Here is a 288,358-nt window from a genome sequence, read left to right on the forward strand (position 1 = left end):
GAAACTGTGAAAATGTCAGGATGATGTCACCAGTCAAATCAAGATCTTTCTAGAAAGAGGGCTAGAAATTTGGCTGGCCACATTCAGAAAAATATATGCATGTCCCAGGCAGCTGTTCTGATGAAAATGGCAGCTCTTGTGCCCGTGGATGCTTAACAACTTACAAAATGACCTCTTTATATTTCATAAGACTTAATGATGTGAATATGATTTTTTATTTGCAATAAACATCTTTGTTTGTGTTTCTGAGGTGTTTATTTTGTCCGAAGACAGCAATTATGTCATGTTGAGAGTGAGTTCACCACGTGGTGTGCCCTCATGAGTGTTAAACCACCCACAGCAGAGTCACCATAAACAGCTGCAAACCATCATGCAACGGCTGACTGCTCCAGGCAACTCAGGTCCCTGGGAACCTCTGCTTGTGGAGTAGGGTGTTTTCATTAAGAGAGTCATGAGTTAGGGTTTTGTTACCTGTGGGAAGGGCAACTAACTTGGAACCACGTAGGAAAGTCGCACTTCCTTTCAGGGATGTTTAAATCAGTATCTTGGTGGCTGAGATGGTTGTTCTTGGGCCCAAATGATACTTAGGTTGCATAAATGAGCTGGATTTAGTGGCATGTGTTTTGCAAATAAACATCAATGGTGAAATCCAAGCCCATGTGGAGGCAAGGCATGGACAGAAGTCATGCAGGTAGGGCTTTGCCCAGAGCAGCTAAGGCGAGTGGGTGGACAAACACAGGGCATGGCTGGCAGCACAGCAGCAGCCATTAAAGCTGCCTGCCTTTGGACTGACCAGTGCATGTGAGTGTTTGGGCCCTGAGGTACTGACAGCCCCGATGGTCCCTGCCCAGCCACCCCAGTTTCCCTGCATTGCCCTTGGCAAGGACACTGCATCAGCCTCCTGGGCCAGTTGGTCCCTGCCCCACCAGTGTCACAGTAGGGCTGGTCTCCAGATCCCTGCCTGGTCATGGCATCCCACCAAGCTGGGCCTGCCTCTTTATCCTGGTGTGGCCTCAGCCCATCCCTAGGAAGTGCATGATGCCAGGGGCTGGGGCTGCCCTGGTGCCCTGCACTGCCCCACTCCTGACCCAGATGGAGGGATGGGCCAGGCTCTGCCTTGCCACCCCAGTGGAACCCCATCTGGTCCCAAGCCCTGGGGACCTGCTGGCCTAGGTTTCCCTCTAATACAAATGGTATCAAGGACAAGATTTTTAAGGTATGAGGGTGTCTAATGATGCCTATAGGGACCTGCAGGGGTTTTATACAGCAGGCTGATGGCTTCCCTGCTGTGTGTAGGGATTAGCTGATTTATCCAGCTCCACTGGACCCCATCTTCATAAAAGCAACTTTAAACACCTCACACAGTTACTCTTAAGAGATAACCACGTTTCATGCTCCTCTTCTTAAAGACCCCTTGAGTGCCCTCAACTGTCTCAAAGCACACCTTGACTGCTCCCATCTTGACAAAGCAATGCAATTTGCTTACAAATGCATTAAAAGCTTCCCTTGAGCAGAGATCTTTGTCCATGTCTTACTTTAGCAGTACTGGGTTCAGGTAAAATTCATCTGCAGCAATGAGGTTTTTTTTAAACTGAACCAGAGGAAATTTCTGTCCCATCCACCATCCTTCTCCAGCACCCAGAGCATTAGGCCAAGAAGTGATGCTGCTTTCAGTAATACATGTGTCTCCCAGGAAAGTCATCTAGCTACCAGACAGTTCTGGCACTTGTCCTTCCCCCTGCTGAACCTCAGAAGCTGTGCCAGAAGAATTCAAACTTTGTTGGACCAGAGAAGAACCATGACTCCATAACCCAGCTGTACTAACTGGAAAAAGAAACGCTGGCTTCTAGTTCCTCCTCCTCCCCAGAGTGTTTTTTTCTGTGCATATCTTATCCGTGATCTGAAGTCCTGGGAGCTGAACCTGAATCACCCAGATCATGGCATGGCAACGGGAGTCCTGGATTATCACTACAGAAAAATATTTGGAATATAAGGACAACATGAAGAAAGAATTGCACCTTTCTCTTTTTCCTCCTCCTTCCCATTAAAAGGGCTGTTCTCCTATTTGAGTGAAAGACAAGAGGGACTCCCATAGAAAGGGGTCTTGAGGCTAATGGATGGACATGATGGAGAAATTATAGCTCATCCTTGCTGCCAGGAGGAGTCAACTTCACGCAGCAGTAAACTTGAGTAATACTGGCATGAATTTGTAACGAGCATTGAGATGAGACTGACAATGTGCGCTGACTCAGACACCAGTCTGGTTCTGCAGGCTGCTCTGGGGATCCAGATGTGTAAAACCAAGCTCTAATACATCTAAATTTTGGTTGTCTACTGCCTGGTATTGGATATAATCCTCAAAATAATCTTTGCTTGCATCAAAATAATGATGTATGATACATTAGACTTTTTGTTAAAAGAGTTGAAACTGTTATTATTAAAATCAGCATCAAAATTTTGTCTTCAGGAAGGAATGTTGACACAGGAGTTTTATCTAGAGCTAAGGTGAACAGTTACTCTGTTGATTTATGCAATCTGTCTCTATTATGTAAAGCTCTAAGGAATAAAAGTAAAGCACAATGATTACGTGCTACCATGACTGTTAAAATGGGATTGAGCCAATGAAGTAAATGGCATATTATCAGCTTGCTGGTGAAGTGGGTTTGCCACGAAAACATGCCCATTGCCTTTGATGTTGCAAAATTTACTTTCTTCTGATGTTCTGTCGTTTCCTGAGTTTTTCTACTTCATTCTTTCAATGGTAGCAGCAAAATGCTAATCATGAAACAAAAAGAAATCTCTCTGGATAAGATTCATTTGGCCATTTGCCAAACTACAGAGTAGAAATTTGTATCTTAGAATTGTGAAATGGTTCGGATTGGAAGGTACCTTTAACGACCATCAAGTCCATCCCCACTGCCATATCTGAGCTAGGAGTTTGAACTCTCCCTGTAATCAACAATGAGAAAAAACACATCTAGGATTTGAGCCATCTGATTCTAAAATAAATGTCCAAAGAGATAAGGAGAGTGATTTTCATTGCAAATAGGTGGAATTGAAGGCAATGAATCCCACCCCGCAATACTGAACTTGTTGAGAACTTTAGAATCACTGATCAGTCAGGAAAGAGCATTAGTATAAAATTCCATGAAGGTGAATTGATTATTCATTGATTCATTGACATTTTTGCTCAGTCATAATCCAGCCTGCTAGGAAATGAGCCCTGCCTGCTCTCTAGGCTGGTAGGATAAGATTCATCTGGTCTGCACAATGTTGTAACAGAGATCCCAGCACCATTCCTTCATGAATTCCCCTCTGTATTCTTATCAAAGAGCATTTATGGTTAGCTGTTGACTCAAAATAGCAATGGGACACTTCTGAGCCCAAAACCACTTTTTAATCCTGATGTCTGGAATTGCTGAAATGGAATTTGACAATAAATCCTTGACAGAACAATAAAACCATAAGGGTTTTCTTTTGTGGGGTGTTGGGGTAGGTTGTTTTTGGTTTTTCACAACCATCTCATGCAAGGTTATGTTCATCTCAGTGTTACCCAATAAAATAGAACATACAGAGGAAAGACACATGTTCAAGGCCTTAGTTCTTTAAAATATCAAAGGGAGATAAAGCATTTATCATTATAGTCTCAAATGGAATAAAAAAAGAGTGGTAGGAAGAAAGACAATGTGTCCCTGTCTTTGCCAGTGAAGCTAACTTCCACCTTAAAACCAAGTCTATTTAAAACACACTGGTGTTAACCAAACATCTATTTAATGGCAACAGATAAGACATCATACCTGGGCCAAAATTTCTCCAAATAAGAATTTGTTACATCATTTAAGGGATTTGGAGGAGAGAACATATTTTTCTCAGAAAGGATTTTATTTGTGGGGAAATGCAGCCCAAATAGAAAAAGAAAAATGTCATAATTTATGGCAAAATATGAGTCAGTAAAGCAGTGTCAGAAACAATGAAAGGAACATTATTAAGCCTGTTATTGGAAACAAAAAATAAGGAGGAGAAAGACAGAGGCAGATAGACAAAAAGAGAAATGATTTTTAAAAAATGAAAAAAGAATGAAGCAAAACAGGAGAGGTCAACTTGAAAGACAGAAAAAATTAAATATTATCAAGATCCAAGAATTTGCTGTGCTCTATTCAGCATGAGGAGAATTTGGCCCCAGTCCGCCTTTGTGTCCTGGATGCCATGTTGAAAGCCAATTCAACCTGTCTTTAAATCAGTGTCAAATCTGCCCCAAATCTGTCGGGCTCTCCAGGCCTTTGAGAAGCTGGGGCTCATCACAGCGTAGCTGGCAGCCAAAGGGTACACCAAGACACAGCTGTGGTAGTTGTATGGCCTCTGGGCACGCCTGGAGAATGAAACTGAGGCGGTGAAACAGCTGACTTTCCCTCTGGATAGGACACCAGGAAACTGTGGATCTGGCCAAAGTATTTTTGGAGACATGATTAAGTGAGGCAGCAGGCTTTGTTTTTAAATTAAGATGGAGAGTTATCAGTTTAAGTTTTGAAATAGGATTGAAACCACAGAATTAAAAGGCAGTTCTTTGGCTCTGCTGTAAGACCTGTCTTAACTGCTTAGACCAAGGTTTTCTGGCATGGGAGGAACTCAGCTCATTTAGACTGGATTCAGCCCTCCTCAGCTGAGGGGATGTTTGACTTTGGGTTGTTTGGGGAGGTCAGTTAGAGAGCAAACACCTGATAACGTTCCAGGTCAGAATCAAAACCTACCCCTGCAATGATTCGGGCTGGAGAATCTGCCTGGACGTTTTTCCTCCAAGAGGGAACTGGGATGTGCTGATATGGGGGAATGTTACATTAGGATTCCATTCAGGGACCAAAGGGAGGCTTGGATCTCTTTTGGCTTTATCCATGGCAATTTGATTATTCTTAATGTCAAGTAAACTGGTACATTTTCTCCCCACCTCTGTCAATAGCAATATTCTCATCCTTTCACTGAAAGACTCTTTTTTTTTGGTGCAGTGGTTTGGATTAAATTCCCTTTTGTTCTTTTCAAGTACTTTTTTTTTTTAACTGAAAGCTGACCCCTTGGTGTGTTTTGCAAAATGCTCAACCTGCTTGGGTTTCTATGGGAGAGAAAAGGGTGATGTCATTCACCACTTGATAAGGCTGAATCCTTTATCTGTTTGAACTTGGACACTGGGGAGGAATGGGAAAATCATTCCTCTTCCTTTCTGTCTCAAATCCACTTACAATTTTTTTTCTTTGTAGAGAAATACAAGTCTCCACTTACTCCTAGACTTTATAACATTTGCTTCAGCAGTCCAGAATTCTTTAAAGGACAGGAAACAGAGACATAGAAATGGCATGGAGGAATAAGAGGCAAACGAGGTCCTTGTGCATTAAGAGGGATAAGAGACATATAATACTCTTCTTTTCTAATCTGAGAGAAGCTCAAATTCAGCTAATACAAGTCATTAGAAAGACTCCAGTTTCTTAATCTGCATTAACCTGTGAAAGACTGGAAAAGACTGCCCTATTTTTTCATGAAAATTAGAGTAAACTGTGCTAATGGACTTGCACACTCAAGGCTATGGAAGAAACTGGTTAAAATGACCATACAAAAACTATGGACAAAGACAAGGGCACTCTCAGACAACTTAATAAAACAATTTCAAGGCATTTCAGTGCACCAGCCCTTTACACTGAAAGTCTGTGACCTTGCTAACATAAGATTAATTAGTGGTTTACAGGGGTTGCAGTAAAAGGTCCGAAGTGTCAGTATACTGTTTCACATCTGCTATTAAGTGAACATGATGTGTTTCTAAACTATTTCAAACTGTGTTTTTATGTTGTTTGTTATCTAAAAGATTTGTCAGATCAGCTAGACCCAGGCTGATATATGAATATTGACTATTTCACTGCTGTATTGCATTTTCTTGCTAAAGTTTCAGCTGAATATATTACTTTGCTTTAATACAAATGTTTCCCAAACCCTATTTCATTCTGCTAATGAGTTAAAGTAGCAGCAACTCTCTGAAATATTGAGTCTATCATTATTCAACCTGACATTAAGTTTTTTACTATTGCAGTTAATTCAGACCAGGGAGGATCTTTTGTAGTTGATTTGTTGGGGAAGAGAAATAATTTGAAAGTATTTTCTACTGTCTCTGTTAAAAAAATATGTCTTAGAATGTACTTAATTTTGTTGAATAAGTGTTTTCATCAATGGCTTTCTGTCAAAACCACTGATAACATATCTTCATAGCTCTGTCAAAGTTTATTACCTGTATCATTGATTAGAACTGTATTAAGAGTAAAAAATATTAGGAAGTGGAGCCATGGAAATGAATGTGTCATGTTCATTGGGATGTCCAGTATTTACTTCTGTTTTTGCTTGGATGAGTGTCTGCTGTAAAGACTGTTGGGATCCTTTGGAACAGGATTAAGACACTTTCAAGAAAAGCCAGTGACTGAAGTGGATGTTTACTAGAAGGCGTATAGTAATGGTGTGAACAGGAATAGAGATGCATATACCAAAGCAATGTACAGCATTGCATTGATGTGTAGGAAGGGAATTACAATCACTTCTCCCATTGCTGTAGGAATGGAGTTGGGAACACGTTGCCTTGGTATCCTGGCCATTGCATTTCTGTACATGTTTATACACAGTTAAACAGATGGGGCAGAGTAAGGATCATGTGGAAACAAGGCTCAGAACATCAGAAACAAAAGTGAATGAAAATAACAGCAGCTGAAAGGGGCAGATGAGACACAAACTGAGATAGTTTGGGAGCGGAGGGAATGGCCTCAGGTTGTGCCAGGGGGCATTTAGATTGGATTTTAGGAAACATACACGGAAAGGGTTGTCAAGCAACAAGAATCTTTCCACAGAAATGGCTGAGTCATCATCCCTGAAGATATTTAAAAGATGAATAGGCTCGAGGACAATGCTTAGTGGTGGATTGGCAGTATGGGTTTATCACTGCACTCAATGATCTTGAATATATTTTCCAACCTAAATGATTTTATTATTTTATTTATTTCATGATTTTAAAACATACTTAATTGCAACTGGGAGAGGAATTCAGGGAGCTGGAATGTGTATTACATGAGCTGGAGTGCAATAGGAGTGACAAGTTTGCAACCCAACTTCAATCAGGATCGATATGATGGATCCCTGCAGCCTCACGCCAACTGATCGGGAATGGGATGTTTGTCAGCACAGATGAGAAATTACAGACTACTGAACACAACAGAGTGTGCTGAAAGACGAAGGAAAGAAACAAAGACTTGTTTTATCATGGTTGGATTACAAAATGGTCTTCTGCTCTAACAGACATTCCAGATTGTATAAGGGGTTCATCACATTAGATACAGGAAATTGTCTGTCAGACATGGGTTTGGGTACTGTGGTCAAGGTATAAAATATCCAGATGCACTATCTCTGATATGCTTAGTACCCTGTAGCACAATTATGGTGAATTACCTTCTGCCTGTGATTTAAGATTCTACTCTCATTCTACACATGGACTGTTACAGTGACATAGGGTATTTCCTGCTATTACCTTTCTTATATTCCTCATATTCTCATTCCTCAGTCTTTCAGCCAGGGGAAAAGGGATTTGTAGCAACAGAATAAAGAGGCCATTCTAGAGTGCATTGTGATGAACTTGTTTAAATATAATTTTTAAAATATATACACAAGGAAATACACAAACCATCTGAGAAAAAGAATTGCCTGTGGCTTTAACATAAGAGATGTGCTACAGATGAGAAAAGCTGTGGACAAAAGATTTCAAGAGCAGTTTTTTCAAGCTGAAATTGGCTCTGCTTCAAATATTCTTGAAATACTAATTTTCTTTGGATGGTAGTGACCATAAGTTGATGTTAATAATGCAAGTCAATTCTAATAATACGTGGCTTTAACTGCAATAACCACAACAATATTATGTAAAAGGAGCGACTGCCATGAACTTCTTACTGGTGTGGAGAATTTTGTTTGCAGGTGGAGTGGATTTTATATTTTCCATGAGGGACACTTGAGGTATTTCTGGTCATATGGCAGCCATTCCTGAGGCTTGAAATGATAGGTGAGAAAGTTAGTAAAAACCTTCTGTTCTTGTAGATTCATGATATTAATTTATGCCTGTTGTCTGATGGCTATCACTTTGAGTTATATTGGAATATAAATGTATTAGAAAGCCTGGAACTATGTAGGCAGAAATTAAAAATGTGCACAAAAAGATGAAAACAGAAATTAATATTGCCATTTTCCTCAAGAAATGTAAGACACCAGACTGAATATTTAGGGAGTATTTCAAAGGGTAGTGAACTTCATATACTGGATATTGCAGATCCTGACTATCACATCACAAACATGTTAGTCTCCACAAAAAATAAATATAGACGTTATCTGTTCTGAATTTCAGTGGATTTGTTTATTGAATTAAGATTGGAATATTAAGGGGGATTCAATTGCTTAGCAATGCATTTTGTGTCTTCTAGACTTGTGCTTGGGCACCCACTGCCGCTTGATTATGAGACCATGTATATTCTCTGTCCTATGTTACATCTGGCAGCCCTCCATGGGCTTCTTCCCCACCTTAGCCGAACTGAAATGAGAAAATTTACTTTAACATTCTTTATTTAATCTCTTTCTCCCTAGAAAATATTTTCTATCACTTGACTACTAGTTATGAGCATTGTTACAACAGGCTGCCTACAAGGAAAAAGCAGAACTCTAGAATTTATGCTGGACAGAAAACGATTGTGTCAAAAGGTTGCTGTGGGTCAGATACCCAGGTGGCCTACTGTTATGAATGCTAATGGAACTACAGTGACTTCACAGTGTGCTGGAAATAAGACACAGGATAAGGCCTGCATTCTGAAGTAGCTGATCCAACTGCGAGGAGGAAAAGTCACAAAAAAGCCCTTGTGAACCTTGTGGACTTCGTGTTTTGTTCACATGAAGGAGTGACACAGAATCAGCAAATCCACAGGCATTATGATTAAATTAATTTCATAGGTGGCAAAAAGGAAAAGAAAGCTGCAAGGAAGGGAATAACTAAAATGTTTTAAGGCTGCAAAATGCAGTTCAGTTACAATTCCTCTTCTGAGACTTCATCATGCACCTGGGAGCAAAGTGATATTGGTATGGAAAATGTTGGGCACTCTGAAATAGGGGTGATAGGAGAAAGCAAGGCAGCAACCACCACCTTAATTATGGTTAATGGGTTGTCCTGAGGCTTGTCCACATGCTAGGGACAGTTTTCTCAGGCATTAGATCTGCAGAACACACAAAAATCGTGGCCCCAGGATACTACTTTCAGTTGCCTCTCCAGGGAGTATGTTTAGCGTTTATTTTGTATGTCACATGTGTCTTATTGCTCTGGCCAATGTGTGGCTACACATTTTGCAGAGCTTGGGGGTCACACATGGCCCAGCACATGACAAATTCTAGCAGGAATTTGTACAGTTATGAAGGCCCAGATGCCTGAAAAGCGTGCAAGGCATGACTGGGATACGGGTTACAGCAGCCTCCGTGTCAGCACCTGCTGACAAGCACAAGACACAGCTCAGCACCTGAGCCACACTTTGAAGTTTAGCATTTGCCTGCGGCCAAGAAATATCCACCCCGCTGGAGTATGGATTAGCACAGTGCATGGAAAATAAGCTTTCACAGTCAGTTTATAACTTATCATTTTTACTTTTCTGTAAGATTTTGTAAATGTTAGAGAGCAGAACTAAGGGACTCTGGGGGAGGCAGGTGAGGTGGTAGCAGATGATGTAGATTTGTAGAACAACAGTGAACTACTAAGATAACAGCATGTTTTCACAGATTTTTAAACCATGTTGTTATTTTAAACCATCTGGTTATTCTATGCTGAAAGTGAAGAATTCTACAGAGGATGGTACTTGCTAGCTATAAACACTTAAATTGCTAAACCACCAAGCTTCTGAAAAATATATCTATTTTTTCTAACAAAAATTGAAGAGTATCAGGCTGGTGACCAGACAACATTCACAAACAGGAGTCAGTGTTCAAGCAGATACAGTGAATTTGTGCAAGCTCAGAGTAGCAAGAAAGAGCACCACATCAAAACCTTAGAACAGAAAACTGTTTTCTTCTATTTACCCTGATTTAAACTGAGGAATCTTTGGGAATCAACAGATTACAAAAGCAAGTTAGTGTTTAGGGCAACAGTGCTGTGTCATTTGTGGAGTAATAATGTTCTCTTTAACACCAAAAATCTTATTTACCCAGGAGACAAAACAAGGCCAAATCCTCATCTGATGTCAATCAGCATGATTCCTTTGCTATTAGCATGGATTCAATGTGTTTGGTGGAGCAATAGCAATTTACTTGCGCTGAGGGCTTTGCCCTTGTGTCTCATAGCTCAAAGAAATTAAGCTGCCCTCCAAGTTTTCTGACTGAAGTCGTGTAGAGTTTAAAACTTGTTGCAAAAAGCCTGCTCAGATGTGTTTTTTTCCTTTCTGTTTCAAATGATTTTGCATATTCATCAAATGAATTTAATGTAATATGTCTAATTTTCATCAAACCATGGCAAACTGAAAAATGTTCACAGGTTATACCAATGACCCATTTTGCTGAGAAAATAAAAATGCACTTAGGCTAAATTTATGCTGTTAAAATGGTTTCTTTTTTTTCCTTGTTTTTAAATTTTCAATGAAATGTGAGGACAATTAGCATATAAGACATTTTACATCTCATTAATAACATTTTGACAGTTCTGCTTTGAAAGCCTACTCAAAATAATGCAAAAATCCAAGAAAGTTATGTCAATATTATTTTAAGTTGGAAAAGCATCCTTTCTCATTTTTCATTTTCTTTGGTCACATTCGAAGTGGCCTTTCTTAAACTTGCAAAACACCATAAAATCAGAGTTAGAGATATGCTTTTGTCCTTACTGAAATTAACAGGAAAATCATTACAATTTTCCATGTTTCATAGTGGGAACATCCTACACAGACTTTAATGGTAGCTGCAATCAGGAGTGCTGCAAACTTCCTCCTGCTATAAGTTTTGCAGTTATTTTTCATACCTAGAGTCAACTTTTTTATTAAGTGAGGTATTGGGTAGGTTTATGCATTCATTTCATTCCAGATCTCACAGTCTTTTACATGTGCGCTTCACCTGCGACAGGCTGCTTCCTCAGTGGTGAATTCACTCAGGAGGTGAGTGTTGCTGAAGACCAACAAGCAAGATTTGTGTGGAGCTTGCGAGAGAAGGAAAGGAGTGGTTGGTCAGCCCCTGTGGTGAGGAAGACCTGCCCATGAAGGGCTTAAGTTCCAATGGAAGGAGGCTTTGAGGGACTCGGTATCGCCAACAGGGAGTCAGGTCCCTGTTGGTGATACTGAACTGGGGGTCCGGACGCCAAAGATCTTCCATAGGAGACAGAAAACAAAAAATAATGCCAGTAGTTTGGAGATATTCACATACCAGTGCATGAAGTGGTGCACTGAATTATTTGAGAGAGAGAGACATGAGAGAGGATCAAACCGCTTAGAGCAGATCTACTTAAACAGGAAGCTCCTGGTTTCAAATTTCCCTGCACCTTTGCCATCTTTTCTTATCCACCCTGTGGCCATGGCAGGAAGCCTCCTTATAGCCTGAGCTGTGTGACCCTGCAATCAGAAGACATGACTCCATGCACCTACTCATGTCACTTGGTATTGCCACCATGACTGTGAAGGGGAGAAAGGTCAGAGTGGATGAGGGCATGGTGAGTCCTGGTGCTGCCTGGGCCTAGAAGGATCTGATGGCACGTCTAAAGAAGGTAGAAAAATAGAGAACGTTCCTCAAAAGAACTACACAAGATGACCAAAATAAGCTGTTTCCATGCAGATCCTTGGAAACAGCTAGGGCATTGCTGGCATGACTTTGTCAGCAAGTCTGGAAACTCCTAACTGAAGCACAGGTCCAGCAGCCAGGCTTTAGTGCAGATCAAGATTCCAAACGGGCCAGGATGCTCTGATGCATAATTTCCATAATTTCTAGCAGGTCCCGCTAGATTAGGATGTGTTTTTCATTTGAAGTTGAGCTACTCTAACCCAGTTCCCTCCAAACAAACAAACAACTGAACGAGCAAGCAAACAACCCCGTGGGAGGGATGGCTTATTCGAGCACAGCGGGGAGCAAAGTGGGGTGGGAACCAACTGGCTCCAAGTGCCGGCGCTGGCCTTGTTTTCCCCTATGACTTTCATCCTGTTTGTCACTGTTACCAGGGGCTTACAAACTCAGAGCAAACATCTGGTATGGTTTAATACCAACAAGAAAGAAAACTAGATATTAATTTTGATATGATAGTAAAGCAGTTTGATAGTGGTCACGCTGACAGAGCCACCACACCATTTACAATCTCTAGAACTAAATTGGTTTTCATAAAACCCTTGCGAGATCATATTAAGATTGACAATTAAAATTATAATGCAGCCAAGCCTGCTAAGGAGCAGTAAATTTTCTGGGAATTTGGTCAGTTGGTTACATTGATTTTATATTAAGTTAGAGAAAATTTTGTTCATGAAAAAGCAAAAGCAGTTCAAATCTGTTTCATACATTGCAGCAGGGTCTCACTGATTAAAAATACCTGGGCCTGTTCCAAACCTGTTGTCATATTGGCTACATGACTGTTAAAGCAAACCCCCGCAAACAGAAAGTTCTGAAAGTTCAAAGCTTATTTAACTCAAGAGTGCTTGTAAAAGGGAAAAAATGCCATTTCTGTATGGAATAATGGCTCGTAACTTTTCCAACATTATTTTTTTCATTAATATCACCTGAATCTGATATGCATGTTTCACAGCAGACTCTAAATAAGAAATCTGGTACCTTTTGGCATGTTATTCCTGTACCATCTGGCTAACAGGTACTGTACTGTTCCTGCAGTGTGACGCACCAAATAAAAAAGTCAGATCTTTTTAAAGTCACAATAAATTTCCCAAATGAGTTTGTGTGAAATGTTAAAAAGCAGAAGATAGAGGTTTTGGGTTACATTGCCTCTAATTTGAAAGGGGGATAAGTGGAGCCAGGTGGGCTACTTAGCCAATACCTGCCTGTTCCAGCTTTTTGAATCTGTGAACATTACACCCGGATACAGATGGAAATTGGAAACAATAAATGATTATTACAGAGACTTTATCATCCTGTAGCTCGTGAAAAAAAGATGAACCACTCTTAAGGACACTTTGAAAGTGTGCTGCTTAGGCATGTATCCGGACAGATGTGGAGGAGTAGGAACATGCCATATATCAAGTGAGAGGAATAAGATTTCTTAATTCCAGTGTGACATGCAAAAGCATCTTCTAAAAAATAAACCTCCCCTTCTCAGTATTAATCCATTTTCTTTCTGATGTCTCTTTTTTTGTTTAGGATGAGCATCCCCATCTCCAGAAATCTCTTAGTCCACAGATGGAAATGGGAGATGGTGGAATCAGACAAATATAAAAAAGGGAGTCACAATCGGAGTTACAGCTACAAGTCATAAAGGCAAGCTCAGACAGTTAAGTTCTTCACTCCCACTGGCCACATCAGACTTATAGGTCTGTATTCCCATTAATTTTCAAAAAAAGTTGCATTTCAGGACAACAGCTGCAAATAAAAACAGATCAGAACATACTCAATTACATATTTCTTCATTGACTACTCACAGACAAAACTTTCCACATGGATAGCCTGAATTTTTTTGGGAATGGCTGGGAAGCAGAAAAATTTCCATCACAAAATCTCTCACTTTCTTCCAACTCATTTGGCAGGGGCCAATTACCCTGTGGCCTGTGGTCCCTGCTGCCGGCTCCCTGCCAGTCGTTGGGAGCAAAGGCCGAAGGAAATCATGGCTCTAGGAGCTTTGGCAACAGCTCAGCTCAGATCCATCCCAACCTCAGGTAAGCCAAATCTCTCTGCAGAAGTGTCTGTCTTTTCCCATTAATGACGACGGCAGGAGCTCAGGGCTTTCTTTCCTTTGGAAGTCTTGAGATGGTGACAAAATGAATGCTGAGAGATAAAAACCTCAGCAGGGGAGGATGAGCCTCTCTGCACATCTCTATATAATCAGCTGGCAGGCTCTTGCTTTGGGATGGAGATCACCACAGACAGCATAAGTCCTGATAAAGCTTGTAAGTACTGGGCGGGTCTTCCTACATCTGCTCTGAATATCACCCCTGTGAAAAGGTTCTCTAATTCTTTTTGGGACAAGTGCCCCAAGGGGCTGAGCATCACCATGCTGTGCCAGGGTCTGGGGTGAAGAGCACTGCAGAAACTCAAGGCAGGGGTCCCAGTGAGCTGTACCCTGAGTGGAGCAGGAGGGCTGTAAGGGCATGGATGGCCGCAGCCCATACGGTATCCTAGTGGGACAGCAGGGGACACCATGGCCCTGCAGAGGGATTCTGCTTGCACAGGTGGGATTCAGAGTCCAAGAGCTCTACTCAGGAGCCTAAGGCATGCCTCTTTTTAAGGGACAGGTTTTGTTCTTTCACAGTATTGCAAGGCTGTCTTAAAGGTCACTGAGCAAAGTGCACGCACTTTGGGTTAGAAAGGAGAGAGCAGAGGACTCACTGCGCTGGACTTTGGTGATTAAGTTTGCTCATGGCTTTTTTCTGTCTCTCACCCTCATGCATTACCATTTTTCATATTTTCTGCTGTTGTCAGCCTTATTTCCTTTATGATTGTCAGCTCACTTCAGCTCCTTGTCAAGCATCACCAGGCTGTGCAACACAGTAATTAGTTAAAGGGCAGATAGGGAAAATAAAACATGAGCTGGAACAACAGGACTACATTTAAAAGAAAAACAAAAACCTCTTTCAAAATACATCCATGCATAAGAATGGCAAATTATTCCTTGGAATTGGACCAAATCAAGGTATTCCACAAGATATAAGGCACCAATAACAAGGAACCACTGGGTTGAAACACAGTGCTGAGCCTAACGCCATCTCAATTTAAAATTAAAAAAAACCCCTATTGTACGAGAAATAAAACAATATTTTCAACATTTATATTCATTCTGAATTATTGGAAATGCCACAAAGACGGTAATTCTTTGGCCTAGCATGGAAAATGCCAGTTTCGTAACAGCAGTATATGTTAACATACTTGTTCCCTTTGGGGTATTTGTATGTTTTACCAGCTTAAATAGCACCACTACTTATAAACTAATACACAAACGCCTAACAGATGTACAAGTTCACACAAGAAGAAATAAAAAATGCAGAAAACCCCTCACTCTTTCACAACTAATCTGCTTTAATGTAGCAAACACAGCCCACTTGCTCTTCCTTCACTTTGAATGCTTTCTTACTCTGTGAGATCCCTGAATCCCAGCCTACCCTTTGTTCTTTCATATTTGAAATAGTTGTTGGACTTTTAGAAGCACTCTGTAAGACTTTTTTAATTGTCTCATGAGACTCAACGCTCTGAACAAGCATAAATAAATGTCTTTCAAAACTCTGAGAAGGATTTACTGGGAGGGTTGAGGTGGGTACATTGCCCCTTACATAACAGCAGATGAGTTGTAACTCTCAGGGTTTCTTTTCTCCCCTTATCCACAATTGTGAGGCATTAATCTCTGAACAGTTTGATTGTCATTTAAGTGGCCTATTAGCCTTTTTCTAAACAGTTTTGAACTCCTAGTTATTCTTCTTTCTAGTTCCTCTCCTGTTGTGATTTTGAGCCAGAGCTGTCTGGCACTGATGCTTCTTCCTCCATTCTTCTTTTTTCTAACCTCCTGTTTGCTGTGTCCTTTCTCCAGGAGAGCATGTACATTTAGGATATTTCTGTGATGTCCCACAGTGTGTTCCCACAAAGAGATGGCCTGAGAAATCTTTGTGTTACCAAGAACAGGCAACACAGAACAGAGGTCTTTGTAAAATAAATCAGCCTGCAGTGTTTCCCTGAAGATAAATTTATCTTTCGAAGTACAACAAAATATTCTCCCTGAACTGCAGTATTAATTTGGCTTCACTACTTCTACTGTCCAAGCTAGCTTGCTTATGTTCGGGGCAGATTGTTCATATGGCAGTGATTTGTGTGACACCAACTACATGACTCAAATTTGGCTCAACGGTGGAGGATATTTGGACTCATCAGTCACTCAAGTGAGTTTCTCCAAATGCTGCACAGGGCATATGATCTTGTGTGCTGTATGACACCAAAATACTTGTTATGCTATTAAGCAATGTAGTTTCGGAAAGAAATGAGAGAAGAATGTTTCTAGACCAATTATTAATCCGTGCTTGCAGGAGCATAAACGAGGAATACATTCCTATCTCTTTGGAAGCACTCAGGGCTCTGCTGAGCATCCATTACCTTTATGGTCATCAAGCTTAACTGGGTGACAGTTAAAAGATTGCAAATGCTGTATCCTGAGCTGTGCTGTGAATCTTTCTGGTTTACTGTCATCAGTGAGACCTAGATCATCTGGCATTTCCCCCATGTTCTTTGCTGTAGATCCTGCCTATGGCTTTTGGGTTAGCTCTTCTCCTTTGTCAAGAGAAGCAGTAAATAAGCTGGTAAATCTGTCCTCTGCATTGTCAAACTGTAAAGTTACACCGCATCTGTACTTTCTTCTTAGTTTTGTTTTTTAATAATCTATTGGGTTTGTTTGTTCAAGTTAATGAAAATAGTATGTTATTGTTATGTAGTTATGCCAAAACACTTCACCAGAAATTTCATAAATGTTTTCTGGTGCATTGCCCGGTTTCATGTGGTTTCATTTTTTCCCTTCATATAGAAGAAAAGCACATGGAAGATAAAGATCTTATGGTTACTAAAGCTAGAAAAAGCCCTGGGAAGATTCCCTTAAACAGCAAAAAAGGAGTTAAAGAAAAATCAAGTACAAATGAATTATTGTCTGGCTGGCTAACAGTAAAGCTTTAAGGCCTCAATCACAGCTTTTATTTGCAACGGTACACATTTATTCTTAGCAGGAGTCCAGCCAACTTTTGGGGGGACCATTTGTGTGAGAAAGCACACATCACCACGGGGAGAGGTTTTGCCACCTAACTCTTGCCGCTTCACAAAGTTTCAAAATTGTCCCTTGCTCATAGTAGCATTTTTTTGGGCTAATGAGTTTCCATACAGTTAAAAGGAGACGGCCTTTGGCCTTTGCCTCCAGGGATTTCACAGCTGAAGGTCAAAAAATCCAAAGGGAATGAGACAAAGTTTGGGGTTTTATTTTTTGTGCAAATCAGCAGAATGCTACAAAATAGCATTTCTCTAGCATGTCTCTTAGGATGTCTCTGACTTGTTAGTACAGAGAGGCAATTTTCCCAGAACACATCCATTATCTGTGCATGCTTGTTTTGAAGATGGCACCTGAGAAGTTCTAGAACCGTGAGAAGGAAATTATAAAAAGACAAAACCTAACAAACTGTATTCGTTCTGATACACAGTGCAAAATTTGGGTGCAATAGACTTCCAAGCAGGAATATGTGTTAATGTATAGAATTATTTATATTTGCCCCACTGATGGTAACATATCTACTAATTTAATTTGGAAGTCTGGATTCTTATAAATCAGCTTTGTATCCCATCTTTGCATCCTGTCTGTATACATCTACTGAAGTTTTGAGCTGTGGAACTTCCTGGATATTTTTAAGAGCAAAATATTCCTCATTTCTGATTTCTCTGTTGTTCATGTTAAATTTAATGGAAAGCACTCGATGATTTTATTCAAGTGGGATCAAACTCTCAAACATAATTTAAGACCTCAGCCAGTTCCAATTGCAGCAACCAGGTCCAAAAGCTAACAGCTAGACTTGAATATGCAGATTGCCAAATGGAAGGAAAATAGGCTGAAAGAAGCATAAATACAAAGGGCACTGAAAATAAATTTATTGGAAATGAACACAGAGTCTGAATTAAAACCTGAATTGCTTTCAAATCTGTTTCAAAGTACTGATACAGAATGGAAAGGCCTTCTTAGCCAGTATTATGTCCCTTACCTCAGATAAACTAACCTACTAATAATGTATGGTGGAGTCACATATTTTTCTTTGATACATCTGCCAAATATCTATATGTGCAAGTGAATTCACAGATCCTGGATTGCTTTCAGAGGCAGGAATGTAGACATATAAGTTCCCAAGTCAAAGTAATGTGACCCTCTCTGTAGCTAGATACCTTTTCCCTCAAGTTTCACGTACACTAGTACAAATTTCCCCAAGACCAGTCACATCTGCGTGTAGTTATGTGAGGAGGCACATGTACTTTGATGAACCACATGGTAAGGGCACAGATTCTGAATATGGGGTCCAGGTTACAGCACTGGGCCACAGCCTTTCCCCTGCACTAGGACACTTCAGGTCTGAGTAGCAAATTGGGCAGATTTAAGATCAAGCCAACCAGCTGGATTTGACATTTAATTACCAGAAAGTTAAACACAGAAGGAATGAAACAAAGAAAAAAGAACAGAGAGTCTTACGTGGTGAGATGGTACATGGTGGTAAACCGCCCCATGTTATTTCTCAGTCCTGCCCACCACAAGTTCCCACCTCTTCTCACCCAGTGCTCTTCTGCTCACATTTTCAACCCCAGCCCTCCTGCACTTTTCCATATGCAGGTTTCTATCCCCTTTCACTCCTTCCCATCTGCAAACCATCCTGGACTCTGGTATTTCCAGACCTCCTTGTGCCTGCTCTCCTACTGCCCATGCATGTCCCAGTGTAAAGCCAGCTTGTTTTTGGGATGAAATCCCATCCCTCCCCTTAGACTTGTTCCATCCTCACCCCTGTCCACATCCACTACTTCTCTTCCATCCTGGCTATGTCAAATCTATACCCTGATTGTCCCAGGAGAAACAGTGGAACTTTACGAACCTGGTCACAGTCTGCAGCCATGAAGAGCCCTCCAGAGCTGCACCACGAGGGTGTAAGGTGTCATAGAAAGACATAATTTTGCCTTGGATCAAAAACTGGGAAGATGTCATGGCTCTCCCAACATGTCAAGTACCAGTTTCATGGGGGAGGAAGATGAAGCAGGAACCAGTTACAAGGGTGTGCATTATCTGTGACTTGAGTCCACCACCAAAGAACTAGTAGTTGTTCATCAAACTTACAGTAAATTGTTAATAGTAAGTTGTTACCAAACTTACAATAAATATAACAATGTCTACGGCAGCTGGGGTTAGGAGAACAAAATATGGAGCTACAAGCCTTTTGTGGAGCCACAGAATAAATTCAGCAAATTTCCTCTCACACACATAGACAAATTTTTTCCATGAACATAAGTCTGTCTTGTCCTCTTCCTCCACATTTCCCCCCCTCTTTCTCCACCAGTAGAGATACAACAATAAAGCAGATTTTCTTTTTCTGTCCTTGGAAAAACCCACTGCACATTAGTAACTTCCTATTTGAAATCTAAACTGAAAAATTATGTGCACTAGCATACCATATCGTGTTATTATTCTTGAAGCCAAGCTCCCCTTGGGTATCTATACAGCTTAAAAAAGCAGTGACAGGATATATAGCTGGACAGAGGATTTCCAGTGGAGCCACTGTCCAATGGACAGTGACATTCGGTGGACTGTGTTGATTCTGTCAGAATTTGTCCTGGGAGCCAGTCTGGTAAGCAGGTGGGTGGTCAGAACCACAATATATATTCCATTGTACATTTCTTTTGTCCTTCTGACTTTTCCTTCCAAATTAAAATAAAAAATAAATCAAATCTGGAAATGGTAATTTTTCTGTGGAGCAGGAATTCCTAAGTCTTAACCAAAGAATAAACTATTTGCTTATTTTTCCATTTGGCTCTTCCTCTCTGTTTCTCTGGCTTCTCTCACTCAGCTACCCTTCCCATTCTCCTTTTTTGTTCCTTCTGCTCATTTTTCCCCTTTCACTGTTCCATTTCTCAACTGAACTGTTCTCTCTCTCCTGGCTCTGTAATCTATTTCACAGCTGATCCTTGGCTGAGCATGAACTCAGTAACACTGGAGGTGAACTTTCACACTTGTGTCGATTCAGAGGATTAGGGTAGACAGGCTTGCCCCTCTTTATGAAGTAAGTAAGGTTAATGTATAAACTTCCTCTCTCTCTGCTTTATAGTCTCCTCAGTTTTATTATCTTAACTTGCCATTTTGTTTTAAACCCCTGATCCATATCTAAACACAACCTCATGTGAACTACCTGGCCACCACCACCGCCACTTCACTGTAGCCTGGCTCCCCTCTTTGAGTATTAGAGTTGCCACTTGAAACAGGACTTTAAATTAGAAATGACTTCAGCATTCAGTGCAGTCCCTCCAGTAATGGAGTTCGCTAATGGAGTTCCTGCTATAGGCACCTTTTTCCTCTCAGCCTGAGAAAAGTTTTACCTCCCTTATTAGTTTCACTAGCAGTAGCACAGGTTGTTTTAATATTCTATGCTGCCTGTAACATGTTGCAGATGTACCTGTGTAAAATGGCCTCTTGTTATTGGAATGCAATAAAAAGAAAACAAGCTTCTCAAGAGGAAAGAAGGCAAAAGAAAAAAGTTAACCCAGTTTGAGCCTGAAATTCCCCAGATTTTTATACTAACATTAATGTTTATAATACAGCTATTAAATTACACATAGAAGTGCATTTAAAAGGGCTCTGGGCTAAATTCCATATTCCTTCTTTTACTCAGTCCCTATGTCTGTTGCTGAAGCAGTAATAGAGCTTGCCTGATTAAGGCAGAAAAGTAACATTTGCAAAATCATGGTAGTGATTCTAGGACCTCTTCCCTGAAATTCAGAAGCCTAAGGTTACACTTGTGTCATGCCACACAGAGTGATGAGCAGACACCTGACACAGAGGAAAGCACATAATTTCAGCAGCAGCAGGAGCCTGAGCATCTCATCCGTGCCAGGGCAGAGCCAGCCCAGGGCAGAGCATTTCAGCATTTCAACTCAGCTGCACCTTGCTGACCTGGTTGCTGTATGCTGGAGTCTGGGGCTGGTGTTCACACGTTTCTGCACTGTAGCTTGAGTACTGGTTTTGTTCTCTGTGTGCTGTGTGTTCTTGAATGATGTAGATCGACTGTGAGTCAGCTTTTAAATGAGATCTAGTCTCCTGAGTGAGTGGGAAATTTGCAAAATGTCCATGGAAAACACGAGGGCCAAATGTTTTCCCTTGAAAGAGAGCCCTCATCTGGTATGGTTCTGACACACTGTGCCTTCTCTCATTATGTATGCAATGTGTTAGGATACTTCAAATGAGGCAAGCTATATCGTATATATGTATATGAAACAAGCTGTATTAAGCATATATTTGTCATCCCTAAAGGGAAAGGGCCAAGAAATCTTCTTCCAGCAGAAAAGCATCCATGCTGATCTGAAGTATGCTTAATGTAGCACAAAACTGGTAACAGGATCAAATTATGTGCCTGTGCACTTGTTCTCTGCACCCATGGCACTCTAAAGGGTTTTTGGATCATCTGAACTGGCAGATGAACTCATTCTCTAATTCTAAATGCACCTTCAAATTGCTTGCATCAGTGCGTAGATATCTCCAACAAGTAACTTGAAGCCAGTACAAGCATTTTCATTTGTTTTAATTCATTGCCTCTGTGAAATGAGACCAAGGCAGAATGGCTCTCTCTTCCTCAGAAGAGCAGAGAATTGTGTCAGTGCATTTCTCAAGGCAAGCTGCGTTTTTTCACACCAATTTACTCCAAGTTCAGAAAGAGATCCTTGCAAACACTGGTTTTCACCCAGGGTTTGTTTTTTCAAGTGTAGTGTTTATAATGGATCCCTAATAGTTTGAGTAGTTTGAGTGCTTTATTACCCATTGACGGCAGAGCTAGAAATAGGAATGTTTTTTGGCATGAGAACATCATCTGTGATTTCAATGGACTCTGTGTAGTAAAAGGTGAGGGTTGATTGCAAATGCGCGGTTGTTGGTCTCATGCCAAAACAGATCTCACTAAAAATGAGCCCAAGTCAACATAGCTGGGGATTCTGACTTAGGTTTGGGTAAATCTACGAGTTTGGTGATCTAAAACTAGGGGATAAAACTGTAACTGGCCCTCTGTATGTTGAGAGATGAACAGTGAGAAAGAAACAGTATTATTGCAGTGGAAAGGAAAGAAAACATTGTGCAGCAGTTGTTTGCAATGTGCTAGTTCATCAGGATGATTGGTTTGACAAAACTCTCCTGCCTTCAGTGAAGCTGTCCCATTTTATACCACTGGAAGACCTGTCTTGGTGTAATTTATCATTACTGTCAGGAGTCCCTGTAATTTTAATCTTATAGCACCTATGAAGACCAATGTGTTATGCACACCTAAGGGAATCCTAAGGGAATCATAAGCCTTTTAGTAATCGTGGATAATCCCTGAAGCTATGAGTCACTAGAAGCAGAGGCCCTTCATGCATCGTTTGAACCCCTAATTACCCAACACGTGTGGGTGAAAAGTGAGAGGCAACAGCAGGGCCAGAAGCAGCCAGAAACACTGGATGAGCAATTTTGAAGGGGACTTCCTTCCCATTAATATAAACAGCCTTCTTTCCTTCCTAATGGTGCACCTGTTAGCAAATATATTCCTGTAGAGCTGCTCTCATGCATCTGCTTACAACTTTGCAGAGGAAGTAGCTAATTGACATTAGGGGACTTCGAGGTGTTTCCTGACTATAAATGTGCAGTATTTAACACTGCTTTATAGAGCACAGTGCTCAAAACACTGCCAAAAACTCCAGAGCCCTGCTGAAAACATGCAAGAAGCAAAAGGTTTCGATATCCAGAACAGTGACCTAGGATTTAATCTGTTTCCAGGTAGAATTAATAGCAGTCTGGCACGCAGCCCAGTCTCTTTCTCTGCACAGAATGAGTCCTGATGAGAGTTTTTTCCTCTCTGAATGACTAATCGCATCTCTTTTCAAAGCAACATGATTCCCTTGATCATTCTCTGTTCCTTGGGGTGGAAAAAAATCAGATCCATTGAAGAGAAATCTGAGAATCTGCAAGAACATTTTAGAAGCAGGGTGCAGGCAGTGGCGGCAGTGGGTCTCACGTTGTGCCAGGCTCAGCACATGCTGCGCAGCAGGAAGGGAGCTTTCAGCCGCTTGGATGCCTGCAGCTTGAAATCACTTGTGGGGGACACTGCCCAGGTGGGGTAATGCTCTTACCTGCAGCCTGTGGATGTACAAATGAACAAAGTGTTGCAATGAGAATGAAATCCTTCTTTGAATGTAGTTTTCGATTCATTCAAAGGGAAACATTTTCAGCCAATTTTTGGAAGGAACAAAGTTAACAATCTTGCTCATTGGGCATTGCTTGTTCCCTATCTTTTGAATGTTTTGGTTGATTTCAGCGTTATTGAGGGCTTAAAAATCTTTGAGAATTCACAAGGAGACAGGTTTATGACTGCTCCAAGTGTGTAAAAATCTGCAGCAGAACCCACATCTTCATAAACACAGGAGCCAACCAATCGTGTGGTGCAAGCAAAAGGAGGCTCCATTAGCTCAGATGCTCCTTTAATTTAAATACTCCTTCTGCTGCATTTAGAGTCAACTGCATGACAGAACTGGAGGAGTTTCTCATGACATCTGTGGGGCCTTAGACAGTAGTAATGGACAGGATCATCAGTCAGTGGTGTTACTTCTGGTCATTGCTCAAGGCAAAAGTGGGCATTTCTACTTCAAGTGCGAAACTTCAGAGGGGAACAGGCTACTGAAAGTTCAACCAGCAGGAAGGTAGAGAGAATTGAGACTCTGTACTTGCTACAAAGCTGTTGCTGCCTTTAGGACATCCATAAATCAGGTCTGTCTATTTGGTGTCTCAGATTAGGTAGAATTATTTGGGCCATTGCCAAAGAACTGCCTCTTTAAATCTCCGTCAGCCCAATACTGGTTAACGTGGTGGAATGTCAGAGGTACTACTCTGTCCCTCAAAGGTATGTTCAAATTTGCCTCAGGGGCTGCAAAGCACAGCTGGATGGTGAAAATGCTATGGATTTGGCTATGGGCTTGTTACAGAAATTATTGCAAGAGAACAATGTGAAGTTACAATCTATTGCATTTCTGGGAATAAGTTTTTCATCTCACTATAGCTGGAGGTTTTGCTCTTTTTGTTACTTTAAGTTTAGCTTGCCTAATCTGTTCCTCTCTGTCTTTTTTTTTTCCTTTTAGGAAATTAATTTGTAAGTAACTTCAAAAATGGAAAATATTTTAAAAACTATAAACAATTTCTTTTGTTTTCTTGTGGAGGTCTGTTAGCTGGCACTGGTCTAAAGAAGAAATACCACAGCTCTCACAGCCAATTTGCTTTGGTTTTCTCCCTTGGTTTATTTTATAGTTACAGAGGCCGGATGGGTGGAGATCAAATCAGTATCATTGCAATCCCTGTTATATCTGTCGTCCCACAAGCCTGTCTGCTTTCCAGAAATGATTGGTGTTGATTGCAGCAGTTCTATCAGCTAGTATACTGTGCTATTCAGTGCTTCTCTTGCCAAAACGCACCTATGGCATCCAAAGGCAGGAAAAAGAAAGTTACTTTTCCACAGCCTGTGTGTACATCAAGAAAGCTCTAGCACATCTCTGAAAGTTGTGAAACAGCCTCGCCTTTTTTGTGTATAATTTTTCCATTTACTAAATAGCTCTGACTTCCTCTTCACCTGCTGGTATGACTGTCTCTGTGCAGAAGAGGCAGCCAAAATTCCATTTTTATTATTTTAAAAAAACATCTCCCAAGCCCCAAATCCTTTGTTCTATTGAAGACACTGGAAGCAGCTCTGGGCTGACGGAAATCAGCAACAATGTTGACATGTACTTCACAGGGTCCAAGCTTTTCTTCAGTAATATTATGCCAGAGTGTAGATCTTCAAAGAATTTTCTCACTAGAGAGTTTCTCAACCTCTACTTTCTTACACAGAGTCAAGCTGGGAATAGATGCTTCCTTGTTAATTTAAATGGTACTTGTCTAGATGCCTTAAATCAAGACAGTATTGCTTTTGTCACTGTACCACTATGCATATGGGAATCCCCAGAAGATACAGACACTGGCACCACAGAAAATAGGTAACAGAGAAGATTAAGATACTTTATTTGTCTTGCAGACAAGAAACCAGACCAGCTGCCTTGATCTCTGTCAAATGGGAAAGGGCATTAATCAGAATGAAAAGAAACCCAAAACCCAGTTGTCTTTATTTGCTCATTCTAGTACTCGGCTCTTAAGTAGAGGTATAAAACACTTCTGGGCATATTTAAACTATTCTGTTTTTCAACAGACTTTCATTGATTTAATTTATACCCACTGTTCATGAGAGAGAGACATCAGCAATATGCAATAGCTCAGGACATGCAGTAGGAATCTACATTAGGACAGTGGTGGTGCTTAAGACTAAGAGAGGCACAGGCCAGCCACAGAAGAGTCAGAGCCAAAGTTAATGCTAATTTAAATAGCATATCAGTTCCAAGTAGTTATGAATCCGAAACTCTGCAGGAATGGGTGTTATGGAAAACTCATATGGTTTTGATCTTCAGGAACTGTAAATAAAAAATAAAAGCCAATAGAATGGAAGAAAGGGGTCTATAACAACCAACAGAGATGATAAAAAGTAATATGAACAAAAAAATATTGCCTAATACAACATTAGCATTGCAGGTTCATTCTACCAGGTACTGCAACACATCTGAGAGTGGTATTTGCAAGCAAGACATGACTTTTACAGAGAAATAAGACTGATGTTTAGGCTATTTGCATATACTTATGTCATTCCAGACTGCTGGTGGAATCAAAGCTGTAGGTATAAAATATAAGCTGCTTTCAGCTTAAGTTGGTTGATTTAGTATTTGACCAGAGGAAATAAAGTTGTTGATCTGTTACTCTTCAGTTGCACTGCATTAAAGTATGCTCAGAAGGCTTGATAAAGTATTTTTCATAGAACCTTTATTGTGTGGCTGATTTATGTAGCTACTTTGATGGTAAGGAAGTTTAATTAGTAATAGTTGCAGCTCTTGAAGAGAATTTTAACAAGGTGGCTGGCATGTGAAAAGTACAAAAGTCTCTTTGTTCTGAACAACCTTTAGCAGGGTGTGTAAGGAGACTTTTCCTCACTCCACTCATTCTAATAAATTAGTGGGCTGCTTTGAGCAAGTAAGCAGAACAAGATCACAATACCATCAAGTCTTGGCCCGCTGAGTGTACAGTTGTGCCATCGCTCAACTGCTGCAAAAGATTTATACCAACGTCAGTGCTGGGATTTCCTTCCTTACTTCAACAAAAAGGAGCTTCAAACTCCAGAGATCCTTTTCTATCTGTGTCAAGCTTGGTGTCAAAACCTAAGCTATTTCCCCCCTGAATGCAGAGAAATTGGTATGTATTGGAAGTGGGTCACCTCATCTAAACTCTGGAGCTTAGGATAAGTCAATTCAATTGCTGTAATCAAATCTGCTGAAAACTATCTTCTACACTTCCTGTTATGAAAAAAAGGGAGGCTGGTAATGCAGTGTCCCACGTATTCAGGCTGTGTGCCCATCTGAAGAACATAATGTGTTCTCGTGTAACTTTTAATAAATATTTTGGTGTTGTCTGAAAGGCAGTGCCTATGCCACCAACCAAAGGCAGCCAGAGATCACTCAGTACTGTAGGCATGGCATTGGTGCCATCCACAGACCTGAAGCCCATGCTCTCTCAAAACAGAAATGTGAGGCAGCTTTGCAGGACAGGTCCCTGGCAGGCACCAGGCTGGAGCACGGCCTGGGGCAGCCCTAAAGGGCACTGGCCACAAAGGGACAGGACTGGGCTGCTTGTCTCATCCCGGTTGTGAACCAGGGTGTGAGGTATGCCCTGCCTGCTTCTTGTTTATTAGAACAGACCCCATCAAGAGGCCTTATCCTGAAAAGTATAGTTAATACTGAAAGCACTTCTTTTAGCAGCAAAAGACCAGAGGCTCAAAAGTGACAGGTAGGGCAAGGTGGTATTTTCATGTTGGGAAGACTTACAGACAATTTCCTATGTTTGTGGATATAATTTCATCTGTTCTTTAAGAGAAGTCCCCAGAGGAAAAGCTGCATTGCCTGTATGGTCTCTAAGTGAAGCCTGATCAATGGATTTTTCATTATTTTAGCTACATCAGATAGAGTATCTGAGAGTGTCTCAAATCCTCCTCTGTGTGCAGAGGTGGTGCCTCATATATTTCATAGGTGTTCTGAAAACTTTTAACAGTTTGGCAAGAGAGTAGTGGAATAGAATAATAATTTTTTTCTGGTACTTTAAATGTATGACTCATGAAGGAAAAAATAGGCTAAGCATTTATCAAACATCAGGGTTTATGATAAGACTAAGAGAGGTCAAGAACACAATCTTCAATTCCTTCTTTTTGGTGAAGTGCTTTAAAATTCTGAGGTCTCAGACAGGTCAGAGGACCTCAGTTTCAAGGGGCTAAGGAACTACGGTGAACAAAACCTCTCTCTGCAGCATTGTGAACAAACTCTTTCTAGCTCTGAGGAATCCAAGGGGAATTGTGCTAAGGAGTTAACTTACTCTCATAAGAATTGAAAAGAAGACAAATGGACACAAGAGAGGAACTATAATCAGAAACTATACAACACTTCCCCAGTGTCTAGAGCTAAACTGAATTTCTGAATGACTGTGAGATATTTTAGAATTTAGATTTTGTGAACAAGTCTCTTATTTGCCATAGGGACCCACTGTGAATTTAATGTATGTAGAATTGGGAAGTTATTTTGTGACACTTTTGTCTTTAGCAAGTGAAGTCCTGTGATTCTTTACAACTCTCACATTTAACTCAAAGCAGTAAGTTATTAATAATGATAATGATCCTCTACAGTGGGGGCAAATGAGTGAGTTCCTAGGTTTACTTGGATTATATTGTCATATAAAACCAAATCTCTGACAACTGCCAACAGGTTAAGAGATAATGGTTACAGAATAGACCACCCATTCCTAAGCATGCATTTCCAATGGTTGTACAAGCACAGGCTTTAAAGCAAAGAGGTAGTTCTCACTGTGGCAATCTGTGCGCTTTGGAAAAATTTATTGCATAGGCTCAAGCAGGATTTTTTTTTTTTGTCTTGGATATATTTAATTGCAAAGACAATAGGATTCAAGTGTGCTATTAAAAAAGCAAAAATAAAACAAACCACATATATTTCTTTAGTGGCCTGAGATAAAGAGCTGAATGTGTCCTCTCTATTTGAAACATCTCAAAACCAGACGAAGGGCTTTTTAATACTGCAGTGCTGCTAATATCTAACAGCTCTGCGAATTAAGGAAGCAGACAATGTCTCTTGTTCTTCAGCCATGCTGCTGCAATATCAGTGCAGATGGTGGCTGGAACAAAAGTTTCTCATAATGCAAACAGTTATTGTCTCTGCCACTGAGAAGCCCTCAGTCAGAATCTGTGGCACACTGCAGGGCTGATGAGGAAGGAAGGATTAGAAAAATAAGAAGAGCACGTAGGACAGTTCATTGTGGTGGACAGCACTGCAGCCTGGGTCTGCAATGAGCGATACAGACCTCTTGTGGTGGTCAGACCTCAGTATGTTTCAGCTACTTAACTGCTGTGTATTTCACATAAATTAGCTGGCATTTTGTACATATATTATAACAGTTATATTCAGCTTCAAAAATTAAAAAAAATTCTTTGTAGCTTTCTATTCTTTCTCAAATATCTGTGTTTCTAAAAACAATCTCTTCCATTAATTTTTACTTGTGTGTTTTACAAACCCTGAAATTCATGGCAATTTTTCCTTCAAAATGTAACAATTTAATCAGAGACCTGCAATTCTATTAACACAGGTCTTTTTAGTGCATTTCCTGTCATATACATTTCAAAGTGTCCCAGGGAAATCAACTAACTGGGAGAAGTCTATAGCAGTCAGAACAGTTACAAGACAAAAAGGGAAAACCAAGAGGAATTATGCAACAAATCATGAATATATTAGAGTCAGTTGAATTCTTCTCTCTTGCAGAAAATGTAGACATAATTAAGAGTAGGCATCAATTAGTGCTACAACAAGAAATGTTTAGGTAAAGGGCAGATGGAAGGATTAAATTACGCAGCGAATTCATTTGCAAAAGCTTGGAACAAAGGAAATTATTAGCTGAAAGCCACGATCTAACCCACCAGATGACTGCATGAGAACTAAACTGCAGCATGTACATCATAACAAGTGAAAATATCAGGTGGTGTTACTTGAATTTCACAAAAAGAGTGACCTTTCACTCTCACCTATAAATATAGATACATATTGCACCCTCTGTTGTACAAAGGATCTCACAGACTTGGCCTTATTTCAAAGAACAGTGGGTTTGGGCCACTCAGCATGTTATGAAGTATTCTTTTAGTTCACTTTCAAAGACTCCCCCAGTGAGGATCTTCCAAGACAATTTGCACTTCAAGTCTTGGTGATCCATCCAGAGTGTCTCTTGTATGTATTACATGCATCACACAAGATTCACACTATTTTGAAATGCCCTTTTGACTACTTTCCTCACCTGTTTGAAAAATGGTGCCTATACTGCCTGCTTGCAGTGCCCAGCAGCTTGAACAACAGCTGTGAGCAGCCTTTCTCACGCACCTCCATGGTCTACCTGGACCTATCAGCTCCCATGGCATCCCTGCAGCCGAGCAGAAGTAGCTCTCTGCTCTTCTTTGCAGGTGGCTTTTCTTTGATGAGGTCCTGCTGTGAGACCCTCCTGTGAGAGAGGCAGGTGCTCCTGGTAGCAGGGCTTTTGGTCTCATAAGCACAGTGGCTCCATGCTTCACAGGTACTATCAAGTCTTTAAAAAAAAAATATCTCACCATATGTCTTGAGCTTTGGGGTGAACACTTTATTTAAGTTGTCCTTGGGGAGAGCTGCTAATGGAGGAGTCACAGGGACAGTGTAAGGGAGCACACCCTTACCCTTGAGGTACCTGAGCATCTGAACCAGAGGTTTCCGTCTCAGCAATCCCATTTTATTATGAATTCCACAAGGTATTGTCCAAGACTAAGGGCCCCATAGGCCTTGGAGTCACAAGAGCCTGTGGAAACCACCAACACCTTTAGAGAGTGTAGCTTCTTCATATAGCTGGCTTTTCCTCATTTTTCTTTCTGAAGCACACACTGGGAGAGAACACAAGACTTCCCAAAATCTGATACTGCTGGGCACTTCTGCACTTCCCAGCAGCTACACCAGCACCAGATGTTCAACAATTCACTGGAGCCTCAACTAGCACATACAAGTGGAAGAGCTCTACTCAGAAGAAAATCTCTTCACAGAGAAATAAGAGACTTTGTGTAATATTATTCCATTTTTTCCTAGCAAAGAGAACACACTAAGATGAAGAGTTGCATTTAATAAGAAATTGCTTAAGGCAAGTAGACTGCTCTGTTCAAGCTGAACTCAGGATGTAAACCAGACAGTAGCACTTGGTTATCTGCAGGCCTGTAATTATTCTAACTCTCCACTGGATGTCAATACTGTGTAATACAAATGCTGGCTCTAAATTCACTGCTTAGAGCAGAGCAAGCCCTCTTTTTAGGTGTGATTACTGTTAAAGAACATAATTAGGTAAGGAATGTAATTATAGCAAGTGAACCTCACCCTTTTGGTGGTATAAATAAAAATAACCTTTTATTAAAGTAAAGGCACTGCTTTCTCCTTTCCCTGAAAAGTTTGCAATTATGCTTCTATTACATAGATGATGCTTTGTGCCCTGAAATCTTTGTCAGAATTGGGAACTTAGTGTCTAAAATTTCTACAAAATATAAAAAAAGTATTCTAAATAAAATCACTTCAACACTACTTTCCAATTTTTAGAGAAGGTAGAGACCTACAGAATTCAGGCACTTGAAATCTGGTGCCCAATAATTTTAATTGAAAAGATTTCTAAGACCACTGGGCTAGAGTTTGATTGGCTTGAACAGTTAAACTCTGAAATTCCAAGGCTTTATATACCTTTTTTTGTCCACCTAAAACCAATCCCCTGATGCAGAGTTTTGCTCTGCAGAGAAGAGGCAGCGTGGAAGCAATAAAGGAAGAGCCAACTGCAAAAGCAGGACAGGCCATGGCATTAAGGTAAGGAGAAAGAAGGAATAAAATTCCCTGTTCAGCAGATATAGAGATTTAGAAGATATATTTATTTTGAAATTCCAGTGAACACTTCCTGGTAAAAATTCCACTAAATGAGTGGTGCAAGCACCGGGGAGTTTAACAATCTCTATGATCCTCCTGCTGCTGCCAGCATACATGGGAACATGATGCCCCTTTTTTATGGTCTGGTTCTTTAAATTTTGAGAAATGCCTCTATCTGAATTAAAGTGCAAATGACACCATAAGTCAAAGTCAATAGTATGGATTTTATTTCACAGTAAATGGGTGTGTGAGAGAGAGTGAAAGAGAGAGGAAGAAAGAGAAAAGAGGTGGGCAGAAAGAGAAGTGAGAGAAACAGATAAAAGAAAATATCACCACTCCGTGGATCCCACCAGCATCCTGGTCTTCTTGGGGATGAGGGTCCTCTTGGAAAACATAGAATCCAATGGATGAATGTATGTTGAGGCCAGGTGGATCTTGGATGGATTCTGACCCCCCTCAGCTGCCTCTCACGGGAATGTCCCGTGGATGTGGCCTTCCCAGGGCTGGGGGTTTCACTGCTGGGTGGGTCTGTGTAAGGGAGGATGGGTGTTCACTGCCTCTGACCAGAGCTTACACCACACACCCAAAACTCTCCTCCTCCCTGTTTGTTGGGGCTTGGGGGGAAGTCTGTGCAAACCCGGCCTCTGTGGGCTGAGGCCTCCCCACCCCAAACCCAGCCAGGGACGATTTTCTGCTGGGTTTGGCTTTCTTGTGGATGCACTCTTCTCCCTGAGCCTTGTTGAGTTCTCCCTAGACCTGAGATGATTGAATGACAGTGCCTCCTTTATCTTATCTAGGCAGCTCAACTCACAGTGCAAAGGCATCTTCAGGGAGGGGTGGGCTTTGGTGGTCGTAGCTTCCTTATACAGTTTTTGCTGTATGAAGCAAACTCCTTCATAACAATGATTAAGGAAATAACCATTTCAGTCTCTGACACCCTTGAAGTGGAGAGGGAAACTTGCTGATCACAAAATCTGAATCTGTGTTAGCAGAGTATAGTTTAAATGAAAAGCTTTTTTTTTAGGTAACTGAAAGGCAGGCAGCTTAATATGGTACTTTAGCCAAAGCAGGAGTGTTCAGGTGGTTTCCTTTCCCTTCCTTTTTTTTTCACTTTTCTCCCACTTCAACATGTAGCAAATTAGCACCGACTAAATGTGGAGAACAAGATGAACAGAAATGGGGTTTCTATGACTGAGCTCCCAAAGCTGAGCTGATGCCAGTGGTACTCCATCCTTCTGTGATTATGTCTAATGATGCCTGTGGTATTTAACTTTCATAAGGATTTAATATTTGACACTGTGACAAGATTTTTTCCAAGCGTGCATGGAGTGTTTTTATACTCTTTCTTTGGCATATTTATTCAAAATGTACTATATTTAAGATTGCTGTAATCACATACACACATTGGCTACTGGCCACAATGTTCAAGCTATTAATCATACCTCAGAATCTATGGCAGATGTAAAAATTAAGTTTTATTTATCAAAGTTACTCATTGGAAATGTCAGACCAAGAAATTTACTCCTTAGGATTTTGACTTTTCTTACATACATCTGGCAGTGGGTTAAAGGTTTTAGAAAGGTGCAAATCATATTTTTGCTCCACCCAGATTGTGTTGGCACAAAACTAAAATGATATTTCCAGAAATGCAAACCCTTTTGTTTGGATGGCCTTTATTTTTCTGCCAAATTATACCACCAGTGCTATTTCTTTAGTCTAACAGTATTTTCCACTATAATCCCATCTTTTAAGAAACAAACCAAAGCCTCTATCCTTGCAGAAGTTTCAATCTCACAGATAGAACTACCTTTCAACTGAATTGGGAAAAGTGGTCTCCAGCGACAGGCTTGGAGGATTCTGGTTACTTTTTCTGTAAATAACTGGATGAAAAGCCAATAACCTGACAGAGAAAAACAGGTTCAGGGGAAATACTGTTTTTGTGTTATGAGCCACAAAAGCTCAGACTCTGAAAACCTTAGCAGTGTATGAGTTTATTTTCAAAAGACAGTGTATTTTAAAATAACCAGCATAAATTTAAGCAGACAGGCCCAAAATGATCCTGATGCTCTTTCTGTTGTTTGCTACAATGGGAAAATGGTGATACAAATTCAAAGTACTTATTATTTGTTTGTTCTTAAACACTCCTCTCAGGGTTGTTTTTTTTTTGGTAAGTTTTCCTACATTCCTCCTACTTCAATGTCTTCTTGTTTGCCAGCATCCTACTTGTACTCAAAATGTATTGCATTTGTTTTCCAGAATGTCAGCGTTTCCGGGTGTCAATTTTTGTTCTATTTCAGATGCAGAAGTGCCAGCAGGGGGTTGGCTGTCTTTTTCTGGCTCACTGTACATAAGTTCAACATTTCCTGAAAAAGGTTTGTGCTTCAGAACCACTAATGGAAAAAAAAATCAACAACAACAAAAAACCCAACAAGAAAAACTCCAATTAAAAAAAAACCCCAACAAACTCACCCAAGGCCCAAAACAAGACAGTTGAAGGAAGGAAAAGCTCTTGACTGCAGTCTGAAAGTTCTTCAAGAGAAGGAAGGCAAAGGGCTGAAAGAACATACAGTTCTCATGCATGCCCCTTCTTCATGCCAACATATTTCTTTCTTCCAACTTTTGATCACAAATTAGTAGTTCAGAAACTCACCATGTAGTGTTTGTGTTTTTGACTATTATTCTAGGTCTGCTTTCACCTAAATAACAACCATCTGGCAGCGTCTCAAATCAGATTCATGTGATGAACTGTATATAATAACCAGTTCAAGGATTGTCAGGGGAAGGGTTAACACTCCTGCCCTGAGCAGAAGGACTGCAGCTGCATGCTGTAAACTCTGCACAAAGACTGTCAGAAAGAAGGGCTGGGTCAGCTGTAAAGAATTAAGCAAATCCCCCTACTACAAGAAAGGGGAAGAAGAGTTGAATTAAGAAATCCTTTTCTGCTCTTGTCTTTTGTTCATAGTAAAATAGATAACTGGGAACATTTGAAGCATACCTTGACCCTTAGCCTCTGTACAGTTTTTCCTTATGGAAGGCCTTGCTCCTTGCTCTCACAGAGCCTGAGTAATTAATCTTCCATTCCAGTGATGTCCGAGGTTTGCACAAGGTATGTGGAAAACAGATCCCATGCAAACCTGCAAACTCACTTGTTATTTGTCTGGAAATCCATACCCTTGTTCTCAACCCGATGTTGCATCCCTAACAGGAAAGGTGGAGGGCTTACTCTATGCTGAAATGCTCCCTGCACAAATTCTTCTTTAAGGGTGTGATTGAATGTGCCTTGTTTCTCCCAAAGTGTTAAATGCCTACTTCAGTACAAACAGAATGTCCAAAATGCAGTTACCTGAAAGGTTTATCACAGGGATACTAAGAAGTGGCAGTTCTTCCTGCTACAGTGAATCATGGGGCAGCAAGGAACAAAATACATGCTACAGGATGTTAGAGATGGAAAGAAAAATAACAAAGGCTGGTTGATTTTGTGTATCCAAAGGCTCTTTTGTGGAGAGAAGGAATTTGAAATGCTGGAGCCTGTTGCAGAAAGGAGGCTTTCACGAAAAGCTGTGTTTGAGGATGCTACTACAGCCTAGGACCATGGTAATGGTACACTCAAGACTTCTCACGATTGGTGGGGAGGCCACATTCTGCTCTGTTGTTGCTTTCTGCTTTCTTAAGTTGAGTTTGTTGGAGTGTCAAGGGTTAACAGGCTTTGGGCTTTTTGTTTGCTCCTTTGTAGTTGTGGCTTGAGAAACAATTTCCCTCTATGTATCCATGTGAATGTAGCTTATGTATGTACATACAGAACCTGAATATGTGTATGGATCTAAATATATGAACATACATACATCTGAAGACTTCTTTAGGAATAAAGTTGTTTGTACACTGAGTTGTGCAAAAGCACAGCCACCTGCTTATGCCTGAAATCAACGAGCTTTTCTGCAGCAATAGCAGACGTGTGGGGTACATTTTGGCAGCTGAGAGTACAGATTGACTCTTTTTTAAGCCCAAATCCAGGCACTTGCTGTTTGTCAGAAGGCTGCTGCACCTCTGGTGTCTTTGGGGGAACTGCCTAAGTGAGCAGGAACTTACCTGAACTTTTGTTCCTGCCTTTTCTGACTTGTGTGAGCTGATGCTTTGTGAACTTGTTTTCTCAGTAACCACTGCTGCACTGCACGTGACTGAAGCTGCTGTCCACCTGCGAGATTTACAGCAAGACTTGATTGTGGATACTATGGACGATGGAAAAAAGCAGATTTTTTTCTGGCTTTTTTGGGGGGGTTGCAGGAGGGGAGAAGGTAAGACTATATTTCATGAAATGAAAACATTTTTCAAAATAATTAAATCTTCCTCTGTGATTTGATTTGTTGGGTGGAAGGAGGGGGATGTGGAAGGAAAAAACCTATTGTAGAATGTTTTTCAATATAACAGTGAAAACCAAGACTCCAGAACAACAAACACTTACACATGTGCTTAGCTTTAAATCTGCATTAGACCCACAGGACCTATATTTGTATTTGAATAATGACGATTATTTGAAGAAAGATGGACTGGGTGGGAACAACTGGAAAAATATGTAGTTATAAAAATGTATGCTTACTGTAAACTATTTTTATACTGTGTCAGTTCTATTATATTCTTTTATCTTGCATATTTGGCACACATTTTTAGGTTTCTAGCATAAGGAAAAGTTTGCGCTGTCAAGTTCTGTTTCATTCTAACAGAAGTGTATAACTAAATCCCCATTTGTTAACAGAAGCGCAAGCAGAAACCCCACTAGCATTAGGGAGCTTGGTTGCAGAATTGGGACCTTAGCTTGAAAGAGCTCCAGGGATTAATCTCCCATTCTTCCTTCATCTGGTGAGTTCAGCAGTCTAGTCCTACTTGTTTAGTTATGAGGCTTAGTTTATAGTATGGTAGCAGGAATACTTTGTTAGCAATTCCCTTAATCCCCAGATGTGTTTTATCTTGTCTGTACACAAACCTGGCAGTCTGCAACCAGGTATTTGAGAGCAAAGTTAGAAAGCCATTTTACCAAGTTAAGTGTGCTCTGAGGAAGCTGGCTGTCCCAAGTGATCTGAAGAACCACCTCACTGCATTTCAGAGACTGGACACAGAAAGGTCAAGTCAGATGATAAAGGTGCTGCCACTCAAGTTCCTTTGTGAAGCTGCCACATGGCTATACCTCTGAAACCAAACTTTCTGGAGGGTTAATATATCTTGAGTCTAAACTACTGCTCCAACCTCAGCCTGAAAACATCTTCCTATCTGAATAGTTTGATACTGCTGTGCATTTTTAAATTAATGCAGATCTCCACTCCTGAGGGACATGCTGCCTTGTAATGGGTGAAGTATTGCAAACACAAACACAGTTTTGTGTACATAAATGGAATCTCCCTGGATAAAAGGTGGCCTATAGACAGAGGATCATTATTGCTGTGCAGTGACAGTTTTACATCTAAACCTCATTAGCTCTATGCTTGAGACAGATTTTATCTTCTCTTTGGTACTAGTGCTTAAATGGAAACCACCAAGACTGGGGTAAAACATCTACACAAGACTTAGCCATTCAGATTGCCCCATTCTCATCAAGGGGTCATATTCTGAAAATATGTCTATTTTCTTCCAAACTGACTAAGACAGATGGCCCAACCTACATCAGGTTGAGTGAGGCTCATGGGCAAACACAAGGTAACAGAAATGATGTTGTTTCTATCTCTAGTGCATGAAGTTGTTAGACAAAGAAAGTTTATCCACAACTCAATACTCAATACAATGAATTCCGTGTATACAACAACAGATGCAACAAACTCCAGACTTGCAGCAGAAAGCTTTTGCAGTCCCTTGGGACTTCAGGTCAAGAGTTCCCAGTCTCTCTTCCTTTTGCTGCCGGTGTGGTACAATTTCTGTGAGAGCACAGGGCTGGAACTACTGCTGGAATGACGTACTGAGAGAGAGGTTTGCCTTCCTAAAGCCTGTAATTCTGTGCTATTATCACACACAAATATCCTCCAGAGGTTTTTGACAAACTGGGAAGGCACAGGAGCCATGGAGCCATTTAGCAGAAACTGCTGTGTTTGATATGTCTGCGGGGTTATTGCAGTACAGTGAGGTTTCGGGTTTTATTTTCTATCAAAGTGTGTTTTACATGCCTTTAAAGACTCTAAAGCAAACAAATGGAGCAGTGCTTGAGTAGCCTAATGTAGTTGCTGTTATGCCAGTTATTTAGAAATATTCTCATATTTAACAATGCATTCCAGTGTTGAACAAGGAAGCACATTCTAGCACTGTAGCATCGATACATAGTTTCAATATATAAACTATTAATTCAAATGAACCAAGTGCATGTGTTATGGCAAATTAAATTTTACATAAATTATCAAGTGGAAGTAATTATTGGGCCCTTTTGAGGGAAAACTTTCTACAGTAGGCTATGATGACAAGCTATAGAAAAGTAGATGTTTGACTATCAGACATCATATCATTTTCTGGCTTTTGGACCTGCACATCTTCATGCTTGGTGAGAAGAACCTGGGCTGGAGCAAGGGTTTTAGCCCCAGACCTCCCACATTTTAGGAGACCACTGTGAGAGCTAGATTTTTGGCTATTTGGAGGAGGACCTCTGTCTGTAGTTCTGAGAAGAAGTTTCATCCTTGGGCAGAAAACACTTTCCCAATCACTGTTTCATTGAATCTGGCACACACTGTACAAAGCTGTATTTTGGGTAAGTCAGCACTTTCCAAGTAAAATCCACCCTGTCAGAAAACTGGCTACTAGCTTTCACCCTGAGCTAGCTGCACAAATCTCCTGAAAGGAAAAAACCTAGCTGAATAGAATGTTCCAGCTGTGGGAGCTAAAGTCTGGCAGGTGACATAACTGGTCTTTTCCATTCCCTCCCACAGATCCATCTGACCTAGGGCTGTGTCTTTCCTGTGCTTTCCCAGCCAGCAGCCTGATCTCTGCTTCATAGGGGGGGGTTGAGAATAAAGACCTATGACAACACCAATGCTTGCTTAAAGGCAGGACACACAAGGGTGTGCTGAGAGTGGTGAAAAGGAGGATAATCCTGCACAAAACAAATTAGGCAAGAACTTAATACGAGATCATGCTGTTGTTAAAGCAAAGATTTCTGTAGAGTACTAAGTATTACAAGAGAGATCAGGATCTTACCAATCTGTAGCATAAAGCCCCTGTTGTTCTCCAATATAGATGTTTCACTTTTGTTTCATTTCGTTGGGGTTTTTTAGTAACTAAAATAAAATAAAATACAAAAGGTGTGTATTTTTATGTATAACTCAATACAAATGTAACAAAAGTCAATGCAAAAAATCATTAGAAGGACAATTGCATGTGAACAACTGAAACTTTTAAATAGAGTTTAAAGTTAGGAAATGCCTTTAGGAAAGGCATTTATGGAAGAAAGAGGGGAGGAAATACGTAAACTTATGAATAGTTAAGCAGTGCTATCAGAGGGAGTAACTGCTTTTGCACACCAAGAAATATCAGAAACATGACAGAGCTGAGCAACCTGCTTCATATATGTGAAAATCAGACAAAATGAGAATATATAAAATCTGGGAGCAACAGGTCTTGTTATTTTTGGTTGGTTGGTTGGTTGGGGGTGGGGGGTTTGTTTGTTTGTTTTTCTCTGCAGATGATGACAAAGAAAGATGTTGACAGTACTTTCAGTAGGAGATGGTTTGTTCTGTCCCAAAGGGTTAACTACAGTTCAGCTCTGGGGATGGAAAGTATCTCGCAGCAGTGGGACTGAAGAAGACAGGGAAAAGGCCTGAGTTGCAGGAAAGTGGTGTTGTGCAATTTTCCTTCTTTCTTCTCTCCCCTCCCTTCAAAAGGAGGATTAAACACCCACCACAAAAAAAAAAAATAAAAAATCCTGTAATCTGAACAATCATTTTTTTAAATTTAAAGACTCTTCATATACAACCTAAAGATTGGGTAGAATTAGGCTACAGTCCACAAGCTCATTCTGAGTGGTATGAAAGATGAGGATCAGTAGTCAATACTACCTTGTAATAAATTATTCTGATCAAGATGAGCCTGATAACAATGTATATATATTCATTTTTTCTATAATCCATCTTAAAGACCACTTGCCTAATCAGTTAAGATGAGAAATGCAATGTATTTATGTTATTCTACTGCCTTCATTCATAAATATATTTCCTTGATCAGGGTGGAAACTTCAACTGACAACACATTTCCAAGAGCAATGACATATTCTCCTCATGTCATAAGGCCTCTTTACTTTCATCAGAGAAGAACACTAAATATTGTATTTTTAGCTATGAGTGAGAGAAATATTTATGTTGTAGATAAGTGTGAATTTTTGTGGAATCTCACAGCAAGAATATTTCATCAGAATGACCCTGCTGTGCACATTCAGGGAACATATAATGGGATTCCACACAAATGAGTGGAAAAAAGTAATCACAGCACTTTGAAAGGGAAATATTACCATTTTATTACCCATTTGGGCAGCATGAAGCAACACAATTTCTAGCCTCTTTAGTGTTGCTAACAAATTTCACTTAGTTTAATAAAAATATAATTATTTTACTTAAACTCAACTCTAAGTTGTTATTAGAACTGGGCAGAAAAAGGAAATTCCATTTCATGTAGTATTTTGCCATTTCAAATTTGATTACTCTGATTTGGCAATAATAACAAAATAAATGTGAGCTTTCTCCAAGAGAGGAATGGAGGGTTGGCCAAAAATGGTGAAGCTATTGTTGGACCCACCTGGTTGAATGTTGAGGAGCCAAAGCAGAAGGCAGTAGAAAAGATTAAGTTCTTCTCCTGGAACCATCTTTGTTTTTCCGACACAAGCTTAGCCTTTAGTGTATGTATAAGCACCACTGATTTTACTGGGATTAAGCCCATGTTTAAATAGAATCCAAGAGAGTTCATCAACCCTCTGCTGTGAGTTAGGCAGCTGATGGCTGGCAGCCAGCACAGCTGTACTGGTGGTGTTCCCCAAGTATGCACAAGGACGTGCTAGGCCTGCCAACCATAGAAACCACGGGTTCCTCCTGCTTGAAAAGGGTCAGCTGGAGTTTGCAATCTCCACCTCACCGTTGCACACTCCTACAAAGCAGGACTGATGCACTGGTACTGTGCACTAAGCAGGGGAGCTACTTCTCAATGTGGAAGCTTGCACACGACCTGGTTATATAGATGACGAAGAGTTTGTGATGTCCCATCACTGTATTTCTTGGCATTTTAAGACCTATCAATTGCATGGTTATGTTAGAAAGAGGAAAGAAGAGATTAGGATGACCTTTTCCCATCTCTCATCAACACTGAGCAATGTACCCCTTGAATCTGCTTACTTGGAGCTGACTGGAGGCCTGGGAACTAAAGCCTTCACTGGAAGCTCAACAGCCACTGTCTCACTACCATCTTGGCTGAGTGAAACTTATTTTTATTAGCAACTAATGTATTGCATAATCTAACATAGTCAGCAGGAGGATCTTTCAAAAACAAAGAAAGAAATTCAAAAAGGTAACAAAATCTGCTTTTTAGATAAATTATGAACAGAAAGAGATTTGAATCATCTTTAGGCTGGGGCATAATACCCCTAGTCTTGCACGGTGGCTACTTCTTCATCTAAGTTTATTAAGGTGACCAAGAAGCAAATGTGGTTTTGCTTACACACGAAAATCAAAGCCGCAATATACTTCAGGTCATGAAAATTCTGTGTTTACAACTATAATGGTCAGGAATTTACTTTGATTTCATATTAGAATGTGATATAATTTAAAAACTCTCAAAAGCATGTGAGAATGTAATTCCCATAAGAGAATGAGGGAAAAAGGCTAAATACTAAATAAAAATTAAATGCGCATAAATTCTTGTCAGTCTTTGTGAATTACAAAGCATTAGGAGCCTCTCAAATGTTGGAAAAACATTTCCTATCTTTAACTTCCTTAAATATAAAAGCACAAGGTATTTAGCAGACCAATTAAAAGTACAGTTTGGATTAACTATATCTATTCACAGGTTTCTGCTGACAAATATTGTTGTTCAAAACTATAGAAAAACAAACCAGAGGATTTTAACAAGACACTATACTGTATTTTCTATTTCTTGGACCCCAGTTTTTTTATTATTATTATTTGCATTTGAAAAAATGTTTCTCAAAATCCTGAATTTTTTCTTATTTCAGAGTGCAAACTAAGGAATCTGATTTACATGGCAAGTTTTATGTTTGCTGCTGGAATTATTTTAGATGAAAATCAGGAGTTGGTGTTGAATTATATTATTGATGAAAAGTGCAAGAGAAACTGTGAACTTTTGCTTGATAAAACGTGTCCAAATTGAATGGTATTGGGAGTGTTGATCAAAACCAGAGGACATCTGGACAATGGATTAGGAGAAAAGTAGTGTGACTTACCCCTTCTCCTGACCATGGCTCATTCCCCCAGCTGAGCTCTCTTCTGGCCTTCCACTGGAGGACTGGTGAAGTGATGGACTATCCTGCATTCCAGGAGACGTACTCTCAGATATAGAGAAGGTGAAATCACACAGCTTCCCTGGAATAAATATATACATAAATAGTATTACATAGATTTTTGTTTTCCTTATAGAAATGTTCTCTTGTAAATTGGGTGATTGGGTCAATACAGAGCTCTGATCAGTTCAGTGTTGTCACTGCTTTCTTGGGCATATGCCTCATGCAAACTTAAAGCATATTATGTTTTACTCCCAAAGAATTTATATTTAATCAAAGATTCCCATGCAGGCAGTCTGTAAACTCTCAGTGTAGCGGCACCTTACATGCACGGCTTCTGATCTAATCTGTTTCCCAAAAAAACCTACAGTTTTTTAATTGCCAGAGTTGTGAAAGCCCAGTTTCCAATCACTGTACTCTTACAGCTGACTAAATGTTCCAATAAGTTAGTTACATGAAAAAAAAGCTCATACTTTATTACTCACTGGGGAATTCATATTGACTATCATCAGTCACAATACAATGATCTTTTTTTCCTACATCTGGCAACATATTCTGGTATCTTTTGAAATCTTTATCTTAATATAAGATTAGGTTAGAACTGGTTTGAACACCCTAGGGAAGGAAATGAAGAAGACTGAATGAACCTGGGAACAATGCCTCCCTTAGGAAATCAGCTAAGGATAGGCAAATTTTATATTTCCATTAGCATGATAGAATTTTGTGGTGGAGTAATTTGAATCCCATATTCTCATTTTCTTCTTCACCTTGTAACATATTCAGTTGTCATGCCATTTTACCAGAGCTTTTTGAAAGGAAAAGCCAGAGATACACAACTTGAAAATACGAAGCCTGCCTTTGTCAAAAGGGCCAGTGATTTGTAGTGCTGGGAACTCCTGTGTAGCTGAGGTCAAAAGTGAATTAAAGCCTGGAAGTGTAGCTTTATTTAGTACTGAGACATCAGGTGTGAATACTTGTCTGGCTGAAAGAAGCCTCATTTGTGGCTAGGTTTGCTGACCATAAATGTGAAGTAAGGAAAGGCAGAGGGCTGAGCTGGCACCCCAAAATACTTATGCTTGTAAAAGCCCCAAATATTCTGTGTGCCCTGAAATGTTGACACTTGTCTGACTGAAACCAGTCACCCTCTCTGACTGCTTTTGACATGGACAATTGCATGCAGAATAGGAGGCCAAAGCTCTGAGGGACAGTTTATTCTGCTGTCTGCAGTTGTATGTGCTTCAAAGCTTCGATTAGCGCTTTTTCTCCAAGATGGTGATTTCATTAAAACCAAAATGTTTTGTAAAACTTATTGGTGTTCTCTGAAAATTTTATGATTGAGCCTCTTGGGTTCAGGGGAGAGAGAGAAAAGCATCTGCCTGAAAGAAAGGAAGCTTAAAGTTAACTTCTTCACTGACTGGTTCCTTGCTGAACATCAAGTTTGGCTCTTTTTTGGCCTAAGGCAAGTAACCAATCTGTAGGTTATAGATAATATTCCAGCTTGTCTCCTGGGTTAGATTTCTTTCCTTCCTCCTAATTTAAAAGAAGGTAGTGGTTTTGTTCCTGTTAGAACAAGCTTTGAAACCTCAGTGTGTTTCATGAGATGGAATTACTCTTTTTGAGCCAGCCCTTTGGTTTTTACTATGCTCAGGGGTAGTTATTGAGGTATTGTTTAATAGGTTTCTGGTAAACCCCCAGGAAAGTTTAGCAGGGAGGAGATAAAAGTAGCAGCAGAGACAGCAATGCTTTCCTTGTTTTAATATCTTGTTCAGAGCTAAAAGATTGAGATTGCAGTTATGATGTTTTTTCTGGTCATAGAAAATAGAGAAAAATATATAATTAAGCAGACCAGGAAAACAAAAGATATATATTTATTTAATAATGTAAATAAAGGGATATAATAATATAATATTTTGAGGGTTTTCTGTGCCAGTGCATGGTCAGCAGGGCTGGCTGAAAAAAATTTGGCACTAATTTACAGGCCAAATAAATTGAAGAGGCCTAGAATAAAGGTGAAGGGTTCACTGAAGACCTGTCTGAACCAAGAGTTCAACTTGCCAAACCCCAGTGACTTGAAGATCACCACTGTGCTTAAGGAGAGGCCCAAGGGAGTTGATATCTGTCTACAAAGCAGTTCTGCAAATACCACAGATCTGTCCTGTGGTCAGTGACTGAGCTTGTCACACCATGTACAGACAACAGCTCACCACAAATAAGCATCCAAAATGCAACATCCCTTTAAAATGACTGCATGGAACAATGTTTTACTCTGTTGCTCATTCCACTGAGTAGCAGACCTTTATGGTTTGTGATAGGGATGCTGCTGCCTGTCCTGTTTCCATCAACAGTCATTAATCCAAGGGTGCATACTACCAGCCAAGACCAGGGTTACACACAGTCTATTTGTCCATATTAGCTGGAAAAAAATAGGTCTCATTGGCAGAAGAATTATTTAGGAAGAATTTAAAATCTTTTAAATCTAGTTGTCTTCATTTTATGTGAACAAACGGGCATAAATGGAAAGGAACACTAAGTAGGACTACAGTCATAAAATAGATGCTGTTGGGAGCTTCTTCCTTAAAACAGCATTATCAGTTAGACACTGTGCAGTATTGCCAGCCTACAACAGATGTGTCACAGCCATGCTGCTGTTGCTTGTTTTACCAGCATCTTTTCTGAAACTATCAAAATTCTCTCTCTCCCCCACTCCAACCCTTGAAGTCATGAACTGGTCCTGTTTTACTTAAAATATTTTGCATTATCTTCACTAAATGAGACAGAAGCTGCAAATAGCAGTAGCACCATTAAGTCATGGGGCAGTTAAGATGAATAGGATGGTAACATTTTCATTTTAAAAAGTAATAAATTATCTTTTTGCTTGGTGACCCTTTAAAAAAACCTTTACTAGCTATATTAAATACATTTTCTTTAACTAGATTTTTCCCAGTTGAGTGACATAGGCTGCTAGAAAAGCATTTGTTTTATCTGATTGAATTTTTAAATATTAAAAAGTTAAGTTATGTGTTTATATATAGACAAAACTGTGAATCTCAGCATGCATTGCTTATGTTTCATTGCACACTGGATTCTTTTAGCTACACAGTCTACACACACTGAAATATAATTCCTTCAAAAATTTGTGCATCATCCTAAATAATTATAGAGAGAAGCCGTTTATGCCTTTGGTATTTTTCCCGCAAATGGGAAAAGTAGAAAATATAAATTCAACCTCAAAGAATTTCATTTCTATTATTGTCTCTTTAGAGAGATATTTTTGGAAAATTGAGGTCTGAGCAGTATTTTAGCACAAGATTTCTTTCTGTGGATGAAAAGCATTGTTAAAGTGCAATAATTATTAATTAAATGGTAACCAGGAATTTTAATGTTTCTTGGAGATTTATATGTGTGTGTATATATATCTTTAGGTGGAAGAGAAGTTTTTATCCCTAAATTTTGGTCTATCTTGTTTGAAAATACCTAAATATCTGCAATCTGGAGTGTATATCTATTGTCTAAATCGTTCACCTACTCTCCCACCATAGGTGAAAAAAGGGCAGAATCTCCTGAAGGCAGCTTATTCCACCTCAGAGACATCTGCTTTAGGATGGGATGAATTACCATTTGGAAACATTTCTCCACTGATCAAGGAAGGAGTCTGTGTGATGGTCTTAAAATCATCACTCCAACTTTTCAATATCTAAAATGAGGAGACCTGAGTCTTATTCACAGACAATGTGCTACAATACGCCTGTGATAGGCTTTGTACTGCCAAACACCAAATATTGGACACCCACATCTGACAAAATCCCTGGAAGGCTCCCAGTCTGAGGTGCCATTCCTTCATTCTGCAGTGATCACTTAGAACAGGTTGGAGGAGCTACCTAATTCTATAAACCCACACAGACAACATTTTCTGGAAACAATCTTCCTGGAAAGGTTGTGAAATCCCCATAGAATCATAGAATTGCAGAAGAGTTTGTGTTAGAAGAGGCCATAAAGATCATCAAGTTCCAATCTCCTCCCTGATAAGGGCAGGGACATCTAGCCTGCGTTTCTCAAAGTCCCATCCAACCTAGCCTTGCATTCCTGGGATTTTTCAAGACAAAAGCAACAGTAGTGCTGAACTAGATGGTCATTCCCTGCAGAGAACTTTCAACCTATATTTCTGCATTGAGTTGGGTTCTTATTTTTCCCACTGGTGACAAAACAAGTCCAGATATTGAGCTTTGACACAGGCATTGATGATTAGGTGAGATGAACGCCAACTCTGGTCTGGGCCTGCTTTTCTAAAAAGGGGAGGGGTTGAAATTTCCCTTTTTACTTTTCATTATAATTTAAACCTCTCACCACATCCTTTCTTTAATTTAATTTGTTTCCCAGTAAATTAAACTTCTCATTGGAAACAGGAACATTTCAGACAAATTGTTTTTTCCGACCAACACTTTTTTTAGTAAGTAAAACACTGAACGTGATATTGCTGTATAGGAGTTAGGGTTTGGGATTTGCTCTTGGGTAATGAAAGCATCCAGAAGAGGAGATGGGACTGATAACTTTTAAGGAATAGTATGGCAGTAAAACCCTAGTCTGCAGTAGAGGAGAGCATCAATGACAGTGAAGACACTGGTGCAGATCACAGCAGTAGTGTTGTTACTATTATTGGAGCATTGCACACTAGCTACGTAAGAGACCCATCAGTGTCTGATCTTTGAAGATATCATCATTCTAACATTTCAAGAGCATGTAATTATTTGTGGGAGATGTTGTGCTGGTTTTTTGATTTCTGAGTTTAGACAACTTCTGTACCCCTAACTCCTTTCCTCCACTGAAGTGCAGCATAAATCTTATTTTAGAAACGTTGCTGTCAGCCATGGTATTACCAGAACCCTTTCCATGTAATTTAGAGGGCAACAGTGAAATCTACGACAGACCTCGTGGATGTTCTGTCTCTTCTCCTTTTTCTGTTCCATTAAACTCTCTTTGCTGTGAAATGTTCTTTAGGAAAAGAATGAAAGATGTTCTGGTTATGATAAAATGTACTCTATCAAATAAATGGGGCTGGCAAAATTTCTAAAGTGTGGTTAGACTCTAGATTAATTTAATCTCCTCTGAAACTTTATTCCATATTTTCTTTCTGCAAACACACATGAAGAACTAAATTTTCATCTGTTTTAAGTCAATGTAACATCACTGACATCAGCTCTCTGTTTCCCAGGATAATCTGGGTGTTACAGCACCCTGGCATGAAGAAACCTAGACAGTGTGATAGTTTCCAGCCCTGAGCTGGTTCACAGAGGACCAGCTTGAGCCTTCCTGCACTGGACTGGCCTACAGATCGGCATTTCTTCATGTGCTGAACCATGTGAACAAGAAAGACTAGTGAGTGTTGAATCACTTGAATCAGCCCAAGTTGTTGCTGTGCCCAAGTTACCAAAACTTTGCAGGCATGGATGTGCTAAAAACGGTGGAGGCATTGAAGAAGCAACCCAGCAGAGTCCAGCAAGGCTGGCATAAGTTGGAAGTGTGAGCAGAACAAGCTTGTTTTCCAGAAGTGGGAAGTCTTTCCAAGGGTTGGATCAGTGAGAGAGGCTCAACATTTAGCTGTGGTCCTTGGCTGCCAAAACCCTGCCAAGTGGTAGATTTGCTTCAGTGAATAAAAAATCAAAAGTGTGTTTTCACAAGGGCACTGTGTATTTCAAAGCCTATCTACCCCTCTAGACTGTCCATGCAATCTATTCATATATAGTGGAGAGTCATCTGTTGGTCTGTAAGAGTTAGAGATCCAGTCCAAAGGATTTGGCTAAAGTTATGTTCACCTTCTTCTCTAATATTTGAGTTGATGTCATCTTTTCTTCATAAGTAGAAGCTAGATGTTTAACATCCTTGAGAAAATACTTTTCAGTTTCTTACTGCAGAGATTTTCAGAAGAGAACACATATTTAAAGAATCGGTTGCCAAAACATCGGCGTCTTGTGCTCATTTGGCTCCTCAAGGATGCCCTGTTTAGCCTGTAGGTGAGTAAGAATCTTCTACAGGTGCTGACTCCCTCAAGTGACTGTTTTACAGCAACCTAGACAGCACTATGCCTTTTTTTAGTCAAGTGAAGCTGCTCACTGAATCTGTGTTTGACTTGCTGGGTTATAGCTTCTGCAAGCAGTGGCCAAAGAAGGCAATCCACCAGAGAGTCCAGTAACTCTTGCACAGCACTGGCAGCCATGTCATATTAGCTGTGTTTGGAAAGGCCAAGGTATTTAGGAAGAACCACAAATAGACCATGAATAGTGAACAACATAGGCAAACTCAAGAATGTGACCATGAATGCTGAATGCTGCCTCTTAAATTTGAGTGTAGGGAAAAAACCCCACATTATTTATGAAAACAACAAGTGGCGTCAAAAGTAAAGGTCTCTGACCTTTGTTTTCCTTTCTTCTTCTTGACTTTTTCTGGAAAGCACACTAATCAATCCTATTATACAGTCCTTCAACTTCCTGGAGGTATCCCTCTCATAGTGTTCCATAAACATAACCACTGTCCATCAAAATCCTGCAGCTCACTGTTCCTGAAGTGGGACCCAGAGTCTCTGGAAATAAAATACTAAGAGGCTAAAATGGATCCTATGGATCCAAAAGAAGGGTCCATAGCTAACACTCAGCAAACACAAAAATTGCATGGCTTTAATTTGAGAAAAAAAAATCATATTTTGCTTCCAATTTTAAACTACTTTTGACATGCTAGCAAGTGCTTGAATAAATGTAGCATTTTACATTTAAAAATTGCAACCCAAAGGGAGGCAGCAATAATTTAGCACACAAAAACCATAGGGCTATTTCTGATTGAGTCGCCAGAGAAGCCTTCTCATGTCCTCAGAAGAAATGAAAACAGATGAAGTCTTGTATAGTCCATTCTCTGTAGGAAGTAGATCATATTTCTCACATCTGTTATCTGCATGGCTGATCTGCTCTGCTCCTATCAGAGGGATGGTCAGGATCAATGATTTGATGTTTTGCCTTTTTAGGAGTTATACTTCTCACCTTGTTATATTCTTTGTTAATTTTACAGCACTTTGATGCTATGAAGGAGCTCCTACTATTCTGCCAATAGTACAAGGTCACTCTACCAGTGTAAGATAATACATCCCCAGCTTGTGTGCTTCAAGCATTTGAGTAGATTAATTTTGTTCTAGTAAAACGTAGTGATGCATCTTTCCTTCCTTCTTTTCTGTGGATAGTCAGGCCAATGCTAATGTCAAAAGTAACTTCATGTTGTGGTAATATTACATTCAAAAACCTCAGATAATGTAAAGATCTGAATGTAAAATGTCATAATACTTCTGGGAAAGTATCTTTTCCTCCTTTTAAGAACTATACAAATGTTAGATGATGGAAGCCACTTAAAATTTTGATCTACTTGCCAGCTTGCCGATATGCAGCAAGAGAGAGTGTACAAACAGGTTGACAGGCATTCATACTTGGAAGCCATGGAGAAAAAAACTCAGGAATAAAATTGAAGGACTATAGATCACCTGAAGTTTTACAAATTATTTTAAACTCTAGAAAATGCAGCCTGAAACGCTTCTGAAATGTAAAAGTCTTTCTCAAATTCAAAGAGCTAGCCATTTATGGTGAAAGCTTTGGATGTATTAAGTATATTTAGTCTCACATATTTTAGAGATGGAAATTGCCAGAATAAGTCTTATGTTCTTGTGAATCTCATACACTAATAAAATCTCATTTTTTGCTCCTACTTTTCTGAAAGGTTTTTAGGACAGAATAATATTTAATCATAGTAAGGTACCAATTACAGAAAACCTTCACAGGTTTTTATAATGAAGTAGTAAATAGTGAAATCTGTTCATTTATAGAAATTCAGAAAAGAATGAGCTTACATAAAATACATGCAGGAAAACTGGGAGATAACTAAAGACTGGATACAACCATACTTTTTGCTTGTATTTTTCATGGATGAAGACCAAGAGAATTACCAGCAGGGCAAGCTCACAATGATGAACATCAGCCATCATTTAAATAAATGCTGAAACATTTATGATGCACATCTAAGAGAAGAATATACAGGGGTAAAAATTCATAGGTGGCATTGCCCTGATGATTTTACAGTCACCTGAGAAATTGCAAATGATAACATGGATCAAACACACAAGAATTTAAAGGGTAAAAATCTGCCACTTTCTGCTCTGCATAAAAGCTTGCTAAATATTTCAGGGTGAACTGTCAGAAAGGGACTAAATTTGCCATGGAATATCTCAGGGACCAAAGATTGGAAAGCATGTTTCTGGTGGATCCCTTGAAAAAAATCAATCTCTGAGAATGGCAGAACCATCTATTCCTACTCAAATATGTGTCACAAAAATACATGCCATTAAATGATACACATAGAGGCAGCAATTTGGACAGTTGGTAAGAAAATTACAACTTGTATGTGAAAGCTGCACAGGTAAAAAAGAAAGTGGGAGCAACTGCCACAGCATAATGAGTTTCATTTAATTTATTAGGTTAATACACACAACTAATTTCTGCTTTTATTGGGAAAAAATGTGTGTCCATGTCAAGGTAAAGAATTATATGGACTTTTGGTTTTGAATCAGAACATCATGTAAGGGTTAAAATGCTTTTTTCTTCCAAGTGATAAAACAAAAAACCCTCAGAATCTTAATTTGAGTTTTAACTTTTGGATATCAAATGCATTTTTATTTAGGATATTCTTTCTACTATGATTAGTATTCTTAGCAGATGCTTTTGCTCAAAAATCAAGACCATTGGAAACCAATATGTTTCTTAAACTAGTTATGTTTTTTCTCAGTTCTTTCAGAGAATTTTGATCTAATTGGCATGTGTAATAAAGGGATTTCCGGCTCTAAATATACTGATTTCCTCAACTGTTGTGACTCTGTGTAACATATGTCTCCAAACCGAGTATCCTCAATTACCAGTGCTCCAGAGTTTAACTTGTGAAAGCTCAAAGATCTTATACAGTTTCAACAGTTTAAAAATTTAATTCTAAAGTTCTGAGTGCAGTGGGATTTCAGGGCATTTATGACCTTTCATGACATGCTCAATATGTTGCAGGATCAGGCCCTTAAGTAATGCCACAAGGAAGTATTCAGAATATGAATTTCTGGATTTTGTCATTTGGGATGTCATAGAATTGGCTCAACAATCACAAAAACATTCAGAACATCTGGAAGACATCACATTTCATACTGATGGTACCTACTAGATTTAGGCAGAAAAGCCCCAGCATAACTTTTTTTTTTAATGCTGGCCTTTTTGAAAGAAGTTGATACACACATAGCTAAGTTCTTAAAAATGTAGAAAATCTCACCAGATCTGAATAAAGGTTTAACAGGAGGATTTAGAACAGACTATCATGACAGCCTTGGGCATGTCATAAATTGGCCAGATTTGATATAGCAGAACAGATAGAAGGCAAAAGAACCAAGATTTGCAGAAGAACTGGACTTTTAACAAGAAGTATGAAGTGGAATATGAAATATTACATCCATATGCTAGAAAAACCACATGTCGAACAGAAAGAATGGTAGGCTATCAAAGCAGTGACTTAAAATTTGTTGAGTTTGGCAAAGCAAGTCATAATCAGCACAATAAACAGAACACTCAAATACTTAAATAACCTTGAAGAAATGTTGTAACTGCAAACAATATTTCCCTCTTGATTAAAAAAAAAAAAAGCAGCACCAATTCTGTTAAGCAGTATTATATTTTAGGTTTTTCAAAATTTGAGGGTATGCAGCATTGCTACATTTTGTTTTTATAGTAAGTACAACTCTCTTGTGAAAACACTACCACTTATTAAATATTGCATGAAAAATATCTACACCTTCGTGTGCAGTAAGGAAAAACAAGTACAGTATATACAGCAGCAAACTGCAGGTGACTGGAAGGATCATAGGTTCTACTTTACAGTATTTTTTCATAAAAAATCTCACACGTTATTTATGGATTTGCCTCAGTCAGTGCAACACTGGAAGCTTTATCCATTCTTTTAGAACTCCTGAGGACACCACAGCATCTCCAAAACTCTGTTTTCTTTCAGCTGTTACAGTATGCCACACTAACCAAGATGCTACCTGCAGCGAGCAGTTTGAATTGATCCTCTTCTTTTTTTCTGTAATGTAAACTAAAGCTAACATAGTTCATAGATTTCAGCAGATGTTACAAAACAACATAACTTACTGTAAAAGTCTCTACAATGTGTGATCATTTACACTAACTGCATATGACTCTAAGAATTATTACTAGTACTTACAAGCAGGTATTACCTGAGCCATAGGATGGTAGCCCTGCAAGTTACAGTGTACAGGATGTATCTTTCATCTCTGAAGCTAACAACTTATTAAGAATATTTCTTGTTTCCTTTTGAGGAGTCTAATGCTCAGGTTTACAGCAATTTCTGTTTGCTGAATTTTATGTTTGTTTCAGCTACATTTCTATATGCTAAAATAAAAAATCACACAAATCAGCCACACACCTGTAAACACAAAATGTCCAAAACCAGTTTTTCAGTAATCATTCCAAGTAAACTACAGTGATAGCCTGAAATAAAAAAAGGGAAATGTTGATGGCACTGTGAGATTTCTTCCACTTTTACAGAGAAAAAAAGCATTGGGTCTTAACTCCAAAGATCCAAATTACCTCTGTTCTACCTTGTCAGACAACAGGGTGTACCAAACAAGAAAGTGCTGATTGTGATCCAGCCATTGTTTCCAGATAGAGTATACACAAACACAATTATGAATGATTTTATTTGGAAAGCCCAGAATACATGGATTTCCTCGTTCACATTGAAGAGGTATGTCCCCCAGGGAAAGGGCACGTGATCTTGCTGTAGGATCCTCACAAGAATCCTGATTCATGTCTGAACATTAGGGTTCATGGTAGACTGAAGGCGAAGTGCCTGAAACACATTTGATGGGATTTATAAGAAACTTGGGCATTAAAAAATATAATTTCTGTTTGTCAGACACTGTTTCAAGGCATTTTATTCTGAAGTAGTCCCATCACACACAGCAACCTTCTGCAGCATGGGAGAACTCCAATGCACTTGTGTGCTTGTTCTTATGGGCAGGTTATCAGCGAGTGAAGCAGCAGAGTTATCCCTGTGTTTACACCATATTTGAAAGGAGAAGGGGCAGGACTCTCAAGACAAGAGAATTTAAGTGCAAGAACAGGGCTCCATGGAAGTGTTAGTCTCTCAGTTGTGATGTGCAGGACCAGCTGTACTTACAGGGAGAGTGGGTAGGTCAGAGGTTGCTTGCAGCTCCCTCTGCTTGAACTGAACAGTCCATAACTCCAACGCCTTTTGTGATGGCTGCCCTGGTCACATAGAATTAAAGGGTGCAATTAAAAGGTGACATTATTCAGCAATTTCCCACTACAGTAGTCATGCAACCCTTTTAGCAAATCTAGGTATTTTACTCTTCTGTTTTCCCATGGAATTACAGAAGGAAACTGCAGTGGCATCCTGGGCTAGGCTTTCATCTCTATTTCCAACTCCCATGGGGACATCAGCACAAGCTCTGCCCTGCCCATTACTCAGAGGGCATCCCTCCTGAGCAAAAGGCTGAGAAAGAGGACATGGCTCCATTTAAATAAAGAAATTAGGAAGAAAGTCAAGAGGTAGAAGAAAGAGTTTAATCTCTAAGGCTAGAGCATTTCAAATGAGATTAAAGTTTCAGTTCAGTAACTGGAGTACAGATTTTTCTTTTTAAATTAAAATTGACAAGTGTGTAATTAATGCATTGTAGATATTAAAAATATTAAGTTTTGCTGTAATCTTACATTCAAGATTTTTTTGATCCCAGTCTGGGGATATTTACAAGTGATGCCTGTTTACTAGGGGTGATTTTCAATGGATGCAAAGCACCCATCAATGACTGTAAAGCAATTTTCTCAGCCTTTGGGTATTTTTTTTTCCTTTTTACAGCAGTATAATAATCTTGGCTTACTTCAGCTATCATTAACGATAGTACCATTGCTAGCAGAGGGCAATTAAGAATTCCTTAAGGGAAAAAAGGAACTTCTTCAATCCTATTGCTTAATACAATTTACATTACCAGAGAGTTTAAGCCTGTAAATCTAGTTTAAAACATATCACATTGGTTAGCGGGGGTTGTACATCCCAAAAGCTAGATCATTTTTTTAATCCATTCTGCCCTGAAAATCTCCTGTGTTTCTTGATCCCCTGACCACGGGCCAAATCACGGCACAACTTGGAGCAGGCAGTGAAGGCAGAAGCTCATTTCTGCCTCCTGCTTCATTGTGGAATGGCCCATTTTTGGGACCCAAAGGAGCTAAGGGCGCTGATGGCACAACAAATAAATTTTATGGTACCCAGTATCTTCTCCACTGATGTGCTGGGAAATTTTCTCCATCACTTTATCACTTTTTATCAGTTCAAGGAACACTGACTCAAAAGTCAAAAATCATTCAATCAAAATCAAAATGTCTGATTAATTTTTGCTGGGTTGTAAAGACCCACAAAATACATATGGTTATTCATCTGCAAGTCTGAGCCAGGCAACGAAGCCAAAGACTAAAGGAACATTAAGCATGGTGAGCTGCTAAGGAAAGCTCTTCCTCAGTTTATCCATTCTGGGGTCACTTATGCTTTCTGTAGGGCTTTAAATGCTAAGTCTGTAGCTGGCCTTCAGCCAGGCCCATTGCTGGCGCCAGAGAGACTCATCATTTTATCAGTCTTGCCTCTGTTTCACGAACATTTAATTGTTTGTGGGATATTCTTAGAACACAGAAATGATAGATCTTTCTGGCATTCAAATCAATTCATTAATTTGATTTATTTGTTTTCCCTAATAGCACAAGACGTTTCAGCTGAGTATTTATTTGGAAGGACTTGGTACATAGAGAAATGTGAGGAAAAACAAATGTTTTTGTTCCATTCAGATTAGCTGGCTGTAGCGCACATGGAGAATACACAGCCCATGTAGATGCAAAAGAAAAGCCAGTATAAATGTTTACTTTACAGTATTCAATAAGAACTGCTAGAGGCATAACTTGTTCCTGGGGAAAACTGCTTGAGCTCTGTTTTCAGTGTTAGCCACACATCTTTCTGGGTTTCAGGCTGGGTGTCTTCCTTTGACAACGATCTCTAAGAACAGGGTACCACTCCAGCACATGCAGAATATAGGCAGAGCAAATGTACTCATGCATGTTCACTCTTAAGAAAGGATAGGAGTATTATTTCCACCTTTTTTGAGAGAATGAAGGCTAAGCAGGGTGTATGCAGATGGCCCCCATGCCCGACTTACCATATACCTTACCTTACAGTAACATGGATTTTGCATTAAAGAGAACAAAGAGTCACTCTCCAGGGCATCACATTTGGATCCTTGTGCAAGTGAGGAGTGGGAGATGAGAGAGGTAACACAGCAAGGCAAGACAATCTAGGCCCTTATAACGCCTGTAGTCCAATCCTTCTAATTAGATGTGGATGTTTCTCTCCATTGGCTCCATAGACAAGCACTGACTCATGGTGTTGATGAGAAGCCAGGTTTACAAATTTGCTGCTGTTCTGAAAGAAGCCACCCCAGGATCTTTGAAAACTAAAGGACGACTCATTAAGGTGGCTGACTGCTGCAGAGGCAGTGCGGAAAATTGCCCAGCATCATGTAGTTGAGCCAGTGACCTGCCAGAAAACTGTGCTGTGGTCTCCTAAACCTGGCTGCATAGTTCTTCCAACAAGAACCAGCACAGACCCAAATGACAGGCACTGCACAGCCTGTGGTTATATCCTATCATGAAGCTGACAGTGCCTATGACTAGGGTAAATGATGGCAATGGGAAAGGAAAGAGGACAATGTATTGCCCTTCTCCATTGCATATTTACACCTGACCCCGTGGCAATTGTTCTTTCAGAGCAATATTGAAGTGCAGTAATGGAGGGTTATATGAAGGTTCAGAAAGGCTGTGGATCTCATTGATATGGAAAATTCTTCTGATTTAACACAGACTGTTATCATGAAAGTGAAAATGTCAGTTTTATTTTTAAAAATCAACCTCAAAATCTCATGCACATAGATAGGAAAATATTTACCCATATGGCTTGCTCCTGGAAAATACATCATTATCATCATATTATCATCATTATGCATTAATGATTATTGCTTAGAGAAAATAATTTCCACTTTCCTATTTTAATAAATTTGAAAAATTCATCTGGACTTCAAATTATTTAAGTATTTCAACATTTTCAGAATGAAATATGCCTGTGTTTTCATACCTACTTTTATTTTTCTTTAGATATTATATTCCAAAATACTTCTTAATAATTTAATGGTTTTCTGTTTAATGGGGTTTTTTTGTGTGTTGAGGATAGAAATTCCACTTATGAATAGCTCTAGTTGTTGAGGAAAGATGGAAAAAAAAGATCATGTCAGGCTCAAAAACCAGAAGACCAATAAAAAGAAACAAAAAATGTAGTATTTCTTAATATTTGGATTTTATACCAATGCCATGAATGTTGGTGGTCTGACACTGTGGTTTGGCAGTCCTACATTCATTCAAATGCTAAATATTTTTCCGCTCAGTTGTGCTCTCAGACATTTGTGCATATGAACAATTTGCTTATGAACAAGGCATCTGTGCAGAGACGAGTCCATTTGTTCTTAGCCGTAGTTATTCACATCTGATTATTTATTATTCAGTCACATATGAATAGCAACACATTCTGGAAATGGTATTGTTCCAGAAATGCTATACAAACAAGACTTCACCAGTTCCCAAACTGAACCTCAAATATTTGTTGTGATAAAAACTATAACTCAGGTCTTGAAGACTATCACAGTGATAAGGCATGATAGTTACAGAAATGGGGAACTGTGGCACAGAGCAGTGAAGTGACTTCTGAAGCACTGAAATAGGTCAGTGAGAGAGTCCTTTATGCATTCAGTCAGACATCTCAACCTTGGCTTCTCAGGATACTCTGTTCTTGTGGTAGTGTTAAAGCACTGAAATGATTCAATGGACATTTTCTTGGACAAATTGTTCTGTGTGTACTTGTCCAAAGTGGGTAACTATTGACTTATACTGCTGGACTCACACGGAATAGATTAATTTTTAAGCTGCCATTTTTCACAACCAAAATGTTCTTTGAGTAATAGAGGGGTAGATATAAGTGTTAATACAGCAAATATCATTAGGAGAATATTTTAATTTAGCTAAGACTTTCTCGCAATACATCCAGAACTCTTTTTATTCTGCCCTATATACTGTAATTTATTATTATTTTCCTATTTTGATTCCTATATTTTTCTATTTCTTGTATGTTGTCCTGGTTGACACCAGAAAATTTGTGCTATGCCAAGATTTCATTTAATTCAAAATTTGAGATTATCTCTCAACAGACCAATGACAATCAAAATAGTTATTATTTATAATCTAGAATTATGCATATGTGGGATTCGGGGTAAAAAGGATATGTCCCATCACTGATTTTGAATATTTTATATATATATACTGTTAGTTTCTGAGACATCACAGTCAAGACAGCTCTTATTAAATAATGTGCAAGGAACTCAGGTTTTCTTACATACTTATTTCAAAAGTTCTTATGTAAATTTCTAGGCAAGTGTTGGAATAAAGCAATGTGAAATTAAGACTAATTTTTGCTGATCTTTAACTAAATAGAAAGTGAAATTGTCTCTTCGCATCAGGCCGGCAACACCAATGCACTTTTGATGAGACAACAGCTGAAAGAGGTTTCAGAAGGGTTCTGCATGCTGTCACTTACACATTAGGGATAATCTTTTCAGACTATTGGCAAAACGAGTTGGCCACAATCAGGTTGAGGTTTAAAATTTACATAATTCATCATTATGCAGTTGTCTTCTCGTTTGGATTTGGTTTTGAAGTGCAAGTAGGCACCATTAAAAAAAATATTAATATCTTTTGGGCTGCCAGGGGACCCTTACGATCAAAATTTGGCTTTCCAAGTGATACAATTCATATGAAATCTGGTGATGGTATACAATTTTCACATTAGTAACAGTCAGTTTGTTTCCATCAGAGTTTTAGGTTTTTTTCTGCCTGCTGGTATGTTACAGCATTCGCACCTGCCAGAAAATGTCAGAATGTTTATTCCAAGAATAAAAATGTGGGCACACATCCGCCTCTCAAAATAAATAGCACAACAGATATATTCTGTAGCGCCTCCAATACTCACAGGTCGGAGTTAGTCATTCTTCCTGTGAGAGGGTGGCCATCAATCACTGTCAAAGGAAGCCTTCACTCTGGAGTCAAGAGCAGGGGTATTTAGATCAATGGATGAGGAGCACAAGGAGCCTTTAGGGAGAGAATATGCCTTTTCATATTTGTGAGACAGCACTGTAAAGTCTTAAAAGCATCTGGGCTTGAAGAAGGAAAAATTGCAGTATGGAGAGTCAGCTCATTTGCCAAGCAAATCATCTTTCAGTCACAACCTTCTCCTCCCAAAAGACCAAAGTATGAATAATTTTATAATAAAATGGAAATGCCAACGGAACCTATTCAGCAATCATCTGCATTGATTCACTGGGAAAAAAGGAAATCTTTGTTCTACTGTGAAGTAGTACCACGATTTTAAAATGGTCAATGCATAAGAAACACCAAAACTGATTATCAGAAACTAATTTAGTCTGTCCAACTTACTCTTTTCAGATGAGTTCTGATAAATGAGTCTACTCTCAAAATCTTCCATTTAAGTGATATAAAAATAAAACAGAAGAGATCAAGAAAGCTTTATAGGGAAAGGTAAGATTGCCTCATGTTAAAACTGCTGAAATAGGCTTTGCATTGCCTAAATATCTGTCTCAGTCACAGACTCCTTGGGTGACCCTGGATGACTTATTAAATCTTACTTTGCTTCAATACTTACAGAGAAGAAAATACCCCCTTTGAACTTGTTGTATTACAAGTATTGAGGGGGAGCTAATGTGATGTAGATTCTCATTGGACAGAGAATCCAAGTGAGATAAATGGTTGTTTTAAGCTCTCTCTATAGTCAGAGCAGGAGAATAAGAGGCTCCTTTGACATTTAATGTAGCCCAGCTATGGCCAGAAGAGTTGTTTATCAGTACCTGTTTTCATGCATTCATAGCAGAGGAAACTTAGGGTGACCAAACTCCATATATGCCATTTGACTTGCCTGGTTGGCCAGATATTATCTCTCTTCCCCCTTGCCCCCCATGCTGATATGACCTCCTCCAGAAGAGTTGGTAACTTCTTCCTTTGTATTTCATGGGTTGAGCTCTGTAGCTAGACTATTTTCCAAGAACTAGTGTAGGAAAAACACCTCTTACGCACGACATCATCTGAATACAAGAAGACCATAAAGCCTTAAAGGGCCTATATCTACAGTTCTCACAAGTTCAGTGTTCTCTGTATTTTTTCTGAAATGTTTTTTATGAGATGTCTGAAGCAATATTTCTGTCAAGGTTCTGCCAGTAACAACCTCTCAAGTTTCTGAACCGCACCTTAGATGACAAGTTGAAAACAAGCAGGAACTCCTTGGCTGCTAAACAGCTACTTATTCACCCAGCAACTCAGTCCTCAGCTTTTCTTCAAAAAAAAGGTTTGAAAAGCAAAGTGTACAAAGGTCTGACTAAAGGCAGTCTAAGAACGGACAGGAAACTCTGGTAAGGAACATAATTGGAATACTCACACCATTTATATATTTTATTATGTTGAACTGAAAAGAATTTTAAAAAAAAAACATCAAATATTTTGTTTGCAAATGAGGGCCTAGAGAAGTGCACTCATGAAAAGTGCTGTATTTTTACAGAAAGAACCTAAAAGAGAGGAAAGATATCCTTGGTTAGGGCACTGTCTGGAGAAATTGAAGAATTTGGACCAAATCCCTGATGGGAATGAAAATCAAAGGGATTTAGATCATGACCTTCACATCCCGACTGACATTTCAAGACCACCCTGCTTTCTGTCTTACTTCTTTTCCTCCAGATTCTCTGTTCCAATCCTATGAACTCTGGCAAATCTTGACACAATTTTACATTTCTATCAATTTCCTGCACTCACCAGCCTCCTGAATATGAGAAAGTTTCCAGCACTCTAAGAATAAATAAGAGTAGGATAATAAAGAAAGACCATCCATTTCCTTTGAATGTGAGCCACAGTCAGAAACTATATTGTCTTCCACCCTTCCTTAAGCCTATTTATTGAGTGCCTTCTAGTTCATTAGATATAGTTTTATATGAATGCAGTGATATCAGTGCAGGGAAACCAGAAATGGCTTACTTGGAAAAAAAACCCCAGAATTTATTTGATTTTTAGCCTTCTTAAATGCAGGCAAGGATAAATACCTCCATCACAGACCACAGAGTTATAAGTCTCTGGCAAATACCTGTGTGCCTTCAAAACCTCTGAACTTGGCATTTATTTCTCAGCAATGAAGGGTAACCAAGGAGGCATACAGACCTAAACTGAATATCTTTAAGTAGCATAGGCTCCCAGACCTGGATAAGAAGAGTAGAGAATTGTTTATTTGTAGCCTATCAATTAATGCTACTGTGAATATGTGATCTTAGAAACCAGCATCCTGCTGACAAAACCTAGAGGTGCCTGGTGAAGGCACTCACCAATGCAAATCTGACAACTACCAGTTTATTTAAAGATGGCTGCATTAGCTTCATCCTAAGGAAGTTCAATGAAATCTCTGAATTTCTTTGAGAAATTACACATGACAAGAATTTCAATTCATGTAAGACTCTTGATGCTAAGGGTTGAAAGGCTTTGATTTCTGTCCTTTTCCTAGTTGCTTCTATGGAAGTAAAGAATCAATCTCCCATAGTACTTGGCACTTTGTAGTGCAAAAGGCCATCCATGAAATGTTCTGATAGGGTGTCAAGACTGACATGAATTTTGTGGTTAAAATGAGAGCAGATGACAAGCTGAGGTAAGTAGTAACGACTCCAGAGTTTAGTTGATATATATACACTTCACAGTCACATACAAGTTTGAAGAGGTTTTTTTGGTTGCTTAGTTTTTTGTTTGGGTTTTTGTTTTTTACTTTGGTCATCTAACATGAAACAGTTTGATCTTTGGAAATTGAATTAGACAAGCTGTTGATGAAGACGAATTGCTTTGCATAATTCAAAATATGTAGAGAGAGGTCCCTTGATCTACCCAAGCTGTACTTGGTTAGAACTGAGGCTTAAAAAAGGAAGATAACTCCAAGCCATTCGTGATCTTCCCAGTTTGTATCCAAAGTGGGAGCCAAGATGGCCCTGAGAAACTGTTGCGACTCAGAAAATTGCATCACTGCTCTTTTAGTCTTCCCTGCCATACAGCTTAGCTGTGCTTTAATGTCTTGCTCACAAGGGAATATGATTGTCCATTTCACCCCCTCCCACCCTCTCTCCATTGGCAGAAACCCTTCCACGCTGTGCTGAGGAAAGACTTGTTACCTCATTAGAGCCAGGAGCCAGAATCTGCCCTGGAAGCTTTGCTTTTCAGGAGGTGTGTTTGGGACAAGGACTGCACGGAGAGGAGTCTGCAAGGCCAGGCTGGATGGGGCTTTAAGAAACCTGGTCAAGTGCAGGGTGTCCCTGACCGTGGCAGTGGGGCTGGAACTGCATGATCTTTAAGGTCCCTGTCAATGTGAACCATTCCATGATTCTGTGAGTGAGAGTGGAGCTCCCACTGCCTGGCACAAACCGATTCAGGTATCTGCTTAAGGGGGAACGACCCCAGCAGTGTGAACAAACCCGAGCCACGAGGACTTGGGTCTTCTTCTGTCATCCTGGTGGCACATCATCAGGCTACCCCTTCTTGGGTCTTCTTCTGTCATCCTGGTGACACATCATCAGGCTACCCCTTCACCAGCAATGTGGTCAAACATCACATCTCTTCAGGGAGCTTATTCAAGGTAGAAAACTACTCTGATTTTTTCTTCTGGATTGATTTCTTTAGAGAGCCAAATCACCACCTACCAGACATGAGGGAGAAAGAGCAGGAATGTACAGCTGGAGGTGGAGGTGGGATTTGCCACACCACTGATTTAGATCAGCTTCAAATGCTGTTGAACTGCGCTCTGGAGGACGATTCACAGCCTAGTTTCTCTATATAAAAAATAAAGGAGTCACTGGAGAGCAGTAGGCTCTGCATGAGGCAGTTGGAGCACCTAAGCTAAGTGCTCCAAGTCAGCAGCCTGACCCCCCACGCTGAAACATGCTGTTGTGCAGTAATGATGTTCTGGACACACTTGGGTGACTTTTGGTGGGTTGGGCTTTTTTTCTGAAATGTTTATTGATTTAGCAAATGTGAAGAAAGGAGTGCCAAATCTGGCAATTATTAGTGACTCCATGCTGTAGTCTGCTTGCAAACATACAGTGCTCTGAAATATTTTCCAAAGGGCCTAGCTTAACACAGAGTAATTCACCACATTATCCTCTTCACAGATGATTACCTCTCTAGTAACTCATCTGTCTCTTCTTCCTACCTGTTTTCTTGCTCATAGCATAATTTCTAATTTAAAATACATGGATACAACACACTCCAGTATATCTGGGGGCATTCACACTGGCAAATTTTAATCATGTAACTTTATGTCCTCAGGTAAAGAAAACCAGCTTCCTCTGAGCTGCAGATGTTCTCACAGGAAAAAGAAAAGGTCCTTTCAGAAGGATGTGAATTGTGCTTCCTTTCTGAACCACAGAAGGTGACACAGTTACCCTCCAATCATCATATAAGAAGCCTAGGAAAAATATCTTATAATTTAGACAAAGCTAATTGAGAGCCCAGAATTAAGTACTCGGAGAAAAGTGTCATCAAAAATATTTTCCTTATCTTCAGAGTGAAAAAATGTTAAGAACACAAGCAGCCATGCAGTGTAAAAGGCTTCACTGCTCATTTTGAGATCACTCCATTTCTAAAGTCATAAAGTATGGTTAGGTATTATAAAAGCTGGAAAATGTCAGGATCCCTCTATTCAAATTTAAGAGAAGTTGTTCTTTGTTTACTCTGAGATTAATGAGTGGAAAATCAGACAGTGCAAGTGAAGTAAGGAGTTTGGAGAACCTTTTGCTGTACTATGGAAGTTTTTTAGACGAGCTCAGTTTCTGAAAATATGAATTGCTGCACAAGGCTGAAGACCCAGCATACTCGCAGGCAGGAAAAAGCGCTCACACGATTATTTCTGGAGAACAGTGACACCTAGTGAGCATCCTGATCGAAACTGAGCATTCCCTGGGGTCTTTAAGACTGAGCCTTCTACTTGGATTTATCTTCTTTTTCTATTATTTGAACTTCACAGTTCCTGGAGTCAGAACTGCATGTGCTGTTCATCTCTGGCAAGGTCTAATGAACACGAACAGCAAAGTAGCTGTGACACAGCATGGTGAGGGAGTGGGGTGACTTTGAAGAGCATGGCAAGGTATGTGGCCCGGGACAGACTTGCTGCAGCAGAGGAATTACGGTGGTAGCAGAGTTGCCTAGGCAACAAGCATCAAGCTGTCAGTCAAAGGTCAGGAGCTGTATCAGCCAGAAACCACAAAGTGCAAGCGGTTCATTATTTCAGCACTTTCCTGGTAGATTTTCTGTTTCTGGACTCCTGGGAAGATCCCAGCAGAGTTCATAGCTGCTTTCTCATCCTGGAGATCCCAGGGCAAGTAGCCATACTCACTTCCACTTGTAGCCAGATGGACTTCCCCAGACACTAGTCTGAATTCACCCATGATGGAAAGCCTGCACTCCTATCCTGGGGTTCAGCCCAGGACCATGATAGTGTGTGGACACATCCACAAAGGAGCAAAGATGTTAGAGCTTTGAAATAAAATGCTTTTGGAACTGAAAGTTCCATTCATTTTACATTGTGGCACTGTGAATAAGTGAGGAGACAGATGATACTCCAAGGACCTGTGGACAGAGGAAAGTGAGTCAAAAGGAATTAGAAATGTCACTATGAAGGAAAAAATCTCAAAGATTGCAGCAAATCCCACTATGATCTTCGGGTTTACAAATTGTTTTGAGGTACACATACATCAAACTGGAAGTTTTCAGCACTTCATTAGCATCAAGAGACGTGACCTTTCACCTGTGTGATAAATGACCATTACAGCAAATCCTACCTGCCCAGTCTGTAAAAAATCCATTTTATTACATAAATTACATATGTTTTATTAGTATTATGAAGAATACTGAGTCAGATTCAGCAGTTTTTCTTAAAGCAATTTAAGAAACATGTTTTCTGTAATTATGCTGCTTTAAAAAGGCACAATCCTTTCACACCTAGATTATTATATCCCATATATTCACCTGCCAACATTTGAAGAAACTCAGAAACTATGATAAGGCCTAAAGGAAAACTAAAGGTGGAAAACTAAAGGTGATTAAATCTTTACCTTATGTGCTATGTAGTTTCTAAAGCTGGAGGATAAGAAGTTTATTTTGCACACATGTCTTATTATATGCTACTTCAATAAAATAAATTCCCACTGCAATGGGATTTTTTGACCATTTTCTGTGTCATGGCATTTACAGTGCCATTTTTTTTCTTTTCTTTTTTCTTTTTTTTCCCTCGTTGTAAATGCTGAAAGTGTGCACACATCTGAGGAAAACTTGGGCAAATATCTCAAATGTCAAGAAAGGAATCTGAACACTACTCCATTGTGTTACAGCTCTTCTTGTTTTATCTCAAAGAAAAGCACAGTATCTGGACATCTCAAGGAATCTGCATCTTATTAGATAGGCACAACTGGACTTAGAAGAGGACTGCTGACTGTCATAACCATACTGCCACCAACACAGACACTGGTTCTCAAGTTTTACCTGGCTCCTCTTGGAACAAGGGTATTCTGCAGAGATCTGATGAAGTTTGCTATAAGGAGGGAATGAACTGTTACACATCACTGGAAACATGACACAGGAGTCAGACTGTGTGGCAGCCAGGAAATGGGGGTCCAGCCAGTCAGATATGGAGGACAGAGCGAGCAAAATTGATTTTTTAACATAAGATCCATTTGCTACAATCCTGCTGCCAGGGACAGGGACACCTTTGACTAGACCAGGTTGCTCAGAGCCTCATCCAAACTGGCCTAGAACATCTCCAGGGATGGAGCCACCACAAATTCTCTGGGCAACCTGTTCCAGTGCCTCACTACACAGACAGCAATTACTTCATATGTAACCTAAACCTATTTTTTTTCAGTCTGAAGCCATTCCCTCTTGCTCTATCACCACTTGCCCCAGTAAAAAGTCCCTTTTTGGCTCTGTTAGGTCCTCTTATCCCCGTTGGGTACTAAAAGGCTGCTCTAAAGTCTCCTTGGACCCTTCTGTTCTTGAGGGTGAGCGACCTCAGGTCTCTCAACATGTGCTCACAGAAGAGGTGCTCCAGTGCCGTGATCATCTTTGCAGCCTTCCTCTGGACTTGCTCCTACTGATCCATATTCTCCTGAGCAGGATGCAGTACTCCAGCTGGGGGTCTCACAATGTGGAGTCTCACCAGAGCAGAGTAGAGGGAAAGAATCACCTCCCCACACCTGATGACCACACTTCTTTTGATACAGCCCAGGATATGGCTGGCTTCCTGGGCTGCACTGGGCTTCTTGTCAACAGCACCTTCAAGTCATTCGCCTCAGGGTCACTATCAATCCATCTTCTACCCAGCCTCTATTTATGCTTGGAATTGCCCTGATCCAGGTGCAGTGCTTTGCACTGGGCCTTGTTGAACTTCACAAGGTTTGCACAGACCCACAGGCTCTCAAGCCTGTCAAGGTCCCTCTGGGTGGCATCCCATCCCTCCAGCATGGTGATCACACCATGCAGCTCAGTGTTGCCAGCAACTTTGCTGAAGGTGCACTCAATCCCACTGTCCATGTCACCACTGATGATGTTAAACAGCACTAATTCCAATTCCAAACCACCAGGAATGCCATTGGTCACTGATCTCCATTTGGACATTGAACCATTGACTCATCTCCTTGAGTTGACAATCCAGACAATTTCTTATCCACTGATATACCTATTTTAAATTACCTACCAGGATACTGATTTACTATTTAAATTTCAATATTAAGGGTAACTGAGAACATTAGAGAGACTCATTTTTTTATATTCATAGGACTAGTGAGATATATCTGTGTGATTATTATTTGTGACAAGGTCATGTTTTAGGAATGGCACTCTCCAATTTCATACTCCCACTAAAAAGAAAACCACAAGCTGCTCTCCTCCCCTCCCTCCAGTAGGAGACAAAAGGCAGAGATTATGTGTTGAGATAAGAGCAATTTAATGGAAACAGCCATGAGATAGGAAAACAAACAGTAACAGCAACAATACTAATAACAAAAGTGTACAAATAAAGGGTGATTTCCACGCACATATGGTCACCAGAGCCAGAAGAATGAAACACAATGGCAGACAGAGTCTCTGTACACCACACTTTTCCCCGATTGCAAGCCACACTCACTTCTCAGAAGCTAGAGTCCCGAATTTCTGCTCCCCAGCAATGACATGAGGTGGTATAGAATAACTGCCTAGACATGCCCACACAGCTCCAGGTTTGGTTCTTCAGAGCAACTGTGGACAAATTAACTCTGGCTGAAGCCAAGACAGACAACTACCCAAGTAACTTGTTTTTACAGAACCACTTTTCATATTTTGCAAGACGTAAAATTTCTATCTATTGATCATCTATAACCCTACAGGTTAGGTTGTCTGTGATACATTAAACAGATCTGACTAATCCTTAGCTAGAATTGCTGATCCACAGGCTATGAACTATCTTTGTTACTTACGTAAAGAAAAGAGTTGTTCCTACTTGGAAGAAGTAGATATTCTCCATATGGTTAGACCACACACAGTGATGCAGTCTTCACTAAATCCTTTCCAAAAAATTATAAATAAAAACAATTAAAATGAAATAGCAGTTCCTTTTGTTTGTGCTCTGTTTTTAATTTGTCTTTTCCTCTTTTTATCAATTAAAAAAATCATGGTTAATAAGCACAATTATTTTCCTTGCCTTTAATCATTGTGTCCCCTAGGTGCTGGTGAGGGAGCCCATGTGACTGGGAGAGTAGGACTGGAGTCCCTGAAGTAGCATTAAGAGAAGTAATTACTAAATGTTGGCCTCTCATTTTTGTTTCTCCAGATTATAAATTGCAGAGGGGAGTTTCATTTACTTCTTGTTCTTGGTTTGAATTAAATTATTTGCTGCACAGCAAATTGGAACATCTTTTTTTCAACCCACAAAGTATTTGGCATTCTTTTCCAAATGAGAATGTTTATTTCACTGTCCACAGACCCTCATTCTTCTATTGCCATCTCCTCCTGTTTCCCTGACCACTTTTTGTCTAGTCGCATGTTCTCCCCCTTTGACTGCTGTACTTCAGTTTTTCTTTTTGCAGTCAGACTGAATCAGGGTATTAATGCCTGTTCTGTCTCATGTTACTAATATTTTCCTTTTCACTCATACCTGTTTCAATATTTCCTTTTGAGCTTCCCGTTTAAGCAGGGAAGAGGAAGTTCCCTGTATTCCCTCCTGACACATTATGACTCCCTGCTGCTAAGAACAGAAGTTCTAAGGAAGCCCTCCTACTTTTGCAATAAATCATACACTTTTGATCTGATGGAATGGCCCAGGAGCATTCCAGCCAGCAACTATGGAATAGTATTCAGGGCAGATTAAATTTTGAGAGAATTTTGCTTCCAACTCAAAACAAACAGCAGTCACTGCCTCCAGAAACCCTCAAGATCACACAGCCAAAATTTTAGTTCTTACAACTTTGTCAAATTTGGATGAACATTTTACAGTAACAACAAGAGACGCATGGTGACATCAGAATGGTTCTTACATTCCATTGAGAACTTGGATATATTGGAGACAGTATCATTTCAATGGGTACCACTTGGCATTGCTAGGTAGAGTCAAGTGTGTCGCAATAAAATTAGACAAACTCTTTAAAAGAAACATGGAAAATTTAATATCAAATATCAATTTAAAAAAAATATAGGCCTTAGGAGAAGCTGGAGAAGAAAAGCACTCTCTAGTGGAGGATGCCAGGAAATCTTAGACACTTAGAAATTGCAGATGTTCTGAAATTTTTATTTGTGCTCTCTTTCTTAAAGAAGAAATTGTGGGTTTTTTTCTGAATCATAATGCTTCCAACTCTCAACAAAACTATGTGCACTTGGGTATCTAAGCTTGCTATGAAATTGTCATACAGTCGTCATAATTCATAAAAAGACTTCCAAAACTGTGGATTGAAACTTGAATAATGTTTTGCTATAAATAATTAATTTTTTTAAAATGCACACAGTAGAGTTTTATCTCTGATGATTCCTTTATTGCTCTCTTTAAAAGCACATTTAGCTGTAAACATTATTTAAATATTATATTATACATATTTTATATGTATTATTGAAGTGAGATATTAATTTATTACAGCCTGCTGCTTTCCAGTTTATACTTCTAAAAAAAGCAGGCAAACTCCTCCCTGAACCCCCAAATCCCCAAGAACCCAAACCAACAAACCACTACCCAAGAAACAGTACTTTTAATAAGAAAATATGTGACTTCATTAAAGATTAAGGAGTATGCTGCAGGTTCATAAACCTGCAGCATACTGTTCAGCTTATACCAATTCACTGATGTGAGATTGGTCTTTCTTCCAGAATCATATTAAGCAACCTAGCTAGCATCTTCCTGATATTGTTCATTTACCCATCTTCTGTCCCAGAGGGAAATTGTTTAAAAGAGATTTTAGAACAAATATTATGTGCATTATTGTGTGGGCTCATCCTGGATAAAGGAAGGTTGAAAAAATATGCCTTAGACTTGGAATGAAAGTAAATTAGCTTTTGCTCTAAAATGGCTCTTAATCCCTGTGGAATTTCATCCCATGATTTTGACTGGCCAATGAAAAAGATTGTTTTTAGGGCACCCATGAACTTCAGGGGGTTGTCTGTGTATAAGGAACTGTGTGAGTAGAAAGGTGAAGATCTGATACTTCAAAACAACTATGAATCTTTTAAAAAAATATCCAGAGATGGCAGGACTTTATCCAGAGATTTAATCAGGCCCAACTTGAGATGTCTTGGGGTTATCATGTAGCTTCTCCCTTAGCAAAGACATGTATAACTTCACTGGACATGAACAGATAAGAGAGTCCTACCAATTATCTCGACTTTCCAGTTAGAGCAATTACTTTGATCTTACAATTATGGTATGTCATGTGCCTAATAAAAAATTAATCAAATTATACACTAAAGAAAAATAATTAATGAAAAAATTCTTCTACCCACTGAATCTCTGAACAGTGTTAGGCTGAATATTAATTACACAAGATGTTTAATTGTTATTTGCTGAGGACAACTGCTATGACTCCTGTCTCTTAATGTTACATGAATGTCAATTAGATTCTGACAGATGACAGTCTCCTGTTCATGTTTTTGTCTTCCAGTTGGAGGTGCTGCAGTTTCTGATGCACTGAAACATCCTCTCCTGTTGCAAATATATTCTAGCAACATTGTGTGAAAAGCCAACGGGCAACCAAGTCAGGCTAATAAAAAAACAATAAAAACTTTATAATTTAATATATTAAATGGATATTAAATTAATCTCAGAATATTAAATTAGTCTGAGAGAGATGACTAGCATTTTGGTCTTGAGCTAGGATGAGAAAGACAACTTTGCACAAAATTTCATATTCAATTAATAAGACTTTGACTGATTTCCCTTTTATTTCCTATTTCAAGCAAAGCTACTCTTCTTGAAATAGAACATCAAAGTAAATCATCTGAGGCTAATATTGAAAATAGTCAAATGCCAAGATTCCCTCATCTTATCTGAACTTGACTTTAACCTCAAGCTGACATCCATGGGTTTGATCAGAGTTGCCCAAGTTTTGATTCATTTATCTTTACACAAATTTAGTTCTTCTGTGTTGAGAAGTTTACATTTAGCATATAAATAGTCCTGTGCAATTTACTTTAGTTACTGCATCATTTAGAGACATACTGCATAGTTATTAGTAACCAAGGGTAACTTGCCTTCCATATTTAAATGTGTATTAGTGTACACATAGGCACATATGTGGGTATTTTACCAGTATTTCATGAGAAAGCCATATCATATCAAATTACTTCGACAGTAAATAACTGACTATACAAATAAGTATATTTCAAGAGTATATTTGACTAAAGGTCGTTTAAGGATAATCTGAAACTTCTTTTTATCTCTTTATAGCTGTGTTGTAATTGAAAGCACCTGACTTTATGAATCCTGATGCCCCTGTAGAATATTAGAGGATGATAATTTCACTACCCTATGGTAGGAAAAGCATAAAAGAGAGAAAAACTTGAAATCTGAGAAAATGATGACATGGTACCTGGCCTGTTCCACATACTTGCTTTGAATGGACCTGGACATTGAGCGATGGCTAAATCCATTTGCAAGTACTCATGTATTTGTTAGATACTCAGTACTGGCTAGGACTATACCAGCCCCTTAATGGTCTCATTTAGTACTTAGCTGCTCATGCTGCAGACTAAGAGTTGTCTGCCTTGTGTCTTTAACAGGCAGATTTTAGTCAGGTATGGCTGAATCCATTTGATTCTTTCCTAACAGCCCCACCAAACAGGACTGAACTGTTTCCATCCGAGCTATAGTCAACATCTTAAGTAAAATTTTTTAAAAAGTTATATAAAAATTATTATATGGTCTTGCACAATTCTGAATAGTGGTCTTGAAGTTTCAGTTCTACACACATAGTCATAAATTAGTAGCTCAGAGACTAAAATATCCTTGCACCTTCTCTTCCCCCCTCCTCCTTGCTATCCAAGTTTTTGTACTCGCAGCTGAGTCAGTGTCAATTTTGCATGTCTATATTAGAGATTATGTCAAAAATACACTGGAGGGTCTCAGACCACTTTAGAAGGCTGTAATCCTATATTGACAGTACTCATTAGGGAATATGATACATTTGCATCGGTGCAATTATGACTTTGCCCACTGGCAATCTCCCAGGACACATGCTATTCCCTGACACATTTCCTGCAGCAGTTACCTTTCTGCACTGTGTAAAAAGAAGCCCTCTTCCCATCCTGGCAACATCATTTAGTGCGAGACCTAATTGTACATGCCATGAGCTTTCCTCTGCTGAGACTGCTGTATATTCACACATGCACTCACCAAAAAGTACTTATTTTTCTGATTTGCATTAATATCTCAAAAGAATGCTTTGATCTACGTATATAACCTCCTCTTCACCCCTCCTCCTCTTCTACAACCTGTTTTCATTTATTAAAAACACTGCTTCAGTTTTTTTGCTGGAGCTTGTCAAGGGACAAGAGATATGAGGATCCTTATTATTCACGTCAGACCAATTATTCTTTCTCCTTCTGATATATTCCCTGCTTGATAATCTGCATATTGCTGCTTCTTAAACTAAAGATCAGTTTTGAATTTGGCTTTCACTGTTTTAGCTTCCTCTAAAAGCAATTTGTCAATGAAAGGCTAGTGCAAAATGGCTCCCAGACAAGGAAGATGGTCTAGTCGATGTGACAGGAGGAAAACAGCAAGAACTCTAACACTCAGACCAGTCTCTTTTAATTGTAACCAACGCCAAGTGTGACTTCTCAGCAGCATGTTCAACATGTCATATCAGAGATGAAGGTCCTATGGAAAAAATATTGGAAAGAACTGGCCATGTCCCACACCATTTATCTCATTTAGAATTATTGGTAATATTCAGCTGAACATTTAATTCAACTCTACACTTAATACACTTTAACTAAGTCATTCACTAATGATCTCCACTCTGTTAATATAGTGTTCTACATGTGGAAATAAATTTAAAAATCAGTGAAGCTAGAGAATTCAAACTGATGCAACATGTGTTAGTTTACTTTCTGTGTAACAACTTCCCACTCCATAGTAATGCTTCCATTTTGCATTGACAAGACTGTCTTTTAAAAAGGATGCATTGATACAAAATTCAGCAAATTATTTAGTCTAATCTTAGCTTCCCACTAAGCTATTCAGCTTATGCATGAGTTGGATGTTTTATGTTTATGGAGTTTAAATGTTTTCTTGGATGTGGGCTCAAAACAGTATCTTAAGACTTTTCCCCAGTGGAAAATAATTTCCTTAACAGGGTAGTGGTGAGTCATCTGGTCTTTGTGCCTTAGGGCTCTGCAAGTGAGGTGAGTAGATATTGCTACAGCACTCAATCATATGAAACCACAGCTGCCTCATCTGTAACCACATGGAGACAAATCAATACCATTAGCTTCAGTGAAGTTATCCTCTTGACATATTTGACTCTAAATCCTTACCTGGAACACACAAGGGTGAGGACTTGTGGACAAAAAAATACAAAACATCAGAGGATTGAAAGTAAATTTTTCTTTAATCTCTTCCTGGGAGTTGGCTAAATTGTAATTAGTATTGTACAAAAGTACCTCTGAGGCTGGGGCATGTAGGAACTGGAGCTGTAGGGGCACAAGTGTGGTGCACCATACAGACAAGACTTCTTTCCGCGTCAACTAGCCAGGACTAAAAGGATTAAAGTGGAACAGGATGTGCTGCAATTTGTATATACCCACAGCAAATTATCATCACAGCAGAGGAAGCAGCAGAAATCTCATGGCTTAGCAGGACATCTGAGGCACAATACTTACAAAAGATATGACTGAAATGACAGGGCTAAAATACCATTCCTTGTTCAAAAATCCCCTTGATCATATTAATTCCCCGTTTCCGGCAGAGCTCATGACTGAGTGCTGTCTTCCAACCCAAGCCTTTTCTCACTTACATTGCTGTCAAGCCAGGGACCTGACTGCCTATACGTGCGTGAACAGCCGTGTGGGGGCTGGCAAAGGAAGCTCGTTTGCATATGTACAGTCACACTTGCAATTCCATCTAGATATCAGGGCCTGCGCAGCCCTTCCCATCTCTGTATGAAGAATATTTCTGCAGAAAGGCTCATCCAAAGCCAGTTAGAGCCAAGCAAGCTCTGTTAATTTCCTTTGCTATTTTTCACTTGGGGCACATCATTTCAGTTGCAGACCTGACAATGCCTGTACATTGCCTGCCATGCCAGTAACAGACTCCTGTAGATGGACCGCTTGCTGGGTGACACATCTGCCACTAGCTCTCATGGTTGCTCTCCAGAAAACCTTTTGATCAATTAAACTCAACTTTAGAAAATCACCTTGTTACAGGACTGCTTCATATTTGGCCTCTTTGCATTGCTCTCTGATACCCGTGTAATCAAATTCACTAAGTGCCTCTTGAGGAGGTGTTGCATCAGCCTGGTCTGAACCACTGCCTGGAGTTCAGCGGTTCTTCCTTTATTTATGTATCAGCCGTGATTTCTCACAATGCAGTTTCTGCACACTGCTTGTTTTACAACACGTGTTTCAAACACACTGAAGAGGAGGATTACCTGTGCCTCAAGCATAAACCCACACATCGTCGAAGTCCTCCCGGACATGCCCAATCTCCCGAGATCGCCTCCTCGGCGCTGCAAGATTGGGGAGACGCAATCTCCCCCGTGCCGCCGCAGCAGGAGCCCCGAATGCTGCTCCAGCTGGAAACCCAGGAGGAAATTACCCCCCGCCACCCATTCTCGCCTCCTCCCCGAACATGCCACTGGAACGGAGATCTCTCTTTTTGCCTCTCCTATTGGACCCTGCGGTTCCCCGCGGCTGCTGCGCGCCCCGATCTCCCGCTGTCAGCCGCCGCCCATGCCGCCCGCGCCGCCGCCGGTGCCGGCCCCTCGCCTCACCCCGCGCCAGGAGGGGAGGCAGGTGAGGGCGGCCGCCCGCCCGCGCGCCCGCGCGGCGTTGCGCATGCGCAGCGCGCTCCCAGGCATGCTCACTGCCGGGGGCGGGGGGAGCGGGACGCGGTGTGGCGGCGCTGCCCGGCTGCCCTCGGCTCTCCTCGGCTCCCCGCGGCTCTCCGCGCTCGGCTGCCCTCGGCTCGCACCATGCGGCGGCGGGCGGCCGCCTGCCTCCGGGCGCTCTGCCTCCTGCTCCACCTCCGCGCCGCAGGTGAGCGGGGGCGGCCGCGGCCGGACGGCGGGGCGGGCGGGACGGCGGTGGGGACCCGCTTGCGCCCGGCGGCGCACCTGTTGGGCGGGAGGCGGCGACTGCCCGGGTCCGGCGGCGACTGCCCGGGTCCGGCGGCGGCTGCCCGGGTCCGGCGGCGGTTGCCCGCGTCCGGAGCCCGGCAACCCCGGAGGCGGCGAGAGCGCCCGTCAGCACCGCGGACAGCGGCGGCCCCGGGCGGGCGGGCGAGCCCCGCGCTGCGCGCCCCGCGGAGCGGCCGCGCTTCGGCCCCGGATCGCGAGGACCTGGCCGGGGGCTACGGCAGCGAGGGGAAATCGGGACTCCCTGTATTCCTCCTTCTTATTTTATTTATTTATTTATTTTTAGATACTGGTGAGGAGGCGTCGCTACTTGTATGTGCTCGTGGCAGCGGTGGTTTTAGAAAGGGAAATTTCAGCTGCGACAGCAGCAGGCGTTTCGGCTGTTAGCGATGCTAATAAATCCTCTCTCTGCTTTGCTGGCAAAACGTGTGCCTCATTCAGAAATGCAGTGAGCGATCAGCGCCCTAGTATGTACGTGAAGTTCCACTGCCAGTTTCCTTCCAGTAGCCAGAGCTTATATTTCTGGTGTAAATCTCAGGCTTCCTTTAAGCCGTGAAAAACTGCTCATCGTTCAGAGCCTCCGTTTATCCTGTGCAGACTTCAGCATATATTATCTAAGGAAGGAAATAAAATCTAGGGTAACTGTATAATTGAATTAAGTTCTCAATTAGTAAAGTTGAAGAGTTTCTTTGTTTTGTCATTTATGACAAGCTTAGCCACTTCTGAAGTAGTAAACGCTTGCAAGTTCCATTAAGTTTAATTAGGAGCTACAATTGAATGCACAGGTACTGATTCTTTCGGTCCTGGGAATGTTATTTTTAGGAAAGATTTTTAAGCTGCAACAAATTTGCGTTGTCTTACTGCAGAATCATTGAAAGGAACAATTGAACTTCATGTGTCTTAATATAGAAGAGCTGTATGAACATCTCAAATAAGATGTATTATGAAAATAACTGCTTTACTGCCCTTTTTTTTTTTTTTTTTTTTTTACAGTTGTCAGGAGAAATAACTTTGTCTCAGTTATTGGTGTTTTATTACCCTGTAATATTAGGCTACACTTCATAAAATTTATGGAGCCTCTTTCCTGTAAATCTATAGTTAGGATGCTCATGCTGTTTTGGCTTATATTCATATGTGCAAAAGATTATTGACTGAAAGATGGGAGCATTTCATGATCTGTTTTAATAAAAGCCTTAAGCTGCTTTTAAACTGTTCTTTTACAACATGTATTAAATTTACCATCTGTACAAAATTAGAGTAAAACCTCTATTTGACATAACATGCCATCTAATCTCAGTATATCCTCTAGTAACAGTGGAATTTACATTAGTTTTGTTGTGCTTCATTTTTCTATCCTGCTAATGGAAACTGGGTATATATTCTGCCAGTAAGCTGTTCACTTTCCTTACTAAGTTCTGCTTGTTCTATCAAGTTACTGGGAATTCTTGCAAAGAGATCTTGTCTTTATTATGCAAATGTCTCTAATCATAAGGAAAAGAGAGGAAAATGGATGTTTATATGGTGCTGCTGTTTTGCCTGAGTAATCATGGAAAATAATTGTTTCAGAGAAGACGAGGGGGAGGATGTACAGGCGCTGAACTCAACCTTTGCACGGTTGGGCATGGTTCGCACTGAGCACAAGAGCTGTGCTCCTCTGAGGCAGGGCTGCATACAACTTGCTCTTGTTGGAAGTCATTGAAGATGTCACAACAGTGAAATAGCAAAGGGAGGTTAACATCCTAAGATATCTCTGTTTCATTTGATACAAGTAGAAAATTTGGTCTTACACAGGCTACCACTATGGACATCTTTTATGTATAGCCTAGACCTTTGAATTATTTATGGTGATTTTGAAGCTTTGGTTCATGTGAAGTCACAAGATGCATTCTGCTTGCTATGTCACAAATTGTATCCCAAATGTCAATTTTTGTGTAATGTGTTGGAAACTGCTTGGCTTTTTGTTCTGAAGCTGAATTTCTATGAGACATGTTTCTGGAGAATGCTTAAGACACCATAATCACTATGTATTAGGAAAATCTCTCTTGATATCAGTTGGTGGTAATAGATTTTAGAGAAAACGTAAGTCTACATTTACTTCAGCTAATGCTACAGCAAAAAGAGTTAATGTGTTTAAGTAGAGCTCATATGGCAAATCCAGTTTCCTTTTGTAGAAAGTAGAAAATACAATTCTACTACTGTTGTAGTAAAATTTTCTACAATAAAAAGGAAATGTTCCTGTCAAAAATATGATCAGAGATTTTCATGTGCTCAGTAAGGTACCGTTTTACTGAGTTGACTTAGATACTGATTCCAATACAGCATGAAAATCATGTTATCAGAAAATGAAATATGATTGTGCTGTTGGTATATGCATACATTTCTACCTAAAATAAGACACTTGTGTGTGCATCTCTGAAAACAGAATTAGGCCCTTCTGCTGAGTGCAGCAGGTGAAGTAATCAACCTATATAGAGCTTGCTGTTGCAGGAGGACCTAAATTTGTAGCAAGTGATTACAGGTCAGCATGAACCTTCCACTTACATTATGCATTGCATGAGAGAGTGCACGACAGCGTAGGTTATACTCTCTTTTAGTATGTATGATCTAATACACATGTTCTTGCAATGAAAACCTAGTGTATCCCAAGGTGACTAGGAGGCACTGTCTCCTTGTAAAAGAGTGGCAGATAGTAGGAAAAACACAAAGCAATGCATTAGACTAACTTGTAATTAGAGAGCCATTTGAGTCATGCACATTACTCAATTAATTACCTCTTTCACCTAATTTTATTTTTTAGCAAATTTTAAAAAATAAAATTTAAATATTTGTATTCAGTTGCTGGAGATTTGTGATTCTGTGAAATAGAGTAAGAAAACCAACCTGACTGGTTGGTACTCCAAAACTTAACAGCCATCAATCACAGTCTCAATGCATCACTTACCTTGCATTAAAAACCTCTCTTGGAGAAAGCATTTTTGCAGAATTTGCTTTTAGGATAAACAAATCCTGGTTCTGCAGAAGCAGAAAGTTAACAACTGATTATTTGGTCGGGTCATCTACGTCATGGTTTTTTGAGAAAGGTCTTACACTATCGTGCTAAGAGCTTCTATTACCTCATTTTATTATTCTCTCCAGCAGTAAAGACATGCGTTGCCAGCCTTTAATCAATATGAACCAATGCTTTGCTGCTGGCCTTGTCAGAGAGGAAGTGTGTAGATCCTTGTCTCCACCTCTTGATGGATCCGTTCTTCCAGACCCTCAGAGGAATCACATTTTATCTTTTTTGGGCAATGCTGTAGTAGCAGGAGGTTTGCTTATATCAAAACTGAAGTTTCTTTGACCACAAACTAACACTCCTTTGGGTAGAATTTGCTAGGTAGAGGTGTATGTTATAAATATGCTAGACTGGTTCTCACACAGCTCACAGGGTGTCCTGACTGAGTTCTGCTGAGTTCAGCTTTCCTGCTCACACATGCACTGTGTGATATTGTCATGGCTGGAAATTGATCGAGTGCACTGCAGTTTCTACTTAGGTGTTGGGCAGGCCAATTTTCTCTAAAATGCACAAGCTCTGAACAAAAGTAAAAGAATCTGGAGACCGTACTTTTAGGGTTGAGGTGAGATCTGCATAAAACGCATTTGCCATCAGATCCATTTCAGTAATCTCATACTAATGAATGAATAATTCTAGGTTCCAAATACATTTAGAGTGAAAGTGAAGGAGCTATTGATTTAAAAAATGAATAACATTACACTAACATAATCTAAATGAAGCTGGTTCTTGTAATTGCCTTCTTTAAAAACACATTGCTGGCCATGAGTGGGTGTTTTTACTAGAAGAGTCTTTTCTGTCTTTTATTAGTAGGACTCATGGATAATCAGAGGGTAGTCATCTGTCTCTTCAAAGATTCTGTTGGGGGAAAAACAGTTTTATAATTAATTATCTGACTTCATATTTTTGAGGAAGTATTTACTTGGAAAAGAGGCTCATCATATTTTTACATGTGGAAATTCTTGCTATTCATAATTTTAAAAAGCATCATCTTCCATGAGAGATTTATGTTCAGTACATCCATTAGGAAATTATCGAAGTTTGTGGTCTGGGAATCTCTGACTAATCCATTTGTTGTATTATAAGGAAGACTAAAACATCTTAGACAGTGAATGCTTGTTTGAGCTTCTCTGGAGAGCAGAGTGGGAGAGTTGCTGAAAGTCCATGAATTAGGCTCTTGGGGGACTGTCTCTCTAGAAGGAGGCCAATGACATAACTTTGTGGCTCTATTGGTGGCAGGTCCCCCTCCACAGGGGTATTACAATGATTGCTGTGGGGAATTGTATGGAAGCATTGGGCTCTTACTCCATAAAGCATAGTCATTGTGCTGTAGGATTTTCAGCATGGCTTCAGAATAAATACTTGGAGAAGTTATTAAGATCTGCTCAGAAATCCTCAGTAGGATTTTTTAGAACAATACTGCTGTAAAAGAAAGCCAAAACTTTAAGGCTGGAGTTAACTTTGCTTCACAACAGCTATAGATTTCCATGGAAATACAATTTATTTCCTTGAAATGCCATGTATTTACATCCATTTTATGCAGAGCAGTATTTATCTATAACCTTCATTGGAAAAATGACAGTAATCACAAAATTAGAAAATTATTGCATCAGTTTCTTGCACCTTTTGGAAAAAAATTCTGACAGCAGTCTATGTGGTACATTAGTGCCAGGCATAAGTATGGCAGAATACTTAAGTGCCTTTGGGACCACTAGCTCATCTCTTAATTCACATGAGTAGACCTAGTGAAATCAATGGTCTATGGTATCTAGTTTCAGTATTGATGTATCAGGCAGCAGGCCCATGAAATGAGATGCAAAGTGTCTTTTTGAAAAAGATACCACTCATATGTTTAATCCTGATTCACTATAGCTGTGGATATTTTTGGCCAGGGCATTTTTTTTCCTACAGAAAAGAACAAATTTAGCAAAAATAAATTTCCAGTTGTTTCTATTTTCAGCAGATTGCTTATTAGAAAAGCAAAAAAATCCTTGCAATCATCTCTCACCCTCCCTCCCTCCTTTCCTGCTTCTCTTGTGGGTACTCCCACCCTCACCACACGTGCATGTGTGTGTGCCCTTTCTTGCTCTCACAGCTACAAACACACGCATAAAGAATCATTTATATTCCTGCTCACGTAGATACATACATTTTGTACTACTTGAATTTGTCTGAAATTTTTGGTCAAAAAATTGTTTTTAGCAGCAAACCAAAATGTGTTTCAATGTTTACAATTGTCCTATTCTGTTCTTGCTTAGCTCTGGTGTACTTTATTTGCTCTGAATTTTGACTTATCATGGGTACTGTGCCTCTGCTGGAAAAGGCCTGGCCTTTGGTTACTGGACCTAGCTAGGAAAGCATGGGAACCCTTCCCATGTAGGAATGTGACCTAGTAGTTCTGTAATGGGATGTAGCCATTGCTAGTAGCAAAGCTGTAAGTTTTGTCCTGATTTTGCAAGGCCTTGTGATTAGTATTTGTCATATTTAATATTAAATCTGACTTTTGCTCATACCTTTGCTGGTGATTTTTGATCAATCTCAAGCACAATCACACCTGGTCTGTCCAAGCTTTCCTTGACCTGCTTGTTTTGCTTGGGTTAGCTCTGACAGCAGGTTTTCTACTTAAGCAAGCATTTGTATCTGTTTTGATCTTTTTTTTGTGTGTGTGTGGTACAACTGTAGTATACACAGGAGCAGTAACAAAGGCTTGGTAGAACAGCAGAGGCTTGAGGAGTGGAGGCACAGGATGTTTTTTTAGACGAGTGCAGGTGTGGGATGATAAGAGATAGAGCACAATCTTGGCACTGAAGACTCCACGATAGAAAAAGCTCAGTAAAAGGTAAAAATGCAGACCTGGAGCTTGAGAAACCGGTTTTGGGCATTAATGAAGAGAACTAAGAGATTGTATCTAACATACATATGTGGCACCTTTTACAGTAAGTTCAGATATAACCTGGAGCTGCAGACCAACTGAAGACCAAGTGAAGAAAGAGGAAGTATAAATGCATATTAGAAAACATAGATATATGTATCTTCCTAAGAGGAAGGAAGAAAAGAGGAGGAAGAAAAATCCATCAGCATTAACATCATATCACTCCTGGTGAAAAACTCCAGGTGCTGACAACTCCTCATAACAATGCGCATCACTAACACCAGTGGGAAACAATTGATCTGAAGACCCAGAGAAGCATGGAGTTAGGGTAATACCAGGGAAAGGAATAGACAATTTGATTGTACTGTTCCTGTAATTGTGACTTTTTCTCTACTCGTTGTTTTTCTATAAAAGTTAGATCTAGACTAACAACACTTCTTGAATTAGTTTAAGATTTTCACTATGCTAACTATAAACTCTTGGCTTCACTTACATGTGTGAGGTGTGCTTCATCTTTGTTTATAAAAAAGACTTGGAAAGTAACAGAGGAATTAATCTACCCAAAGGAGGCTGAGAGAAGCTATACAGCAGCATGCCTGATCATTAGGTCTATCAGCTACTTTGAGTAAAGAATGGCTTCGTTTGTATTGCACTACAGGTTTTGGCTAAAGACAAAGCAGTGGTGTTTTGGTATAAGTCTCTGCATGATGGGAACAGTCACAGCATGCAAGTCCCTCTGTTATTTATGGAAAGTAGTTTCCTAAGTGAATTCTTTTGTCAATTCAAAACTTCATGTATTACCAAAGCAGCAAGTAGATTTGTTTTTTTCCCTTTTCAGATTTCCCTGGTGTGTTCTGTTGCCCAGCTAATGTTCAGGTAGTACTTTAGCCACTTTTTTAACTGAATTTTATTGGCAATAATTTTTGGTGCACCGTGCTAAAGCTCAACAGCAGTTTATGTTTGGCTAAAAGTGCATAACTTTATCCAGATGAGATTTAGGTTTGATTGATGTACTATTTTGCTGACAGCAAGATATATTGTTAGGTAGACAGTACAGATGCAAAGCATATTGCCTCCAGACAGCTTTTGTTTTCATTTTTGTTTTCAACATAATTTAAAACCTTTACATTTTCCACCACATATGTTGACTCCTTTTAGTATGTTTGTTAGTTTGTTTGCGTTTTTTCTTTTCTCTTGGTAATGTAGATGAAATAGGGATAAAGCAATAGATTTTCTGTCTTTTGAAGGCAAAGGCAAAGCCAAAGGAAGGTCCTGTTGCATGCACCAGAAGAGACAACTTTCACAGTCCAGAACAGACAGAAGTCTTCTAAATCTGCAGCAGTGTTTGTGCTATGTCTAGAATTACCAACAGTTAGCATTTTCCTTTGGATCATTGCTGTTGTAACTCCTGAGGGTTAGAACCATGCTCATAAATGGTCAGCATGATAATAAGCATTTTGGCACTTAAGCATTTTTTTTCTCCTTTCTGTGGGACAAGACCTCCTTGGTCCTTGTATAGACAAGAGAGAACTGCAAACTCTGCTCTGAATGGGAGTCCATTTCTATCTTGATGTTCTAAAAAGAGGCAGGGAATGAATCTCCCAGCTGAGAGAACTTTGGAGTTACTGGAGAGGATTGATCATTGGTCTGCACAAGTACATTGACCTGCATCTCACAGTGACTAGGATAGCTGCTCAACAGGTAATAAACCGTGGTGCAAGAGATGATAAAGCCAAGCCTGTCCAGTCTGGGCCCCATTTATAGGTTTGAAGGAAGTTTGTATAGGACAGAGAGCTTCTTTCAGAGTGGTGAGCCAAACAGAAAGGAAAAAAGCATGGGGAGCTCAGGGTACAAAATTTAATTACCAAAATTTGGTAAGTATTTTTGTTAGTGAAAATGAGAAATTACTTGGCAACAGCCTTAAGTACTGTAACTCAAATTGCATTTGAATTAAATTTATCTTTGAAAGCAATCCATCAAGTTTCAGCATGTTGTTCCCTTATGAAATGAGTCTGCATTTTATGCTTTTTTCCATTCAGTTTCCAGCTTTTAGCATAGAAACCTCAAGCTGTGTAATATACCAAGTTCTTTTTACTATAAAAAGACCCAGTGTTATTATAGTGCTAGTGTGTTAAGTGTATTAGGTACTATTGTGCATTTAAAATATATGCACTAGGTATCTATATTCATTTGTGTGTTTCGTTTACTAGTCAGATACAGCACTGCACTTTTGTCAGTGGGTTTGGGGTGGCTGCACTGCTTACAGTAGCAAATATAGAGTATGTATCCCATTATAGAAAAATGTGATGTTTCAGGAGCATAACTTAACCAAATTTATTCGGATTAAGATAAATAACAAGATTTAAGAAATTACCTCAAGTTGTTTTTCCAGACACACATCATTACTTTAGACACCATTATCGTGGCCCTATCAGGTTTATGTTATGTCCCACTGGGACTTTTCCTTTTCCAGTCAAATAAATTTCTAGTTTGTGGCTGTAGAGGATGTTAAGGGGGAGGCACCTGGCTTGAGTGGCTTTTGTGTTGTTGTATCATGGTAAAATTATTTAAAGGAAGCAGAGGTCTGAGACTCTGCTGTGGGAAACCTGGGGCTGAGCTGGCAAGGAAAGCTTCTTTGACTGAGTGGGGTGAGTAGGGAGGCATAATTTCCTTAACAAGGATGTTTAATAAAATATCTGTAAAGCTGTGATATTTTTATGTTTTAAGAAGATAAAAAACATGCTGCTGTGTTACTGGCTGATTAATGAATCTTTACTATCTTGAAGTTTTTTATCTGTCTGTTCTAGCAAAAGTGAAGATATTTGGGAATTGGGAGTCTAATAATTTTCTGACAGGTTGCTATGAGATAAAATGTCAATTGTCTTAAACTATTTAGAGAGTCAAGACAGTCTAAAGAAATCTTGGGTTTTCCTCTGTCTGGCAGAGGCCAACTGGAACAGTCAAAAGTGCCCATAACATTCAGCACATTGGATTTACTATTTATTATAGGCTTTCCTTTCTGCACATATAATGCAACTTTGTAGACAGGCTCATAAGCATGTGCTATCTAACATTCCTGTGATTTACCTATCTGTTTTCATGAGGAAATTTTGTGCTGTCCATATACTGTAATGATGTGTATATTTGATATGGAATCCTACTGTCCCATTCTCCATCAGTCTTCTGTAGATTATATTTTTTTTCCTCTTTTTAGTTTATGACAGAAATAGTTTTATTTTGTATGATTCTGCAGACAACTAAAAAGATCAAGTGAACACATATTTTGAACTATTAAGCAGAGCAGCTGGATTCTGCAGAACAGGGAATTTCTTGGGATCTGTACAATTTTCCTTTCAGGAGGATGGCAAATGGTGGCGATGATAGAAATACTGAAACTAGTACAAGTAGTGAAGATGTTCAGATTTAGAAAATATGCATTCTACATCAGCCTGGAGCTTCTTGTTGCACTTTAATGGATGTAGTGTTGTACTTGGTAGAGGTTCTAGAAGCACAGCTCCAGGGATTGGAAATGTAACTAAATCTGAGAATATCTGTAAAGAGAATACTGTTGTACAGGAGCAGCTAAATTAAAGAAGGGACTTACAGTGGATAAACATGGAAGCAAGATCATGACAGGTTTTCTTGTTAAAAAATAATCTAAAGAAAAGCAGTGGCATGGTGGAGCTGCAAGGAAGGAAAAGTCAACCTATAGGTAAAGAGCAGAGAAAGAAATAGCAATGTTCATCAGGAGCTAAAATCTAGTAAAGAGTGGTGACCAGTCACTACATTGTACAGAGCAGAACTGGAGGGTGGAATGAGCAGTTCAGATCAGTGGAGAATCACAGTGCAGCATTTCTGTTACTAAAGGAAGCTGGAATGGTTATTACTTGATAAGTAATAACCATTGCATTGAGGAAAGGACTGGTTGTTTTCTAGGAGAAAAACAGACCTGCTACTCATAAAGGTCTGATGTGAGTTTGAAATTAACCATTGATTATTGTTCACTTTGGAATAAAATTTCTCTTGACATGAAGATGGCTACATTGAGCTGAGAGATAGGTGAAGACTCAGCATTTTTTTGGATAGAAGAAAATAGCATGGAATCACAATCTAACATCTAGTCTGTTCTCAGTGCTGAGGCAGAATAAACCATAATTCTTTGTAAATACACTTGAAGGGAGACAATTTTAGGAGAAGGAATAAAATTATTATAGTTAATAGATAATATCAGCACTATATTTCAAGTGAGTGAATATTTCAAATGAGTCATAAATAACTCTACATCCTGAAGTAGAGTTCAAACAGGGTAGTGTGAAGAAAATATCAGAACATAATTGTGGATGAAGTTTGCTAAGCTTATTGAAGAGAAACCTCTGGGAATTATGTTTTTGAACCTTTTCCTAAACCATATTTACTGAATTTTTGTGTGTGTTGGAATATCTGAAGCTTAAAAGGCACCAAAATCAGTTCCTCATAGCTTCTGACAGTTTCCCTGGTGGCTGCAGAGAAGCATTCCTTTTTTGTAGAAGTGCATAGTTTGATATAGGAATCCCAGTCTTCTCTCCCTTGAGGGCTGGAGAGTAGAAATATTTGAAGGTGTTATGTGGCAGAAGTACTGGTATTTATAACTCCTTAATTCTCCACGTGTCTGGTTGGTGCCTGATTGTTTGTGTTTGGGGCTGAAGTCTGGAGGGTCGAGAAGGAATATATTAACACTTCATCAAATTGAGAGGAAGTTTAGGTGTTTAGGTTCCCCTGTAGTACCAAGGATGACCATTTCTGAGGGTCACCCAAGGCATCCGTGGCAGTCTGGGAGCCAAAGTCTGGTAGTAGTTAGGGCCTTAAACACAGTCATCCAAGTGGAGTTTTTCACATGGGGCACTGTGGATGCTTGTAACTTACTTAAGATACTGGGGCTATGTGGACTTCCCAGATAAACAAATTCATTGTGGTAATTTTTTTGGAACATATTTGAACATCTGAATGCTTAGCTGATGAAAATAAAACTGCGTGAGTATAAAGTGTAATGTTATGTAATTAGACATTAATTTCTCATTACTACAGGTTAAACAATATATTTCATTGTCCATCTTGAAAATCTACTACAATGAACCTTGTTTGGCTGCAGGGCCTGGTGCTACTGATGTGATATTTAGCATTCTAATGGAAGCAGGTCTGGGATTTAGAAGCAAATGGTGATTCTGCTGTTAAAAGTATTGAGATTCAAGGACAAATGAGCTTTTTCAGTAGTTCCTTTAACTATTTTTTCAGTCAAAAATATTCAGGGGAGAATTTAAGCTGGTCGTTAATTGTATTCTTTTCTGCTCCATTCAGTGAAAATAATGAAATAAAGAGGGAAATTTGGAATACTGAAGTGGGTAGAAAATGCCATACAAAGAATTGAAGAAGAATCACAGTTGGTTTGATACCCTCAGAAACAAAGGAGCAGGAATGAAGGAAGCAAAGAAGACTCACCGAATGTGTTGGTGGTTACATTCCTTTGTCTTATCTATGATCAGTTTTGAAATACTGGTTTTCTGTGAAGGAGACATGAAAATAAATACCGCAAAGAGATGACTGTGAGAAGTAGGTGACAATGAGAAGTGCTGATGCTTCTTTTTTTTTATTTTGTCCCTGACACAACTCTCTAAATTGCTATTTAAGACCAGCCCTTAGGATTTTATCAATGAAGCCAACACCCAAAAAGCTTAATGAGAACCCAGCAAGTTTAACAAGTTTTGAAGTTCAGCCCTCTTTAAGACTATAGTCTGCAGTTTCTCTTTTATTTCTTCTGCTTTCAGATGTCTTTGCAATCAAAACCTGTCGAGAGCTGAAAACATATGACCTCAGTAGTTATCTAGGTGATTGTGTTTGTTTCAGCCATTTGAAAGAGTAGTCTTAGATTTAGCATTTTACTTTATAATAGAGGATCTGTGTTCTGTCTTTTTACTATTGATTTTCTGTTCATGTATATTATAAATTGCTTCACTGCCTACTGACAGGGACCCACTTATTCCAGAGAATGCATTTCTCAATGATGCAAAGCATCAGATAGCACAGATAAGGTATTGTCCTTGATTTCCCTGACTGAAATTTCATGAGGAAATTAGGTCAACAGAATGTAATTACCTACACTGAAACCTCCTAAGGGCACTGGGTAGAGCTGTGCAAATGACTGATTATTTTGATTTGTTTACAGGAGCAAAAAAAATCAGAGGAAAAATTCAGTTTGAATAGAACAAATTGATTTCTTGTTCACCCTGAATTGAAATGTTGTTGGTGCTAAGCTGGTCTTCATAGCTTATTATGAGAATTAAAATAAGATTGATTTTATATTTTTTTAACTAAAAATCAGCTCTCAAATTTAACATTGCCATTAAGTCCAGCAGCATCTGAAGAGGAAATTCCAGGCTGATCAGAGTGAGCTCTCTGGGTGCACTTCTCTCAGAACACAAAGTCCCTTTTCTACCACGCTGGGTTTCTTGGAGTTTTTTTTCTGGAGGTGACTAATGCAGCTTCGGTTACTTTTTATCTGTGAGGCAGCTGAGCCTTGCCTGTTTTTCTGATCACATAGACTGCCTTCCAGACTGGGAGCCCAACTGTAGCTTTTCTGTTCAGCATAAAGGCACTGAAGATTCACTATTTTTCATCCATGAAAAAAAAAAAGGAAAACAAAACAGAAAACCAAATAAAAATTTAGTCTTAGTTCCTCTTATAAAGGCATCATCAGGAAGTATTTTGTCCTTCAAAAGATATCTTTTTTTTTACTAACACATAATTAGTTAAACCCATGTAATTACAGAATCACAGAATGGGTAGGGTTGGAAGGGACCAGTGGAATCATATGGTCCAACCTCCCTGCTCAAGCAGGGTCATCTGAGAGCACTCTGCACAGGATTTCATCCAGACTGTTCTTGAGCATCTCCAGTGAGGGAGACTCCACAACCTCTCTGGGCAATCTGTTCCAGTGCTCAGTCACTCACACAGTGAAGTTCTTCCCCATATTCAGGTGGAACTTCCTGTGCATCAGTTTCTGCCCATTGCCTCTTGTCCCATGGCTGGGCACCACTGAGAAGAGCCTGGAAACCTCCTCTTGACACCCTGCCTTCAGATACTGACAGACATTGATGAGGTCTCCTCTCAGCCATCTCGTCTCAAGGCTGAACAGGCCCAACTCTCTCTAACTCCTCGTTAGCAATGCTCAAGTCCCCTGTCTCCAGTTCCCTAATCTAAGGGACAAAGAGAGTTCTTTGTGCCCAGCTCCAAGGTATGCAAGGTATGGCCACACACCAGTGTTCTCCTCTGCAGACAGCCAGATGTTCCATTGGCTGGCCAGGCAATCCTCCAGTGAAGTTTGGGTCATAACAAGAGTTGGCATAAGGAGCTAAAAGATCTCCTGATATAAGCAGCTGAGTAAATAATGTAAATAATGTAGAATTGGGATTATGGACTCATCTGAATTTTAAATCTGATTTTTTGATCTGGTTTTTTAGCTCTTCTTCTAAGTGCCCATTTTTAACATGATCACTGCTATTCTCATCTTTGGTATTACTAGGTGACAAAATGTATCAGTAAGTTGACTCCATAAGTTTTGTGATTGAAGTTAATATCAATACAGAAGTTGAACTTGGCTCAGCATGTGTTCTGCTTTTGTATATAATTTTTTTAACTATACCCATGGCTGGAAATATAAAAACCGTTTTTAAAGCCCTGTGGGAATGAGCTTAAGAATGTGGTACACTTCACATACTTAATAGACTGTAGTCTTGTTAATCTATTGCTATAGAAAACACATTGTAAGATGTTAAGTGAATTCTTGTATTCTAAAAATATTTTTCTGAATTTCTCAGAACTCAAAGGTCTCATTGAATTTCCAGTGCCATGTACAGAATAGCCAAGAGAGGCATTCTAAACTTACTCTTCTCTTTCCACAGGCTGCTTTTCTGGAGACAGTGATCACTTTTTGGCAATTCATCAGCGAAAGAGTGGAAAACCTGTGTTTATTTATCACCATGTGGAGAGTGTGGAGAAAAGTTTGGATACAGACAGCTATAAGGATTCCAAACAAAATTTCCGTTCTTCTTCCCACACCAAAATAAGCAAGTTGCACCCTGCAATAATTGTTAAATCAGCCTTCCCCAGGTCTGTTTATGACCCATCCCTCAATCTCTTAGCAATGACTGGTCAAGATTTGGAAGTGGAGAATCTTCCCATTCCTACAACGAATGTGATTATTGTGGTAAGTGACTTTTTATGGGTTTTGGAGGGGTTTTTTTGGAATAAATTTTTTAGAATAAATTTTTATTTTTTAGAATAAATATGCCTGTATTTAAATAAAGACAGATTGCAACTTTGGGTAGCCTGACTGATCATCTAAATCCAAATAATGACCTCTTATCTTAAATTTCTTCACTTTGGTGGAATTTACATTTATATAATCACACTCTGATTAACAAACAATCTGGTGGACCAGTGCAGAAAATGGCCTCTCTGTAGGTAAAGATCTTACCTTTCCTCAAATGCTGTTGATCCTCTTGTCTTGACTGATGTTTGCACGGTTTTTTCTGGATAGGCTTTAAACTTATTCTGCATAGGTCACAAGAAAATGTACTTCAGAGAACTATTCTACAGAGGCAGTGAGGTTTTAAAAGGGTGACATAAAGGTTTCATTCACTTCTGTTCCTCAAAAAAAAAATTCTGTTTCTTGCAAAGAGTAAGAACTTTGTTGGTGTATGCACTTCTTCTGGGACACAAGGATTGGGGACCCTCCAGTGTCAGTTAATTCTTTGTGTGAACTTTCCCATTCTGAGGATGATGATGGCCGTGCTCCCTCCTGCAGGGAAGGGCCTGTCAGTTTAACCATATCCTGGTGCTGCCCTGCTGCATCCTCACCCTTCAGGCCAGTGGAGCAGCCTGCTGTCAGGAGAGCTGTCCTTGGTGGGGTGCACGGTACAGTCTGTATGTGTTCTGCACAGACACTGCTTTCCTCACCCCCATGCGTGGGCAGCTCTTCTTGATTCCTGGAGGGAAGAAGAGCCACTTGTGCACTCATTAGAGGGAACTAAAAAAGATTAAAGTGAAATCTGTAAATTGCTTGTTTCAGAGGAAGATGAGAGATTAAAAGAAAATGGACTTTACAAACAAGGAAAAAAGAGCACAGAACACAAGAGCATGTTAGCACAGCAAGTGTTTCAGAATCCCATAGGAGTTCTCTGTATGGTACTCTAGAGATCTGCCCTCATGAATGCTCCAAGTGCAATAGAGTAGTGACAATGAAAAGAATAATCAGGGTGAAAGAAAAAGATGGTAGTAGTTTTATTTGCCCATTATTAGTTTTAGCAGATAAAAAGTACTGTCAGGGAACTAGGTTCAAAAAGCTGTGCTCTGGACTTGCTGCATCCCATACAAAGAAGACCTCCTCATCTGAGTTTATATGGCTAGCACTGTTAGTGTACTAGCTGTGTGGAAGTATCCATATCAGAGCAAAATAAGGGACTGTCAGTCTTGCTTTGCTGGGGACAGGCCAACTGCAAACAGAGTCCCAATACTGAATGGTATTGATGAAGGGAAGGAGATGCCAAGCAACTGGATGTATCTATCCTCAAAGCTAGCCTAACCAGCAGGGCTGACTCTGTAGTGAAGGTACCTGCTCCCTTCTTTCCAGTGCAAGCATTATTTCACTTCTACTCAAGGTGTAGAAGTTCCTTTCTATTAGTGCAAGGAACTCAGAATAGGCATGGCCCTGCTTTTTTTTTCATTAGATGACATTGTTACCTATGAATTGTTGTTTTACTAAGGTTTTGCACAGTTTTGGAGTCCCATGGTCCTCAAGTAGTAATGGAAGAATCCTGCAAAATATTCTAGGGCTACCCTGATTTTAGCTGACTGGCTCTGTGCCTGCATTAAAAGCTAAATGAGGCAGATTTTCAATTGGCAGATAAATTCACATTAAAAAAAGGTCCATTAAATCTGTATTAAGTTCTCATTAAGTGGCTTTGGTCTGAGGCTTTGCTACTGCATTTCTAGGATGGAACTGCTGCTCTGAAGCCTTCTGTTCTGGCTGAGAACCATATGTGCTTTAAGGGGAGGTATAACAGCATGAGCTAATCATGACATGAAAGCTGTTTATTGCTTGGGTTCTTCAGCTGTCTCTGGGTGTGCTGAAGGACAGTGGTTTTGGTTTATTTCTAATGTCATCCTTTCAGAAAAAGCCTTTGGGGAAGCATATGTTTGAGGCCAAAGTGCTGTGAGTCAGGCAGTGCATTGGACTAATCCCACCCTCAGAATTTTGAAGATGCCTTCTTTAAAAGGGCAGCTGTCCCACAGCAGAGTGGTTGCCATCATCCAAGCACAGCCCTGCTCTTTCCAGGCTTCTGTATTTCAACATTCTGTTTCTCCCTCTTGAGTGTCACCTGAAGTAGATTGTAGTGTTAATGTAAGGGAAGCTGGTTTGTTTTGAATTGCATGTGGATCGTTCCCTCTTTGTTTTGAATTAGCACTCACTGCCTGTTGCTGCTTTCTGGTTTTTAATATGTAGGGCAAGTGTGAGTGTTTGTTGTTTTGCCCTGGCTGACCCTTTTTGTTCCAGCCTTTAGCAATGTTGCTGGTTGCTCAACTTGAAAGAGCAGTTGCTACTGTTGGTGCTTCCTGTAATCCAGTTATATGATTGGTGCACATTGTGATTTACTATGAAAGCCAGCAACTTTTTTTTTATTTAATAAATCTATGCTCTGTTAGCTCTGCAGAGGAGAGGAAACTGAATTCAAGCTAATTTCAGTGACTTAAGGTCCATTTTCTTCATGATTAAAGTGGAAAGGCAGGGTGAGTGGATGCCTAGTGCAGAACTATTACAAGGTTGCATTTTTTGCTAAGGACTAAACCATCTGACAAGGAAAATGTTGCCAATGCCCACCAGAGTGCTATGAAGCCAAGAATTCTGCAGGTGTTTTGTCAAAAAGCGATGTTTTGTGACTCTAACAATAAAGAACATGTTAAGTAATTTTACTGAAACTGGGGACAGTGTAGTTCTTGTTTGCCTAAGTGAGGAAGAGGAGGTATTTATTTTCTGGGAGGGAGTTTTATATAATGAAAGGCAATCACATTACTTGATATTAAGTTCCTTTGTTTGTGTGTATGTGTGTGTGTTGGTGTTCAGTTCACTTTGTTTATTGAAGGAAGTAAGGACAATTCAGAGCTCTTAGAGGCATTTTGACTGTTCTATAAATGCCTTAGTGCTTACCCATATGTTCTGTTTAACTGTCTCTCTAGATGATGTGAGACTAAGTCATCTGAAAATTGCTTGGATAACATACAGAGTTACATAATTTTTTGTAATACTTGAATTTTCTATTTGAAAGCTTTTATTTCAGAATTATTTTATCTGTATTTCAGAAACCATATACTCATTGAAGGTATTAGAGAATTATTAGTGCAGTGAACAAGTTCTCAAAATGTTTATTTATGTTTATTCCAAGTCTTTGCAATTCTGAATATAAGAACCACAAAGGTCAAGACAGTACATGGAAAGTGAGAACAGAATGTGGATAATCACTTATGATAGAAAATACTGTCTAACATACTATTTAAAAAAAGCCAAAATACAGACATATAAAAACTTGAGAGAAAAGCAGTAGCAAAGGTTTCAGCTCAGACTAGGTCTAAATTATTACCTCATGGATATTCTAAAGCATCATCCCTTGTAACCTGATGTAGTTTGGTCTGTCCAAAGCCTCTCAGGCACACAAGTGTATTGGACCAAGATTGGACCAAGGTACTCAGATGCTTTTATCACTTGCATCCTGTGAAGTGTTTCAGAAATGTAAAGGTAATACACTTGCTCAATATATCAAAATTTTCCCTTTCACACCTCATTCTTACTATATACCTTCTTATATAAATATGAAATCTGTTTCTTTTTCTCTTGCTTAGAAATTCCACAGTGCTGTACTGTAGCTAAAATTCAGCTCATCTCTTTTGTTTGATTTGCATGAGTGTTACTGAACTGAATTGATTTAATTAGTTTCTTTCAGTTAATGTCAATGGCACATATGATTCACAGACAGCCATACAGAGCTTTTCTTTGCCTTTTTCACAGCATTTTGTGTAGGGTTGTATTCCTCAGAGCTATAGCTTTCCCATATCATCACATTTATTTGGTCTCAATATTTGAACTATTTACTTTCAAGCATGCTGAAGAGCACAATTAAGAACTTCAGGTGCTACTACTTTGAGAGAGGATTCAGTGGAAGAATAAAGCACAGCAACATATGTATCTGTAATAGATATTCATGTGGAAACCAGATATTTGGGCTGGTATCTATTAAGATATCTAGCATGTTTCTAAACACTTTCTGGATTCCTAGGGAGTTAATATAGGTTGGAGACCATATCCAATAGGCAGACTAGATGTGATCATACTGATCTGGAGATTAGTACTGACATGAACCATTTCCACATCAGTTTTCTCTCAGCCACAGAACAGTATCAGATGCATTTAATCTCCTAGTATAACACAGCCTAGATACCTGCTTCAGGGTGAGTTCCCTAATTCCACATGCCTGTAGTGACAAGATTCTTATTGATGAATGATAATGGGTGCTTAGGCAGAGCTGCACACTGACTACCTATTTGTATATACTCATACACACACACAGACATTTAGTGACATCTTAATCTGGAGTTGATCCCAGCTTAAACAACACATTTTTTTGTTGAAATAATGTGGAAATCCTTTCCAAATCTGGTCACAGTTGAAGTAGGTGGGCTTCTTCTGGGTGGTTTGGGTATCTGAAAACCATGTGGCTGTGAAACCACAACAGAACTGCTTTTACACTTACGTCACATTCATCCCACAAGTACTGCTGTATTTCTCTTATATAACTTTCTTCATACTACATACTCAGAAAAGATGCATCTTTTGCTCACTTGATGACATGGCCTTAGATGTATAAGTTTATTTCTCCTTTAATTCCCCATATCCTGATGTGTCAGGTTTAGTTTCCAGTGTCAAAGCCCAGAATTTGTCTATATTATTTGTTACTAAATTTTATTTCATCTTCCCACACCTCTTTTCTGCTGGAAATGTCTCTTTTTCTAATACTTTGTGCTCTTTATGAAGTCATGGCTTCCATGTGAAATGTCGTCTCTAAGTTCCTCTAGGAGCCCACAAGGCATCCACTTGCTCCTTCCTTGAAAATACCAGTGAGACAAGGGGAGCCACACTACTATATTCCCTTTCTGCTGAGCATTGCAATTCTCTCCACTGACTGGATTTGTTTGGGGGGGCCATAAGAAGAACTCTATTAATAGAACCTGATAAAAAGGTGGGGGCATCCAATGTTTACAATTATTTTCAGTCCAAAAAATGTCTTCCCTAGTGCGGCCTCTTTTGTGAAGACATTTAATGTAAATTTCCTTTCATGAACAAAGAGCACTATGGAATTTCCATAATTTTGTGGAATTTATTTTTTACTTTTCTTTAAATGAAAAATGGATGTTTCTTCTCACTGGCAGTTTGGTAATACAAGATGCCTTCTTTTTCAAGGCTAAGTCACTGAGTCTTACTGAATGAGAGGAGTAGGATAGAGAGAGCCCTCCGAGTCACAGCGCAAAGTTGTCTGTGATCTTTCTGCATGCCAGAAGCTAAGTGACCTTCTGAGAATCCCTTGCAAGACAATAAGATGCTCTGATAATGTTTTTTCACTTATAGCTTTTTTCGCTTTTTCCCCAGCTGTCCGCTTTACTGACTGCTTTTTCAGAATCTCTTTTTTATTCTCTTTCCTGAATACCATGCCTTGACATAAGAGGAAGTCTCTTCCTTTCTTCAGTTCTCTTTGTTAGGAACTCTTCCATCCCTCGTGTCAGCATCTGCTGGCTCAGCATCCACCCCCAGTTAAGTGGCCCAGTAAGGCCATGCTGAACAATCAGTGAAGGTATCTTGAAATGTTACAGTCTCAGTCTGATAAATATGCATAGGAGTCTGTGAGAAGTGTCGATAGCTAAGCATGATCCATTTGACAGAAATTTAGGATTACTTTTAGGATACCACAGAATAAAAGTAATTTTCTTTGGGACCTAGAGAATGGAAGAGGATTAGGGGTGTTCTTAAAAAAGAAGAGGCACAGTTTCTGAACCAAATGATTTGATGCTTTGCATCATGTGTTGCATGATATGTTATACTACGGTCAATTTGAAAGTTATTCAAAATGGTAGGTTTATCATCCCATCAATCCTGTACAATAATGCCCTGATTTTGACTGGCATAGATGTAAACATATGTATATGTAGTTCTATGCATTTCTAGATGTGATTATGCTATATTGCAATAATAGAAGTGACTAAGGAGCTGCTTTTTTGAATACCATGCCTGACCCTGGGGTCTCAGCCTTTAGTCTGTCAAATTCTGACTCAAAAAACCCCATTTTCCTGTGTGTGTGGACAGATCATGCACAGTTTGGTGCTGCAACTCAGAGGGCTCTCTGCATCCTACTCCTCCTGGTTAATAAGAGTACCCTAAGCTCAATCCCTCTGTAGACATTGTGAAGAGATGGTCAAAATACTTTTGAAAGTACATTAAGCTAAAACAATGGATTGAAAATAAGGCAAAAAATATGAGTGAGGAGAACAAGTAGTCCATAAATGACAGGTCAATCAGTGCTGGGGCAAACAGTCAAGCTAACTATCTATGAAATATAATGAAAAGTCAAATGTCATGTTTTGTCACTGAACATCTGTTATGGCTGGCCTAAGAAAGGGGTTGGCACTAGCCCAGGCCAAGGAGGCATAAATAGAAAATCATGTCTCTGCAGTAACTTCTCAAAGGAGCTTTCTGAGGTGTAAGATCTTAGAACCTAGTGAGGTATCAGCTGTATCCATATCCATTTCCAGGTCATGTATTTGTGCAATACTTGGAATAGCAGAGGATGAGTGCCATGCTGTTAGTGAAATTTTAAGATCTTATTATAATTACAGCGCTGAATTGTTAACAAGCTCTAAATGTTGGTCACACGTTTCAAGAGTGGGCAGTATCAGCCAATACACTTAGTGTGATTGTTCTAATCACTGTTGTGTCTTTTTACATTGTGACCCCAAATATCAGGTTTTCACAGTATTTTGCTCCTAGACTCAAGGCCACCTTCTTGTGAGAGATTGATGCTCGCCATTACTCCTTAAGTTATTATACTCGACATAACATATCTGCAGCAAGCCCTGCAAATAGACCTAGTAGCCTGCAGCCCTGTCATTCTGGATTTTGTTTGCACAAAGAAATCTAGAGAGTCTGCATTAGTTGGCCTCATTTGCTTTCTGCTTCCCTCTGTGCACTTCAGTAGGGATAATTGCATACTGAACCATTAGCATGGTATTGTGTTTGCTGTCAGTCTTTGTGGAAAACAGGAATGATTGCATTAGGTTGGTTGTAACATGCTCTAAAACCTCCTTAAGGCACTTTTTTTCATCTGATTTGCAAAATGTTAAAAGAATGTTAGTAGGATATTCAGCAACCTAGTGCTTTGATTGATTATCTTACTGAAGGCAACTTTGGGGGTGCTTTTGTAACATTCAGTGGGATGTTGCACAAAAGCTGTTCATATCTTTCACAAATTGCCCATATCCTCTTCAGTCACAGCGTTCCTTTTCCTGCATTTTTAGTGAAGGGAAGATGTTTCTTGAAGTCATTTAATTTTTTTTCAAAAGCTGCACTGTTTAAATCAAAAGGGGATTTCAGGAGCAGGCATGTTATATGTTTTTAAACTAAAGCCTAAACTGCCATTGACAGTTAGCCTTGGGCAGTTTCTCTAAAGGAAGTGTCAGCTATTCCATATTTCTTTCAAGTGTGTGTTCATGTTACTGGCCAATCCCAGCTATAAATTAAATTCTGGTGTGTAGCAGAATAGAATCTGCTTATGTTATCCCATTCTTCAAATATGTGAATTTTGTCCTCTAGGAAAAATCTTTATTAATTGATAATTTTAGATTTTTTTAAAGCATTTCTATGAAATTAAATTCAGATACAGCTGCAGCCAAAGCAAAGATCTTCAGTGTTACTTAGGCTCTTTACCCAGGTGTAGGAGAGCTGCCTTAAAGCCTTGTTTTAAAGGAGGTAGGGGAGAAAACTGAATTTGAGCTGTTTCTCATTTCACATGATCTAGTTGCTTAGCTAAGGGGTAGAGAGCACCACTTTTCTCATACTGTCAGATGAAATTATTTGTTTGCCCAAATCACATTGTTTCAAGTAACTGAAAATTCAGGGAAATATTGTTCTTGAGCTGATCCAGTACAAATATCTTGTATGTGTTTTGATTTGTTCTCCAAAAGAGGCAACCCTCCCCGCCCCCAAACAAAGCCCCCCAAGACCCCCCAGCCTTGTTTCTTACATGGCCCCATTTATTCCTCAGACTGAAGAAGGCTTCTATACTGTTTCTGTGCCATGCTGTACTGGATTCCAGAAGACACAGAGATTTAGAGAATAGTGGAAAGTCTTTGTCTTTTTTATGACAGTGTCCAAACTGCACTTTGGTTGTTTTGGCATTTGAGTTCAGAGGACTCCTCAGTGGTTGGAATTGCACTGACTTCATTACCTAGAACTGTACAGACATGCTTGGACTTCAGACGTTCAGGAGGTTGCTCTACCTCTATCAATGTTCTCTTTTCCTCTTACAAGTGAGTGGAAACCTTGTACTACTGCCTAAATTGGACTAAGGAAAGGGGAAGTTTCCTGGCAAGCAGAGTTACAGGTGCCGTCACTAGATTCACACATTTTTATGTTCAAAATCATAAATAAGCTAGATGGCCCTATTGGGATCATGAGACCCAGCAATAGAAAATTGGTGACTACTACCCACAATAAATCTATGCATCGTGTTGATAATGTTCAGGAATAAAGAATCCAGAAGCATTTAAAAATTCTTTTAGCACCCTCAGAGAACTATTTTTGTGAAATCTCAAGTCCCTTACAGAAACATTTAAAAGGCAGATAAAGGGCACTCAGATAAAAGACAGCAAGACAGCATGTGTTTCCTTATCAGTCAAAGTTTTGTTGGATCTGGCAGTTCAGCCTCTGGAATAATCCTTCTGGTTCTTCACTTCTGACTTTGTTGTTAGGAAAAGTGACAGCTTCTATAAAGTTTCTTAATAGATGGTTCATAATGTGCTCCTATGTGTAACCCATTAAATATTAAGCCTTCTAAAAACTGCTTTTGAAAAATAATTTAAAAACACATTATTTTTCTATTATCATGACATTAATATGTGATATTTTAAAACACAGTTTTAAATTTTGGAATAAGCCAAACAATACCAAACAATATTTTGGAGCAGAAGATGGTCATCTGAATTTACTTTTTAAAATGCTTCCTAGTTCTAGCATTTCTGCACTTTGGCATCTCTTTTGTAAAGAATAAATACTGGATTCTGAAATTAAATGCACAGGCTCAGATGATACTGGGGTTTAAATGTGATAGCATAGCTCTCAGGTGAAGGATGTTTTTTCAGTCACCTCAATATCAAACTGGTACATGGAAAGGGAAGTAAGCAGAGAGGTACAAATTCTTCTGTCTTTTGTCTTGTTGCTGAAAGCATTAAAGTGGTGTTCACTGTCCTCCCTTTGAAGGTCAGCCATGACTGACGATTTGTAATGGAGCTAATTCTTACTTGTCTCTGCACCACAATGAACTGGTGGACAATACTTTTAGTGGTTACAGTGCTTTAAATTGAGTATAGGATAGATGCATCATGAAGAATGTCGGGCTATATATGAGAACTGCTGAAATAATAGTGTTTCATAGTGTAGAAAGGTGGTAGACTGCATATGTTATGTCAATGCTTATTTAAGCATGAATTGTAACAGATTTACATTTGAACATTTTTTAGCTGTTGGAGAATAATAGTGGAACGTCTGCTTTGTACAAATTTGGATGGGATCACATGTTCTCCTTGGGAATAGTCATTGTTAATAAACAATGCACAGAAATCAATGACAATGTAAATGAATTTTTTTCATTTAAAATATACTAAACTAAATTTATACAATGCCACAGATTGAAATGAATTTCATTTTTTCCCCCATTTTTCTGTTGGTACTTTCAAAAGTACCTTGAGCACGTCCAGAGGAGGGCAACACGGCTGGTGAGGGGCTAGGAGCACAAGCCCTGTGAGAAACAACTGAGGGAGCTGGGGGTGTTTAGCCTGGAGAAAAGGAGACTCAGTGCAGCTTCCTGAAAGGTGGCTGTAGTCAGGAGGGTTGGTCTCTTTCTCCAGGCAGCAACTGACAGAGCCAGAGGACACAGGCTTAGGCTGCGCTAAGGAAAATATAGGTTGGATATTAGGAAATAGTTTTTTACAGAAAGAGTGAACTGTCTGCCTGACGAGATGGGGGAGTCAACATCCCTGGATGTGTTTAAAAAAAGACTGGATGTGGCACACATCACAGTGCCGTGATCCAGTTGAGGTGTTAGGGCTGGGTTGGGCTCAATGATCTTGAAGTTCTCTTCCAGCCTAGTCATTCTGTGTGTGAATAAAGGTTATCTTTTTGCTGGTACTAATTGTACCAGTAATCTTGTTTTCTTTTTGAAAACACACTCAGGGAAGTAAGGATCACTTCTTGTATGGTCCTGTGGTGTTCTGGCAGTGCTTACATCTTTTTGCTTTGTTTAGCCAAATTGTTGCTGATATGCTTTCTTTCTGCAACACATGGTATGTTGTCTAATTAAGAACACAGCTCTGGAGGCTACTCTTTACAAATGTATGTGATATTTCAATTTCATGTTTTAACAGTTTACTTTCAGGTACTGTAACATGTGGTCTTAGAGTGGTGCTGTTTTCTGAGCTGTCAGTCCTTTAAAACATAAATGTTTTGGATGAGTGGAAGAATGACCTGAAGTACTGCACTCTTAGAGCCTTTCTGTTCTTTAGGCAAAGTAAAGTTGCAGCAGTGTAGAAATTATATTCCTTGTTTTAGGCTGAAGATGAAAAATAAGCAGACATTGTCCCCCAAAACCTTTGTCACAGACTTTCTCTGAAATGGGGTTACAGGATGCTGTGGCTCTGCCTAATTAGCTACAATAAAAGTGTGTTCATGCAATAGAAATTAACTTGAAAATTAAAAATACTCCCCTTTCTCCCCCCTCCTTTCTGTTTCAACTGTAGCTACATTAATTAAAGACCTCTCCCCTTTCTCCCTTGGCTACTCTGACATATACTTAATTTTAAGGGCATCTGGACTGACCCTGGTAGCATCCCTGTTAAAGGGAGGCTGTGGTGGGAGAAGGGAGGTGGTTAATAGCTGTAGGAACAGCCCTCTGACATGCTGTATACATTTGTGGTTGGGAACAAATGGGAGTTGGGCAAAGAGGGAATGATAAACTGCATCTGTAAAAGACCACACAAATAATGAAATAGCAAGAAATCTCTAGAATGCTGATCAATATATTAATCTAAAACAAAATAAAACAACAGCAACTGACAACAGGTAATAGAGCAATAATTTAATAGATAGATATATGATTTGAAATCCATAGACTAAATAAAAAATCTGATTGAGGCTTAAATTTTTAAATATACTTTGTAAGAATCTTCCTGAAAATGGATATAAACTTTAATGAAATAACTGTAATGTGAGGCTTTTGGTAATGAATGAATTAGAAAACCATATGGATGCATTAAGTAGAATAATTAATGTACCATACACAAAAGTAGGACATCCATAAATCATTTATGATGTCCTCTTCATCAGTTCTTGTCTCTTTGAGTCTTAATTGAAATCCAGGATAGCTGGATATTAGAAAAACTAGATTTTCTAGCCAGATAACAGACAACTTTCATTAAAACATTAATTAATTTTAGAAGGCTGAGGGCCTGATCCATTAAAAATACTTGCAGAACAGTGCTACTTTAGTAATGTTTGGGAGTTTTTTTTCTATTTTAATTATGCTCTTCCTCTGGTCAATGCAAGTTGTGTTCTACTTTAACTTGCTCAGAAAGCATGATGGAATACTGCTGTGTTTGTAGAATTAACTGTTGAATTTCCCAGACAATTCCAAATGCTTCTACTGACTGTATGGTAAAGTTACAAAACTGAGGTAATCTATTATTTACAGTGACTGTCAGTGAGCCTTCTCTTCCAAAGGCAGAGATTCTGAGGACCTTTTTAGGCAGTTCATTCTACGCCCACTCCTTCATGACAGTAGGAGCAAGGGAACACTGAAGAAAATACTTTTTTGTGGTTTTTTTCACTTTTCTTGTATTTAAACATAATAATTTAAACTCTCATTTTATCATCTTTAATAGTGATCTAATTTCATTACTAAAATGGCCAAACTAAATGTTTTGTAATACAAAATGAGAACATTTTATAAATGCTGAAATCAATGTAAGACTTGAGCTACAAGCTTATTCTGCCAAAGAGGTACACCTATGGCAAAATGATCAGGATTGTTTTGATAAAATACTTAAAGAAAAATTTTAACCAGGAAACGGATTTACACTATTGGTCCTAAAAATATACAAAGTTCAGTCTGTCAATAATATTATATAGTTAGAATAGTACATCTTTGTTGTGGTGATAAATATGCTACAAAAAAGTAGAGATAGGCAGTTTATTTTCAAGTGCCATATTTATTTCTGTGCAGGTGTTATGAGTAGGATGTTTTTATATTCAATTTTTCTTTATTCAAAGTAAGGAACTAAAGAATGTTGTAGATAATGAAAAAAACTCTTATAGCGTTATGTAAAACTATGATAGAATATATTAAGGCCATCACAGAATTACCTGGGCTGGAAAAGAGCTCTGAGATCATCAAGTCCAACCTATGATATAACACCACCTTGTCAACCAGACCATGGCACTGAGTGCCACATCCAGTCTTTTCTTGAACACCTCGAGGGTCAGTGAGTCCGCCACCGCCCTGGACAGCACATTCCAGTGCCCAGTCACCCTTTCTGTGAAGAACTTTTTCCTTATGTCCAGCCTAACCTTGCTCTGGTACAGCTTGAGTCTGTGTCCTCTTGTCCTGTTGCTGGTTGCCTGGGAGAAGAGACTGACCTCCACCTGGTTACAGCCTCCTTTCAGGTGGGTGTAGAGAGTGAGGAACATGGAGTGGATGTCCTGGGCACAGAGTTAGGTCACATCTTTCAGGGCTTGCTATCTAGGGCATAGCACAAGAGCACAGAGCTGGCCATCTCTAACAAAAACTTCCCTTAGAGTTCCAGTCCTGGGGAATGTATTGCAGAGTGTAAGGAGCATCACTATCAATACTGAGTTATGGAATTAAGGAGGAAGTATTTTACAGAAAGAGTGGTCAAATACTGGAATCATCTACCCAGAGAGGTGGTGGAGTCACCATCCCTCGATGTGTTTAAAAAGAGACTGGATGTGGCACTTGGTGCCATGATCTAGTTGAGGTGTTAGAACATCGGTTGGACTTGATGATTTTAAAGGTCTCTTCCAACTTAGAAATTCTGTGAAACTGTGAATCCCTCTGACTCTGAGCTACTAATGCCTAAGGGCAACTTTGGTGTCTCCATATTCATATGCCCTTAAACTGATGATCAAGGACAGCTTGAACACTGACTGTATTTCCAAGCCAGACTTGAATGTTCCCAGTTGTCAATGCCACAGTCAAGCCCTTTCTCTTGTTCTCATGTAATTGATATTTCTTCTTCTGCAATGCCACCAGTTTATTTGACTGACCAGCCAAGTCTGTTCAATGTTTCTCAAGGCTTTCTCTTGGCCCACATCAAATTCACTTTTGCTTTCTACCATTATCTTTTAGTGAGTTGTAAAATAGGCTCAGCATAAAGCTGCAGGGTGTTCCAGGGGCTAGTCAGAATTTCCTTGCATGACCTGTTTGACTCATGGGGTGCCACTTGTCCAGACTTCTGTTATGAGCACAGCCCTTTAAATTAATTTCATTAAAGGTAAGAAACTTTAAACAAAAAAACCCAGTGCTTTTGGTATGCTGCATATTCATATTTTCTGATCAATCACTGAAGAAATTAAATGCTTCAGAAAGACATATCTGTTGGTTAAAAGGACAGTTCAATCAATGTGGCCTCATTAATGTCTCATGTGTTGCCAGTCCCAGTGATCCTAGCCTTTGTCAAGCAAAGTTTGGCAAATGCTGCTAGCTTTTCTTTGTGATAATGTTGTTATAACCCTTGCCATCCAATGATTGATCTTTGCTCTTTTGGCCATGTTACTACAATTGTATTTTCTTGAATTGTAATAGAAAGGAATTTGTTATAATCTTTGGCTCCAATACATAGCAATTTATTTTCTTGGCTTGTCTACAATGTTAAGCCTCTTCAACATAGACACTACATCTTTGCTTTCCTAAATGTTATTCTGCCTGGAGGCTGGCTGACTCTTTCTTTTTCTTGCCCTTTTCTTTAATTGTGGATTTCTTTCAAAATTACTTTGATGGTGAGGCACTGCAAAAATACCTTCACTTTCATATCACATCAACTGTGAAACAGCTCTCTAACAGCTCATTAGTAATAGAGGGGATCACACATTCCTTGTAGCAATTGAGCTGTATGAGCTGCTGATCAAGAACCACTGAAATGAGTGAAGTCTTCTGAGTCAAAAAACTCAAGGCAGAGGTGAAAATTAATTCCCTTTTTAGAGAATTTTGAGGTAAAAAAAACCAACCTCACTGGGATAAAATGAAACTATTTAAATCCTTTAACTGGGAGGTAAGGAGGGAATGAAAGTCAGGTATCACAAAAATCCCAAAGCTGAAGGCTACAATGAGTGCTCAGGTTCCAGCGCCTCTTTTGTCACATCCTGGTAGGAGCTGAGAGTCACAGGGGAAATTGGTTAAACCATCCAAGTCAGGTTATTTGGTGTCTTTTATTTACATTGTAGGATGGAGGTGAGGTAGGCTGATGGAGGGGGAATTTTCAGTGCATTTGAGATTGGTCTTGCCTTCAATATATGGGGGTTGCAAGGCCAAGTCTCTTTTACACGCTGAAATGTTGTGCTCTTCTTTCCAGATTGGATTTTATTTAATTAGTTCAGCTGAGTGGAATCTGTAGTGTTGTTGGAAAAAGGTTTGTCTGGAAGTCTAGTCATTAAATTTATCATGTGGCATATGAGGACAAAGCAATAACTCTTCATCCTGAAGCACATACAGATCAGGGGCCTGAGCTGGGGTCTCCCACATGCAATATAAAGCTCTACCACATATCTGTTGCTTATTCTGAAATAAATCAATCTTCTTAAGATCTTCAGTGTGTTGTTCCTTAGTGAGATTATCAGCAATATATTATTTCTCAGCAGTATAAAACTAAAAACCTGACAAGAAATTCTGGGGACAGGAACAGGAGAAAGAAGCTATTCTTAGCTGTTCTTTTGCTAACAGTCTGTACAAAATCAGGAGACAGTATATCAGCACAAGCCTCAACACAGATTATCCTGATAATTGTGATTATACTGAGTTGCTCATGCAAGATATCGACAGTAAGGAGTTTCTGCACCCTTGCTAGAGAAAAACCAAAATTAATGAAACACTGTAAAGTAAAAATTCAGATGTGTTTTTGTACAGGGAGGCAAGATCTTGTGCAGTCCATGTGCTTTCTCTGGTGAAGTGGAATTGTTTTTCAGAGGCAATACCAGATAAATTACATAAACAGAAAGGAATGAATAAAACTTTACTGTTTGAATTTTGTACACTCTGTTATTGTCTACTTTTAAAAATTGAATGTATATTCAGGAGTAATTTAGTTAAAATCATTGTCAACTAGACAATCATTTCAACCAAACTTGCATTACATTACTTCTGCATTGTTCATTCTTTCCTGAATGATATTTTCTAGTGGGACTTACAACTTAATACTGCTGATGTGAATTGATGTGAAACTTATGAAAATAAGAGTCCTAACTGCTTGAAACTGCTTTGTGTTGCCCAGCATAAAACTTGTATTTTTCTCCAGTTAATCAGGCATGTAATGTGTTCAAAAGCAATGGTTCAGAACATTGCTGCATTTTTCATACATCCTTTTTTATTTCATTCTTTTCTGTTTTAGCCAACCATTTGGTGCTTCCCACACAGTATTGTCTACCCCTTTTTACCCTTCTCTTTCATTCCTGTAATAAGTTTGCTGGAGTTCTTGTCCACTATCTAGTCTGTAGTGCCTACTGAAAACATTTGTCTCACCATCCCTTCACCTATTCCCCAGTGATTCTGTTCCTTCATCTGCTCTCTCTCTCTCACTGCTGTGTGCAAGGCATATCCTTTCCTCAGCCAACACTTCTATTGTCTTTTTTTTTTTAACATGTGTTTGGGTTTCAGGCTATGATAAGGCAAATATCTAATCTTATGCAAAATCTTTCATAATAGATTCAAACTTGAAAAAATGCCTTAAATGGCACATTTCCTTAGTCATGCCCTCATATAGCCACTGGAATTTTAGCTCTTCTTTCCTCCTTGGAATGCCTTATTGGTCTTCTGCACACTTCTGCCTGTGAACTCATCTCTTTTTCTCACACGTTATCATTCTTCTCATGCTCTACTCTTTTAACTTCTGTAAGTGTGGTCCCTTTCCTCAGGCTGTTATCAGGGTCTTGCCTTGCCTTTGCTTCTTAATCACCCTCTACTTCTGTCTTTCTTTTCACCTTTGTCTTTTGGTCCTTCCTTTAGTCTTGTAGTCTCAAACCACTTTACTTTACTGTTTTCCTCTCAATTTTCACATGTTTTGTAGCCTACACTTCTCTCTCTTCTCCCAGTAATACATGTCAAAAAACTATTTTAAAAAGCTATTTAAATTATTTCTATTAAAACCTACTCTTTGCTTAAAAAAACACCCTTTCAACACATTTCCTCCTGAATTTATGCTAAACCAATACCGTTCCCTTGGCAGTCTTCTCCTTTACTGGGAATGCGCCTTTTTGCCCAGACCTGTTCTGTTACTGGATCTCTGACAATTCTGTGGATATTGGAAATTTTCTTGAACTATAATGTCCATTTTCTCACCCTATACTAAGGCAATATGGCAGGTGTTCTCAACTCTGATATGAATTAGGTTTTTTTTGGTCTGGTGGGGTTTTGGTTTTCTTGTTGATTTGTTTGTTTGTGGTTTTGTAGTTGAGTTTTTTTGGGTTTATTTGTCTTGTTTATGGCAAATAACTGCTTTGGTTCATTGTGAGTGCACCTGTTTTCTTATTTGTTCGTGTTAAGCTGAAATAAACAATTATAGAATATTCCTGCTTTTGGTATAGGGTTGCTTTGCTTTTGCAGTGTTGCATGGACTTTTGGATTCCAGTTGCTGAAGGAATTATTTCAAAGCACTTACCCAAGTGCTCACAGACCGGGAATTAAATTATGGTATAACTAATTTCTGAAAAATCCTATTTAAGCTCATGACCAAAATATACTTTGAAGTCCAAGATAAAATTTTGCTGGTCTTGGCAAAATGTTACAGAAAATATATATTTTCACTTTGAAAAGGATATTTGCTACATGAATTGTGACTAACCAAAGATAACTTGATGCTTGCTCAAAGACAATAAAAAAGTTATCTCAGTTAAACAAAATATTAGTATAAGATTAATTTGTTGTAGGGTGTACATGTCAAAGGTTACTTAGCAACATAAAAGTATGCAGTATTTCTTCAGTGTAGGCATTGAATGGATTGAATTTGTACTCTGTAGAGTTTTGGAGGAAAAATGTCTAGTGAAAATACATCAAGTAACAATATTGTCCACCAGATGTCCCTGTACTCATAGGTGGTAATGGACAATATTCATTCACCTGTCTAATTGCTTTTATTAAATGCAATTTTCACATAGCGTATGCATTTCCCAAATCTCTGTTAACCTTGTATAATAAGACCGTGAATAACTGGCAATTTTATTAGCAGTAATTGAGAACTGTAGTAATGAAAATAAATTACAAGAATTCACTGTGAAGTTTCTACTTGCCACTCAGATTTGTGTGATTTTTCTTCTCTTGGAAAATAGTCTACCTTTATCATGTGTTGCATGGTAAAAATCATAACTATTCATCTCTTATATTTGTCATTTATATAAATTTATACATTTAAATACATTAGTCATATAATTATTGCCAAGCAATATGTTTTCATCTATCTGCCTATCAATAAAAGACTTTAAGTAACTAGAACTGAAGAACTAGTGAGTTGAAGGGTTGTGGCTTTTGTGGAGATTCCTTTTAACTTTGGTAGCTATTGGAGCAGACTTTGGTCATGGCACCTGTATTCATGCAGTGTGTTTCATTTCTGTCAGCTGCTCCCTTGGCTTGCTGTGCAGCATGTTCCAGCCAAATGCTTGGCTACCAGCTGTCCATGCGTGTTTAGTGGCTGTAGCAGGACTGTGAGGTATCCCTTCACTAGTGGGGCTTGGGCTGCTGCCCTCCAATCTGTGAATAACCATATATATACCTGACCATACCCACGGCGGCACCTGGGCGGGTCTGCCAGTGCCTGTGTGCTTTAGGCATCGTGGCTGATTTGAGGACATAACTTGAATTTTTAGTGAAACCACAATAAGGAAAGGACACCTTGTCCTCTTTCTCCCTGGCATAACTAAGCTGCCAGAAGGGCATCTGAATCCATGCTGGGAGCTGGGACCTGGCATGTCTGAGAGATCCCTCCCCAGGCATTCCCTCTGTCAGGTCTACATGGGGAGAAATCCTTGGACAGAGAGGCATCAAACATTGGTGGCAGAACCTATGTCCAAGTCTTCCTTTCGTTTTCTCTGTTTTAAGTTAACTCAAATTACAGAGATTAAATGTTACCAAATTATTATTTTATAGTTGTAATTGTGACCCATCAGATGTTTTTTTGTTTGGCAACGTATTACTTCATTAGAATGTTTAATTGTAGTGAAGGTCCTATAACCAATCTTCTGCTTTTCAGTTGTAGTTAGAAAGTTTTGCAAGATGCAGCGCCTTTAAGATTTCTGTTTAATGTGCATAAATGTATTTATGGGTATTACTGTTGTTATCTTTTGTTTCTTTAAAAAAAATGATACCTAAAAATTCCTTATCAAAGCTGGGTAAATTTGTATTGCCTCTTAATAGTGCCTTCTGATAATGATTATAGAGCAAATGATACAGGTTTTTTTTGTTGTTGTTTTTCAATGTGTTTGTGATTCCTTCTTTTATTATATGCATGTTTCCTGATCAATGAGCAGTTATATGAGCTGTAATACAAGATACATAGATTGATGTTATGGTCCAGTTCTTAAAATTATGAGAGATGGCTCTGCTCAAATTAAGGTGTAAATGAGACCATATGCCAAGGGTTTTATTTAACACTAAATGTGAGAGAGACAGAGAGAGAGGATGAAAGAGAAAAGAGGTGGAGGGGACAGAAGGAGAGTGACAAAGACAGATAAAAGAAAATATCACCACTCCGTGGATCCCACCAGCATCCTGATGATCCTCTCCATCTGGTCTTCTTGGGGATGAGGGTCCTCTTGGAAGACATAGAATCCAATGGATGAATGTATGTTGAGGCCAGGTGGATCTTGGATGGATTCTGCCCCCCCTCAGCTGCCTCTCACGGGAATGTCCCGTGGATGTGGCCTTCCCAGGGCTGGGGGTTTCACTGCTGGGTGGGTCTGTGTAAGGGAGGATGGGTGTTCACTGCCTCTGACCAGAGCTTACACCACACACCCAAAACTCTCCTCCTCCCTGTTTGTTGGGGCTTGGGGGGAAGTCTGTGCAAACCCGGCCTCTGTGGGCTAAGGCCTCCCCACCCCAAACCCAGCCAGGGACGATTTTCTGCTGGGTTTGGCTTTCTTGTGGATGCACTCTTCTCCCTGAGCCTTGTTTAGTTCTCCCTAGACCTGAGATGATTGAATGACAGTGCCTCCTTTATCTTATCTAGGCAGCTCAACTCACAGTGCAAAGGCATCTTCAGGGAGGGGTAGGCTTTGGTTTTTTGCTATTATGAGCAAAACTCCTTCATAACAATCTTGAAAGCATCAACCATGCCAGTCTCTGACAATTGATTAATCACTAGGAATTCTGTCTTAAGAGTTCTGCTGTCTGGTGCCTAAGCACTGGGAGCTTTACAAAGTAAAGCAAAAGTAGGAGCCAAGAAGGCAGGAAGGGAGTGTCACAGAACAAAATTCTAACTAATTTGGAGAAAACAAGGCACTTCTGAAAGAAGCATGCATCCTTATCTTGGTGGATGTGCCAAGAGTTTGCCTTTCCTGTATTAAGACATCAACTAACACTTCATATTTTTTACTTGAAATATATCTTATATTTATGTATATTAGTGTATATGTATGTCGAGATGGTGTATTGCATGGAAATTAAAGCATTTTCTTTTGACTTCCTGGTTGCAAAGTTTTCTGTTTCTGTGAGGCATTATTATCTCTGATGAACTGCTATCAAACAAAAGAACAAGAAAAAGTTTACTGCAATAGCCTGGTAAACAAGGCATGAAAGATTATTCCAAGTCTGAGTATTAGAAAATGCTACTCTGATTTCCAATTCCATAGACCAATTGAAATGTAATTTATTTTTTAAATCCATTTTTTCCATTCTAGATATATTTATTTTTGTTAACGTAATTTCAGTTTGTGATATACTATTTGTAAAATTAATGTAAAGAAGCTTTCAGAAATAAGGTTTAGTGAAAGTAAAAGCTTTTACATGCATTTCAGCCCAACAGAGTAAGCTAAATTCTCTTCCACTAGGCTAACTATAACTTAATCTTGTTGTGGGTTTTTTTGGTAGTTTTCTGGATTACCTCTAGCTCTTTAATCTCATGAAATATTGTCCTTACTAAACTGCTTGCATGTGTTCAGGAAAGCATTGGCTGAAAAAGAAATAGAGATGATTTCTTGCACAGCTTTATTAATTTGAATGTAGGAATGCACACCCCCTACTGTAAAGGCAGTAATGAAGTCTGATTATTTAAGTACTTGTAATTGTTATATAGATTTTGTGCTCAAAACCAGAATGAATGGTGTAAAATAGGCAAAGGTATAATAACCAAGTTGTGACTTAGCTCTATTTTAGAAATATGTTGTTAATGCTGCAATAGAATGACTCTTGACTGCTCATTACATCTCGTTCTTTTAATGACCTAAATTGCAGTTTACAATGTAGCATTGATTATTTCTACAGTGATAGTCAAGAAATATTACAATACTTGTGCTGAACTTCTATGAAGTATATTTCATACAAATATGGATACGTTTTGTTCAGCAATGGCCATTTTAAATAAAATTTCTTCCTTAACAATCTTTTTAGAGAAGTCAAAATCCTCTTACTGTGACATCTATGAATTGTGTTTACTGACAGTAACACCTGTCTATATATATCTGTGTGTGTGTGTATGTTCATAAATGCATTTGCTCAACACTATTTTATGTACTATTTTAAAGTCAAACTATGGCTAGAAGAAATGTGGAACGATTCAGCAGCTCTGAAGTATTATCTGTAAGATAATGTGTAAGATAATTTGTAAAATGCAAAAAAGATCTTAGATAATGTTTACACTATTACTTTTTTTTTTCATGCTTAGCGTACTTCCATGACTGTATGTTTTTTCTATTTCCTTGGTGTGGATGATGTTTTTTCTATTTCCTTGGTGTGGATGATGTTTTTCTATTTCCTTAGTGTGGAGTGATGTTTCCTTGGCAGGTGTGTGAAAGATGCCTGTGTGTTCCTTGGGCTCGTAGTGTTTCTGTTCTAGGTTGTACCCAGACCTGCTCTGTGTCTGTGGGGATCTGTTGAAATGTTTGGCATCTATTTGCCTGTCTCACTGAAGGAGGGAGCCAAAGGTCCCTATGGACAAAGGAGCCTATGGTTACTTGTTCAAACGGAACAGACCTTAGATAAATTGCTCCACAGGATATGGCACTGTGTTCCTTTCTACTTTGGTGGGAAATGGGTCAAGTTTAGTGTAAATTTCTGCCTGGAGAGGATGGAGATGTCAGGATGTAGGAAAATGACAGCTCCCATCCCACAGTGTGCTATTGCAGCACAGCAAATGCATGAGGAATGTAGAAGGGCCTGAATGAGTCCTGTCTGCTTATACCTTGTCATCTTGAGTCTTATTGATATGACCATGAGTATGTCATCTTGAAGCTTTCAGATTTCAGTGAGCATGGACAGCTACATTTTTGTTTTGAATAGCTGTCGAGTTTACATCTGTGGTTCCAGAATACTTTTCTGATAGTTGCTGTACTTGCTGTTAGTCAGTGTGACACTGACCTCTGCCTGAGACCTCCTTGACTGAGATTTCAGACCACTGGAGCTGCCCAGAATGCAATTATACTTTGTTTCACGTCCTGTCCTTTGCTTCTTCCCATGTGGGCATACAGCGCTCATGATATTTTTTTTTTTTTTTGGAGGACAAACCTAACTCCTGAGTGATTTTCAGAGAACTAATCTGTTTACATTTGGCTTGGCTCCATCAATGACAAACAGCATTAGGTCTATTAAATTGTACTTTGGTATTTTAGAGAGCATTTGTGCATAAGTTTTACAAAACAGTGCTTGAAGGTTGTTTACACAATAAAAAAGACAATTCTCCTAACTTAGCATATTAGTTATTTCTCTAAGCATTTGTATTGCAGTCCAGGATAGATGTAATACATTCACAAAGGCAAAGATCCAGGAAAAAAACTTTCCTTCAGCAGAGTAGCATAAATGAACAAAATGTTCCTGATTCTTTAATTGCTTTTCTTTCTATGACTTGCCATATCACATAATGACATTAAATACAACAAAAGCGCATCTGTCTGATCTTGTAACACTCATTCAAGCTTAACTCCCACATACTTCAATTTTAACCTTTTCTTTTTGATTGTGCTTCTCTTGCTAGAATAGTAGAGGTGGAATACCTGTGACAGAGGTAGTACCAGAGAGGGTGGCATGTTGTAAGAGAGGAAGAACAGTAGTTTACCTGGATAAACATGGCCATGTCAAACTGCTTGTTTGATTCAGCCTGGGGAGTAGGCTGGGAGAAGAACGACCTTTGGAGAGGGTCAAAGCTCTGTGCTGGAATCTTCTGCCTTTGGAGCAAGGCAGCTTCCCAACACACATATTTTTTTCTGACCACAACCACAAATATGCCAAGGTGCACTCATCTTTAAGAAACTATCACACTCTTAGACATTTCCATGTTTTCAGCCTCTATAAAGAGCATTCTCATGAGCATCTGATTTCTGTCTTGATCACATAGCCCTCTTGGAAACCAGAGATGCAAATAAGGACATGCCTATAGTACATATCATGAAGAACTGACTGTAAATGAGCCAGATCAGCTTTTGGAAAGTGTGCCATCATCACATAGTAGCCATAACCACGGTCAGCTTGTAAGCTTCAGGAAGCTCTTCAGGTTTCTCTACACTGCACCTCAAAATGCCATGACTTAGGAGGTGACATCTGTAGGCATTTGAGGAACAGGAAGGGACCATGTGGCCATAAAACTCTTCTGGCTCCTTAGACCAAGTGTGAATGGTGCCCAACAAATGACCTCTGAATTTTAAGATCATAAAATACTTGACAAAATAAGGCCTCTGTCATAAACAGTATGTCAAATTTGGTGCATTGTATATATGCTAAGTGATGTATGTTTATTAATAATCATGAACTAGAGTAAAATTAATTCCTAGTTCCCTGAAATTAACAGATGGAATGAAATTCTTGTAAGGAACTTCAGCATAAAATGAGATTAGGTACTCAGTGGGAGATTTTTTTTTTTGCTTTTAAATGAATATGAGTAGTTTTTTTAATCTGTTTAGTTATAATTTTCTAAAATAATTACTAATTGTTGGTAGCTAAGGAAAAAATACTAAATACTGGTATGATTATATATTTGCTAGATTAAAACCAGGGAAAAGAAGACAGGACTTGCCTCCTCCTGTGCCTAAAGCAGTCACTAAATTGCAGAGTCACAGTCACTTTTGTTTTTTATCTCTTCCCTCAAAAGTCTGAGCTTCTCTACACTTAGCTGGCTTCAATAGGGTAGATGGAGAATGCTGGAAGTCCTGGAATGACCTCAGGCTTGTTAGACAACACTCAATCCTAGGAAATCTGGTTTGAAGTTTCCTTTTAAAATAGAGAATATTTGACCCATATCTTTTTACTTTGAATTACCTCCCTAATCTCCAAATTACTAGAAGGGGCGAGTGAGGGTATGGTAAGTCTTGTATTGTCTTGGGTATGAAAGTGGGCTAAGTGTAAGTAAACTGAGTTCTGCCCCAGACCTCTGGACTAAGAGTTAGACCAGTCACTGCCCACAGTGATCTTGGTTTAGTCATTAGCTTCAATATGGGTTTTGTGCATGTCTGTGCCTTGGTTTCCCCTCCTTTTAGGTAGGGTATTAGTTGATTTTCACCCATACTGAGATAGCTGCAAATATACATTCATTATACACAGGATAAAATATACATTCATTATACACAGGATATCTCCTTAAAGCTGTAACACTGAAAACACAAAAAATCAAAATACAGGCTTGTTGGTGTTATGTCATAGGTAACACATTCACTAGTTTTGATCTAGCTTTATCTACTAAACATGGATCATTTCTTACTAATTTTGTACTAATCCATCTCTTACAAAAACTCCCATGGCATTTATATAATCATAAAGAATCTGACACAATGTGATAGGGGGATATGTATCTAGTAGAAACAAATCTGCATTTACTTGTATGACAATGCAAATAAATTGTTTTAGTGAAACTATCAGTGAAACTGTGAATCAGTCTATAAATATGTTTGGGGTTTTTTCAAGTGAAAGGCCTAATTTGCAGATGAGGTGCTGCATGCAGATGTGGCAGGTAAGGTAAAAGCAGTGCAAGAAATTACAAGTTTCCATCTATTTCAACAAATTTTTATAGTTCTTGAAATCGAAACTTAAAAGTTGGGATTAATGTGTGGTGCTCAGTGTGAACTGTCGAATGACAAACTGTTCAGCACTGAATTTGCTCTTCAAACAGGGCAGATCAGGTAGGTCAGTGTTTATTTTTTGTAGTCCTACGCGGGCAGGGAAATCCTTCTCCTCATTCATAGTACCTTGATTTCAGAAAGCTTGCATCATCTCCAGTATGTTTTCTTTGGAAAGAGAAGGCTGTGAGAAAGGGATGATTGGTAAGGCTCTATTTGTGTTATTACATGTCTTTCAGTATTTTGCAGAGGTTGGTGGTTAACACTGCAGGTAATCATCCTAAACTGTAGAAACTCTGTAAGCCATAGTGGTAGTAAATTGTGACAATTCTCTTGGAAAGGATATTAGTTCTAAAGGTAATAGGGCATGCTTTTAAACTCCTGTACATATTTCCATTTTTCTTTTTCAATTTTCCTATTTAAATGAAAGAAATGGAAATTTCTTCCTTTTATTATTCTCCAACACTGTATATTGTATAGAAAATTATATAAATTAATTAGATCAAAATTCATTTTTCTTAGTTTTCAACACCCCTTCCAGTTTTATGTATCTTCTTATTTTTCTCTTTTGCTGTTTTGTTTTTCATTAAGTTAATTGTACCTTTGCTTTTTTTCATGGTTGTTCTTTATTCATCTTTTTTTCATTTTGCATTCTGTAATACTTAAAAACTTGATGTGATTTGGATAATTTAAATAAGCAGTGACAAAAAATAGCACACACACACAAAAAATAGGAAAACTGGAAAGGAAATGAAAATAAATAGCAAAGCTGGAAATAATTTATTCTATTCCAGTAGATGGCAAAAAACTTGGATTGGGGGCGAAGACTTAGAGGGGGAAAAAGGTGTATCATACTTTTTGTTTTCCAAAATGGAATTGGTGTAGGAATTCCAAGGGGAATAATGTCAAATTTGCAGATGTGTTTGTTGGGTGGGTGTTAGTTAAAAATTTAAGAACATTCAAATGTTGCTTTCTTTGATAAAAAATAAGACAATGTTATTTTCCAGTGGGTAAACTTTCAGACAGAATATGTCATTCGGTCCTTCTGGGGCTGAAAGCTCTTTTGCTCCTGTGGATTACAATCATGATTTGGAAAAGTTTAGGAGCTGTTCTCTTTGCAGTGATCTCAGGAGCATCCCCAAATTGCCAAGGATCAAGTGGCAGTTCTGAGAGGTTACAAATGGCAATGCCAACAGTCTATTGATCATCAGCTGAGTCAGCTGGGCAAAAGGAATTTCCAGGTTTCGTTTCTCAAGAGGACACAGACTTAAGCTGCACCAAGGGAAATGTAGGTTGGATATTAGGAAAAAAATGTTTTTTATGGAAAGAGTGGAATGGTCTGCCCAGGGAGGTGGTGGAGTCACCATCCCTGGATGTGTTTAAAAAAGACTGGATGTGGCACTCGGTGCCATGGTTTATTTAAGGTGTTAGGGCATGGGTTGGACTTGATGATCGTGAAGGTCTCTTCCAGCTTTGTGATGCTGTGAATTCTGTATGTGATTTACATTGTTGTGCATTGCCCCCTGATTGTATATTGTAGATGATGCATTGTTCAGGACTAAAAGTTAAGTCTCTGTTAGTAAGAAAATACTCTCATCTATATCAAACTTTGAAATATTAGACTTTGTATGCTGTCTTATATGAAAGAAAGAAGCATCGTATAAGAAAACACACTTTGAAGTGTAGCTTATCTTGCTGAGTCTGTTGTGGAGAAACCAGTGAAGTTTTAAGTCTCCCAGCAGCTCTTTCTACCTTTCCCAAGAACTATTAATTTTATCTACCATATTGTTAACTCTACATCTTTGCAGTAACAATATGATGGTGAAGAAGGGCAGTGCTAGGGTGAGGTTTTACAAGTGAAAGGGCAGCCCTGTGAAGTTACAGACTGGCGTGTGGCCACTGAGGGATGTGCACTGTCTGATTGTGTACTTGGGGTATTGCTCTGCAGGTTGTCTTCACATGAATGATTTAGGTCAATATCCTTGGGCAAAAAGTTTGTAGTGAAAAGGAAGTTTTGATGTTTTTTTTTAATGCACAAATTTATGTTTTAGATTAGCAGATGTTCTCATTAATATTTTTCATTTTGTTGTTGTTGTTAATAGCCTTGTTATCCTATTTCTAATTCTCTAACAGAATGGTAAGAAATTAAAAGTGGATTAAATTAAAAGTACATCTTTCAGAGAAAAGAATTCTCTCAGAAACAGAGGAAGTCAAATTATCTTGTTTAACCCCTGACCTTGCCTTGGTAACTGGATGAAAGAATGTGAATCAAAGCTGGTCTCCCCACAGGGTATTCTCTACTTTAGAGTTTCTCTATCTTATAAATTATACCAAATGTATTTAATACTTTCAAAGCATGCAGTTGCTTTCTAGTTTTACTTGTGCATGTGTGTGTATCTGATTTACAACATAGTCACTTCAAGCTGGAAGAGCATAATTAGAAAAGGTCAGTGTGCCTGAAAAACAGGCATGCTGGAATAATAAAAGTACAGTTTCCAGCGTTCTAGGGGAAAGAGTTCATCATTCAAAGCAATTCAGACAATGTTTAATATATTCTGTCTCTACTATGCATACATACATGCACATGGTATCATTCAGTGGTATCACCCATTTTGAAACCATTCTCCAAAGTTTCCCATATGTGTGGTTTGACAGCTTGTTTTCTTCAAAGTAGCACAAAGTCTCCATGCAGAAAATAGCACCTAATTGTCCTGGCCCATGTAGCTCCCCAGATACACATGTATGTATACATAGCTATGCACATTATACATATATATATATATATATATATATATATATATATATATATATATATAAAGTAAAATCTCATGTGTATATGTTTTTATACAGTCAATAATATATATCAGAGCTAGGTATATGGTTGCTGTGGTACAAATCTCTAAAATAATAAATAATAAATAATTAATAAACTCAATTTTCATAAAAGAAGTCTGTCAAATCAGATTTCAATCTGCCTAATTATTTAGGGGTAGAGAATTTTACAGCCACAATTCTCAATGAGTAGTGATCATTTAAAAAACCTATTGCTGTGTATGTGCTTCAAATAGACGCTGCAGAATTGCACTGAAGTAAGAACTGAGTTATTTCTAGGTTACTCCTTGTTTATCGTGTTAAAAACCATGGTGTGTTCTTGCCTGGTGCACACATGTAGCTCCCATTACCATTACAGCAAGTATCACACAAGCACCAAGGAGATAGGAGAGTTCCCCAAGGCCTTTATGTTATCCTTCATGCATTAAATCATGTGGAGTGAAACAGAACAATCTGAAAATATGAATGCTTTTGATCTAGGGCTATTGAACTGTGTTATCCATGCTGCAGTAATTTCAGAGGATGGCTGCAGCAGCAGCAGCAGCAGAGCTGACCTAGACAAAGTCCCCCTCTTGAAAGCATGCCCTTCTTGAGGGCAGTGAGGGACAATAGAATACTCTGCTCTTGTAGATATAATTGGTAAGTTGCAGAAAAACTGGAAACAATGCCTTTTATCTATGCACAGATAAAAGGTATTGATGACTGAGGTCTCCAAATAGGTCATGAAAAATAAAATTATCAATCTTCTTCAACCTTAAAGCTGGTGGAAGCATGAAATTGTCAGTCTGAATAAAGAATTATGTCTCTATAATATTAAGAGTTTTAGGTAATTGCAGTGGGGGAAAGGGGGGAATCTACTAAAGCCTTTTGTAATAGTGACTTATTATGTCAGAGAATCTTGACAAAAATTTTAGGTTGCTTTTTGACCAAAACTAGGACAAAAATGTAGCAAAATCTTTTGGCCAGTAGCTAAACTAGCTCTAAATCTTCTACTCTTGGCATGCAGTTTCTATCCTCCAAGATGAGTCAAACTATTCTTCCACAAGTTCTTTGAAGAAAATGTAAAGAAAGCTAAAAATTCTAGTGAAAATATTTCTTAGGAGACAAAAAATTTCTTTGAATTTTTAAAAAAACATTTGTATATGTATTGCAAATACCTTTGTGGAAGACATGCTTAGAGCTTTCCTAGCCTATTCTGAATGAAGTTAACAGCCTTGTGGGTAATTTAGTTCTATTAATGTATGATCTCCATTGCCATGCCTTTATGTGTTTGAAGTTCATATGTCTTCAGGGTTGTCATCATGAACTCTTATGCAGTAACCATAAAAGTCTCAGCAAACAGTTGTTCACTTACTGCTGGTTGTTGTCCTTTTTACCTGTAATAAAACTAAATAAACAGCTACAGACAGTATATGCTTATCTTATTGGTAGGTTGATGAATCAGAGTGAATAATTATTTGGAAAACAGACTGCTTCAGAACAAAGAAAACCACCCAGCTTGTGGTATCATAGAAACTTTAAATATATTAGAAGAATATTGGCTGGGAAGGCCAGACTGATCCAAATTAGTAGGATGTTAACATTTATTTGTAATGTAAAGAGACATAGTAAAAGGTCATGGAAAAATTTCATTACTGTAAGTCTGCCAAAGGTTTAGCTTCTCCCTGATATGAGACAAACTGTTCTGTAAAAAGTGCATTTACAAATCTCATTTTTATAGGCTTTGTCTCATTACTCTCTGAATTCAGCGGGAAATGTCCTGATGGCATTAGTAGCATACAATTACTGTCCTGCAAGGTATGCTGGTCTCTTGCACTTTTGGGATTTTATTTAGCAATTCACCACTCCACTGATGTTTGAGGAGATCATACCCACATTAGTTTAGTTGGTTTTGTGTTACTCATTGTTGATTAAAGATCACTTCTTTCTAGTCCTTTTCCCATGTTACATTTCATCTTATGTGGTTTTTTGCTGCCTCATTTCATTCCTCTTTTCTACTCATTTCATAGGGCATGGGGTAGGGGAAAGGGAATAGTGGATATTTCTAGTAGTATTTCTCCTTGACTTTAGATTTATTCATGTGACTCATTCATTCTGCTTCCCTCATGATTAATACTAAATTTCTACATCTTCCACTTTACCACAGAGATTAACAGCTGAGAGTCAATGAGTGGAGGTAGTCAGTTATCCTCCTTTTCCAAAAGTCATTAATTGTATCCCTTCTTTCTTCTGTCCAGAAGACCTTTTCTGAGGAAGCTTACTTCTTCCTTTATTGACATCACAGGAGGACATATTTGAGAAATCCAGTCTTCAGTCTTCCCCATTTACCCTGTGAAAAAAGCTTCCATTATCATTCCAAATTGTGTCATGATTGGACTGTCTGTTGTTTCCATCAGATATTGTATGTCAGACTATTGAAAAGTGTAGTCCTGCACTCACCGCTGTGTTCTGTTTATACTTTTTTCATAACATTTTTGTAAGAACCTGTCAGATGAATTACTGTAGTGCTTCCATGTATATATATATATCCTAAACCTGTGTGAAGGCAGACAGTTAAGGAGATCACATGAAGAATCATCTTCAAACAGGGTTTTTCTCTACTCTTCTTCCTACTCAGCTCTCCAGTGAGCTGGGGAAAATATTTCTCCAAAATGGTTTAATTTTTTATGAAGCTTTAGAAAGGTGCAATAGTTATATTAACTGCTAGGAGAAGAGAGCCCAACTGGGCATGTAACACTATTATTGGAGCCTATTTTAGCAGGAAAAAATTGTCTTTAAAATTTGTCTTAAAAATTTTCTTTAAAAGTTGTCTTAGCCTCCCAGCACAAGCTGAGTTGTTCTCACTTGTTACTGAACTTAGCATGACTGCATGGAAGCGGAAATGAAAAGAGTAAATAAACCTTGAATCTCCTCTTCCATTAACAGTTAATTGTTAACTGAATAATGTCTTACTTAGAAGACATTATATAGAGAGGACAGAAATTCTTCTTTATTGCATATGCTGGATATTATTGGAGAAAAAGGAAAACAATGTGCCAATAAATGTGGTCCTCTGAAAAATAAATCCTTCTGAATTTTTTCTTCTTACTGCAAAACACTAAAGATGGCCATAAGAATCTGACAAAGGGTACATCTAGGAAATTAAATCAATTATAGTGTTTCCTTAAAAGAAAAAAAAAGGGGCTCAGGTGTTTTTAAAGGGTTTTTGGTTTTGTATTGGTTGTGTTAATGAAGTTCATTCTCTATAGATGATATAATGCCACATGCAAATGCTTCCTGCATTAGTGAATGAATTCTCTTTTCTCTTGTGGCAGGGCAAGTCTCTGGTGAGAAACCAAATTCACTATGAGATATAGGTCAGTATCTCCCATCTGACTGGTGCAATCCTCCCACCAGCCTTCAGATAATGTGGGTGGTAATAAGAAGGGCACAGGTATTATCAGAGAATAAAGTAAATGAAATGAGCTCTACTTGTTAGCAGATTATCAATTATTCTAGTCTTGCAAACCTGATAAATAAATAATAGGAACGTCTCTGATGATACTGTATAAAATGGAAAGTGAAGAAGTCATCAGCTTTTCTGCTTTGGCACATAGTTCATGCTGTGCCTGAGAGTGTTGTTCGACAGAAAGAAAGAAAAAATCCTTTAAGGGCAGATGTCCATTTCCTGACTTGCTTGTGGCCTTCTGGCTCTTCCAGAGCTGACAGCTTCAAAAATCAGAGGATTATACAAATGAACTGGTCTGAACTTGTCTGGAAGTTGCTGGTTGGGCTGCTGTCAGAAGTGGGAAAGGTGATCCCATGCAGAAGAAAACATCAGGTACTCAGCTGTAATTATATCATGTTTGAGATGACGATGATGAGCAAAAAAAGACATGTTGATGAGAAACAGAGATTCTGATTACCCTTCACAACATCTTCCAGCTCTGAGGCAGTAGCCTTGAACTGCCTGTCCTTCAGCATCTTATTTGATTTATATTATAACCATTTCTAAACCTGGTTTCTTCTGAGATTATAAGGGATTTAAGCCTTTCCAAGAACTTTCCAAATTTGCAGAAGTCAAGACTTGTAAGGAAGCATTTTTAAGACAAGGAACTTTTATCAGTTATCCTTTCCTAGCAGTGGAAAGATTATTTCTATGTGAATACTTTATTTTCTAGGGTTCTTTATTAAATAATATGGGCAAACATTCTAACACCCATTTCCATTTCTAGCAAAGAATAGTTACTTCACCAAACTATGAAGAACTGTGATGAGATGCTGCATAGGGATACTATTAGATTATTAGAGTGCCTCTCTGTCTGTTCAGTAATTATTGATCTGTTACCTCATACTCTTCTTAGTGTTGACATTACTGGCTGCAGCCCAACTGTCAGAGTGTATTTCAATTAGCCTTGATTCCCTTACCAAAAAAGGCCTGCAGAACTGGCACAGAGGTGCTTTTGTCTCCCTGTTTCAAGGAAAAAATACAATTAAGCAGCAGATGGGAGAGGGAATGCATACAGCAAAGATGTCGTTAAAATATTAGATAAATCTGGAAGAGTAGGGATCATCATAGCTGGAGATAAGGAGAGGAAATAGTTAAATTTCTCTCTGACAGGAATAGGGTTTTATGGTTCATAATACAACCTCAAAAAAATTAAAACACCCTGATTTATGCAGAAAATCAGTGCTATGATACACTCTGGTTTATTGGAAACATTTTTGCCAGCTGGCAATAGTATGCTTATTTAATTGTCACGTTTAATTGTCATATTATCCTTCTTAAATACAAAAATTTTAAAAGATACATGAAGTGTGCATGGAAAGATTTTTTTTTTCTGACACATTTCAATAGTTAATTAGTTAGGATAGTTTACTGCTTTATGCTAGAAAGGGCTTAAAAAATCTACTGTTCTATTATTTGCCAGTGGTAAGTAAGAGCTAGATGACTGTCCCTGCTCATTTGCCAGTCTTGTGTTTTCCTATTGAGGACAATCGGTAGAACCATTTTTTATGAACTGCCACTACCATCTAGTGTCATGACAAATGCTAAAGAGGATTTTTTGTGCGTGTACTGAATTAATATTCCTGGCTACTTCAGCATAATTGCTGCAGCAGTAGACATAGCCTTTCAGTGAAGTATTTGTTGTTACAGATTTCTGATTTTGTGACAGGAAATAGGAAAATAACCAAAAATAGTTTCAGGGCAGATCTTCTGGTTTGCAACTACACCATATGCCCACCACGCACAATATGTCTGATCATTCCAAAAAACGAAGTGTAGATGGTAAAATATGATGAATGAATTACGTGTCTGTATAGCACCATTGACTGCAGAGACGTTGCACTAGCAGCAAAACAAGCCCAGTGGCCTAACAGGTACATCTGTTTTCAGACACCTATTTGTACTTGTTTATCATTTCAGTGTGGTTCACTGTTATATCTGTGCAGTGGAGGGGTTCTTTTCTGCTCCTAGAGAGCTTCCAGCTGATTCTGAAACTAATTGAAAAATCACTCCTCTGTTTTTTCATCTCAGTTTATGAAGAAATTGAGCTCATCTGGTATATAACTCTTTCATAATAGCATCCTCTGTGGGGTTTTAATTGAATCTAGCAAGATGTTCTGAGTTTCTGCTTGCTGTCTTATAAGTAAAACTGTCCTTTTATTCTCAGGGACACTGCTTTTATTAAGTCACTGTTAAGGGTATTAGAGAAAAGCCTCTGCTCATTCCTCTAAAATCCATATTTAGATACTATTTTTATGTTATATGTATCACCCCTGCACAGATTCTGCCCCATTAGGCTACATGAGGACATGGAGCTTAACATCATCCACCAACAGCTTTATTCCAACTTATTCCTTAGCTCATGAACCAATACACTTCAGGAGGCCTACGCAAAAGTGATTTAGATTCTAAATTAGAGCTGTCACTAAACAACCCCACACATTGCCCACGAAGTAGCCCACAGAAGTGGCAGCTTGAGACAGGCACTTGCAGCTGAAAAAGAAGGGATATCTAAAGCTATGGGGTAAGACCAGAGAGGAAATGCACAGTGAATAACGTTGAAATAAATGAACCAGTTGGGACCCAAGCTTACCATACCTGACAAATCTTTCACATTTTCCTTTAGAACACTCTCTGATCTTCATTTTAATGCCTTGAATTAAATCAACACTGATAGATTTAATTATGGAGCTGTCCAGAACGAAGGAAGGAGGTGTTTTGCACACTGACCTAGAACTAGCTTTTGGAGTCTAGATGAGGCAGAGGAGCTGTGTGGGGCACTGAGATGGTCTGTGCTTTAGCATGACTGAAGAAAACAGAATTTCCCTGTGTAAATCAGCAAGCTCTGATCAATGGTTCCATGTCCATTTTCATTATCCAACGATCAGGCCAAATGATCTGAGCAGATTTAATAAGTCATGGAGGAAAGGATGGTTTGGTTCTTTTTTTTCAATCTCATCTTTCAAGCTCAGTGTAGCCAAAGTGGCAGATTATGTGTGGAAAGCCAGTGGCAAGGCTAGAGTCTGCATCACATTATGAAAGCAAGCAGACAGCTTTGGAACTCTACCCTCAGATTTTTTAAGATTCATTTTTCTTCAGTAAGGATAAAATGATCATCACAACATCATCTCTGTTGTTTTCATTTGACATTTCTTTCTGTCTCATTTTTTATATGGAGAAGTTTAAGAATGTTGTGTAGACTTGTCTTAGAGTTTAGGGAACAGCTAGAGGGAAGAATGGAGTTTGGCATCTAAAATACATGCAGAAACATGGGCATGTTGATTTTGAGGTATTAGCAAGAAAGTAAAATTTTAGCAGTACTTAATTATATTGATAATGACTATTCAGTTCTAGAAAAGATAAATGTAGCAGTTAATGTTTCCCAAAGAAATAGTAGTGTTTGCAAGACTCAGGAAGACAACTGTGAAAGATTGGAAGTTCATTCATGTTTGAAGGGGATTGTTTGTAACCTTGTAAGTCCATAAAGTATATTTTTAAAAACAGAGTCAAAAGGGAAGAAATAATTGCAGGAAGTGGTTTTAATGAACTGACAGCTAAGGAAACCTTGGTTTTTTTTAGCACAGGTACTGTTTTAAGAGACTCTTCTTCAATATCACCAGAATTTCCCAGGCTAATAATTTAAATGAGCCAAGCAATTAAAGAAAATAGATAAAAGTAGCATGCAAATGTAAAGGGACATTTCTTGCTGAGATAATAATGTAGGAGCTAAGTAACAACTGAGAAGTAAATATATTCTAGATTAAGGTCTTATTCAGAGACCTTTTATAATTCACCTGAAGGGAGTATTCAAGTTAGCAGCACCACCTTGAAATGAAGTAAAAAATTTTGTAGCAAAAGCTAGTTGTTTAAATGCAGATCTTTCCTTTTTTTGTTTTCTTTCGTGCAAGTTCAATCCTTCTAATATTAAACTGATTTGTGTTCTAGAATTGAATATTTAAGTTAGTGCCTGTTTTTCTGGGTTTCTGCATTGGATGTTTTCATTGCCTTACCTTGACAATTTTTTACCCAATCTGAGCTAATTGGCAATTTGCTAGAATAGCTGCTGCAGCATTCAGGCATGGGTAGTGTCCTAACCACTAGGCTAGACTGTGTTTCTCTACCTTTTGCTGACTGAATGTGCTTTATATAAAATGTGTTTCTGAAGTGTTTCTGAAAGAGAAATCAGGATTTCCTTTGCTAAGAGTGCCAGCTGACCTTGTGGGGGTCCCTTCCTCCTGCAGGGCTGGAGATGGCAATTAGTTCCTCCAGCCATGGGGGTGGCAGAGTGGCAGACCTTTCATCCTGTAATTCCCATGGTATCTTCTGACTGCCATGCTCTTTCTGCAGAGGTGGAAACATTGACCAAATATACTTTTTCATTGTCTTTATTTTTTTTCTGTATGTGCCCAAATGTGAAATGCCAAGGGAAGTTGGTAGCAATTGATTTTTTTTTTTTTGGAGCTTCATTTAATTTCAATGGGAAGTCAAAATTTCTAGCTTTGCTTCATTTATGAAGTTTGTCAGAGAGATGAAAGCACTCAGTATTTCTGCAGCCCTACGGTCAGTAAGGGCTGGAAAATAAATACTCACTTCCAAAACGTACATCTCTTCCACCTGAGCAGGAAAGATAACTGCTGTCATGGTATCAATAACAGCAGGCATCCATTATTTGGTGGCAGAAAGCAAACTGGGGGGATGTGGCAAACAGTTTGTCATTTGTTACTTGTAATGTGTCAGAAAAGAGGGCAGCTCATACGCCTGCTGAGCTCTGTTTTGCAGAACTTAAACATCCTGCCTTTATTGCAAGTCATTATTCACCATGACCATTAGAAAAAGAGAAAGGCTCACTGGAAAACTAGAGGGTGGGTTTGTGACAACGGAGGTGAGAGAACATGTACTTTGAATTCGCTGCCTTCATTACTTGTTCTGTTTCTCCCCCTAATAACTGAATTTCTGTGTAAAATGGCAGAATTTTGTATAATTAATGCTGTGTATAGTTTGTGAATCAGTTTGTAATGTACCTAAACATCCTTTTAGATGAAAGGTACTCACCATTATCTCTGTGAATCACAGGCTTCTGTCACAGTGAGGCAGGAACTTTTTGCCATAAATCACTTTCCTCCCACGCCTTGCAGTTTTAGAAAAACAAGGCATCTCGGGAGTTCTATTTAATTTTTATATCATTAAATCAAAACTTTATATCATTAAACCTCTCACTATTTAAATAATTTTCCTTGTCTTTCTTTTCCTCACCCCGCATCTGTCATGTTAATTTAAATGGTGGATGGTCTGTACCACTGCTAAAAAAAGAATGTCTCAGCTCTTCTCCCTGCTCATATTTTATGATTTGATCAACTAATTTCTGAAGATTGTCTCTCTCAAACTTTGTGTTTTTCCCACCAAGATACTGACAGAAGGAAAAAACCCCATTTGTTAGGGAGATTAATTTATTAGTATATGTTCCATATACCTCATACAGAGAGACAGCTGAGCAGTAGGAGTTAAGTGATAATAAGTCCATAACAAAGACACATGCTAATGATGGAGTGCTGTTATCAAACACCATCAAACCAAACAAATTTTTGACATTACTTCAGCTTATGCAGAGGAGGATAAAACACATCTTATCCAGTCCATGTTATGATTTTTACAAAGATGTTGCTATAGTTGTGAATATGTTTCTATACATTTAAAGCATGCATGATTTCCCACAGCAATCAGCATTACCCTAATAAATTCCTGTTGCAAAGGCTCTATGTACCATGCCAAGCAAAGTGCTCTGCAGCCATCAGCCTGAGTGAATGAAGTAATTAATGGTCTTCTATTTTATTTTATGTCATTTAAACTTTATTTATTCAGTGCTGAATGGCTGACAAAATTTGTATCAGCCCTGATGCTGCAAAGACACTATGGTGTAGTGGACAAAATGTAGTTATCACCTTTATCTCTCTGAAATAGCTTGCAGTTATGTGAAAATATGGATGACTAAATTGTACATAAAATTATTATATCCTTTTCTGAGGACTTTGAACATGCAAAGTTAGTGCATGGGTAATTTTTAAATTATTCTTAAGATACAGAAATGTTATTTTGAAAGATGCCTCTTATGTCATTAGAGGCTGTAAAGGATATGGAGGGTGAGGATGGACAACATCAGACACTACAGCTCTGTTATCATCTCCTAGCCAAGATTTTCCACTCCATTGTGCCATTTGTCAATCTTGCAATGGCTGCTAATTAAATTCTAACAATGTGGTATTTGACTTATCAGTTGAATGACTAAAGTGACTGTTTTTTTTGGATATCATGTTGTCATATGTTTGAATTACCCTGTTCTTAACATGATTTGGGGTTGGAGGTATTTTTGGTTTTCTATGTGTGAAATGGTTTGGATGCATTTCACATACAGAAAAATAACAGCTGGTGAGGGGGCAAGGAAGAGTAAGATGAAGCTACCAAAATAAAGGGATAGCTTGTATCATATGTGGAGAATTCTTGTCTTCAAACCACATCCTCGGTGACTCTTCATCCTTTGTCTAAAAGTTCTCTGTGTGCCTAGATCTGTCCTTTCCAGAAGGAAAAAATACATTTGTGTTCTGCCTTGCAGTGATAGTAACTCTGCTGCAACAAAGCAGACTTAGTGTAATGATTGAATTAGAATAAGCATCAGTGTAGGCAATTGTCTTTAGCACCCTGGGTCTAGGTTCAATTTCATATTTCATGAACTATAAAGGGAAGGGACTTGATCAGAAAGAATCAAGCAGGAAAACTCTAAGACCATGTACTTGCATGGCACCTTTATGGCCCTGCCATTAGGAAACGCTGGGCAGGTGAGAAGGCACCCAGAAACACTGGGTAAAGTTTAAATCCTATTTAGACTCAGAAACATATCCAAAACTGACAGCTTCTGCCATAGTGCTTTGATCTCTAGCAAGTTCTGTGGGGTGAAAAAAGGGGCTTTTTTAATACCTATACCTAAGGAGGTAGCCTTCCTACATCTTCCATATGCTCTCCTGCTATTCCTAATGAATGAAGCAAGGTATAGGGTTGAAGCCTGTACTACAGAAGCTGCTGGGGATGCTGCTATTGAGGTCAGCATCTGCAAACTCACATAATTTGCATATTGCTTCCCTATCCTGTCACTGGGCAGCGCTGAGAGGAGCCTGGAGCTGTCTTTCTTTTCTCCTCCCTCCCATCAGATGCTTATGCACCTGTACCTCCTCTTCTCCAATCTAAGCAATCCCACATCAAGTTCCAGCAACTTCTTTGCAGCCATTGTCTCCACAGTGGTGATGTTTTGGTGCTTGTGTGAGCAGCAGTGGGTCTCTGATCACAGGTCTCCATCTGTTTGAAGTTCATTGGGAATGCCAATCCCTGTCACTCACCACCGCAGTCTTCTCAGTTCAGGAGAAGCCTCGAGCTTTTGCCCAAATCAAACCTCTGCCACCTCCAAAGGCATCTGCACTTCTTCCCCTGGTCTGGCTTATTTCAGGCTCAACAGAAACCTGGAGCAATTGCTGATGTACAGTGTCTAGCCTCTAGGGTGTAAGGGTAAGAGCTAACCTGAGAAACCTAGTTCATCTTGATGACATAGAAGGCAGTATTGTCCTGTAGGCATAGACCTCGTTCCCAGGCTTCCCACGTTATATAACCATTGGATTGAAAGTAGAGCTTTTCCTGGCACAGATACTCCCTTCAGTATTCAGGGTGTGCATGTATGGACTATGCCTGACAGCTCTGGATCCAGAACTGTGATGTGCTCCTTAGCTGCAGGTGGGTGAAACAGGATCCAAAGTAAAACAGACATGGAAACCCTGAGCAGCCCCTGTGCACTTCAGCCTCTTCAGTGTACATCTGTGTACAGTAGCAAAAGGTACCTGATACTCCAGGGCTGAACTCACTTCTTAGCACACTCTGCATCTTTACATTGTTCTCTAGGAAAACACATTCTGAGACTTCTGCAGAGCAGAACAATTTTTATTATATCATTGTATCCTGGGTCTACTGATACTAGACAGAAGTAGGAATAATCATGTAATGTGAGGAACTATTAAACTTATCTAGCAGAGACACAGCATAAAAAATGTTTTGGTTACATTATTTTTATATTTTGAAATCATTTTCCTTGGCATGTAATTTAGAAAATAGGGTTTAATGGCTGTTGGTAATTGCCTGTATGTTCTGAGATCAGTATGTGTGGTGTTCAAAATTGATGTTACTAATTAAATAACAGAAACAGGAACCAAGAGTTAATTGCAGTCTGTGCAGGTTGCCCCTCAGGTGTTTTGTGTCACTGGGTAAGTCTCAGCTCATTAGTAGAAACAAAGTCAATAAGTGTTTACAGAACTGGAAGCAGCTGGAGAATTACAAAATCATTACATCCCATAGAAGCTGTGTGCTGTGAATGTGTGCAGTCATGGTCATGGTCCTGCTCCTGATCCCCACCATGAGCAAGATATTAATGAATTGAAAAGTGGTAGAAAATGACAGCATGCATGTAATTCTTTCTGTGGATTACCGAGATAAAAGATGCAATAAATGAATTTTACCACCTCCCTGATGTGGCTGTACACCATTCAGTCAGTTCAGAGGTTAAATAGGGATTGTATTCATATAACCCCTCCATGCTTTCCTGGAGTATCTGTTTGTTTGTTTATTGGATATGAACCCTGACTCACTTCATGAATCACTCCTTTTAAAAATACATTTCTTTGAAGGTTAACTACATATGTTGTCCCAAAATTTTTATTATCATGAGCTTAGTCATACTGAGTACATGATGTTCAGGTGAACTTCCCCTGCATTACCCCATGTGTCTGACCTACCTAATTACCCCCTGATCCCTGATTCTGAGTTATCTCCAAGCTTCTGCATTATCATCACATTTCTGTATGACTTTGTGTGACTCAATGGACATCTAATAAACATGTTGACTGGTATTTTTTTGCTACAAACAGTTTTCTGAAAGAGATCATCTGTTCCAGCATATTTGCAGGTTTACCCTTCTATTTGGTCTTCCAATATCCAGTATGATTACTTCTGGAGTAGAATACATACATCAAATTACTATCACCCATAATTTCTTTTTCCTCAAATAGTACTTAGAATCTCTTTCTTTCTTTTCTCTCTAAGTATGAAAATTTTGCCATCTCAATGTGTATCCCTGTTTGGCCCTAGATACTCATTGATAGTTTTTCTTCCTTTAGGTATTGCCAACTGTTCATGTTGCTTTCTTTTTTTTTTATATAGGCTTTACAGGACATAATGTATTTATACAGTATTTACATGGTTATCTAAAACAATAAGAATTATCCTTCTTTGCAGCAGCATAATTTCTATTATTCCATTTCTAGTCTTTTCACAAACTTCACAGTTTTCTGCACAAGGAAGCACTTTGGGTTTTCATGAATGAGGAATGTCTAGATGTCAGGATTTGAAAGGAGGGCAACAGGCTTCCTGGAGGGCCAGACTGTATTTGTAGCTCACAAAGTATTTCTCTGTTTCTCCTAAAGACATTTTTTTTCTTTCATTTGTGGCCATACTCAGCAGAACCACTTACAAGGTGGAGCTGTCATGGGCAGACTGCCTTTTCCAGGTCTGCAGAGTATGTAAGACAAGAGCCTTAGGCTGGAGTAGCACTGCCACTGCCATGGTCACTGTTGTCAGAGTTCCAAGCAGCCTGCAAGTGGGTTTGCATTGCAGATAGATGTGCAGCCCCAGCTTAAGGTCATATTCATCATAAGGCTCTTTAGGAAACACTGATTTACAACCTTTTGTAGTTCATGTCCAAAAAAACCCAAATTAAAGGCGCTACAGAAGTACAATATCACTCTGAAATTATGCCTTTCATCAAGTTTACCTAATGGAATTCGAATGTTTGAGTGTAAAATTCCCATGGGGGATGCAAACTGATTGATAACATTAAGTCTGTATTCCCAATTCTCTTCCTGCTTTTCCAAGTTTCAAAGGCCATCTGTTATTGCGTGTTAGTACCAGCTCTCATCACATACCTTTATTTCATCTTTGGACCAAGAATGGCACTGCAGCTTCTCTTTACTACCAGGTGTAATACTTCTTCAGTCTAAACAGCTACATCCTCTACTAACAATTAAAGCTCTACTTGTGTTTAATTGTACTTGAAGTTTGAGTACACAGGTGTGCAGAAATATCTTAAGGATATGACCTTAAAAGTCTCATATATAGAAAGATTCATCTTCCTTAAGGACATAAGCTGTCAGCTAGCAGCTTCTTTCTTGCATGAAAGATATGTGAAAAATGTCTTTAAATAACAAAAATTGTTGGTTTTTCCATGTAGCTGTCAATTCTACTTTCTTTTACTAAACCATCTTAAAAATATTAAAATTAAAAGGTTTGAGTCACTGAATGAAGATTTGACATTTTTACTTACATAAATGGCAGAATGGCTGTTCAAGTTAAAGGTTAAATGTATTTGGACTCTGACTCTATATATATATATATGTATATGGACTCTAATATTTATTTATTCATTGAGTTTGGAAAAATATTTTGGAAATGTATTTTTTCTCATTTGTGAGGTGGTCTGTGATCTATATAATCTCTATATGAATTGCTAGTGCAGAAGACAGAGAAAAAACAGAATACAGAATTTAAATGAAATTTTAAAGCTTCACTGTTAGATGCAAAGTTAGAGCTTAGAATCTCTAATTACAGTCTAATTTTAAAAGACTCATGAATCATAAATATATGTTCATATTATATTCGGTAAAAAAACACTATTCAACTGACATGATGAAGTTCCCATCTCATTCAGGTTATGCAAATAATTTAAATGCTTGTCTTGTGTTTTGTATATTAGCTATATAATATATTATTATGTCAATTAACTGTAAAAGTAGTTCTTAATAAAACAGAAGAATCTTTATACAATACATGCTGGAGTCAGAAAGTAGCACACGTGGCGAAGTACAAAATAACAGCTTTGGAGTTCCCAACACAGGAAGGACACCAATCTGTTGGAGTGAGTCTAGCATAGAGAGCCACCAAATTGATCAGAGGGATGAAGCACCTCTCCTATGAGGGAAGGCTGGGAGAATTGGGATTGTTCAGCCTGAAAAAGAGAAGATTTTGGGGTGACCTTCCAGGACCTGAAGGAAGCCCACAAAAAGGATGGAGAGAAACTTTTTTTACAAGGCCATGTAGTGAAAGGATAAGGGGGAATGGCTTCAAGCTGAAAGAGAGGAGCTTTAAATTCGATACCAAAATAAAAACTCTTTTCTGTGTGGCACAGGAACAGGTTGCCCAGGAACAGGTTGCAAATGTTGAAGGAGAGGTTGGATGAGACTCTGAGCAACCTAGGGGGAAGTGTCCCTGCCTATGGCAGGGGGTTGATTCTGTATTGATTAATTCTGTGATCCCTTCCAACTCAAGCTATTCTATGACTCAATGAACTCAGGAGGTATTACATAAAAAGAACTTAGATAACCTAAACTTTGTTAGGTTAGAACACTAAGATTTTCTGACATAAAATATAAAGAATATCTCAAAAAATCCTGAAAAAGAGATAGTGAGGCATGTTGGCCAGAATTCAGTGTTGGGTGCCCAAATCTACTTACAGCATTGACATGACACACTTTTTCATGTTTCTAAGATAGACATCACTTGGCCTTGGTGTACTTTTGGTTATTCAGACCTCATGAATATTTGTAGTCCCGTTAGTAGAACCTTGAAAGTAAGTATATGTCCACATGAAAAGAACTACAAATGTAAACTGAGAATTACTGTTTTTTACTAAAGTTTTCCTTGTTGCTGTATTCTTGCTCTCTCTGTCACCCAGCATGACATAAACCTTCACGGTGCTGTTGAAATTGTTTAGAAAAAATAGAAGCAACTCTGCCTTTAACAGATGAGACAGCAGCATCTTGGACCATGTTGTACCTGCCTGACATAAAAGAACCAACCCAAGAAATAAGATCACCATATGGATGACCAAGAGATGATTCTACAAATAATAACAATTCTGTCTATTAGAAACCCATGTTGTTGGTTATGCCAGTGTAGCAGCTGTCCAAAATACCTCAGAAGAAATACATTCCAAGGAATTCAGCAGGAGTTTCATCAGTCCTCATGGGGCTAAGTGTGCTCTTGCTGAACACAGGTCCTACTCTTTCCCCTTCACACATTTAATCAGGCAATTTCTGTAAGTTTTTCTGGGAATTTTATATTTAATGGGGAAAAGATTGTAGAAATGAGAAGCTGAAAAGCCATTTAGTTAATCTTTGGTTTTTTGTTCATCCCAGTGAATGAACAAAGTGGAGTTATGGAGCTAATTCCTTTAATGGTCCATTATTTTTGTTCAACATTGTTTTGGGTAGTGAAATGAACATTCCTCCACTACTACAGACACAATATAATGATGAGGCTGGTAAGGCAGGTTTGTTTGTTTTAGTTGTAACTCAAAGAAAAGGCGAAAGGGATTAGTTGGCAGGCTGAGGATGAGTCCTGCCAACCCTAATGGCGTTGGCAATCCCAAACTCCATTTGCAGTAACCTACCCCATTTTTCATTGAGGTAACGTGATACCCTGCTGCTTTTTAGTGTAATGGTGGTTCTGGATATAGGGCAATTTGCTGTATGCAAATCCATGATAGTAAAATCATGGAAGAGATGGTGCTGATCCCATTGCTGTACGTATACCTCTGTCTTGCCATCCTGTTGGGTGGTGAAGTGGGACTGCAGCCTCATATTGAGCTGTATGATAAGGGCTCTGCTGTGCAGGGCTGACAAGAGAGGGGATGAATGGATGTAATATATACATTTAGACTGCTGCACAACACTGTGATATCTCTGTCTTTTGGAGGAGTAAAAGATGGAACACATAAACTGTCCAAAATATATGATTTGCCAGCATGGTGTGAGGAGAAGATAAAACACAGCAGGGAAGTGGGAAGTGAGGATAGTGCAGGAAATAAAGCTCTTTAAAGCTCTCCAGGAAATTCACATCTACATCTTTGAAAATGCAGTGCATGTTTAATCCAACATGGATTGGATCCATTGAGTTTGCTCCTGTGCACTGACCAGAGGCTGTGCAGACCTGGCACATCTGTGTTCTGCTGTGTGCAGCCAGTGTCTCTCTGGAAGTCATGAGTTTCAGTGGGATAATTTTCCCAGAAATTATCAGTGGATTTTTTTCCCAGAAACCTTTGCTGATTCAGACCATTTGCAAAATGGTCTTATCGTAGCAAATGGCAACAAGATCTTTAAAGGAAAAATCATTGAGGTATTTTTTCAAAACAAGCTAAAGATCAGTTGTTGGATGTTATGTATAAAACACAGACAACAATAACCATAGTCTCCAATGAAATCCCCGTCTTTATCTGCATGATACTGTGAAAAAAGGGTAACATGAATATACAAATTTAAGTAATGCTCTTCCACTTTTCCTGAAGCTTTGTAGCTTTTGGTTTCATTTTATCTTTCCAGTTAACTTCTGGACTTGTTGAAGTAACACAGCTCCCTAGTAGGTTAGGCCATAAATTTTATCTGTATACCAACTGAGATAGAAGCCTTTTATTAACAAGCATAGATGCTATTGTTGTCTCTTTCCTTGGATCTAAGGTAGATGTCCTTTTGTTGGGTTTTTTAATGAAGTACAGAAGTCCTCTTGCCATCATTTGCCAGACTTTTGTTTTGAGATGACAGGTAGAAAACAGATACTGCACTGGATCAGAGCCATCCACTCAGTATCTGAGAAGTTGAGTGTTTGTTCCCAGGCATCTCTTCCTGCCCACATGGAACAGCAGCCACAAAACCACTGGGAATCTCCTGGGTTTCCAGAGTGCAGGAAAGAGGTAGGAAGTGTACACAAAGGTGCACTTGTGGCATTCATACAGGGGAGCAGAACCTCTCAAACACAGATGGCATTGGTTGTGATCACTTGGGGGAATCTGGGAGATTGCTTCTAGTATGTTTAAAGAAGATGGATAGGATAGGATAGGATAGGATAGGATAGGATAGGATAGGATAGGATAGGATAGGATAGGATAGGATAGGATAGGATAGGATAGGATAGGATAGGATAGGATAGGATAGGATAGGATAGGATAGGATAGGAAAGGCAAGGAAGGGAAGGGAAGGGAAGGGAAGGGAAGGGAAGGGAAGGGAAGGGAAGGGAAGGGAAGGGAAGGGAAGGGAAGGGAAGGGAAGGGAAGGGAAGGGAAGGGAAGGGAAGGGAAGGGAAGGGAAGGGAAGGGAAGGGAAGGGAAGGGAAGGGAAGGGAAGGGAAGGGAAGGGAAGGGAAGGGAAGGGAAGGGAAGGGAAGGGAAGGGAAGGGAAGGGAAGGGAAGGGAAGGGAAGGAGACCTCCAAATTTTTAACTGCTATTTCTCACTGAAAGAATTACAAATTGTTTTGCTTTTGTGTATGTGTGAGAATGCAAATACTTTTCAATACTCTCTTTTAAGGGTGATCAATTCTAGGAATAAAAGGAAAAAATGCATTTTTCTCATTCTAAACATCTGAGCTTGGCTTTGACAGATGTGTTGCCTGTTTTAAAAAAATGAACACAGAATGGTCTTCTGATCTGAATATAAAGGAGAGAGATTAAAGATCCGTGAATTAGGCCCTATCTCCCTGTCATTTCAGAAATGTAACATCCAATAGTACAGGGCAGCACAGCTTCTTCATATTTGACCTCATTTCTTCATTTTGACCTCACAAGTGGAGTCCCCTCTAAAGAAAAAGTCCCCCAAATTAGCCTGAAAGCCATTTTAGAAAACTTTTTTCTGTAATAGTTAAGTCAGAAATCTTGTCCTGTATTAGGACATTTGGGTCACAGTGTGTGCATAGCATTATCAAAGCCAGAAACCTGCTAGTCAAAAATACAATATTGTTATTAACATTAATAGGAACTGTTGAGGTAAAACTCTCCTTAAATCTTTGAAAATTTGGTGTTAATGTTTTCCCTTCACCCGTGCCTCCTCTCTTTAGTACTAGACAGAAGAGGAAAATCTAGTCTGCTCAGCTGATCATGGGAAAGCAAATTTTTGCCTAAAAGCTTCTGAAATACATTCAGTATTAGCATCAGGTCAAAGTTCCTGAGATAGTTGCCAAAATCATGAGACTGTCTTTTCATCAGCCTTCTTGTTTCTGAACTTAAAATGACAGTTTTGCTAAAACTTGGGACAAAGGGACGTGTTCAGTCCTCTGATTGCATCAGTCATGTGATTCCATGACAGAATAAAACCCAAAGTAATTCAGTTTTTATCTAAGAGAAAATAGCAGGCCTCCAAGGGTTTTGCTTCATTTTGCTTAACTTTCTTTAAAGTGCAAAATGGTAAAAGGAACTTAAGTCCAGAATTACACAGTTGTCTTGTATTGTCTGTCCTTGGTTCGTGTTGGTTTGGAGTGCTAAAGTAGGAGGGGTAAAATCAGTAATACAAGCTTCATTTCAATAATTTGTGATTATGGTGATGATAATGTCTGTAAACAGACTTCTTTGAGCTAAAAGGCTGAAAGCTGATAAGGATCCAAAACATACCAATGAATTGCATCATGCTAAACAGCCCTTGTTACTGGATATTTGTTTCCTGAAAATGGGATTCTTTCTCAAGAGTTGAAGGCTCAGGAATCACTTATTACTTTCAAAGTCTTGGCTCTGCTGGACCATTAATCCAGACTGCCCTGGTGCATGAAATTTATTCAGGAATCTTACAAGAACAGCCATTATGTAAATACCTCGATTCCAGTTGAGTCAAATGAATTTTGAGACTCTTTTGGTTTTTTTCTTCCAGATGTATTTCGAATTTTCCTCTTCCTGTGCCCAGGAGCTGCAGAGAGATGATTATGAGAGAAAAAGGGAAAGCATTTTCCTCTTTTTATAATATTCCCATTGTGTCTGAGTTCAGGTAGATTTTGTTCATCTGAAACTAGCAATAAAAATTGTCTCTGAAAATAAATGCATGAGAAAGATAGGATGTCAGCAGTACTGAAATCTTACTTTGATTTTCAAAGCAGAGAGAAAAATTATGAACAAGTCAGTGGGAGTCTTTTGGCCACATCAGTTCCTGAAAGATGTGAAAGTTGCTGTTTATGTTTCCACTTTTGTTCTTCATTAGTTTCTAAGCTTATATATGGGTTTATATCCATGCCTGCTACAAATGAAATTTAAAATCTGAAGATATAAAGGATGGTTTTGGGGTGGAGTTTTATGTCTGCTATTTTTTTTAGAAGGCATTTTGTTTGCCTTTTGTGTTAAGGATCATTATACAAAGTTGTAATGGGAATTCAAACTTCAGTAACTAAAAATCCTTTAGTAAAAAAATAACTGAAATTATGGCTTTACAAAAAGACCAAGAAGAAACAATACTGGCTTTCTGGCATTTAGAACTTTACCCTGGCTCTACCCAGAGATTTAATAATTGGACAGAATTAATAGCTGAAATGAGGGTTTTACAAAAAGAGCAAGAAGAAACAATACTGGGTTTCTGGCAATTAGGACTTTACACTGGCTTTACCTAGAAGTTTAATAATTGTCAGAAAAACTAAACATATTCTAAAGTGCTGTGCTGAACAGACTCAAAAGGATCTGTTTGCTCTGAGGATTACAGCTGGCTTTGTGATGATGAAATAGGATGTGACTGGTACAATCACGCTGTGCATAAAAGTTGTACTGTACATAATAGCACCATGAATTTCTTTTGCAATGCAGGGAATAATTTTTTTGCCAATATTGAATAAGGACAGATAGGACAATTTTATGGAGCTCATTATACATGCCTCTCAAAGAACAAAAAGATTGAAATAGTGTTCAGCTGAGCTCTCCCAGCTCTTTTGTGTTTCCAAATCCCTGAATTGTCTTGTGCTTTTCCATCATCTTGTCCTTTGCAACTGTCTGCCATAAGGGAGGAGGGCAGGGAGAGGTGGATGGATGCAGGGAAAAGTCTAGAAAACTATCAGAGCTTAGAAATGAACTTCAACTGTTATTTTAAGAAAACTAAAATATTTTGTGATTAAGAAAATCCCAGTCCTTGAAGGTACGCAGATCCTAATTAAAAAAAAGACAGAAAGTAATTTTTGGGGGCAACATTAAAATTGTCTGTGAAAGAAACTGAAAAGTTGTATTCTACATATCTGACCTCCATCTTTTTCAAATAGAAAAAATCCTGAGAAGAGTCAAATTCTCTTATTCCCATTTATAGGCATAGAACTGAAGCAATACAACTGAGGCAGTCTTGCTAAGGCCAGAGGCATAGCAACATTTCAGCCTCTCATCCCTACTAGTAATCAACTGGCAGTAACTGCAAGCACTCCCAGTTTAATATTTTTTAAAATAGTTGTCAAACTTTTAAAAATAGCCATGAAGAACAAGAGAACTACTGCAGCCTCCTGCTCCTGTCCCTTCCCCTTCCCAAGGGCTCCCACAGTACAGAGACCTGCTGGTATTGGTATTATTTAATGGTGAGGCTGCATCAAACTGGTGTCCCACGGACAGCAGATAACTTTTCCTTCTCCTCTCCTACAGCCCCTCAACAATGACAGGCATGCATCCTCTGGGCATTTAGGATATGGGATTCTGCAACACTCGTACTCAAAACATGTGCTATTAACTTTACTGGGCTTTGAATAAGGTTATTCCTCTGCTGAGTTGTAGGGCCTATGGAACAGCAGTTTCTCAAAATCTGCAGTGCATTCAGTGTTTGGAACCTTGCACATACCTTCTGACTTCCAGCTATGTGGTTAATGATTGATGCATTAATGACACCACAGGAAGGAGGTAAAGGGAACTGAGTACAATGAGCATTGTGAGGACAGTGTGACACATGGTTTCAGACTCGCCCCACTAACTACCTCACGTTGTGGTACAGGAATGACCCACACAACTCAGAAGCCAGGAGAATGAGATAATATACCTTTTGAGGTTTCCTTTGGAATAAAGAAAACTATTCTGTGTCTTCTCATTAGATGAGATCAGTCAATCCACATTACCTTGTGGCACCACACTGTAAGAGCTGGCTCTTATCTTTTCTTAGAGACTGCAAGCCCAGAGGTTAATGCAAAACATAGGACTGATAGAAATCAAACCTCTTGAAGACACAAACCTTATCCTTAGTGGGCTGAATTTCATTCTTGTACACTTCAGTCATCAGTGAAGGTCATAAAGTCTTCCTATAGCTGACTGACTCACTGCCCAAGTGCAAGTAAGCTCAGTGAGGGAATTGAGGGAATTGTGGCCAAGAGCCAGACCTCACAGATGGAACATTTCTCACTCTTATGTTGATGCTTCCTACAGAATTGAACAAATCAGCCCCAAATCAGCTGATCTCATTTGAGAAATTAGTTCTTCTCTCTGGAAAAAGAAATGTAAATCTGTCACACAGCTGAGAAAACCAGTTTAGTCATATCATGCACCCACCTCCAGGAACATTTTGCCAGTCTGAGCAGTGAATGCCAGTGGAGTGCCCTGGCATCACCTCAACAGCTGGTTTGGTGTCTTCAGCCTGTGTGATGCAGCAGTCTCTAGGATCATCTTCAGCTGGTACCTACCTGTGCAAGCAGGACTAGAATGGAACCCAGTTTCTAACCCAGGATGGTGGGCAGCACTCAAACCTCACAACAGCAGACTGAGAATTTCTTCTGCTGTAGCACTAGGGTTCATCTTAGTTTCTGACAGTCAGAGTATGATAGCAAACTGTATGACAAAGCTCATAGTATGCTTTCTGTACAGTTTCCAGGGACATTTGTGACTTTCAATGTCCATATAAGCATTCAGCCCTATTCCTACCTCATATTCAGTCTTTGGCCTCTGCAACTTCCTGGGGTAGAGTCTGCGGATTAATTGCAGTGTGGAAAAGACTGCTTTGATCCATACATTTTCACTTTCTCATATTTTAATTAACATTCACTTGAAAATCACTTTGAGGGGAGACCATACAGCTATCTGGACTAATTGGATTAACCCTATATTTCTCATCAGTGTTACTTCTGTCTTATTCCATAGAGCTCATAACATGCATAAATATTTAAATGTATATGCTTTCATGAAAAATTGATCAAGAGCCAAAATTGCTATTTAATACTATATGAGAAATGCATAATTCCAGAAAACAGTATGCTTACTTTAAACAAAGATTTTTCATAAGAGATGTGGGTTGGTTTTTTTTCCTAGCAAAAATACAAGTGAAATTTTACATTGTCACGTCTTGAAAAGCAACATACAAATATGCTAAACTTCCCTGAACTAGTCAGGACTTGAAGCAATCAAAGTAACCTATTCCTATCATGTCCTTCCTAATGCTTATACAGAACCAACTTAGAGCTCTGTTTTCATATCACCCAAATACTATTTGGACAAGCATGTATATTTTTGCAGTCTATAATTTTTGGGATTGTTTGGCAGATTTGAATATTCTGCAGCCTCAGTGTTTCCTCAATAGAAAATAGATGACTTAAACAGAAGCATGTTCCAGGTCAAGAATATTTCTCATTGCTTTTCACTGATTCATATAAACTCAAGTGTATGCCTGTAATTTTTCTACTATTCCTGGTGATTTTCACTGTACTTTATTCAGTAATTTTTCCCTGACATTGGAAGTATTTAAATGTCCCAAGATTGATTTTTCTAGTCATATGGTGTTTTAGCAGAAATATATTATGTATGAAAGTTTGAGTAGGTCACTGCAGACAACTGCTGATACAGAGAAATATGAAACTACTTTAATTAATCACTAAGAATAATTGATTTTATACTCATGAGAATTTTATCTTAGTTTACAGGCATAATTCAAAGTTTAATGTAGACCTCATAAAAGGGTGGGTCTTTCCTCTTGCAGAAGATCATATGGCAGTGGGAGAGGCAAATGGGAGAGGAGTGAATGCATCTCAGATACCAGTTTGGCTTAGGGCAAAGTTCCTTTGGAGTGGCACTTGGCAGAATGCATTGTTGTAGTTGCATAATTCTGGCTAGGGCTGTACTGGCTTCCAGGTGATTCATGGACTACCTGAGACACTAAAGTTGCTGTGACACATGACTCAGAGAATTTTAGGAAGCCAAAATCTTCTGTGTGTATCAGGCACCTGAGCCAGCCAAAGGGCCTCACCTGATGCCCAGTGCAGCTGCAATTTCAAATATTGAACAGTGACAGGAAGGAAAATCTAATGTGTTTAGGGGGAGAAAAAGAAAGAAAATACAGGTATTTTCACAGGTTTTTGATATATTTGTTGTGGTCCTGCACCAAAGCTGTAGAAATAAATCTTCAACACTTTCAGCTTGCCTCCTGATAAATACATCCTTATTTTGGTTGTATAGCTGATGAGGGTGACAGGGTGAAACACTGTGGCACTGATGAACTGTGCAGGCAGCAGATTAGGGTGCTCAGATAGAGGGACCCACAGGTTGGCCATAGTGCAATATTTGCTTTAGTGCGTAAAACCCTCCCATTTTATAGCATTTTTGTTGAATTTTTAAAACCATATATAAATAACTGGAGCACGGGCAGATAAGAAAACTCTTCTCTGAGCTCTCTCACTTGTTTGGCTTAACTAAATGAGAGTGTTTATTTTTATTTTTGTTTTAGCACAAAATAGAACTCACTACCCAGTGGCCCTTAAGTATGTAAAATTCCTAGCATGTATAATTTGTTGATTTAGTTTTCATCTTTTTTCATAAAAGTGTTGTTAAGATGTATACTTTCACTTTTAATCTTCTTTATCTTTGATTATTTTTGTTCTGTATAATCAGTTTAGCTGGAGGTTTGAGAAAACATCTGTGGTGGTAGGACCAGAAGGAGTTTTGGGGGTAGCAACAATGCAAAGAAATGGAATTGTATGTTTGAAGCTCATTGCAGAAAGGATATTATTGATGATAAGGAAAATGTAAGGAGGTGGTTCTTCTCTGAATTTTTCTTAAGCAGCAGAACATGACCTGGCAAATTAAGATTTATTGTAATATCCTAAAAGTATTATTTCAGACTCTGTGTCACACATTGCCTTTCATGTTAGAGATTTTCTTTGTCCCTTTAACATGAAGATTTTTATTAAAAAGCCCCTATAGGATGTCAGTTGTGAATGATCTTTGGTGGGCTTCTGTGCTGAGTTTCCCTTTCTGGAACTCTGTCTTCCCAAGTTTTCCACTACAAGCAGAAAATCCTTCAGTTCAAGCTACTTTTTTTCCTTGGATCAGAGGAACCTAGAAACCGTCGCCACAGTTGCAATATCCAGGTGGGTAATTGCTCAGGAAAATGAGCCATCCAGGGGGTTTGCCTCTGGGCTCAACAAGTCGCTATTGCCAACAGAGGCAGCTGATTCCAAATCATAACCTCCTTGGGGAGGTGGTTGCAGTCCATGATAAACACTGCAGATGAGCAAAGGTAAAGGATTTGTGCTGTCTTACTGGGATGTTTCAGCCCTTTCTTTTCCAAAGCAAAAGGAGCAGCTAGAGGAACACAGTAAGACATAGCTTGTGTATCTATGTTAATGCTTTGTTTTATTTATTTAGATGGATTACTTTACAGAGGTTAATTTCACTTTTTTTTGCTGGTGGTATTAGTAATCATGGATTTAATTTTTGTAGTTATAACCTGTAAATGGCTTGTCAGGTTTCCATTGTACAAGTGATTCTCATAATAATGACATGTCATATGGTTTGTCTGAGTACAGGTATTATTGCATTTGTACTTCATCCATTAGCAGTTTCCTGTCCTAATCTCTTACCTTTGTGGACTATAGTGAAAACAGTATCTAGGCATGCCATCAGAATGGCACAATAATATTAAAATATTTAAATATTAATAACATTTTGAAAATTTTCTGATAGTAGCATTTCCTTTCTCTCTTCTATATTCTTTCTTTTTTCTTTTTTTTTCTCTTACTAAGTTTTCGTAACAAAAAATTGTTATACTTAAGAATTTGCAGAAAGGCAATTTTATACCTTCAGGTCAGACTTAAATTTCAGTCACCTCCAGGAGGCACATGCTAGAGCCAAGAATATAATGCCCCCAAGTGTTGCCTTCATCCCAGACCAGTCTGGTAACGTTTATTTTATTGAGGAGACCTGATGCCTGTGCTGAATAGACATGAATTAGCTGTGATCTTGTCAGAAGGAACTTGGGAAAAGACTTTAATCTTGCCCTGTTCCTGTCACTTGCTGTAAGCACCCAGAGTTCGCAACAGTGTAATGAATTGATACATCTCCAATCTAGTCCAGTGCCGCTTTATGCTTTTATGAATACAGTACCAAAAAAGGGATAATAGAGGGCACAGAGCACATTTGTGATGTTCTCCTCACTCTAAAGTAGGTGCTCTTGGGATTCCATCAAGCATTTATGTAAATTACCTTTCACTGATTGAGTTAGATATTCCATTCCTAAAGTGACAGATTCTGGATTGCTTGCTTTCCTTTTGACGGGAAGAGTCAAATGCACTCCTTTGTGCTGTCTGAAGTAGAAAAAGGTGACCTGTAATTCTCTTACTTAATTTTTTGCTATAATTGCCAAGGAGCTAAGATTCACACTGACAGCAGAAAAGGAGAAGCAGATCCCTTCAGTGAACAGCAAAGCAAGGTTCTTATAATCAATGTGAGATGCTTCTTCTTTAGATATTTTTGAGCTTTTTTGGGATGAAAAGTCAAAAAAAAAATAAAAGAAGAAAATCTTTATAACAAATCTTTATAGCTGCAGAAGATGCATCCTGAGATAAGGCATAAGGGCAAATTTCTAAGGAAGTTTTCTAAGAGGGTGCTGTAATCTCTGTGTGCAAGGCCAGGTGAGATTTTTAAGCAGGCTGATGCCAGACTGACAGAGAGCTGGGGTCTTCAGGCTTCCCCCAGGACCACAGAGGACAATGTAGCTGTTACAGACACACACACACTGCAGCCATGAATGAATACTTGTTAATTCAGACAGTGGACTGAATTGAGACCTGGTAGGCGGAAATGTGACTTTCCTGAAGACAATGGACTTCCACCACATTTTACTGTGCCTGGCTGTGATGATCCACAATCCCAGCATACTAAATCTGTGAGAATTTATTACCTTTTTATAGGCTGTTTAAGGTCTTCTATTTCTTCTGAAACTAGATATTTTTCTGGCTGTTTCATTTCTGTGTCTTTATAAGTGAGATTTTAACACACTATTTTGATAATATCTCTATAATGTCTTATGATACCTGGATCAAGTATGTTTAAATGAATGCATTTTGATTTTATGCCTGCTAATTTTTCTCAGTAACAACAGTTATTATTAACCCCATTACTCAGGGTCACTAGCTTGGACACTCTTTATGCCATCCTAATGTATCTCCAGGAGCCCTCATGACAGCCTTTCTATTTCAGGAGCAACTCCCTTTCTCATTTACTCAAGACCTCCAGTCCAGGCTGTCTCAGTGTAGTCACAGCATCAAGGCTCCAAACCAATTCTTGTCAGGTATTCCATGAGTCTGTCTGAGGTACAGAAGAAGAACAGCTCACATCTGTGAGACCTCCACATGTCCCCTCTCAAGACATCTCTCTATTTCAGTGATGAAGTTGGAGCAGTTTTGTAACCATTGAGGATGTCTCTCAAATTCAAGAAGAAGTAAAGAGAGGAAGACTTTGCATTTTGAAAATGCCAGGGTAGAAAGGGTATTTTAAGTGGAAGATTCTTGTAATACTTCCGACTGAATTAAAGCTCAGTTGTGTGGTAAGAGCAAATCTCATGAATCAAGACCTGACAATCCCAGTAAAACAATGAGAAAAAGGGAGGAAAAGAAAGAAAACCACTCAGTACTGACAGAAAAATCAAATCGATGGTGGAAAAGGAAAGCAAATATTTTATGGTTTTATGTTGCACTTATAAACACTGATAAAGAACAACAGTCAAAATGTGTGATGTTGCTTTTCTTTAAGATAAATATTTCCTTTCTTTCTGAACCATAACCATATTCCCAGTGTGATATCTGACCCGCAGATATTTAATTCTCTTTATGCAGCTCTGGTTAGAAGGAAGAATACCTTCTAGCTTCCCAGAGCAGGAAGCTGGCCCATGGCTCTAAATAGGAAATTTAAAATAAAAATCTTTTTTATCTTGAGTCAACTGGCTCAGGCCGAACTTGGTAACTTCCTTAGTCAGAAGTTGCCAGAAGCATTGGAATCCTGTGGCCATCTGACACAGCCATCTTTCCTCTCTTCTCCACTGCATATTGTCTGCAAAAAGGATATGAAAACAAAGAAGCAGACTCTAAAGTACCACAGGGAAGTACTGTCTATCAGGCATCATGTGAAGACCTGATATCTGGGTCTTCTTGGACACAGAAGATTTGAGCCTAAATTGTTTCTTGGGTAAAATTCTTCTGACTTCACAAAAAGGATCTGAACTTAAGGAAACTTCTAAATTTCACTAAAATTCTAACACAGGGAAAGAAAATGCATCAGTGCTATAGTTTGTCTCAAGTTTGTCTCATCCTGTGACATGGATGAGGAAGCTTTAGGAAATTCAAACATGGGGAATGTATCCAGAATGTTTCATTTCTGATCTCAGAAACTGCTAATCAAAATTAAAATGGTATGATTTCACTATGTGTGACTCATTCTTCACCTTCAAGGCGACATGCTAAGACAATATTCCAAAGGAATCTTCGTTGTGCAAACTCAACATCTCATTCTTTAAGGATGCATTGATGTTTAATGCTTAACTTTCATTTCTAAGGTAGTAATTGTGTTGTCTTTAACACTGTGACTTGTCCAAGGAATTAAGCCAAAACCATCTGGAACCCATTCTGAGTGTACTTGGGCAAAGGTGGTACTTTGCTAATGAATAGCATTTAAGGTACTGATATGTACCTTTAGACCTATTATATATTGTGATATACATAGATTACACAGATTATTGTTACAGGGAAAAAATCCAACAACAATTAGTGAAAAGCCTCAGAGATCAGTCATCTTGAGAATTAAATGTCTTGGACAAAGAGTTCCTTTGAACTGATTTTGTTTTCCAGACACTGCAAATGAATGTAAACAAGCTGAATATCACATTGCTTCGGATATTTCGCCAAGGAGTGGCAGCAGCACTAGGACTCTTACCTCAGCAAGTTCATATCAACAGACTCATTGTAAGTACCAAAAGTCTGTGTGTATTAAAGTGTACCTGTTTATTTAAATTCTCTTATATTAATTTTCCTGTCACTATGGAAGAGTGCAATTAAATGGAACAGAAAAATACTTATTATTCCATTTCTTCAACTGCACTGTAGAAAAATAGATCCCCATTACAAAATTATTTAAATTCTTCTTTGAAAATACACCATTCTCAGCTAAGCCAGATAAATCTCTTTTTTGTCCTGTTCATAAGCAGATTGCTTATCCCTTAGTTTTCATTCCAATGCGGTTCTTTTTCATGTTCACACCTTATCCATGTTTTGTTTCTCAAAGGTTGAATATTGCCCAAAGAATACATGTGATTCATCCTTTCAAAGGCATCTTCACAATTTATCCTCAGACTTTCCATTAGTAAATTAAATGTCATCTACAATATTAATATTCATGCTTTGTTATTCTGCTATAATAATCTGTCCTCAGAAATTATCTTGTAGACTGTGGTTTCCTACTGACTAAAGATGGTGATAAATTTGCTTCCAGCAAAAAGGACTTTTTTAAATCAACTGTCATTGTATGGTTTTTGGGTATGCATACTTAATAACACTGTTGTCTTTTTATGAAAATTTTACCATGAAGCAAGAAAATCCAACATCATCTATGTATTGCTAGACTTCACTTTGCAGAGGGAAGAAGAGGTTTTTATGCTACGTGCAGGTTGAATATTAGGGAAGAAAACTGACAGGTTCAGCATAAAAGTATTTTCTGCCTTGAAAGCTTGATAGGATTGTATACATCAAAAAGGATTATAAAACTCCTTCAAGAAATGTCTCTGTGAGAAAAGATCTCACAAGAAATACAGCAAGAAAGATCAATAGGAATGCACTGCCGCTCTTTCCCTGTTCTTCAGGAATCTCACTCATTCGTGACACGTGATGCTAAATTTCATTTGTCTCCTGCATTGACCAGAATGAAAAGTTTAAAGATATATTCAGAGAAAAACACAATTAAATGAGAAATGTTTTGGAGTCTGAGATGTATATTTCAATATACTGAATCATGTAGTAGCTTTCTTACTATGCTCCTTAGAAATTATGTAAATAAACAGAAGAAATATGCTGTTTATTTTCCTACTGGCTCCAGTGCTTTTTTCTTTCTCCTCTTATTTATGATTTAAGGGAAGAGATAATGTCATTTTGCACATAAATATAGCCCAGAATACAGTAAGCACTATTTTTTAATTAGTCTTTTCAACACCTGAAAAATTTCTTCTATGAGTCAATATTTCAGCTCTATAAGAAGGCAAGCAAACTTCTCCTCTATTTGCTCTAAAAATCACACACAGCCAAAATTCACAAAGAAGACGAATACATCTTGGGAGACATTATTCCCACTTTTCATCCTTCTAACATGAGACAGTTCCTCTCACACAGAGTCCTGGCAAGCAAGCAGAGCAAATCAAAATTCATCTTGCCTTGTTTCAGTGTGTTGTTTCTAAACTACTCATCTAGGCTCCCTGTAAAAGCAGTAGAGGATGGTAACTGCAGGAGAAGAGGCATTGAGATCCATCCCGATTATATTAGGATGGATTAAGAGATGCCAGTCCCTCTCTGCTGGCTTTCAAAGGTAGGTGACTGAAGTGAGGTGAGGTGACTCAGTCCCAAGTGAGCAGCTCTCAGAAGTGACCAGGAGTCTGGAAGCCAGGATGTGGATGGGCACAGAGGGAGCAGACAGCCTGCTAACCTCTTACATGTTACACAGATGCCAGGAAAAATTAACTCACTATTTCCAGTGTCTCCTTAGCCTTTCCAGTACATCCTCCTCCCATAAAGTCCCTTTAATGGGATAGAGAAACTCATAAACAGAGGGGGCACAAAACACTGGGAATGCTGCATGCCTGCCAAGCCTTGCCTGGTGCCTGTGACCTGCACACAGCAGCAGTCCCCTTCCCATGTCAGAGACTGACTACAGCCCCAGGCTCTGACCAGTTTCTTCAGCTCCCACTGGTAGCCAGTGTCCTTACCATTGTTACTGAGCAGATGGACCAGCAGCACATGTGAGAGCACAGAGGACAGATTTAGGGCAAACATGTTTGAAAGAGTCCCTTTCTGTGCAGCTCTATTTTGAATGCAAGGAATATTTTATGCAAAGAGTATTTCATGCAAATGTATTTTAAGAAGAGCAAAAGATGGCTTTTTCTTCACTTCAGCAGAGATAATGATACTCATTCAATGTGATGGGAAGGAGACAGGGGAAATCAGGATTATCCCTGTTTGAACTGATCTCTCCCATCCCATAATGATGAATAGCAAATAACCAGATTGTTGAGGTTCTTGCCTGTCCAGGCAGCAATGTAAGGAACAGCTCCATGCCTACCTCATGTGTGGGGGATCCCCCAGATCTGGAATCTGCTCCACACTGTCAGCTACACCGGCCACAGCCCTGGGGAGATAGGGTTCCCACATCCTGTTTGGACATCAGAGTTGTTTCACATGCTTTTCAAGTCTATCACAACAGAGAAAGTCTCTTTCCTTTTGCTACCTTGAAACAGAGTGGGCATCTGTTTCTACATTTCTAATATGGAACCTCTTAGGCTGCCAGGACTGCATCAAAGACCCCAGGGCAAGAATTAATAGATAAGGGAGTGGACATCCTCAGGTCACCCACTAAGTGCTAACAAAACTTCCTTGGTCCTTTAATTTTGTTGGACAATACTAAATTGCACTGCAGTCAACTAAGAGGACTTTATTGTGGTATGTGTCTGCCATATGTTGAGAAGGGACTAGAAAGTAATGTCCAAATATCACAGCATTATGCTAAGCATTCCTATTTCATCTCAGCTCAGATGAACTGTCTGCTAAAATCCCTGCTGGCACATTGCCATTGACCCCATCCCATGGCTCCTCCTACCACTATGTTATATTGATTGTTTAATGATACTAAACTCAGGAAAAGTCTACCTTGTCAATATTGATTGAGACAAAGCACTCATGCCCATGCATAGGATTTGCATTTTCTTCCATAGTCTGCTGAGATTTACAGACATGCAAAAGGTATGCTGTGCTCACAGAGCAGGTTGCAACCTTTATACTCCATGCTTTTGCCTCTGGAATTATAGTTGCAATCTACAGAGAGCAGAGATTAATGCCAGACCCCTCCTATGATTTTGCCTTTTTTTTTTTTTTCCCTAGGGAAAGAAGAACTGTGTGGAACTGTTTGTGTCCCCACTGAACACGAAGCCAGGAATTTCTGAGGCGCTCCCATCTGAAGAAGTGCTGCGTTCCCTTAATATCAACATTTTGCATCAGAGTTTATCCCAGTTTGGAATAACAGAGGTCTCCCCTGAGGTTAGTTATCAATCTTCTAACCTGTATTATTTTGATACAGATTAGGCACTTACTTCCTTGGTCGTATTCCAGCTGAGGTTCTCAAGCATGAGGCAGAAAATGTATGGGCTTAGAGAGCATCACTAGTGTAAGGCAATTATCATAGAATCCTCAAATAGTGAGGCTTGAAAAGGATTTTAAAGATCACCTAGTTCCAACCCCTCTCCCATGGACTGCACCTTTCAATAGACCAGATTGCTCAGAGCCCCTCTCTGTTAAATTACTTTAGTAGTGCTTTATTAGGCTATTTAGCCTTTAACATCTGCATCCTCCTCACACAGATGAGCTACCATTGAAATCAGAGTCTAGATCCTAAGCATGCACTAATTGTCTTAAAGGAAATAGACATAAGGAATTCCAGTCTATTAATGGGGGTAGGAAGACATAACAATTTCAATAGAGAGATAAATGGAATGCAGATATTGTGTGTCACCATTACTGCCCATGGAACATTTGTCTGACATGATTTTGAAAAACTGAATCTGTACATTACACCTATGCTTCTTTTTATTTTTAGCATCATCAAGAGATTTATTTTCTTTATGTGCTCCAAAAAGAGGGTAAAAATAAAACTTTTAGCTATTATTTGTATTACTTCATCCATTTTTTGGAAGAAAAAAAATCCTTTTCCAAGTAGAGATAACATTGTCATCTCCACAGCTTGTCTGAGACATTATCAGTGAGATGGATATCTGATTCTGGGTCAACCATTTAAAATGTGCCCAGAAAATGAAAGAAAGTAAAAGCCTTAAGGGTAAAAAGCCAGTGAGCTCATGGACATGGCCATATCACACTGTGTTTTATTTAGCGTCTTACCTGAAGCTCTTACATACATATAAAGACCCTCAGAATGCAGTTTGGGGCCAAACCCCTTCAATCATGTTGTCAAGAATGAAGATTTTCAGTGGAAACTCCCAGTTTGGCAGAGGAAGTGTCCTTGTCCAAAAAAATGGGAAAAAAATTTAAGTACTCTGATGAGCTGTGTTTCCCTCCATGGATAAAAAGTTCCTGGTGTTTTTTATATCCAAAGCTGGGTTTGAGACACTGCTGTTTGAGCCATTGGGCTGTTATGCCTACCTGTATTTCTACTGATTGGAAATTGTTTATCTCACTTTAAGTATTCTAAGAATCTAGATGTCTTTGTTACAAAAAAAAAAAAAAAAAAAAAAGAAATATAAAACAAGGCAAATTCATGTTCTACTACAGCAACCTGCCACTATCAAAATTCAGATTCCCAAGTTTTTGCTGTTCTAATACAAAACATAGCAAAGCAGTGGTTTCCAAATAAATCAAGTCTTTATATCACCCATCAACAAACTGAGTGAAGCTTCCTTTAGGTCAGAATTTCCTTTTTATCTGAAGCACATGAGTCTGACAGTTGGATAGAGGCAATTATCTATTCCTAGTACTACAAATAACACTTGAGGTAGACATGGGGCAAGAACTTATATGAATAATATATGAATGGAGAAATGTCATCAAGCTGTGAAGAGATGCTGGAAAAAATCAAACCTTGAACTCAAAAGCTCATCTTGAGTTAGAGACATTTCAATAATCTAGAGTGTTCTGTTATATGAAAAAAAATATAGGTAATCATTTAAAACAGGATTATTAGAATGAAAGCTGTGCAGTCTCTAACTCCTAATAATGTTGGAGGCACAAGAGAGTATTTTAATATTTCAGTTGAGAGCAGATTATAACGCTAAGGCATTGATCCTGAAAAATAATGCAGCTTTACACTAATATGTAATACACTGATTACATATTCCTTGTGGATCTCAATAAATAGTTTACACATATAAGACTACAGAGAAAAGAACATCAAAAAACAACATACAGTCTTTACTTGGTCAGCTGCCAACCATTTATGTTCCCTCAACTTGCTCTAAGAACAAATTGCTCCAAACAAAGTAACAGCAAACCAAAACAAAACAGGCAAACCTTTGAAGGAAGGTATAATTATACAAAGCCTTACATAGCTGTGATGCATGATTTGCCCATTGTAAAATGCTGTGTGTGTGTGTGTACTGCTGAGCTACCAATCATGATTAAATCATGAGCTAAAATTATACACTCTTGTACCAAAAGTATGAATGCTTCACAAGCAGTATTGTATGTGCAATATCAGTGTATCTGTGCACAAAGGAAGCATTACTCTCATCTTTCTAGGTGGGTGGCAGACACAGAGATGTTAGGGCTGAAATTTCTCTCCTTTTTCAGCTGTATTTCAGTAAGAGCTGCCTAAGGCTTGAAAGCCTTCTGGCTCTCTCTCTATGGTAAACAAAAAAAGATATGTTTGACAGACAGTTCATCCCATCTGTGACACACCTCTCCTGAGATTGCTTTTTAACAAGGTTCAGTGTAAACTAGACTCCCAGAGGGTTAATGCTGTGGGAGATTATCCTGTCCAAAGAAATTTTACCACGATTATGTAGGAAAACCCACATGGAAAACTGCTCTGCTCAAAGTTTCAGCCCATACTATACCATAAACAGCAAAAGACCCAGTGGATGTCAGTACCTGGAACTACATTTCCATTCATTACAGAAATAACTTGCTTGTTCACATCTGCTGATGCATTGATCACTGCTTGATCTATTTTCAAGTAAATTGCTGGTCTCAGAATTATATCCCTGTTTCTTATTCTGCAATTGCTGAAAGAGCAGTTTCCCTATATGTCTTTCTGTAGGAACCATGAGAGTACTTAACTGCCTGGTGTAAAATGAGATGTGTACCAGTGGAAATGTGTAAATTTAAAGGTGTCTTTGCCATTTCAGGGGTCTAGGACAATGTCTATACCTTTCATATCCCCTTGATTTTCCAATGGCTTATCGTAGTTGCAGCATTTGTTTTTTTATTGCGGTCTAAAGTGGGATTTCAGACTGAGTTCTGCTCCATGGGATGTACCACAGTCAGGAGCAGAATTCTCCAGAACAAAGTACCAAATTGTGCATGATGGTAGGACTATATTCAATGACTTAGGCAGTCTGTTATTATGGTGTGGGAATCCTGGCGTCCTAAAGTCTTTAAATTGCTTGGATTTCATAATTTACTAGATTTCAGAATTTACTAGAAGAGAACTCGAAGTGATTTTGAATGACAAAAATAACTGAAGTTACACTACATAAGATAAGGATTACTATGTTTTGAGAGCCAAGCTAACTGCCAGTTGGAAATGTGTCACTGAAGGAGAAATTTCCAGAGTTCATACCAATATTATGCAATCCCAAAATGAAGCATTGCAGCCTCCTTGCACAAAGAGGTTGCCTTTGAAGTATGTGATATTAACATATTAGAGAAGAAATCAAAGGAAGCAATCATGCACTTAAAGTATACAGAAACTGTGAGTCGCTGTAAGGACAAGTGATCAAAACCAGTATCTTAGAAATTACAACAGCCTGGACTGATAGAGGCACCTGGGAAAAAGCAGGGCACAAGGACATGCTCCTGTGATCAGGCAAGGCAGCTGTAGTGTAAAACCTGCACGGTGCACCCAGAGCACCCAACAGAAACAGGAGCCCTGCAGGCTGCCAGTGTGGATGTGGAATCGCAGCACTTCATCACACATGTACCCAAAGTAGAGCCTTTGGGGTGTATTTTTCATGGGAGACATGGTTAAGTGGTTATTATCCAGTGTCCTGTGAGCCTGAGAGGTCACACACATTCCTACATGTTTTCACTGGGGGTGGAAATGATTTCTTGGCAGCCTTTCCTAATGTGCCTCAGCTAACATAGTTAAAATAGCAGAAAAAACAAAGCTATTCAGTGTGAACTTCCATGAACCCTTTTTGATCTTGAGCTCTACCCCCAGCTCCCTGTAAGCTTTCCTCTGAGCTCAGAACTACAGTTTGCTATGCTCTCATTAGTGTTCCAGCCCAAGAGACTAATTGGGGTTAACTGACCCAATTTGCAAATTCACCTATTTTCTACTGAAAATTTACCTTCTTTGGCAGGTCCTGATACTGCAGGAGAATCTTTCCATCTCAGATTTCACGCTGACTACTTAATGTCTATCTTGTTATTATCAAAAGTTGGCTGCTCATTTTACTTGCTTGTAGAAATACTCCACTGTTTTTCCCATAATAAGACCATAAAAGTCAGAATGGATTTTAGTATCTTTAAAAAAAAAAAAGTTTATAAAAATTGTTTAGAAAAAACACATTTGTTCCAGTTCCGTAGATACCCTTGTGTGCAGGCACTCTTCAGTAAGGTTAGTGATTGAATGCCATTGTAAGACTACATTTGATTCTTCCACACAGTGAATTATGCTGAATTCAAATAGTTTAAACTGACCTGGTTCATTCTGCCTGAAAAACTCACCTTATTGGAGACTCATTAGGGAATGGAAATGCTAGGAAATTATTCCTTCCTCCCTGTTTGCTCTAGGATCTGATGCTCCCTGAGCTACTGAAATTCCCTTGCCACTCCATCTGCTCTGATATTCCCCCACTTTTATTAGCTGCAGATCTTTGCAGATTATTTTGAGTATATCCTCAAGCCTATTCCTCAGAAACTATCTGAAGGACAAGAATCCTCTCATTTCTGCCTTGCATTTGGCCATCCTATTAGCTTTTTTCCTGAGTGTCAGCAATTTGTAGTGAGCGTGGCAGTTGCTATCCCTCTTATCAGTTTTCCCAGACAAAGGAACAAAGTTCTGAATGATCTGCAATTCCTTATCATGGGTGTGAGATGACTCAGTTACTGGAGGTCACAACTTCTTCTGTCATTAGGAAGCAGCTTAAGCAGTAATTTTGCTCTCCACCAGCTAGATCTGGGAGAGAGATTTACCTGAGTAGGTGAAGGTACTGCTAAAGTGTTTCAAAATGGTGTGTCAAGTATGTTTAAGTTGTGGTATACTTTTTTACAGCATTTGTTAGTATTCTTTGAACATTATTGTTAGAAAGACAAGTCAGGCAAAGACATGTCCTGAACACACATAGCAATAGACAGACGTTATAGAGATTAATTCTCTTAAAGTCTTCTCTTCTTTTATTCGCTTCAGTCTGTTATATGTATGAAGTCTATTATAAAATATTTTTAAAGTTTTGTAACATCATTGAATTAAAGTTTATATGTCTCTCATCCACTGTGACTAAAAATCCCATTAGCTTTTAATTTATTTTTAGTGTATTTGTCCATTCAGTAAAGAGGTATTAAACCATCCCATTTACTCAGTTACAAAAGGTCAGCATGGCCAATTCTCCTTTAGCTCCTGCTTTGTATCTAAATTTCCTCCTGAGAGATATGAAACACCGGAAAGCCATCAGGTAACCAACCCACTCTGGGTCAGACATTGAGTTCATAGCTTTTAGGCCACAGCTGCAGCTGCTGCTGTCACCATGGGATTCCCATGGAGCTCAACAGGAGCAGTCTTGGATGTGCAGCAGCTGCAGGTTTGGGCTCTGAGCCAGTATTGGGACCCAAGTCCTGTGCCATGAGCACAGCAGAATGACCTTGCTGTGCTGAGGTAGCAGATTGCACAGAGAGCTGTACCCCACTACAGTAGCCACAGTGTTTAAATATGTCTAGGAACAATTTTTGCAGAAATATTTGGTAAGGTTTCCAGGTTCTTTTTGAAAGCCCTGAGTTTTAAGTTGCTCATTAAACATCAGACTGACACTTTATAAGCCTTTTTAAACTGTTAATACCTGCAACATTTTAGAGCTGAGACCACGATGCATGTTTACACTAACACACAAATATACTAATTTTACAAGATTGGTTTCTATAGTTGTGCTGAAGGATTTCCATTCTGGTGCCCAGGACTGTTACTTCCAAAGAAAACTCTTCTTTATTACACTTTCAGTTCTAAAGCAGTCAACTCCCAGTTAAACACAAGCATTTCTTCAAGCAAGCAAGTCGTTGTAAATTAGCCATGCTACCAAATTTCTCTCAAAATGTTTGCATTTTGTGGTAATTGTATCTGTGAATTGTCTTGCATTGTCCTCTTTTCAAAACCAGCAGTGCCTAATGCTGTGCTGAAAGGAGGACCATGAGAACTATATCAGGATCCAGCGCCCAGCATTCTTTGTCAGCTTGTTCTCTTCCTCAGGCCATGAGCTCCCACTCCTCAGGAAGCTTTCCCACATGAATTCATCATCATCCAGACTTTCTGTGTGTGGGAGGCTAAAGAAGTTCGGTTTTGGGAGGCTTTGCCTTTTTGGAAGACAAAGTTGTCTTGATACATTAGCCGTGCAAAAGAGCAGGCTAATGGGTGGCTAAGCAAAAGTGTTGGAGCATCCCTGCTGTTCTACAGGCCCATTGAGCAGCCACTCATCTTTGTATGGAGGAACTCTTTCCTCTGTGATAACCTCTGTGATAAACACAACATCCCCAGAGAGGAGAAAAGGCCACATTGGGATGGGAAGAGAGCTCTGTATTTAAACTAGAGGTTTATTTAAAGCCATTAGAGAATTTCAGCAAGAGGGAAGCACAAAGACCTTGACCATTTACGATGGAAACCAGAATTTTAGAAAGTTGATTTAACTCAGTCTGAGAACTCTACTGAAAAGACACAATTAAGAAAATAAAAGCAAGTAGCTAAAAATTGGCAATGTCTACTGAACTGTGGTCCCAGAAGCATCAGACAACATACTTTATTCTAAATAATATATTGCAGTTAGACCAAGGGTGCATGTACTTTGTTTCTGCTACAAAATCTATATTTGAAAACATAGTGAAATTCTGGTAATTTGATATTCCAACCAAGTCCCACTGCTGCAATAAAGACAAAAATAAATGCTTTTGCAATCATTATTATTTCATAATTCCCAGGAGTTCCCTAGGAGTTCTGGAAATTTTAGTGTGCGCAGCTGTTACAGAAATGTTCTATCAGCAGGAAGCCAAAGATAATGAGATTAAGCATAATCAGAATTAGAGATAAACAGATAATGAGATTATTTTCAGCAAAATCAGTATTTTTTACATATTTGTGTGTGTAATCTAGAGGTGACAGTGTGAGGCCTTCCTGGCTCACGAAGGCAAACAGGCAAGTCACCTGCTCTTTGCTCCGTGTCAGGTGTAGACACTGGGAAGGCTGGCGTGTGCGTGCGGGGGCTGGAGATAAGCCCTGGGGAGAAGGGCAGGGCAAGCACTTCCCAAAGGCCGTGTGGGAGCACAGCCCTTTCACCTGAGCAGCCAGGTGGCTTCCCAGAGTGGTGCTGGGCCATGTTTGCTTTACCTTCAGGCAGCCTGTGCCGGCTGGGGACAGTTCCCGGGGCTGCAGATCCCGGCGCGGCGCTGGGAGCGCGGGGTGTGCCTGCTCCATGGACTGGGCGTGGGCAGGGGTGCCAATAGCAGCGCTCCAAGTCATGCCATGTGCTGTGGAATTTCAGCGCTGACAAAGCTGAGGAGAGTGATTAATGCCCAAGGAGAGCTATTTAATCTGCACATGCCACTCTATAACCTTTTTTTCTCTTTCTGTTTCTGTTTCATTGCTTAAAAAAGAAAAATGTTTTGCAAGGCCAGCACGAAGCAGACAAAATCTGGAGCAAAGAAGGATTTTATGCAGTTGTTATATTTCTCAGCATCTTTGTCATTCTAGTGACTTGTTTAATGGTAAGTTTCCCTTTTACCTTTATTTTGTTTTTATTTCATGCTTTTCTTAGTCTGAAGGATAGGGTCACAAATTCTTTACATGATGGGTGTTTTCTCAAGGCTAATAGAAACTCAACTCCGAGGTAAGAATTGGTCACTCTCGTAATGCTGGGAAACCAAAGTTTGAAGAATCACATTTCTTGATGCATTTTGAGTTGAATGAAGAATGTAACTAGAAGGAAGCTGAAGAAATAAATAACAGGTTCTTAAATCTACAGGATAACTGTGTAGGGACATGAGTGATGACTTCTCAACCTTCTTAGTTCCCAGGATCCCTGAAGTCCTCTTACCTGCCTTTATTTTAGTTTTATTCGATAGTAAAAGCAACACCACATTGATAGAATGTTGTCAGTGCACAGTTGTTAGAGTGTGTGTTGGTATTTGTGTATCAAATGCACAAATAATAAACTGAAATAACTAGTAGGAACATGAAGGAATAATAATATTTTTGAGCAGTTTTGCCATTCACATTGCATGAGCTCAGTGGCTAGGTTTCTGAGCATTAGGCACAATTCTAATATATTGAATATGAGAAGTGCAGTGGTCACACAGAAGATGAAGAACACTATACCACTACTGACTTTTGTAGCGTAATTTTTGCATTTTTTCCAATGTTGTATCTTATACATTTTCCTTCTTTAAATTGTGTGATACTTCTACAGTGCACACATACAAGTGCTAACTGAATTCTCTGACAATAGCCAGCATTTATGAACACACAGTATCCTGGGGTCTTTTTGAGATATTTTGCTCTCAAACACATTTAATTTTCTTTAACCACTTACAACCTTAAGATGGAAAGCATGTTTAATCTAAAGTTATTTAAAAATGTTCACAGTTATACAAATGTTCACAAAAATTTATAACAAAATGTTATTTCATCTTTTAAGGTCTCCCTAAGATTTGAAAAGTACTTGTTTTATCACAGGAAATTGTTGCTTTATTTAATTTCTACTTTCTTGTTGTCTCCATCTCTCCATGCCATTTCACTCAAAGGAGGAGGATAACTCTAGAAATCTCTTCTACTCTACTCTCTGTTTTGGAGAAGAGATATTTTGGTCATTACTGACTATTTAACTGGAAAAGTATAGAAAATGCTGGCTGTTCTTGTCCTGGTACCACACAATATTTTCATTAATGACCTGGAAAGCATCAACAATATTGGAAATTGAAAGCATTCTGTATGACAGTATCAGAACTTCAAATATTCTTCGGGTGCCAGAGAAAAGATGGGGAAGAACAACAATGCTGCTTGGCAGTGACAAGAGCTGTAATCATGTGCATCGATACAACGTAGGAGATATGTGGCAAAACAACAGTTCTGTAGGAAAGGTTCCAGCAGTATCACAGAACAGTATTACAGAAGTAGATAAGGAGACAAGCAACATCAATGTTGCAAAAATACACTTCTTACCCTGGGATATATAAATGAAGATATGATCTCTAAGATCTGAATTCAGCTCTGCTATGGTAATTTGGTTGTCATGTCTTACTCATTTTCTATTGTCTCTGTCCACCACATTTGCTTAAAATTTCAGGCAATTATAGGAGGAAGGAGATGCAAGAGTGATCAGAGACACAGAAGACATGAAATAATTGGTTTATTTGTGACAGGGAAAAGGAGCAAGCAGAAACATGATAGTTCTCAAACATGGAAAGATTTCAAAGGCTGTTGTAAGGAAGAAGATAATACTTTCTCCATTGGGGACTGGAAAAGAGAAAAATTTTTACAAGGTGATTTGGCTGACTCATTAGAAAGATCTTTGCTATCACATGTGTCACCAGACCCTGGATTGCATTGCTTGCGGAAGCTTGGGAGTTTTCCCCCATTAAGATTTTAGGCAAACATCTGATTTTAGGCAAACATCAGAAATAGTTGAAATAGGGTGTAGCTGAAGTTACACCCTATTTCAGGGTGTGAAGTTAGGGCAGAGGTCAATACTAGTAGACTCCTTGAATTCCTTTCAGATGGAATTGCTATTATTCTGTGGTCTTTTCTGCAGGGATTCCCCTTTCTGTTCCTCCCAGGTCCAACCTGTATCTTTACATGTGCTACTGTTTAAACTACAAATGGACACTGTCTCAGATTTTGCCAGGATCTGATAATATATGGGTATGTCCAATCTGTAAAGCTAACAAACAACTCATGTTTGTTTTTTATCCCATTTAATGTGTGTCAGAGTGGCAGATTGGGTTGGTCACTATATTTTTGGCCATTTTTGGATTTTTTTACTTTACTTTCATTAAAACTCTTATAGCCCTGTAACACTTTCTGAGGAAAAGTGTTAGTGTTTAGATCAAATGTTGTTGGTTAGATTTTTTTCATTTTCTGCTAGGGTCAAGCTATCTTTTTTTTCCTAGAGTCTTAATAATATATTATTAAATAGTATAATAAATAATACTTGTCCACATTTTAGAAGTCAAAACCATAATTCCTTAGGTCCTCAAGAAGTGAAACTATGTCAAAACATATTAGTGACAAGAAGGTATGGTGAGCATTGTCATGGCCATGAGTCTGCGAGCTGCTTATCTGATGGTTATCAGAAACAAACTACCTGAAAGCACTCACTAGAGAAAAAGACAGTAAAAATATTTCAAGTCCCTCTTTATTGGTACCAGTGCCCTTGCTTCACAGGTACCCCTGAGAGGACTTCTTTTTCTGCAAAATAATGGGAAAGAAATCTTATCCTAGTAATTCTAAACCCTTCAGAATGAACAGATGGTTTACCTAGCCAAGTCTTGTTTTTGTGTATTGCTAATGACATTAGGTCAGTTCCCAGTAAACCTCTAATACTAATCCTTGAACAAACAAACCCATCAGATATATCTAGCCATCACTGGAAAGCTAAGGAATGATAGATCTTTATGTGGTGCTAGCAGGGGCAACAACTGTCAAAGAATTAGCTTGCAGAGAAAAAAATGTTCTGGTCTAGGTTTTATCTTACTCAAGGATCCAAATCAAGTGCTTTACAGGAACAGATAAAGCAAAGTGGAAAGTACAAGGGTATCTGCAGAGACCTTCAAAAAACTGTGTAAGTGCCTTCCATCTCCACTCGCAATATTTACAATTCTTATAAATGTCATAGCTGCTAAGGCATGTTTTGAAAATGGAACAGCTATAGCTCAGAAATTGTTTTTTGTATTGCCCTCCAAAGAAATAAGATATGTTAAACAGGTGTAGCATGGGTACCTCTGGAGTGACATTACTGAGCACAAGCCACCTGCCTGCCCTCACCAAGCCAGGGTTCAGCAACATCAGTGTAGAGTTTGATGGAAGAAGATCAGTACAACTTCTGCTTTTGTTGCACATTCCAGATGTTCACATTCATAACCAATATGTGGACAGGTAATCCTGGTATTACAGTGTGTTCAGAAATCAATTTCTTGGTGATTGTAAAACACACTTTTCTGAACAGATGGTTAAATAACTTCATAGGCCACTCATCACTTCAGCTTTATTTCAGAATAGTTAATGTTTCTCTCAGGATATTGGAGCCTCTCCCTACCTGGAGGAGTATTTCAGAGTAATGGCAGCCTACTGTTAACAAAGTGACCTAGTAAAGTTACCCTGTTCAACCACCAGCTCTATGCCAGATGAGTAAGGGCTTCTAAAACATCTGCTCTAAAACAAATTGAGGCTGCTGTAATTAGAGACTTGTATCTGGCTAAATCATAAACATCTATTTTATTTTGTGTCATTGTCTCTTGTGTTAAAATGCTTAAAATTTCTTCTACAGTTACTGTATTTATTAGTATTTCCTTCTTCACAATATCTTCTGAAACTAATCTCCATTCTGTGTTATTTGCTCTTTAAATAATACTACTGCAGGTATTGCAAATAAGTACTAACTCACAGTGAGAACTGTTAAAATCCCTGCTGCCCACGTGTACACTGCAGTTTATGTAATGGAAATGCTTATTTTGTTGTGGGAAATGCTGTGTAACACAACTTGTGACTTACCTTCTAGGAATGAAAGTCACCTATGGCAATCTTCTCCAGCATTTGTGATACCTTCCTTGCCTTGTTTACCAGGCAATTGAGATTGAGCTGTCCTCTTTATTTCTGTAGGTTCTGTACAGATTAAAGGAGAAGATCCAGTTGTCACTAAGGCAAGAGAAGGAAAAGAAGCAGGAGATCCACCTGTCACCCCTTCCCCTGCAGACATCTCAGACTGAGTACAAGACCAGCAACAGCATGGTCCAGCCTCAACAGGCTCCAAAGGTTATCAATGTTATAGTGGACCCTCAAGGCCAATGTGTTCCTGAGCTTAAACCTCCCCTGTGTGCCAGCCCATCTCCTTTCAGAATGAAACCTGTGGGACTCCAGGAAAGGTAGGATGGTGCCTGGTGTGCTCAGGATTAATTCTACTTTTTCATACTTATCCTTCATGATTTCATATGTTTCTCTTCTGTCAATGAATGGGAGACTTTGCCATAGGGACATCTGAGAAATGGGATTTTGGTGTGTTAACATCTATCTCACAGGTATTCTCTCCTTTTCTTTACATATGACCAAAGATTCAGGTCACATGAAAATGTTCAGGTTTAGGCTGAGATTAACTACATTAGTGGCATTCTTTTTCCCGATTATATTTTTCCCATACTCCAAAGAAATAATTTTTTTATTTTTCATTGGTTTTGCCTGTTTTGATCCTGGAGATCCTGAAAGAGAGTTCAAGGGCTGGTTATGTATTGTCAGCAAAGGACATTCTCATTCTCAGGGAGTCCCTAGCACCTGGAAAACTTAGAAGTATTTACACCAACTGAGTGCATTTAGCAATCTTATACAGTGTTTCCATTATCACCTTTGGACATATTTTTTCCTTAAATGCAGCTTTTCGTGGTGGTCAGGATACTGTGCAAAGTCTACAGGCTTTACTAAAAGGAAGAAGTGATGAGTAATGAAACCAACTCTTGTGTGCAGTTCCTCAGAAATGCTTGGGCACCAAACCCTGCCATTGATTGCGCCTTTCAAAACTGGGCCAGTGCTCTTTTTATAAAACTAGTTATTCTTCACATAAGAGAATGCACACTGACATCTGTCTCTCCTCCGTTAGAAACCTGTATAATTTCTTGTCTGATGGCTGCAGGCTGCTTTCATAAAGCATCAGTGCTCTGAATAGCTCACATAGCATGCAGCTGTGCAAGTGAACTCTGCTGCCCCGGCACAGACGATAAATGAAAGAACAGACATGCAGAGACCAAGCAGAGCCTCATCTGTGAGGGATCTCAGCTGAGCTGTAACCCTGATTCAGCTTCAGCCATGGGGATTTCAGTGGCAGAGATTTTATCAATGGATTTATGACAGACAGAGCTCAGGGAGGGGGATTGATTCTTCTGTGACTGAAAGAGGCTTAAAGGCAAAGCTGTCATAAAATATGTAGTGATATCACTGCAAAAAAAAAAAAAAGTAATGGAGGAAGCAAGTAAATACATTTTGATAGTTTCTCTCATTCCAGAAGAGCCTTAAAATAAACCCAAAAGCATAAGAATCACATAGCTAATTTATAATACTTAATATCTAACACAGCATATGCAATACTTGAGAGGGATCGAGGGAAAGGAATTTGCAGAGAGATTTCATACCTAAGGACAAGAAACTTTTTGTACATAAGGAGAAGAAAGTTTTCCATTTCTCAAGCAAAGAAAGTAAAACCCATTGATTTAGGATATTAAGTTCCACTACAGATAGGAATTTTACATTTAATTCTCCTCAACCTAATTGCATCCTTTGGAATGACAAAGTTCTGAGTCAGATTTGACAAAATGGACAGCTGAGATACAAAGAGAAAAAACTAAACCTGATGTTTGACCAAATAAACTAGACATTTAGGTTATCACTAAGAAAAAAGAAGTTAAAGGAATTGAGCACTTCAGTTTCTACTGTAAAAGAACACTAACAGACTTGTGAAAAAGCGAAATCCATTGTGATAACATCCCATTGTGCAGCTCTTTTTTGCCATGTTTAACAGACTCTATCAGCCCAAGTCCATTCCTAAGAAATGGTTGTTTATTTCAAGCTCAATGTACAAAGGTCTGAGGGAGAGAACTTTAGGGAATAGTTTATCTTCTGTTCCTCTGACATAAGCAGCTATTATTATGTCTATTTCTTATTTATTTACTATAACCTTGACTATGAACAAATCTGTATGCGCTCTAACGCTCAGCAGTGTTGGAAGCAAAAAGTAATAATGCACTGACACGTTCTGCCTCAGATTTTATCTAGTGACTAGATAACTGGTCAGTTGAAAACTCCTCTCCACTTTTCTGCCCCAAAAAACCCTTGCACTAGGCAGCCTCGGGCCATCCTCATTACCTTTGGGAGGATGGACCTTACAGTATGGATCTGCCCACTGCAAACCATGCTCAAAACAGTCTACTGGCAGCCCTTCTTCTCTTAGGATGGAGTGAATCAAACCTGGAGGTCCTGTACTACTCATGGCACAGCTTTAGGGCACCCTTTCAATAATTTTTGCTATGCTGATTTTGGTTTCTGCCTGGGGAAGAAGCTCTTGGCAGGCTAGAGTGGATATGGGGGCTCCTTGACAAAATTAGCATGGAGATTCCTTTGGTCACATGGTTTGGCAGTGGTTCCTGAGCTGTATTTTCTAACCATCCAGACTACTCCCTGGTTTGATTCCTTACGAGCGATCCATAGTCCTGAAATGTGTCCTGTGATCCAGACCAAACTGTTCCTGGTTTGGGCCACGGTTCATTGATTTCTCTTTGAGCACATAGTGAGCTGTGCATAGTGGGAAGTCTGTGACAATCTCTCTGAAGGATGGGACAGAAAAGTCGGATAATGCAACCTGATCTAGTTGAAGATGTCTCTGCTCATTGTAGGGGGTTTTGTTTAGATGACCTTAATAGATCCCTTCTAGACAAAACTATTCCATTAATCTGTGCCTGCCTCTCAAGTTCTCTTTCCTTTGTACACTAGGTCCTGCTTTGAGGAACATACCCTCGGCAGGACAAGGGGTGGTGATTTTAAACTAAAGGAGGGTAGATTTAGATTAGATATAAGGAAGATTTATTTTGCAATGAGAATGAAACACTGGCACAGTGTGCCCAGGGAGGTAGCTGATGCCCCATCCCTGGAAACATTCATGGTCAGATTGGACAGGGCTCTGAGCAACGTGATCTAATTGAAGCTGTCTCTGCCCATGGCAGGGGAATGGGACTATGTGACCTTTAAAGGTCCCTTCTATCCCAAACTATTTTATGATTCTATGATCTAAATGCAAAAATATAGCGGAACTGATTTTTCACAAAGCACCACATCAGCCTCTGGCTCTCTGAACTTTTCCATTTTTATTTGGAATAGCACTGGCCAGTAGAGAGGCAAAAAAATTGTTAATGGACTACTGTGCATGGATAAAAATATTTCTGGGAGTTTGTCCAGCTTCTTAAAACATGTTGTGCTTCTGAATACTTGAGCTAAGTCCATGAACATATTTTTCTGTGTATGTGGAAATGCTGTTACTCAGCTGTTTCTATAAGACACAGCTTCCCGGCAGATTATTTGCACTATCAAATGTGTGAGATGCCGCAGTTTTTCTGCCGCCTACGCAGACGCGGCGGGGCCGGTGCCTTGCGGGATGCGGCTGTGCCGGAGCGCGGGGACAGTGACACCTGGAGCCGGCGGGCGGCTGGGGACAGTGACACCTGGAGCCGGCGGGCGGCGCGGGGACAGTGACACCTGGAGCCGGCGGGCAGCGCGGGGACAGTGACAGCTAGAGCCGGCGGGCAGCGCGGGGACAGTGACACCTGGAGCCGGCGGGCAGCGCGGAGACAGTGACACCTAGAGCCGGCAGGCAGCGTGAGGACAGTGACACCTGGAGCCGGCGGGCGGCGCGGGGACAGTGACACCTGGAGCCGGCGGGCAGCGCGGGGACAGTGACACCTGGAGCCGGCGGGCGGCTCGGGGACAGTGACACCTGGAGCCGGCGGGCGGTGTGGGGACAGTGACACCTGGAGCCGGCGGGCAGCGCTGGGACAGTGACACCTGGAGCCGGCGGGCGGCGCAGGGACAGTGACACCTGGAGCCGGCGGGCGGCTCGGGGACAGTGACACCTGGAGCCGGCGGGCGGCGCGGGGACAGTGACACCTGGAGCCGGCGGGCAGCGCGGTCACCCTGCGGCTCCCGCAGCTCCCGCGGCCGGGCAGGCGCTCGCACAGCCGGGATTGACCGGCACGGCGGCCGCGGGAGGCGAGGCTGCTCCCGTGCTCCGTGCTCCGCTCCCGTGAGACTCCCCCGGAGCGCTGCATCCAGCCCCAGTGCCCCCAGCGTGAGAAGGACTCTGAGCTGTTGGAGCAAGGCAATGATCAGGCGGCTGCAGCTCCTCTCCCATGAGGACAGGCTGAGGGAGTTGGGGTTGTTCCGGCTGGAGAAGAGGAGGCTCCAGGGAGACCTTACTGCAGCCTCTTGATACTCGAATAGGGCCTATAAAAAAGATGGGGGCAAACTTTCTGTTCAGGCATGTTGCAATAGGATAAGGGCAAGTGGCTTCAAACTGAAGGAGGCTAGGTTTAGATTAGTTACAAGGAAGTAGTTTTTGAACATTTGAGGTCAGGTTGAACAGGACTCTAAACAACCTATTCTAATTGAAGCTTTCCTTATCCATGGAAAGTGAGTGGGACTAGATGACCCTTAAAGGTCTTTTCCAACTCAAGCTATTCTCTGATTCTGTGATTTTCCTAGATGCTGCTCATGGATGTATGCTCACATGCAGCATGTAGTTTGGAAAGTGGTGGCCAAGAGTAGAGGGTGGACTCAAGGTGTGGAGGTGACGGGGCTGTCAGAACAGAGGCACTGTCCCCTTTCTATTACAATTGCTGAGGCAGGCCAGTGAAGGGCTATTTCTTCACAGCCTCTGTGCATCTCCTGGATCATTCAGTGCAGAATGCTTTGAAGTTGTTTTCTTTTCGTGTGCCCACAACTGCTGCTCCTTTGCAGCAAAGACCTTCTCCCCTGGCAGCTCACATTGTTCTGTCACTGACCAAAGGAGCAGGAGAGCTGCTGTTCTCCTGTGGCTGTCTTTGGTGATGAGCTGTCACAGTATCACAGTGCCAACACCTGACTTTCAGATGCAAATAATTGTTTTCTCTTCCATAAGCACATCTATGAATACTGCATCAGTGTTTACTTTTCTACTTAGGCTTTCATAGGTTTATATGAATAATATATACTCTTCCTTCAGCAGAATAATGTTTCCTTTTATTCTGTTTCTGGGCCCAAAATTCATGTTGATATGAATGGTCCCAGCCAAAAGCAGAATCTGGTGAAGTGGAATGTGGTATTTTAGATTTCATTCTGACATATCAAGCATTGAAAATTCTTAGTGCAAGCAGTGAGTTGTTAAATTACAATCATGTTAGATATAAATACAAGTGTTACAACACCAGCACAGACAACAGGGTTTACATTTTCTGCGGCCACTGCGGCTGTGAGTTTTAGTTCCAGTGTTGTTTGTGACTAAGACAACTGCATTTCAACTAACTAGTGGACAATATGATGTTTTGTTCAAATTAGTTACTGGGCAAAGATACATGGAAGAAAAGAAAATGTGGAAAATGTCTCCTCTACTGTGTGTTGAAAACAAACAGTGTTTTGGAAAAATTTCTCAAGCATTTGTATTCCATTCTAACCACAAAATCCTAAAACTGGCTATTATATTTAAGTAATCAGAGGGGAAAATCACAGCTCTGTGTTTTCTTAGTCTTTTACATATTCATCAGAAACTTATTCTGTCTAAAAGGAAGAGCTCCTTATGATCACTATCAGAATGCCAGGGGTTTGCAGGACTCTTATTCAGAACAGGTAGTATTTTACATGTGCCTTGTGCTGATTTTTTTTCCCCTGCAAATATACACAAGAGAGTGAAGATGATGACAGAAAACAGTTTGGCAAATAAAGCAAAAAGCCAGCAGATAAGTGAAATAACAAACCATTTTAAAATGTGAAATAAAATAATTATGCAATGGTATAGAGAAACATCTGTGACACAGGAAAATAGAAGATACTCTGTGAAAAGGAAGAGCCAGCAAGAGCAAAACTTGGAGGGGAGAGGGCTGCTCACAGGCATCATTCAGCAGAATGTGCAACCAATTCTGCAACCTCTATGCAAAATCAGTAGGCATCAGCATGGAGAACAGTATGGGGACAATCACCTGAATCAATCAATTATTGCTCTCTAAAAACATAACAGATGAGTGAAATTTGGCTTGAACTCTGACTGTGAGAACTCTGTGTGATGTTACTTTTCCCCACAAAGCAGAGCAATGCTATGCCATAGCTGATAGACTCTCCTCAGTGAGATTTCTCTTACTGTCCTGAAGGTCCCTGTAAACTGGCGGCAGAATTCTTTCACCAGTTCTAAAAAGTGTTCAGTAGACATGCAGTGAGTACAGCTCCCTGTAAGTATAATGAAACAAAGTTAATATAACATGCATTATAAAGCTAAGTGCACTTCTCTGTCCACTTCCTTGTAACATGAGAAAGAGAGATATTCTAGTGGGAAAGAAAGGCAATATATTTCTTTATAATATGAAAAAAAAAAGATTCAGATAACCCATAGGAGTCTGTGGAACTCAGTGCCAAAAGGTAAATTTTTAAATAGGAATGTATTAGCAAAAAGTGCACGCACAAATAATGAGAGCAATTATTATTCTCTTTCTGTCTTCACCATCCTTCCTCAGAAACATCTTGTATTTTACATCTTTACAAAGAAAATCTTGTATAATTTAGGGTTCAGGTTTGGAGGTGGAAACAAATTGCTTTTAATATTGAAAAGTATTCTCTTTTATTACTCATTCTGCATAGAGACACAAATTATTAAACTATAGCTTCAGCGTCTTAGGCAATTTCTGTACACTGTAAATTGCCATCTGGATGACAAATACCACAGATGACAAATACCACAAAAACTAACTCTAATACCTGTTTTCCTTATTTTATAAAGGCAGCATTCATTAAAATGAATCATTATCTTAGCAATACAGTATCCTGAATAAAACCTCATAAGAAACATTGGAGCCAGGGTAAAGAACCTGATGTGCTCTTTTCTTCATTAATATAACCTCACCTGCACCTCAGGATATCACTGTTCAACCACATCTCTGCTGTAATAGATGAGAAAAATTTCCAACAATTCTCTCTGTTCTGATTTTTAGATCACAGAGCACAGTTGCTGCAAATACAGTTATGGTGTTGCTGATCCATTATGATTTTACAAAACTCCATTGAGTCATAATTTCAAGTAATGCTCAGAGGGTAGCACCTTGCACTTGGGCTACTGTAAACATGCCAGATTTTGTAGTTTATTGCACAAACATGGGAACTTACTTAACATATTTACAGGAAGGGGCCTTGGATTTCCTGGCTAAAATAAAGTAGCTTTGCATAGATTTGGAGGATAAATTTTCCCTATTGTGTGGCGCTGAATATGCTTTCTGCATTCTTCATTTAAATAGTAGGGATTGTTTTAGGAAAATGTCAGTGTAATTGTTTGAAGCAAAGCTATGTGCCAACATGGAAATGCAAGCTGTGGAATGGTTTTAAGGTGATATCCTATCAGAAGGAATTTGCAAAGCACCAGGCACCAGTAAACTGAGTTTGAGGTGGGAGGCAGGAATTTCTGTGCTCTGATCTGTCTCTTCTACCATCTCCTTGGAGCACTTTGGGCATGGCATATAAATCTCCAGACATATTCCTAACTACTGGATTGAGGATGGCTGGATGTTGTGTCCATCTGAAGAGATGTAACAAAGATAAGAACAGTAGAAGTCCTACTTGCTACTATTTGTTCACATCATTTAAGAAGAGTGAGAGAATACAATTACCACCCCCTCATACACACACTTTCTGAAAGATCTAAAAATACATTTCTCTCATTTGGCACCTATATTCCATTCTGGTCTGTAAGATCATAGAATCATAAAATGGCTTGGGTTGGAAGGGACTTTGAAAGAGATCGAGTTCCAGCCCCACTGTCAAGAGCAGGGTCACTTTCCACTTGGTCAGGTTGCTCAAAATCCCATCCAGCCTGACCATGAACACCTCCAGGGGTGGGCATCCTCTTATAAATTCAATGTACCCAGATACACTTATAGCACTAAGGCTGCGTAGCAGAGATTGGTTTGTGTCCATATTGCTAAGCTCTCTGCCTCTAGAGAAGCAGGGCCTGGATGCCGACTTCCTCCTGGGAATGGTTTGTGATGTGCTCATTCCCAAACCATAAATTGCTTTGGAGTGCTCTTGTTGTCACAGGCTAAAAAAAAACCAGGGCCGCAATGATTGTTATGTAGCACTGTCATTCAGTGCCTGGGATTGTTTCCCTGGCACTGTGATGTTTATTTGCAAGATGTAGCTTGCACGTGTAGTGTGCAGTGGGTGTGCAAGGGGACCAATCCTGATTGAAGCAGTTGCTTATTGCCTTTTGGGTAGTTGTCTTTTCAGTGCAGGGTCTCCCTGCATTGTGGCTTCCCTCCTTCTCAGGCCATCTCAATTAGCTGAAAGCCACGCTGATTTCTGGCTCCTGAAGTCTGGGTGAAGAGTAAAAGCAAGGACCTTGGGCTACCTGGGCTACTGAGGTGGGAGAAACTACTCTAAGTAATGGGGAGCGTGAGATGGGATCCAGCTTCCAGGGTCTGCTGCTCAATGCCCAAGGGGTCTGTGCTGGCACGTGGATTCATCACTAGAGAGAGAAAAATGCTGTGCCCCCAGCCTGCATTTGTGGAACATTTCTGTGAGTGCACAGAAACACTAAAACTTTCTGCAAGTGCCAGATCTTTGAGCTGCATGAACGTCTGTTCTGTCCAACCCATTACAGACGTCTTTGCTTATCTGCAGTGTAGGAAGAGGGCAGGAATGTGAATTGTCCCCTTTCTCTGGAGAGGAAGTGAACTCAGTCACCAGCCTAACAAAGACCCTCTAAAACCTGTATTTTAACTATTTGACTCCTGGCTGGTTGAGAAGCTGTTTTGATTGTGTTTAGAGCTCTTTGAAGCATAACTCTGTGGGAGTTGTAATCTCAATAAATAAACACAAATAACTCTGTACCATTGCCCAAACTTACACCCACAGTTCATTTCCCCGTGTCTGTGGCACATCTTAAAATTACTTCAGATTAGTGTGGGTGGGTTTCCACTCCTATTTCCATCTCTGGTTTCAATTGTCCCACATCCCTATTTTCTTCCCTTGCAAAAAATAAGCTTTCCAAGGCACATGACTCTCACTTTTGGGAGTGGTTAATTTAGGCAAATTAGCCTACCCTTGTTTAGAGAAATTCTTGTGATGCAGCTTCATGGCTCTCTGCTCTCATGTACAGAGGAATGCTCTGTTTAGCATATGCACTCTGTGCTTACCCTTGGTTTTGCCTTTACTGTCCTCTGGGGTTTAGTCAGGAATTTTATGATAATTTTATTGTATTCCCAGATCTCTCTTCTGGCGTTTATTCTTGTTACTCCAGTTGCTACTGGTTTTAGCTTGTACACAGGAAACCACAGTGCCAATCAGTGTCGTTCCCAAGGTGACAGGAAACCCTATTTGGTCGGATGTTGATTGTGCTTGTCTTTGCGGCTCCACCCATCACATTTTCTTCCTTTTTGGCTTAAGTTAAGACAAATTAATCAGTGGCTGCCATCTGGTAGACAGTTTTGGTGGGTTTGCAGGGATTTGTCCAGCTGATCTTTTGAAAAGTCACACAAGGGAAAATATCCATGTTAATATTTAAGTGCTACTTGAGCCTGGAATTTACAGGGACTGCTGTTGCCCTGAGCACATGAGTAATTTGAGTTGTGTGAATGATCCCCTTGTCTTTTTGAGCAGCAGTTTTGGATCTTTAAGTGCTATTTGGAAACCAGAGAGTTAAACTCTGATGCAGCTTTCCAGTGACTGATTTCCTCAGCTCCTCTCTGCCTCTAATTTGTTTCTGTGCTTGACCATCCAGGCATGGTTTCTGTGACTGTTTCACCAGCCGTCCTAATGTGCAAGCAGAGTGGGACATCTGGGAAAGCGAGGAGATGCACATTAGCTGGACTGGAATGCTCTGAGCACCTTGTCTCAGCCCTTAGCAGGATGTGTGCATCTGTGACATTTGCAACCTAATATATCACCTTTTCACAATGGTAGGTTGGAAGTGCTGTGCTAAGGGACAAAGGCACCAGCTTCTTTATGGGATTGGTTTATGGGAGCAGGAAGCATCTCCTGAGCCCTTCACTAGTACCCACAAGTACTGGTTTCAGCCAAACAACATAGAGGGAAGCATCCATATCAGATATACAGCATTCTGATATTTAGAAGGAAGGTTGATTTTTCACATTTGGGGTTTGTATAGAAAAGTTTCCTTGAGTGTCCACATTAAGGTCTGGAAAAGACTAATGCTTTTAGCTTAAACAAAAATATTCCCCTTTCCTCTCGTTTTGGAATGCATTTATCTCTGTTTATGATATTTCTTTTACAGGGCAGCCTAACACTGAACAAAGTTCAATTCCCTTTAATTTAAAATATTAGGAACAGACAGAGAAAACACTTAAAGAAAGAAAAGAAAAAAATCCAAGTGCCTCCAAAACTGCAGTGTAAGATATCCAAGTATTTATTTGAATTGCAAGAATCCATGTGCTGGGCAGTGATTACATCCATCTTATCTTGTAGCTATCAGTTAACAGTCCAGGCCATGAATCTCTTCTTTGAGTGCAATCATAATTAATTTTACTTCTATGCTGTGCTAGGAGAACTCTTCATAATTATGAGAGTTGACTAATTATACTACTTCCTTTTTGAAAAATCCAGTTCTGGATATTCAGCAGAGATCTCTTGCATAGTCAGAGCTAGTATGTACAGAAAGCTTAACATTGGTAGCTAGCAGAAATGTCTCCTGTGTGCACATACACCTTTGCTCAAAGAATACTGCATGTAAATCTCTGGGCTGGGGTATTTCTCAGCTCTTGCTGGAAATTCTCTTTAGCATTGTCTCTGAGAGCCTTGGTCACAGATCAGGATCCCTCTGTGCAAGACTCCATATGTACAATAAAATGCAGTGTTCCTCTCTCCAAGAGACTTACATTCTAGACATCAGACAAAGTGGTAAATGCATACAGGCAATCAGATGTGCCTCAGCAAACAGAGAAGCAACAGCATCATGGCAGAGATGAGGATGCCCAAAGTATACCATGAGAATGGCTCAGCCAAAGAAATACTGCCCAGAGGCAGAGCTGAGTCCATGCAACACTGACATTTCAGCCAGGCTCTTGCTAGAATTGTCTGCTTTGATACCATCACATCCAAGCTAATGCAACCATTTGGTCAGGCTTTGAATCTTAGCTGAGTTTCCAAGACATTTTAGGAACTCTTTTTGTGATTTTCCTACTAAGACGAGTGGGACATTAATTGGTTAAGTGTTGCAATATGTGCTGCAAATCAGTGCCTATCTTCATTAAATACCTTACCTTTGAACTCTCCATTCATTTCTCTAACCAGGGGAGTCTGTAAGAAGCTACAAAAGTGATATTTCTTTCTGAGACTTTTCCTTATGCTCTCTATCAAAGAATGTACTTTGATGCTTAGCAAACAGAGAGTATTGTTATTAATTTATGGTATCTATAATTATCCTTGTTATGTTAATATTGTGATTTGATAACAGGAGCAAAACAGAACACAGCAACTTCAAATGACCGCTCAAATATGCGATAGGCATCAGAAAGGGAAGTAGTGTATATAATTCCCACACAGAAAAATGTCGTTAAGTACAATGTTTCTCTAGGGAATTCAGTCCCAGTGCTTCAGGATGACCAATGGCAGCTCCCTGGAAAACTGCTGCCAGCAAGAGATGGGAGATGGGGCTGGTGCTGGGCAGGAGGCAGCTGAGTTTTCCCCTCTGCCAGGGCTGAGAGAGTCTTCTGCTTCCCACCATCCCCTGACAGCGGCATCTCCTGTTTTTGAGATGTCTCAAATCCTTCCTGAGTCATAAAAAATTCCCCCGGGAGACTGCTGCATAGTCCAGAGGCTTTCAGTTCCTTTCCCTGGATTTGATAGTGGATCTAAAAGCACGGTCTTACAAAAAGAGAAAACAATCAGAATGGCAGAAAAGTACACAACGGTTAAAAAATGCAATTTGCATGGGCTTGTTTCACTCCAGACTCTGTTTAGCTTGTTTGGTCTCAGTGGATTTATAGATGTATCTGGGAAGAGAGTTTGGCCCACAGAACACAATACTGAATGGGTTTGCAAAAGAAGGCAGCATTGTGAAAAGCAGAAAGCTGGTATTGTAATTAATCCTCAAGTTAATCCTGTAGCTACAGAGAATGCATTTGCAATTTACTGATAAGATTATAATGAAATACTTTTTTTCTCCTTCATCACAAGGATTTTCACAAAGGTAGATGGTTTCAACAACCCTCTAGTCCCCATGTATAATGTTTACTATTGCCTGGCTCCCAGCTACAGAGCTCATCATCCAGGGTCAGTGCAGAGGTCATAAGGTGGGCTAAGAATACTGGAAAAACTACAGAAGGGAAACACCAGCCACAAAGATGGGAAAGCACCCTTTGGTTCAGAACATTCTAAAGTACAGATTGGCAAAAGATGGAGAACATACTGAAAATAGGTAACAGTATTAATGAAGTAGTCAATAATTCCTGCTTGCTTTGTTCTTACATTCTTTCCCTAAAACTCCTCTTTCTATTGAAAACAGGATACTGATCAACCTTTAGCTTTACAGAATATACCAAATTTATGTTTCTACATTGCTTCAATGTATGTTAGCCTGACCTATATTACATCATCAGCCATATGAAGCTCTGTGTGTTGGAAGCATTTGTGCTGAGATAGATGGAGAGGAGGTCAGGCTGGGAGTGACTTCAGTTTATCTTTCAGATATGACTTCTCTCCTTTCTCTTTATTTCAGAATGCAGTGTACATTTAGAGGAACACTGCTTTTGTCAGGATCCTCACTTTTCTCTCCTTTATTCAAATTCATACAAGTAAATTTAAATCAAGCTGTTTAAGTTTCTAAATGCTATGAGTCCTTTGCTAATAGAGGACTGACTGTGAATCTGAAGCAATTGTTATTATGTCACTCCAAAAGTTTTAATCTGTGATGGTGCATATGAGAAAGAGAAAATCAGAAAGCCTTTGCTCTGGCCTTCATCTCTGGGCACAGGTACAGATGCATTTCCCTGTTCCAGAGTCCTGCCTGTGCAGCCCCCTGTAGGAGTGTCTCTGATGAAGGCAGGTGGTCCAAGGCCATGGACTTCAAGGGATCTGCTGAGCTCTGTAGAAAAGAGCTCCAGATCACTTACCTGTCAGTTCCTCATCAGCTTTTCAGCCCTAAATGGGACTGCACAGTTTGGCAATATTTTTTTAAAGCTCTACCTAACCTCTGAAGTGCCAGATAAAGTACACCTTGGCATGCAGACATTTGCAGCTCTCTTAAAAGCATTTAAACTTTGCTCTGTTTCAAATTGCAAGCCTAAGTGGATTTCCTAAACTTTCTTTTCAAAGGGAATGCAGGCACTTTTCACATTAATACGCTTGTTTGAGCAAGTCTTCCCATAGAAATCAAGGCCAGAAAGCCAGACTATGCCAGTGGATCAAGAAAAAAAAGCTGGAAAGAGAAAGGTTTATATGTAAAGCTTAGGTGTCAGGTCTGGAGACTTCAGAAGCAGCTAAAGAAAGGGCAGATCTAAGAGCACATATACGGGTCCTGTCTCTAAGAGCTTAAACCCCATCAGTTCATTGTACGGCTTAGGTTCATGAGTCACCCTGGGAATGGAGCTGTGTTCCAGAGCGGATGTGCTGAAGGATTCGGGCTGTGCACAGGCAGGCTCAGGTGCTCTGTCCGCCGTGTGACCCAGCTCTGGAGCCGCTCTGCCGGCTCCCTTTGGAAGCGTCCGTAGGTGGCGCAGCTCTCCTGAGCGCCGTCCTGGCTCTGGGGCTTTTGCACTCCTCAGAAACTGCTGCTGTTCAGTCATTTCTTCAAAGTGCACTAACAATTCATTTGTCTGCTTAGAAATCTTCCGTGTGACACTTGCAGTAGTTTAAAGATAATGAGGACCAAGTCAAATAAACAAGGAATGTGCTTTTTTATTATCTTAAGGTTGACAGGGTGTAGTAAACGCCTCTTTTCCCAGATGTTCCTTCCTGTCTTTCCCAAATGGCAAACTCACCAGGAAAGAACTCATTGTACTGATTAGCCTTCAAGTCACAATAAAAAATAATTTTCTCCTACTGACACTGTCTGAAGATACTGCCCATTTACATTTAGAATATTCCCACCTATGTCTTTTTCCAGGTCAGCTGGTTTTGGTTAAAGTCTCAAAAGAGTATTGAAGGACATCAGTATGCAAACTGATTATACATTTGCCTGTTTGGATGTAAGGGTTGTAGATTATATTCCTTAAATGAGCAGCAGTTGCAGGATGGAAGTAGAATTTGTGCTTAAGAGATGAATTCTTAGGGAATACATGAAGCTAAATTGATTTATCTAAGGCTCCTCCTATGGAAAAAAAAAAAAAAAAAAACAAAAACTTTTTTTAAATCTAAAATATCAAAAATACAAGATCCACATTTCATTTATTTAATTATAGACCAACTGAATAGCAGAAAATGTCAGTTAAGTAGTCTTAAAAAACACTTTCTTGAAGCTATTTTCTGTAGTGTTGCACCTCTCCATCCTCACTGATTAGTTCAGTTTTCCTAGATAGGCTGTTCTCCATATAACGCAGACAAGCATCCTCTGGGCATCATGTAGTGCTCAGGAGGAAGTGAGCCTTGCATGTTCTGTAATCTGGCTTTGCACCTGGATAAGAGATCTAAATTGACAATGGTGGCACATAGCTACAGCTTCTCCAAGGTCTCAAAGAGGTACTTATGAACTGGAAACATAGAGGGGAAACTTGTACAAGTATGACAAAAACATTTTGCCAATTGCTTTTTTTCTTAATCTTTAAACAAAATATACAACAGACAAAATATGTGTGGTTTTTTTTTAACAGTCCATGCTGGCTTACCCTAAATAAGTGCATTATCTGAGCTCCTTAAGTTGTGCATTTATTTATTATCTGCAGACCTAGCAGTCAATTATTATTACTCCCCATTCTCTTTTCATTTTTCCTATTCTTTTAACTCCTTTTGCCTATATTTATTGTAGCTTGGTTTAAATTAGCATGTGCATTAATCACAGAGAGAACAGGTCATCCAGTGAGTTTGTGCAATGAGGCCTCCTGTATGAAATAGAGCAATGCTGCAATGCAAGCAGATAAGAATAGTAATAAACAATACCACATTCAATTAAAGCTCTACCATGTAAAGAAAATTAACCACTAATTGGTAAACATTTGTTCAGCTTTTGGAATAAACAGCTCAAATAAGCACGACAAATTTGCATCTTCATTTATTTTTGCTTCTGAACATTGAACTCAATTTTCACTCATGCTGCAGACATATATGTAACTATGAAGCAGAAACAGAGCTTTATGTTGCCATTCAAATTTTATTGAAGATGTAAGTTTGCGTGACAAAATGCAATTTGACTGTAGAAATAATCTACAGGAAAAGATGGGAGGCTGTTTAAGCTTTGCATTTTTGAACAGTCAGTTCCCGTGGCTGAGCAGCATTGCCTTATCGAGGGCAGAACAGGAGTGAATTGGCAGAACATTAGAAAGCCTGATTAAAAGAGGGAAAGTTGAAACTACACTCATGTCAGCTGTTTTCCTCTACAGGATATTGAGCCATTCCTGTCCTAACCAGATACTGATTGCTTAAAACTTAATCCAGAAGTACTTGTCAAAACCGTTTCCTCAGCTCATTTTGACCTGCTGAGCTGTGAGTAGATCCTGAGAATTGTTTGCAATTTAGTGCTAGATATATTGGTCTCCTCTCCCTCATGGCTGTGGGAACAAGACCAGACCCTCTGGAGAGAACATGAACTGCCTCCAGGTCTCAAAAAAACTATTTAAACTTCATAGCTGAGGCTCCAGATCTGTTTCTGTGGACTCAGAGAGATGGAATATGCTGCCAGGTGATTTCTTATAGCTGGGAGGCCACAGAGGATTGGAAATCTTGCCTCACAGCAGCCATATATCCCTCTTCTTCTTCCAGTAGGTGCACAGCTTACTGTCATCATTTCCAGACCCCTTCCTCAGAATCAGAAAACATCAGTTAGATGTTTTCTCTGTTATCAAAATAGAGAAAAATAAAAATACAACACTGGAATACTGTGAGGAGAGCTGTGTGACAGAGCAAACATGAACAGAAACAGCAGACATTCTCCTCAAGAAGATGCATACTTCATATTATTGCCTTTCTTAGAGTCCTGAGCTTAAATATATTCCATCTCTGGCTTTCAGGTGATAGGTATTAACTTCAGTGTCATATCCAATTAGCCTCTGTAAATTAGGTCCCTGGTTTGGTGAGATGGGGCTGCTAGATCAATGGCTACAGATATCTGCAAGGCAGAGTAGAAATAATATAAATATCAGTGATATTAAACATTTAATTGTTAAGCATGTTTGTGGAAAATTGGGCTAATACCTATCTGTCCAGGATCTCCTCTCTGGAGAGGAAAAATCAGAGCCAGAAGAATGTTTATCTGTGAGAGGAGTAAGGTTTTGGAAATGAGGCCAGGAACCCATGGAAAAAGAGAGGTTTACCATTCCCATGCATGGTAAGAAGTCAATAGGTAACTTCTGGTGGTTTAAGTAGCACTGCTATGTCAGGGGATAGCAGGAGAGTGGGGAAGGTCAAGTTTTGACCTACTGCACACCCAAGTGCTGAAGGTGGACCTAAAGTCCTAACTTTTTATTTTTATACATAATAAGTAACTGTAAAATAACCTGACATGAGCTGAGCAGAATAGATTCTTCAAGGTATCAGATTCTATCAATTTAGACTAATTGGTCATAATGCAAAGTAAATTCTGGTTTGGCCTTGTTAGTTGGTTGATCTTAACTTTTGATTTTTGAGTACTTCATTCTGGGGTGTGGTACAGGTTTGGTTTGTTGAAAATGTTGATAGCCTCAGATCAGAGTGGTTCCTAAAAGCTGCAGCTCTTGTTCAAGTAAAACCCAGAATTGTTAGCAGGTAAAGCAGAGAGCATTTGGGAAGCTGAGTTTTCATGGTGGGTCTGCCAAGCATCTGTATATCAGTGCTTCATAAGGCACCTGGGAGTGTAAAAATTAAAAGTACAGTATTGGCAATAAATACTAAGTGCAAATATTTATGTGTTAGGATGACATTCACATACTTACCCAAATATTTTTACTTCATTATTTTCTCAAACTAATACTGGTGATATTGATTAACCTTTGTGGAAAGGAAGAGTAAATAGGAGGATGATTACATTAATGGGTATTGTATATTATCAGAACTCATGGGGTTTTGTATTAGAATATTCTTTAATATGTGCTGCAGCACAACAGAAAATTGAAAGTTATGAGTTATTCTTTCAAGGAAAGAATGTAGATGTAAGAAAAATGAATCTTCATATTTCAAATTGGGATGTTCAATAATGGAATTTTATTGTATTCTTAGAAAACTTGTTTGAGGTATTATGCTGATGCTCAGAAGAAAATCAAGAGATTATCATACCCATTAATGTAACCATACTCATTCACCCCTACTTTCCCAAGATATCCAGTAATATCAGCAGTACATGGTGGATGTATATTTCAGTCTAGCAAGTACAGAGCAAGAATAATACATATAGGTTTTGGAAAAAAATATAAATTGTTCTTATGCATTAGAAGCAAGTACTTAATAGTACTGTGAATGTTACTTTAAAACTTATCAAATTATTGCTTCAAATGAGAGTCATCTCTTAACCTTCTCAGGACTGTCTGTAATGGATATTATAAATCTTCATTTGTGAAATGTCTCAGTTGTTTATTAGATAGTCCATATTACTATTTGCCCAAGGCAGGAAGAAAACAGCAATATCTTTGGTCATTTGAAAAAATTATTTTAGCCTCTTTGTACTTCTGCTTTTCTACTTTCCCTTTTTTCAACGCTGATTTTTCTTGATGAAGTCAGAGTTTCCTATTTTTATTTATTTTCCATTGGTATAGAAGATTAATAATAATCCTTTTCTAATTTACTGTACTTTTCACACTTCACACATATCACATTAGTTCATCTACATGACCATGTTTTCTTTTAGCTGTTTTGCTAAAAGCAGAAAGAAAGCCAAGAACTGTATTTTTTCCATTGTTCATTTTTCCAAATATACTTTTTTTTTCCCTTTGAATTGCTCTGCTGAAACATGAAACTGGGTGTGCAGGTGGAGTCTGGCAGCAGTGGGTGCTGGAAAGGCTGTTCCTAGTTGTGCTCTCCCAGCACGATTGCAGCGGAGCAAACCCCACCTGCGGGCAGTGCATTTGCTGGTGAGATGGACTGACAGACTGGGGATCCATGGCTAGGCCTGATCCCTGAGCACCAGAGGAACAAAAGGCACGGGGAATTGTGGTGCTTTTCCCTTCAGCAAAACACAGGGAGAGCAGCCCTGGGGATCCCTGGTGCAAGCGGGATCTGAGGACCCAGAGCGAACTGCATCCAGCTGTGCTCGCCATGCTAATTGATGGCATTGTTCACCACACAGCTGGCCCAGCTCCTCCTGGGCTGCAGGGGAGGCACAGAGGAGGCACCTCCCGTGTGTGTCCCTGGTGCTGGCTCACAGGGCAGTGACTCCGAGAGGGCAGCAGCCATCGCCGCCGCCTCCAGAACGGGACACAATGGGAGGCCGTGCCTCAGGAATCCGGGTGTTGCATTTTTCACAAGTGCTGAATAAACATATGTGTTTAAAGGAATTATTCAGCTCAAATAAACAGCTGGGAACACGTGTGGGGTAATTGGATTTCTGTAATCGAATCTGTGGCTTAATTTTAGGGTCAGGGAAGACTGGAAATGACCTCAGTAATGTTTAAAAGGGCTTTAGTAACCTGATGTCCCTCCAAAGTGGACAGGTGGAGCTTCCTTTCAAGAATTTTCAAACAAACACTGCTTTTTAAAATTTTAATTTTATCATGCCTTGTATTAAAATCTGCTTCTATAACTGTATTATTTAAAATACTCTGGTGAATTCTCATCAGTGAACGTGTTCCTATTATCCAAGTGAAAAGAGATCTTTAGGTATGTAGTAAGACTTCCCTCTGGGATTCCAGACAATACACAGACACAAGTGGTTTCCTGATTGCACTTATTCACGTACCCAGTGATGAGGTGGCTGTCCCAGCTGGTGGAACTTCAGAAGAATTAGTCTCCTGATAATTTTAATATAATGTTGCACAAATGTTTACAATTCCTCAGATTCCTTACATGGTACTCTTCCCCATTAAGAGGATGCTCATCCTCTCCCCATCGAGAGGGTGCTGGGGTAGGTGTATCATAACAAATTCTCTTATTTGGCCCAGACTATTCCCATGGGAAACATAAAGAATATAAAGTTTTTTAAAAGGGGAAAAAAAAGCTTGGCCTGGAGAAATAAGGGAAAACCCATGTGTATGGGTCCCTTATTCTAATTTGAAGTGGAAAATGCCAGTCAGGAGATACATATGCACACACAGACATATATATATATATATATATATAATGTATGTATGTATGTGTGTATCTCCAAGTAAAATGAGCTGTCTGATTTGAACTGGTCAGATTGTGATTTCCTTCTTCAAAACTTAATGTAGACAAGCACTAATTACCAAAAATGGGCTTTGTTTTAGGTGGTACCTCCTTGTTGCTGACCTTGTGCAGTCCCTCCTAGTATGGTGGAAGAAGGGGAGCTCAAGGGTAACCTCTTTCCATCCAGGCAGTAAAAGAGAAGAGAATTCTTTCTTTCTATTCTTTAACAGGGAGTGAGGAATTTAACTATTAGAGGAACATTGAGAATCCAGAGAGTCTAGAGGAGGACCTGAGACTATAAGCATCTTTTATTAGAGCATACAAACACGTGATGGTTCAGGCTTCCCCTCATCTTTCAAGACAATGCAAAATGTTCTGTTTTCAGCCCTGTTTCTCAGCATAAAGAATGCAATAAAGAAGTCTCTGTGATCAATCTAATTTTTGTTATAGCATTTCTAATTTATGTAAACATTATTTAAAGTATTTTATTAATTGAAGAATAATTCTTCAAAAAGGTTCTTTGCAATATCCATATTTATGGAAGCATTACCTTAAGAATTGTGATCTATTGTTTGTCTTCTTATGAACTACTAAGAAGATTGCTTTATATTCAGTTTTTAGTCAATGTGTACCTTTTAATGCATTAAATACGCACCTAAGAACTGGTTCTTCTTTCCAGATTAAGTAAGATCCTCAAGACCTGTGTTCATCAATAATCCCCATAAATGGTAAAAGCTGTAAACTCACAGTTATAATTAGATCAGGTATATTTTTTGTTGTTGTTAAAAAGGAAATAGCCCTGTTGCCAAGACTGTCAGTTATAACAATGTAAAAGCCAAAGAAAATATTAACATTTTCACTGTACTTTGTTACTGGACAATGGGAATACTTTTCCTCTATATTAGGAAATCCCAGTAGGCTCTCCCAGAAGTATGTCTGAATCTAAATTGCTACCCATTTCTCAAGCAAAGGTAGCCTAAACAGGTTTGGAGGGATTCATTGCACAGCTCTTCTGTGGATTTCTGGATGGTTTTCAAAAGATTGGATTTGCAATACATGCACTTAGAGCCACCTGTTTTAGGGACTGCCTTTTTCCGTGGAATAAATTGCTAGTCGTGGTCAGAAGAGGTGCTTGTGTGGAGAGGTTTTGTGACAGGTCTAACAGGATGTTTTCCTTGAGGAGTGATGTGGAGCTGGGAACTGATTTTCTCCCACAGTCTGGCGCAGGCCCCAGGGAAATGGGATGGGCATATGAGCCAGAACCCTCCTGTAGGGTCCAGCTGAGAGCAGCCACCATGGTGTGCCCACTTCCCAGACTATCACAGCTCTGAATTTGGGTGTGAGTGCTGGTACTGCTGACTGGGACCCCAGTACCCTGCAGCCTGTCCCATGAGGCACAGAACACTGTGCATGTACCACTTACCCATCATTTTTTGCTTAGGATGCTACTTCCCTTCTGCCTACCTTCTAGCACAACTAGCAGAATCATACCCCACCCACTTCCCTGTGCCAACAGAAATTGTCCCCATCTGCCCCTGGAGACAGCCAGACACCCACTGCTGACTCACTGTTACCATCTGCAGGCCTGGGCAGCAAAGCTCTTGCTGCCACCCACCCATCACCTAAGCTGGAATAGGCTTGTGAACAAAATGACACAATGTGAGATTCACCTATTCCACTGAGTGGTCTTGTCTCTTGGACATTATTTCTTTATGCTTTGCTAAGTGGCAGGGGAGTGACTGGAGTAATTTCTATTCATGTAGACTGACATGATAGAAATAGTTTAATTTAAAATAAAATTACTGAAGCGTCTACTGACACGTATGAAGTTCAACAAGGTGAAATGCCAGGTCCTGCCCTTGGGTCACAAAAACCCCCTGCAACTCCACAGGCTGGGGCAAAGTGGCTAGGAATCTGCCCAGTGGAAAAGGATGTGGAGGTGCTGTTCAATGGGAGCTGCACATGGCCCAGCTGGCCAGGAGGGCCAATGGCATCCTGGTCTGTGTCAGGAATAATGTGGACAGCAGGATCAGGGCAGTGACTGTCCCCCTTCACTCAGCACTGGTGAGGCCACGCCTCAAGTCCTGTGTCCTGTTCTAGCCCCCCCCACTACAAAAAGGACATTGAGGTGCTGGAGCGTGTCCAGAGAAGGGAAATGAAACTGAGGAAGGAGCACAAGTCCTTTGAAGGGGTGACGAGGAAGCTGGGGATCTATAGCCTGGACAAAAGGAGACTCAAAGGAGACCTTATTGCTCTCTACAACAACCTGAGAGGAGGTCAACCTCTTCTCCCAAGCCATCAGGAATAGATAAGGGAAAATGGCTTCAAGCTGCACCAGATTCAGGGTGGAAATGAGGGAGAATTGCTTCACTGAAAAGGTTGTCAAGAACTGGAATGGGCTTTCCAGGGACATGGTGTAGCCACCATCCCTGTAAATGTTCAAGAAACAATTGGACATGGCACTTAATGCTGTGGTTTAGTTGGCATGGTGGTGCTCAATCAAAGGTTGGACTCACCAGTTGTGGAGGTCTTTTCCAACCTTAATGATTCTGTGTTTCTATAGAGGAAAGGATTCCCCCAACACTAGTAGCATTTGCCTCACAGATACTATCAGATGATGTCTGTATAATAATAATATGTGGTATTACTGTCAAAGGGACAGTTGTATCTTAACATCCAGTGTTCAGAGAGGTTTGTAGTCACACTCTCCCAGCAGTTCTCCTACAGATGAGAACTGCACACAACCAAGCAGAGTTTCAGCAGAAAAACTGGAACCACTGGATAATAGATTACCCAGTAAATAGTTAATCGTTGGCATATGGGATGTTACAAATGGGCAATGTGTAGAGTTGTATACTGATCTGGCAGGATGGCTATTAGGAGAGACTTGAGACAATCTTATGTTATGTTTGTCTATATCCAAGCATGATAAAGTAATGAAGAGTTCAAAGAACTTCCTTGTAAACACACCTTAATGGAGAACCAAAAATGTACAGAGGTAGGAATCTCACTGGTGTTCTCACATCTCTTTCTGTGCATAGCTGCTTGGTAAAGGCTGACTGAGCTGGGCATCTGTAGTCCAGCTCATCCAGCTGAGTCTGTCAGCCTTATAGGACTGATTGCTGCTTAGTAAACACAAAAGCTTTGATAAATGCCTATAGCTTTGTGTTTAGTCATCACAGTTTGCAGACCATGGATTTTTTGCAATCAATATGCCCAAAGTTAAGGGTGAAGTAGACAATATTTGATTGATGGGTTGAAAATACAAAAAAAGCCAGGTGTCTTAAGTATTGTTTTAAGAAAGCCTCAAAAAGAAAAGGGCTCATACCAAGCCCCATACAAGTGTGATCTATTTTTGTCATGGCTCAAAGTTGTTATTGAATCCAACTTTATTTTCCTGTAGAAATGGAAATGTTATGAATTTTATAGTAAGAGATGTATGGCATTTCCAAATGGCCCCTTTTAAGTCTATGACCATTCCTTCTTCTCAGACACAGATAATTTATTGTGGTTTATTGCCTCTCCCTTCCCTTCTACCTAGCATAAGACATTGTCTAATGTCTTGGTAGTCCCAATGTTTATACTGCCTTTCACTTATTTCTGCTGCTTTTATAAAATATTCCTGCTCCATTATGTATATTTATATGTATATTTAATTTCAGTAAATTCTTAAACATGCACCTGACATAACTCTGAATTTATTTCACACTGTTATGCATATCAGTTAGAAATATATGCTCTGTACTTTCTTCTGTGAAATATTTCTTCTTTACCAAGATACCACTTTCGCATTTTACATTCGTAACAATAAAGTAGCATATAGGGAGTTGTTTCTGCTTCTAAGAATAATTCAAATAGTTGCCTCCATCACACATTTTTGCAGCATAGGTTGTTAGATTGGAGAAGTAGGATGTCCTTGGTTTTCCATCTGCTCAGTGTTACCAGTGAAGCTAATCTTGCAGTCTTTGCATGCCCAAATCCATCAGTGACTGTGGAGAAAGTGAGGGTGCATGAATAACTCAGGGTCAGCTTCATGAGTATGGGATTTACAGTAACACAGATCTCGTATAACCATTGGATTATTTTCTGATGCAGACGAGGATCCAACGTCTCACTGACTTTGGATATGAGCAGCTTGGGAAGTGTTGAACCTTTCGTCGCTGTGCCAACCCCACGAGAAAAAGTAGCGATGGAATACCTGCAGTCAGCTGGCCGCGTCCTGACACGGCAGCAGCTTCGAGAGGCAGTGGCATGTTCTCATTTGCTTCAGACAGAATTCATGGTGAGTTTAACAACACACTTGAAATGAGGATTTTTGACATAAGTGGCACAACAGGAACTGTGAGGAAAAAATATTCGGGCAACACCTTAAAGTCAAGGTACAAATTGTTTCCAAAAGGCAGATTAGATAGTTTCAAGAGGGTGTTTTATGTTTTTGCACTAAAGACAGAAAAGTCAGTCAGTTATATCCATGGACAATAGAGATCCCTCTTGGTCTGAAGTCCCATCATAGATGGGTTAAGTATTATGATAGAACTACAGTGCAAACAGTCAGAACTGTAACACTGTGACAGTTTCAAAGAGATCATAAAGACTATGATGAAAACACAGTCAGAGGTGGAGATTTTTTTTATTCCCATGTAAACTGCATGTATGTTTGCAATTTGAGCACTAAAGTTTTAGTCACCGTAAATTATTTTTTGGAGCAGATAGGGACACCCACAGTCCCTGTCCAAAAGGGACTTTTTTCCCAAGGTCCAAAATACCTTTAAAAAGCATGCCATACAGCAACCTAATATACTCAAGACAAAAAACCCTGAAGTGTTTCACAAGTGTATTTATTAGTAAAAAGGGTAAGAATCTAAAATGAAGAAAGTGGCCAGGTGGAAAAAAGTCAGAGCAGAAAAAGTCAGGGAAAACACATTACAACACATTACTTTGAGAAGACCTGAAAAAATCTGGTATTGCCAAACATCAGATGAAAGAAGTTGTCAGAGAAAAAGGAGACCTTTTTTACAAGGGAAATAGAAAAGAGCTTTAACTGAAGCCACTTGAATATGAAAGCTGAGTAAGGCAGGACAAAAAAGGTTTTGAATTTAAAAAAAAATCATAACTTCATGTTTAAACAGATCAAAAGCATGAAGCTTACTAAAGAATACAAAGATCAATTGATGATTAAAATGATATAAAAGTGATTTGGGGAAGTTGAACCAGCAGGTGAGGAGTGACTCCATTATTTGCATCTGCATCGACCTAAGAAGAACTTTGGACATTTCCTTCATCTGTGGCAGGGATAGGCTCAAGCAGATCACTAGAAGTTCTGTCTGATATTGAAGCATTAGTGGAAGGGATTCTATAACAAGTCGATAAAATTAATAAAAGTAAGTTAATAGTCACCCAGGAATCCTAAAGGAGTCCATATATGCACTTACTGATGTATTAACTAGAGAGGTGTAATGTAGCCATTGTGCTTCAGCAGCTGAGGAATCAGAGGGCCAAAGGTAGCAATTTTTCAGAAGGGCTCCAGAATTGATCCAGAGAACTGTATGTCTAGAAATCTGATGCCTAAATCAGAGAACCTGTAAGGAATTAAAATTAAACATGCCAGAGGATGTGACCCTTTAGGTTTCATTTTGTTTCCAGTCTTTGCATGTGAATAAACAGATGAGTGCCATTTTACTCTAAAAATAGCTTTTCATTATGAATAATTGCATCCTATGGAGCAGCCTTTTCAATTACCTTTAAAATCCGAAGTTTTTATTGAAAGCCATTTGCTTAAGAAAAGTAAATCCCTCAGTTCTTCTACCAAAACGTGGACAGACAGTGTACACGAAAAATTACAATCATCCAACATATTTTTATCACTAGTTATTCCATAGGTTCTCTGCCGTTCTGCTGCTTAGGCAGGAAAGACAGAAGAAATAACTTCATCATGCCTAAGCCCCCCATGTTAGGAGACAGTTTGTACAGACAAATTGGCACTTCATAGAATCCTGCTTAGCCAAATTGTCCCACACAGCAGTTGTGCACAGCTTTGGGGAGATAGAGGCACATTTTATTTGTCCCTCAAGGGGGCACAACATGGCTTTGGCCATTCAGTGTTTCCACAGGATTTTATTGAAGAGGTCATGACTCATCTATTCTGTTTTTAAACCATTTTTTAAAATGTGTTTTAAGATGAAACTGTTGAACAGTATCTGTTTACTATGTTCCTTGCTACAGATAATAGCTCAGTAGGAACTTGAGGCATGCAAAGAACGCAGTATATAACCCTCAGCCATTCTGCTCACACAGCTCATTTTAACTAGCTAAAGAAGTACAGTAAGGCAGTCTTCTGGAGACTAGAATTATTGAAGAACTTCCAAATGTGAAAGAAGTGATGAAATGTTTGAAGTTTTCAGTGGAAAATTAAACATGAGCAGTTTCAGGTTATTTTTAGTTCTTCATTTTTTTTTCATTAACAATTAAAGGGGCATTACTTAATTAAAGGGTATATTTGGCTGGGAGAATATACCTGTTTTACAAGGAGGAAGAAACATAATTTGCCCAGCATATATGTTTTCTTTATAGCCTGAGTTGCTACTCTTCAAAGGATAGAATATCTGAAGTTGGCAACAGAAGATAAAATTCATTTCCAAAACACCCAAATGTCAAAAAATACAGTCCTGCATGGGAAAGTGCCTGATCATTAAATCTAAAAAATTACATCCTCAAAAATAAGAGGGATGAGTATAATGAATACCTGCCTGAATTTTCCTAAATTTTGCTGCATTTTCTTGAATGCTTTCAGAGATCCAAATCATATCTCTTCAAGTGTATAAAGAGCATTTAAAACTTAATGTGAGCCAGAATAGCTGCTATTAGAAGGCATCACTCAGACAGGGAAGCCCATGAACAATACGCATATGCATCTATAATTGCATGCAAGTGGCTGAGCATGGGAATGTGTGCAGTTTATGCATTATTTGCAATTTTTAAATTAAATACATATGTTTAATAAAATAATTATATATATATATTGCCTATACAGCTACTGAGTTTGTATACTAGTTTGCACATGTTCCTGCTATTTGCAGTCTGCTGGGCTTATTTGCTCCCCTTGTTAGCAGGAATGTTATCACCATATTATCCTGATCTTTTTTTTCTGGAATAATCTCTTTTTTCTCACAGCCAGTTTCAGAATAAGTGACTTGTCTGTGGCTGTGATCCACGGTGTATTGTCAGATTTCTGTCTGTGCCCTTGGACTCACAAGTACTTACTACTGGGAGGAGACCACTGATTAGAAAGTGTTTACAGGATGTAAGTGATTAATGTTATTAATGGTCCCGCTTGGCCCAAAGAAATGTGTTTCTGTTTTCAACTCGGTGGCATTTCTGCATCTGTCAGTAACTCGCCAAACGATGAGCTATTAAAAAGTTTCAGCAGGCATAGTAAGGGAGACAGCCACACATCTGGAAGACCCTCACCGACCACCATCACTTGGGCAGGCAGAGGACTCTTCCTCACGCATTTTTTCCGGTCTCTGTCGATGACAGACAGAGAGCAGATTAAGCACAAGCTCAGTGTCTTGCTCTCCCTCACTTGGTGCATAGTTCAGCACGGAAACTTTTCAGAGGCCATGTACTGGTGGTGTTTGTACTAAGCCAGAACTGAGCTAGGGAAGCTCTAGGTCAGCCAGTTGGAAGAAGACTCAGGGTCCAAGGGAAGTCTCAGACAGAGGTCACCTTTGGGAAGCAGTAGAAGTCAGAGGTGAACATGAGGAGGGTATGGGAGCTCATTTTGTAGTTTTGTGGATGAGGAAGCAGCATTAGATGCAGGACAGCAGTGAGATGGTTTGACCTCAACAGTGGGGATGAGGTTTATGCAAGAATGAAGTCTTAAAAAATGAGAAGATCCTGAACTTAGGATAGCCATCATATGGATGGCAGTACAGTGATCTGAAAAAGGATTGGGTGAAGTACCTGCAAGGAAGGTGTGTCTTAGCAGTAACACTTTGGTTGGCCTGACACAGCAAGTCATTCTTTTGAGGAGCCAGCTGAAGACCAAGAAGAGATCAAGGAAGAAACTGAGTGAGGGAGAGGGGAAGAGTAAAGAAGGTCCATGAAATGCATGGGCATAAGGCAGAGAAGGTAGAAAAATAAAATTGAAACAGCTGCAACCTTACATAGGAAGATGTTCAGAAGCCAAGCTGGGAAGTGGAGAATCACAGCATTTCAATATGAGCCATCTAAATTTTACTTAACTTTGCCATCTCTTCACACAGCAATGTGAGAGAGTAGCTTCTTTCCCTGTTTGGTGAGCCCATATAAAAGTCTGCTGTTGGGTGTCTGCTTGACAAGCTGTTAGAGACTTCATCCCTGTTCCTTTAAAAAAATCCCTGCAGAGGTTGGTCATGCTGGGCAGGACCAGAGCTTGTGTTGAAGGACAGGGACCAGGAATCTCGGCTGTACCAAAGTACTGGTAGGCCTGCACCTCTAGAGTAGAAACTAGCTCATTTTTGGAGAAAATCCTTGAGTAAATTTTCCAGTGATGCAAGTCAACAGATCCTCCTCAGGTTCCTAAGAGGCAATTATGTAATATGCCACTGTCTCTTAGGCTAAATATCCCAGGCCAGCATGATGTTTCCAGGTCTCTAGTTATGACTGTTCTTTTAAGTAGAAGTATTAATTTACTGAAGATCAAATTCCAGCTTACTCTAAGACAATTTAAATAATAGTGGCCCAAAAGAAATCAGCATAAAAATGAAGATTTTAGTAAACTGAAGCATTTTTAATGTGATTTTGCCAGATTATTTTAGTTGGTAAAACATCCCCCACAATCATGAAACAAAAAAAAAACAACCACTGAATGTTTCCTCCTGCCATTTTAAAAGGGTTGGTTTTATTCAACTCTAGAAACATTGTTTCAGGACCTCAAAGTCAAAATTGTTCTTACTCTCTCTTTAACCAAGTTCAGCATTTTGTTCAATGCAAATTTTGATTTTTACTTTTCATGCTGACAAACAGTTTGAAAAATAGGAATTTTAAGTTTATGAGGAGTTTATAATTTGTGTATTTTTGAAACTTAAAGGAAACTGTCACATTAGTTACCTACACATGCAATGTAAATCAGTCACTAACAGATGAAAATGAGAAGGAAAAGAAATAGCTTCAGATTTTTATTACTTTTGAGTCTGAATGCAAAAGAGTAAGGCATCTCATTCTAGTAGTTTAAATAAAAGGCAAATGAGGTCTTTGAATTTCATTGATAAGGGCTTAGCACAAAATTTTTTAAAAGTTTGCCATATATTAATTTCTATTATTTGCCATTATATTTAATTATTTATGAAGTTCCTGCCCCAATTATGTAAAGTATTGCTCTTTTTTGCCACAGCACTATACTTTTGAACTCCTGTTTTCTGGAACTATAGTGCATTTTAACCTTGGTCTTAATCCCATAAAACCTTTTTTTTTTTAAATAATTCATCAGAAGTGTTCCTTGGAAGTCACCCCTTCAGTATGCAGCTCCCTGTGTTTATTAAAGGAAGGGTGTTGACAGTCTTGAGGTGGGAACCACTTTTATTCTTAATAACTTTGATGTGAAGAGACAGTTGTGTAACAGCAGATGGCCTTCTGGTGATAATTTCCTGCATGGCTCCTTTGGAAACATCAGTCTGATCTAATTTATTTTTTATAGGAAATACCAATGAATTTTGTGGATCCCAAAGAAATTGACATCCCGAGTCATGGAACTAAAAACCGCTATAAAACAATTTTGCCAAGTAAGTGAGCTAGCCCGAACGTATTGCTGTGAAAATCTAACTGTCTTTGTATTTGCTTGATGTGAACCCATTTGTACTTGTATTTATAATCCATGTAGAAAGATAACAGAAGCCCAGTGCCATAGGACTGGCAAAGAACTCTCACTGGGAGCCTTAGTAGGTACACAGGTTGGCAGCACCCCAGCCACGTGCTGCAGGGCAAGCCTGGCTCATGCTGGTTTTCTCTGAAAGGCAGCTCAGGCAGATGGGACAGTGAGGTCTGCCATGCTTTGCAGTAGCTCCTCATTGCAGCCCAAACCATCCTGCAGTCACTGATTTCTTTCTGGTTGGGTCAAGATCCTTGGGACTGAAAAAAACCAGACTACAAAAAGCAAGTGCAGCCTATCTTGTCTTGTAGTGGGCTTCCATCTTTAAAGGTCTTCTGGTGATTGCTTTTTTCCTTCTCCATGCACTAAACTCTCTTTACAGAAATGTGTTTACATTCCTGATGCAGTGCTGCTTCTTCATTGCTCTTAACTTGTTACTGCCTTGCTATACTTCTTCTGGATTTTCATTGTATATATTTTCATATAGCATTGCTTTGTTATAATTGAAAAGGTGATTGAAAACTTTTCAGTGGAATAGTTTTCCTTCAAAATACATGTTTCTCTGAAATGCAGCTATTTTCATAACATTTGTTGGTGGATAATAAGATATTCCATTTCACTTTTATTAAACATTTTGTTTTGTGTTCTGTTTCAGAATAGGTCACAGAAGTTTTTACATTACACTAAATATAGACATGAATAGTTGAGGTTTTATCATTTTTGGCATCACCAAAGTGAAAAAGTTCTGTGATTCAAACTATAACAGAACATTCCCACATAAAAATGTAAATCCCTTGCTTAGGTTTGGAATGAAGAATACTTTTAAAATGACAGCATATCCTATCAACTAGAAGTTTGCTTTCTAAACCTCTCTAGAATATCCTTGAAGGCCTGTGTTATATGTTAGTCATTCAAATTCACGCATCTTCTATTATGAGGTCTCTCTCACCAAAACTGAAAACATCATCATTTGTTCATATCACACCAAGGCCTTGCAGTCAGACTAATGAAAACTGATGACCTTCAGCATGTAGATTAATCTCAGAAATGTGATACGTAGCTGGGAAAGAAGCTTGTGTGGAATCCTTGCTTCTCTTCAGTTTGCAGTAATATTTTCACTGTGCTCAAGGTTAGTTTATCTATTTCAGCCAAAAGCTCTGTGTATCTGAGTTCAGTCAAGAAAGATTGAAGGCAATTAAAGTCAGAAGGTAACTGAATGCAAGTTAGATACCAACAATCAGACAATTCAGCATCCCTTAGAGTCTGGCCCAGTGTCAACAGGATGTACGCAGAGGGTGAAATCCTGACCCCCTTGATAACAGCAGGACTTTTGCCATCAGCTGCAGTGGAGACAAGATATCACCAGCCCCCCTCTGCCTGACTGGCAGATTTTTGGAAGGAGTTCTCCCTTCCCATAGCATCTCATATCCAGGGTGCCCCAGCCACCATCAGGTTCACCTCCAGCAACGCCTTGCAAGTGCAATGAGTCCAGTTTCTCTGTAGCATGTGTTTTGAATTGGGACACGACAGCTGGGCCGTGCTCCATGCAGATGAGCTTTGAGAACCAGTGTGCCTGTGTGTCCTCACCTCCAGTTAGCTGGGATGTGCCACTAGCTCTATGGCACATTTTCAACCCAAGCACGCTGCTGGTGTGCACCACAGCTGCTCACTGACAGGCACTTTGTAACCATCCTTGACAGAAATCTGAAGGTTTGGTGTGTGTTAGCACTAGGTTTTTCAAAGAAGATATTTTGAGGATTGAGGCACATGCTCATAATAAATATTCGTGCACCCCACACCCAGTCTGAGAGGGTTTGGAAATTATTTGAGTGATTAAATAGAGCAGCTTTCCTGGTTTCCTGCTCAGATGATATCAACCCTCTGCTTTGTACACCCGCATCAGCTTTTCCATTCCCGGCACTGGGTGCGACTCCTGAATCAGGGCACCTGTGATGACAAGTGACGTGCTAAAAATGCCCAGTCCTGCCAGCTCCACCCTCTGTGCTGCAGTGGATATTCTCATTTTCTAAGAGATAATTCCGTGACAGGGTGCATGAGGGCAGGTTTCTGTTAGCGGATACCACCCAGTCAGACACACTCATGTGAAATACAACTAATGCCTATTGAAAATTATTCTATGTGGAAAACTAAAATGTACAGGAGATGTTACACTTCTATGACAGATGTTTCAGTTGCAGTGACCCTTATGCAAACACCAGGATGCTGCTTTAAGTTCTCTAACATTAAGTGCATTACAATAATATTCTAATTCAACTACTGAGGAGCCAGTGTGGGATCAGAGTCGAGAGGCTAAGCAGTTCCCTAAGATCAGTATTTCTCCTTCCTTCTTCCTGACTGTGACCCCACCCATAGCTCCTGTTAAACCCTGCTCTGTATCTTTAGCTGCATTCCCTCTGCCACCAATCTACAGTATTTCTCACACCCTCTGAGCAGGTTTCCAGTCCTGCACACAGATTTCCCAGTCTCTCACCACAGCCACATTTCTGTGGCAGAATAGCAGCCCTGCTGCTCATTCCTCATCCTCTTACTCTGCATCTTCACCTTTGCCTGCTTGTCTCCTGCAGCCCCCACTACCTGTCCTTGTAGCAGGACCTCAGCTTCCTACTATCTTTTATATCTCCTGCTACTTCTTCAGCCCTACATATTTCCTACTTCCTGTCTCACTTGTCCATCTCAGACCAGAAGCAGAATTCCTGTGGTATTTCAGAGTATGCATGGACTTTTGCTTACAAAGGAGCAAGTCGTTTAACACTATTCTGTGGGTATCTTTGTATGTGCAACACATCCATTAGTTTACCATACCCTGTCCCTCTCTGAAAATTAGCCTGAAGTCAAAAGCATGTATTAAGACACCCTGGGCAGAACAGCATTCACACTAAGATGAAGATAGAAACCACTTAGGGGGTCAGACCCAGAAGCCCACAATCTGTGGCTTGACATTCCACTAAAGACAAGGAGAAGGTTAAATCATATGATCAAAGTACTTTATTATGAAAGCATATAAACAGATGCTGGAAAACTGTTCTCCTGATGCTGAAATTTTTGAGCTCCCTTTCACTCCCCAGTCCTGACTACAAACAGTCATATTTGCTCCAGTTCTGCTCCCTAATGAAAGCACCAATGGAGTTCTTGGAGTGAATGATCCTCCAGTACCCATGGCATGGCAGGAGGCTGTCCAGCACTGCTACCATATAACCCTGCCTGTTCCCTGCACCAGCCACTCTCATGGAGGCAAGTTACATTCCCTTTAACACCCTCCTATTCCTCCAACATTATAAATTCAGGACAACATTAATTTGTTAAAGGTGGAGTTAGAAGAAGCACCTTCTAGTCCACTGAGAGAACTATCCCAGACTTCCTAGATACATGGGAAAAAACAGCAGTGATTTTGCCTCAGTTAAAACTATAGAAAGCATATTTTATTAGTAATTATAAGTATTTAGCAGTACCAGTGCATTTTCAGACACTTTATAGACACTGATGAATTCAACCTTGCAGTCAACATCTGTCTTTCTGCTGTAGCTTCAGACTCCAAGACTTTACCATCCTTAAGGATAAGATTATTATGTCCAAGGTATTTGTCATTCAGGAGGAAGCTAATGACTTCCATTTGTGTCTGATGATTGCCTAGTGGTCTGGATCTCTAGCATTGCTCAGGCTTTCCTCTTCTCAGGGCTCAGTTCACAGCACTTGCCTATTTCATAACTGATCATGACTGTTAATTTATAAAAGATTCCTGTTCGGAAGCAGTGTTTGTTTCATTGATTGGAGTTGGAAGGAGGTCTCAGAAATTGTGAAGATGATTTAGCTGCTCCCTAGTAACAGAGGCATTTATCTCAAGACATGGCAATTAAACTAGATGTTGGGTCTGCTTGGAAGAGGTTTTTTAAGGTAGGGGTCAAGCAACACAAGAATCAGAGGCATTGTGTGAGCTAGAGGAAGTGGGTGTTTTTTCAAGGCCACATAGCCTGAGGCATTTGTGGAAGTGGCTAATAACCACTCTGTGCTGAAAAGAAATGAGAGGTTTCCTGTCCTCATATTGTTAAAGGAAAAAAAAAGCTCTAAGTGAAAAAAGTTAGGAAAACTAGTGCAAATGTATTTTAACACAAGTTAATTAGGGTTCACGTGGTGCTATTAACCACAGAAGATAAGACTTCCATGTGCAGAACTTGAAGTCCTGCAGTCATTTGAATATTTTAAGAAACATACTTTCAAAACATTATCCTGGGTTCTACAAAGCCTCCACTCCTGTCCAAGGTGCTCCCATGACCTCCAGTGGGAAAAGGACATAAAGTATGTTTGGGATCATCCCTCCTCTTCCTTTGATTTGGAAAGGTTTTATCGTGTTCTTAGGAAGAGGATGAAAAGTCACAAAAGAAATCCAGAAGCAACTCTGAAAATACTAGGTTTTGCTGCAGCATATGTATTTTTATCAGTTCTATATTTTTTGTGTAAACAGCAGGGCCACACACTAAACAGTGTTTTTTATCTCTTTCCAGCTCAGTGCCCACATATGTATCTTTAAATGCATTGCCTAGATTGCACTCAGCAGAGGAGCTATCCAGAGACTATTTCCAAACTGATGTGTCTGTATACTGTCAGAAAACCTTGCTGATTACAACTAAGTATTTAAGCAAATTGCCAGAAGAAAAGATTTTTTTTCAGCATGGAAATATTTCAGTATCATGTTTTTAGTGGTAGAATATTTTTTTCAGAAAAAGTGTGAAGAAAGTCAAGTGCATCCCTAGAAAGCCCCAACATAGGCATCTTGCTCTCTGCCTGCTTTCCCCTTTCTGATACACTGTATACTTGAGAATATGCTGCTTTAATTCCAAAATGGCATTGCATGGGGTGGGGGGTCATACCATCACCAATGAAGAAGCAAAACCTTCCTTTCCAGGAGGGATTTAATAACCCCCAGCTCTTTACTCAATAGAAATGGCCCCCACTCCATTCTAGAGCATCCAAGACTGAAGGAAAGAAGAGTGTAACGAAAAATGTTCCTCTATTTTGGCACTGTGTCTCTAGTCCAGTACACACGAATGGTCACAAGTTGTATCAGATGAGGACACAGGACTGAAGGGAAGAATATGGATTACCTAGTCAAGCTCCTTACAGTCAACTTAAAGTGGTATAAAAGATGTATATTTTATTTCATCCCAGGCAGAGGAATCTTTTCTTAATTTAAATCCAACTGTCCAGTGCAGTCACTGAACACTACAGCTTCTGACCAAAGTACCAAAGTTCAAAGAGCTTGGTGTGATTATGAGCCGCTGTCCAATGATAGGACACAGGTTTCAGAGACAGCACGGGCAGACCCAGCCTTCCTGGGCATTGCCTGGGCCTCACAGTGTTGCTTCAGTGCCCTCAGCTCGCTGAGGTGGTTCTGCACAGCCCAGCACCGTGCAGTACAGGGCTGCCTTAGTTACATGGCATGATCCTTTGCAGAGGGAGTATTTGGCGTGTAATTCTTTACTGCTTGACAGCCCCAAATAACAGTAGTTTTTTTTCCTCCAGAAAGTCTTTGATTCTCTTTAGGAATCTTCTAACTATGGGTTTTCTTATTAATTTCCATCTTCCTTGTGCTCTTAGATCCTCTAAGCAGAGTGTATTTGAAACCAAAAAATCCATCTGACTCCTTGAGTACCTACATAAATGCTAACTACATTAGGGTAAGTAAATGTACACTCTTCATGTACTTTTGAGAATATATTTTATTTGCCGTGTGAATAGCTGGGTTTGCTGAGGTGCCATTTATTTTATTCTTATCATCTTCATTGATAATTCCAGATCTTTTTGTCTGCATATGTGTGATAGAAGTAGTTTCATAAGCCATTTCTAACAAAGAGCACAAAGTCATGAATGTACAGAAATGGTTTTAATTAAAAAATTACCAAGATGTTTATAAAAAACATTAAGAAACACATGCATTACTGTTTACTTTTGTATTTACTGTTTCATATTGACCTACTGCCTTACAGTAAAGAGGGCTACCTTTAAATAGGGACTGATACCAGTACTTTCAAGATACCAATTGATAGTCCTGAAATTAACAGTTAAGTAATTAAATAAATACTGTAACAAGTTTGTGAAAAGGTACAAAACCAGACATGTTAAATATTCACATGTGCCCACAACACAGCCATTCCCATTTTACTCCCTGTACTGGTCACATGACACAGTGACATAGCCAGCATGAATCCTGATCAAAAGCAGTATTTCTAAGTGTCAGGTGAGCTATAGTCCTTGATCACACACACAGACACACACACCTGCACACAGAGCTTTCTTGAACTCATGACAGAATATATGCTAAATAGACTACAAAAAACTAATTCAGTCATATTTTAGGAGTGTAATCCTCTACCTACAAAATTAAATGTTTTCTCTAGAGTTATTACCCAGACCCTCCGCTGGAATAAAAGTAATAGTGCAATGAAAATTTGGCCACAGAGCTCTACAATGATGTTGCTTCTTTAATTAACAGTATATGATGTGTAGGTACACAGCACCATGCCCCTTACCCTGCCTCACTTTGCATCCTGTTCTTTCATCATTTCTTATGAAGACATCATCATGTAAGTAAGCGGAGTGGTTCTATTTGGACAGCAGTGACATCATATCCAAGAGCCAGGCCATATGTTGAGTCCTCTGAGGTCTCCCTTTTCCCTATGCCAGCCCCCTTCACTCTCACATATGGTGATTCCTCCTGCTGCTAACACCAGTTGAACTGTCAGCAACTGTGGAAAAAAATGCAACCCAGCAATGAAATGAAATTTCACATCCATGTATACAAAATCCTTGGGCTTGCTGGGATCCTGACAGACCTGGCACGGACAAAGTATGTTCAGGCAGATTGGTGAGTGGCTGGAGGACAGTTTGTGCCAGCTCAGGATTATCCCACTGGGTCATGCAATGAGTAGCAGCTGTCATGAAGAAAGGCTCCCAAAAGGAAGAGCCAAGGCCAAAGGCTCCCACACCACCTCATGCTGTTTTCCATTCACTCATTCCCTCCAGACATTGCCAGGCTCTCTCCTGCGTTACTGTTGGGCACCCTCTTACTGCACAAAACCATAACTTCTCCTTTTCACACAAAAAATAAGAAAATATGTCTTGTTTTTCCCATTTCTTCTTGTCTTTCTCTCTCTTCTGCTTCCTCACTGTTTTTCTGACCTTTCTTTGACTTCCTGAACATCATGTGTGTCTTGGAACTCCCTATACTCCCTATATATGTTGTCCTTCCTGCAAAGTTTCATAAAGCCTCTTCTTCTTTAGAAAACAGGTATAGGAGAGTCTTTGTAGATATGAGTTTTGTAGTTCTTCTTTTCTTTCCTTATTGACTATAAGCTAGCTTGAAAACACTGCTGCAATTTAAATTATAGATTAAAGTACCACTGGATGAGGAAAGTCCCAATAACTTGAAGAAGGGAGTTATCTAAAAGAAGCCAAATAAGCAGGGAAATTTGAGAGGAATTGTTGTATCCTCAGGAGTTCATCAGATTGGTTTCCAGAGGAAAAACTGTTCAACTGAAAAATTTCTGATCTGCTCTACTTTTAGTTGTAACTTCTTTCAGTTAATTCTTTTTTTCAGGTTAATTTTTCTGCCCCTTCTGCTCTTTTATTCACCTGCAATATAGATTGATCGCATGAATTTAAAGTAAATGCTTTTGTGTCTGTTTCTAAACTAGGGATATGGAGGTAAAGAGAAGGCTTTCATTGCAACTCAGGGACCCATGATTAATACCGTGAATGATTTCTGGCAGATGGTTTGGCAAGAAGACAGCCCTGTCATTGTTATGATCACAAAGCTGAAAGAAAAAAATGAGGTATGACAACTGGCAAAATTGAGAAATTACTCCTGTGGCTGCATACTATAGAAGGGACTTCAGAAAATACAGAAGGAAGCTAGCAGATAACTGGTTCTTAAATAATCTGTTAATAAGATATGCGAAAAATAATGAGGGTAGCCAAGTACATCAAGTGTAATAGCATAGCCATTGTAAGACATTATGTATTACAAAAAAGAATTCCATTTTCTAGATCCATGCTATTGGGTTCCTTCCTTTTTAAGAAACACGTCATTTATCTGTTGGTCACCTCTGTACTTTGTTTTTACGTTCTGGTATATAAAGACTAGATGGTTAATGTTGTGCTTAGCAGGTTTTTTTTGACATGGCTGAAGTTTGCACCTTGCTATAATGTCAGGGATTTAATCCATTCCCAATGTTACAAATCTTCTGGACCATCCCAGAACTACACTTTGGGCTCCCAGATGCCAACACCACAGAGGAACTTGGACAGAATTGAAATAATACTCTTTACCTTGGTATCAATTAGACTTGACAATTTTATTTTAGTGGCTAATGGCCAACTAACTGCCTGTTATGCATTCCATGACTTTTGCATCAATTCCAAACTATATCTTCAATATCTTTATTAAGTAATCATGTAAATTTTTGTCAGGCTTTCTTTGATAGTGCCAGTGCCCATATTTCTGACTACCAAAAATTACAAACAAAAATCACTCTCCCATGCAGAAGGCCAATAAAAAACCTGTTCTGGAGACTGAATGCTAAAGAAGTGGTTTACAGGGTTTGTGGGCAAGAGAGAGTCAGAAATAAAGGAGATGGACTTTCTTCTTGAGTCCAGACTTAGTAATGATTCCCAGATCCAGGTAGGTGCCTCAATCACATCTCAGCCCACAGCCATGTAAGCACAGGGCTGTATTTCCCCTGCTACACTCACACCCCTGCTATTCAAACTCAGGTGCATGATGGTAGAGCAACAGTTTATTCAGGCAAAGTTTCTAGTCTGAGTGATCAAGAACCAAGAGTCTGAGTGCATTCCCAGGGCTCAAACTCACTGCTCCATTTAAATATGAACTCAGTAGACATAGTCTTCTTTTTTTGCCCTTGATTGTTGCTTTCCTCTTTCTCAGCATGAGTTTGGACTTCTAACATGAATTTAAAATCCAGGGGATTTTAAGAAACTGTGTATGAAAAGTAGGTGGGTACTGTAAAATGTCCCAAGACCTATTCCCAAACCAGGTGCCATTTTGCACTAGACTGTTCAAAGAGGTGTTCAGAATCCCACATTTAGGATTCATGATGAAAGCATAGCAATTGACCAAGCTAATAGACCAAAAGAGTAAGTATTTCGCTGAGGAAATGCTGACTGTTTAAACACTCACATCTGACACTGTGTAAGAAGAATGACTTGAAAGAAGTGTCCAGTGGTTTTCATCATGTCAGGAAGCTCTGTGTTTACCTGAGTTACGCAGGCTCTAGGCACTGGTGTTTATAGGCATTGTTGTGCCTGGCAATGGTAATTTCCTCCACATAGAAAGGGTGAGGAATCTCAAGTTGTTCCCAGGCTATATAGAGAGGCTGTGTTTGTGCAAGCTGTCCTGTCTAGAAACCTTAGGAGCTCTCCCACTGTCAGCAGGTTCCTCTTTATACCTTGCTTGCCATTGAAAAGAAAGCAAACTCTTATTGGCCTTGCTCAGCATATTATCTTCACTGCTAAAATATTTGCCCTCTATAGAGAAGGCAAAAGCAGATCTTATTTAGCATAGTAACACTTGGTATTTTTTCCTTTCTGGGGTCTGCTTTATTTCCATCATTTTCAGGGAGGTACATCTGCAGTATACAGACATACAAGTACCTTCATATCTGCAAGCATATTTATCCACTCTTCCACATTCACTCCTGAACAAATAAACCACCATACATGACTCTTGTGTATAGGCTGTATTCCTCAGTAGGTGTAACACCACTCAGCCTTCATTTGAACTATGATGTAGTGTAATGTATGAAGTAATGTATAATAAAGGACCTCTCAAATGAGAGACACATGAAAAACCTTAATCTCAACAATAAATTAATTTATTTTGCATTAAAAAAATATTTGGGACATTAGTGTCCTAGTTCAAGATATTGATGTAACAAATTTGCATTAGTGATGGGAATTGTGTGAAATTATGATGTATAAAGGTTACTATAGGATTACTTCCATGTATCAGATGAAAAAATGGTTTAGACTTGCTGTGGTAAGTATGAGTTTTTGCAAGATTGATTAAGAAATGAGTACAGAGTGCTGAGAAAAATATTTCAGCTGTAGAAAGGAAACATGCAGAATTTGTAAAACCTGTCCCCAAAACTGCAGAATGTCTGAACAAATTGAAAATCTCCCTGTGCAAGGAGAGTCCAGAGCAAAGGAGCTTCTGCCTGAATAACTGGTGATAAACTTGGAAACTAGGCCATGATTTTGGAGTTATTATGAGGAAAAAGACATCTCATCTAGTGATTGAGGTACCCTTTGTGGTCACTGAAGAGCAGTACTCACCTCCAGAGGATGATCCATCCCATTTTGAAAGAATGAGATAAATCACTAAGTGAAGATGACCATCTCTAATTCTGTACTAATATTCTAGGGCACAATCTTCCAAAGCTTTACACACAAGGCACATACAATTTTCATATATTACTGAGTTTAGTCAGAACAACTGAGCAGTGGAATTTAGATAAATATATGAGATGTAAGAATGTCACAGACAAATATATATATAAATTTCATAGAGAAATTTATAGACTTCTGTGGTATCAGCTGATTTTTGTCATTGACCTATGTACAACATCAATAATAATCATTTATTCTGCCTTCAAAAGTTACTAGCAACATTACCTGTTAAACAGGAAACATATTTTGGAAAGTGTAAGTAAAGAATCTTGTACAGCATTCTGCAAGAATAGAGAATTAATACTGCCTGATGCATCAAATTACTCTGATAATGCAAATCTCGTTAGTAATTAGATAATCTACCAATTATCTAGGACAATCCTGTTAACTCACTGTTTAAGGCTCATGCTACATTTCATGTAACATTTTTTCCCAGTTGGTCTATATATGGTCCATAAATATACAGCCAAGTAGATTTTGGAATTCAGAAATCCTGCCTTTTACAGACTTCACATAAACCTCCTTGAAGTCAACTTATTAGTTGAGTATTGGTACCGTATACAGGTTTTCAAAAAACTTGGGAAGATTTGGTGCTAACTGTGAGGATTTCAGTATACGAAGGCAAATCCTGCAAGCCCCCTTAAAGTGTATCTCTCATGCTTGAGTTAGTAGTGACAGTAAATAGAGGGCAGGAGTGAAAGGGATTCTGGAATTGAAGCTTTGCTGTTATTATTCCTTACTGTTTTGTTATTGGTACCTTTAAGGTATAAATTTACAGGCATAGCTATATGGAGAAATACTCCAGAGGCAGAGTTGAAGTTAAGCAACTGCACAAATATTTGAGATTTTTTAAACTAATTTTGTTCAGGGTCCAAGTCCAGAGAATGTAAAGGCACTAAACACCATGTCACCTGGGGCAGCCTCCCTCCATTTGGCAGAGCTGGGGACCAGGCTGCAGTAGGCACAGTGCTGCAAAGTTGAAAACACTGACTGTGATAAATCACAGGTGCCAGCCGCAGACCATGGCAGGGCCAGATCCCACTCAGTTATGGAAATCACCTCAGGAGCAGTCCCATGAGGCTTGGCACCCAGTGGGCATGGCATAGGGCATGCCTGGAGACAGGAGAGGGAATGGAAAGAAACCCAAGCCTGCAGCCCTGTTGCAGGGGGGAAGGGCAAAGGCTGAAATCAATTAAAAGTCATGTGAGAGAATGTTTCTTGTATGAACTTCCTGTTTGTCAGGGAATGTTTAGTTGGGGGTGGGGAGGGGCCATGTTTGGTTGTTTCTGATAAATACTTTGTGCAGTGAGTTGTTACTGCTTGCACACATGAAGCTGGACACCAGACACTTCATCCATATCAGATATTTGAAAAGGTTTAAAATGTTCCTACCAGAGAAGAATTTTCTTTTATGTACAAGTAACAGCTAGAGGCAGTTTACTTTTTTTATTATGGTCCTGAGATTTTGTATATTCTTTTATGTATATATAATAATTTATCACTCCTACTACCATCTTTTTCCCATTTTTCAGTTAAGTTTCAAAAATATGTTCATTCCCCACTCCTTAGAAGTGCTTGCATCAGCTTACCCCACCTGATATTTTCAAGGCTATTTTTAAAGCAGCAACAAGCAGTATTTTTAAAGGATGCACAGCAACAGTGTTAAAAATAATCCATTGTATCTCACTAAATGTAGACAGACTGTTAAATGAAAGTTATTTTAATGAACAGCCACATTTCATTGTCCACCCAGCACAAGTTGCCAATTCCAGTTCTGGGAAAGAGTCAAGAAAAACACTCCTCTGGAGTGCCTGAAGGTTTTGTAGTGAGCATTGCATGCTCACATTTATCAAGAAGTCTCAGGAGTTTACTCAACTATTGTTGATTGTCAGGGCACAATTGTGTATTTAGACTTTTCTTTTTCCCATATTAGCACTGAAAACTACACTCCCAGGGAGGGGCATGAACTGCAGATCTGGCAGATGATAGTAACTCTATGTGTCACATGGGTAGACTGTGGAACTTGTGAACACTCTTTTTCATACAAATTTCTGAGTATTTTATTGCCATTCTTGATCTCTTCGGGGAGACAGCAAATTTAGGATATTCGAGTAGTTCTGCAAAAGACGGGATTTGAACGAAGCCAGTCAGAAGGGCCAGCATTATTTCAGGAAATGTGGCTTTCACACACCTTACACTATTAAGGTAATGAGCATCTATTTTTAGAAAAGCATTTATACAACTGAGGTGATTCAGTTCAATCCACTATTGGGGTATCAGGTAGCAACTTAAATATCACACCTGGTGGTAAAGCCTTGCATTCCACTGATTGTTTTTCTGGATAATTTTTAGCAGTATTTACTGAAAGTTATGCTTTATGGCTATTAATTATATTAAAGGCATTGTTTCGTTTTGCTGCATAATGTAGGCTACCATCTATCTACATGTATACCAGTTGCTTCAGCAAGAGTTTATGAGGAAATACAAACAAGGTCTTTCTGGGATTCCTATTATTGTAGAACTGTTCTCTTGGGGTTTGGGGCTTGTTTGTTTGTTTGTTTTCTTATGTGGTTGGTTGGTTGGGTTTTTATACCTGTGTGTTGGATAGAAGGTTTCCTTTAAATGTTGGGGAGTCTTTTTATTTAATGAATGAGTTGAGCAGCATTATTTCAGAAAATGTGAAATATTCTCTTAAGGGAATAAGCATCCATTTCTAGAGAAGTATTTATACAACAGAGGTATTTGCTTTCATATAGCCTGTGGAGATACTCTAATTTAAATGAATAGTGAAGAATATAAGCAAACTATTGCAAGGAGAAAGTAAAATTATTTGCCTTGTAAGTATCATTTTTCATCTCCTTTTTAGTAGAAGGTTGTCAGATAAATTGCTGATATAGTATAAAACTATTGATTCCTTAAGAATTCTGCATAAAATTTTGTGTAGCTCTAGCAAGACTGAAGAATTTTTTTAACACCAATTTCCAGTAAGTTATATAGTAAAACAACTCAGGATCTTCAAAATACTTTAACATACACATTAAGGCAAATTGAGTTTAGTAAGATCTAAAGACACATTTAAATGCTTTCTTGTATCAGGGCCCAGGAGAGTAAATAGGATAAAAGGTCTTGTGAGCAGAGGACAAAATCTGGATCTCTTGCTTAGAAGGAAATCCCATTTGGAAAGACAAAACTTCAAAATTGAATTTTAGAGTTTTCTAGGAAAAAAAACTCTTTAATTTTGAATGTGGAAAACAATTCCTATAACTGAACTTCACTTAGCTTTTAAGAATAAAGACAGCTGTGCAAATTGTTCTGTGGAAGAGATCTATACTGTAAAACTCAGATCCTGAAAACCAGGCCTAAGTCATTCAGTAAAAACTCAGCAAAATCTTATCGAGAAGTACTGCTGACATGAATAACACTTCAGTTGAATTAATCTGAATTTTGCAGAAAAACACATTCTGTGTAAAAATTAGATATGAATATGGCTCCAGGATTCATTTTGTTGATGATACTGATGCTTGCTTTCCAGAAATGTGTGCTTTATTGGCCAGAAAAAAGAGGAATCTATGGGAAGGTTGAAGTTCTTGTTAACAGTGTGCAAGAATGCAAAAATTACACTGTCCGTCAGCTTACAATAAAGGTAATTATCTGCATCTGAGAAACCTCAATCACAATGCTCTCTTTTTTTTATTGTTAAATGAAGTCAGAGTGTTGGCTTTTTTAAAGGGTATAAAGTTTTGCAGGAGGAGCTATGAAGCTGCAAGGTAGGGTTGAGGCCAAAGTACTGGAATACTTATTGTATTGCCACTTTGTATGACTCTGGCAATAAAAAGGCTTCAAAAAAGAGTGCAAGTTTCATTTTCTTGAACTGCATTTGTTTTGAGGCCCTTTTAGCATTGCCAAGGCAAAGTAAAAGGATTTTAGTTAATGACAAAACTAGCATAGCATTGTTCTCTAAAGAAATATATACTGCTCATGTTGTGTGCTGAGTGCGACTACAACCTATCTGAGAAGCTAAAAAGAAGTATATAAAGAAATCTTCATGCTTTCCTGGTTCTCACTAAACATAAATTGTGGAAAATAAGACAGATGCTCCTCTTCTGAGTTAACTCCCCTATTACACTCTCATGCTATCAGATTGACCTGCTGCTCCTGACAGAGCATTACAATAAATAATGTGTTGGGAAAATTTGTGTAGTGTTTGAGCTCCAGCATTGAGAAGTGAGGAGAAATTATATCATGCAGTACTAATTGCCCTAACCCATATTTAACCCCCTTGTTGAAATAAGTGGTAGCAGACTCTTTTGGAGAGAAGAACTGAACAAACTGGGATGTCTTGTTAATCTAGAAGGGCAGTTCTTCTACATCTTTAACTTCAATACTCTTGTATTTTAGTATCAGAACATTATAATGACCTTTAAAGATAGAAAAACATGATAATTTAGACATTCAGAAGCCCACATCAAGCTATTCTCTCTAGATGTTGTTGCTGATATAACACAGACATCTGACAATTCTCAATTGACAATATACTCATGAAGTCAGTAGCCAGATGAACAGAACTTACACAGCTGGAAAAGTCGGTAGTCATAAAACAGAATTAACACAGCTGGAAAAACAGCCAAGTTTTCAGGTGCACAAACCCTTCTTATAATTGTGTGTCTGGAACTGCCTTTTTACCAAAACAGTGTAAGAAATAAGAAGAATACAGTTGTTCATATAAAGTCTTGGTGTTCTTTGCAGCAAGGGAGCCAGTCCCGCAGCGTGAAGCACTACTGGTACACGTCCTGGCCAGACCACAAAACCCCCGACAGCGCCCAGCCTCTGCTGCAGCTCATGCTGGACGTGGAACAGGACAGGCTGGAATCCCTGGACAGAGGGCCTGTCGTTGTGCACTGCAGGTAATTGGCCAGCCCTTCTCTTTAGGGACTGCCTAAAGCAAGGCTGCAGCAAATTGCAGCAAATTGCCCTCCTAAAGAATGTGTTTGGGGAAAAACAAAATTCCCCAGTTCCTCTTCATGTTAATTGACTTTTTTAGTGACCAGTAGGCAAAGCATATTGCAAAGCAAGTCACTTTTGAGGAGCAAGAATCAGGTACAAATTTGGAGACCAAAACACATCAGTACTGCAATTTGTGAGCATTTTCACAAAAGCAGTTGGTTGGATATTCAAGAGCAAAGTGCTATTCAGTACTCAAGAATAGAGCTTTACTCACACAAATTATAATGCACCAGAGGATGACCTTCTAATAATTCGAGTTTAATTCTATTTTATTGCTTTATATCGATTCATTACCCCATGTTGCAATTTAAATTATAGGAATTAGCACTGTATTTGTTATATTAGTGGAAAGAAGTAGATGAAGCAAAACAGAAAGTAAAAAAGAAAATCTGTTTTCTTACTTGGTTTGTCTCATAACAGTGATGACACATCTCTTACAGTCAGGATAATACTTCTTTCTTTTTCCGAGAAGTACATTAAATCAGGACTTTTCATCTTCATCAACTTTCCAGTTCCATATTTAGGAGATTTAGAGAAATGGAAGACACATTTGAACCACCCATATTTTTTGAAAACTAGAATGTGATGAATAAGCAACTTTCCCAAATTTTATGCAGCTGTATTTATCAGGGATTGTAGTTTCCCTAAAAATGCAGAAATCTGTGGATAGCTGTTGAGATTGCCCTTTTTCTAGTACAGATCTTCAGTAATGAAGGTCTTCAGAAGAATGGGATGTCTGTCTGAGATGAGTGATATGACAGTAAAGTCTGTAAGCATGGGCAGCAATTTATTCATGATTAAAGAGAGATATCATCTCAATTGTGATTGATATCATCCCAGTTGTGATTAAAATTCATGGTTCTTCAGTCACAACTCAGCTATCTATATGTTCACTGTGGTCTACAAATCTCACACTCCATTTTCCAGTCAGATAGTTTCTTTCCTTTTTTGTCTGAGTGAAGACATGGACCCAAAATTAGTTTTTAATATTTTCTGCCAATTTTCCTGCCATTTAGCATGAAAGCCACGAGGTGCACTGCATTCTACATTACTTAAGCAAGAAACAGAGTGGGGCAGAGATTCTCAAAATTGTTGAGGCCTCGGGGATTAAAAAAAATGCCAAAGTGGCTGTTTCCCAGCAGGCATCAAGAAAACCTGGGGAGCTATGGCACCAAGTCCTTCACCATCCTGCAGAATCACAGGAGAGAGAGTTAACTTCATCAGCATGGGTCTAGGTCCTTTTTGCCTCCATGGTTAGAGGTATGGTTAGCAGCACCCCTGTATACTTTGAGGACTTTAAACATAAAACCTTACTGAATTTTGGTTTTAGGTTGGTTTCTCCTCCTTTTCAGTACATATCTCCATCATTTGCTTGGACTGGGCCTGAGAATACTCAGATTTTGTAGGGCTAATGAAACTTGGTTTTCTTACTTGTATGCAATGTGAGAAAATGTAAGCCTCACAATGCCCACAACTGGACTGCAGGAACAGTGCACACTTTCATTTCTCTCTATGAAAGTGAGCTGAGAAGTCATCCTTGCTGGACATGCACCCAGGAACTGTGGGTCGTAGCAATGCCAAGTTTCTTTTCCTTTTTTCTATTTTCATAGCTATTTAGTGTTTTTCATGTAGTTCCTGGATCTGTGAACTTCATTCTCCTTTTAAATTTTGCCTTTTTTTCAGTGCTGGTATAGGAAGAACTGGATGTTTTATTGCCACAGCCATTGGTTGTCAGCAGTTAAAGGAAGAGGGAGTTGTAGATGCATTGAGCATTGTCTGCCAGCTACGAATGGATCGGTGAGTTCCAGAAGAACCACAAATCAGTCAATGATTCTGAAATAATTACCAAAATGATTTGGTAATGATCAGTAATTATTCTATAATGGTTCTGAAAACATTTTCACAGTTGAATGTTACTGGCTGCCATTGCTTTTGCTGACTTTCACGACCACATTAACTGAATAATCAAGGTAACATATGCATTTTGGTCCTGAATAAGGAATCATATTGTCTTCTGGGTGAAACTTCCATTGAATGAAATGACAACCCTGTAGTTGCTGGGCACTTGCCACTTCTCTTTTCCCCCACTAAAATTTTCTGCTTGCTGTCTGCATCATCCCATTGGGACATAAGAGAGGTGAGACAATCTGGAGACAAGGGATTTTCTTTGAGCCTGGGTTGACAAAGAAATGCAGGCTCACTGAATGTGTAGCTTCTATGAGCAGTGGAGAAGGACAAATCTGGTGTTGTTGCTATTTCATCAGCTGTGCTGGGGGTCCTTTTAAATTGAGGTGGCAAATTTTCTCTGCCTAAGAAAATACCAAGGCATTTGTTCCAGACTTTTCTGAAGTCAGATCAATTCCCTGACTGAATTCACAGCTTGGGAGCAGGAACAGTGTAAGCCAGCATTGTTGCAGAGTGCTTTGTTTTGTGAAACCATGGCTGAAGAGGGATTTGTGTTTTGAAGGAGGATGTGGGTATTGTGCACAGTGGAAACTGTTGGTTGGGTTGTACTTTTCTTTCTTCTTCTGCTTGGAGAAACAGGATTTTGTATAAAGTAAATAAACAGAACTGTACCAAGAATAGAGGAGTCTCCTCTTCTGCAGTAGGTACAGTTCATATAATCTCCTTGCAAGTATCTTAACTGCTTCTGACATGTGTGTCTTCTTTAAATGAAAAAATACATAGGGTGCAAATGCTGAAAAATAGCTTAAGTCAAAGGGTTAATACAGAATTTTTCATGTTGTGAAGAGCTCTGAAAGGTACTGGAACCATGAAGTGCAGAAGGACCAGAATCCATATAGTTGACTGTATTTATGGATTATCTCCTCTGCTTTCCCCTCCCATATGGCTTCATCATACTAGACATTGTAATATGAGCTTTACAGGGCAACATGAACTGCTCAGAGTGTAAAATTCTCCAAGGGGAGTTATTGACCTAAAAATCTCAGCAACAAAATAAGAAGGAATAGCTGAGAGAAAAATGCTTACTCTGTTTTAAATTACCAACTGCAAATTTCCAAACCTCTTTTCTGAATATCTATCTGTCTTATTGAGAAAGGTTTGAAGAGTTCTTCCCCATTTTAGTATTTCTATTATGAAAAAATCTTTTTCTTATTGCTTTAACAATCCATTTTAGAGAAGTGAAAGCAAACTCTGGTCTCAGCTGCCTCTTTTAACATCTCTATTTCAGACATAAAAAAACAACCCAGATTTTCAGCATTATTAACTGACAACACAATTTTATTGAGTGGATCTGCCTAATAAACTTTCTTTTACATATTAGTATCCTAGATAAACTTGGAAAGAGAATGGAAATCTGACCCAAATATAACATTCATAACAGCAATTTCCATGACACAAAGCTTGTTATAAGAATTGTTAAATATTGTGATTTGTACATTTCTGTATTTTTTCAAGTTTCAGGCTGTATAGACTATAGAGATCTTGCTTCATATTCGCAGGCATTGCCTGAGACAAAGACCATGTTTCTGTTTTAATTTTTAAAGACATTTTTCTGGATAAAACTCAGTAACCAAAACGTGTCTTTTCTTTTCTTGTTGTTTTTTTTTTTCCCAATTGGCCATATTGCAGAATGGATCTCACTGACCAGGCAGTCAGTTTTATAGTCATGATTATTAAGGCAAAGCTTAGCAGCCCCTAAGACCACAGTAGCCACTGGCTGCCCTATCAGATCATGGGTCGATAAAGTGGCCAAGAGTCACTGTTACATGGACAAAGCTTAATGAGACTGGCCTCCCCTGCTGTCACAGTCCTGACATGGTGGTCATTGGCAGGTGATGTGTGAGAGAGGGTCATTACATGTGTCATGAAGCTGGCAAAATGAACTTATAACCCACTAGACCTGGCTGCAAGAGCTGGCTGTGGCCGTCGTGGCGTTGCACTGCCAGCATGGCCAATGTTAGCAGTGGGGTACAGTCATGAGCAGAGCAGGATCAGTGCTGAGGCTGTCTTCCTCATTTATGCTGGCCAGCAGTTTTTTCTTCGTGCACATTGCACTAAAAAAAAAAAACCAAAAAAACCCACCAAAACCAAAAAGAGATTAGGATGGTTTTATCTGTCTACCTGGGATCCAGGAACCTGGCTAGGAGGTACACTGAGTATTTTATCCCTGATATCCTATCTCCACCGAGTTCCTGGCCACTCAGAGCTGTATCTTCCAAACACAAGTTACTACTGGAATGAACACACTCAAGTGTGTCAACTCTCATGTGGAGTTTTTATCTCATGGGTCCGTGACCACATTTCTACCAAAGTGAATCTAGCAATAGGAAAAAGAAAAGAGCTGACTTGAGAGACTCACAAGTAATGTTGTAGTGACTTACCAATGCATTCCTATTGCCCAGCATGTTCAATAAAAACCAAACAAGCACCCAGACAAATTGCATATGGTGGCAAAAAGTTATGCTGGAAAATAGTTTAATTAATACCCCATGTAACTCTCCCTGGAAACAGTTTTAAATAAGTACTCCAGCAGGGATTGAGACAGGACAGAGCTGCTCCTAGGTAGGGTAGGTCCAGGTACCACTTCCTTCTTAGCTGTTTAGTGTAAGTTAAGGGGTGAGTGGATCTGACAGTAATATGAGAAAATGGACAATCCACTCAAAATATTGGCCCAGGATGTAAATACAGCCATGGTCTGTGTGAATTTGTAAAAAGACAGATCCACAGGTCTGCTCAGCTTGCTTTTTTTTCCCAGTTCATTTTTTATATTTTGCAACAGAAACAGGAAATGTTTGATGTGAGGCATCTTCAAGACTTACTGTGACATCGAGAAACTTTGCACATTCTTAACCTTAAAGGCACATTCTTGGAATGACATCCGATAACTTTGCTCTTGGCTCCTCAGACAGGATGAAAAGAGTTTCCAGTGTGCGTCAATTCATTGTTTAAGTGTTTTGACTAATGGCCTCAGGTTAAAAAAAAATAATCCCAAACCCTGCATCACATTAATTCTGGAGCAGACTGCATGCAGCTGCACTAGCAGCAAGCCAGAGGGCAGGGTAAAGGACCTTTTATGCACTCATTGCTACCCGAGCAAAGATGGTCACAATCCCTGAGCCCTCGGGATACCAGGGTCTGTTTCTTCCAAGCAACAGCCCAAAGAGTCTCAGAGGCAGAGAGCCCGGCAGCTCACAGAGTAGCTGGCAGTGCAGGCTAGCAAATAGACAGAGGGTGCACACCCGCAGGTGCTGTAGTTGTGGCCACATCCCTTCTGGACACTAGGGACACAGGAGAGGAAACCTCCCTCCTTGAACAAATTTCCTCCTGAAACGCTCATCCACACAGACATTTCCACAAACCAGTGTCTTGGGATCACAGATAATTCCCTGCTATTAAATGTGAGCCTTGCATGAGAATGAAGGTAAGAAGGACTTGGGATATTGATAGATGAAAAATTGACCAGGAGCTGGCAGTGTGCACTTTCTGGAGCCCAGAAAAGCAAGTGTATCTTGGGCTGCATCTAAAGCAGCGTGGCCAGCAGGTCCAGGGAGGGGATTCTGCCCCTCTGCTCTGCTCTGGTGAGACCCCACCTGGAGAGCTGCATCCAGCTCTGGGCTCCCCAGGGACAAAAAAGGCATGGGCCTGCTACAGTGGATCCAGAGAAGGGACATGAAAATGGTCAGAGGGACAGAACACCTCTCCTATGAAGAAAGTCTGAGAGAGGTGGGGCTGTTCATCCTTGAGAAGGATCTGGGGACATGTTTTTGCTGCATTTCAATATGAAAGGGGGCTTATAAGAAAGACAGAGAAAGCCTTTCTACCAGGGTCTGTAATAATAGGACGAGAGATAATGACTTTAAACTTAGAGAGAGTAAATTCAGATCAGATATTAGGAAGAAATTCTTTACCTTCCCATCCCTAGAAGTGTTTAAAGCCAGGTTGGATAGGGCTCTGAGCAACCTCATCTTATGGGAAGATACCCCTGCCCATGGCAGGGGGTTTGTAAGTAGGTACTCTTTAAGGTCCCTACCAATCCAAACCATTTTGTGGTACTGTGGCTCAATAAATCCTGTGTATAATGGCACTGACAAGGCTAAGTAGTCTAAACTTCTGAGTAAGACTCCTATGCCCTTCAGCTGGCAGAGATATGGACTGTTGGCCCATACAAGGTTCAGAAGCATCATAACCCCTGAAGTGTGCCTGCTAACACAGGGCAGACACCGTGGTGCTGAGCTCAGCCCCCACAGTCTTACACACGCTTTCCTGGGGTTTTTTAGCACTGAAGAGGAAGGAGCGAGGATCACAACCACAAACAGCCTAGTGTAGCCAAAATTGTTTTAAACTGCCCTTTCTGCTAAGTCCTTCTCCCTGGATGTGTTCCCTTCCCCCACCCCTTGCACACAGCAGATCTAACCTGGGAAGTGCACTCCCTTAGAGAACATCTTGGGGGAACATTGATGAGGAAGGCAGGGAGGGAAGCTGTTTGGGAAGGGGCTGCGTGGGCAGAGCAGGATGCAGCAGCAAGGAGGAAGGAAGGAGACTAGGCAGCACAGAGGACCAGAGCAAAGCTCTCCCATCACCTTTAGTATCTCGCTGCATCTCCAGGTAGGGGACAAGCACAGAGGAAAGCAGCTGAAGGCAAAAGGCAGCCAAGAGTTATGAATTTGTGGATGTCTTTGTTGGCAAAACTATGAGTGCTTCATTTTGGGCTGGATGGGACCATTTAATAGCCTGTGATTTTCTTCCTAGGAATAGCATATTATAAATAGCCATGTGGCTCACCAAAAGGTGTTTTATATTTGCCTGATCTCATTGGAGGAACACAGACTGCTGCTCACTTGCTAAAAGAAGTACATACTATTTTAATTATGATTTTCCTGCCATAGCCATTTAGCCATCCAGAAGCACTGAAGAAAATAAAAGGACCTTGTGGTTGTAGATAACCTTCTCTAATACTGAAGGACAATACTTGTTGTGGAAGTTTTACCATTTTTCAAATAGTTTGGTATATCAGTACTACATTTGTTGTTCTCATGGGATCTCATGAGATTTTCAGACCTGCTCCTGCAAGATATCTGGTTCCAACAGTGCTCTGGATCCAAATACCTCGCAAATTTAAATGTTTCAATGAACTGAAGCCAGATGTGACACGCATCTTAATGTCTTCATTCTCACTAAGGCCATTTGGTCTTTCATCATCCCAAAGGTGATGCTGCTCCAGGGTGCACTGAGGATGAACCAAGGGCTTGTTTCTAGAAGCAGAGTAGATAGCTTTGAATACCCTGGCAGATGAGATAATGGAAGTGGTATAAAGTAAACTTGAGGCCTTGCTCCATGAGAAGGGAGACCCTGAGTGAGTACCTCAGTGTTGACAGAAAGCGTTTCACTTTAATTTCAGAGCTAAATGGTAACACTTCTATCCCACCTACCTCCTGTAGGACATCTCCTTCCTATCGCACTGTAATCAGTACTGGAGATGTGGGACTTGATCCTCATACTTTGACCTGAAGAATTAATTGTTACCTGGTGAATGTATAAGAAGTAGGCATTTAATCCAAGCTGGCTGTAACTAGTTCTTTTATTCAACTTTATTCTTTTTATTCACTTCAGTTAAGTTCAACTCTTTTGCATTGTTGGTGGTGAAATGATTCACCGCTGTAAAATTTTGTAGGTGGTGGCTGTTCGGACAGGATGCATTGTAGGCGTTAGAAAGAGGACAGGAAGAGCTGTTCCCTGCACAGGCCATCTGCAGGTCACAGAAGGTTACATTTTTAGTGAAGGACAAAAATGAAAGGCCAGATTCTGTATACTTCCTTGCTCCATCAGTGGTAATGCTGCATCCATGTATCTGTCCTTCCTTGCCCAAGTGTTTGAGCGAAATTCTCTTTGAATATACTGAATTTGAAATGTAGGTTTTAACACTGTAGATTCCACATGTTTTCTTCTCTAGTTCTTACTGGGAATTCTTCATGTCGGGCATGTGCTGGGTGCCATAAGCTGTGAAGAAAGTAATTCTGCTCTGACAAGTATCTCCCACCTACTCAAGCAAATTGTAAATCAAAAACTGAGAAAAGGGCTTGTGGGGGTCATGGGGCTGGCTGGAGCTGGAGGGTGTTGCATTCTTAAGAAATAAGATTCCAGTGAAGTTTGTTTCCTTTCCAGGGGTGGAATGGTTCAGACCAGCGAGCAGTATGAATTTGTGCACCATGCACTGAGTCTGTATGAAAGCAGACTTTCTGCAGAAGCTGTCCAGTGAAGCCGAAGAGGGTAAAACTAAATGTCAATCTCTTGAGGTAATTTGTTTCATTACCTACCAGCAGCTTCTTCAAGAAGTTTACTGCAGTGGGAAAGACGGCTTTGAGGCCAACTTCTGATAGGATTATGGATGGTTTGGCAAAAGCACAGAGATTGCTGGACCCCCACTATGTATGAATGTATTGCGAGCTTCCCAAAAATGATTTATAAAGAAGGTACTGTACTGAAATTACACATGGATTCTGTGTATGTATCTAAAGGTGGGTTTAATTCTGTAATGCTGATATCTGCCATATGGAATGTATGTATGTGCTACTGCTGCAGTCAGATGGACATTGGGACTTCTACAGAAGAAATGTTTAACAAGTGTATAAAAGCTTTGACGTTTGCAAACTGTCTTGTGAATGGACTGTCAACTGTACTGTAAAGTGCTATTACTGATTATGTGGTGAGCTTGTTTCTTGGCCACATAATATTCTTGCTGCTAAAATTGCAAGTGTTCAACTATGGATTAAAAAAAGGAGATAATAAAAAATTTTAAAATCTTGTTTTTGAAAATATTCAAAAGCAGTTAATATTTTATATGGAAATATATGTTCTTCATCCTATTAACTATTAAATGTGTACTTACTGTAGGTCTTACAGAGCAGTTGCAGAGCACAATGTCTGTTATTCAGTGTGTATGTATTTACCCTAAACTGTTGATTGTCTTAGAACATGCTTCTGCTACAGACCTGAATCCAGTGTATTTGTAAATTGTGTAAGTCATTCTACTTTTAAAAGAAACTTTGTAGCATATATTAAATGGTAAGGATTTTAAATATTTGTCTGTCTTTTATTGACACAGAAATTTTTGCATATGTTGTTTATCTGCTCTATTTCTTTCAGTAAGAGATAGATGCCTTTAGTGATATGGACTCTTCCATGACAGGTTATACAAGAAAGAAAATGCTGCTATGACTGTTTCCTTTATTGCTCAGTAAAAGTTTGTTTTTAAGAGATATGCGAAGTTGGCATTATGGCTTACAGCACTGGGAGGTCTGTTTACAGGGTGTAATGAGTTTTTAATGCAGTGATCTTGACTTTGCTTCATACTGCTAATAAATTACCCTTAATATAAAATATCAATTGAAGTCTCTGTTCTTGCTTAGAGTAGTTAATGCACACACACTCTTGTACCCCTATAAACAGGCTCAGTCTAGCACAATTTGGACAGCCTCCACCATGGCTTCAGACCACTTGGAAACCAATCCAGAGGGCACAGGCAATCCCCAGCTGACATGGAGCAAGGTGCATCACCTGATGGAAAGGCAAACCCAGAATCACTTGATTCCTCAGGGGGAGTTTCTGTAAGACCTGGTACAGATGCCAGAGCTTTGCCTCCTCCTCTTCCCCTTCCTCCCCACCCTCCACTTGGCTTTTAGAACTTGTAGAGTTAGAAATCTATTGAGATCTTGCTTGATTGTGTATAGTTACAAAAATACATGTTTTTCCTTGGATAATATAGAACATACTTAGTCAGCACCATCCAGGTGACCTGTAGATTTGTAATAGTTCACATGCAACAAATTACACAAAAGTATGATCCCCTTTCTTTTAGTCTAAAGAGATTCAATAAAATCTCTTTTAATTTCCCAGATGCTTGAAAACTTCTCTTTTGCTTGTATTTTTCCAAAATAAACCAACTAGTAAACTGAAGAATCATATGAAAAGGACAAAGTACTGTAAAACCCCCCAAAACAATTGAATAGAAGGAAGTGCTCGTCACTGACTTTTTCCCCCGTGAAGGCACATTTCCTTCCTAGCCTTCGCTTCACTTATCTGAGGTGGGTTTTTTTAAGAGAAGCATGGGGAGTTGCTAGAGGGAAAATGGATTCTTTATTTCACGTCCTGGTTTCTACCTGTCTTGCCTTGACATTCTCAGGTAAGTGTCTCTCCCCACTTCCCCTCTGCTGAATTGCTCTTTCTGCCACTGAGCAGAGCCCTCCGGCACAGCCGGTGACTTAAAAAAACCGAGTCACCTCTTCTCTGGGCTTCATACCAGAGGAATGAGGGCAGGGCCAACACAGCCCATTCTGTTTAGATTCCTTTCCAAAGGAAAATAAACTGCCTTCTTTGCTGGAAATACATCTTCTTTTTTTTAAGAAGATCTTCTGCTAGACAATCCAGGAGCTGAGTTTTTGGGACAAATGCTTCAGACAGGAGATGCCTGTCTTTTTATTCATACTTCACGAAACTTCAGAGACAAGAACTTTCTATAATGCTTAGTTAGAAAATTCCCAGGTCTGTAAAAACAGGGGAATGACAATATCAATTGAGGGAAATAAATACACATTTGGTTTAGCACTTCGTAACTAATTGGGCTGGAAATGTTTGAGCAACTGAGATTAAAAACAAAGAACAACCTAAACATGATATGGCAGGGAGGCTGCATTTGAAATAACCAGTTCTGTGTTCTGTAACAAGTATGCGTTTTGCATTGGTAGCTTTGTGGGGTTTTGATTAATGCACTGTAATTTTCTTCATTTGAGTAGCTGGTGTTGATCTTTAAGTGTGGTGACACAGAGAGCTAATATTACGTGAATTGGAATGGTCACAAAGCTAACAGCTAGAGAGTTTGGAATAAATCCAGTAAAACAGATGTGCTTCCTACCAGTAAAGAACCTCCATTCCTGTAACACAGGCATTGAGAGATTCATCAATTTATCAATATCCTCCTACGTTTTCCTCAGAAACATTATGAATTTTACTAAAACACCTTTTAGGCAGTAAATTATATTTTTAAAAGTCTGTGTTGTAAAACTGAAACAGAGACTGAGAATTCATGTGGACATGTTTGCTTTCCAGCAGGGGAAATGAGGGACTGGTGTTTGAACTTAATAGTTCTTGGATTTTTTTTATATCCAGTTTAATTTTTTCTTATTTTTATGTATAATGAAGCTCAAGATAACCTTGCCACAATAGCTTGGGGTTTTGCATTTTCATTATTTATGTTACCAGCACATGCATCATGTGGGTGTTGTGTTTGGAGGGTTTTTTTAAAATTGGTTCAATGTATGGAAGTTTCATGAAAAGTTCAACACACAGAAAGTGGGAAGAGAAATTTATTTGCTGATGTATTTTAAATCATTGTTAATTTGCTTTTTGTCAAGTAAATGTGTAACCAATCATGTTTTTCTGGAATTTTCCTTTTCCAGAAGGGTTTCTGATTATCCATGTCCAGAAACAGCAGTGTCTTTCAGAAAAGAGAGGAGTCATTATGGAAAAGTGCAATATGACTGACCTGAACCAGAAGTGGCAGTGGATGGCAGATGACAGGCTCCTCCATGTGAAGTCTGCCCAGTGCCTGAGCATCTCCACACGCTCTGCTCTGTCGTCTCGCAGCATCACCATCAACTGTCCCCAGGCAGTCAGGTGGAATTGCCACGAGGATGGGCTCCTGAAGGTGGCCAACAGCTCCCTTTTCCTCACAAAACAAGGTCAGAAGGTCATGGCCAAGCGGAGTAAAAAATACCTTCATACATGGATGCAGCTAAAAGCCAGCGAGACGGGAAAACCTGTTTATGGAAATCTGTGCTCAAAGCAAGGTGAGTTATTCCTTCAAGAAAATATCCTGGGAGTTTTGGTAACAAAAATATCTCTGTTATGCTAACTCAAATGTGAAAAATTATGATATTTTATTCATACAGAAGAATGTTTTTCACAGTTGGAAAGCATTTTGAGAACTATTAAAGAACAGCTGAGATGAGTGCCGTCTTTCTCACAACTGTTGAAGTTTTTAATCTACTTCATATTTTCAGGATGTCTCTCGTTTTGTCTACTCCCAATCTTTGGATCAATGAGCTTATATGTAACCTCAGCTCACTATTAGTGTGTCATTTCCTTTTTCCATTTCTAAACTATGGGTACTGATTCCTAGTACTTTTCAAAAATGTAGATGCAAAGAAGTCCCCCCCCCCATTCATTTTATCATACAAATACAGATCCAATCTGTCAAGAGCAAAACAACATCTGAAAATCAAACACAATTCTTTCTCTGATTAGCCTAAATGCATTATTAGAACAGTCATGGCTTACACATTTGCATGTTTACTCAGTGTAATTTTGCTCTTAGATGCCACATACATGAGAGCACTCAAAATCCTGAGAATAATGAACTGAATCAAAAGTCTCAGAAATTCTTGGAATAGTACCTTGAAATGCAAAGGTCTGTGCACATACCTACAGACATACAGATATACCTACAGTATATCTGTGCAGTTGTGGGTTTCCATATCCATGACAAAATGGAAGTTACAGTGATTGGAATACTGCTTGATAATGCTTTCTTCAATGTCCCATTGTTGATCTTTCCTGGCAAAGATGTTGATATTGTTCTTGTGCAGTATTAAGCAATTCTTCACAGTAAATAAGAACAACCTACAGACATCTTTTTAGTGTTAACTCTTGTCTTTACAGGGTTAAAAAAAGTTTTATGACTCAAAACTGTTGCATATGTCCAAGTTTTCAGAATGTTTAAACCAAATCCTCATTCTTTCTAAACTCCTAGTTATTGTAAGGCAGGGTACCATTTTTCAGCAAATTTGCACTTGCAGAACTCTGCTCATAGGACCAGGACTACTCACCTGAGTGGAGGCATGAAAGAATAGCTTGCAGAACCAGGGAATGGAAAAGTGGCCATGATGCTATCCCAGCCCTCACATGTATGTTAGAGATTAAAATGGCAAAATCATTTGAAGTCCTGTGGGATGCAAATGGCTTGCATATTCAAAGACACTATGAATAGTTCAGATGTAGTGCACAGGTAGTGTTATTTCCTTTGGATGGAGTGTGGCCTAACAAAGTTAAAGTAACCTTACACACTTTTCTTAATCATCCCCAGAGGAGAAGCAATTTAAGACCAATAAGTACTAAGACAATTGTCATGAGATATTAAAGCACCTTCTCATTTTTTTACTATGTACATTTTTTTACTTTTTACTGGCCTGTAAATCCTTTCTAAGAGTGTTACTTACCTTATTTTTGACAGCTCTGGGAAGCTCTGCTGAAAAACCAACAAAATATTGTAATCTTCAATACCCAACTAAGAATTTTAGGAATATAAGAAGCTCATAAAGTGGAAGTACTGTTAAGAGATTAATTTTCCAAATAGTAGTAAGTACTGTGATAACAATAGCTAATGCCCCCAGTTCTGGTCATGGCATCCATATGCATGTGAAAATCTTCAATGCTAAATGTGTAAAATTAGTCTTCCAAGAACATCTATCTGCTTTCAGTACAAGCAGAAGTGGATCAGCCTAAAATAACATATTTTGTCTATATTTAGCTAAGGTAGTAAAATTTGAGCAAAATTTTTGGAGCTGAAATGGCTGTAAGTTTTTCTCCTCCTGACTAAGACCACATTTTGCTATAATTTACCCTCTATTTTCACAGTACTCATAAAAAGAGTTCTCTTTTGGCATAGGACTAGCTCACTGAGTTTCACCCAAACATCACCCCAGATATAATAGAAGCTCCAAACCCAATAACTGAACTAAGGTCCTTTTATTCTGGACCTTACTCTAACATCAAACATTATTTTTCTGAGCCTGGGGAAAGTCTGAGCTTGGATTTGGATTTGGATTTCAAATCATCCATCTGAGATGTGTTTGGATTTACATGTTTTGTAACAGTCCTGACCTAAATGACTGTTTGTGGAAACCAGGATCAATTTGGGAATGTAACCCCTCTCTGCTCACTCAGAGGTAATTCCAAATCTAGCAGCAAACAGTCCTTCTCACACGAACTCATGTTTGAATCTGGCCTCCAGCTGAAACAGCTAACATGAAGAATGGTCATAAGGTATTAATATCCCTTGAGAAAGTGAGACTTCATTTCCCACCAAATTCATGAGGACATTGTGGGCAGAGAGAGAAAAAATCTCTGTAATACTAAAGCCTTCTTTTCACCAGCCCACTGTTGGGTTCAGAGCTTCTCTAAGCTCAGAAACCAGGAGAAGGAACAGGAATGGAAACAGGCAAGAGGAAAAGATGGGGCAGTTGAAGAGGTAGAAGGCAGGATGACTGAAAAAGAACAAAGAATGTTGCATGTAAATAACACTTGTGGAACAAATGTCCACCATTAATGCTGACAGACTAACACTGATGTCACTTCTGAGCTGCTTAAGTAATTCTTCCAAGCTTATTTTGTTCTGGGTAGGGTAATTTCAATAAAATATCCAGTTAAGAACAGATGCAATGCTATGTGGCATCTTGAATATTACCAGCAAACCTCAAAATCACTGCTGACCAAAAATTATTCACTAAGCAGGGAATTACTTCAAATGAGTAGACACAAGGCCAAGCTGTATGCTGCAGTTATGCACTGAGCTCTAGAAACTGTCACACAGGCTCTAGAGCAGTCTGGATACAGAAGGTGACTGTAACTGTTTTGTAATATGATGTTCTTCATTGCATTTCTCTTCTATCATATCATACATGGTAGGGACAACCCTAGACCTGTAGATATCAAGGCATTCAAAAAAAGTAGCTGATTTTGTGGAGGGTTTACTTACAGCTGTGCGCCAAGCACTGAAGAACCATAGTAGGATCTACAAAGATATAAAACATGTTGGATAAGGAATTCAAATAACAACTAGAACATGTTTCTATCTCTTGTTTGTTTCCAGCCTGAAATAGACAAAATTCCAGATACCAGGTATGAGCTGAAGTCTGATGTGCCATCTGATGTTCATGCTGTTCCTTCCCCCTTTTCTAGCCTCGGTTCTTGTCTGGGATAATTTCTTTCACATAAGCTTTTCTCTTCCCCTTATCCCCCTTTCAGTTTAGCTGCTTCATAATCAGAACTTCATCTAATTAAGTTCACATCCCACTGCTGATGCTTCAGTGGCTGAGACGGAGCACAGAAGAGACCAGAGCAGTGTGCACTCCAAGCGTGCTCTGAGCCACTGGAGCAGCAGTAGCAAGTGCAGAACATGGGAAGGGAAGACACGGGCTTCTTCTTGGGACTCTTGGGAAAGTGGAAAAGCACCAAAGAAAGGTGGCAGAAGCACAGAAAAGGGAGAAACGCTTACCTATTTTTGAAATAATGTAAATTAAATATTTTTAGGCTTTAAGCTTTCCACACTTTTAGTGTTTGTAGATACTGCAGTAATCCATACATAAGTTCACTACGAGTTGTAATTTTTTGTGTGTGGAAGTTTTACAATTTTCTTCAGGATAAATTAGAACAGTGATAAACAATATTTTCATTCTACCTTTAAGTTGACCCAAAATATTTTTTCCTAAAATACATTTACTGAAATTCATTTTAATCTCTCCAAGTTATTTTATAGGGTTTTCTAAGTATAAGATTTTGCTAACACATATGTGAACCCATGAAATATCAAAAATTACTTGAATCTTCTTTCTTGGGTCAAAGAAATACATGGCTAACCACTTCTGCTGAGCTTCACCTAGTTAAGGAGAGGCATCAATGTCAGATCCTTGGACATAATTTCAAGACTGTACAAAATCCAATCGCATACTGGTGGAAGCTCAGAGATAAATATGGGTTTAGATTTTCTAAAAAGAAAGGGAGAAATCTGCAGTGTAGCCTTGGTCCTTGGTTTTTGTAAATTTTTAAAGCCTCAATGAGCCACAGCACAAAGAATATAGAACAAAACCAGCTCAGCTACTTTCATAAGGAAAAAACATGGAACAATAGGCACAGCTTCCAAGAGCAATCAGGCATGTCCTGCTTTATGATTTCATCTTCTGCTAGTGCTAACAACTTTACCGGTATTTTTCATTATTACATTCTCTCTATTTTGTGTGGACCTTCATGTGGGTTTGAACTTTCAGGTGTCTAAATGTAGGTGTCTGAAGGAAGGGATTGTTTCACTTACCTCAACAAGGTGCTTTTTGTCATTTGAGATGCTCCACAGTATTCCACATGATCTCTGGCTGCCAGCCCAGAAAGACACAGGTCTCCCGTAAGTGTTATGAGAGCCTGGGCAGATGCCTCAGGGCAGTTCAGATTCCACTAGGTTTAGGCAGCTGAACTAAGACCTAGGTGTCTATGTAATTCCTGCATAGCTGAGCTCTCTTCAGTAGAGGTGTAATCCATGGAGTTATTGGAATCTAGATGCCCCTTCCAGTGACCAAAAATCCACTTCAGGGTGAGCTGGAACTACCCATAGTGTCAGAAATAGGGCTGGTACAGCAATGGTGTTGTTATCATAGTTATATGGATGTTCCGCTACCACTGATGCTGAAAGAACCTTTCAGTGGCTACTTCAGCATTTCAAAAACAAGCAAGTAAAACAGCAGCTCAGGATTAGACTGGAGTTTGGAGACATTCAACCTCTCTGACATAAGATACAAATGATACTAACTTCTACAACATCCAAATAAAGAAAAAAATTTTAAGCAGCACAGATTTTGCAGGTTTAAAAGTCATGTTGAATGTAAAAGAAAGGACATTCAGAGAATTTTGGTTTTCTTTCATACCCTAACATACAACAGAAATCTGAATTATGCTTCTTTTATTTACAAGTAGTTAGGTAAAAAGAGAATTCATTTTGTCCTGCACATAAAGACATCTTAAAGCAGTCCCTTCTTGTTTTAAGTCTTGCAGAGAGTTAGATGCAGTTTTATGGAGTATTTTGTGTCTCATACACTAAATATCTGATTCAATTATGTTTCACTAGCAGTTCAGCCTTACTTTTCTGAAACTGCACTCTAATAGAGTAGGCAGATCAGTACAATGTGAGCTATTTCAGAAAGCTGCACTGTGCTAGCTCAGCTAAGGATGAAAGCACCACTGTAGGGTTCTCAGCTCTTGACAACTAACCAGCACTTTTGCTGCTCCTACATGGAAATGTATGGCAGTCCCTTCCTTGTCAGCAGCCTGCTGCTGTGTGGGTGGATGGGGTTTGCAGTACACTCCGTGGATGAAATATGCACTTAGTCAGAACATCATCATTTCTCCTGGGTGTGCTACTGATTATTACAATATTATGTTCACACACTGTATATCATGCAGCCACTAGTGATCAGCAACAGTGTCAGTACTGCTGTCCTGTTCCCAAGAACAGTTTTATGACCAATTTCCAAAGAAGTTGCTGGAACAATGCTAAACACATGTGAAAAAATACCACTGTTGAGATTTCTGTGTACTTCAAAAATGTCCAGAGAGGAAGTGAGTTTTTTCTGGTTAAAAAATTTGGAACTCAAGTTGTGTAGAAATCTACTACATGGACCTTATAATATGCAATTTTCTTTTTTAAGTGCCTACTACTGAAAAAGGGATGTGAGGGTCCTTATGCTAGGATCACAGTAGTGGCTTTACTTAGAATATAAACATGAATTCTGACTTTCTTAAAGTGGGTAACAGATATGAACCCCATTAGTCAGGCCACTGTAGGATATACGGAAAACACTGGTACATATATCTGAAGTTCCAGTATGGCATAGTTCTGTACACAAGTCACTTCTACCCACAGGTTACAGGTAACAGACTGGAACCAGTATTTTCTGGGAAAGATCCTTTAGCTTGAAACCCTGAATAGCCTGAAGCTTATTAACATGAAAGGTTGGGTCATGCAGTGACCAAATGCTTGTCCATGGGATTTCTGTGGGATGGTGGAACTTTTCTGAGGACCACGTGTTTTGCTTCCAGGACTGTTGAGCTCTCCCCTCAGCTCCTGCACCAAGAATGCCAGTTATTCCCTGGCTGCTGAGTCCCATAAATGTCACTGGCAGCACCAGCTTCCTTTTATGGAGGAGTAGCTTTCCTAAAGCACAATTGCACTGGAATGCAAACGCCTTCCTGCTGGAATCACTGTTATTCTTCTGTAAATTAAGCTAAAAATTTTTTTTAGAGTGTTTTCATGTTGGGTGTGTAAATATATATTTAGAAACCCAAATGTGTGGGGTTTTTCTCTAAGAGATTGCTGACTGCAGATATACCCTCTTTTTGCTGTCTTTCTATCAGTAAGTTCTACTTCCTGCTGAAGTAGGAGAGGGATATCTCAGAGACATCTGACAGGCATAGAGCTCTTTCCAAGTCCTTGGTGCTAGGATTTCTAGTTGCCTACTGTAGACTTTCAGAGACCCACAACAAATGGGATATCTCCAGGAACAATGACTGTCATGGAATCTAGACTAAGTCTGGACTTTTGTCAGCTAATGGGTTTGTTGCAGCACCTGATGTCAGCTTGAGCACAAGGTTCCTGTCCTTCTGGTGGGGACCATGAAGGTATGTGACATGGGACCACAGCAGACTCTGCACCTCAGGCTCTCTACAGGGGGTTAAGCAAAAGCAGCAGCATGAAGATGATCATGCAGAGTTGGATGAGACCTGAGGTTTCGATGAAACCCTTTGCACAAGTGTAAGAGAGAAGAATGAGATCTGTAGTATTGTTTTCACTGCCTTGATTTGGAAAAATATTTCATCAACATTTCTTGTAATTTAATACAGACTTGGATTTTTTTTTTCAGAGAAGCACAGTTAGATAAAAGGAAAGGAAATATCTACTCTGGATACCAACCCATTCCAGTAAACTAGTAAACTTTTTCAAGAAGTTCCAGAACCATGTACCAGATGAACACATTGTGCTGTCAAGCACAGCAAACACTTGTATGGAAATGTTTCTTTTACTAGAGTTTTACAATCTCACTTTTCTGTGCAAATCAGAGTGATGCAAATTTCTTTACATAAACATGTTAACATATATATTTACACATAAACAAAAACTTGATAATGTTGATTTTGTGGAAGCTCACCCACTGCTCCTTTGGGTAAGAGGTAATTACACCTTGCCCAGCTAAGACATCGTAATTGCACACCAATTAATTGCATTTGAAAGCTTCTACTGCAATTTAACCCAGTCACTACTTTGGTTTTAAACGATTTGTGAGCTAAAATTGTTATAAATGGCAACCAGCCCAGTGGCTCAGCAGCAAAACAAGGTTCTGTGATGCTGGAGACCCCAGTTCAAGGACAGACAAAGTGTCTTGGGCATTGAGCCAACACACACTAGCTGTGCTACAGCAATGGCTGGGCGGCTTTTTGTGAGAAGGGGCCAGTGAGTAATTCCAATAGTTTAGCTGAAATGTGATGCTACCAGATGTAGAGGCCACCACAGCTTGAACCCTGCTCTCACTGCCACAAAGAGAGGATATTAAATACATACCAATGGGGAGGAAGAGCCATGAAAATGTGGAGGAAAAATGTGTAGTAAAATCTTTCCTGAGCTCTAATTGCAACTTTGGCTTTCTCTGAAGGATACGTGACTAAAAAAGCGAACCCACTGCCATATTTACAGATACTTCAGTTAAGTGATAGATCATTAGCTGAGCCTTGGGAAGGCAGCAGTCAGGGACTAGCATGGGGTCAGCACAGGACTGATTTTAGAAAGCAAGAGAAATGTTCATGTGGGCACAAGGAACTTGAACACATGCATTGAGAAAAAAAATTATCTTGAAAAAATTATCTTGAAAAATTGTACTGAACAAAGTCTTGTTTTAAACTTACACCAACAAAAGGCATAAGTGTATCTGGCCCATGCACTTAGAAAGGAGGGGAGAGGGCTGACAATATGACTGTGTGCCATTTGATAGATACAAGTAAGTGGAAAAGTTGCAAATGAAAAAAATTGTGCCATAATGACAAAGTACAACCTTTCTCTTCCCTTCAGAATCACTGACAGACATGGTAAATGTCTGGTATGAATAAATGAATGGTATGAGTGTTCAGGAACATTATTTTTTTCTGGTTATGGTTCTCAGGCTTTGGTATTAATGCAAAAACATGTTTGCATTGAAAACAAAAGACCTATAGAACTGACAGGTGTACTTGAACTACTTGGAAGTTGTATCAGATTTATTGATCTAATTAATTGTTTATAAAAATGTTAAGGTGATTTTAATAATTTTCCTTTGTTTGTTTTAGATCTCCAAGATGCAGACACTTCTGTGTGGAGTACTAGAACTACATACTCCTCTTCAAGTGCTGTAACTTCTAGGCCTGAAAATGTGTTGAAGAGTACCACAGAGATGTTCATCAGAAATGTGACTGAGCACTTCAGTAAAAATCCAATTGAAAACCTCTACTTTGACTTGAAATCTGCAGTAACAGAGAAAGCCTGGATTCCAACAACCACTCTTCAGTACTCTAGCACTACAGAAGAGGTAAGACAGACGAATTACTGATTTTTATAAAGCCTGCTCCACTCTGTGGAGCCTGATAGCTATTACAAGTGGGCTTAAAAAAACAACAAATCAAAACCTGAAACAAACTACATAAAGGACTAAGCTTTGTTCTTCTCCTGGTGGGATGCTTTGTTTTGATGTTTATGCTGACAGTGTCCTTTGCTAGAAGCATAGCTGCAGAAAAATTCTGCCTCTTCTGTACGGCCCAGTCCTGGTGAAAATGTTGCATTGGGAGAAGTACAAGGGAAATTATCAGGATATGTGAGAAGCAATGGAAAGCTCCTGGATGTGGCAGGACCCACAGGAGCCTGGGTATCTGCTCTCAGTGACTCAGGCTCTGGTATTGATTGTTGTATGATGTGAGGGTCTAGCTCTAATTACATGCTAAGAATTACAGTATGCAATTCCCTTATTTACAGATGATTACATACATTGTTTACAGATCAAAGCAAGAGAAATCCAAATGCTTTAACTGGCCTCAAAAGGAACCCTGGCCTTGGCCATGGTCAGCTTATCTACTGGCTGATAGGCAGAGTGGAAACACACAGACACTTCTTGGTCTCTGCTCTGCCCAGCCACAAACTGCCCTGGCAGAGAAGGTGAGTGGGGCTGCCTGCCCAGCTGCAGAAGGAGCACATGGCAGGCCATTTGCTCCAAATCAATTTCCAGTCTTCCTTTTCTGCAAGACTCAGTTCAGTAATGTGAGAACAAATCTGGAATCACCACTGGCAAAATGTGTACAGGCAGTTAGAACTAAAGCATGCAGGACATTATTGGTCCCTGTATCACTATTATCACATAGTGGTTTAGAACTGAAAATCCCTAAATTCCCTGTGGTTTATCTTCCAGGGGACCACACTACACTCAGTGTATTGGGGCAGGCAAACATGCTTCAGTTACTACTGTGTGTTGAAGCAGATAAGACTAAGAAATGTATTTTATGTTTGGGAAGGCTGTGGACAGTGTCAGGGTCCACAAACTTAATGGTTTATGGACCCCAACACTGCTGTTCTGAGGCTGGCAAGGGAAAGGGACTGAGCCAAGGATGGGCGCACTGCACCCCCTTCCACAGCTGATGCAGTTCTTTCTAAATATCATCTTTCTGGCTCAGTGCATGCAGGCTGAGCTTGTTTCCTCATGCCCTCTGTTCATTTGCATTCCTTCTGCACAGAATACTTGTTCTTTCCAAATGGAGATGTCCTATAAAAACAAGTATTACCCAAACTGCCTCCAACACTACTACTACATAATCCTGCCAAAGCAAGAGAAATGGCATCATTTTAACAGAAACTACTGCCTCTTGTATTTCTACCCCACTTGTTCCTGAATCACAACATTTGCACTGAACAAGCTGCTTAGGTCAAAACTTTCAAACCAGAATTCTGATGATAAGCTGTCTAAGCATATCTATGAAAAAAAAAATCAGCAGTTGCTTTCTCTTGTAGCCTCCAACTGGCTCTGTACATTTGAATCTAGATATACCAATTTAGACACAGAAACTTAAAATCTTTGGCCTCCCTCTCTGTTTCCCAGTCTTTAGAGTGGAGTTAAAAACATTTTTGTCAAGCTTCAGGGATGTTTGAAGGATTAACTGGATTTAACACAATACTTTGAAAACACATACACTAAGTGCTGAGTATTGTTGTGAGGAAGACAATACCTTCTATGAAGTGCATTTGCCCAGGCTGGGGCCTCTTGTTTGCAGAAGTAAAGCCATGTTGTTATTTGGCTGTGCACATAGCCATTTTGGGGGGGACAATAGTGACATTTCAATTGAACAAAATGTTTGGTTTAGAGCTGCCTTGGATTTCAAGTAAAACTGCAGCTTGCACTTTGAATCCATGACAAAAGCTATGCAAAGCCCATTTCCTCTTGATTAGAGAGACAGAGAGGTTGGTGTTAAAAAAAAAAAAAAAGTCAGGAAACCTTGGGAAAGTGTCTGAAAGGGACTTTGGAGCCTGCTATTAGAGACACGTCCGGCAACTCCCAAAACTCACTTCCAGTCCTTTTTCCAGTTTAATTAGTTTCTTGGCTTGCCACACAGGTCAGTAAGTGTTAAAGGCTGTGTAACTGCTGCTTTACTAAAAGCCCATTTATTCAATACTAGTCTGGAAATAATTACTTGTGGCATTATGTTGGCTATTCTATATAAATATATTGCCACCAGTGAATGATGGACCCCTCATGTTTTATTCCAGGGCTGGCATAGACATCTGTGTCAGACCTTACCCATGTAGCAACTTTTTCTGGATAACATACAGAAGGAGCAAAAACCTGTATTAAACCAGTACTTTCCTACTAATACAGAAAAGTAAATATTTTATGATATCAAGAATAAGAGTAAGAAAGTAGGAACTTCTGAATTATGAGCACTTCTGAGAAACAGTAATATAATTTTCTTCCACAATTTATCTTATGCTAGCTAGAAGAGACAAACAGTTATTTATGTCCAAAAGTCTTTAAATTTTACTTGTGGTAGGTTCCATTTTTTTCCTGGATTTTATGTTTGCAGTGTTGATTATGCTTCATTTTCCTTTTACTTATTACACCTACTTTAAAAAACTTATATCTAAATATCCAAATTATATCTTCCCTGGAAGTTCAGGTGATGGATGTGTTCAAAAATCCCTAGAATAATGTGAGCTCCTTTTCAAGAAAGGGCAGGTTACCCTGAATGTTTTAATTTTCAGAGAGGGTTTTGAAGTAATCCAAACATCCCAATAAGCCTTCAGATTTGTACTTCTCCAGTGCTGGAAAAGTATTGGTGTGGTTTATGCTGTTAAGCCCAAAAATCACAATCACCTAAAGAAGAAATCACACTGTAAAACTCTCACCTTAAATGATTACAAGACATCTATGCCATTTTAGTCCTAGTTTAGGTATAAGAAACACACCTTGTGTTTCCTATCAATAGTATGATTATTCCTGTGCTAGCTCTTTGGGGTTTGGTTCCTCCTTCTGTCTGAAGTATGTAAAACATCTCTTCCAAAGGAGATTCTCTCTGGCATAACAACCAACACAGATTTATGTTGTCACTTAAGGCAATGATCATAAAGTTATTAACTACCCTCAGCTTTGCAAAGTACAGCACAACACTTTCAGTACCACGTCCCCAGGATCAGGCACAGAGCTCCACTGGGACAGATGAAGTTTTCTGTAGGGGCAGGTATCACTTTTGAGTGCTCAGACCTTTGATTTCAGAACAGAAGGACAGCTAAGGTTTTTCAGATATTTGTATCTTGTTAGACAGGCTAGTGCCCAGAAAAATCCTAGAGCAGCAGCTCCTCTGAAAGGCGGACTAATGTTTGTAGAACCTAGAACCTTTTCTCCCTCAAAGATGGCAAAAGTGATACAGATGGTGTTGAATTTGCTTGAGGTACTGCTTTTAGAAGTTAAAATCCCACTCACATAATGCAGTACAGAAAGATGCAGAAAAATACTATTCCCATTGAAAAAAGTAAATTCCATTTCCTTCTCTTTTGTGTACCCCCGAATTCACTCCATGGCTTGCTATGGTGTATTTGAATATCTGAAGGTGCAAAAATGCTTCTGTCTACGCTCCTTCCCTGTCTGCCCATGCACACACTGGCATGCAAGTTCTCAGAGGCTGAAATGTAAGCAAGAAGGAAATGGGTATGCATGACAGAAATGGAAAGTTTTCATTTTGGCAGTAGCCAACTCAGAGTTGCACACAGCTTTATTGGTGCAGTCTGAAAACAGGGACACTTTTTTGCTTTCCACGGCGTGTGTAATTTTAGCTTGGGAGTTATTCGGGGGATGTGGGAAGGAATTGTTTCGAGGACACAAGTTGAAACAGAAAACGGAGATGACTTGGCCTCTCCCACAGACTCTGCTGCTGCAGGCAGGAGCTCAGCTGGGCTCTCCTGGATGCAAGGCCCTGCTGCAGTGCCACATGGCCAGGGAGAGAACAGAGCCCTTGGTGCTCTATGGTTAACCCTTAAAAACATCTGAATTTGGGACACGGGAGCTGGAGTGGTGGGTTACTGATGGCTGAGGCCAAGAGGAGGGTGGGCCAGGAGGAGGGATGGCTGTGAAGGGTGGCAGGTGTGAGGAGAGCAGGCTTGCAAGGTGAGGTGGCCGTGGAATGAAGCAAGAATGAGGCGAGATGTCCAAGAGGAGTGGCAGGCAGGAGGAGAAGGAGCCACAGGAGGCAAGATGGCCGTGAGGCAAGGCAGGCAAGAGGCAAGGTGGGAATGAGGCACGGTCAGCATGAGACAAGGCAGCTGCGAGGTGGGGCAGAGGCAAGAAGACATTGTGAGGCGATGCGGCCATGAGACAAGGCAAGGCAGCGCCCGGTGAGGTGCAGTCAGCGGCACCGCTGAAGGGCCCCGTGCGCCGGGGAACGCTTGGGAAGACAAGACACAGGGAGAAACCGACATGAGGAGGAAGCAGCGAGGAAGGAAGAGAGGTGGGGTGGGAGAGGAGCCGGGAGGAAGGTGGGATCCTTAAGGAGAGAGGGGCGGCACCCCGGGGCCGGCCGCCTGCCCGGTGGGCGGCAGGTCCCGAGTCGGCGAGCTTCGCCCCCCGCAGCGAGACGCGAGGAAATCGCCTCTTGATTGCGGAAGTCGGCGGGAAGGGCTCCGGGAGAGTCAGCCCGGGTCAGAATGGCAGCGTGGGAAGCGGCGGCCGCCTCCCCCGCCTCCTCCGCTCCTCCTCAGCCGCGGGCGGGCAGCCCCCCCACCCCACGCCGGTGTCAGGGAGGCGGCTCGGCGGCCGGGGCAGCCCCGAGCGCATGCAGCAGGCGGGCGGCCCGGCACAGGGCTCGGAGCCCGGCGGGGAGCGGGGGCCCCCGGGGCCCGCCGCCGCCACTTCGCTTCTTCGGATACCCCCACCCCAACCCCGCCGTCCCTTCCCCTTTTCCCCTCCCCGCGAGGGTTTTTGGCGTTAAAAACTGTCGGCGATGCTGAGCTATGGAGCAGGATTCGCCCTGTGGACGGCGCTGGCCCTGACCAAGGTGAGCGGCCGGGAGGAGGGGGGCGGTGTAGGGCCGTCCCTCGCAGGTCGCAGGCGAGCCTGGGGGACACGGGCAGGTTCGCCCCGCAGCGGCACAGCACGGGGACGGGGCTGGGGGATGAGCCCGGGGGTACCGGCGGGTCTCTCAGAGCTCTCCCCGCTCTCCGCAGGCCGCGCCGGAGCAGGCGGCGGGATGCAGCGCCAACCTGACGGAGCGGAGCGTCGCCGGGCAGAGCGTTCGGCTGCGCTGGGGCGCCGCGGGCCGCGCCTGCAACTTCAGCCTGAGCGGGCGCTCCGAGGACGGGGAGGCGGCCGGCTGCCAGCCCGCCCCCGCGGGCAACGGCACCTACGGCTGCACCCTGCGGGACCTGCAGGCCGGGACCTGGTACCACCTGCGCATCGAGCCGCTCGCCGGCGGCGAGGCTCTCAACATCTCCCTGCAGACAGGTAGGGGCGCGGGCGCGGCAGGTGCGCGGGGAGGGACGCCGGGCTTTTCCTTTTCCTCCCCTTGCTTCGGCCGGCTGCAAGAGGAGGAGAGCGATGCATTTACAGCTACTGCAAGTGGACAGTGTTTGCTGAACATAGCAGCCCAGCGCTTGAGTTCTCTTTAGCCCACTGCCAGAAGTGACTCCTGCCGACAGTTAACCCAGCAGGCTTGAAACAAGAAGGTGCTGTGAGGATATTAAGTTAAAAAAAGAAGTTTTTGTCGTAGTAGCCCATAACATCCTTCGTGCTCATGCAAATACATTGTTGTCATAGTTCCTCAGCTGACAGTTTATTTACTGTGTTTAAAATACAATCTATTTCATAGCAGGTAAGCCTTCTTTAAGGGTAACGTACTGTTTCAGCCCGTTTCCATACTTTGGTTCTGTCTAGCCAGAGACTAAAAGTCAGAAAGTAAGGCTGAAACTTCCTTCTTATGTTTTTCTTGGGTATCACCAGTGAGGTATTATGATATGCAGTTGTGTACAGAGCACTTCCAGGGACACATCCATGACTGGCTGTAAAAATGGTTCAGCAGCCTGACAGAGGGCTGCCAAGGAAAGCTCCCCTTCTGCATTCGTGTTTGTGTGGGCATCTGAACAATTCAGCTGTGAAGCAATGGACGACATTGAATGACAACAGCTGCAGTGGCACAACTGGCCTCTTTCTAGGCTCTAGTTGTGCTTTGTGAGGATGATAAAATATAATACTGTTTGACCTCTTAAAGGTAGTAGTTCAAGACCCAAAACAAAGATGTCTTAAATAAAGTCCATCATTAAATGCCTCTCTGATTTGCTCCTAAGGTTAGTTTTAGAGAGGTACTTAATATTAGTATTGAAGATTACAGCAGCCAAGTACTACACAATTACCTGTTCAGAGGTGTTGCTTTCTGTCAGAACCTTTTTCCTGCATTAACCATACAAATGCACTAAATACTCTCCATTAATTTCCTGTGGTAACTCAAGTTTAAAAAAATCCATTGACAAGTCTGCTGGTGTCATAGCTGTACATTAAGCACAAGTCATGTCAGTTGGTAAAAATGAGTAATAGTTTCTATGCAGAAAGTGATTTAAATTTGTTGTGCATCATGCTGATTATTTTTAATATTGATATTGATGACTTGTAATGTGAAAATTGGAATAATAGATCAACCATTATCAGAGAGGCAGGTGTAAATCACCATCATTTCTGTATAGTAAAGCTCTATTATTGAACACTTGCATAGAAGGTGAGAAGATACCACTTTAGAGCACATTTTGATTAATGCTGTACCATTAACACAGAAGCTTGTACATGCCATTTATGATTTTTTTATCACTGAATAGATTTTTGCAGGCTGTACGATGAAAGTGATTGGAAAGAGCTGATCATTAGAATCATATTATGTAGCTGATATCAAAGTGAAAAGTCTGATTAAAGTTTAAATTGAAATACTGATAATTGGTATACTATAGTTTAAATGAGGTTTACATTTGGATTTTGGATAGCAGAGATCAGTCAAAAGCATGAAATAAGAATTGAGGAGCCATGAATGTTTTCTGCAGAAAGATGCTGAGATTGTTCTGTGGTTCTTTGCTTTCCTTGAGTTGAATTGCTTGATGGTGTTCAAAATATGCAATTAGCCCCAATTTTTTTTTTCCTAAAGAATTTTTCTAAATTATGCCTGTGAACAACCCATGTTGTATTGTCCATACTGAGCTTTTCAATGCGCAATGAGGGAGGATTATTCCTCTTATGTTTCCACTAGGGGCAGCATTTTAAACCAATTTAATGGAAGCTCTTTTTCACCTGTTCTTTGTAACTTAATGACAGTAGTTTTAGTTTACTATCTACTGAGCCTGAATGTCCATAGGCATGCGTTCCTGGAAATTGTCCTGTGAATATGGAAGTATAAACAGTCTTTCCAGCCATATTGTAAACAAAATTTCTACCAATTTCACTGGCAGTGGAACTGAGTTATCGTGGGCCATCTAAAACCACAATGTCTGACCTTGGTCAGTGAGGTTCCCTGCCTGAGCTCTTTTTCTAAGGAAGACGGGCTAAGCTGTCCATTGAAGGTGCTTTCTCCACTGGCTATCAGAGAAGGCTAGGTTAAACCAGAAAGCTGAAGTGTAGTTGGTTGAAATGAAAGAAATCCCATCTCATGTGTTTTATTTTGCAAAATGATGTTTGAACATCTGTATTGTCTTGATAAAATAAATACACATGAGAAAGTGTGAGAAAGTTACAGGTTTGTTTGTATACCTGGATCAGAAGCTACCTTTTTGCTCATATTCAATCCTGTAAAAATCTTTGTGTGCCAGTTCTGAGTTTAGTTTTCATGAAGTTTCTTATACAAAATACTGGAGTAGCTAAGCACATAAAATCCAAAACATTTGGTTAAATTTTGAGTGTGATCTTTTCTGACTGGGAACTCATGGTGAAAGCAATGAATAATGCATGCCACAGTTGCAGCGGTAATGTAAAAGGTTCGAGAGGACCATATTGGCCTTTTGAGTATACAATGTCACATTAAAATCATGGTCTATGTTGTTTGCAAGTTTCAAAGTCTGATTGAATAATTGTGCAGCTCGAGAAGATTCCATAAACTCTCCAGTAACACCAGATTCCCTTGTGAATCTTTTCTTGGAGGAGCAGCTTCTATTTCACTTGTGGACACATAGATCTTAAGTCTAATGATGCATGAAATAGTGGTACAAGAATCCACACTATTCCTCTAAAGTGACTTTTTTTTACTCAAGAAATTTTGGTCTGTGGGTTGTAAATTTAAAACAGCAAGTATTTAATCCTGTAGAGCAGAACTAAAATAGGTAATCCAAAGTGATGGAAAATACAGTCACATATGCACTTCATAAGCCATGTATACATAGGCATGGAAATACACACAGTGGGGACATTTGTGCTATTTTGGTAGAATAGGAAAGGAAGAAAAAGCTGATAACACATTTATCAGCTCTTAACTACAGATAAATTTTCCACTGCAAAACTGAGATTACAGATGTCAGTAGGCACAAGTATGTATATTTACTTCATATTAATATTTACAATTTGTTGGGGTTTTTCTAAGTTATATATATATATATATATGCACATTAAAGAGCACATAAAACCATACAACTAGTCAGCATGCTGCTGACATTGTAAAGCTGGGATATGCACCTGTCAGTCCTTTCATGTCATATTGTTGTCTCAATAAAACTATTTCTGTGATTAACAATTGATGTACTGCAAAAGATGGTAGGATTTTGTCTTTCCCAATTATAAGTAAGATACATTTTAAGTTCTCAAATCTCTAAATGTCTGTGCACAGTATAACTATATTTCAGTGAATGATTAGATCTAGGTAAAAATAGTAGTATATAAATAGATCCTAAATTACAGTTAAATTTATAAATTTCAATTCAGAATTGAAATGCAGATTTGAGATACTGGTCTAGAGAGCTATGGAAAACAATTTTGCAATTACCCCACTTTCAACTATGTCTTCTAAAATAGACTTATAAATGCCATTTTCAGAATCTTAGTCTACAAAAATATTGCAGTGCTGTATTATGTTACTATCCAATTCAAGCCTCCTGTACTGAGAGTACTATAAATAATTTTTTGTTAGAAAATCCATTAAATATTTGAAAGAAAAGAAGATAAAATTATATCTTCCAAGACACAACTGTTAGAGTGGTTTTTCATTGTAATATTTAACTCTTTAAGTGCCAGAAGCATACCCAGGCCATGTGTTCACTCCTGTAAATTTCAAGTTATTTGGGACAAATTTGATTTATTAGCTGTCTGTAGGAAAAACAAGTGACGTGGCTCTAACTATAGGCTGTATAATCCTATCATCTGTAATCATGTAATGATTATGACCATCATTTCAAAGGCAGAGTACCAGAAGAAAATAAATAACCGTATTATAAAGATTCTCTAAGTCGCATATCATCCCAAAGAAATGGATATTTGTGCTTAGTAAAGACAATGAAATCAACCCTCTTTACTTAATCTTCAGAAAAGTCCTTATGAAGTAGGTTACTGTTTTATGAGGAGGGAAAGGCAGGAAAAAATATGGTAGGAATATAACTGAGACTGTCAGGAATTCCCCGTTACTACATCCTGGGCTCATTCCTCCCAGCTGTTTTTGTTTTCTCCTGCATAAGGCAGGTGTCTTTCTGTGCTTACAGGCTGTATCTGGGAGTCGTGTCACTGGAGTTTGACATAGCCATATCTGTAAATTGGATCTGCAGCAGCTGTGCAGAGAAAGCATATCCTCTTCCCCAGAAGTGAAAATGGAGTTGCAATATAATTCAAAGACCATTAAGTCTCTGGAAGATGCCTTTGTAGACCAGGGGACGTTAATTTGTATAGTGTCAAATGGTATAAAAATATCTTGATGAAAAGATTTTATTTCTGTGATATATCGGTGTTGTACCATTGCCAACAGAGACTTGTCTAACAATGTAAATGGTTTTTTAAGTGTTTGTTTCCATCCAGGGTTCTTTCAGCCCAGGCACTTCCCAGTCTCATTGTTCCTTTGTTCTAGCGGATGTACAAAGCACTGAGTGTTTTGTTTTCTGGACCAGATAGATTAGATAAAGTCTGAATTTCTGAACTTCACCTTCTAGGCACGCAACTTTCTTCTTTGCTCATGCACCTTAGAAGACAGATTACCCAGGACAGTAAAAGTGCTTCTAAAAATGCAGATCTCTTTTTTGTCAAATTTGGCAAATAATACAGATGGCAATGGTGATTACTTTTGCAGGACTAAAGAACAGTCGACCTTGTCCTAAGTTAGTCAGAAAGGGTTAAACTTCTTGATAGTTATCATGACTGTTCTCTCAATGTCAGTCAAATTAAAACTTTTTCAGCTGGCTGTGCGTCTGACCATATATAGTGCTGGAATTTATTTCTGACTTCCAAAGTCTGACCTTTTGGATTAGAACAATTGCCTTCAAGGAACAAGATTATACCCCCACTATTCACTTTTGCCAACATAATAGTCTTTACTGGCTTAGTATATATTATAGGTGGAGCTGGTAGTCAAGCCTATTGTTAAGATTTCCTGACACTTTTCATTAAAACCTCCTGTTTCAGTTGCTGAAACTGGGTGAAGTTTTAACTGTTTGGCCTGAAGTTTGATGTGCTTGGTCTTTAATGTTACTTTCTTCTTTTTCAGATTTAAACAGACTTACTTTGGCCTTTAAGAAAGCGGTCAAGAAAAGATAGTTACTTTTATTGATTGATTTTGTAAATCAATTTGTTTAGTTTTCATCTCTTTTTCTGAAGAGCACTAACATCTTTGTGGTCCAAAGGAAGAATTTGAATTTAAGCAGAGACCTAGGTTCAAAGGGACACAGTGCTTTCCGAGCCATAGAGAGGTTGAGGTTGGAGGGGACCTCTGGAGGTCATCTGGTCCAAGCACCTGGCTCAAGCAGGGCCACCTGGATCTGGTTGCCCAGGACCATGTCCAGTCAGTTTTTGATTGTTTCCAAGGAAGGAGATGCTTCCTTGACATTCCTAATGTATTTGATTGACAAAGTATGCCACCAAAGCTTGGCACTATTCTGTTCTCAGCAGAGCTTTGTAGGAAGTGATTAAACCTTCCACATCATCCAGAATTTGGAGAAAAAGCAGCTTAAAGGCTGCTAAGGCTCTCTTACTTATGTATTTGTAGGTGGGAGGTAGGTTCAACTTCATCCTTGCAGCCTTTACATTGCATTTTTAACTTATGTGATTGACATTTTTTTGTCTTCTTTGTTCAGGGAAACAAGCAGCAATGACTGTATTGGAAAAATAGTCTGGTTCTTCTGGTTTTGAGATGTTGTTCATACAGAGACCACAGTTCTCAGCCTGGATGCACCTTGCACTCCTGGTCTGATGCTAGGAAAGAGTAGCACAGAGTGTACTCTTGTGGTAGGCAAATTTATTCCTAAATTGTTGGGAAACTTTAACGTCCCAGCTTATGAAGGCTCGATTTCACTGCTTTGGGTTGTTTCATGATATCTTATTAATAAGAATTTGCTTAGTACATCAACATGTAGTACGTTTTATGTGGTTTGTGAGTGAGGAAATGCACCTGGAGTATAAAATCAACAAGATTCTTTAGGTTTGGTCAGTTTCTCTTTCCTTTAGAGTGTATCTTATTTCACAGGTGATTTTACTGGAGAGTTTCTTAATAAACAATATAATGAATGTTGAGAGTTTCAGAGAAGTAAGCCCAATATTAGTTCCTTAGGGTATATCCAATGTACTGTTTGGGTTTTTTTGAATTTTTATGAACAGAACTACAGCAGAGCAGAAGCATGTTGTATCAGAATCTGTTTGAAGTTGTTGAAGCTAATACTAAAAGCAAAAGATTATTGCCCGTAAAATTGTATAAATGCTCATACCCTGAACTGATAAAGTGTTTAGTGTGGGTGCTAGGAAATGAAAGCTATTGCTGCCATCTATAAAGCTACAGTACACTGAGGCACTGAGTATAATTTACTGGGTTTACATGTTTGCTGTTTCTTACTAAAGTTGTTACAATTTTACTATCAGCAGATTTCCAAGCTTGCAATATACGTCCACAGTGGAAGTGTTTTGCTATGTGTATGTCTGTGTGAGTGTGTACAAATACTCAAAAGTAATATTTCTGAATCCTTCAAGACTCTCTTGTAGACTGGCTTCAATGTACAGTGTTTATAAATAGAAAGAAAAAGCTTTTTGAAAAGTATTGGCATGATGATGATAAAGGGAGAGTTTTGGAAGATTTCTTGTGCTGCTGTGTAAAATTTCAGATAATGCCAGAGCAAGAAAGGGTTTATGTTTTCTGCTTTTTTTTTTCCTAACTGCAGATCCCTTGCCACCATCTCGTTTGGAAATTAATAAGGAAAAAACTACACTCACAAGCTTGCAGGTTCAATGGGATCCTTCCTCAGGAAAGGTGGACATGTATAACCTAGTATTACTTGATCGTGATAATAAAAAGATACAAGAAGTCTCCATACCAGGAAGAATTTCAAAAACAGAAAATACATTTTCCAGTCTCGTTCCTGGGAATAAATACAACATTGTCCTCAGTGCTGTTGCTGGAAATAAGACTACCCCAGAGCTTCATATAAGTGGATCCACTGGTAGGACTTCTTTTCCTGTAGTTCATCTGAATAAAACCACTTACAGTATTCTGTACTTCTGCATTTTGAAATTAGCAAATTGGTATCATTCTTCTACATGGCTATATATATATATTTATGAAGTATCTCTTGATTATAAGTAGAAATAAAGTATGAATCTCTGACTGACATAAAGAATTGTTTGCTAAGAATAGAGTCTCATTTTTATTTATATTTGGGGTTGGGTTTTCAGTAACCCTGAGGAAACCCAACATATTCCAAGATTAAATCTATTTAAAATTGCTGAAATGCTGGAGATAACCATTAGGCCTTAAGCATGTGTCCTTTTTATACCAACAGTGCCATCTCCTGTGAAAAACATTCAGGTCAGTGTCAAGACAGACACTATCCACGTTTCGTGGTCTCCTGGCTCTGGACATGTGGATCATTACAGGCTGCTGTTGCTGGATAATCGTGTGCCAGTTCATGAGATTCACCAGGAAGGCTCCCTTACCTCCTACACCTTTTTAGGACTTACAGCAGGCCACCTGTATAACCTCTCTATCATAGCCCAGGCTGCGGGATTGGAGAGCAGCAGTTTTCAAACAATCAGGACAGGTATGATTTCAGAATTCACCACAACAAAACAAGAAGCTAAGGCCATAACCTAATAGCATTATAGGACATATTTCAGAATAATATGTGATTTGTGTTCCAAGTTAGAGACACCATAAACTTATTTAATTCCCTAAGTTACCACTGCAACAACGTAGAGGCTAAAATGAAAGTAGAAAAAGCATGAAAGGGAAGCAGAAAAAAAAATGTAAAGTAGGTTAAGAATTATAATATCAAATGGTGGTTTGGGTTCTTTGGGGTTTTTGTTTGCCTGTTTGGTGGGTTTGATATGGGTTTTTGGGGATTATCAAGATTTTTTTTCTTTTCACAAAGAAATACTGATTCAAAGAACTAGAGTTATAGAATTTTTTTTTGAGGAACATTTTTCGGGCTGGAGTTCTGTGGTCATAGAGATAATGATAAGATGACATCCTACTGGAGTCCAATGGTTAAAACACTTGTGTAGGCAAAAAAAGGGTCATGCCTTCGCTCTCCTTAATTTCTGGGAAGAGTAAGATGCAATTTCTTTTACAGAAATCTTATCAAATGTGGTGGTTTTGCATGGGAGGCATTTAGGGAAGTGATTTTGGAAAGTGATGTGAACTGTGACCAGTCTTCACTGTTCAGCAAAATCATTCATACTCCATTTCATATAACAATTGAAAATCAAAACTTAACTATGGGAGTTTGGGAGGCAGCAGGTCTTACATGTTTTGTATTTTATTCTCTTTCTTTTCTTTTTTTAGCCCCAGCTGAAGTCTTAGATTTGATGGTGACTAACGATGGCAGTTTAGACGCTTTAAAAGTTAAGTGGAGAAGACCTTCAGGAAACCTCAATTTCTATAATATCACTCTGTCTCATCTTGGATCAGTTAAAGAAGTCAAAAGTGTGCAGCCACCAGTCACAGAGACACAGTTTGACAAGCTGACTCCAGGACGTCTGTATCAGGTTACTGCCCGCACAATCAGTGGTGAGCTGTTCACCGATCGGATGGCAGCTGGGAGGACATGTAAGTCTTCTGCTTCAGTAAGAGCATTGTAACTAATTTTTGCCTACTCTGGCCTTGTAGCAAATCATTGTAAGAGACAAAATTATTTGGATTCCAGGCAAAATGAGATTTAGAGCGCAATACTGTTTCAGGAATACCCCCTGCTGACTCTGTGGCAACAGTTAATCTGACGGCCAAAGCATCTCCCGCATATCTTGGGAGCAGGCCACAGTCGTGAATTTTTTTTGGACCTTTTAGTTGAGTGAGTCTGTTATAAAACTGTTGCATAGTACTGCACTTCTGACCAACTTTGTTGTCTTGAATTCAGCTCAGCATACTACATAAACTGATTTACATTATGGGGAAGTGCGCATGTAGTCAAATTATTAACAGTCTTTAAAGTAATTTTGCAAGGTCTAGTCTGTTCCTTCTTCCGGACTAATCTAGAAACTGAAAAAGATTATGTCTCAGATTTCTTTACTATAAACAGTGTGGATTAACAAAGGCATGTGGCAGCTGAGATAGAGCTATGAGTTTTTTATCTTCTTTCAGAAGTAATAATTTTCTTTCAGGTATCTTTTGTATGAGTTCTGAACCTGAAAAATCCTTCATCATTCTCCTACAGCATTACTGACCCTAGAGGTGTGTCACCTCTTCCACACCAGCCTAGCCTGAGCAAAAGTTAGATGGTAAAAAATAAGGTCAAACTCAGTGAAGAATGCATACATAAATTTCTAGTAGACTCAGAGCCCAAAGGGAGAAAATGTGTGTGTAGAAGAGCAGATTATTTGTTTTAGTACATATCTATTGTCTACAATTAAACATCTCATGTGAAAATCACATCCTTGACATACCTGGCTGATACCCCATTCTCAGTGCAGGCTGGAAGAGCCCTAGAAGTCTTTCATGTCCAGAAGGTACAAAGCTGGACTGGTTTATATGCATGTCTGTTTTGTTTGTTTAGCCTACCATTAAAGTCCTTTAAGATTACCATTTCAATCTAAAGGGAGAACTTCAGGACCTCATTTAACAGCACTGATCCCCAGCTTTGTGACCTAGACCCCATGCTTTCAAAGTTTGGGATTACAAATCCTATTTCCAAGGATGCTGATCATAAGCAATTCCTTCCTTTACCACAGACATCAAGAGCTTTGAAAACAGTCACTGCAGCAGAAGCTGTGTGGAGCAGAGATAAATTCCTACATGCAGACTGACAGGTCTACAGATGCTGAAGGGATTAGGCTCTCAGGGTCCCTCTGTAATTCATAGAGAGAGCAAGGTCCCCAAGAACATAATACACATTGCTGTGTATTGAGAGGGTGCAGCAGAACCAGGCTGTGTGTTGTAGTAAGAAATACAGACATCTCAGAGACTGAAACTTTGTGCCATTAGGGTATAATGATGTCCGGTCAGCCTGACAAGGCTGAACTTTATCTGTTGTGATGTAAGTTCATCTGTGCTTCCTAATAATACACTGTGTGCTTTTATCCACTCACTCAGAAATTGAAACACATTTCCCATATTCACTGGCATATGGGAGTTCTAGGTCTGATAGCCAGCTATGCCCATGGGAAGTAAAACTGGTGAGTATTTTGTGATGCTAGTAAAGAGGCTTCAATCCTCTGCTACTAATTGATCCTACTGATCAATTAAATATTTACTAAGCTAGATAAAGCATAAGAACATGATGCTAGCCTTGTAGTTATGTAGCCAATACTTGTGGATGGTCTCAGGGCCCCAGTGCTGATCTCTGAGTATCTTAGTATGAAGCTTACAGGTATCCTGTCCTCAGGGTATGCATCTGCCCTCTAATCTCTGCTTGGTCTGGCTAACATTTAATTATTCCATGAAAATCAGAAATCTTCAGTGGTCCAATGTGACCTGCAGGAGCATACAGTTAGTCAGGAGAAGGTTAGGCTTGTAAATTCAGGATCCTTGAAGTACAGGACAGGATAGAGTGGATGCTTTAATAGACCAGTGTCTTAACCTCAGTGCCTTTTACAGTTGGGAGGAATTAGGGCATACAAGGTGGAAGAAGCTATTTCTGTGAAAGAAGCCATTAGGCTTTGCATTTCTGCTGCTGGTATCTTGGGCTGGTAGAGATTGAAGTTTGAGTGTTAGCAGTGAAAAACTGATAATTTGTAAGTGAGCTTAAGTGCAGGAAACAACAGGAAACCTGACTGAAAACTGCAAGGGGCATCCAAGAAGTGTACAGGGGTGCCCTAAGACGGGTTGCCCATTTCTGATGGGCAGATGTCAGAAACCAGCAGGAAAATAAGTGAGTGGTTTTTGTGAGGAAGAGTAAAAATTGTCTTTAAAATGAAAGCCAACCTTTGCAACAAGCTAACTCACATTGCTCTAGCTAGTCCAAGCGCTCGTACAATAGCTGTGCTGTGGGACAGGTTTTGCCGGTACATTTACATCTCACCAGAAATACCCCACTTCAGAATTGCTTTTTCTCCTTCTCCAGTTCCCCAGAAAGTTTTGGAGCTGCAGGCCGGCGCTAGCGGCGGGCCGCGGTCTCTGCGAGTGACCTGGGTGCCCCCTGCGGGAGACTGGGAGAGGTACCACCTGCTCCTGTGGAACCGCTCCGCCCTGGTGCTCAACGCCACCCTCGGCAAGGACAGCACCGAGTACCTCATCCGTGACGCGGGCCTCATCCCAGGGAGAGAGTACGGCGTGGAAGTCATTGTGGAGAGCGGCGATTTGCAGAGCAAGACGAGCTGCACGGGAAGAACAGGTCAGCATGCTTGGCCAGGCACTGTGAGAGTGCAAAGTGTTCAGCTCTGTGAGCAATGGAAGAGTACTTGGGAATCCACCAATTAATTTTGAATTAACAGTGAATTAATTAATTAATTCACTGTTAATTCAGTAAAAAGGAGCTTCCTTTGTAAACTACAGAGATAATTTTAGCAGTTCTGTGAAAACTTTCGGGATTACGTTTGTAGTAAATGTTTTGTTAGTGAAAGCTATGGGAACTATATAATGATTCTGTCATGACTCAGGTGTCACATTACATGTTCATTTCAGTGCTATATTTTATAGCTGATTGTAGGGCACCCTATAAAGGTGTTAAAGAAAGCACTCTAGGCCTTACTGTATTGTTCATCAGTATATTTCCTTGCCAGTCTGTGTAAAGAATATTAACCATATGGTGAAGGTGTATCTTAGTATGGCTGTCCTTTAACACCTCAGTTCTTGTTTTTGTGCTCCATAAAGAAAATGGGTTAGTCTGTTCAAGTCTTTGTTTCCAAAGGAAATCCATATACCCTGCAGGGACATGAGTGGAATTCTTTTGCAGTGTATTAGTCAAAGCAACATCTGATTTGCTTCAATCTTAAAAAATAATTCTTATATAATTGTTAGAATTTCTGCTCAGTGAATGCAGAATAAGTGCAATTCAGAGGAAAGGAAGACTTAGAGTAGGGATAACAGGCAAGGCACAAGGCTAACTTGACTGAAAGATGTCAGATAGGGGAGTGCCATTCTACTTTATCCTCACCCTTCCTGGGGCCTGCCTTTTCTACTATACCCTTACCTGTCATTCCCCAAGAACTTAATTTTGTTAATTTTGCACAACAGCAAGACCAGTAGAAGCTACAGAACTGAAGCTTTCTCTGACTTGTAGCAAACTTGATCAGAGCAAGATACAGTCTCATCTTCCTTACTTTGACATATGTTGCAAGTAATTTAACTTTATGGTGTTACTTTTAATTGACTCAGCTAAGTGATTAAGAGTTGGACCCAATGATTTTAGAGGTCTTTTCCAACCTAAGCAATTCTGTGATTAGAACATGGTCCATTTAATAATATCCAGCAGTGGGTATATCATGACTGTGTTTGACCCACAGTGAGGTGCCTAATGTGTCTTTTATGAAGTACAGGTATTAGGCCCTGTTGTGACTCAGTTTTCTCTGACATTAACCCACAGACTTGGAAAGTGAGGTTTTTTTCAATGTGGCAGAGACAAAATCAGATCAGGGACTATATTGGGCAAGACATGCTTGCTGGGTATGCAGGCACAGACACACATGAACACACAGAGAAATTCACTGATCAGATTCTTTCTTTTATGCCCCTGTGAGTTTGAAGTGTCTCTCAGCTTGACTTAGGTATAAATCAATGCAAAATCAATGTCACTCTGACCTTATAATTTGCATCCTTGTTTGTCAGACCTACATTGTTGTAGGTCTGATTTATAGTACAAATGTCTTATATCCCTGTTCAGTGCCCAGAGTTCAAGAGGAAGTTTGCTGACTTCCCTGCACTTCCATTTGCACTAAAATATATATCCTGGTGTAAGTTTAAACCTAAGCATTATAGCCATAGTGCATTGCTGAAGTCTGCTGCTAACAGTCCTTTACTGGAAGAGGGGCACAAATACTAGATTTATAAGAATGGCTTCCTAGAAAAAGGTAAAGAATCTCCTCTTGATTGCAGATACTCTGCTGCTGTCACATTTCTGTCTTACAGAACACATTTCTTACAACAGCTTGAGATAGGGCATGTGTGCTCACCACATAGTTTTGTTCTTGTTGTTATATCTGTGTGCTTTTCCAGCTCCAGAGCCTGTTCTCCAGCTCCGTGTGAAGCATGCTAATGAAACTTCACTTAGTGTCATGTGGATGACCCCTGTTGCAGAATGGGACAGCTATGTGGTTTCCCTGGAAGTCAGTGAGCTCCCTATTGTAAAAAAAGGACTTGCAAAAGAAGCTAAGGAATTCACTTTCACTGACTTGATACCTGGAAGGAAATATACAGCAATCATCACTACCATTAGTGGGACTTTAAGCAACTGGACTTCAGTAGAAGGAAGAACAGGTATCATCTTGTCAAACTGTTTTAATCTTTACTTCTGTCAACCATTAACAATTTTCTTTTTGCTTTGCAGTGGACTTAATTAACTTGGTGTCTAAATCTCAAAAGTCTTGATCTTATGTTTGTTTCCTCAGTAAAAAAGTTACATGTCTGACTCTCTAATTTCTGACTGTCAGTTATCTTGCTGTATTTATTTAAGACTTTTGGAAAATAGATGTGTAATTCCTGGCAGAACAGTTTTCTGAAATATTATGTCATATCTGGTCAATCTATATTAGCACAAGATTCCATTTAAGAAGAGCCATTTTCATTGTGTATTTTCAGGAGAGTCACTTCCTTGATGCAAAGCATCCATCATCTAGGAAAAAGAGAAACATCACCACACAGGAAAATGTTACTTTAGGGGGAACATTCCAAGGTTGACCGACACAAGGTCACATATGTGAACTTGAAGATGTGTTTCTAATCTTTTTGCTCTTCTGATTTCAGAATATGTGTTTGTTACTGAGGATGATGACTGTGTCACAAGGAAGGTCCCATGCTTACCCCCTGCAGGGTGCTGATTTTGTGCACACGTGCAAGTTTTGAACCGTGCAAGTTGCTTTACTCTGCTAAAGCACTGACTTAAACATTCTCCAGTGCAAGTAAAGTTTTAAAATGGAGCTCTGGCCTTGCACAGCACAGGGAAAAATAAGCTGCTTGTGTTTGAATCGAAGCATTCCTAGGGTTGATGGTGGTCCTTACTTAAATTTTATAACTCCTTCCAAGGCCTGAGAAGTTTAGCTTATACTTTTCCTGTTATGTTATTAGATAACTGGAATTTCACTTCCATCTGCCTTATACCCCTTTAGGGGACCTATTCAGCCATAAAGGTCCCACTTCACCAGTATGAGTCAATGCTTGAAAACACATCAGGCACTGATAGTGTGTCAATATTACATTCAAAGTGAGTTATAAAGAACAAACATTATTTAGCTAGAACACAGGTTTTAATAAGTGTTCCAAACCTCTGCATCTTCCTTGCAGCAGGACAGCTTAGTAGGCTTAAAAATATTGCTGTAAACATGACAGAAGTAGGTCTTACTTGCAAAGAGCACTGAAATGAGCATTTAGCACAGAAATATGGCATTTTAGTGTCTTATTGGAGCTAACTATATTATGAGAACATTATAAAACTGGAAGGATTTTTGACTGAGTTTTTGATCAACTTTGCTTTTTCTTCAGCTTTTGCCTAACTTTCTAGCTTTTGTTAATGATTACTAAACCAGTACTATGTGTGCAAAAAGGCTGATAAAAAACAAGAGTGGAAGAGTGCATTCACATTTCATAAAGTTAGAGTCTTCTTTATTTCAGTTGTGCTTGGTCATGTAAAAAGAAATCTTTAGAAGTAATTGTATTTCCTTGCTTTGACCAAATATTGTCAAACCAAATTAAAAAAGAGGATTGGGGATGAAATTTGTGCTACATATTACATTCCTTTGTTATTTCTTGATCCTTTTTGGTCTTGCTAAGTTCATGAGCTTATGCTTAGATAAATGTTATGTTTGTTTAACAATTCATCTTTTGATGCTATAAAAGTTGTTATCCTGCAGATCTTCTTGCATAAAGAGTTAAACCATAACCATGCATTTCCATTATCCTCAAAATTAAAGGGTCTGACACAGCATAGATGACTGTGCCTGAGGTATTCTTCAAACAAGTTTGCCATTTTTTAGAAATTAAAGATTGGGAATGGGAGAGGAAAGGGAAAATTAAATGCACAGACTATATTTGAAGTAGTCATCAAAAACCCTGAATGATTTCCTAAATGGATGGCTTTTATTTAATGGTATTTATAAAATGCCATCTCTTTCAGTTCCTGGATCTTGAATCATTTTCATCTGTCTGAGAAAAGTTGTGCTAAAGGCTGAAAGACCTTTCTGTGTCTTAGTTAGTTTCCCATATACCACATCCCAGACAGGAAGCAGTCCCCAGTTAAAGTATTTTTAGTCCTGTTGAGTCTGGCTGCAAATTGGAATGTTCTTTTGATGAACTTCCTCAGTGTGACTAAACTTGTGTTCTTTGGGGGACTTTGTTTTGTTTTATTTTGTTTCTCCTCAGTAACAGTATGACGATTTCCTTTCCAGTGCCAGCCCAAGTGACAGGTCTGACTGTGTCAAGTCAGGGATCAACCAACAGCTTGTTCACCAACTGGACAAGAGCATTGGGAGATGTAGACTCATACCAAGTGCTACTGATTCATGAGAATGTTGTCATTAAAAATGAAACTGTTCCCAGTGAAACTAACAGATACAATTTCTATGCCCTGAAACCTGGAGGACTCTATTCAGTTGTTGTCACCACTGTCAGTGGAGGGATATCTTCAAGGCAAACAATTGCAGAGGAAAGAACAGGTAAAAAAGAAAACACTCCAGCATGCTTTTTGATAGTTGAATTCATCTAAGAGAATGGTCTTGTGTTTAAGCCACTACACTGAGAATTCAGAAAAACAGGAGTTTCATCCGTACAGCTCCAATATGTGCACACTGGCTGTGCAGATTTGTGTAAATATAGCTTTAGAGAGCTAACTGCTCTCACTGCAGTGGGAACTGTACAGCAGGATCACTCTGTAACAAAGACAAAAATATGCCCTGAGAGTAATGAACAACTGTCTGGGCAAATCACTCCTTGGAAGGGACTTTGTTGTTCCATTGGCTATGTGGTGGTGGTGTAGTATGATTGCTCCTTACTTATGTGTGCCAAGAACCTGCCTAAAGGTTGGTGATTCACCCATAGGGTGAATTTGTGTCTCAGTTTCTCACAACTCATTCTTTTACTTTAATCCAGCATCAAAGAATGTCCACCAGGGCTAATTAGTTATTATGAGGTCCTTCTGTACTTCATAAACAAGATTTACTGTTGCATCAAATTCTTTAGGTTTAAAGAGTCATGAAATGTAATACTAGTTCTGTGGATATTTAGAGGGAAAATTTGGCAACATAGTGCAATTTTACCCATTATGTGAATTTGGCAAAGGCATTTTGCAGTTTTCTGCAATGTTCTCCTTGAAAACCACTATTTTCAGGTGAAAAGGCAAACAAGCCTGAAAAAAATGGGGTATAATAATACTAAAAGGCTTAAAGTAGAGTAGTTATTTTGTAACAGCAGGGAGGTGGTGGGAGGCGGGGGGTGTTGACTCTGCCAGCTGTTGGCCAGCCCCTTGGCTGAGATAAGTAAGTTCAGTGCAGCAGAGTCCATTTAAAATTTGGAAGTTCATTATGTCTAAGTTCTGTCCCTGTAAAAACTGAATTTTGTACCTGAGTGATGATAGTACGGGCAATGTGAAGCCTTTGAGCTCACCTTGCTGGCTTGAAAAACAAGTGACATTCATGTTTTGTCCACTAGGCGTCAGAAAACCCACTGGAAATGAAACATTCAGCTGTGGGCCTCAGCCTCTCACCAGCCTCACCAGTTATTGCCGTTACTGAGGAATGGCAATTTGTGGATAACTCAGCTTCTAGAATTTTAGTGCTGGGATCAGGCCACCAAGGACAATTTCCTCCACTGTATTTAAAAAAGGAGATGAATGTTGCTGAGAGGCAGTCAGTGCAGAACTTCTCAGGAGTCCCAGACTTCTTATTTTGCAGGGGATGGCATTACAGGGATACTCAAAACAATAAGAATTGGCTAGTAAATGCATTTTTTTGTTTGTTTTTTTTCCTCTGTATTGCACAGTTCCTTCCAGTGTGACTGGAGTAACAGTAAATAACTCAGGTCGGAGTGACTACCTCAGTGTTTCTTGGCTGCCAGCTTCTGGAGATGTAGACAGTTATTTGGTAACACTCTCTCATGATGACAAGATTGTTCAGACTCTCACCATTTCCAAATCATTCAGTGAATGCTCCTTCAGCAGCCTTACTCCTGGGACACTTTACGATGTGATGATAACCACCAAGAGTGGAAAGTATGAAAACCATTCCCTCAGCCAGGAACGAACAGGTAAAGAGAGGCTCTGGGCAAGTACAGTCACTGTAACCATTTTTATGTTGGTAGTGGCTGATGTATAGCCATTACCAATGATTTATCAATATCTGACCAAACTGGGATGGATGACTAGGGATTGGAGGGTCAAACCATAAAATTATGGGTTTATGGACCTAGTTTTATTCTTATGCCCCTGTTGCTCCTTTATTTCATGCAAAAATGCCTTAGCATGAATGAAGGTAATGTCAGTCCTTATGAGTCAACAGAAATAATGTGTCAATTTTGGCTCAAATGTGTTGTCCTGCCCTTAATGCCTCTATGTGGCCCTTCAAGGATATCCTGCAGAGCATCTCCTCAGAAAGTTACTCAGGCACTGAAAGAACAGAAAAGGATAGGCTAATTAGTAAAATATTAGTGACGTGTCAAAATAATGAGTAACATCCATGTCAATTGGTTTTGGTAATGTAACACACATCTATGGTTTTGGTCATGCAATTTTCAAGGATATTATAACAAGAATAGAGAAATCTCAGAAAAGGATGCAGTAGTGATGGAGAACCTTTTAAAACTTTCTCAAAAGTGGAAAAAACTAAAACTTTACACTTGGTAGACCAGTAGAACAAATGAAAGATTGTAAGGGGTGTTAAAATAACAAAGAGTATCAAGTTAGTGCAATTTTAGTCTTCTCATGATCTAAGTGAAAATCCAAGGAACAGCCACAAAAGGACAAGAACCAAATTTTGGATCAGTGTTTGTCTGCGAAACTCACTACACTTACAAAAATGGAGCAAGTTCCATAAGACCAAAAATTAGAAAGGCAAACCATTTTATTGTCATAAGATGTAAAGCAGCCTGGAAAGTGCAGATACTACTTTATTACTTAAAATTACTTAAATTACTTAAAATTACTTAAACTTTATTACTTAAATTACTTTAAAAAATTGTTGGGTTTTTGTGACTTCCTCACAAAAGTCTAGTAACTACCACAAATACAGGTCTCTGCCACAACTCTGGTAACTTCTGGAAATTTCTGCTTTTTTTTTTTTTATTCTTTCAGTCCCTTCAAGTGTCCAGGGACTCACTGTCAGCAATTCAGCCAGAAGTGACTACTTGAAGGTGTCTTGGTTACATGCATCTGGATATTTTGATAATTATGAAGTGACCATCAGGAACAACAATGATTTCATCCAAACAAGAAGTGTCCCAAAGGATGAAAATGAATGTGTGTTCACCAGTCTGGTCCCAGGGAGGCAGTACAGTGTCACGGTCAGCACAAGGAGTGGGAAATACGAAACTAGTGAAAGAGTCTATGGCAGAACAAGTAAGTAAGCACCCTGGAAACATTCTGAGACAACCCAGGGTATTTTTATTTACCATACCCAGGAACAAAAATCTCATATGATTTTTAACATAAAATGTTGACTGTGACTCTTTGAATGTGTATTATTTCTAATAATACAAGAAAGCAGTATTTAGTTTATTACCAGTGTTTAAGTTACAAACAGACAAAAAGAGAGAGACCTGGGCTGTTAAATTGGAAAGCAAATCTTGAAACATTAAAAGCCAAAAAACCCAGTTGTACAGTTTTCCACATGAGCTTAGTATTTATCATTAAATTATGCCAGAATGTACTGAACAGTTTTCTCTGGTCATGAAAATATATAGGACAGAAGATAGACTAGACCTCAGTCTATTCAAACTACCCCAGGCACTGGAATTGGAGAGCATGGGGCAAGAGAGGTAAGGTGGCTAGCTGGGAGCCAGCAGGGATCTGGGTGCAATCTTCGCCTTGCACCATATGTGAGTTAAGAAGCCATGCTGAGAAACTCAGTTTATTAACAAAGATGTAGCATGGGGCAAAAATAACTCACCTGTGTCTGGCACAAGTTGGAAACTGGATTGTGGTGCTGCATCACACAGATGGATTGCCTTGACTTGGCACTAGCTCAGGCCTCTTTTCTCTGTCTTTGTTGTACATGCAGATCTTACTCAGTTTTTGTTGGCTAGGTGAACTCCCTGCAGGCTCCATTACTATGTATTTATGATTTTTATGCTGATAAATTGTGGACATCTGTTCTGAAATGGACCTTCCAGTGTTAGATGGGGTGTAAACTACCCAAATTGGTGCAATCTACTGCTTTCTCAAGGGAACTACATGAAGAGTTGTAGCTCAGAAGCATGACTTCAGAGCTGCTAGCTTTTTGCTGTGATCTGTTAGTAAGTACTGAGAAGTTTCCCATGTTTCTTCTCACTTCTTCAGTGCCGGAGTCAGTGAAGGAACTGACTCTTAGTAACAGAAGCACAGAAGATCTGCAGGTAACTTGGTCAAAGGCTGAGGGGGATGTTGATAAGTATGAGATTCAGCTCCTCTTCAATGATATGAAGATCTTCCCACCCATTTTCCTTGGGAACACCATTGAGGAGTATTGGTTCACAGCTCTGACTCCAGGACGTCTATACAAAATTCTTGTTTTGACCATCAGTGGAGATGCACAGCGTGCTACTTTCATAGAAGGCCTGACAAGTAAGAAATAATGTGGTATTTAAAATATGTTTAGGCTTTTCTAGAATGAACCACTCAAAATCAAGGGTGAGCCATGATTATATTCAAGCTTATGTAACACTGGCTCAGAGACAGCAGATGTCATTGAAAATCACACTAGCCAACACCCATGCTTAATAAAAAAGTGTCGCATTTACTAACACTTGATTGTTGGCAGACAATCTGATTTGTATTGAGATGTCAGCATTTAGGTTTCTGCTATTCCCATGCATGCCAGTTGTTTGCTTAGTGTCTCTAGTTAAATCACTTACTTATTTTACACCTCTGTTTACCTACCTGAAGTGAATGATTGAGATAATGATGGAGAAATTACTAACTGAGGGTACCTAAAGAGCCTTCATTTTTTGAGGTGATTTTAAGGCATCACATAGACAAGAGGGAGATTTTACATAGAACTGTGTTTCTAATAGTCCCACACAAATGTTTACAACTTTACTTGTGTTTACCCATGAATGACATTATTTGTACCTGTAAATGATCTTTCTCTTTTGAGTCACTTCTTTGTGGCCATAAAATAGGTAGAAATTAGGAAGCCTGAGTCAAACAGGAAATTTGTGAGCAGGTGCCTTTTTGTTCCCTGTTTTTTTCCAGTTCCAAGCAAGGTCCGAAACATTCATGTGTCACCTAATGGCATGACAAACAGTCTGAAAGTGAGCTGGACCCCTGGAGGTGGAGATGTTGATTCCTACACAGTGACTATATTTCAACAAAGCCATCAACTTGATTCTCAGAGTGTCTCCAAACACATCTCTGAGCACATGTTTCACAAGTTGGAACCTGGGGAGCAGTACCGGGTGGTGGTGCGATCTAACAGTGGCACCTTGCACAACAGCTTAGCAGCTTTTGGGAGAACAAGTATGTTTTTCTTGAGACAACGAGAAAGTTGTATTTTATCTTCCCAGAGACTGACCCTTGTTTGATAACGTTTTATAATGTTTATGAATGTACCGTAGGGCATGGGTACATTCACACTCCTGGGTAGTTTTTATCTCAAAGCATGAGTCATGATGTTGGCATGGGTCTGTTAATACCAGTGAGATGTGTCATTTCAGTAGCTTTACCTGGATGAATGTGCATGGAATTCTAGTCCAGCCCAGTCTCTTCCTTCATAGGATGAATGCAGTTCCACCCCTCTCATTTCCTATGCCTGCACCCATCTGACACATACATCCACTCCATGTAGGCAATTATTGTGTCCTAGCCGAGCCTATTGTCAAGGCTTGTTAGGCAACATATTGCCCCAGTGTCCAGGGTGTCAGAACATACAAAACAATGCAATACCTTGTTTTTAATGTATCCTCTCTCTTTAGCACTTGCATTTGTTATCTATGGCCTTGACTTTTGTGCAGCAGCTGCTGGCTAACACTTTCTATTTTGGGCTACTATTTTGCACCAAATTACCACTTCTTTATTTTTCATATTCCTTTCTTAACTGTTTCAGTCAGCTCATTTCACTCTCCTTCTCCATCTTTTCATGATAGTCTGTATATATCTGTTGCTTCTCCATTCCCGGTTCAGATATCCATGATATCTGTAACTTCATAACTCTGTAACTTCATCTGTTTGAATTTATGTCTAGGAATTAGTTGTTTGCATAAACATATGCAGAGACATTTCTTTTCCCACAAGTGAACCTGAAAATATATAGAGTTATGTTCTGTTAATTACTTTATTCAGATTTGTGTATTGAGTGGTCTGTATTTCACCTGGTAATATCCTGCCTTTAATTGTTTCTTCCAGTTCCAGCCTCTGTCCAGGATTTATTAGCCCATCGTGCGTACAGCAGTCATTCCTTGTTAGTGACCTGGCAGAAATCTCCTGGTGTAGCCGAAAGATATGACATTCTGCTCTTGAATGAGCAAGGAATCCTCCTGAGTAACAAATCAGAGCCAGCTACTGCCAAACAACACAAATTTGAAGATTTACTAGCTGGCAAAAAGTATAAAATACAAGTTTTGACAGTCAGTGGTGGACTCTTCAGTAAGCGTGCAGAAACTGTTGGCCGAACAGGTAATTAGTACATCTTGGTTTACTTATGTTTCCCTCAGTCAGATATCATTAAATACATGAACCATCTGTATATTTTGATTCTACAAAGATTCTGGTAAGGTACAGACTCTGGATGTTTATGCATCATTTTTCCTAATACATGCTTTGTATGTGAATCTGAACTTTTATTATCATAATAATGTGACCATGGTTCATAATAAGGATATTAAATCAAAATGCTGAATGCTTCCCTCTGTCTTTTGTGGATATACCTGAATGCTTTATTGTCATCAATTTTTTAATTCACAGTCTCAAGGTTCTTAGTGTGGGATTTGATGTGAATACACACTTCTAAACTCAAGGCCAAGTCTTGCTTGCAGTCTTTACTGATTTATAGCTTCTTGTAGAAGCTAATGGACAGTTCTCTGTAAGCATGGTCTAGAGAATCAGGCCTTCTGGGAAATAAAAATACTGTACTTGAGAGAATCAATGTCATACTGTACTTGAGAGAATCAATGTCATTTCATACTTTCCTCTTGTTTCTGATAGTTGCTGTTGATATTACTTAACTAACTACTTGTGGCTTAATTGAAATGTGTTACAGCCATGAGTTTATTAAAGGTTCAACTTAGTGGCTAGATTCTGATATTTACTCTTACCTTCTTTTCAGTTCCAGCAGCTGTTACAAATCTGAAAGTCACAGAGAACACTACTGACCGACTGTCCTTCAGCTGGACCACCTCTCAAGGAGAGCTTGATTCGTATGACATCTTCCTGTACAATCCAGACAAGTCCCTTCATGACAGGATTTCAGGAGAGCAGCATCTCCAGCAGTGTTCATTCCAGAACCTGCGTCAAGGCAGGATGTATCGAATGGTGATTGTTACACACAGTGGAGGCCTCTCTAATGAGTCATCTATCTATGGAAGAACAGGCAAGGACATCTAAGAAAGCTATCTGTCACCAGTGGTGCTCAGGGGGGATACCAGTGAGCTGGTCTGAGTCTAATGCTCATACTAGATTAGAGCAACTATTAAAAGTATCCAAATTGGCTCTAATATGTAAAAGCATTAGATATATAAAAAGATAAATTCTGAATTATGTAGTTACAGCAGGAAAAATGAAGTGAAGAGCCCTGTTCCCAGGAGCTCATGTCAGAAGAAAGACATCCCAGTGTATGCTCCCTAAGCAGGAAAATGGCTGTCTCCCATCCTAAAAGCAATATTGGCCTGAGTGGATAAAGCAAAAAGCAAAACAAGTAGGGTTAATGGGATAGCCAATCTACCAGAGAAATAAAACTTGTTTCTCATGGGAAGCTCTGGCTGCAGCTCTGTGCTTGTTCAGCCACATGTGGGAGGCAGTTTTCTAAGCAGCTCTAGCAGCTGTGGCATTCTGTGAAACCTTTCTTTATTCTCCTGCGGCACCACATAGGAGCCCATCTGTGGGACTACGTCTGCACAGTGGTACAGTTTTTCAGCTACCTCAGAAATGGGTGGTTCCAAATACTAACTAGGAAAAAGCTGCCTCATATTTGCAAACTATCCATTGTAAACATTGCAACCTCTTTTGGTAACAGTGGCAGTTCAAAACAATAAAGGAAGCTACTGAGATATGCTTTATGCTTTTCAGCCAGCTGTGATGGCTGTCTGGTTTATAAAATGACTGTATTACAGGACAAATGTAAGGTCTGCTTGACCTTTTTGCTTCTTCTCACCCAAAGGATGTTCTACATAAAGTAATATTCATTCCTCCTTTTTTTCAGTACCAGCCCCAGTTGTTGGTCTCAAGGCATCCAACCGAAACATGACAGACAGTCTGTGGTTCACTTGGGGTCCAGCAGCAGGAGATGTTGACTTCTATGAGCTGAATCTTTACAACCCAAATGGGACACAGAAAGAAACTGAGCAAATGAAAGATCTGGAAGAGTGGCATTTCCAGGGGCTCGTTCCTGGCAGAAAGTATACTTTGGTTGTGGTGACTCACAGTGGTGAGCTGACCAACACAGCAAATGCTGAAGGAAGAACAGGTATGGGATTTTTTTTTAGTCCCATGTGTTTGAATTCATTCGTTCACAACTATGCAACAGACTTTTTCTGAGGGAGGATTTATTATAAGAGTCATTGAAGGTATAAAGATGAAGGATAACCTTAAGAGCATTAAAACAATGGAATGTGAAAGAAAAGCAGTCAGCACTGTTTTTCTTTCAAAGACTCGGGAATATGTTACAACTGTGAAAGTCACCATCATTAGCACAGGTGCAGTAACTGGCTTTGTATATGAGATAATACAAGCTACTTTGTGATGCATGAAGAAAGTAATCCATGTTTCATTTTATTTGTCTTGTGTAAAAATTTGTTAAGAATCTCTTTTTCTTCTCTCCTTTTTCCCCCCCTTTCTGCATAGCACCCAGCCCTCCTAACACTGTGTCATTTACCGATGTTGCAAACACTTCTTTATCAATCACTTGGCTGGGTCCTCCAGACTGGACAGACTATGATGATTTTGAGGTGCAGTGGCTTCCAAAGGATCCCCTCACAGTATTCAATCCCTACAGCAGCAGCAAATCCAAAGTACGCATCATCTATGGCCTGCGACCAGGGAGGCTCTATGAGTTCAGTGTCAGAACTGTCAGTGGCGGCAGCTGGAAGACATACAGCCAGTCACAGTCTGCAACTGTGAGAACAAGTAAGTAAAAATTTCCCTTGCACCCTAACACTCAGCTGAAGAAGATGCAAAACTGTAAAATATTACCAATTCCTTCTGCAATCAGTAATTTACATTAATAAATTCATGAATGACAGTGATGAATTCAGCTAGATCCTAAGCTCTTGCTGTGTGCAAGGTCAGCTGTTTAAAGACTGATAATGGACATACATTTATAATCTTCACATCCAGAGTCAAGCTGTTTGGTTGCAGAGCCTAAATCACTCAGTTTCAGGGGTAAAATAAGGCTGAATATCCAAACTTCTCTGGTGGTAGTATATTGAAATAATCATGTTTCTGAATGATAAGACAGGAAGGATGAAAGAAACTGTGCTGTACTAGATTTGAGACTGGAAACAGTGTCTTACTGCTCTGCATTTCTGCCCATGTCTGTGAATCTGATTAATCTCTAGCTGTCTCTAGCAACTTCAGTAAAAGGCTGATTTGAAAAAGTGACATGAAGTTGTAAAAATAACCGAGTAGTGGCAAATCCTCATGTTATTTGGGGTGGGATTCAGCTCTAAGTTGACATCTATGTTTAGTAAGCTATATGCTCTTTAATACAGCATAATAATTAAATTTTCTCCTGTACTTAATCACTTAAATGTAGATGCCTGCCATCTGAGACTGAAATCCTGTTTTTGTTACAGGTTACATGATATAAATGGTGCTCCCATATTACATGGATGAAGCATATTTCTATGTTATGTTTTAGTAATATGGACACATCACATGCTGCCCAGGAAACCAGATCTGTCATGAGATGACAGTATCAGTATTTACTGATATAAGTGACCACATGAAGCCTCCAAATAAGTTGTAACAACTTTCTAGAAATCCATTTCTTTGTGGTCTTGCTGTTCATGTTAAGACTTCATCAAGTAGGACTGAAGTCATTTCCTTGTTTTCAGAATTAATTACTGGAGCTTCACAATGCTAATGGGGCGGATGTCACTAGATCTGATTTCAGATGGCTAAAATGAGTTAGCCTTACATAATAATCAGGCAGCACACATTTGCAGGATAACTGGGAATTCTGAGTCCCAGCCTCCTGTTCTGATCTGATGGTTGATGCAGAATCTAGGAGCTGTAGTGTGAGCAGACAGTGTGTGACACCTGTCCCTTTTCCCACTGAGTTTCAACTTCTCAACATTTCTCTAGAGCCAGACAAGATACAAAGCCTCCACTGTCGGCCCCAAACCTCTACTGCCATCGCGTGTTCCTGGACTCCTCCTGATTCTGACTTTGATGGCTATAGCGTTGAGTGCAAGAAGATGGACACCCACGAAGTGGAATTTTCTAAAAGGATAGAAAAAGACAAATCTCTACTTAATATTATGACCCTTGTTCCCCACAAGCGATACCTGGTGTCCATCAAGGTGCATTCTGCAGACATGACGAGTGAAGTGGTTGAAGACAGCACCATCACAATGATTGATCGTAAGTGCAATTCAGAGTTGCCCTGAAGACAGGCACTGAGCAGCAATAAGCAATTGCTCGTGTTGCTTAGGCAGTAAAAGGAGTCCTGAACTCCACAATTGCCACTGTGTGGAGTGGTGGCCAAAGTAGACTGAACCCATTCTTTGGTCTCTGTTGTGACAGACCATGCAGGATTTTGACTATATTGCCTCTCATTACATTGCCAGACCCAATTATTTGGCTCATTCATTAAATATAGCCTGAGAAACATACATACTTTGTCCTCATCATCACATGCCTTGTTTTCATCAGTTGTCTTCATGCTTGCTTCTTGGCTTTCTGCATCTGGCCATCTGTACCCCTTATTGATGGTAGCCATCCTCAGCACAAATATCCATCAATAAGGACATTGGATTGTAGTACCACATTATCTTTTGGCATCTATAGACTCTTTTGAGGTGCTACCTGGCCAAATCACCTGCAGGACTTTTACCTGAGGGAGGATCCAGATGTCTATAGCATGTGCTTTGAAATAGATTCTTCCATTTCTCTACCCATAGGCTGCTGAGTGGAATGTATCTGTAGCATCTGCTGGTACCTCTGCACTGCCAGGCATCACTGCAGTCAACAACCTGCCACTGCTGACCCTAGAGCTGCCCCAGATTTTACACTACATCAGGATTCAGTAGGACAGCACAATGCAGAGGCCTGCACTGTTCCAGGGCTAAACTGAAAAATGAGAGGAGAGCCAGGAGTCCTATATTCAGGGACACCTCTGTAGCTGCTTTTTAAAACCCACGTTTGTGTGAAATGCTAGATCATAAAAATTATGTTTGCTTTGGGAGCTATTGAGCTAAGCTAGAGTTCAATCACCAAACTGCCTTCTCCTTTGCCCCTCAGTTGCCTTTTAATCTCCTTCCTCTATCACAAAGGATACTACAAATCCAAATATAAGACCTAGTTATTCATGTCACAAGAGGTGAGACTGAGTCCTGTTTGAAGGTTTGCTGATCATGTTTATTCTTATTTGGTTTATGTTCATGTTTGTTTATTGTCACTTACTTGTTTTAAACACTGCTGCTCTCCCAGACCCTGGTTAACACTGGAGGCCCGACCTCAAGGGAGCAAAAAAAAATTGCAGCTAGACTTCATAGATGTAAGAGGTCTAGCTAAAAAGCATATAAATGTGTGAATTGTTGGATCTTTTGGCATTCTAAAAGCTTTTGAAATTTAGCCTTCTGCTTACAGTTTTTATATGTTTCCCATAAGTGCAATATAGTTTCAGTACTACAGATTTTTAAAAGAATCAGTAATGTAGATCCTTAAAATCCCCACCTTTGCTGCACTTTCTTCCCTCTGAACTTCACTTTCCAATTTACTTCTACTGTGTCAATGTTTAAAGTATAGTTTTGTATCATACAAAGAACATTTCCTATGGAGATTCGGCAGTCAGTCTAGAAAATGGTACTCTGCAGTTGAATGTTCTGTGTAACGCTGGCTGTTCCTCTGGAAAAGAAAGCAGAAATATATATGCTTGAAATAGGTAATGTCTGTAGTATGTTAAGTGGCCTCCAAATACTTGGCTTAAAACTGTTGTTTTCAGCAGCTACAATTTTTGCTTTCATAAGCTTGACAAGACATTAATGCATTTCCATGTGGGCTTCTGCAGGAATTCATACTGAGGTGTCACTCCTATTATGGTGAACACACTGCTGGCTTGTTTCATCTTCTGGCAGTTTCACTGTGGGAGGTGAAGACACTTTCTTGATTGCAAAGAGAGTAGAAGCAGAGACTTAGGTCCAGGCAACCAAGATTTATTACAAATTGCATTTTCCTTATTAGGTCTAGCTCACAGCAAGTACATGGTTAATGCTTTTTCTCTATTTTGTATTTATTTTTTATTTATTTAATTGTTCAGGTCCTCCTCAGCCACCTCCAGATATACGAGTGAACAAAAAAGAGGTGCTGGTTACCAAATCCTCCATCAACTTTACTTTTAACTGCAGTTGGTTTAGTGATACTAATGGAGCTGTGAAGTACTTTACTGTGGTTGTGAGGGAGGCTGATGGTAAGTGTCATGATTTAATGCTATTCTCTCCATAGCCAATAAAATTTCCATGGGGAAGTACATCCCTATCACTGCACAGCAACAGGGTTTCTCCTCATCTAATGGCTGAGTGTCATACAGGTTTTGGATCTATACTTCCTCCCTAGCCTGAGGATATAGAGTCCTGTTGTCAGAGAGTCTGTAGCAGCTACAGAGCTCAGAGAGAAGCAGTACTCTAGATTACACTGTCATGTATGTTCAGACAATTTTTGTAGTCAAAGGCTTATGTTGGTTGCCATTACCAGTGAACACAGATCCGTACCTTGCTGTGCACAGATTTTGAAAGGTAGTTTAAATGTTAGGTGTGAACACTAAAAAGCAACCCCTTTGGAGAGTCTCAGTAAACCATGCTGAGAAGCCACAGGTCTGCCAGGTGATGTCTGCTAACTGAAGAAAATGACTTTGCATGCAGCACTATAAAGCAGAACAGAAGTGGTCCTTGTGACATGCATGTAAACCTCCCTTTCTACAGTTTACCTATTGTTGAGATATGTGTCTGGCAAATCAGATACATGTCTCAACAGTTTATACCTTGTTTTTAGAAGTGGCTTCATTTGCTTGCATACCAGGACATATTTTGTGACCTTTATGGAAGTTTCTTAATCTCTCTGTCCATCAGCCCTTAGGAAAAAAAAACAGATAATGTTTCCACTGTCTGCTTTGTCGTGTTTGAGCAAACTATAAAGCTCTTTGAGAAGGACCACTCATTGCCATAGCTTTGCCTATCTGAGTCTCTTCCAGTATTATGAATTTACATTCAGGGGGTCCCTGCAATTTCCTACTGTAGTTTTTCTCTATATACAGAAGAGTTGTCAGTTTATGGGGTTTTTTACTTCTTTTTAAAATAGCTAGTAGTAGGATCCAGGAATCTGGATCACAAAAACTCCCTACAACAGGAAAAAAATCATAGCAATTGACTTGTGCATGCCTATTGCAGCAAAAGTTGCACTGAGGACTTGTGATGAAATCTGCCTAAAAAATAATAGAAAGGTTGGTACTAGAAACAAGGTACCCTAACCATTGTAGCTTTGTATTCATGAGGTAGCCTCCAAGAAATAGAAAATTGGATAAGAACGTGTCTGTCAAGAGCTTGAGCCTATAAACCTCATCACATTAATGGCTGTGGCATCTAAACCGTCTGTCTTTCTCTGCACATGGTGTAGGCAGTGAAGGACCAAAGCCCGATGAGCAGCACCCGTTACCCTCCTACCTGGAGTACAAACACAATGATTCTATACGCATCTACCAGACAAATTATTTTGCCAGTAGCTGTGCTGAAAACCCTGACAGTGACTATAAAAGCTTTGACATTAAGCTTGGAGGAGAAATGGAAAATCTGGGAGGAAAGTGTGATCCAGATCACCAGAAATTCTGTGATGGACCTCTAAAGCCTCGAACTGCATACAGGTTAGACTCATATTGGTAGTTGTGCTCTTATATGCTTGGTGTCATCTGGGTGCCTCATCCACTTGAGCTGCAGTAGATTAGTGACTGCATTGTGCAATGTTCTTTGTGTTTCACTGCAAATTCATGAAAGCTTTATTATCCATGGCCGTATTCCATAGGTAAGAACCAGTCATCCACTAGCATGGGAATGATATGATTAATTATGCACAAAACTCTGTGCAGTGAATAGATTTATTTATTTACATCAACTTGATGGGAAGCTCTCCTATTGCTGCTCAACATTTCTTTGGAAAGACTGAAGACAATTGGCTAAGTTAAGGCAAGAAGAAGGCAAGCATGCTTCACTCAGTCTGGCAGAACTACCCCACTTGTTCTTTTGGAACAAGCTAGAAAAACCTGGAGGCCATTCTATCCTGTGGCACCATTCTCAGGCTCCAGAGCTAGGTCCAGGTTAGCTGTAGGATGTAGAAGAGAATGACTGCCAAGACCAGCCTCAGCAGTTACACTGGCTGGGAGACCAAACAGTGTGGCTCAGTGACACCCCCCACCACAGGCAAATACTGTCCCAAGAGACCTGCAAGCTGCTCCCTGGAAAGCCACATGGACAGAATGCCAAGGGATGCCCATTGTGCTTCTCAGCTTCTTCATCATCATTAAAACAGTGCTAGCCTACTGTAGGCTGCTCTCATTAGGGCACATTTCCCAAAACTTCAGTCTGGGAAATACCCACATTACCAGGAGAGCAAAGAGGATTATAACATTTATCCATTAGCACAGTCATGCCCAGCCAAGTGAAGGGAATGTGTGTCCCTCCTGAGAAGCATTTCTGAGTCCTCTCTCCTCTGCAGCTTCTGCTAGTCCTGCCTTTAGACATGGTCAGGCTGTGTGTGCTTGCAGCCAGGGCCCCATTTGTTACCTCTGCCAGGGTACCTCAGGGCCCTCCACCTGTACTGGCTGTAGTCCCCCATATTTAACTCAGGGATAAGTATTAATAATTTGGTAAAAGACTGATTAACTCAGGTGTCTATATTAAGAATTATCTGTGGTCAGTGGAAAGTTTTTCGTTGTCTCAAAGGGGCAAATGAGTTTTTACTTTTCTGCTCTTGGTTCTGAACATCTGATGAGCCATTTTTTTACTGTATTTTCTAGAATCAGCATACGAGCTTTTACTCAGCTTTTCAGTGAAGACCCAAAGGAACTTCCTAAACCGCTCTTTGCAGACACCTTCTTCTCTTTACCGATCACTACAGAGGCAGGTTGGTTTCAGGCTGGTATCAGTGACTGTGCCATGTGATTACATATTGTGCCTCAGAGTACTCTGGCATCTAGAGCTATTTGTAAGGAGTGGAATAGAGCTTGTGCATGTCCTGAGAGCTGCTCTGAGAGGAAGCTGACTTGGCTTATCTACCTCTACTGGAAAATTCAGAGGACTGCTTGACAGAGCTGCTGAAGGTAGAGAAAAGGAGAAATGCTCAGTGAGGCTATCACCAAGAAAGCTTCTAACTGCAAGAGAACCACTCCCATGTAATGGAGTTTTTGCTTTCTTTTACTGTGGTTGGGAGTGAAAAATTTTGTTTAATGGTTTGAAAAAATGAGGACAGAAGATCAAGGCCAGGTTTTAGCTAAGTGTTTTAATGCCTTAGATTTCCTTGTATTTAGCCACTTTCTTCAGCTGATAATAACAGAACCTCTGAAAGTTATTGATTCTCTGATTCCTTTGATCCTTTCCTCAAGATACATAAATACACTGTTTTGTTTCTAGAGCCTCTCTTTGGAGTTATTGAAGGTGTGAGTGCTGGCTTGTTTCTGATTGTGATGTTGGTGGCTGTTACTGCTTTATTTGTCTGCAGACAAAAAGTTGGGTAAGCTGACTCCCTTTGTCAGTCTCTGTTATTGAAGTCAGGTCAAATTATATTCATTTAAGTAATACAATTTATAAGGCTTAGCTAAAAATTGGATGGATGCACTGAACTGTTCAACAGATAAAATCTATGTTCCCCCAAATTTTGTACACACTAAGTATACAAATAATGACTTGCATATTAAGGAATCTATATATGCTTAATTCAAATGGTGTCAGAATTATGTCATAGAGGATCCTTGTAACTTTTAGTTTGCAGTAGGAGTCTGAATAGTTCTGAATAAAAAATGGTTTATCATTCAAACTTTTATCTTCTGGGAAAAAATGTCTTTTGTCAAAAAATGAAGTGTTTCAGATTAATTGCATCTGCATTGTAGATGGGAAGCTTTTGAAACTGTTCCTTTAGACTTTATCATTTCAATGCAAAAATACTGAAATGTGACATTACCTCAGTGTCCAAAATATTAGCTCAAATTTTGCTTCTCATTTTTTTGTCAGTTATAGTTGTATGTTTCACATTACAGATGAATCTTAAATAGTGAACTTACATATTTTTTAAAAATTAAATACTGTATGTTGACTGAAAAAATCTTTATCCATTTAAACTATTTTGCATGACTGAGAAATGTGAAATTCTTTGTAGTTTCTGAAATTAGAAAAAAACCTCAACATTTCCAGTGCATGGGAAACACTGCAAGTCTGAAATTTAGTTCTTTTACTGATACAAAATTACGTTGATATGTTTTTGAATTTTTCAGAATTTCAGATTGAAACAAAATCTATTTTCTGACTAGTCATGGCTTTTAGCCAAAATTGACAAACTTCATCATAGAATGCAGTTTCTTGTTGTGAGTTATATACCCAGCAGGATGGCAGTAATACTGCTATGGTTTTCCCACATCAGACATAAAGAGAAAGTGTTCTCTAAGGGAGATGTCTTGAAGGAGGAGATGGCAGCAAAAATATGAAAGGCATATGAAAGGCATACACTAGCTGTGTGGAGTAAGTACCACTTCTGTGGCTTTCCCAGAGCCTGCTGTGGTTATGCCGCTCACTCCTGCCATGAATGTGGGCATCTGCTACAGGTCTGGTCTGCAGAGTGGATGTGCTGGAAGCTGTAGACCTTTTACAGCTCTGCAAATCTACCTCCATGTTCCTCTACATATAGAGAATCAACTGATTTAGAGTCCATCTTAGCACAGGGCACCCTCCTTAATGATGGACTGGGCTGTGAGTGTTTCAACAAGAAAACTCTGAGCCTGAGCTAAGAGCAGTGTCACAGGATCAGAGCCAAAATTCAAAACACACTGGAAAATGGTAAACTGGAAAAAAAGAAATTTAAGAAAGTATAACTTATGTCCTTGCCAGCACTTACCAGTTTCAAAACTTAATGATATAACAGAATATCTTCTTTCTGTTCCAGCAATGGCCATGAGAGACCTACAGCGAGGCTGAACATTCGCAGAGACAGGCCACTGTCAGTCCATTTGAACTTGGGGCAAAAAGGGTAATGTAAAAAGTTTGGTTTTTTAACATAGCATTGTGGTTGAACAGAGCCATCTGATCACTTACTGATGAAGTGTTTCTTTTTCTTTTGAAATAATTTCCAGATACCGGAAAACTTCCAGGTAAAAAGAAAAAATTAATACCTAAAACCTTCTTGGTAGCCAACTGGATAAATTATGACTGTGATTCATCCTGTGATTTTCTTCCTCCTGTTGAATATTTCAGTCCGATCAAAGTCAGTCACTTTGAAGCACACTTCACCAAACTTCAAGCAGACTCCAACTACCTTCTGTCCAAGGAGTATGAGGTGGGATCCTAACCTAGGCAAAGGACTTGCTTTGTGAAGGGGCGGGATGACTGAGTCAACTGGTTAATGTATTAGAAAGGCCTGCATTTGTTTGTATTATTTACACAAATCCAAAAAAGATGGAGCATTTCATTTGAACTCCACTTGTCCATGTGCAGAAACCAACTCTTCATTTGGCATGTTCTGGTTGGCAGCTTCTGCCTGATACTTGTCTGGCTGAGATTAGGAGCATTTGTTTGTATGGCACATCTGTGGGATAAAGTATGCAAGGCACCCACCAGCCATGCACTTGCTTTAAAACAGTATGATTACCTATGTAATTTCAGTTTGTTTTTTTATAAAAAAGCATCTGTTTTCTGTCCATGGCCTTTGATAGCTGATGAACACTATTTCACTTTGTGTTGTCTTGTCCTTTAATTATTTTCACCTCACATTTTATTCCTATTCCTTTTTTGCAGGACTTGAAAGATGTGGGTCGAAACCAGACATGTGACATAGCACTTCTGCCAGAGAACAGAGGGAAAAATCGATACAATAATATATTGCCCTGTGAGTTTTAGCTTTGGTTGTGTAATATTGCATCACACTAGCTATTTTTCACTTTTTTTTCAGCAAGCCTAGTGGAAAAGAGTGCAGCCAATCCCTTTCTTCCTTTCTGTCCAAGATGAAATATCTGTGCCAGCTCAGGTTCTTGTGCTAGGAGGCAGATGATGCATGGCCCTGAATGGCTTCACACAGACCAGTAATTTAATTTCACACTAGAGGTGTAATGACTAGCATTCAGTCTGGGGAGAAAAAGCTCCAGCTATTAGGGGCATTCAGTCACTGCTGATAACAAGGATAGTAGAAATAACAGTAGGGTTTTTTACATACAGAGTATCATCCATTCAGTGCTCTTTGACAGCCTTGCCAAATCTTTGTTCTTCAGTGTACACTAAACCTACTATACAATATAGAGCTAGTGTGATTCTGCATGGCAAGGTGTGTAAGTTAACCCTGTTCCTCTCAGGCAAGACCCGTCTGTTGTTGAGAGTTTCCCCCTTTAATCACCTACGTGTCATTTTGGAGGTAGAACATTGAGGAGGAACACCACATAACTCACTGCTCCACATCCCCACTAATGGATGTGGCATGTGCTGGCAGCACAGCCTCTCCTGTGTCCTGCCTGCTCATGCCAGCAATGACACCTGACTGACATCCAACATGGCACCATCTCATGAATCAGTGTCCTGGCAGCTCAGGCACTATATGTTTCTGTACAGAGGGCCCTTCACCTACAGAAGATGTTTGGCCTGCTCAGCATTAGCTCAGAACACCACTGAAGTGCAACTGTTCTTTCAAGGGCAGAGCTGGGCACCACTTCCCAGTACAGCATACTGCTGTTAGGATCAAAGGAGGATGCTATTTTGACCCTTTTGTTGTCATAACAAATCCTATGCAGCTCAGCAGAGGAAATTCAGTATATTTTTTGCATCCTTCTTACCCATCTATCTCCTAGTCTCTGGAACACTCCACAGCACTCACAGATTAAAGAGGCAGTAAAACCAGCAGTTATTCCTTATAAATTAGCTCTTCATATAAAATCTTGTAATAGTGCTGGCAGTCCTTTCACAAACACATTTCTGTAAGTGCTGAGAAGGACTGAAAATCAAGACCTAGCCCTGAGCCTCTTGTAATCAATTTCTTGCTAGATGATACATCAAGAGTGAAGCTTTCCAATGTGGATGATGACCCTTGCTCAGACTACATTAATGCAAGCTACATACCAGTAAGTGACTCAAGGGTGGTGTTTTACAATCCTCCTTCCAGTGGTTTGGGTTTTTTCCGTCATCTAAAACTGAATATAAAGCTGGATGGTTAAGGCTCCCCTCCCCCTTCCTTGATTCACTTGAGCTAAAAAAATAAGAACTCATTTTGTGGGTGTGCTGAAAGACTGTGGCTGACTACCATTAAGTTAACTGTGAGTGATTTACCCAGCACTTAAGGACACTTTCTAGCATTGCTATAGTTATGTAAGATAGCAAGTCTAATTGGCCAAGGACATATTTTTAAAGGTCGCTGGTTTTATACAGTGTCCACAACAACTGTAGCTATCACTGCAGGTGGCATCCTCACTGTAGAGCTGTAGCTCATCCTGACAGCATTGGCACCTTGCAGGGTGACAAAACTGGCTGAAATTAAATTAATGCCCTTTGCCAAAGAGTTATGATTGATAATAGCAGTGGCTTTAGCAATCCAGATTTCAAGCCAGAACTCAGCTACTTTATTAAAAATGATAAATAAAACAAAAACCCCTAGCAGTTTTAAAATTGCTTGAGACTGTGCTGAACACAAAAGAACAATGGAAAGCTTTGACTGTCATGAAAGGGACAGTATTTAGATAAACTGCCATCATCTCTTCCTTCTCTCTCTTCCGGTCATTTGCTTTTGGGTCCAAAGCAACAATTTAGCTTTCAAAACTATTGTCCCAGGAAGGGTTGCTGCAGAGCCCTGTCTGCAATCCCAAGCCTTGTTCAGTTGTTAGAAGATTTTATTTTTTTTCTGCCCTTTTGGAAACTAATGGAGTTCTCTTTATTTGCAGGGCAATAATTTCCGCAGGGAATACATAGCAACTCAGGGCCCTTTGCCTGGAACCAAAGATGAGTTCTGGAAGATGGCATGGGAGCAAAATGTTCACAATATTGTCATGGTAACCCAGTGTGTTGAGAAGGGCCGGGTAAGCAGTGACTCTTCTTTGTTATTAATGTCTGTTTTAACATCTATTAAAAGTTTTTGCTTCTTATTTTCATCACACTAAAGCCAAAAAGAGCCCAGTCAAGGAGATACACAGCATGAAAGAAAAGGTGTAATATAAAGACTGGAGACAGATGAAGGCTGTGAAATGAGGATACACAGACTGTCTCAAGATCATGCAGCATGTCAAGGCTAGAATTAGGAACAGAGCTCAGTGCTTCTGGTCTCTAATCCAGTACTTTGTTCACTAGACAATTCTCTTCAGCATGCAGGACAACCACCAACAAAAAGTGCCTGTTTGTCACATCAACTCTGATCAACTTCTACTTTAAATATAAGCTCTGGAGAGCCAATGTTGTTCAGTAAATACATCAAATTATCTCTGATATATAAGCCCTAATGGAGTTAGCAAAGAGACCACTCATGCACTTAACACTCTTCCTGAATGCAGTTGTAGCATACCTCCCCAGGTATGACCACGTCCTGTCCCTTTGTAAGACAGTGACTAGATCTGTAAGAAGATTAAACAAACTTGAAGTAGTGATCCTCTGGTAGCACATATAGGGTCAGTTCCCCTCAGCTTACCATTTTTTCCTGAGGAGAGGGTGAAAGCCAACACAGAATAGGATGTGTATCCTTCTGCATCTCACTGGTTCCAAGTGGGACCTTACTGCCATATCTTAGCAAGAGGTGAGCAAGGGGCACTGGAGGCATGGCTCTCATCCAAGCAGAGATTTGAGAAGTGTTGGCACAGAAAATATGCCCTATAAGAAGTCATCAATGAAGTGCTTCTCATTCCCTCCATCCATTCATGAATTATGAAAACTTCCACTTCCTACCCCCATGCTAACCCATTCCCATGCCAGACCCTGCTTATTGACATGGCAGAGAGTTGCATCTCTCTCTGAATTCAGCTGCTGCCTTTCTTCCTTCATCCTCAGGCCCAAGAAGTCTGAAGTCTGCTTCTGCCAGTGCAGGATGGTGGCATTGTTTGTAGCTATTTTGACCACTAAATCTGTCTTTCCTTGTGTCCCTGCAGGTAAAGTGTGATCAATACTGGCCCCATGACCAGGATTCCTTGTACTATGGAGACCTGATTGTTGAGATGCTGTCTGAATCAGTGCTCCCAGAGTGGACAATACGAGAGTTTAAAATCTGCAGTGTATGTTTGCATTTTTTTCTTTCCTGATTAATTGGCTTAAAACACTTGAAAGGCTAAATTAGGAAGGTTTATTCTGCTGTACCATAGTTGCATCATGCCTGACTCCCCTCTGGTGGAAGCTGTAGCATTTTCTCTGAGGGTACCTGTTCTATGTGTCCCTTCCTCTCTTTCCCTGATGACCCACACTTTTGAATCCCAACAGGAAGAGCAGCTTGACTCAACAAGGCTCATTCGTCACTTCCACTACACTGTATGGCCGGATCATGGTGTGCCAGAGACCACCCAATCCCTGATCCAGTTTGTCAGAACTGTAAGAGATTATATCAACAGGACCCCAGACACAGGACCAACTATTGTACACTGCAGGTATGTCAGCAGCAAAACATCAGTGGGACTGAGCCCTTGTGCCTACCCTTGGGAAGATCCCAAATCTTCATCCCTGTTACACTACGGGCAGCTGTAGAATCTGAGGGATAGCTGATGGTCTTAAGTTTCCAGATACATCAGAGCAGTATTCCCAGGGCACATGCATTCACCCACAACCTCACCCTGGAGATGGCTCAAAAATTATTCTTAGGGAACCATTGTGTCTCTGTGGTACCACTGCAGAGCGTGAAAGTGTCAGCAGCTACCACTGCTCATCAGCTTTTGCATTCTTAAATTGCCCACGTGCTGCTGTTGTGGCCCATCACTGGAATCACAAAGGGGTGTTTAAAAGGTAAGATATACCAGGGGTGAATCTGACTGTGTGGATGTTGAGACTAGCTGACAGATCCATCCTTCCCCCGTTCTGACTGAGATTCTCTTTTCCTACTGCCTTTTCATGCTCTTCTGCTTTTTCCATCCCTGGCAGTCACAGGACTGCAGTTTTCTCTCAGTTCTGTGGTGCACCACTACACTTGCATAAAAAATTGCAAAATTGAACTGCCTGATCTGTTTCCACTTGCCAGATAACTGCAGCAGAGTATAGGGCTACAGAGGGAGAAAGAGTGCAATTGGTGCTGTATCTTCTGATAAAGCCATATGTTCACTGGTAGTACCTGATTGTAGTATCTGAGCCCTCCACCATTATATGGGCTGAGGCTTGTGTCTTACATGACCCTGCCTGTGTCTGCCTGGACAGCATGTGCTGCAACATGTCAGATGTCTGCTGTGTCCCACAGCTGCATCTCTGGAGAGAAGAGGTTTCAAAGTTAGAGTCAGGTGCAGTCTTTCAGTGTATCTCAAAGACTGGGTTAATCCAAAGCAGAAAGCAGTGCAGGCAGTAGCAGAGATACCTCTACCATTACTATCCTTTCCTCCTTCCTAAATAAATTCCGTTATAAAGTGGTTTAAAGACCCAAAGATGCCATTTGAACAACTTGCTTTTCACCCTGGACATCTGAACTTCACAAAAGTATCACATGAAAATAGTGAATGCTTTGATCCATCTGCTTTTGAATCTCTTGGTTTGTTTTCTTTTTCAGTGCTGGTGTTGGCAGGACTGGCACATTCATTGCACTGGACCGAATTCTGCAGCAGCTGGATTCGAAGGACACTGTTGACCTTTATGCAGCAGTCCATGATCTAAGGCTTCACCGTGTTCACATGGTTCAGACAGAGGTAAGGTTTGGATAGCTTGCTATGCCTACAGTATGTAAAATCAGTCTCATCTTAAAGGCTCTCAAAGCACTTTGCACTTACTCCACTGTGAAATACGAGTTAAATGTATTTTAGCTCTGTGAGAATTTCCAGTTCAAGTCTTTTTCCATTGGCTCTTTTAGAGAAGATCCAAACCATAACAAGTTGCAGTTATGCTTCCTGTAGATTTCTCCTTTTTTTTGCTCAGGCCCATCATCACCCCAGCAGCATTATGCATCAGGCACTTATCAGCTCACAGTTGCTTCACTGCAGAGTCCAGTAAATGAGCTTTAAGTGGAGATAGGTCCTTCAGGGATGGGTTTGGAAGACAAGCCTAAACCAGACAGATAGGTTGGCATAATAGGAAAGAGGAATGCAGGACAGAGAAAATTAGATGTATGCAATTTTAAAACTCTGTCCACTGTGACCTTGTGCCTTTGCAGTTTATGTTTTATTGAGCTGTTCTGTCATTTTCATTACAATGATTTTGGAAAGTTGACTGGCATTCTCCTAACATACTATGGAAAAGCAAGTACATTTGTACTCAAAGTTTAGAAAAAGTAAATGTTTTGTATTTCTTTCGTGCTTTTAAAATGGCAAGAAAATCATGTTATACTGATAGGAGCTAAACATTTAGGAGCTGATTTAATAAAGGTGTTCACTTGTGGAGTTACTCTGTACATTTTCCCTGTGAACCATTAATAGAAGAATGAGAACAAGTTTGATGTGTCTGCCTGTGGCTTGATACTAATGGAGCTCTTTGCTGCAATTTGGAAACCAATGTGTCAGTGACAGTGTTTTCTGATAGATTAAATGTCTCATATGGGTATAAAAAGAGGCCCAGCTGGGAACACAAAACAAAGGGGCTCGTGGAAATATCTTAATTGCAGAAGACCTTCTTTTGGAGAGGAGACAGGTTCCCAGTCTAGTCTCTGCATCTTCAGAGACAGATCCTCCTACATTCCCCATCATCTGTAGTCTGCAAAGACAGACATCTCAGGAGGATGGCTCTTTTTCCCTAGCTGGAAAAAAGAGGCAACAACCTCAAGAGCCTAAATTTGACTTATAAACAACTAAAGTTGTGTGATACAAAACCTGCCTTTGGCATGAGCTTGGCATGACATCTGAGTCAAAAGGCAGCCAGATCCACACAAAAGTTGAAGGCCACAGTACCAGCATACTTGGCCATATTCAGTCACAGGAAACCAGCAGCAACAAAACAATGCCTCTGCCTCAGACTTGGCTCAACCTTGTCTAAGACAAGGGACTGCAGGTGGAGACAGGCAAGGGAAAACTCTGTGCATCAGCTCAAAAGGCAGCATGCTCCAGCAGCAGTAACCATTCCAGTTGAAAAATGGTCTTTGCCTAAAGAAGTCTCCATGCTTGGCCACCTTTCCATCGTGTTGGTGGTGGGGTGCAGGGTTCAGCTCTGCAGAGAGAGCAGCTGCATGTGCATAAAGGCAGATATCCTCACTTTCCCAGAGCCAGAGCACTGAGAGAAAGACACAGAGCAACGGCTAAAGATGTGAGGGGGAAAAAATACATACACTTATTGGAGAAATTATGTTTTTGAGATAATGTTAAAAAGGTACACTTTGATATATAAACATGCTCAGCCTGACTTTTGGGTACCATGTTGCACTAATTGAAAGACTATTATGACCTATGTCATAAACCACAAAGAGTAGCAAAACATGAAAGTTTAATAAGCTATTCTGTCAAGATAGTTTGGTGAGTAATCAACAGTCAATAACATGCTGACCCTCCTTACTTTGGTTCTGAATGTCATCTTAGCTCTATTCTATGAAAGGCACTCTTCAGAAAAGACTGTCATTTGCTGTATAGTCAGAATCAATCTTAGAACTTATGCTAGATCTGAAAAAAAATAGTGTTTTCAGAGATTTTTCTGATTTTTTTCAGAGATTTAGGTTTCTCACAGTTGTCTGAAATATTTATATGTTATTGTAAAATTCTATGGAAAATATTTCTTTTCAGAACAAAAAGAAAAATCAAAAATTGTTTGTCTTTCCTGCATGCTTCCCTGTGCATATTAATTATTCTATATATACTTTATACCAAAGCATTCAGAAGTAGTAGCTATCCAACACAGCACCATGTGAAATTGCACTGAAAGCTAAAGCTTTCACTAATGGCATAATCTGTCAAAACATACTGTGTTCATTTATATTTTACTGGTATTATTTCTAAAGAGAGGTGATCACAAAAGTTTATTCTATTACTAGTGTGAAAAGGAGATTAATTTTAGAATTGTATTTTAATTTTTAATACCACCTTTGATTTTTTTGAGGGAGTTAGCTCTCATAAAATTAAGTTACAAAATTCCTCAGTGTCTTAAAAACAAATCTTTTGCAGTGTCAATATGTGTATCTACATCAATGTGTGAGAGATGTCTTAAGAGCCAGAAAACTTCGCAGTGAACAAGAAAATCCCTTATTTCCAATATATGAAAATGTGAATCCAGAGTATCACAGAGGTAACTGCAAGTTTATCAAATTGTAAAATGTTTCAAATGTAGTAGCTCACTGACAGTGTAATTGAAGGGGAATTGTGCTATTCTTAACCATTGATATTTCTTTACTTCCTGGACCATCATTTGTTCTCTGTGCTCTTTTCATTCTTGCAGTTGTGTCTTTATTTTCTCCATTAGTAGTCATTATAGCATCACTTCCTGCTCCTGCCTTATATTTATGCTCTCACTATCCATAAGCAACAGAGAATGTTGACAGCACTCACTGGGCTCTTCTGCCATTCATGGAGTTCAATTTCTGTCTGCATCATCCTCATCTGCTGTTGACAATATAGGCAGCCTTGGGAGACTTCCCATCTGCTTTGACTGGAAAATGTAAGTGTCCCAGGCTGTGCTCTTTCTTTCTCCCCAGACTCCCCATCCTTGTAGGCTCCTTTTCCTAGCCTGTATCCAGTCCCTTGCTGATAAGAGTGGCAGGAGTAGCAAACCTGGCACTAGCACTGCCCTTCACCTCCTGGGTCCATGGCCAGAGGACCAGTGTGGAGGAGCTGTGGTGACCATGTGCCTTGGTGCAGCTGATTCCTAAAGGATGTAGAAGTTTTTAGGGTCAAGACAGAAGGATCTCAGTAGTTCCACAATTTTGGACATTAGGAATTAAGATTATATCATAAGAAATCTAAATAATTTTCCTGATCTAGCCTGTAGAAATCAGAGTTGTCATAGACAGGTAGAACAGCCTTGGAGGAGACCAAGAACTGAAACATCCAGGTTTCACATATTGAGAGACCAAGCAGAGGTGGGATCTGAACTTTAGCTGTAACATCCATCACAGCCAGTGCTGTTCCCACACAGCAACCTCTCAGAGCACTGCTGAATCTGTGTTGTTTTACTTTTTCTAATCTCATTTTTCCTTGCTTTCAGATGCTGTTTATTCAAGGCACTAAGAATGTTAGAGATATCTGCTTTTGTGAACACATTTGTGAACTAGGGGTTTTGTTTTGGTTTTTTTATGTATGTATTTCATGCACCAGAAAGGTGCCAGACCTTTTGGATGAGACTGTGTATAATTTATTGGTCTGGTGATTTTTTAAAGATATATAATTTAAATGTAATAGATATTAATGTATATAATTGTATTTTGGCATTGTGTAAATATGTATATTTTTTCTATATTGTTTATATTAATATTATGCTTCAGATAATACTATTTTTTTCTTATCACAGTTTTTATAAACTGTTCTACATAAACTATTTTAAGTTGTATGGCTAACAGGACTGCTGCATTTGGGGCGCTATTGGCATGACATGGAAAAAGTCCTATACAGAGAACCTCATTTTTAAAAAATATTTCAGTGTTTGTGTGAGATGAAATAAGCTACTATTAAGCAAGGGAACAGTAGTCCTGTATAGCAGTTACAATGTTACTCTACACTTCAAACTTACTGCTTTTCATCTGACAAAAATGGGAGTAACCCATATCACAGTGGCATACCTTTTACAGAACTCATTAACAACCGACCAAAACAGTGTTCACCTCACTAGAAGCAACTGTTTCAGTCTAGTGTGACATAGTAGAAAAATATCAAACAACATACCTGCAGTGAAGTCTAGCAGACCTTTCTCTGACTACATACTCTGGGGGGAGACAGGTCACACACTGGTTTCTTTACACTGGTTTAAGAGAGCAGAATCAGACCACAACTTGTGTCTGTGCACTTTCATGTGTGTAAAATTTTTATTAAGAAAGGTGTTCAAAGACACTCCTCAGACATTTGTGTTAACAAACCTGTGAGGATGTGAAGTCTGGCAACTTCCATAGCTCATCAGAAACAATGCTGTACCACGAGAGCTAAAAAAGTAGAGAGATGGCAAACATTGAAACAAAGACATGTAAAGGTATATATCCCACAGTTTACTCAACTGGAGTAAACCTGCACTTTGCCCCAAGTGTTGGTATCTTTCAAATGCCACTTGGTTTCACAGTGGGACAGTTTGGCCCCAGCATGTCTCCATAGAAAGAGTTCTCCATTGGAATGTTACATGATGTCACCACCACATGGGCAGCTAGAATGGAAAAAAGTTCATCAGGGAATGTAGGCTGGCAGGGCCGTCCTGATCATAGAATCATCTTATGTTTTGGGTTGGAAGAGACATTAAAGATCATCTAGTTCCAACCTCCATGCCCCAGGCAGGGGCTCATTGCTGAAAACATGTTTAAAATTCAAAACGTATCAACTCTAATTTTGTATCAATAAAAGAACTGAATGACAGCAAGAAGTACAATCAAAGAGCACTTACCAGGTATCCTGCGCAGCCAAGTGGATTGTGCACAGCCTCTCTCTCCTTTACAAAGAGGCATCTCATTCAAGGGTCTAAACACTCTGTTCAGCTATTACTTATCTTTATAAAATGCTCCTCAAACAAATAGTGAAAAGCCAGTACACAGTTCATCTCCACCACAAAAAGAAGGAAGGACTTCATAGTTCTTCTTTCATATATCTACCCATACTTTTTGTAGAGAAAACGTAGCATGTTGCTGAAGACAAGTGCCAACTTCTGTTTTGGAGAAAAAATAAATATTTCTGAAGGCCTTCTGAGAATCAGTAAGTAGCTAACTGAGCGCCTAACTGAGGAACTCCTGTGCCACAGCAGGACTGTGCATATCCATGTTACTCCACTCTTCCTACTCCATCCGGAATGTTATCCTTTCTTGACCAAATGCCTTCAGATGCCTCAGAAGCCACCCTTCAAATCAGTTGTCACAACTGCTCAGAACATGTAAACTTGGTCATTCTTTTTAGGTGTTTCTGAATGAAAATACTGCTCATCTCTCCTGCGCATCCTCTTTGGTACCACACAAACCTCAAAATTCACCACCCTTAATGGAAACCAAAGAAGAAGGGAACTAGCATTAGGGTGGAAGACATTTTCACAGAGGAAAGCCTAAGCAAAACCACAAAGAAATGAGCACATTTTCTGCAGATGCCTTCTTTTCTCTATTTCCTTTGCTAGATGGCTAGGTTAGCAAGCGAGGACAAACAAGCATTGGTAGCTTTAGATCAATTGTTGATAGGGCTCGTAACTTCTGCACTTAAGGCATGGTGAAAACTGCTGTTGTGTTGCATGCACTGCATTTGGTCCTTTCTTTTTTGCAGGGGTAGCCGAGGAACGAAGATCACCATGTTAGTTACCAGCAGTACAATTACATTGTTAGCACACACCAAGTGTACCCTATAAATTACCTCACACTCTATATCGCCACGTCATTTTCTAATGCTGAGGGAAGTGGAGTTCACTCAATCCTATATGATCTGAGGGCAAAAGTCTGATTGCATGCTCTGTATATGTGTTGTCCATCATTTTCAGAGACACATTCATTCTGCAGTTTATTTTATCATTCTCAGCTCCCTTGTCTGCAGCTGCAGAGTTTGTACATGTGTACCCAAAATTATGTCATAGCAAACAGCTAGTTTCATCTTTTCTCCCAGCTAATAATGGACACTGTTCATAAGCCTCTTCCTCCTCATCACTTCATAACATGACAGATGACCGTAAACACTCTGGCACAATGCTCTTGAGCAGCTTTACATTTCTGCCCAAGTAGGTCACACCTGAGACTGTATACACACGTTATTGCTCTGGTTCTGCTCTCTAGCCAATTCTGCTCATATGAAACCAGTGTAAATCCACTGAGAAAAAATAAAAAAGTATCTATGTAGCATTTTTTTTAATATACAACACCTACTTATCAGTATAAGTAGTTATATTTATTGTGCCTCTAAGCTGAATAACAGGACTGATGGGAAATTGTTAATGTAAGAAAAATACATTTGAGGAAGCTCAAGGAAAAAGATATCTTTTGAATGTCCTTGATGATGTTCAGAATTCCCTTCTTGATGTTTCCCAATAATAATGTTACAAAGCAAAGCTAGTGTTGTTGCTGATCCATAAGCTAAGATTTGCACACTTGGAGCCCATCCTTTGAACCTCTGCATGGTCCACAAAGCTACCTGAGTACTTTCATGAAAGTCAACTGGAATGCTTGCCTGAAGAAAAAACTGTTCCACTTCTGAAGCACTTGCAGGGTTGGGCTTTTAGGTTAATTCAAATTTTTGTATTGAAAGTTATTTAATAATGAAAAAATTGTAATAAATATTTTTTTAATCTGTGCAATAAAATTACAAGATCCACTAGCAATTGTAGGGAAAAAATAGATTTTACATAGCTGGAGTTGATAAATGATATTTTTTGTTACTAATGGAACACAAAAGTGGGTGAGAGAAATAGGCATACTGTGAAGATGTCAAAAAGTGCAACTTTATACATTTTTCTCTGCTGCTATAGTTATTTAGCAATAAATAATGCCTAAAATGCCAGAAATATTATATTGTGCCATAATATGCAATGAATTTCCTTCCAATTGTAGAACAGAGAAAAGAAAATGTGTGAGCTTTACGTTTATATAATGTATTGTATATGGTTATTTACTCTTTGAAAGCACAAAGTTAAACACTAGACAGATAGGAGTACATGAGCACTTAGCTGTGCTCCTCAGCCTGAGATTTAATATATGGACTAGAGGGATGAGAACAACAGGCATCAAATCGATCTATCAGCATCTCTCTCCAAGGCCACAGAACAGAGAAATGCATCTGACACCCAGACAGACAGCCTACCCCAGCCACAGCTTCATGCCCAAGGAGTGCCTTGGCAGGTGCTTAACATTTATTCAGATTTCTTTCAGTACTTCTGACATACAATTTGTGTAAATAAAATGCATTATAGAATGAACACCACTCCCTTCATGGCCCTGTCACAGATGTCTGGACTCTGGAGCTGTGAGCTCTGGGACCTGTAATCTCAGGGTGCTGTAACTTTGAATTGAAATGAGTGCTCACCCCAGTATTTGAACAACTTGCTGTAGACCCCATGCCCTCAATTGTCTCCCTCACACTGACAAAATCAAACTCCTGACCTGTTGGGAGCACCTCTGTGGCCAAAGCAAACTGGTTTGTTATCAGTGATCTCACAGATCAACAGCTGGTTCAAACTGGGACTTTTTGTTTCAAGGCTTGCAGGAAATGCTGGAGACTAGGGACCAGCTAATTGAGAAAAAAATGTGGAACTGGAACACACACAGTGTCAGCAAAGCAGGTAGTCTAATATTCATTACAGTTTACTTGTTTCTTGGTTTGTTTGAAAGCTAGAGAAATACTGTAAGTAACATTAGGAAGCTAAATATATATTGCTCTAGAGCAGGGCAGTACACTATAGTGAAAACCCCACCACTTTGAAATTTGGCTAGCCATAAATTCTCTGGCAGTGCTTGGAGTAAAGTGTCTGAAAAACATCCTCAGTATTTATTCCATGCTCATATGCAATATAATTACTTAAAATTGTGTTCCTAACAAACACTGGGTGAACACAGAACTGTGCTACTATTGTCAATTTAATTTATGCATTTAATTATATTTTTATATTTTTAGCTACAGTCAACAAATCAAATATATTTGAGTGTATTTTACACATTTTTAGAAATACTTCATGAATAAAACATTCATTTTAAAAAATCATATTCTTGTCTTCTGTTTGACTGCCTTTTCATTATGGATTTCATTGTCCTGCTGCTCAGAGGAAAGGTCATAAGTGAGTTTGATTTCAATTGAGACAGTCTTCAGAGAGCATTAAATTCATCAGAAGCCTCAGCCTGCAGGGGGAAAAGAGGTTCTGCTGTTGCCCACTGGCCAGATTAGTGCCCATGTGGAAAGATACCGTTGTTGTCTTCTCCTCCCTGGTTTTGTGCCCTCCTTTAATAAGCCAGATACTGTCTGGGTTATGCAGTGGATATTTGAAACCACACTGGGTCTTGAACTTGAGTGCCTGTTATTTTAGAGACATTTTGCCAGGCAGTTGCACCAATTAGCACAGCACTGCAGCTCCATCGCTGCCTGCCCCTCGAGGATCTGAGCCATGCTTTTTAACAAATGTATTTCTTCTCCTCCTGCTCTCCAAAGGTCTTAGAAACCAATATCATAACTGTCCTTGTGGGGTCACAGTGCTTGGCAGTAGTGTGTTTGCTGCTAATGCTCTCACTTACACCTTATTGGTCATCAGAAGCGTTTAAGACAAGTTTACTTCAAAGAAAGGATGATTTATTGATGTGTGCTGTGAACTATTTGCTGAGGGGATGTGTATCAAAGGTGGAGGGAGTTGTGAGATTTTTTTCTTCGTGATATAAGAGTTTATCTCTGAGTTCTGCTCTGTCCTGAAACCAATGTAGACACCAAAGAGAAGTAAAAAAGATAAAATAATGTACAGTTAATATCTCCACACAAGAAAAACAAGGCCAACATGGCAGACAAGGATAGATAAAAATCTTTTGACAAGGTACAGCAAGGAAACTAAAGGGTCTCTTCTAGTTCAACAAGATCACAGTGGTTGATTCCTGTTAAAATATCCCCAGAATCTAGTTTTTAACTTTGATATTTTTACGTGCACTTGATTTGTACCTGGGCTTCATGCCTACGAGCTGGTGGTTTTGCCTGATAAAGTCAGCTCCTGTTCCCTAATCTCAGTTTTATGTCTGTGCCTGTCTTCACTAGCAGTTGCTTTATTATGCCCCAGAAATAGCTGCTTAGGCATCTTATGGCAGGCAGGACATGTCAGTGCTGGTATATCAGCAAATACCACAAGTGAAAATTTCAGATGTTACTAGCCAAGGCTTTGCACTTCACTCTGGTACAATACCATTCCCAACCTGTGAAAAAAACAAAAAAGAACAACAAAAACACCACAGGAGAAAAAGAGGAGGAAAAAAGCATTTCAGTTAATTTGTGGAGATGTTCTAAAAGCAGGAAGCCCTTCTCCTGTTGCCATGGTCAGTGCTCTGTGGGGCTGGGGGATGCTCTGCAGTGGCTGCACAGACCATGGGCAGGCTGGGAGGGAGCTGTGGCGTGGCTGGGCTGGATTGGTCACTGAGCCACCCATGGGCTCCCCCTGGAGCTGACCTGCTGTTGGTTCTCCTCAGGCCACAGCTGCAGCTTTTGTGGTCTGGCTCCTGCAGCTGCCAGGCATCCTCTTCACATCCCAGCTGGGTGCTTCCTGCGCCATGCAGAACCTCACTGCAATGAGCAGCTTTCCTTGGGGTGAGAGATGGTCCCAGCTCCCAGAGATCTGGAGTGTCAGCAACACGGAGCAGGCACAAAGGCACCTTTGCCCAAGAGGGCAAAGCATTTTATAGACCTCAAAGCCTTTAAGTCTCCAGGGAAAACATCACCTCAGCACCAACAGCTTTGCTGTTGAGAAGTCCTGGGCCCCCCAAAAGAGGCTAAAATTCCCCTGAGGGCTCTCACTGACCAGGCAGGGTCCCCACTGTCGGCACAGGGAGGGTATGTTCCAAGCCTAATTGCAGGCTGCCCTCCCCACCCCACCTGACTCAAATTCCCAGTCAGAAAGGGTGGCAGAAGCATGTCCTAGCCAACAGAGTGCTCCAGATGGTACACAGAGCTTCAGGAAAGGAGAGGACTGTGAGGCATCCCAGCTGGGATTCAGCACCGGTGTGAGCAGTGCGTGGCCCCGCCATGCTGAGGCCTTCAGTCGCTGAGCTGTGGGGCTGCAGCACGTGGTGGAGACTGCAGAGACACGTGATGGCGACACACCAGATCCACCAGTGCCCCATCCCAAGGCTGACAGGGATCTGTACATTCCAGGGGCCCAGAGCATGAGCCAAGATCAGTGCCAAGAGGGCAACAGCCCATGGCCTTGTGCAGCAGCCGAATGCCAGGCTCCAAGCACCGCTGGCAAGTCTTATGGCTGCTTGGCCGGACATCATTGTACACAGCTTTTTGCACACTCATGCCAAAATCCCCGCCAAATTACACAGTGTCCTTGCTTGCCTTTGGTGGTTGCTTGCTGATGTGCCAAACCAAACCAGTAGCAGGTGGAGCATCTGCTTCTTACCAAGGATAAAGGCAGAGATTTCTCATCTTCCCGACATCCGTGAGGCCACACAACCTAGTTTGCAGAGGTGTGAGCTCTGCAGAGAGCTGCAATTTTAGTCCTCTCAGGACAAGAAGGGGCCCAAACCTGGATATTTCTGCCCCTGCAAATATTAACTCATTTTTCAAAAAGAGGAATTGTTCTTTCCAAAGGACAGGGCAGGTATAAAGGGGTGAGATGAGTGAACCCCTCCTGGGGATCCATGTCTCCCAGCAGCTCTTTTTCGAAGGTTGAATTTCATGGATGCTTTCTATGTATCTGTCTAGGCTGGGCTGGCTTCCACAAAGCATTAAAACTATCCATGTTTTACTAAGCAGTGCCCAAGTGCATCCTCATTCATAGATCCGAAACTTGGGCAGAAGAAAGCTGAATATGAGGCTAGTATAATACCATCACAAGACTCCTTTGGTGGGTTATCAGGAGTACAAATTCTGCTTTGATCTAGTACTTTTTTCTTTCTTTCAAAATCCTGTCTCCAATTCTAGCTCAGAAAATTTTACTTTGGAAACTTAGTAATAGTTTTGAAAATTAACTCTTTCCACTATATCACAAAATCTCTCCCAGACCTGTTGGATACATGGGATAAATGTATCTGGTGTTTTCCAGATTGAGCTTGAGACTGTAGCGTGGCCAGCACAGGAAGAAAGCCCTCCAATTCTGTTTTCCATACCACAGAGAGTAAAGAATCTTGAATTTAAAGAAGAGAGTAGGGGCATTCTGGATAAGAACACTCAAACATCCTGGAAAATCAAATAGAGACCATATGGCCCGTAGTAAAGCTACCCAAATAGCTTGGTATGAATGGAGCTCCACTGTAAAAACACAGAATAAAAATAATTGGATGCAGAAAGCAAAGTGAAGATGTTCAGAATGCTCCACACATCTTAGCTAGGGAGAAAATGTTGTACAAATAAATGACAGAAAGGTCCATGTGTTAATTGGGGGCACTCCTCCTGCCTGTCAATGACTAAAGTTGCAGTAATGAAACCACTAGGAGAAAAAGATGGATAGTTGCAAAGGCAATAAAGAGATATATAATGTCCAAAGCATCAAACATCAGAAAATATATGCTCAAGACACCAGACATGATAAATGCCAGCATCCTGTTGTCTTATCATTGAATCTGAAAGACACCTGGAGCCAAATTATTTGTGAGAATCCAACTTTGAAAGAATGAACTGTCAGACAACTGGAATTAATTAATGCCCAACAGTTCTGTGCTAGAAAGGTTGGAGAGTACTAAAAATATCCAAGGAGCTTGTTTCTTTACACATCATGCCAATTAGATCTGGTCAGGCTGTGACAAATTTTCTGTAAACATTCTGGTGAGCAAGAAAGTCCCCCAGCATCCTCCAGCAGCTCCTAGGGTGAAATCTTGCCTCTAAAATGCCAGACCTTTCAATTACAAAAGTGGAGAAGGGAAAAACCAAAAATAAGTGCTAGTGTCAGGTACGTATTTCATATCCTTGCCCTGGCAATATTCTTCACCACGGATTTGTGTTTACTTTGCTGGGGCTAGCTCTAAGCATCTCATTGCACTGAGTCCATGAGAGAAAAAGAAGACAAGAGGGAAAAGATTTTGAGTTAATTTTTCTGTTCTTGTCTAAGGAAGATCCATCCATTTCAATGGGGAAAAACACCAAAGACCTCCAACAGTACTGTGGTGACATCTTTTATTTATTTCCCCTTCTCTGAAAAAAAGCCTGTGGAGGACCATATGGTGTGATCACAGGGGACAGTCTCTGCTGTGCTCTGAGCAGGGGGCTGAGCTGAGGAGCTCACACAGTGCAGGAGCACTCTCACCTCTCCATGAGGTCCTTGCACCAAGGGGGGCTCACCTCTCCTTCCTCACTCAGCCCCCCCAGGGAAAGCCACCCTGGAATTCTCTGTGTGGGGTGCTGCTGCCCCCAAGGAAGTGGCTCTCTCCCACCTCCTCCTTTCCATCCCCTGTGCTGCCCAATTGTTCCCACATCTCTCTGCGTGTTGTCTCTCCGTGCAGCAGACTGGGGAAGTGACCTGTGTTAAAATTACCTTGTCATCAACAAAAACAAATAGCTATTTTTAATCTCCCCAGTTTGTTCCACGGGAGAGAGTCAGAGGTTTTTGTGCAGCCATGGGCTCACAGGACATGCATTGTCAGACATCACTCTGTTTCTCAGACTTTTCCCACTCCCTTTCCCACTTCCCTTTGGCTGCTCTGGCCAAACAAGATCTGCCACTCACAAGTCCCTCCCAGATGTCCTGAGAAAATGGGGACAGCTCCAACCCACCCCAGCCCCCAGACTACCACCTATCCCCACGAGGAACAGGAATGATGAGTTTGAAAAAAGGCTATTCCAACACTGACTTTCCCATAAATGCAAGTATGACCAATGGCTGGGTACCAGCCTCAAAGAGGAAGGGACCCGAGGAAGTGAAGGAAAAGATCTGGATTGCAGCAGGAGGGTGGATACTGGTTCATGCCCTGTGTTATGCCAAGCACACAAAAGCCCAGCATGGTGAGACTTTGTTCCCTGCCTCAACTTTCTCCAGGGAGATAGGGAAACAGAGCCTTGTTAGTGTGACCAGGTCCCCTTTGCTCCTGAAGTGCCACTTTACATCTTCTAGTACCCACACACTGAAAGGGAGACTTGAATGCAGAGGCTTCACAAACAAATTTCTCATTTTTCTCCATATCCTCCCCCCTGTAGTTCTTATCTTCAGTAATTAAATTATGCAGCTGAGGAAAGTGATTTGGAAAACAGATGGCATGCAAGATGCTAGAGAAAACAGTGGTGCATTTTATGGCATGCAAGATGTTAGAGAAAACAGTGGGGCATTTTAAACCCTACAGCAGAGACACAGACAGATTTGGGAGGTATATGGGCCTTGAAGCAATTGAACTTCAAAGACTGCTTGTGCACTGACCTTTAAGCAAAAAGAATGAATGGCCCTCCAGCCTTCAACTTGATACTCACCATTAAGTATCCAAATCAAGCTTTTCCATGACGATTGTGGCTGGTCTAATCTGCCATAGAATGTGGTGTGACCTGACCAGGTCTTTGGTAACTGACAATGGTAGGAAATGTGGGATCTGGGCAAGATGGAGCCCTGAAGCAAGCATTTCAGCCTGGCACAAGTCTGAAATGTAAGGGGAAAAGACACCAAAAAGAAGAGATCTTTAATCTGTGTGAGGCTCTAAGCCCCTGGTGCCCCTGTCTTCCTTACATTTAAGACCACAGCGGGCAAGGCTGGGTGAGGACCAGCTGCCACAGCTGCTGGCAGCACAAATGCCATGTCCCCAGACATGCTGGATGTCCCCAGACCTGCTGGAGGAGCACTGTGTGGTGGGAGCCCACTGCAGCAGGTCCAGCAGGACAGAATTGGAGCTCCTCTGCCACCACAATGGAGAAAAGGGGTTCACCAATGACATTTGCCTCTGGATCTGCATTAAAAGCATCCTCACTCAACACACAGGTGGTAAAAGAGCTTGCTCCAGCTTGTGTTGGATGGGGCTATGGCCTCTGTCCAGGAAAATGGCACAGTCATCAGATCCCACCCTCTGAATGCTGGAGGTCGCCTTGTAATGGAATCCATCACAGGAGGAGCTGGTGAGCCCTGCAGCTGTTTCCACTGCTGAACACATTTCCACTCAAAGCTGGAGGTAATTCTCAGGGAGATTAATAAATCGAACATAAAGAGTTTAAACCACCCAGATAAATAATGGCAGATGTTCAGGGATGGAATAACAGGCACAAGCATGAGTTATGCAGTGCCTGCAGTTCAAAGAAAATGAGTTCAAACTGCGAGGGCATTGTTCAGAGGAGCAGTAAGGGGTAAAGCAACGGGGGAGGGAGGAAAAGGGAAGAAAAAGGAGGCAAAGCTGTCTCCCTTCCCTCAGATGTGTGAGTACCAACCCCTGCCAACATGGAGAGCCACATCTCCATTGCCAAGCTAGGATCCCGTGTTGGTAGCAGCAAGCACTGGCACTCACAGCCTCACAGCCTGGCCTGCACAGCCAGCTTCCCCAGAGCACTCTAGGCACTTCACTGGGCTGCTGATGTGCAGAAACACCAAACTGCTCCACAAAACCTGCATCTCCCACAGATGCTGCCAGCAAGGGATGGGAACTGGGCTAGTCTGTGGGGCAGGGGTGGAGGAACCATGTCCCCTGCAGTTCACATCTGTCTCTGTTTCACTGTCCAGCCCTTCATATAAAATCTAACCTCTGCATATAGCAGTTCAGCTTCCTGTAAAAAATTCTGGCTTCCTGGGGTTGAGAGGGGACCCAACTCCAACTAATAACTCTACTGCTAGCCCTCTTCCTCATCCAAGGACAGAGTGCATTTTTACATGATACATTTGCCAGACATTTACTCTTGTGAAAGAGGAAGCAAATGCTTCACTGTCAACAAGACTGCAGCTCTTATGCGTTTGGTTTTGTTTTGGTTTTGTTTTGTTTTGTTTTGTTTTCTCAAAAGATAGTGTTTAAACATAGGGGGACAAATTATCAGAACACTTTTGAACTACATAATGAGTATTGCTAATAGCCACTCTTGACTTGGCAGCACAGTCTTCAAGGTTATTTAGCAAAGCACAGAATGTACATCAAGTAAAATAAAAAGTTCATTTTAATATGTCTTTGCAAAATAAATTTTAATCAATTTGGCTTTTCATTTTTAATTTTGTCTTTTTGTTTTGGCTATCAATAAAAACAACCTTGAAAATGTAACATAAAAAGAGTTAGAGAGGAGTGATGGAAGAACAATAAAACAAGGAGGAATGCAAGGTGGTACAGAATGTCTTTGATCATTACAAAGCTAATTATTGAGAAAGACAGCTCAGTGTGCATGAATGCAGAATAATGATGAGTTGGGTAAACACTTACTGCACAATACATATGCATTTGTGTGTCTGGAGAGAGAGTGCCTAACAAGGAAGCAACAGAGGGAAATCAAAGCATGTGTGCATCACTCCAACAGCAGGATGTAGGGAAGGAAGAACTTCCAGTCCATCTGACTTTGAGGCAGAGTTAGATCTGCAATGAGCTTCCACTATGCAGTAGTTGTTCTATTCCTACAAAAGGGACTGTAAATCTGTATAGGTGCTACAAACAAAAACCACCAATTCCCACAAGGTTTCAATATAGGCCAAGGCATGATTTAAAAACTGACTTGAAACATGGAGTATTGCCTAAACCATTTTCAATTTTGCTTTGCTTGGCATAGCAGGAATTCTGTGGGCACACATGCACGTCCCGTCAGTGAGGAAGACAGGTTACTGGCCAGTAGATTGTGTGCATGAATAAATGGCTTATGCCCAAAGTAAGTCTGGAGGAAAAGCCCCCCTAGCCCCAAAGCTGTGGACACTGACCCCAGGGAACATTGAGGTGCTCACCCCAGCAAGGTCCTGCTTGCTGCATCCAGCTGTGCAAACTTCCTTCCCTGGCAGGAGAAAGGCAGGGGTTCTCTGGTCGTGCGTGGGTTTGCAGCAGAACTGTGCTGCTGTTTGGAAACAAAGATCAGCACCATGGTCCTGGTGCTGCACTGGCAGAGCTTGAAGCTGGCAGTAGAAGTTGCTACTCTGCTTTACCTAGACCCAGACAGGATGGGGCTATTTCCATTGGTTCTGCCTGCTTCAGATCCTTCCTCAGGCACCAAAACCCATCCAAATTGCTGTAAACAATCCCATGCAACACTGCTCTCAACTTCCCAGAAATTTCAACACAAAAAAGAATGGGAAATACATTTCTCTGAGCAAAACAGGTGAAAAAAAAATAGGTTGAAACAGGTTAAAAAAACATGGTACCACCACATGTCCTCGAAATGTCACCTAGTGACAGCTACTGGAGAAGAGGCTGCAGTTTCAGACCTAAAACATCAGCTGCATGCCATCAAAACCCAGAGTTAGCTAGCACCAGTGTGTTTTTAGCAGCCTATCTGAAGGCTTTACAGTCACAGTTTTGCTTGCTGAGATGTTTCCTCTCACCAAAACATTTGGTCTGTACCTTTTATCTTTATTTATTACCTTATATTTTCCAAGAATAGACAAGACATTTTATTATTCTGCTAGTATTCTTAACTCCTAATATTTGTTACTGAATCACCTGCCCATCAAACTGAAGCTCATAAATCTCCTGATCTGGCATATTTTAAAAAATGCAATTAATTTGCCCTTTATCTTGCCATTTAATATAATGGAAAAAAAGTTATGAGACACATCATCCCACGCCTGTGCTTGGAAGCTCACTCTTCGTTATTGCTTCGTGCTGACAATTCTGCAGCCCATTTTCAGTCTCCTCTCTGTTGTTGCCAGCTTGAACTAAATTAACTTTATCAATAAGAACTTGAGATAATACTTTAAATGCTCCTTATGATATATTGCTTCTCGTACATGTCTCCATTAGCAAAAAAGCATGGAAGTTCACAGGACACTATTTATGTTTAATACAGCAGAATCATTTACTGCCTGTGATTCACTTACCCAGATACTTGCACATTCATAACATATGCTTTGTATTTCTTATAAGGACTTAAAAATTATTCCATCAAAAGCAAAAACCCCTAGCTAACTCCATCATTTCCATATATTTTTTCCTTTTGTATCAGACCCATTTTTTATGAATTTTCAGAAAAAACTAGTAACGATATAGGTTACCTGCTGTTTAGGTGTGCTGTTGTATATTTGGTCCTTCCAAACTACTCTCCCCCTACCTGAGAACAGATTTCTTGGAATTTTCACAGTAATTTTTTAATTGTCTCGAACATTATTCTTCAGAGGAATAGTGCAGAGATGTATAGTTCAGCCCTTTGGATTCCATGGAAGATTCCATTCTTTGCCAACCCCATGCCCCTTCTGATGTTCCACATTTCCTTAGGTGGGAGCTGTCCCCCTGATGCCCCTGGGTGATGCTCCCTCCCCACAGCCCCACGCCCTGGCAGTGCTCCTGATATCCAGGCCTCTGGCAAACCCCAGGAATTACATTCTAGAGATGTTTTTGAAAGGACACATCAGGGCAGAGAGGGTGGCTGCCCTGCTCCCTCTCCTGTGGGTACCATGAGACAAAACAGCAAGAGGGGAAAGGAAATGATTCTGCTGCATGGGGTCCACATTGAAGCATTTTGTCCAGAAACCCTCAGCTGCTGAACAAGCAATTATGTGAAAGATCTTACAGGTTGATTTTTTTCCAACTGCTTTTAGCGAATGGCAATTGGCATGCAAATAAAAACAAGGATAGAACTTCTGCTAGCTGAAACATTATGAAAAACTTATATTATTAAAAGTAAAGCTTGAACTCCATTAGCTCATTAAATTAAATTACAGTGTTTTCTTTAATGCAGTGTCAGAAGTAGTAGTGAATTTCTGGGAGGGTTATTTTCGATTGATTGCAATGTGCTGTTTGGAGACTGTGTACTCTAGGTGTGTATGCAATTTTACAGCCATGCCAACACACTTTCTAATATAATTTTACATGCAAATTACAGCTATGTAGTGTAATAAGCTATTCTTTTTTCTTTTTACAGCATCTCCAGCCATGCACCCCATGCACACAGAGGGATTTTTTGGCTTACCAGACTTCCAACCATTAGACCACCAAGGAGCTGTGGACTGAGCCCAGTGCAGGCAATGGCAGCACTTGGGCTGGCTATCAAACCAGAGGGGGAATTGCTCAGCCTCTCAAACACCAAACTGTGGGGCTGATTCATTCAGTGGGTCTGTGACCTGACAAGGCAGCATGATTAATTGCACACAAATTCCCTCAGAGGTTTTCCTGCTCATGCTTTCTGCAGCAAGGATTGTTAGCTTGACAGATCAGCATAGCAGCCTCTTAAGATGCCAGAAAGGGAAGAGGTTGGTTTCTGATTGAAAGTTAATGGAGGAACAGCAGCTGTTCCACGCTGAGGGGGAAAAAAGCCCCAAACCAAACAGGCTTTGATTCTCAGAGAAAACCACACATGGGAATAAGCTGATTTTTCGATAACTCTGGCTATGGGATTTCTGTCAGGGATTGAAAGACCATATTTGCATGATATAATAGGCATCATAATTAGAAATTCAGCTGTGCTTTCTCTCATCTGATTATTGAAATATAAGCCATGGCATGAGTGTTTTTCTTTTTGATTAAACACTGTTTTAGGTGTCTCCTCTTCCACGTGTTTGTTCTTGATTCTTTGGCCATTTCGTCTAAAGTTTGCAGCAGCCCTGATTTGGTGGGCAGTGCCTGTATTTGCAGTGCTGAGCAAAGATGCTTGCACAGCTCCTCCCTCCTGCTCACAGGCAATCCACACTGTCCTGCTGTCAGACCAGCCCCACTGCCAATTTTAAAGTTTTCATTTTCCAAGTAAGCCTTAGCAAATTGCATTAGACACTTCCTCAGGAATACTGAAACCCTACCACTTTGTCTGCTAAAAGGTTTTAACCATTGATCAGTGTTTCCCCTTCTGCCTTTCCCAGCTGGGCTCGATGGGATGACACACACTAGATGGATGCTTTTGCGCTGTGTGTGAAATGAGCTGAGCTGTGTGGCAGCCCTCTGAGGACATCCCTGCTCCTGTGGGCACGACACCACAGCCTGGCTCAGCCAGGATGGCTCCCAGGAAGCAAACTGCATGCAGGGACACCGCAGATGGCAGCACCAGGGCTGGGGTGGGCACAGCAGGCTGTGCCAGGCAGCAGATGCATGGAGAGATCTGTGCGCTCTCTCCTCGCAGATGTCTTTGTTCTGTTCTAGGACAAATCCCTCAAAACACACTCGGAAGTGCAAGCCTGGAAACTGAGACCTTGCAACCTCCCCACTGCACTTCCCAACCTGCATCCCCCCTGCAGCACCTGCTGAAGAGCTGAGCTGGAAACAGTCCTTCAAACACAGAACTCTGTGCTGGACCCCTGCCAAAGGGCTCCGTTTGTAGCAGAGATTATGGGTAAAGATCTTCTAAAATGCCCCTGGATTCTCCCATGACATCCCTCATCTGTCTGAGTTTGAATTAAGCTGTGCATTCAACAGCTATATTTTCTAACTTTGTGAAATTTTGTCTGTCACTGGCAACACAGAAACACATAAGCAGGAAAAAGGCAACCAAAACCGCTTCTATCACTACAACTTTAAAAATGAGGGTAAGAAACTAACAGAGAGAGATACTGCATAAGCAAATTTATTTAATTGCACTACATGAAAGAGAAGGCAGGTCTTACTGAAGCAGAGCAGCAGACAGCATGCCAGAACAAAATTCCTCAAAGCAATGGCATATAAATATTGAATAAAATGCAAAAGCCAACTCTGCAGATGGCTTTGGGAAAAGCAGCCGCTCTGGCTGCAAGTATGTTTCAGAGCACACACTACAAAACTTGGAAATCTGCAAAGCCAAGGAATGAATAATCCACTAGGGGGAAATCCCCAGCTTCCACAATCAAGTACAGGGATTACAAAGACATTTTTAAATCACTGAGGGATGGGATGAGACAGAAGACTGAA

At 39.8% G+C, this 288,358-nt stretch overlaps 3 protein-coding genes across 6 annotated transcripts in view; all 3 read left to right on the forward strand.

Moving 5' to 3' along the window:
• TSPAN8 (tetraspanin 8) overlaps window positions 1-2 on the forward strand; it is a 16,923-nt gene extending 16,921 nt beyond the window's left edge. The window contains exon 8 of the mRNA XM_058023668.1: window positions 1-2. This exon is cut by the window's left edge and continues 52 nt beyond it. Coding sequence (XP_057879651.1) covers window positions 1-2 — 2 coding nt within the window.
• A 73,425-nt stretch (window positions 3-73,427) lies between these two features.
• Window positions 73,428-213,051, forward strand: PTPRR (protein tyrosine phosphatase receptor type R). 3 transcript variants are annotated; one of them, XM_058022920.1, is made up of 14 exons: window positions 73,428-73,524; window positions 87,481-87,785; window positions 143,687-143,800; window positions 146,975-147,130; window positions 154,616-154,726; window positions 158,835-159,097; window positions 182,469-182,655; window positions 188,050-188,134; window positions 193,834-193,913; window positions 195,930-196,067; window positions 202,232-202,342; window positions 203,446-203,603; window positions 205,387-205,500; window positions 211,831-213,051. In XM_058022920.1, exons 1-14 carry the CDS (start codon window positions 73,461-73,463, stop codon window positions 211,922-211,924), a joined length of 1,980 nt encoding a protein of 659 aa, XP_057878903.1. In that variant the 5' UTR covers window positions 73,428-73,460; the 3' UTR covers window positions 211,925-213,051. The 3 variants fall into 3 exon arrangements, with proteins under 3 accessions (XP_057878903.1, XP_057878904.1, XP_057878905.1); XM_058022921.1 differs by lacking the exon at window positions 73,428-73,524 and adding an exon at window positions 84,975-85,028; XM_058022922.1 differs by lacking the exon at window positions 73,428-73,524 and adding an exon at window positions 85,105-85,132.
• A 15,962-nt stretch (window positions 213,052-229,013) lies between these two features.
• On the forward strand, window positions 229,014-276,422 carry PTPRB (protein tyrosine phosphatase receptor type B). 2 transcript variants are annotated; one of them, XM_058022431.1, is made up of 32 exons: window positions 229,014-229,092; window positions 229,262-229,538; window positions 236,402-236,680; window positions 237,020-237,277; window positions 238,021-238,284; window positions 240,734-241,003; window positions 242,824-243,084; window positions 245,208-245,474; window positions 246,796-247,059; window positions 248,102-248,365; window positions 249,305-249,568; window positions 250,199-250,462; window positions 251,348-251,617; window positions 252,267-252,530; window positions 253,359-253,622; window positions 254,000-254,281; window positions 255,461-255,739; window positions 257,637-257,786; window positions 258,989-259,232; window positions 260,382-260,488; window positions 260,995-261,094; window positions 262,517-262,600; window positions 262,704-262,721; window positions 262,825-262,906; window positions 263,365-263,455; window positions 264,598-264,674; window positions 265,488-265,622; window positions 266,679-266,801; window positions 267,004-267,167; window positions 268,268-268,403; window positions 270,795-270,915; window positions 271,831-276,422. In XM_058022431.1, exons 1-32 carry the CDS (start codon window positions 229,039-229,041, stop codon window positions 271,851-271,853), a joined length of 6,000 nt encoding a protein of 1,999 aa, XP_057878414.1. In that variant the 5' UTR covers window positions 229,014-229,038; the 3' UTR covers window positions 271,854-276,422. The 2 variants fall into 2 exon arrangements, with proteins under 2 accessions (XP_057878414.1, XP_057878413.1); XM_058022430.1 differs by having other exon boundaries at window positions 270,795-276,422.
• Window positions 276,423-288,358: the final 11,936 nt, after the last annotated feature.

Source organism: Melospiza georgiana, chromosome 4, assembly GCF_028018845.1.
Source record: "Melospiza georgiana isolate bMelGeo1 chromosome 4, bMelGeo1.pri, whole genome shotgun sequence".
Taxonomy (NCBI): Eukaryota; Metazoa; Chordata; class Aves; order Passeriformes; family Passerellidae; genus Melospiza; species Melospiza georgiana.

What these genes read in the sequence shown, in the direction of transcription:
- PTPRR (XM_058022920.1), top strand. Translation starts at nt 73,461, where the DNA reads ATGCGGCGGCGGGCGGCCGCCTGCCTCCGGGCGCTCTGCCTCCTGCTC. An exon ending in CCTGTGGGACTCCAGGAAAG is followed by an intron (nt 159,098 to 182,468) that starts GTAGGATGGTGC and finishes TTTCTGATGCAG; the next exon opens with ACGAGGATCCAACGTCTCAC. An exon ending in CCTGTCGTTGTGCACTGCAG is followed by an intron (nt 203,604 to 205,386) that starts GTAATTGGCCAG and finishes CCTTTTTTTCAG; the next exon opens with TGCTGGTATAGGAAGAACTG.
- PTPRB (XM_058022430.1), top strand. Translation starts at nt 229,039, where the DNA reads ATGCTGAGCTATGGAGCAGGATTCGCCCTGTGGACGGCGCTGGCCCTG. An exon ending in AAGAGTCTATGGCAGAACAA is followed by an intron (nt 248,366 to 249,304) that starts GTAAGTAAGCAC and finishes TCACTTCTTCAG; the next exon opens with TGCCGGAGTCAGTGAAGGAA. An exon ending in AAGCCTCGAACTGCATACAG is followed by an intron (nt 259,233 to 260,381) that starts GTTAGACTCATA and finishes TGTATTTTCTAG; the next exon opens with AATCAGCATACGAGCTTTTA.